Genomic DNA, 241,696 nt, shown 5'->3' on the forward strand with positions numbered 1-241,696 from the left:
GTGAGTGGTTGTGTCGCTAACCGGTACGACCGGTTTGAAGCTGATGTTTGCAATTAACTGAATGTGTCTGTGACTGGTTGCAGAAAATCAGCACAACTCACAGGACAGCTGAGCCTGCATAACACCCCCGCGATGCCCGACACACAAGGAGGCATGAAGAAAGAGCGACGAGGAGCCAACGGGTTCCAGAGCAGCATGGTGATGGCGGTGCTGGTGTCGGACCACCCCGGCGATGGCCAGCATGACGTAGCGGCCCAGTAGCGCGCAAACAACGTGTTCATGCCAACCGCCTGGGCCACGCAGCACGCCGTAGGCCTCGTATGACGAGCCCACCACCTGCACACCGTGATGCGCACGACACGAATGACATGCAATAACAAGAAGAACAATAAAAAAAAATGAATGAGCAAGGCATCTGTCGTAGTAACAATAAGGAGGAGACGGCCACGTTTTGGGCAAGGGCCATCGATTAAAACGTTCGGTTTTTTCAAAATATATTTCTCACCGAGCACATTTTTAAGCTGCCGAATCAGTAACTCAGAACACCTACACACCACTAGGAGCAACTTCATCACGTGAGGTTGGGAAGGCACCAGAGTGGGCAACGTAAGCATGTCATTAGACCTTATTGAGAGAGATCAGTGTGATAGTCAGTAAATGATTCGAGTAGAAGACACTGTCAGTAAATGGCAATATCAGAGAATGGTTGTTTCGTGAGACTGGGCGTCAAAACACAACGATGAAGTGGAAATGTAATGACCTCTGTGCCAATATCCTGACAGGAGAATACCGTTGTTCAAGACTGCGCCATGAAGAAGGGAAGAAGCAACATCCGTGCACCGATCAGCATGCTGAGACAAACTCGTGGTGCTTTCCTTGATGCTCGATGTCGATCTCCACTCGCGACCTTGCAACAAGCAGGTCAAGGCTAGTTAAAAAACAATCCTGGGCATCCGGTTTATATCTGCGATTGCTGCCTCCACAATGCATTATTATTATTATTATTATTGTTGTTGTTGTTGTTGTTGTTGTTGTTGTTGTTGTTGTTGTTTACCTAATTTTGAAAAGAAAAATATTTAAGACTTTTTTTACATTTAAAGAAAAGATTTAAAGAAATGCTTCACTTACCGCCCTTGAGTTTGGGACAGGCAACCAGATGATTGTTAAAATAAGACCCACGATAACGCAGGCCAGGAACATTCCCATCAAGATGAACAAAATCTTCTGTTCTGGCTGTTCGAAATGGCTCGTGTAGTTTCCTTCGGACTCTAAGCAGTAGTCTTAGAGGGGGAAAAAAGACTTCAAAATTTTAACGCATTAATGTATGTAGATGAATTAACGCAAATGAATGTAACCGCTATCATTAGCCTAGACAGGAAAGTATGCAGAAAAAATCCAGACATACACTGTCTTCAGTTTCTAATACACCGGAATTTAGAGCATTCCTTAGGTCCGCGCTATTTCTGTTTACAGGACCCGGCATACCTTGCGGTCATTAGCTAGTCCTGGGGGTAACGCTTGCTGTCATTAGCTAATTCTGAGGTAGCCTTATCTCTGCTTCACGACTACGGCCTCTAGAGTCTAGACAGATGTATATGGACTTACCAGCCCCGCATGACGCGGACCGCCGTGTCAGATGTGTTTGTAGGTATCCCTGCATGAGAACGAGGCTCGCCAGGACGTTGCCCACGATCTGGGTGGACTCGTAGCAGGCGAAGAAGAAGCCGTTGAACTTGCTCAGCGCCTCGTGCATACCCATCTGAAACGATAGATGTTGAGTCAGCACAGGCCACAGACGTCTCATTTATCACACCTTCTTCCCACAATGTAGAATTGCCACTGGGTGGGAGCACGTTTGTGGCAAAATACACCAAACAGAAACCCCAAAGGAACAGTTCTGAATATAACAATTTTGAATCCTGTCTGTACAGTTCTGGATGTACCGGATTATAAATTGATCTCATCTACTCGCCACTATCTCATCGCCACTCATCTACTGTGTCCTTTCAAGACACCTCGCTCTGATGTACTTGAAGGTTAATGTTCCTGATGTTGTCGACAGGCGATAAACTCTAGCAAGCAGCGTGTGACGTATTTGGTCACGTGAACGATGATTGTGGTTACAAATGAAGAAAAGGTATAAACAGTATCTTCATTAAATGTGAATATGATGATGCGTTAGTGTGTGACTAGTTTAAAACCATTAGACTTCAGAAGGATAGCCAACCAGGTGACAACCTGACCTTGCTGGTTGCGACAAAGTCCATGCTGCTGGCCGAGATGTACAGGCCCTGGGCCGTCCACATGGGTCCGGAGGCCGCCCCCAGCAGGAAGGAGGCTGGCAAAAAGGGTGGCGAAGTCGGGTAAAAATTACTGAGGGTGTAAGGACGTGTTATCCAGGCCATCATGAGGGTCCGCTTGCGTTTCAGCCCTCGATGATGAGCGGGGACAGCGGGGCGCAAACTGCAACAAACGTCAGAGACCAGAAGTGTGGAGAGAGTCAGTCGTGCAAAAAGATGGCGATGGTCATACACACACATATATTTTATAATATTTACGTGATTTAAGGTTAAAAGATTATTTATTGCGTTTTCAGCTATATTAATTAGAAAACTAATATCTGCACTAACAGCTTTTCTACCTACTCTACAGTTCTGGAACTTCTCCACATTGTATCATAAAGTCCGAGAGTTCTACATTACCATCGCAAAATTTACCCAGAAACAGTGTGTCACCCAAAGTTGACCATCATGGCTCTAAGAGTATTTTACACCTTAGCACTTACCCAGCATGGCTCCATACAGCACCGCAAGGAAACCAGTCCCAGTCCTCCCTTCTTATTGAGACTGCTCTGGAGGTTCTGTAGAGAAACATTGGGTCCGTGAAGACAGAGAAAAGGATGCAGACAGTACAGCGCAGAACACGCTTGGGTTGTTGACTGGAGTGGAGTGTTGAACCATGTTCCACATTTGTCTGCCTTCGGGCTATGACCGCACACTTCTTGTCTGTGCAGGGCTTGTGGCGCTCTTGTCCTGGGAAGTGCTTGGACCTTCAGCTTCCGGTCGTGCACTCTTTCATCCGCCATCTCGTGAAAGTAGCATGCGCCGCGCACGCACACACACACACACACATGCATTGCTGTATTAGTTGTAAATGTTGTATGTGTTGCGCCTACAGAAAATATAGACAACCACTGACCCTATCCTTCTCTCTTCCCTCACAACCAAGCTGTATGGCAACCCTAGGGATCTAGAGAATATGGCGCATTCATCACCAGACAGGAAGGACTTTACAGAAAAAGGAAGAAACCTGCAGAGATCCAACGAGCGCTGCTTCTGTTGCTAAAGGACTGTCATGTCCTACACGGCAAAAGCCTGTGAGAACTGGGAGACTAACGGCTCGTTGGTTTAAATGGAACGGGTGACAATTTTTCACTTGGTGCACAAAAAAAAACAACAAACAAACAAAACCCACTCTTTAAAAATTAGGAAATACCTTAGAAATATTTTGCCTTGCTGATATTTGGGAGAGTTTAAATTTAAAATGTTAAAGATTACATATTTTTATATATTGTAACTCATCTTTTGTGATAGAGACAATTGTAGTTAATTTGCAGAGCACCTCTGGAACAAAATTAGAAGCAGAAAATGCTTGCTACTTCACAGAGCAGTTTCACTGCAAGTTCACGAAAAATAGGCCATGTTGAAAAACATAATAAGCTGTGTAAAAAAAACCCAAGATTTTCGTATTTAGTTTCATCGGTTGTTTGTGAGATTATTGTTTTCCTTATATCTTTGATATTTCATCCCTAATGAAACTAATGGTATGAGTGCCTTTCTCTGTCTTGATGACGATTTCTGGGATGTGATAGAGGTTTGGTTCTTTGTGAACATTGACTTTAGGCGTCACACTGTCAGCACTTTGTAGAACTCTGTCATAGATAGATAGGTATTACTAATATACTCCATGCAAGGACTGCTCTCCTTTGTGGCAAAATCTACTTGTCTTTGAAACTCTCTCCTTCTCTTACACTAACCACAAGACTTCCTTCAAGATGGTCTCATTCCCGGAAGTGTTAGCACTATCCCTGCACATTCATGAGACTATTTTTTTTCAAAATCTTCAGTATCTTCCACATGCAACTCTATTGGCCGATGACCTTATAAAGATGTTGTACACTTTACATCTTGAAATCTTTGACACATTCACAGACATACACACTCCACAAACTCGCAGTAAACACTAAGCTGACACCTGGTGGATGGAGATAATATAATAGGTGCTATAAAACCATACATATAGCAATTTTTGTGTGGGTCAAAGGGAGCCATTCCCTGTGGGAAGAAAAGACCAAAAAAGCATGGTCGAGCATGTTTGTGCACGAACTGTCATCCGACCAGTTGAAACTTACTGTTCCCGCAGAAAAAAATAACTTGTCTGCTAATTATTCTGTTGTACCGCCAAAAGAAAAGAAAGAAAGAAAGAAAAGACGCAAAGAGAGCAATATGTCGACTTTCTTATTGATGATTAACTTCTTTATTTTATACCGATTTAGGTTTTTTGGTGTGTGTTGTTTGTTTGTTTTGCTGTTGTTGTTGGTTTTTTTTGCTTTTGTTTTTGCTTTTTTGTCTTTTTTAATAACAATTTACTTTTTTAGGTAGATTTGTAAAGACAGTCTAATGATGTCGTTATTTATATTTATATATACATGTATAAATCACATTTAAACATTTAATGGAGAAGTTATTTTTAAAAGAATTATTTAAAATTATGACAGTAAGAACACTTTTTATATTTTTTAAATGTTAATCTCAATTGTACAATCTGACTATATAAGTGTGTAAAATAAGCTTAGTTTATTCTCATGAAAGTAAAATATTTCCTCACCTGCACAGTTTCAGTTCAAATAATACCAGACCAGCAAAACGCAAAGACCTCACGCCTGCTCTGTCTGTTGAACTTAGTGCGCTGATGGGAATGTTTGTTCAAACGTTTTAAAGCCAGTGAGCAGCCACGTGACCCACCACACTGCAGTGAGGTCATCTGACGTCATTGCGCACCTGGCCACGCCTACTACCCCAGACGTGTGTATGTGTGTGTACGTGTGTATGTGTGTGTATGTGTTTCCCGCGCACATATTGGGACGATAATGGGGGGGGGGACTTTTTTTTAATGAAGCGAGAACAATAAAGAAGAAAAAAAAAGAACATATAAACTGTCTGTCATCTTGTTTTGAACATCCATCTCTTCGCTTGTTCTCCTTCACGCTCAAAATCTAACAATCTTTCTTCTCTCCCTCCATTCTTCACTTTTAAGTTAATATATAATAAGTATAGAATAAAAATAATATAATAGACAGATAATATAAAATAAAACGAACAAAGGTAACTGCAATATTATATACAAGTCTTATTTGTCATGGGGTGAAGTATGGGGGGTGGAGAACTCTTGGCGCTGGCCCTAGATAACTTGACGGTAAATCAGACACGCAATGACATCAGGTCGTCAAACTACTGTATTGCTCTTCACATAATTCAACATCACAGTCATCATCAGCTCTATTTCATTGTCATAGCTTCCGTCGCCCCTCTGACTTTCACGCGGTCGTAGCATGACCATGCTTGAAAGAAAGAACTTCAGAAAAAAACAACAACAAAGAAGTAAATAATTGACAAAGACGGAAGATGGCGAGCAGGAAGTTGCTTTGTTCAGTCGATGAAGCAGGACAGTACCATCACTAAGTTGACAAGTTAAATCGACATTGTGGTTCTTGATCACACAGGCATGGCAACTACCACAAGCCAAGAATTTTCCAGAAGTTTTGGTCAGCTTCACACTTCACAGGTGAGTCAATCCCAGAAGCAAACAGGTGGCACCAGTGAAGTTGGTGTGACAAACACAAGTGGGGTTAAAAAGTCTTCGTGTCAAACAAGATACTCGCTGCGTCCACGGTGATTCACAATAAACAGTCAGTGATCGAAAACAAGTCAACAATAACATTCAACTTAAGGCGACCTGGATCCATTAAAAAACTATTTAAAGTCAAGTGAGTAGCTGGCTGTCCTGAAAAACTTTAATCAGTTTGTGGTGTTAAATAGTTCTTCCAAGGGATGAATTTGTACTTGATTGTTAGTGTGTTAACCTTTCAAAAATAAACATTTTATTTATTTTGCTTAACTTGAAAATTAAAAAGTTAATTATTGATAAGTTGGAAACTATTTGAGCTACCAAAGTTTTCCATGTTCCAAGAGTGCCCCTCACACTTTTTATATTAAAGTTATATGAGTTTAAGAAATCTCGATAGGTAAGAAATAAACTAGTTACCATTATTAGTATATTTTCAAACAAAATTGTGTTTAAAAATGTTATTTCCTTTATTTTATTTTAAGTTATTAGTCGTTTTAAAATATATATAAATTTTTTCGTTTTAATTTGTGACTGTAATGACTAACCTAAACGAAGACCACGTCGTCCCAATACCGAAAGTCGGAACGACCATGGCCCAGGCTAAACGAATAGCTGATCCACAATTGTTTGATGTCATCCGAGTGTCTTCATGTACATTTAATACAAACATTAACTGAAGATGGCTTTTTTAATAGATTAGACAGAAAATCGCGTTTGTGAGCCAGTGTGAGAGTTGTTTCCTGAAGAGTATTGTCAAGTGGCCATTTTGGTTTAGTAAGATTGTGGCTGAACTTATTGGAGCAACGCATAGCTTGGAGTAAAATAGTAAATAGCTACTTGTGAACCACTAACGGTCTCCGCATCGTCTTCATTTTGCCATCTTGCTTGAAGTTTGTTGACTTTGCGGAACTGCGTGTACCTACTCGCTGAAACTTTTACTTTTTCAGCATTGTGGACCAGCATTGTGGCCCAAGATGTTTTTCATTTTCTGATCTGGGGCCTGTGCTTATTTGCAAGTTTAGTGGAAAAGATCGTGGACCTCTTGGCCTCGTCGACGTCGTCGATGATGAGTGTTACGTCACCGACTCGTGGTTTTATGTCGTCCTGCGCCATGTGTGTTGTGTTCGCTGCTTGAGTGACTGGATACTCAACTGTGTTGCCCTGAAACTTGAAATGAAGTATTCAGACAAATTTCTTCACCTCCCCTTGACTGTGGCAGACATGACATGTTGTTCTGCATAACTCCGTTGTTTCACTCTCGGTACGTCATGTTGAGCTTTCCTACAGTGAGGTTGTCCTGTCGAGTCTGCTAGTCTGCATGGATATTATTAAATGAAAGAATCGTGGACTTGAAATAGTAGAGTGCTTTATCCTGTTGCCTCGCCAAATGATTTTGTGATCTCGAATCCTATATGGTAAATTATAAACCATGTGAGTTTAAACAGCCTACCTCGTCATGTAGTTCTCAAAGTCAGCAACAGTGTGAGCAGTGCTGTCGTACAACCTTCTGATGTGTGGTTCAACGATAAAAACAAGAGCTAAACAAAAGGGAGACCAAACACCAAAGAGAGAACCAAAGAGGTCTAACATGGGCGAAATTACTATAGAAGCGTTCACAAAAATAGGAATGTGGTAATCAAGATAAAAGAAATAAACTTTCAAAGCTCTAATAGTTTTATTGCATAATCCGTCGACAAGTTACGGCGCCACGAAAACTGTTGTGAATGTCAGAGAGGAAAAGAGACATCCTAAGCCAAAAAAAAAAAAAAAAACCCAACCCTCTACAGCACTGAATCTGGGGGGAGTGCAGTTCACTGGTTGCAGTAAGAGGCCTCTTAGTGCCATCCTTCAGACTTAAATGAAACATAAATTTACACTCGCGACATCCCTGTTGTATCGCTGTCCTCTCTCCAGCCCTTATCGCAGCCCCACTCCCTCTTCTTGTCAATTTTTGTTCCTTTTACTTTGGAGGACAAGTTTCAAAATTCTTGACCAACTCGGCGAACAGTAGGTAAACGTCCCTACAAGAGGTATACGTGAAATGTTGTAGTAAATCATTTCGGGTGAAACGTTGACACCCACATTTTGTCGGTTGATTCTACCTTTCACGACTTCATTTGTCCTGATATTCATCCAGCTTAGTTTTACAGACGCAAATAAACGTTTGTTAACCACTCTTGTAAGTGTAGCAATAGCGTGCTGCTCCAGAGGTATCCTGGGATACATGATGGGTTTTTTTTTTTTTTTTTTTTTTTGCCCGCAAGATTTGGTTAAAGGAGACACTTCCGGGGAATAGTTGCTGGGGCTGCTCTACAAACGATGTTAAGCCCAATTCATCCTCTCTGCTGGGCAATGTTACTGGCACTGGTATCTCCGCTGCCTGGAGTCTTAGAAAATGAAACGGAAATGCAAGAAATATCCGAAGGTCAAACTCGTTATTTTGTTTTAATCACGTTTAGGTTTTACAATTGTAAACCCGTTATATTCATCTTCAGCATGCAGACATCGCTAGTCACCTGTACTCCGAGTCATGTAGTAGTCACACTATTGAATCATACTTCTTTCGAAATGAAAGATTTCAAACTAAATGTTCGTTTAAATGCTCGTGACTCTACTAGGTTGTTAGCGGCCACCTTGAGAGACACCCCTACCTGTCTTTCTAATTTGTTGGAAACCCACGACCGTCGCCCAGAAGACATTGATTCTCTTTTGGTCCTCTTCAAACGACCATTGAAGTCTGTCCTTCGCATGTTTTCTTGTGAAATCTAGCATTGGCAAATCTTTGTCCTTTGCCTTCTGCGCCGCATCTTCGTGTCCAGCGTTTGGCCCCGGTTCAACAACTCAGGGTCAACAATTTGTTTTAGTTTTCATACAACTGATCCCACAGCCATTATTAACTTACCATGTTCTATTGTTTCTTTGCTTGCATTGATACTATTAATATTATTATTTGTTTTATTATTATCTTTAATTATATCATAATAATTACACGTTATAATAAAAACATTTTCCAGGCTCCAGTTGACGGTTACCTTCATAAACGAAATTTGCTCAGGACTGCTGCTCTCATTTCTTGGGTCCTGAGTAAAGTGCTGCTATAAATATAATGAATGAACGACAGGTAGATGTGGCAGTTAAGTAGACTGTTTTATTGCTTCTTGTAAGCCACTGACCTTTACGCCATTCCTTGCAGCACTGAAATGAGAACAGGTCAAGAGCATCCTTGTGAATCATCTTCCTATACAACTTCGTAACCGAATACACTTTGTCGAATTTCTCACTGTACTTGGCGAATGTTTACACTACGGCCATAACAAAAATTGCCAAACATCTTTACGACCTTACTTGTCCGGTTAAGAGGGCCCTCAGAGAGTGAACAAATCCATGTGCGATGTCTTTTCTGCTGGTTGCAGGGGGGAGGGGAATAACGGGAAATAAAGAGAAGACAATGAAAAGTTGAAGAATGAAGTTCTGTTGTTTTGTTTTTTGCTTTTGTTTTTGCTGTTTCCAATGTAGTTTTCTTGTTTAGTTTTTTTTTTTTTTTAATGGCTATCATCCAATTAGCTGTACATCCAGTCCATAGCTACATCTCTAGGAAGAACCCTTAAGTTATGGATCCAGAGCAAGATGTCGCCACGGGTATCGATGCTATAATATTATTATTTCATGTGGTTGTTGTTTTCGAAGGTGGAATGTCCGAAACCTGGAAATGTTCCAAGTGTTGGACCACAAACTGGAAATCTTCATCAGCCTCTTGGTCAAATCCCTTGGAGCCGGTGACTCACTTAGCTGCTGAACAAACCCATACCTATCTTCCGTTGGTGGTGGTGGTGGTGGGGGGGGGGAGCAGAGAGAGTGATGTTATCAGAGAGGGTAAATCTACCATTAGTTTATACACAAAGATTAGTTTATACACAAAGTATTTCTAATGAAGTTTATGACTGGAAATTAATGCATTAAAATAATGGAATTCATCTCAAACCTACCCTGATTCGCACAGGAATAATTAATTTTGACTGTGCGGCAGAACAGGGTTTTTACCTCCTGGCAAAGCAAAAAAATATATATATAAATAACAAGAACTGTAAATCTAGAACGCACTGTGTAAAAGCCAGAAAAGACGAATACCTAGCTTAATTCAGCGCATGCGCGTCGTAAGTTATGTTCCGGTCCCTGAGCACATGGAGCTTGCGGTGCAGGCTGAGAGATGATATGGAAGTGAAAAGGAATGGAGATGCTGATTCTCACATAAGTTTTGACTGTCCAGCAACAAAAATATTTCGATTTTCTTAAATCTTAAAATGTGTCCCAAATCTCTCTTGACATACCATAAATTTATTTTCATGTAGAATCTTTCAACTCAAAAGAGTTCTTCATTTCAGGAAGCAAGTATAACACATAAGTATGGGACCACTGGGACCACTCTCTCTTTCCTTCTTTTCTCTCACTCTTACACACAAACACACACAAGGTGATTTACTGTGTTTTCCAAGTCACACCTGTAGCTACCCTAGTCTACGGACATTTCAACATCTATTGTTAATCACGTGTTTAATGAGTGTACTTGTTCTGATGATTTAGAGGAAAGAGACTATCCTGGCCGGTGACAAGGGTACTCATCTTCCCTTGATTTAAAAGTATTGTCTTAACATACTATATTATCATACAAAGTATACACATATTTCGACCCCACCTCGGACGTTTCTGCTTTCCACAAGTTGTACATCTTCTGAACAAGCGGCGCCACACCATAAATACTTCCATTAGCTTCTCTCTCTCTGCGCACGCACAGACAGGCAAACACACACGCGCGCGCGATTAACAGTGTTTTGTGTGTGTGTGTGTGTGTGTGATGTAGGTTATACATTTTCATTAAGTTTTTAATGGCATCTTTTTCTTCATGCGTCTGAGTTCGCATGCACTGGAAATCAGTCGTTCTCATGGGTATAAGCACGCACACACACATATACACGCACAGTCAATCATGCGTTTAACGAGGAGAAAGAAGTCCTTTCAACTTACCAGCTTGAGGGTAGGTGACGAGCTATCTGCATTTTGTGTTTTTTCTTGTCCAGAAGTTGACCTGTGCTTCTCATGATCCTTAGAATTATGTTCAACTGATTTCTGTTTTGTTTCGTCTTGTTTTTGTTTTTCTATTGACGAGCTTCATCTCTCATGCCTGTTACCATTAGTCAACTTCTTATTCACTCAAATTTCTTCATTTTGCCAGATAGCCCTACTGCAGTTTCTTTCTTCTCGTTAACCGTCGGAACAAACATATTTTACAGCCCTCCGGATAATATTATGCAGTGCACATCTAAGCTGTGAAAAATTCAGATTGTTTTTGGTTTTGCTTTTTTATTTTATTTTATTTTTTATGACACACTACAGTACAGCTTTACTTTAAGACGGCTCACGACACTATGACACATTTTACAAACAGGAAGAAGGGGATAGAGTTAGGTTTATTGTTAAGGTAATAAGGGGTTGGATCGATATATTGAAAGGTAAATTATTTTGGAAAGAAAATAATTTATTTTTCTTTCGAGCGTAAATTACCGACACAGAAGAACCAGTCGAGACGCGCTAAACAATTCTGTGCTAGTTTTTTCCTACAAAAGAGTTGTGTAGTGATGATAAACGATCAGAATACTGTACATCACACATTTATTAAGAAAATCATGTGACAGCGAAACAGTCTGAAGGTGTGTCAGCTTGCCGCCATAGCTAACCGGAAGTTCTTGCAACGAATATGGCTGACTGGTGATGTAATCTTTAGAATTGACCTGTGTGTTGGGGGTGCACCGCCACTGTCAGAGTAGTTCAATGCGATCCATTACGTATTTTATTATCATTATTATTACATATTTTACTTACACGACCACGCCAGCATGCACACAGATACACTCACAAACACGCACACACATACACTTACAGACATGCTATGCATGGAGTACAAATATCCTCTCTCGAGGTCGCGACATTTTAAAAAAGTCACAAGCAGTCACAGCACTCACTTCAATGTCATCTTGACAAGCCACAACTTGACAGTTTGAGGTCCCGCAAACATACACAACACGTGTCACAACCACATGGTGACCTACACACACCACCGTCACCTGCGTCCTGCCACAAATCCAGCAACACCTGCTTGGCCGAGGTCCAGAGGCTGGGAAGGAGAAGCAGAAAAAAAGACCCTACCCCACATGCCTGGTATGCATCGGAAAAACTAACAGGACTTGTATTCATTCCTCGCATTGATTTACCCAGGGAATAAATTGTTTTATCTTGAGTAACAAACCAGAGGGTATCATTCCCGGGTGATGTCAAGGGCAAAGTCACAAGCGTGTAGCCTAAAAATAAAGAATTATTTTATTTTAATATCTACAAAAATGCTAGGCGAACTTTATATATTCCTAACAAACGATGTTCCGCTTGTAAATACATGTATATATTTAGACAAAAAAAAATTGTCATTCGGAGACAAACTGATCAACGAGGGGATAAATCAAAGAGCACCACGCTGATCACGAGGTTGAGTATTTATGGCGACTATCAGTGGATAGAACTGGGTTAGCTTCTGTTGACTCTGATCAAACAAAATTTCTGCCATTTTTAGAAAGCATGGGCTGTCTTTGATAAATTATTGCGGGTAACAGATTTATTTAGGCTATCCAGGGAGTAAATGTCCTTCATGATTATGCGAGGAGATAGTAACAACAAGAGGTATAAGTGCAAATAAGACACTAGACCCGTTTTTCTCTTTGTGTCTCTTTATGATCGTGTACAAAATACACAACATTTCAAAGTTGTTTTTTTAAATATTATTTTTATTCAGTGACTGACTGTCAGAGTTACGTTTCCTGAGAGGACTCTTCTCCGACGCCCTAGTGTCGGCCAGCTCCACGACGATTGTCTTTTCTTTTGTCCTGTGTTTGGCGATCATCACTTCCACGGAAGTGTAACCACACAGTCCTAAGGCAGAAAATGCCAGGATGAAGTATATTCTCTCTCGTAGACATAGAAACCGCGCTAGGACGAATGTCAAGGTGAAGGCAGTGGCTTTGGAGGTGTGGTAGGCTGCAAAGGCCCCCGTCAGTTGGGTCGGAAACACCGTAGCAACCAGAGCTGCACGTGCAAAACGTTCATGATATTTTAAGACAATGACTGGAGTCTTTCTTAATTTTTTTACATTTTTCTTTCTTAACGCAAAAGACTATCAAACGCAATTTTTGTACAAACGGTAGACTACCAAGAAGACTCCATGTACTTCCATGAGCTCTCTCGTTATTTAAATAGTCAAGCGCCATGTGACGTCACTGACAGTTGACAATCATCGTCATTGATGATGTACATGTTGATTACTGCACTGCCATGACAGTGAACCCTATATCAACGACTAATGGTTTACACATCTTGTTGATGGAACAGAGGTACGTAACTGTGTGTGTATATGTATATTGTCATACTGTACAATAGGTTAAGCTCAAGTATCATGTGAAAAAGATTTGCCTTTAAAAGAAAAGCCAGGCTTGAGACGGTCTATTTACTTACAATAAAACTGCGCTTGGAAAATTCCTTCCGCGAACCCTGATACTGTGGGCAAGATGAAAAAAAGTCCCACGTCGGCACCTACAGGGTTCCACAGCAACATGGCCACCGCCACGCTCATGTCCGCCAGCGCCGCGGCAGGAAACAAGAGTTGTCGCCCGATGTAGCGCGCCAGGAAGTTAAGGCCCAGCGCCTGCGCAGCCGTCAAAACACCGAACGAGGCCATGACGTAGCCCACCCACTGGATACCCACGGAACAGCTGATGAAGGCCTGCAAAAATGGAAGACGTTGCTGATGACGTAGACAGGTGTATTAAAACAGACTTTTATTTACGTTCCTCCTTACCTGCAGGAAAACAACAACAACAACCTGTGAACCCAAACTGTGAAGACGCATCAAACTCAGGTCCATACAGTGTATAGAGCAGGGGTGGGCAAACTTTTTTGTTGCGAGGGCCGCATTGCTGGGTCATGACTAGTCCGAGGGCCGCACCTTGTAATTGAATACAAAAACGACGTAAAATCGCAATTGTAAACAAACGCATTTATTTAATAATGAGCACATGGAAATATGTAACATTGTAGAAATAATATAAAACCAGAAATGAACAATTAAGCACACACAATTTAATGAGAAAAATGTTTTTGAATACAATTTTGCTGAACAATTCTTTTTAAATTTGGCTCAAAATTACTGGTAGATACTCTCATAAACTGACTGCAAGTTTGCATCTGAAAGCAATGACCTGTTCTTTGACTTGTTTATATTCATGCAGGAAAAACTTTGCTCACAGATGTAACTTGACCAAATATTGAAAATAGCTGGGCAGCAAATACTCTTAAACAAGGAAATGATTTGTTGGAGAGGCACTTATAAAACTCAACCAGTGACAGGGAATAAACCTTTCCTTCAATGCATGATCTGATTTGAAGGTGTATCAGTTCAAGTTGTAATTCATCAGGTGCATCATCAACATGAACAGAAAAAGGACATGATAATATGTTGAATTTTTGATTCCATCTCCTTAAAATCCACAAATCTTCTTTGGAACTCTTCATTCAAACTGTCCAACTGTGCTCTAAATTTTACATGCAGGTGAGCAGGTACTTTGCCTTTGATAACAAAGAAAAATGTGTGAACTTCCCTTCACTTGCCTGCCTTGAAAATAAAGATAACATTCTTTGAAATGCTTGTATCTCTTTATACATGTCATGAGCCAATAAATCTTTCCCTTGCAGCATGACATTTAACTGGTTTAACTTTTCAAAGACATCAATAGCAAACATCAATTCACATTGCCACAAATCACTTTTCATTTTGGAAACAAAGTCACACTCCATTCCCTTAATGTCCAGAAACATCAGGATTTAATGCCGCAAGTCCCACACTCACTTTAACACTTTCCCAAGGCTCAGCCATCTGACGTTGTTGTGGTAGAGGACGTCTCCATGCTGAGCCTCTATATCCTCCAGTAGAGCTTTAAATTGTCTGTGATTTAGAGCTCTTGCTCGAATTGTATTGATTACACTTACTACAGGATCTATAATATGTTTCATATCAAGTGCTGCTTTGCATAAATGTTCCTGGTGAAGAATACAATGGAATGACCAGAGCACTTGATTTGGATTGTCTTGTTTTATTCTGTTTTCAAAAGTTTGACCATTCCTACATTTTTCCACGCATGGCCCTTGCACCATCAGTAGTAATACTAGCCAAGATGTTCCATTTCAAACCGCTGTCATCGACTGCTTTTAGAACACAATCACATATATCTTGGTCAGTTGTTGTGTCTTTCATGGACTCCATTGCTAGTAATTCTTGTGTGATTGTGAAATTTTCATCGACCCCACGAAGAAAAATTAGTAACTGGGCAGTATCCTGTATGTCTGTGCTCTCGTCCAGTGCTAATGAATAACACAAAAAACTTTTACTTGCATCCGTCAGCTGTTGTTTTAGTTCTTCACTAATCATTTCTACACGTCGAACAACAGTTCTCCTTGATAATGAAATATTCTCGAACTTGTTTTTCATTTCCGGACACATTATAGTTACGCAATCCACCATACATTGTTTTACGAATTCTCCATCTGAGAAAGGTCTGTTTTGCTTCGAAATTAAGTAAGACACTTTAAAACTTGCCTCCAGCGCAGTATCCTGATTCGATGAATGTTTTTTAAACAGAGATTGCTGCTTGTCCAGCTTTGAGACATATTCCAAAGCCTTTTTTCTTCTTTCTCCATCGGCCAGATTGCATCCAAAATCTCCGTGCTTTGTCTGATAATGACGCCGTAAATTGTATTCTTTCAGCACACCAACGGTATCTTGGCACAGTAAACATACTGCTTTCTGTTCAGAATAGGTGAAGAAATATTTGTGAGTCCATTCTTCATTAAAAACACGACCTTCGTTCTCAATTTTACGTTTTTTACCAGACATTTTTGCAGGAAATAACGGATCGAAATGATTGGCCAGCTACCTTCTTTCCACTCTCACTTCCACAACTCAAAGGCCTTGTACCACTCAAAACTACACTATTTATCCTGTCCCAGTCGAACGTTCCAGAAACCGTCCTTTGTCTGTTCCCACAACATGGTTACGCAAACGTAGTCTCAACCTTTATTTGCCCCCCTCCTCCACCCATGGGACCCGACTGTCCACGTGTCGAGGGTAACTGTGTGCGTGCGTAAGTACGCTGCGACGGTTTGTGTGTGAAGGTGGGTACGCACGCATACATCCCCCCACCCACACTGTCTGGTCATGACCTTCCTAAGTTGGTCAGGCCGCTTCGTAACTCAGGTGTAACAAAGGGTCCACTGGCTACCGGCGAGACAGTTCAAGGCCGGCCATTACGTACGCAGCAGGCGTGGGAAGGGACTAAGCGTAACATGTTTTCGGTAATATTTTTTTTTTGTTGCCAAAGGGCTTCTGCGGGCCGCAGAGAACCACTTGGCGGGCCGCATGCGGCCCGCGGGCCGCTATTTGCCCACCCCTGGTATAGAGTACTGTATTTGCGATCACATCATGTTTTCCCTTTTTTATTTTCTCTCTTTCTGTTCTTCCTTCGTTCGTTTTTGTTTGTTTGTTGTTGAATTTATTTTTATTCATTCATTCTTGAATTTATTTATTGTTAATTTCTTGCTTTACAATAAAAACAGGATAACACTTGCAACGACAACGAACTTGAGTGTACTCGGCGAACAGCAGGCCGCTATTCATTGCCTGGGCCATGAAAAATGGCAGGAGAAGCAACATCCGGGGCACCAGCATCATGGACAGGCAGCTTGTCACACTCGACCCCAACGTGTTCTCACCTGCCGACGTTTCCTGGGAAACACGCAGACAGCAGAACGTACACAGAAACAAACACTTCAACAAACTGCAGGAATCCATTTCATCAACACAAGCTGCAGCCTCCTCTCAAAACTCTGAACATTATATTAATTACCTATTTGTACAAAAGTTGATAACACCGTTCAATAAACTAAGGCAGCCTATTTGCTACTTTCATTCGCTCAAAACAAACAAACCATAATCATTCACGGCAAAAAAAAAGTCATTATATGTATCTATGTGAGCCTTACACCAAAACATATATTCATATACATTTTGTAGATTTTCAGAACTCAAAACCAAAGCTGCTTAACTCTTACCAGCCTCTTGTCAAGCCCCGGCAAAATGGCGGCTGTGAGCGCAAGACCCAGGATGTTACAAGCCAGGAATATCCCCAGCAGCAGGTACACGAGGCTCTGCTCCGGCTGCTCGATCTGCGTGCTGTTGGTCACCTGACCAGGACACACACCTAGGGTACACATGTTTCTATTTCAGAAAATTACTGCTGATGCACATTATGATAATATTTTATCACTGTCGTCGTCATCGCTTGACTGGCGTCCGATGACGACTATATATCCTGGTCCGCCGGAACTGATCATCGGCAGAGGTCTGTCTGCAGCGGTAGTAAGTCTTGTATAGCATGGTTAGTTGTTTGCCATCCAGTCTTTATTCTATGTCCGCCACGATGCTGACCCTGCCCTCTCCAAGTCTCCAAGGTGCCTTGAATGACAGTCTCAAGTTGTGTTGTGTCACGTGGCTAAACATATTTCTTCATATTAGGGACTGAATTTTACTTTTTCATTTCCATTTTCCCTTGTCATTTTCTTCACTTTTTGGGGAATTATTTTTGGGGTTGGTTGGTTTTGTAGTTGTTGTTTGCTTTAGAATGATGGATAATGAGGCAGAAGGTGGAAATATTAAACGCTGTTAAAAGCATTAACGTTAGAATTTCAAAGTTTTTTAAGCACTGCAACACAACTTACCAGCTCCACAGATGCGACCAGTGTTGTTCACTTCTGAGTAGTTTCCGCGCATGAGCACGAGGCTGGTGATGAGACTTCCGGTGATCTGGGTGGCTTCGTAACAGGCAAAGAAGATTCCGCTGAACTTGCTCAGCGCTTCGTGCGGTTCCATCTTGCAAGTGAAAGGTAAGGGGAAACAGTTTAGACCATGCTCCTCTAGTAGACTAAGGTGTGACTGTCACTCTATTTTGCTAAGTCTCTCACATGCGGGTGCCAGCCTATCCACCCAGCCACCCAGAAACATTTTCATCCCACTACCTACACGTACCTGGTGTGATTGAGCGTACGCCAGTCCACTTTCCGAGATGAAGAGGCCCTGTGCGGTCCACATGGGGCCCGCGATGGCTCCCAACAGAAGCGACGAAGTCAAAAGAGTGGGGAAAGTCGGGTAGAAATTGCTGAGGGTGTAGAGCGCGTGGAACACCCAGGCTAGCAGGAGGGTCCGCTTGGCACCCAGCAGCCTGATAACTAGAGGCGACATGGTGCCGCACACTGAAACAGCAATGATACATAATGATGATAGACAGAGGGTTGAAAAGAAAGAAGACCCCACAGACGCTTCGAGAATACCTAACGAAATAATTGTTCTGTCGCTTGGAACAAGTAATGCAACTGTTACACTAATGATGGAATCTTGAAAGTCGTTAGTTCATTTCTAATAATTTGGTGTAGTATGATAATAACAACCATGTCGTGGACCAATTAATCGTTACCATAGTAACTGTAAAGACTACTATAAGACTGACAGATGTAGTATGGTTACCGTATTTGCTTAGGCATGGTAACTGATGTATGGAATGAACAATACAAACCTGAAATACTAAACCAAGGAGAAAAGGTTTCCTGTGACACTCTAAACCGCACTGAAGCCTGACTTACCAATGATGGCACCGTACAAAGCGGCAAGAGAGGTGATGCCGAGGCCCTCCGCCTGGTTCAGACTACTTTGAAGGTTCTGGATGGCGAGGTTGGCTGTGTACACAAACAGAAAGGACAGAGACACGACTGCGCACGTGCGAACCGGCCTCTGAACTTGTGGGGCCTTCTGCGCATGCTCAAGGTACTGGTCGCTTGATGTCAACTTCCTGGAGGCGGGTGAGGCCCCGTTGTTCACTGCCTGTGTTTCGTCCATCTGATTGGCCAAATGTAGGGAATTCAAAAGAAAATAAGTGGAATATAATTTGTGCTAATGATGGGAATAGTAGGCTGCCAGGTGAATGGCTTAAGCATGAAAGTCTATCTTCTACCTATTGACCTATTCTAAAGACAAGCAAAAGTTATGTCAGACAAATCAGTAACAAAGCATTGTGTTTGTTCCGAATATCAAATGTCTGATTCTCCACCAGCAAGTCAGTCTTAAGACATCCCTCCCTTCGCCACCACTGGCATAAAACAAGGCGAAGGTCACTGTCAACATGAATGAGTTATCGTCATCAGAAGTGGTCATCGTGAAGTTTGACAGTGTGGCCTGTGTCGATAAGCTATATACAGGTCACAAAGATCCAACCACAGTGCATGTAGCTCAGCACTCGCCAACAGGACTGAAGACTGACAAATCAGCGTTCTTTGTGAAATTTGGAGATGCTGGTCAAACGGACGCTGCTGTACTTGTCATGGCACGACTAATGTTGGTGGTGCTGGCACAGCAGGGCCAAGCACCCGATGATCTTACCCTTCATTTTTCCTACAATGCCCCTGAGAACACCCCAAATGGCACGATCCTTTTTAACTTCACGGCCAGATATACTGACCATCGTCGATATGTTACTATGACATCTGCTTCCCAGCAATACGTTACAGTTACAGTAGAGCTAGTCACAGGATCCGACGGTATGTGAAATGTCAGACTAAACACCAAAGTCGACAGAGAGAAACAAGATTAAATATGGCTGAATTTCGACATTCAAGGTGATGTTGTTCTTCAAGTCAGCACCACGTTGTATGTCAATGATGTCAATGACAGCCCTTCCAAGTTTGAGAAACTTTTCTATGCTGCTGATGTTAACGAGAGCACGCGTGTGTGAACAACTGTCTCCGCTAAAATCAAAACAACAGACCCGGACGAGGGCATAGGCCACACAGTTTCATACAACATGACTTGTTTTACATTCTTTATTTTGTTTTTTTTGTTTTTTTACTGCGCAAAGAGCATTCGTATGAATGGACACCTGCGTGTTATAAATTCATCATCATTCTACCAGCTGTGACCTCGTTAGCGGGACATAACCCTGGATCTCTAAGCAAGGGAGGTAACTTTAGTATGCTCCTGGTGCGAAAATCGCAGTTATCTAAACTTTTATGGTTTTACCTCAATTTCAGAACATTAAACACAAGCTCAATGCAAAACTTGCAAATTAAATAACAGACATCATTGAGAAATGCACATTATTTACAAAAAAGGAGCTTGCACTAACTGAGCAACAATGACTAAAGAAAAAAATATGCAAGATGTCTTAGATCCCCACTGAATAGCCCACAAATACTTTGGTACGGTCGGTGGATTCACCCATCAGAGGCAAACTCGACCCTAATCGTGCGCCTGCAGAAGTAGTCATTTCAAAGATGGAGAAATGTCAGCGCGCAGGGAAGTCTGGGCAAACTTTGCATGCCGGTAACCCTCGGGTTACAGTTGTTAATGTCCGTCGCTCTCAACCGGGGAAGTGATGGAATAAACTAATCTGGAAACAAGAAGATTAGATCCGAAGGCTGTATTGCGAAGCAGCTAATCTGACTAGTGATTACTGATGCATCGCATATGTAAGGTGAATGTCCATGACAAATTTGTTGTTTGCACACGTAAAATGAATACTTACAACACCTACACTTGCAAATGAATATTTGCCTTAATTTAATATATGTATATAGAGCACACACACATGAGCACATACACCATCCCCTTACATGTAACACATGCAGGGCAATGCCCTCTCCTCGCAAAAAAATGTTAAATACCCGCGGACATAATTTGAACCCTCGTGCTTCAAAGTATTAAGATGGGTGTAGCGGCTGCAAACATAAGAAACATTTGGCTATTCAACGAGCCGTGCGTTCCAGTACGAGATGGAGGCATATGCGCTAGGGTACGTCGTCTTAGGAAGTGGCATAGATAGGCTTCCTCACAGCGTTAACATTGTCCACCAGTGGTGCAGTGGGACTAATGCGATGTAAATGTTATTAATAATCTACCTTTAACCGCTTGTAAGGTGGAAAAATTCGGGGAGGGATGACCAGTGTAAAAAGACGATGCTGCATTTATTGACCTGCCTACGGATTTGGGTACTATAATTTCGTACAATCCAAATGCTTATAAATTCCAGGCCAGAGGAGTATCCGGGTGGCTCAACTTTAAAGAAATGAATGAAGACCGCTTAGCGGGCATTGGTGCTGAAGATATTACTGATCTGATTAGATAAATAAGAGTTTGCACTTCAGTGAAAAGTGAGCTGCCCGTTCTTCCTGTTTACGACACGCGGGCTCCTCAGGTGCGAGTCATAGTTGTTGCCTGAGCGAGATTACCGCGCGCATAGCGGTGCGCAGCCACGTATATCAAGAGTTGATGAACTACGTTACAGAGGTCGGCGGCCTCGTTTAGTGGTGTTAGGAACATAACCCCTGGATCTCTAAGCAAGGGAGGTAGCTTTAGTATGCTCCTGGTACGAAGATCGCAGTTATCTAAACGTTTATGATTTTACTTCAATTTCAGAATATTAAACACAAGCTTAAATGCAAAAATTGCAAATTGAATAACAGACATACTTGAGAAACGCACATTATTTACAAAAAAGAGCTTGCACTAACTGAGCAACAATGGTGAAAGATAAAAAAGTTATAAATATAAGATGTCTTAGACCACCACTGAATAGCCCATAAATAGTTTTGTAGGGTCTGTGGATTCCCCGGTCAGTAACATTAGTACCGGGCTCCTAAAGTGAGTTCGGTGACAGAGTCAGCTGTGTAGGACAGTTGCATGGGGACAGGCTGGAGGAAGTGTTCTGTATCTCTCAACAGCCCTTCTACCAGCAGCTCCCCATGTGGTCCAGATTCATAAATTTCGGGCAGCACTTCTTCAGCAAAATAAGGACGTTGTTTTTATTTCGGCTTTTGGTCATGCTGGTATCCAATCAATGTTCGAGCAGACCAGGGTGCCAGGGCTGCATGTGAACAAACGAACGAACGCACAAATTTATTTGACTCAGGCCACATGGCCTCAACATTCAGGTGATGAGCACAGCTTGTACAATATCATGAGGCCTAACCACTTCGGTATAGTATGTCGTAATATCGTATCATGGACAATGACATAAAATAATACAGAATAATTAAACAATACCACTTTGAACTTTACGACGTTTAAAGCAATAGTACAGGTATCTGGCAAGACAGTTAAGGTGTGAGGCATCATTAAAACAAAAGATTAATTGTAAAATATGATGGTTGGGTTCTATATTGAATTGGCAAAATGTAAGTCTCAGGTCCTCTAAAAGATGGCAATGGAAAAGATGTATTTCATCGTCTTGGCGCTGTCTGACAGTGGGGCATTTGAGGTCTGGCTCTGTAGTAGTCACGTATCTGTACCTATGAGTTTTCAGGTCAGAAATTCCCATACGGAATCTAATTAGGGAATCTCTCAGAATCTTATTTTTAACAATATGCAGATAAGGTTCTATCTGTAAACTTGGTTTTAAAGTTGCATAAACGGTAAACCTAGAACTGTCTGCAACATGTTGATGGGCCAGGGCTGCATGTGAGTACCCTGGTAAACTTCAATCACTTATTTCATCACACTGCAAATCTTTATTTTCGGCCTACATGCAGTCTTTATGGCAACGCCACTGGGACACTCTGGGCCAAAACAAGTTCTATGCCACCCTTCCTTGCCTATCCCACCGCCTACCTTCTTGCCGCCCTACGAGAGGGGAGGAGTTAGTTCAAGGACACCTCTTACGCGGTGAACCGCCACCTGTTTGTCCATGGTGTAGGAAAATTTTAATGTTCTACACTTTTTGATTATCTGTCCGAAGCTTCAGACCATTCGTTGTCAATTTTTTACAGAAAAATCTTTATTTTCCTTATTTAGGTCCGTCCCATCGGCAGCAATCTTTTCCTTTTTAAAGAGGATAGAGCTCTACCATCAAATTAAAAATTTTTATATCCTGATAGTTCTGTTTTGTTTTTGGTGTGATAGTAACCTTTTTGGGCTTCAACACCCCTTTTAATGCTTTCCCACCCTTTTTTACATTTTAGTTACTTATTATGTTGGCCTTTAAAAATATATCATGTTTATAAGAATTAGGAAGTTTTTATTCCAAAACCTTTAAAGTTACAACTACTTTTTGCCGTGATATAGCAATAGTTGCTAGCACGGCATAAAACACAAACAAACAAAGAAACTGCCAATGATCTCCTGTGACATCTGCGAGAAATGGTATCATTGCCAGTGCATGAAGCAAGAGAGAGAGAGACTGTAGCGGAGATAATTACGAGTGATGTTACTGATAGTGAATGAAATTGTAAAACGCATGTTGATGCCTAATGTTACATGCTAGAGCTGCTTGACAATGGGAAAGTAAACTAAGAATTTGGAATTCCATCTGAAATATGGCTTTATTGCTGAATCTGGGTAAATAAGGGCATCACATCAAATACTTTTCCCTAGGCTCTTGCTAGAAAAGAGTATATAGTCAGACATCAAATGTGGGAATTGATAGAAATAGCTTTGAACATAAGGGACAAAACATTACAGGACACACGAAATAAAATAGCATTGTCAAAAGCAAAATTATACAACTCACAATATGCTTTGAGCTGTTTTGATAAATAAACCCAAGAAAATGTTTACTAATCCATCGGAAGTTTGAACACACCCAGAGCTTTCAATCTGTTTAACTGTGTAACCAAACACCTGGCCATGGTGCGCATGCGTCACTAAATGGCCACGCATGCGCAGACTTTACCCAGAGGTCTAGAACTGCCCGGAGGTTTCGATCCACCTTGATCAGCAAGGTCCTCCCAGGCCGAGGCCTGTCCATTGCACTGCGGGTGGGTTGACCCCTGCGATCACCCCAAATGTGGGTGACTCGAGTGCGTAATTTATGCGTAAGGGGGACTGTGCTCGCGCTATCCCCTTAAAAAAACCAACTGAATAAAAGTCTTGAGAACCTGCTAATGTCTTCTTGACATCGTTTTCCCACACAGGTGGTAGCCTGACATATTTGCTACTCGTATAATTGATGTCACCTGTGACTAAGGCGGCCTTGTTAAGGTGAACAGTCTGCCTGTGCAATCATGCAGCCCTGTTCATAATTCATGTATATTAAGATACTACATGTATCAGCACCGGCTTTCTTAGCGCTTCCTACCTGCACCGCCAGAAGCAAATCAAATCTAAACACGTGTGCAGTCGTCTACCAAACCTAAAGTGGATGATGATCATTTCAATACATTACCATAAAGGTAACAAAAAAGAATAAAAAAGAGTATTAAAAAAGGAGAAGAGGAATATTTCAAAATAAATGGTTTACATACAGCATCCAAAATGTGCTTGGCAATTAAGATTGGGGCAAGATTTAAAAGTTGATGACACTATACAAAAAACTATGAAATCAATGCAAGAAAGAAAAGCAAAATGTTCGCCTACAGCACCCGGTGTTCCCAGGCGCTCTCCCATCCAAGTACTAACCGGGCCCGACGTTGCTTAACTTCGGTGATCGGACGAGAACCGGTGTATTCAACGTGGTATGTCCGTAGGTGATGGATGAGGGTAGAGAAAACTTTATGAAAGAACCGTACACTGACAGATTCGCGAAAGCTCTAATGAAAAGCTATACCTGCACCAGCTCAACGAAACAACCCCCAGAGCCAAGATACACAGAAAGTCACGTGCACAACTTTTCACGATCGAGAATACTTGCATTAACGGATTTTTTAAGAAAGAAGAAAAAGCACAGGAAAATAAAATAACATAAATCAAACGATACAACCCAATCTCTTGTGCCAAACCTAGAGTGCAAAATAATTCACACACACAAATACAACATGCAGTGGCAGGTAGTGTATTTGATTTTCTGTGATTATTCTGTGTGCTAAACGCTCCGTGAATGTCCACAAGTTCTCCCTCGATACAAGTGAAATCTGACAAAACCGAAAATATTTTGGAAATTGTCAAATATTTTATCTACCGTTAATGCTTTAAATAGACCAAGGAATAAATAGTAAGATAAATAATTCATTTCACTTTAAAAAAAAACACCATTTTCTTTACCGCCCATATAAGATTTGAGGAACTACAGCTGAGACCTCGTTAGCGGGACATAACCCTGTATCTCTAAGCAAGGGAGGTAGCTGTAGTATGCTGGTGCGAAGATCGCAGTTAAATAAACTTTTATGGTTTTACTTCAATTTCAGAACATTAAACACAAGCTTAATGCAAAAATTGCAAATTAAATAACAGACATCCTTGAGAAATGCACGCTATTAAAAAAAAAATAGAGTTTGCACTAACTGCGTAATAATGACAATTGAAAAAAAATGGCTATAAATAAAGGTGTCTTAGATCACCACTGAATAGCCCACAACTAGTTTGGTAGGGTCGGTGGATTCACGCTTCAACGTTACTCTTCACTGGCGCATAACTGGAACTGGCCCTAGATCAGAGAACACAACTTTCTCGTCTGGGAAGGTGACGGCATGTGATTCTTTCTTGGAAACAAGAATAGATCACAAGTCTACATCCTAAAAGCTGCTAGCTGGGCTGTTGTTTACTTATGCGCCACAGATCTTAATAAAATTTGATAATTTCAATACATTACCATAAAGGTAACAAAAAGAACAAAAAACTAATATCCTAATTAACTAAAAAAATAATAAAAGAGGACGAGGAATATTTCAAAATTAAATGGTTTACCTACAGTACCCAAAAAATGCTTGGAAATCAAGATGGGGGCAAGTTGATGACACTATACAAAAAACTATGAAATCAATGCAAGAAAGAAAAGCAAAATGTTCGCCTACAGCACCCGGTGTATCAAAGTACTAACCGGGCTGACTTTGCTTAATGTCGGTGATCGGACGAGAACCTGTGTGTTCAACGTGGTATGGCCGTAGGCGAAAATGTGATGTAAAGAAAACTTTATAAAAGAAATGCACACTCACTGACAACGTGAAGGCTCTGCGACTGACTACAGAATTTCATGTGCACCAACTCCACGAGACACAGAGCTAAGTTGTAGTACCCCGCTTCATAGAAGAAAATCCCCAGAGTGAGGAACGTTACGTCAACCTTTCTTTAAAAGAAAAGAAAAAAAAAAAGAGAGGAAACATATCCACTGATCCGGGCCTTCGATCTTTACAGCCGATGGCCCGGGTACACCAGACCCCCTGTTCGGCTGTTCCTACCCCCTCTTGTCAGGCTTGTGTATGCGTGTGTAGCGAAGTGTTTTGTGTGTGTGTGTGAGAGCGTGGTATACCTAACTTTTCTCTTGCCGTTCACAGATTGCGATAAGCATCCAAACTATGTTGTTGAGATATTTATTTTCAATTCGTGCATGCTCCACTCAAAAGGTGTCGACTCAGCAAGCCTTGGCATCAGCTTCAGGAGGTAACTGCATGTAGGCCCAATAGTGGTTGGTAACCTTTGTTGTGTAAAAACTGCAGGAACATGAACAAAGGGAATATGCAATTTTCACATATTTACCTTTGGAAAAAAACTTCAGGAAAATTGCACGATGTTGTTCGACATGTATCTTACTACAGAGTGAGACTCCACGTGGTATGCAGGCCCGCTCGGTCGCATACCTTTACAATAAAAGATTGGCGGGGCCAATAACACTGACTACACTTGTACGTATTGAGAATTACACAGGCGGGCAGATTGATAGACACACGCACACCCATACACATAACAGACAAGCAAACTACCCAACCTCTCCGATGTTGCTGCATAAAAACCCGTATAAAACACGGACGAGGGTTTGACGATATGCAGAAAAGGTTTTCTATAACCGTTCCGTAGGGAAAAAAAAAAAAAACCTTCGTCAAACGTTCAACAACCCAGTTATGGCCTATACTATCCTTTATTGTCGTAGTTCACTTTATACCCCTTATAGTCCTCCCACCACCCACCTCTTACTCAGGTGCTCGGACCCATGTAACCTGCTGGCTGGCAGCCAACGTGTCACATCTGTTTGATCACCGATGACCTGACTTTGACCATCGATTGCACTCTACTGTTAATGTTGTCTAGTCATGGAGACATACTACCAACTGAACTGTCGGTTTTTTGTCTCGCTGTCGAACTCCAAAAATTTCTCAGCCATCTATTACAAGTGATGTTTATTTAGAATATTTTGTTTACAAATCTATTCCCCTCCTTTCGATGACTTTCATCAGAATTAATAAATTTTGGACTATTTAATGTTGCTGTATACTGACTGAAAATCAGACTTGAAAAACATTAACACCGTTACCACCCCACCCCCACCCCCGTGTCAGTGAGAAAGAAAAAGAACAAAGACTCCGCTTCTAATGTTTGGAATGTTACCGCGCGACACTCAACAAAACCTCTCTCGCCATTGTCCTCGTTCAAAAAATACCTTAGGTCTGCTTGACAGCTCCTGGACCATCAGCCAAGCGTGTCTGTGCCTCGAGTGCACTCGATGACCCGAAGCTCTTCTCTTGAGGACACTCCGTAACCTCACGAGTAACTGCTCACCTGAGACGTCCTTGACCTTGGTGAGGGCTACTTTTTTTTCTCTCTCTCCTTCCCACTTTTGATATCGTCGTTGATGTCAAGGGCCCTGTCGCCAGGCTGGAGACCAGCGATGAACAAAAGGCGTGCCTGGGTAACCTGACTGCCGGCCACGGAGCTACATCCGTGCTGCTGAAGGGTCGAGCCGGCGCGTGTCGATAGCGTGTCAATTGCAGTGTCAAAGGTCGGCCCGAGACCAGACGACACTTGACGCGAAGGCCGGTGCGAGCGAGTGTGTTTCCAGGGCGACGAACGACAGCGGTTTCTTCTGTACCGATTGTCCGCCAGCCTTCAGCTTTGTTGTACACGCAACACACCGTCACTCAGTATCCGAGTTTTTCCTTCTTACATTCTCCTACATCCGGTTACATGACTCAGCTATTTGGCGCCTGCAGTCCATTGTTGACTGTGTCTGCGCATGCGCATGTCCTGTAAGTGTTTGACGTGTACTTCGCTCGCTTCGTGTCTGCTCCTTCTAATTATTATTACAAGAGGCCGAGGGTTAGACTGCAGACCAGTAAAACAGAAAAAGCCAACAGACATTTAGTTCAAGTTCAGTTCCAAGGCCACCAATCTCTCGCGCTGTAGCCACGGAGATGAGACATCGCAACGAGGTGATAACAAATATCTCGGCCTTTCGCGACGATCTTCCTGATAACCAACGAACTTTTCGTCGAGCGGTCGTCGACTGTTTCTCGAGGAGGTCTACTGGGTGGTAATAGCAGTTTAGAATGGGAATGAAACAGGGTGCTGTGCATCACCAGAGAAATAGCATGTACGTGTTGTCTATTCATGCTAAGTAATCTCTCCGTGTGTGTGTGTGTGCGTGCATGTGCATGATTCTTTTTAAATCGCCTTTGGATCGTTATAGAGTAAAGTGTTAGACCACATTTTCTTGTGGCCTGCTTTTCTGCGAGGATGGTTCCCATCTGTCCCTCATTATTACCAGCTTGATAACACGAGATAACACAACCACAACATGCGATAACACAACCACATTATTCCTTTCTTCTCTTCTCAACCTCTATCTCTCACTCTCTTTCTCTCAGGCTTCTCCTTATAAGAACTGGTTGCAAAATGGGTCAGCTAGATTTTTTTTAAAATCCTGTTTAGGCTCGTTTTGCAGAAGAGTCTGATAATACAAGATAAAAAAAAATCTTATACATTGCGGTGATGTAATTTTTATTGCTGTTACAGTGGAATACTCCAACAACCAACACATTTCTCTAACGTTAACAGCACAGCCTAGTGTTTATCAAACAAAAGAAAAAAAAAAAAGGCCGTTTAAATAGAAGTAAAAACTCGATAACAGCGCTATCAGCAGAAGAAGCAAGATAGGACCACGGTGTGATAACTGAAGTGTGTTTTAAAAGTTTATCACAAAAAAACGAAATTTTACTGATTTCAGGGACATACGAGAAGAAGTTTATCACGAAGTAAGTGTGATAAATCGGTTTGCTTTGCATCTCCTCAGAGTGTTATAACAGGATCAGATCGGGCATACCGCACTATTTCCTGACAGATAGGTTGCGGATAAACAAGTCAACATTTTCATCTGCGTTTTCCATCGGTGTTATTAACCACGGCTGATGCGCAGATATTCCACATCCACGAGACTTAAAATGCAGGAACAACATGGACTTCGATCAACCATTCATTATATCCCCATCTCCACATTGCGCTGAAAAGGTTATAAGGGAGACAACACTTCAAGCGCTAATGAAAGTTTATTTTAGCACTTACCTCCCTTTAATCGCAAACCCATTGTTCGACTGGCTGACATCTACGATGATTGTTAATCTTACAGGAAAGTGTTGCAGAATAATTATTAAGGTTTGGCTGAAAAGATTGTGAAAATTTAATGAAGAAATTTAATAAACTAATTCATGAACCAATCAACACATATACGCGCGTGCACGCACACACACACACACACAAATAACTCATATACGAAACGAAAAAAAAAATTAAAAAGCAAAAATAAAAATTCTGACCCTAATCCAAAAAAATACATGAAACTTCCCTGTTTAGAATCTGCTACTTAGTCCTACGTGTCCTAAAGCGCTAATGTGAAACCTCCGAAGTCTCATTGTACTGGCAAACACGAGCAAGCAAGATTGAAATTCTCTCAGCATGTTGACCAACAAAAGTTTGGCCCAGAACTATTGGTTTTCTGTTACCTTCGTACACAGCCTGGTCAAACTTGGCCAAACGCTGGATGGTATGTTTCCCGATTAAGGAGTACACAAGCAGTTGATAGGGATGTCCATTGCGAAATACTGACAAAACAAACAACTAAACTAATGGATCCCTTTACCTCAAATATTTCTGAAATAATAAATAAAATTAGTAATATCCGTGTAAATATAGAGAATCTAACACGTATTTAACACTAACGGAGGCATGTGTGTGTTTACAATGTGTGTGTGATGATGATGATGATCATGGCTGCATAGCCTGGAGTCCTATAGCTAGTGGTCATGCTCTCCGCGCTCTGTTAGCTGGCTTTTTCGGTAATAATGCCTCAGAAGTTAACGGGAGAAAAATCTTTTAAAATTTAACAAGTTATTCTTCTCTGTGACACACCCCTACCACACACACACACACAATAACTTTAGCGGGAATGTCACTACAAAAGAAGACGAAAATCTTTGGCGGCTTTGTGGAACTGACTGAATGGTTCGAACCGAGACGGTAGTGAGCTTCATAGTTGGGGCTTAGCACACAAGACAGATCGCTTGCCAAGCATTTTGTACGAATTTTTGGTAGGAGCAAGACAGAGTTGTCTGCCGAGGGACACGTGTTCATGGAGAGCCGTAAGCCGTTAGACACGGGGAGCAGCCAGAGATGAAGATGATATATCACACCCAGCTTATAATCTACCCAGCCAGAGGAGGGTGCGGTGAAAAGGTGAGATATGATCACCCTGTCTTGACTAGAGGACAAGGCGTGCTGAACTCTGCATTTGTCAATCAAGTGCTGGGGCCAGCGAGTAGCCCAGGGACATGTCATCGGCGATGATGAAGCCCAAATTACGGGGGAATGACGTGAGGAGAGGTTGTAAAACTCTGATCGATGATGATAAAGGAGATGACTTTAATGGAACGATGTGTATGAAAAAGAAAAGCTTCGGCTCTGCTGTCTCTTAATTTCAGTTTGCTTCTGGCCATCCAAGACTTTCTTTCCATCTGTGATAAACATTCCAGCCTGTCAATAGTGTTGTCGACATTAGCGGTGTGGCATGAGGCAAACACCCGTGTGTCGTCAGCGAAATGACATGACAGTGACAAGTGAACAGAATAGTTTGGTATGCTTGATGAAAAGTACTAACCCAGGAATGAATCCCTGTGAAAGAACAGATGGATCGGATGAGACTTTATTGACAGTAAGATGGATGGATCGGATGAAACAGTGTTGACGACAGTTAATTAACTTCGACCGGTCTGACACTTTTCAAACCAGCATAGAACTATTCCAGAGGTACCATACTAGAGCTTGAGGTAATTAATAAGTATGTTGTGATTTACTGTATCAAATGTTACATCGGGTTGGATCAGAGTCGGGAAAACAAGTGGCAGCAAGATGGCGTGGTTGAGATTGCAGCGAAGAGTCAAAGTTCAAACATGCAAAGAGCTGATTTATTTTCTTTATTTATTTATCTATTTTTTAATATATATATATTATCTTGGAGAGGGCGGAGAGATTGGAAAAATTTGAAACACTTTGCTTATCAAGCCGACTCTCAAATACCACAGTGGAGAAGAAATTTTAAAAATATATACATTGACTACTTGATCGACAGGATATATGGTTGAAAACGGAAAAGCCGTTTGTTTCTCACCATTGTGTCCATAAAATGCCGGGACTTGACTAGTGGGTTGAAACTGAAATACGAGATGACTGTGTGTGTGGTGGTAGTAGTAGCAGCACCCACCACAGCGATGCCTGGATCATAATGTTTTCTGACTATCAACTTCAGTGAAATGTGTGATAATTATTTGAATTCTGAACTCTTGCAATATTTTCAACACTCGTGCGCACTCACGGACAGAGAGATATTATACCCGTTTATCAGCATCAAACTTCCTAAACCCCATTAGCACTTACTCCGAGTATCCTAGTCTCCACCCGATCAAAACGGAATTAGCTTGCGGTTACTTTTGCTACACGTTGTGCGATAAGACATAATACGATCTGCCTCCTGGGAGAAGAATGATTAGAGTGAAAAAAAAAAATGATTTTGACAGTCGTATATGCTAAGGTGGGTGACTCCTGCTTCTTCACAGAACAGCGACTTGTCACTTGTCTCCCGAGCAGCAGCTACATGAATAATCTCCCCCCGGGTATTTCCTTGCAGGGGACCCGCCATTGCTTCTGCTGTTAATAGTCTTTCGCTTGAGTGGTGTCCCTCTACTGATGGAAAATAAGTGGTTGCCTGGTGCGTGAAGGACTTGTGAATGGCGTGTGAAATTAGTCACTGTGATAATAAGCGGAATTCTTCTCAGTAGCTGTCTAGAAAATTGATGGAAGCCTTTTTCCTTAACACGTAGTTGAGATGCTTCGTCTTACACCCGCAGCTGGAATGCCTTTTGATCTCGCAGTCCAGGGGACCGGCATCAGAAGATACTATCTATAGCGGCCTGACAATATAGTTAAAAGATTTCTAAATCGTACTGAAGGGGGTTGTTGTTGATGGTGGTGGCAAGAGAGAGACAGATAGAAAGGAGGAAAAGAATGGTGATCCATTTTCAACGTGCCCTCGCCATGAAAGAAGAAGAGCAAAGTTATATCTTCGCGAAGGAAGAACAAAGTACAGGTATACGGCGGTACAAGTTCAGAATGTCTCACGACGGTTTGCAAACCAGAAAAAAAAAAAAAAAAAAGAATTATGGTTGGGGTTAGGGTTTGCCTTTGGGCTAGATTTAGGTTTGGGATGGGACTATGATTATTTTCGGGTTCGAGATGGATGGCATGGAGTCCATGTCAACCTACCTAGACAGCCATCTGAAGTCAATTGTTCCTTGACTGCAGAATTTTCCACTGATGTTTTTCATTTTTAAATGAGGCAAATGTTATGATCACAAGGAATCATATTTAGTGCTTCACTGGTAAACTTTCATGTATAATTATGTCTCTTGCTATATTTTGTTTTCTTTTGGCGCCAAACATCCTCATTTCCGTATTTCATTGACTGTACCATAAAATCCTTAAATATCACATAATCCTTTCTCAATGTATACTAGTAACATACTGTATAACTTGTCTTACATAAATAATGACAAATCTTGAGACTCATACTGTAATTTAGTTTACAGAAAGAAATAATAGTCTAGTAGTAACAATGTCTATATCAACAACATTTAGTCAATAATAATATTAATTGCCAATGATAGTTACAGTACTTTACCGATCGGAAATAAGCTTTTGATGTTGGAAGTAACATTTTCTGCGAAAAGGAGCTCGTGATAACTGAATAGAGTAATATCTCTTGCTGATTGGAAACCGAACTTACTCTTTCACTTTAAGAAATTAAAGAAACAAAATCTCCCGTGTTCTAATATTAAAGAATATTTGAGCTACCAGACTGGGTGTTCTCTTTACTATACAAAACACCTCCACTAATTATGCAGTCGTCAAAATGTCCCAATTGCTGTATCATTATTCTTCAAGTCCATCGTTGTATGTGGATTTCTATATATATATATCTCCACTTTTGCAAACTTAACTCAAGGCGCTCCTTTATTTCTGTCCGTACAGGACTGTGTGTAATAAATGGTGCATCCATAAACACCATCACAACTTTCTTTTTTGTGAACAGCCAACTATCGCTTTGAAGGAGTTTGTTTCTGAATACGTAGATGAAATATTGCATCCTGATGACAGTTTAAAGAGTTGACGGCGAATTTACTGGCGGTTTTCTTGCCACTGCTGTTCAAATCACCATCTTCCTTTGACTGATGACTAGGGTAGGGAGGTGGAGGGCAAGTCTTCAGAGAGGTTTGCTTGAAATCTGCTATTTTTCAGTCCAGTGAAGGGGTGCTAAATTGTCGTTTTGTGTGACACCACGCCAGGGAGGTGTTCACCAACGCATTTTGGATCGAGGATTGGGTAGGGGGAGCGGTGGTGTTGCTAAGGAGGAGACGGGGTAAGAAAGACCGTTCGAATCTCCATTCTTTGCACGGTGTGAGGTTCGTGTGAAGGCTGGTGGGCGAGCGACTATAAACCTCACATCCACAAGATAAGTGAGTGGCTCATCCTGTCGACCCTTTCCTTCTTTCGTCTTTAATGACTTACTTTTTTTTTTTATGCAGTAGACTTCCAATATTTTTCGAAGTTTTTTCCCCTCTGACCTTTACAGGAGTGTTAATTACCAAACAGTGTAAAGCAGCTTAACAGATAAAACTACAAAACTGCCATGGCTTAGACATTTTGTCCTTTATTCTTCCTTTTTGTCCCTCTTCCCATTTTGGTTTTGTTTTGCTACGGTCATCCACTGACCTTTCAATTCCACATCTCTCATGACTGCGAGTGTTATGTTAGTCCTGTTATGTTAGCCCTGTGTGTATTATGTTAGTATTGTTTGCCTTGTGTGTTTCTTTCTGTGAGCTTGTTTGGCTTGTAGAGAGAGAGAGGAGAGGAGGAGGTGTGGGGTAGATGGAGGGTGAGAAAGATTGTCTTGCTGGTACAGGGCGTCCGGGGCTTGTAACCAGATAGCAAAGTAACTGGAGCGTGAATGATAAAAAAAGAAAAAAGGAAAAGTAACGAACTTGCGGACTGAACTTTGCAGATATTTCCTTCCCAGGGGAAGCAACTGTCTTCGTCATTTTCCGAGTGGTTTTCAAATCACACTTTGACCTTTTTTTAAAAACTATTTTTTTGGTAGATGTTATATGCGAAGGGAAGGTTGTAAAGGATGAAGATGTTTACAGAAAATTATAACGTCCAACGAAAGACAATTTGTAAAAAAAAATATCTCTTGCTGTGCTTTTGGCACTGCTTCTGTGTACCACTGGTGTGTGTGTGTGTGTGGCTTGTGTGTGTGTGTGTGCATGTGTTGCTTGTGTGTGTGTGTGTTAGCGTGTCTGTTTGTTTGTGTGTACGCCTGCGTGCTTGTGCATGTTTGCAGTGACTAGTCTGTGCCTGTAGCCTACAGAGTCGTTCGAACTGTTGCCAGAGACGGACGCCGACACGTTTACTACGAGAGTCTAAGGCTAACACCATCTGAACTACCTTCAACTGTGAAAGGGAAGATGTTTTGGTGCTGCTGTGTTTACTGGTCTGATTGTGTCTCTTGGACAACTACAGCATTGTTCTGACATCGTAGGCCACGTGACTTCCTTTTCTTTCTTCTTCCTTCTCTCTCTCTTTTTAATCTTCGCGCCAGACCCGTAAACATTTAGTCTCAGCCCTCTGTCTGTCGTCAACGAGTCCAGGCTACGAGTAGCGATGTCTCCAGGCACTAAGAGGTCTGTCACAGTTCTGTACACTGGTGTGCATGAGTGAATTTAGCTATGAACACGAATAAATTATTTACTTAACTTTAGAAACTCCGCGTGCACAAGGACACATAAATCTAGCAGTTACATTATTTCTTACTTACCATTAAGACGCCAATCATTATATTCCAAGAAGCCATTGTAATTTCTTCTCTCACAAGTCTTTCTCTCATATTTCCACTGCTCTTCTGCGTCAAAAGCTAAGGTGAAACTAATTTAAAAGAAATTAATTGTCCCAAGATAGATAACGATGTGCGGAGACGAACAGAAGAGAAAAAAGTGTTGGATGGGTGTTACAGTTGTTTTTATTAAAAGAATCGGACTAAAATATTCATTTATTCATTCATTTATCCCTTGGTGTCCATGACTTTTCGCCTGTCTACGTGGACATGACTTCCTTTCTTGCCTTGTGCTATGTAATGACAATTCATCAGTCTCGCAATCAGGCAATAGAAGGTTCGTGTGTCCCCGACTGATGGATAGTTTAGTGACAGAGATTCTCTAGTGCAGTCTGGCGATGACCAACAAAACAAAACAGTCAACAAAACAGTCAGGGAACGAAGAACAGCAGCCAGTAATGCAAAGGATGAATGGAAAATAAATTATGCCGCCATTTGAGGACACCTTCTTTCAGGGGGAATTAGGATTTAATCTCTGTCTTTCTCTGTACGCAAATAATAAATTATTATTATTATTATTATTTATTATCATATTTTTTCCATTGGACGTTGGCGAGGAAAACGTTTTGTGTGTATATTACCACAGGCAACCACTTACATGCCAGGGATTTCTTGTTCCAAATATTCGAGTAGAAGACAAAGCACAGCTCGGTGGTTCTGTGCTCTCTAATCATACTTTATTACCAGAAACCACTGCATGATCCCCAACTCGTTTACAGCCCGCCCTTTTTTCTTTATTTACAACTACATGCAAAGTCAAGTGAGAAATGAGCGATATTTCACGGCAAATAATGTGACCCGTTGAGTCCAGCTCCATAGACTAATTCAAAACCTTCGTTAATGTACATTTACCAAACTGCAAGATTTCCAACAGACAGGTTATCTCGAGCTCTTGAGCCTGCCCAAACACGGCTGTGCAGAGTTTGTGAAAGAAATGATGTTTGTTAACAAACTGCGGACTGTCTGCGCTCTCCTCTCTCGGGTGGTCCGCGGACAGATGCTGGCGTCGCGAGGCCCGGATGTAGACTCCCTGTACACGTGGCTGGCAAAACGGAAACCGCTTACATGCTCTCACTCTATCCAATCCTCGGACGCGCACGTGTGGGAATCATCCACCCCACACCAGCAACAACCCCACCCACCCTGTACCCGACTCAATAACAGCCTCATTAACTCAATAACAGCCTCAATAACTTCGCCTGACCGCTGTGACACTTAAACAATCTGCATTTTTATAAAAGATTTGCACACATCTGAGTGTAAATCCGCGTGTACACGTGACCAAAGAAAATGCAAACTGCAGCTTAGACCGGAAGATACCCGACCTTGCAGTCTCCATTTGCAGAGATTTGATGTCAGCCTTGACCCAGGAGTTACTTATCCAGAGAAATGTAGGTCTGTGGTTTCTAGTACCTTCTCTCTTCTTCCTCCTCCATTCCTCCCCACTCCCCACAAAATCTCTCGCCATCCTCCCGCCCCGAGGGTCCAAAGATGATGCATGACAAGATGATGTTCTCTGTTGATGTCATGGTCCTGCCAGTGACATTGTGAACAAAACAACAGGTGGGCGGGGCTGGGCGGGGTGCAACTGCTGCGCTGCTCCACCCTCAGCTCTTGAGACACCTGCCTGTGCAGGAGGTGCACCTGCACGCACTAGAGCCACCGCGTGCGCGTTGTTGCAGGAGGGAGGTCTCACGGAGATGAAAAGCAGCTCAGTTATCGGCAATGTTCTGGGCAAGCAGCGAGACAGCGGGAGCTGTGTGAGTGAGAGAGAGAGAGGGGTGGATGAAGGATAAAATAAGGATAGGATGAAGGCTGTGGAGTTTTTGTAACTGTAGGGTTCTTTTGTAACAACTTATTTTTCCCATCACGCTGTGGTGTATTGGTAGTGATGATCTCTTAACCCACCACCACCACCACCACCACCACCTTCCTTATTGACAGTAAGAGAGAAGAGAGATGGAACTTTAAGAGAAAAAAATACCTGTCACATTCAGAGAGAGAAGTTCCGGAGCCGAGATACGAACCTTTGTCATCCCATTCTCACTTTCGTGGTGACAGACTCTATCGCCATTGCTATCCTAACAATCGTGTCTACCTTTGCAACTAAATAGGAGCCTGAAAGGAAGACTTGGTGAATAGAACTCACTTCCTTGTCAACCAGTAACATAATTCCCACTGGTTCTTTAGCAACGTGCGCGCAAATAGAAACTATATACAATCGAGGAAAAAATATTGTATGTAATTTATATGCACATGGAATACTTGACTGTTGTGAACAGCACACCTTTCCACATGAGCTGGTTTCCATTAGTTTTACGATCAGCCAGCTTTTGTGTAGACAGGAGCAGGCACAGACACTTGAACCTGTTCATCAACATCACAGATTTCTCTAGAATTCTCTAGATATCATACAAGTCTGGGACCAGTATTCAGGAAGCGAACTTCGTGCACATGCGCAGCATATGGTCCGCTTAAAACACGATCTGAACAAAAATCACTTATGAAGGAAAAAACAAAACATCAAAACAACAACATGGAGTAGAAACTCTTACTCACACAGCACCCGCCCACTGAGCCAATGAATGATGACAGCTGTCGCTAGCGAGAAAACAAGTAACAACAATAAGAACAACAATAAAAATCAATTTCTAATGGGTAATTATAATTTGGTAAGAATGTTCAGAAAACTTGATTTTTAAGTAAAATATTTTTCTGCGCTTAAGTTGCACAACAGTACTATGTCAGCCAAATATAATGTGTGTAAGGAATTCTTTTCAATTTACGATTTTCTTATAGTTTGAATAAAATATTACTGGAAGTTGTCTCCATGAACTCAAGTGAAAGTACTGTAGTGCTGTACTTACAATTCGGACAAAATATTGCTGGATGTTGAACTCAAGTGAAAGGACATGCGAGCAACCCGAAAATACGGTAATGATGGAAACAAAATTAACCTAAAATTTACAGGATTATTGCCAAACATCTTCGGGGTCTGGACATCTTATGATTTTGGAAATAAGAGGCTTGTCCTTTAGTTCCCCATGTTGCACCAGACTAGAATTTTAAAATATGAATGATCAACGAAAATGACTTCTGGAAGTTTTCCGGATCGGATCCAGTTTAAAAAAGAAAAATACTGTAGATGGTGTCTTGAGACTCTTTTACTAGCAAAGAAATTTGGGGGGCCGTGGAGGTTGGAGGGTAAATACTTTAAAACAAAAGTGAAATGATATTAGAAAGCGAATATCTGGAAGAGTCAAACAAGCACAAGAAGAAGAAAAAGCTGTTTGTCTCAAATTACCTGAGCAAGAGGTCTTTCTTTTTATGTTTCATAAAGAATGCAACTGAAGGCAATCAAAATTGCTTTTATAACCAAGTTTCGAACTGTATGTCTGTATCTACAGCGACTAAACAAGCGTAGGATTCATTTTAGGATTTATTTTAATATCACAACATCATTATATCAGGTAAAATAAATTATTGGTTGCACCCCGCTTTCAAAGCTCCCCCTCCCTATAGTTGTACCACTGGACTCATTTAAAATGAATAATTGTCTCGTTTGTAATATTAAATGATAACTGTCACATTATCCTGTCGATTACAACTATCAAATTGTCTGCCTGATAAGAACCAGTTGAATTTAATAGTAAATATTTTGTTTCCAAATTGACAGTATTGACCTTTGATCTTTAACACAATTTCCACAATAATTTCTTGTTAACCGAATGTGAACGGTCTGTGCGGATGAACTGTTTGCGAATAATTTGGTTGAATGAGGGAGCCATGGCGGAGAAATAGAAAATCAGGTAAAATAATAAAAAAGAGATAAATTTATTAAAAGTGATCAAGGCAAGTCTATTGCTCTTTACTCACGGAAAATAAAATTACTTCCATAGACACTGTGTAAAGTTACAGGCAGGAGAATAAATTACACAAATACCCGTGTGCATGCACCCGTCCTCTCTCTCTCACTCACTCACTGACACACACACACACAATTATTACTCATAGGGGGGTGTCACAACCGGTATATCGTGTTTCTCAACAGTTGCTGGTCTTCTCTCCTGACAGTATCAGCTGTCCATTGCAATTAATCAATGTTGATCGCATGGCTTCGTTAATCTCTTAATATCACCAGGCGTTCCTTGCGAACAATTTTATCATCGACGCATAGCGGCACGCGCTGACAACCGCCGACACGCACGCGCGCTCCCCCCGACAGGTCCGCTTACTCTCCTGTCCTCCATTTTTCATCATGTCATTTCTCTCCCTTGGATTGCCATTTAACCCCCGCGCTACCCTACTCCCATCCCCTACCCCGCGTGTACCCAGGAAGACAACTACCACAGAAACTAGCGATTTTTTCCCCTTGGTTTTTTTTCCTCCAAGAATTAATATTTTATTGGGAGAATTTTCTGTTCCGAGGGTTGGTCAGAATATTTGATTCTATATCACCAACAAATTATCTTAATTGTGGAAATTCCTGATTTGCCTTATCGTTATGCAGCTAGTTTGACCCCTTCCCTCCTGCCTTCACTGCACTTTGACACGTCCCTTACCTCCAGTGTACACAAACATATAGAAGTAAACAGATAAATGTTGTCCTTCACAATGATGTGGGCGGGGTGGGGTTCCCAGAACCTAACAGCAAAACCAAATGTCGGTTATTGTCAGTTTGTGTGATCTACTTCCTGCTTAATTTCAATGAGTTATGTCAGGACGGTCTGTAGCCTGAAATGCGGAAGTTCAGCTTTTTACAGCCTGTGCACGAGTGTCACGTTAAATGTTTATTCCTCGGGCTACCCCTCCCACTGCCTTCTCCTCCAGCTTCCCCCAACCTCCATCACACACACACACAAACACACAAACAGGCGCGTGCGTTGTGCCAAAGGGGGACCACTGGCTGCCAGATGGCGTGGCTGGCATCAATCACACAGTGACTTGCGACGCTGGGGTCTGCTGCCTGTACACCAGTGGTGTGCACCACGGAACCAGCTGTCATCGAATGACGCAGGTTGAGGTGCATGGACACGCGTCGATGAGCAGGCGCGAGGAGTTGTTCGCGGATGGCCATGCAGTCGTAGAATGCGGCGTCGTGTCACTCCCACCCAGAGCCTCGTATTGGCCAAGAGTAAACTGATTCTTAAACTGGGTAAGGAGCTAATTGGTGAACCTGCCTCAGTGACAGGTACCGAAAAAAATGTGCGAATGTGCATTTGTTGTGTTGTCACATGACCAAGCGCGAGCGAGATGGTGGGGGGAATTTGTTTAACACCGAGCCAGCATCTAAGGCTATATCACGGTAAGACAGCCAGGCCTGTAAACAGATGTCGCATGCAGACAAAGAACAGCAACGAGAGCTGAACCCAGGACAGCCAACCCTCGCGGTACTGGTGACAGGCGCTATCCCTTTGCGCCACCGGGCCGCCCGTCTAAGCGGAAAACAAAATAGAAATATTTTTCAAAATTGGACAAAACTCGAGCGAAAAGCTTCAAAAAAAATAAATAAATAAAAAAAATAAATAAATAAAATAAGATAAAAATTGTATGCATTCATTCTGACCAAATGAGGTTTTTTTTTTAACTACAAAAATTTTTTTTCTTCTTCTCGTAAACATAATTACGAATGATAAATACTTTCAGGAATGATATCGCCTAATATTGAGGGTTTTCTACTCCCTTCCGAATTTTGATCGGTGTGTAACGAACAGTTCTTCACCATTGTATATGGTAGGTCTAGATTCTAGAAACATGTTTGCTTCTGTTGAACGAAGCCAATGACGACGTCCACCTCGTTGACCCTGCAGGGAAGAAACATCACATCAGACATTCTCAAATATTATAGGAGTGGACAAGTCATCTGGGTTACCCGATCCTTAGTCCAAGGCCAGTAGTATGACTCATTCAGAAAATACTTCTAGGCCGTTGTCCATTAAATTCAGTTTTATTGAAATGCACGTTTTGAGTAAGATTAAACAACTGTTGATATTTTAAAAATCTTTCCCATCTTAGCGACAAGCACTGGCCGTCTGTGGCGGCGACTATGGGATACCATCAGACAAATGTGAATTTGCACGAGTTTCTATAGGCCGCCACACTTACAACACCATGTACACGCCCAGGTGTCTCTAAACCCCAAGGTGTAGCCTCTTTTTCAACAGTTATTTTAATGTTCATTTAATATCTCCCTTCCTTTCATCCTTCCCCTTGAATCACAATGTTCGACATGCTTACCTGTGCGTAAAGCAGCAGGCGATGAAAAGGCAAAGGACGGGGGATGATGGGGTGGGGAGGACAAGTCTCAGCCAGCCTGTTCTTTATTGCTGCAATCTTTCACATTTCATTACAGCTTCCTGCGTCTGCTGTCCCTGCCTCAGATGTGACATCTCAGTCACTGGGCAACCCTGAGCCACACAAGCAACTTTAATGTCTTTGTAGCTGGCAAAGATCGTTACGGCCACCAACCGCTACACAAACAGGTGTCCCACAGCTCCAGGCTTTGGTGACAGTCACAATGAGCCTTGATCCCTCCGCTTACGATGGGAGAAAATGTATCTTCTGTTCGTCAAATATCTTTACAGTTGAGAGTGGGGTCACCAGACTGGAGGGATGAGAAATTTTTATCTGTCCTGTTCTTTCACAGGTTTCCTTCGATTTTATTGGTTTCAAGTTGTTGCTACCTGGACAACGAGGTTTCTGCCATTTGCTAGACCAGTTCTTACATTGGACCTTGTGGGGATGTTGACCAAATGATCCTGAAGGGGGAAAGAGAGAGATGAAGAATATTCCTGAAGCCTGGGACACAAGGCCAAGTGGAAGGGCAGCATCAAAGTAATGTTAGCCCACAGCAAATGCCGGTATCTCCACTCATGCTCGGTTCATATTATAAGTTATTACTCAACAGACATGCACAAATCATAATCAATGCCAGAACCACGACAGGCTTCAAATTCTCGAAAATTCCGGAAACACCGGCAGTAACCGGACCAGTTATCGTAGAGATCGTGTTATGTTTAACACACCTGTACAAATTGCTTTACTTCTGTTTCTCAAATTACGGATTGTTGGAGACAAATTTTCCTTGCTTTATTACAAATATTTCTATTTAATGTAACAGCTTTTAGTTTATTTAAGAAAAAAATCGTACTTCTTCCCACTTTGCACCTCAACCCGTTGTAGTTGAGAATACACACATCGCTCGAACAGTCTCCTCCATCAACACATCCCCCCACATCAGGTGATCAGGTTGTTGTATTGTGATTGTCAGACAAGGACTCCCACTTCTAATTATTCGGAACTAGTATTAAAACTGCACTAATGTCTGCTTCCGGTGTGGACAAGCGCAGGACAAAGTGCAGGCAGTGTTCATGGCAGGACCAGCGGTCGGGAGTCGACATGACATGGAGCGGGAAATTATTCCAGTGGCCACACCACCACCCACGGACCTCCCGCAGCTTCCCTTTCATTAGGTAAAATGAAATGGTAAATCTGACACCAGCTAAATTACAGCTTTTGTTGGACAAGCCTGGCTCCTGTTGCTGCTAACCTTCATGGTTAGCCGTGCTTACTTTGTACACTACGGGAAATGTTTAAAGAGAAGGGATGATTTGTCATTTGAAAATATGAATGTGATACTGAGGCCTGGTGTTTACTGTTGTCTTTGATGGTGAAATGTAAACATAAAATAATTGAGGTGGAAAACAGGATGGACACGCACAATACACAATCTCTCGCACACACCTGTGTCTCCTCCTCTCTCTCACATGCAATACAACTCCTCTCTCTCTCTCACACACACATACTCTCTCACCACTTGCTAACCATTTCCAGAATGAATCCATATTTGCGAGAGCCAAAGCTGTACTTTATAACATCAAAAAAAAAAAAAAACCAAACAACAAAACAAACAACAACAACAACAAACTGACAGATATTTTCAATGAAAATAATAAACCTCAGGTGCATTTTCATACATCGCTTTGTCGAGATTTTCTCTATAAAAATACAAAAAAATCTGGAACACCTTCTCAGCGACTGCATGCTGTTGAGACTTGTCGTGGCAAAGACTGACATTCACCCGGCGCGTGACATGTCATGTCACAGTGACATCACCTGCAAACCACAAAGCTCTCACCGCCCTTTGTAAACTGGGTTCATTGTACTTCAGGTCAGGTGTGTATGATTTAATAATGTCTGCTTTTGATTTTCAGTGCCACAGGGAGTGTCAGGACCTGAAAACGAAGATTTCGTGGCGACTACAGGGACTGGCATGGCTGCAATGCACAAACACACTGTACACAGGAAATACAACACAGAAAACACGCGTTGAGCGAAACAGAACTGGAAAAAAAATCACCAGACCAAACAAAAATCAGATTCTTGTATTTCCATGTTTTCATATAAAAATACCATCTGGCGCAAACACACTGCAGGTTTTTTGTTGTTTTGTTTTGTTTTTTTTTTTTGGGGGGAATACAAAATACTTTTTCTTTCACCCTTCGATCACCAAGCTGACTTCACGGCCCTGAGATGTGTTTTCCCTCCACAAGGTCCTCCTCGCCAATGGCTGCACTTTGAAGAAAGGATGAGCCAAAGCCTCTGGTCAGACGTGGCAGAGATTGGGGGGATGGGGGGAGGGCTAACGGTCGCTTATCGTTCTCACGATAGCACCAGGGTTCAAAGTTATCTTCCCTGCCCCCTTCCTGCTCACATCTCTTCTCCGAAACTGCTGTGCCCTCTACTGTCTTGATGCCTGCCTCTAGACATCTTCCAGTCCCTCGCCAAGTTTCGGGACAATCGCCCTTTGAAGTGTCCTGGTCAGACAACAACTTTGAGTCGAGATCCTGTCCTCAGACCAGTGCCGTGCTCCTGCAGTGTAACAGTATGTGTGCAATACATTCAACATTCAACATTGCTGCAAGTCTTTTATTTTACGGCTTGTGTAGGCTGCACGTGTGGGTTGAGGAGTAGGGAATCCAGGACAACCCCCCACCCCGGAAAAAAACCTAAACCAAAAAAATTAAACACACACACACAACCAACAAAACATGCTCGACCACTACTATTCACGAGCTCAACTCAGAGATGTATTCTGGGCAGAATTCTGTGACTCAGTGATGTTCTTTTTGTGGCTCCCTGTCAGACTAGGTATTCCAGCAGCTCACGAACAACCGTTTCGATATTTAACTTATTAATTAGCTCGGCCATCTTGGGCCACATGGGAAACTTCCGGGCGCATTGGTCATGCAGTGAGACATCTTGAGGCTTAGTAACAATGCTGACGATGTTATTCTTGCGTTCCGTTTCCACGCATGCGCGAGAAATGGAGGATAGAGAGGAAGGGGTGGGCAGTGGGTTTAGAAAAAAAAAACATTAAAACATTAACCGAGAGTTTCGCGCGAGGGATTTGCTTCCACCCCAAGCCCTAACCTTAAAGCTTAGAAACAGTCCACAGAGTGCCCTTAAAGTCTGTGCAGTCTTGAAATGGAGGTCTGTGGTCCAATCCTGAGAGAGAAGTCCGTGGTGCAGGTCAAGAAAGGAAGTCCAAGCTCCAACAGTCCGTGGTTCATGCAAGTGAGATTACTCCGCGGAGCGAACCACGCGGCTCAAGCTTACGAAGGAATTTTCTGAGACAAACTTGAGGAGAAGGAAGTCCGGGGATCATCTGTCTTCCGCCTCCACGCCTCTGTTGCCTGTCAGAAACAGAATAATACATGCTGAGTGTGACTCACTGAACACTGACAGTATTAATGTGAACAGTCAACACCGACAGTACCACTGTGAACACCGACAACACCACATCGGAACTGTACACAGCATCGCCATCGACACCAGTACTGTGCACGATGTTAAATGGTAAGTACTTTATACAATATACATGAAATATACTGACATATATATATAATCACCAGCCATATCGGTATTGTGTACATTTCGTATTTCTGGAAAGATCGACAGTATAAGTAATCTTCTATACTAAATATCAACAGGACTGGTATGGAGCATAAGTGACAAAACAAAGGAAGTTTTCGAAATACCCTTGTAAATAATGTTTATTAGTACGAGATTTTTATTACAGAGTAAATTAAAAATGCACCAACACCAAGCCACATATGTGTTATTATTTTAGAACACACACATTGCATTTGCAACACGTAAGCAAAATATTTTAACTGTAATATTTCCAATATTATTATTTTTATTATTTTATAATGCCCATTATTTTATTTGCTATAATTTAGCCCGATCTTTCAGCTTATTAACAACCTGTACTTATTTATTTCTCCATTTACTACTCCACTGCGCTTGAAGTTAACATCTCATCTACTGTAAGTAGTGCCGAATGTGTCTACAACAATAGTAATTCTCCAGGAAGTTTCTCTAAATATTTATATACTAGCCGTTATAGGCCACTGATTTCCGTTGTTATTTAATCCACGGTGTTGCTACTTCACTGGTTCGACATATTGTTGGCGATGTATTGTTATACTGTATGTTATAATGTTTATACCCTGGAGTTCATGAATCCCACCATTCACTCTAAGTCGTTTGTCGGTCTGACTGTGGTATTCGGTGTTGAGTAGAAAACTTTTCTTCCTAAATACATTTCACCTCCTCACCCGACCCCCCCCCAACAAATTAAAAGCAAAACAATATCTCAAAAACAAGAATGCCCTTTAATCGCGAATTTCGCCGGATAATTCTACAAATATTTCACACACGTGAAAGCTCCAGTGAGTGCTACTTTTTATCATGATAATAAAGGTTTAGTCTTCCCTCTATCAACCTACCCTTCTTGCCATCTCAACAAAAAGATGAGTTGACACTACAGGGTGTACATCGTCAGAAAAAGCTGAAATGAATTTTATAAACAGGAGCGCGTGACAACAGCGATGAGTGAAGAAAGAAGTGTTTGAACTGCAAGTCGGTGGACACTGGACAAATCATTCCGATGTCAGCAGCAGCAGCTCTGTGAACCAAGCTACTGGCGGTCGGTGGCTGCATTCGTACCGCCAGCCTCACTCCGACTACCACTGCCTGCACCCAGCACCCAGCAACAGATGACACCTCCACATCTTGACACCCCGATCCCACCAGGTACCCACATCTGTGGAGGCGAGGGAGTCTGCCGGCATGTGGCCCCGCGCTTCTCGAGTTTTTCATCAATGTCGGATTTCCGTATGATGGCGAAGTCGATAACAGACAAACGACTCGCCAGCTAGTCTGGCGATGAACAATTGCTTTAATTCTAGTCGAAACTGAGTCAAACAAGTCGTCGCCAGCGTCTTCCTTCCATCATTGAACTGACGATAAACTGCTGGGTGGGTGGAGTGGAGGGTAGAGGAAGGGGGAAGCGTATGATGACGATGAACTTTTAAAACCGAAATTAAATAAAACCTTGGTAGTTCAGTGCAAACATACTTGGTGTTAACTTCTGGCATCGCTCATGTAGGAACAAAACTAATGGCACTGTGCGAGGGCGGCCTAGGCGCGAGGCTGTATGAGGGTCGGGGTCGGGTGGGAGGGAGGACTGTCGAGAGCGAAGTCTGGGAGACAGAGCCACGCCGTCCACTATCACACAATTTATGGCCGCGGCTCGTTTCGCCGGCCTGTCACGTGACTGAAAACATCTCTGCCCCCTCCCCCTACAGCTCCCCCTCCTTGCCTTTTAAGCTCCCTGACAAGCGAGCTGGCAAATATTTTTGTGACTGTGGGCGGGAGTTAACGATGGCAATAAACACGACGACTTCCTACTGTATGTGCTACTCGATCCTGTGTATCTCGTGCTGCAGTTGCCTTCAATTAGTCCTGGTAATAATTATTTAAACCCAACAATAAATCTTTACGCATCTTTCTCTTCCCCACCTCCCCACACTAAAGTGGACGATGATGGTGGTCTGGTTTTAACAGCTGAATGTCTTACAACACCGCTCTTTCTTTCTCTCTCTCTACATCGAGACAAATAGGTTGATTCAAGTAGTTAATTATAAAATCGCATTTTTGTATTTTTTCCGGTACAGCCATGAGAGGAAAGACATAACCGTCGTTTCAGTATTTGTAACTGCCACCCGAGCATGAAGAGATTATTGCGGTTCAAAAATGTGTAGAACTTTGTCACCACTCTTCACACAGGTTGAATTTGTATTTTTGAGTGTTTACATTGTAAATAAAAAAGCATAAAAAGTTAATTATATCTAAACATAAGAAGCTACTGTTAATAAAATGAAGGCGCGTGAATTAAGTGTCCCGCAATGTTTTAATCCCAGTGGTTGAGGTGAGTACAGGGAGGAAAACACCAGACACTGTTATTCTCTCGGGGGGTTAACCCTCGGAATTATCGCCAGCGAACTGGATGTCTCTCCTCCATTCCCGGGTCCACAGGTAAGCAACATGAAGTCTGGAGGTTTGACAAAGCGTGCGGCGAGCAGCCACCCCGTGGCGGGTACCCAAAGCCCCATTGGCCGCCCTACACGCCGGCATGCCAGGGAAATAAAGGGACTTAGGGGCAAATACCACCAAGATTTGGTCTCGTGTCACTGCCGCAGAATAAGGGTCATGCAATTTTGTCGCCATTTTTTTTTAAACCAGGGTTAGTGTATATGTGTCTGTGGGGTGGTAGTGGTAGTGGTGGTGTAGAGGGAGGAGTAGTGGGTGGAAAGCAGGGGAACAAGCCACAAAGGGTGCGTTGCTAGGTGAGTTCGCTACATCAATTCAGCACAAGGGAGGAGGCTGTAAGGTGCAGGTAAAAAGATACCGTATCCACCTGAATACACACTAGGGATTCGCTTTCTCTAAACCGTGAATTTACGAGCAGGCAGGAGTTTGCACTACTTTTTTTTTCTCCATCCTTCTGCAGAAGTCGGGACGATCCCAAGCTGCCAGACTGTTCACCGCTGGGAGAAACAGAAACCTACAACTGACGTTTCTTAAAATTTAATTAACATCCAGTCACAATAATTAAAAAAAAATAATCAAAAGTTAACTGCAGCAAACTGCATGGGTTAGTCGTTTTTTGCAGAGAAAGCTGTTCATGTGCTGAGTGCGAACAAAAAAAATCTCTGAAAAAAAAATTATCGAATATGTATCCATGTTTAACAAATTTTTAATAGAAAAATCCTGGTGGCGGTGCGTGGGAGGGAAAACAAAAGCCAAACATAGCCCCGGCAGTTCTATGATTTCGTGGCAGACCTCACCTCGGTATGCAGGTGAAAAACGTTGATATCTTAAAGGTATTTATTTATATAAATTGACTCTGGGACTTATTCGTTACAATTCGAAATCAATTTTAGGCAACTGATCTTTACAGTTTAGTAGGTCACTAGTTCATCGAGTTCCATCCCCTTTTTTCGATTTCTATGTAAAAGTAGGAAGAGCTGCCGACACTCGATGGTGCAGACTATAACAATTACCACCAATACAACCAAAACCATGTCAAAAGAAAAAAGAAATCCACTCATTAAAACAGACTGAAAGTGGCTGAAGGAGAGAGTTTTGGGAGCTGCTTTCAAAAGACAGTTTGCCGTAAACACCCCAACCACCCACACACCGACACAAAAAGTGCACATCGTTCTGTGATTTATGTACAATGCCGGCATTTGTCTCTTCCCCTCAAGTATCGTGCCAAGTACTCTTGACTTCCTCTTCGCCTCCATCTCGCCGAGACAGGGAAACGCTCCGATAGACCCTCCGCACGCACGCGCAAACATACGTGCGCGCACACACACCCACGCGCTCTTTCTCTTTACTCTCGAGCGCTCGTGAGCAATCACTGCCGCTCGTTGTTGGATGACGAACAAGACGTCCTTGTGCCATGCGCGTGCTCGTCTGATTAGCGGTGCCTGCACCACGGGGTGGGGGAGGGGGAGGGGAGAGGAGGAGACCAAAGGCACGTGCAGGGTTTTAAAAACGGTAGTGACGTCACAGCCAGGGTTGAACAAACGAAATGACGTCACGAACTCTTCTCCACCATCACCCACGCTCCACGCCATTTGGAAGTAAAATTATTCGCCCTCGCCGTAGCAGTTGTCTTTCAAAAAAAAAAAAAAATAAAAAAATAATAAAATTGCTGGAGGAACCGGACAGACCGACAGGTTGTCTCGTTACCGACGGGTCAGAGGTTGTGCGCCAACAATTTGCCAACATCTGGGGTTAAAATACAGCACGTGCCCCTCAAAACACGGTAAAGCTCGGAAATCTAAAAATACCACAGAACGCGTGCGTCTAGAAATAGGACAGAGCTCATCCATCGAGGAAAAAAAAACCTAGCAAGATTCATGCGTCTAAAATACGACAGAACTTATGTGTCAAAACTCAGCAATATTCAACATACCTGCATCCTGCACATCAAGAAGAAAAAATCGCCATATTAAAATTTTACAGCATGTTTTTGTCCCTCATAAATCAGAAATGTCTTAAAAGAGGGAAAAAAACCCGATAAAACGCACGCCAACAAGCAAGCTCGGGTTTTACAAACCTGTGCTAACACTACAACCAAATATAGCTTCTGAAAAACGCCCATCGTCAATATACATATATCTATATCACACACACACACACACACAAAACGGATTCTTTTAAAGTGCAAAAAAAAAAAAAAAGACTCTCCGCCAAACTGGTGAAAATTCTAGAAGCTGGAACTTTCAATAAAGCTCAACCCTGCTCCATGAACAGACAGCCACCCGTGTGCTGATGACACACAGATCTTGCAAACGGCTTCGACTTTCGAGGCTCCCTCCCACTTGCCTCCACTCTGCCACCAGGAATGTCTGTGAACTGCCCCCGGTGTTTGCTTCCTGAGGTCCGCCCCGTGTTGGCTTTGTCTCTGGTTTCCACACAGCTTTCACAACGGATGGCGGAAACACGCTCCAAGAAACTGGCTTCACGAGCGAACAGGTCAACGCCGGGGTGTGTACCCGGCTACCGTCTGCTGCTCACAACTGTTCTAAAGCAAGTCACTTACATCCATCCACCCAACTTGCATACAGATGATTCTTTGTGTATGAATGACATTAACCTTTATAGAGAAACCGGTATTCTAACGGGAAAACAGACTTCGTGCACAAGAACAATAGGAAAAGATGAAAGTCTAAGATTCTGGATAAAAAAAACGGTTTGTGAAGCGGTTACCAGAAAGATAAGTAGTGTTCAAAACTAAGGCAGCTCACATGTCTATGAACTCTCACTCACATGCGCGCTCGCGCATTAGTTGCAAAATTAGTAATTTACAAGGGATAAAAAAAACACAAAAAAAAAACAAACATCTTTCTTTTCAAACTCCATCCGAGGGCTTTGGGTTTTTCGAATTAAAAAATAAAAACAGTTATATAATTTTTGTGTGTAAAAGAAATTCACCCTCTATAAGCCTCGCGCGTTAGTGTATGTGGGTGTGTAGGTATGTGTGTCCTTACAGCAGGTGCCATGTCAAGCCTGGAGACATCACTACAGACAGCAGACAGATGCGTTAGAAGAAGAAGAAATAAAGAAATCCTAACTGTCGGAGAGGAAGAAAGGAAGGTGTGAGTGCGTGCTGGGGAGTGGGGTTACGAAGGAGGTCGCAGATGAGAGAACGAGTCACTGAGACAGTCGGCGAGCTAGAAGTAGAAAACGCGGGACAAAAAAATGAGAGAGAGAGAGGAAATGAGTAGGAAGAGAAGACGGAGAAGGGTAGAGGGAGGGGAAATGGGTGGAAGGAAAGCGAACGATAATTAATGGCGCCAACACTTTCATTGATACCGAAACAGTTTATCACTTCAGCAGGCCTTTTGCACTGGCTATTGAGAACCAGACACTGATTGATTCGCCTTCATCTGGCGACGGTGACGACATCAACGAGGACTCGCCGCTCCAACCACTCCACCTTCTCATTGCATTCGCATTCATACTCCTATACACTAGCAATCGAAAACTGAGTACAAAATAAATACGGACCCTCATAGATGAGATGCTACTTTAACGAAAATCCAACTGGCCCCCAACCCACAAAAAAAAAAAAAAGTTTGGGGTGAGTGGTAAGCGGGTGACGACCCATGATACAAGTTTTGTTTCGACAAAATTCTAACACATCCGTCATGGTGGGAGCGGAGAGTTAAAGTAAAAAGAAGAAAGAAAAGAAGTGGGAACAGAAAATGCAGCCAACATGAGAACAGAAATGTTACATATCACTTTTTGACAAGACACATCCCTCAAAACTCTCTCTCCTCGACCCTTCTCACAGTTTTATTTTCTTTAAACATCGCCGTAGGAGTCGGCACCCGACATTTCTGGCAGTTACAGTATGACAACATTCAAGCTAAAAGAAACAAAAACAAATCTTACTTAGCCATCGTGTATATTTGTAAACTTTCCTTGTGAACAGAATAGGTTTTTTTCAAAGTGTAATAAAGATGTTTTGATTTTCTGTCAGCAGGGCGACAGAGCGTGCGAGGGTCTGCAGGGACCGCTTACACTACATCACCGAAGCTCCTCGTTCCTCGCTCCCGTCATCAATTAAGTCGTCAAGCCCGGGCCGTGCTGCACGACCGTTCATTATGACCAGCCCGCGGCAGGGGCAGCTGATGGAGGTGACGTTTCATTAAGACAGGAACCCTCCCCCCACCAACCTTCCCTCCCAAGACAATAAATGATGCACACCATCGCCTGCGGGAGGTACTCACCCTCCTCCTCTCTCCAAGACCTCGCATTCACCCTCCATATCAAACTTTAGCACGCAGGCATGCAATATTTTTTGATACTTGAATAATGATTATGCCAACAGAAACAATTAAACAAAAACAAAGAATAAAACAAAGGAATGATTAGAATGAAGGCAATTTTCTGTTGTGAAAACATCTGTGTTGACAACTGTACCGATATTGTCTCCTTCCTACTCGCCACATGAAACCCACATTCTTTGTCCATATTTCAATGGGTACGAAAAAAAAAATATCAAAGAGAAAGACAGACTTGGAAAGTGAATAAAATCTTTTTTTTAAAAAAAAACAACGGCGAAGGCGTAAAAAAATAACAGCCATATGTGAACATAAACACGAGCGCACGTGCACCAGACCAAATCCCTCCCTCCTTCCAAAACGCACAGAACTTTTTTTTCACCCCTGAATGTTCGTCTGTTCCAGTTCGCAGGTTGAAAGGTCAATCCTCTGACCCTACAAAAAAAAAAAAAAAAGCCATGGCGGACTATTGAGCTCGGTGCCCGGACAAAGGCGAGCGTGCGACCAGCCGACCGTTGCACGGCCAGCCCAGCAGACGGCGCGTTCTGTCAGTTGGTGCTGTCGTCTGCTGCTCAAGGGACACCCGCTGCCCCACTACACTGGTCCACTCACCACCAGACCCGAACAGACAGTCCCACAGACATCTCTGACACCATCGGCTTCCAAGGGGATCTTCGCCCCGTCGCCAGGCAACTCAGCTTCTGAAGCGGAGCGGCCATCAACTATAAACATTGCTCTCCCTCCCTCTCTCACACACTCCCATGCTCACACGCGCACACACGAGAGAATGGTTTTCGGTTTTGTTAATTTTTTTTTAAGAAGCTGAGACTGCAAATAACAGAATTAAAATGAACAAGTGAACAGGAAGCATTTCAATATGTAATGAGTTTTCCGCAACACCATCTTTTAAAAATATCAACAGACACTTATAAACTGTTATGACAAAAATATGAAAGGAATTATCCGGATTTTGTGACCCACTTCCACAAATACAGACTGAACAGAAGGGTAAATGCGAAACGGTTGAAGAATGTGATAACACTGTTAAGTTGCCATTTCCTTGACAATGTGAGAACACCAGAAAAATGGATTCTTCTTCGTACAGCCGTTATGGACCATAGCAGGATAATTGATACAATCTTATAATTTTAAACCAGTGTTCTACAAAGTGTTTTTTCTTTTAAACTTTACTGTCAAATTATGACACTACTGTTGTCACTGTAATTGCATTATTTGTTCATGGCCCTTCAGAAGAAGATCAGCTCCCACTGAATCAAATAAGATGGTTATTTTATTTTTGGTTTCACACCCTCCCTTTTAAATGTAGTCGACTGGTAAAACAAAGAGCAATAACAAGGAACTTTCTGGCTACTCACACTCAGCAACAGCATGATTGATGGTAATGTGTTCTCATTATAAATTTGGTGTGACCTACTCCTTTTTCCACACCAACCCCCTTGTACCCCAGTGTACTCCACTGCAGCCGGACTTTGTCAGGTAAAGATGAGCGACAGCCCAACACCTTCTTCCCTGCACTATTCCACTGTCGAACGATGCATAAAATGCAATTCACAGTTAAGTTTGTTCCATTAATAAAACTTTAGTTTTAAATGTTAATATAAACATTTATTGCATTTAATACTGCCATGCCAAAAATATAAATACAATGGTGAACTCGACAAGTCACTGTGAAAATTCCTTTAATTCACAGTAGGATGCTGCACACAAATACCAGACTAAACCAACAGTACAAAACTATTTTATTTTTAATCTGACTTTACCATTTCTTGTAATTTATTCTCATTACATTTTGAAAGAGTTATGTAAACTTAAAAGACACACCTTCCAAATAAGGTGTTACTTTGTATGAATCTACATGTCTACCATGGTGCACAAAGTAGAATCCAGGCGTTACATATAATTTGCTCTTGGCTTATTTATTAAAACTATTGTGGAATTTAATGGTTTTGCATAGTATACTTGTTTTCTAACAACCTGCCAATATAAAAAGTAACCAGCAGAGGATAATTAGAATGAAATCATCTGTGCATTTCTACAATGTATGCAGTATTACCACACTATCTTATACTTTCTTATTTAAAAAAAATTACAATTAAAAAAAATACAATATTGTAAAAGTAGTGTATTTACGACTGTTATGTACTAGAACATTTTTATTAAGAAATGTTGAGACATGTCAAGATCAGTTGAACCTCATACATAATGTTTTAACTTATATGCTACACAGATGCCTAGTCTGAAACTTTTGCAGCTGTGAAAGTCAGATTGCTACAATGAAGCATACTCTTTCTATTTATTTACCTTCGGTTACACAGTGTTCATTTTTTATAAGTAGATAACATTTTCTTCTCTCAGCCAAAAGCATCCCTTTTAACAGTTGTACTGAACCAGAAATTCAGACCAACCCAAGACATGCACGGTGAGGTAAACTGTCTAAATCAGAATGTGTTTGCAAATATATTGGACCACAAAATAAAAAAAAAAAAAATAGGTGAAAAGGAATTATGCAATGACATTTTTTTTAAATGTATTGCAGCGAAGACTACTAACCTTTCAGTAAATAAAAAAAGCTATTGAGAGTTATGTAAAATTCCAAACCAGGCAGAACTTGTCTAAAGATTCATCTATCCACATTTTATTAAAGATTAAACACTAGTGAAATATATGGAACAATATGACAACCAACATCACCAACCATCCCCCTCCCTCCACAGAGTGCTCTCTTCCCTAACTTAGTGGAATAGGATGCGGCTATAGAGTTTATCTACGCATTTTCAAGGATGGGAAATTCTGTGGGACGGCTGTCACAGTGTTTTAATCTTTCTAAAACAATAAAATGTAAGCTCTCTTCCCAATCCATGTCGGATGGCCAAACTGAAATGATTGTCTGGATCGACGGATAGTTCCAGAAATTACTTCTCATGGGTCAGATACGCAGAATTTTTCGGCCTTGCAGTCAGTGAGCTGTATCTACAGTTTTACCATACACCATCAGATTGCATCAGCAGCTGGCGAGGTATCTAGCAGAGAAATTATGGTCTGTGCAGCACACACGGCCTCCAGTTAGTGGTCAGGCCTGCGTTACCACAAGATTCCCGATATACTCCTTGTTGGTAACACAAATCCCCACGTGTACCCACACTGGACTAATTACTGCTGGTAATACATCTGCATGCTGCGGATAACAGCAATCAATTCCGCATTAGTCTCTCCCCCTCCCCACACTTCCCTGCTACCCTGAAACCTCGCCCTGAGCAAAAGAAGGATGCGTGGACGAGGAGCTCGCGTGTGTCATAAATGATTCAGCAAACTGCGGCCCTCCAAACACAAATGTTCATGGCACACCTCTGCGTCCTCACCCACCTTACATAATGACTGCGAATTATGCAACACGGAGCTCGCGATTGTCCACTCGCCACACCCCGGCTTCAGCCCCGAGATTATCATCCGTCGGTGGGTGGGTAGAGTGGGTTTGTGAGGGCTGGAGGTGGGGTGGTGAGAGATGGGGGAGCTCGGCAAAGGCTATCAGTGCCTGTCGTCTATTTTACAGCCTCACCGGGCGAGCGGGCACAATGGGGCTTCAAACAAAGATGGTGGGACTGATCCTGCCGCCAACTGCCATCCTGTCAAAAAGCTCTGTGCCAGGCTGCAAAGGGAAACCGCTGTCGGCACAAAGGTCTGTTACAGTCCACCGTGTCCTTTTAATCTAGCGAAACGTATCCAGCGGTTTCAAATTCCTGCTTCCCCTCTAAACAATTCACATGCACTATACATATATATATATAGAAACTAATGCGCATATACCGTGTGGACCCGAGCTTATTGCGCTGCGCACGAAGGACTACAGACAGTTAATCATGCATCACACTCAGACATGTGGCCAGATGTATATATATAGATATACATATCTCTGCCATGGTAAATAGGGTCGAAGACGAAGAATTAATAATGAGCGGAAAGTTCGCCGGATAATGAAAGCTGTTACAGAGATGGAGATGAGGCCGGACTTGACAGCTTGAAATGTGGACACAGTTTGAAGAGAAGTGGGCAGACTTCTACATGGTGAGGTTAAAAGGACTATTATCAGACTTATCTGAGAGAAAGGTGACTAGTACAAGCAGACAAAGGACACCAACTTCGATGGTAAGGCCTTGGAGATATTAATACAAGATTTTATATATATCAATATACGGAAAAAGATTGCAGCAAGAACACGACTCAATTTAACAGTGCCTGTGATATATACTGCATTTTCTTATCTCCATTAATGCATAAAATATTACATGTTGTCTGCAATAATTAAAAAAATATTTAAACTGGACATATCAAAGTTATAAACACTAAGACTAAGTTGTACTTTTTCCTGCTTTTGTCGTAAGCCAACATATTCTTTATAAAATTTAATTTATTTGGGTTTTGCTATTTTGGTTATTCCTAAAGAACTAATATCTAAGGTCAATGATAGTATTGTAACTTAAATTTGTTAAATCTTTTCAAACAAGAAGAATTTTGTGAAATTATGGGGACTGAAATTTTACCTTTATAACTTTTAGTTTTCAGATAAAAGAACATTAAATTAATAAGCTTTTCCCTCAAATCTACTGTTGTTTATAAAATTTCTCAGTGCAAGCCTTTCCTCTAAGGGGTGGACTGCTTAATGTTTTAGTAAAATGCATTATTAATCAAAAGTTTTAAAACTAATAGGTAGGATCCGACTGAGACAAAGTGAGCTGAAAGTAGTCGAGAGCACAGGTTTGTGGAAGGTGAAGCTCCACCAGTTCCTTACACTGTCTTTTGCCTTCCCTGATAGATTAGGAACCCCAGTGTTGATGAGTGGGCTAGTAATTTTTTTCCAGACACAAGCACAGACAAACCCTTAAAGCACTTACAACCATTCAAGATAAATAGATAATACCAAAATAAATTAGCAAAGTTTTCAGGAACACCAACACCTGTGGGTCACATACACACAAGTTGATTAGTGGAAGAACTGTGATGTTGGTACTGTTTAGTTTTGTGAAAACAACTAAAAAGAACATCACTCAGAAACTATTTACTTACAACATATAAAACTATGCATGTTCTTTTGCAGCACAGCACAGACAAAACTATTTATGTATTTTGCAGTATCTGTGTGGTAGACAAAAGTAATTAAAATGTTTTTTAATGGAGTTACTGTCACACATCACAAAATTATAGCTTGATGTCCTCAATGTCTGCACATCCAAACTGAAAAGTGTATGTGCTGAATATACATTACACCCATTTCGTGTCTACGCATGAATATGTGGGATGAATACATATTAATAACATCAGGAAAACAAAATACAGAAACACTAAATTAACACTAAATAAGAATTAGTCAGAGGACAACAAATCTCAGTTTTTAACAAAAATTAAAAGAAGGAGTGCGTGCAACTTTTCTTCAATGAGATTAGAATTCGTGTTACACACAAACTGTCTGCCGCCATCAACTAGGACTGTGAGACTGATAATGAGAACAGAGATGTAACCACAGGTGAGTTGTGTAACACTTCATCCATTAGCTTCAACATTACAAAAGGAAAGCAAGTTTGTTGCCGACTTTTTCTCGTTTTGTTGCGAGTTTCTGCTTAAAAAAATAGTTCAGGAATAAAATACAAAGTCGGTGACGATGACTGCAGAAATACATTTTACTTTTACTTTTTAAGTGTCTACCCTTCCTACCCCAATATATACTCCTGACACACACCCGCACCATAGTGACTCAGTAGGTTATCTTTTGAGTATCACTGCAGTGTACAACAATATTTAGACATCAGTGTGGTTGCTGCTTGTGTAGTTGCTGATGTTAACATCATATTGTTATTTAAATTACACCTGACATATCTGTGTCTATTATTGCGGCTATCGTTACCGGGTTTTTTTTTTTCCTGTTGGTAAAATAAAAGTTAATGTTGTCTCGAACCGTGCATAACACAAATGTCAAATCAACTGTTTGATAACTTCCCCTAAAACTCATAAATGTTGAAGCTAATAAGAAAAAATAACTTAAATAAAATTGTTTGTGAAGTTTCAAAGTTTTTTTAGGGTGGGCTGTGGGGTGGAAAAGGGAGGGTGACAATGGACGAAAGATTTTTAAAACATGTCTGGTTTGTTTTTGCTTTTATCTGAATGATTTCGACTACCCACGATTTAAAAGTTAAAGAGCTCATAACCGAATTTATGCGGCAAAATGTGTGACTATTGTCAATTTTTCTATCAACTACACTTTACAAAAAAACAAAAAAACAAAAAACAAAAAAATAATTAATGCCATATTTTTAGTTTATTTTAACTTGACTGAAATATCATCAAAACATTATGTAACTACATGTAGACGTATTTCAAACATATCACGCATATGTACTATAAATTTTGCCTGCCTCTAGTAATTTTCCCCATAAAATTAAATAATTTGTACGCGGGTTTAGTCACATAGATTGATGTTGTGTACATTTCTTCAGTCAAGCGAAATGTTCGTGAAAGACCAAAATAAAGTGTAGTCTGAACTGTTTATTATTTATAAATTTTCTATTAATTGTTTCCCATCGTGAAAAACAGAGAAAAATCACGTGAAGATAATCTTCTATAATGGAAGGTGATTTTATTCTCAAACTCTAAAACATAAAACAGTTTAAGTCGGAGGCATCATTGCGTATAGCAAATCTCTCAACGAGATAAGTAAAGCTGATATTTCGGGATTTGTTACTAACTGGGAGAGACATGGCCCCATCACAGCAATTTTTTAAATATTAGAAATTCAGATTACTATACATAGCGGACATGTTTATCGATGTGTACCATTTCTAAATGGTTACAAAATCTCCAACATGTTTTTTAAGTTTATAAGAGACCCGACAACTTTTAACTTCTTGTCTAAGAACACTATCAGCAAGCCTTCTTCAATTTTATTAATTAAATATTTTAATGTTATATAGTTTTTATACTCAACACAACGCGTCTGTTGATCAAACTGTTTGACTCTACCTTGACTTTTACGTAAAGTTTGTTTTAATGTTTACATAAATTAAAAAAACCGTCGATTCCTATTATGCAGAAATGTTTGTTTTATATTTACAGAAAATCTAACATTTGGATTATAATAGTAAAGTAACTACACGAATTACAAAATACACTCTGAATTGATGAAAACTTGAAATATTGAAGCGGTCTGTTTCGTAAATGGATATAAAAATTCTTTGATCTTGTCAGATTAGACACGAAAAGAAAGATCAAAGAATTTTTACTTAAGACAAAAGGCCCTACACACATAGTTTTTTGATATGAAAAAAAAACTGACTTCCTATAAACCGCATCCTGCGAACCGCCATTGTCTTTTGAGTCGACCCCCTAAAGTCAGCAGGTCTGCCCAAGCAGACGGCAACACTCGGATTCGCCTGAAAGTCACGTTAGCACTTTAAGCCCCCAGAAACCCTCGGCACCTTCCCCCCTGTGATGAATGTAGCAGTAGACTAACAAGCAAACCTGCCAACACAGTAAGCACTAAGCAAAAAATAACAATAAAAAAATTGCCATTTTAGTGCGAAATGCAAATGCACAACACACTCACCAGTGTCACAGGCAAGTTCCCAGCTGTTTGGCTCCGTGCCAACACCACCACCGTATGCAGCAATACATTTTCCAGTAAGTCGCTTTGCCCTCGGCGATAGCACTCCGAGTGCACATTTCCAAGCAATCTCCATCGCATTTCATCACACGCTATGGTTGCATTATACACAGAAGTACAGTCAGCCTTAATAATGAATCAGAACATCCAGAACACTTCTGGAACCTGCCAAAAGCTGTCATGGCGGAACAGGGAACTTGCTGTGCACAGGTCGGCTGGCTGGGGCCTCGCTTTGTTGCACGCGACCCTTGATTATCCTCGACACAGGGCCCGGGCTACCTCTCCGCTGTCAGAGCGTACACATTCTTCTTTTTTTTTTTTTTTTTTCATCCACAAGAACACACTCGTCTCCGTCCTGCCTGCATGACATTTACCATAAGCACACGGTTTCGGATTTACCAGCAAAATAAAGAGGAAGGTAGGCGGGTCGCTTGTGCCAACCCCCCCTCTCTCTCCTCTTCTTGCCTGTGAGACGCAGTCTCCTGTGTGTGAAATTGGGCAACCATTGATAGCACGTGATTGAAACCGAGGGCGCTCCCTTCTCGGCACTCCGGAAAAGTCCACTGAAGACGTGGACGTTGCCAAGGTTGCCAGCCAGTCGTCTGTTTATCGACGGCAGACGTCTACCTCAGCATTCTTACACCTGCCACGATAGCGGATCTCAGTGGATTGAAGCTTGATTGAAGAGACCATTCTCCTGATTTACTGTACCCGTTTCGCAACGCACCCTGAATCGATTTTCCAAGAGCACGGACTGTAACTTACCTACCAAACAAAATGGTATGCGCCGACTTGGAGCACATACTCGGGCGCACATGGTTTGCCGCGAAACTGCCCGCTCGTGCGCGCGCGCTGAGGAATGCAACCTTGAAGGGAAGGGGGATGGAAGGATGGTAGAAGTTGAGGTGGGAGGCAACACTTGAGGGTGGGAGGGTCAGGGTGGGTGTGTGTATTTTTTTTTATCTCCTTCCTCAGACGCAAGGGGGTACAACGGATGGAGAGATAGGGGGAGCTTGAACACGAGGGTGGGGAGCGGTTGAGGGTTAGACCAATCGCGGTCCAGAATGGGCCAACGCGATGAGTGACAGGTCTAACGATGCACACTCTTGCGCGCGCGCGACTCGTTTTGAGGCCCCCCCTCCTCCCTTGCCCGCCCGCCCGCCTGCTCAACGCGACTCGCAACACACTTGTGCTGCAGTCCAACTACATACCGTGGAGCCTACAGCACGCTGGTCGTACGTGTCATGCATACGTAGTCAGCCCACTCCTACCTCTGGGCTTCCACCAGACACCCGACTTTCGCTTCCACATTCTGCTGTACTCGTCTCCACACAGTGTTCAGGGGGTGGAGGACATCCAACCCAACTCTCCCCCATATTCCACTTCTACACTGGATTAGAAAAAAACCCAACCCACTAAACTTTAAAAAAAATTAATCATTGTCGGTGATGTGAGGATTTTCCGGGTGGACTTTCCTGTACCAGCAGAAAGATTTCAGGAAAAATGTGTTGATCGATCTTCACTGAAGAGTTTCTGTCACGCGGGGTTCAAGAAGAGAACCACTGAGCTTTGGGATTCCACTTTACCTTCAGTTTGTTGTGGTGATGTGTGTGGTGAGTGAGACTGTCTGTCTTGCAGTGAAAGTCTGATGTTCACCATGCAACTTCCTGTTGTGAGCTTATCCCCGGGTTACAACGGCGACAGTCAGCAAGACTTGTTTTTCTTTTGCATTGTGGTTGGATTATATTATTCAGCGTTGCCTTCTTAAACTGGATTACCTACCCTTCACTTAGATGTGAGTATTTCTTGTTCACCTGTTGCCCCTTTTCCTTACTGCAGCTTATTTTGGTTATTTTTGTTGTTGTTGTTGTGTATTAGAGCATCCACATGAATATAACTGTTTCAGCACCTTTGAGACGGCCCCGCAACGGCCAGCGAGCCGACATGACAGTGGAATGTGTCGCCCCCTGTCACATTGTATAAAAGTGGTTAAAAAATGTAAAAAGTTACAATTAAGCTCGGAGATGGGATTGTAGACGGTATTGTCATTAAGAGATCAGAGCTTAACACTCTCGGAATTTATTTTTTAGGGGAAAGATGTAGACATGTTCAAACAGGTGTATCGTCAGTCATCTAGTTATCTAGTATACAGCATCGACATTTTGCGAACTTGGGTGGATTGCCTTGTTCTCCAAACTTATTTCCTCCAAAAGGTTTTTATATAGGTGAGGCACAGAGTTTAGATACAACTAGAGAGAAGTTGTCTGGTGCTCAGCACAGATGATTCTCCCTCCATTGCCGCCCTCCCTCTCCCCCGCACCTCCCTCTCTCTGACAGTTTCCACAACTTTTTCGAGTAGTTTGGATTGCGAAGCTTGTAGTTTCAGTTTCAGTAATAACAGTTTCTCCCGTTTGCTTGTTCGATATTTTTCAAGGAAAACTATAGCTTATAAATAATTCCAAAACATGTTTTTTTCCAAAATCCTTCCATTAAAATAACGGTTAAGACTATACAGGTAACACGGCATTGAAGTGCAGTAAGTAGTAGGCATTCAACAGAAAATGTTGCAGATATGTGGAAACACGCGCTCTCTCTCTCTCACTCACACACACACACACACATGCAACAATCAAACACCCACTCATCGAACTAACAGAGCAAAAGCATTGTGACCACAAATATCCCAAAACTGACCTCAAAGCAAGAATATATAAAATACAGAATATATAATGTATAAAATACAAAAATGGATAAAAATGTACAAAAATGTATAAAATACAAAATATATAATGTATAAAATACATTTGCCAAAACATGCATTCTGTACTACATTCCATATTATTTTCATAAAATAAAATGTGAGACCTGCTAGTTCATCTTGTTTCCGTGGCGATTCCGTTTCGGTGAAAATACTGCAGAATCGTCTTGTCCCAAGAAACCACGGTAACCAATTTCTCGTCGGCGACGACTGTTTTATTCTTGCTCGATAAAAAGGCTTGAAAGAATTTATTTACCTTTTAAAAAAACCAACTACAATTAGCTTAACACGGACACACGCGCATCGACACGCGCGCTGACCGGAAAAGTGGTTCTGGGGGGGAGAGAGGGAGGTGACCAACACTTCGATCCAGGTTGTGGAAGATTTTGTTTGCAGCGAGTGATTAAACAGTGAAACGGAATGCCTGAAATTCGTGTCGGCGTTAAAGCCTGGTATTTCGAAACATAATATCGGGTTTGCCTTTCCATCGGCCCTCGCCGGGCGTTCGTGCCACGGCGGTGGAGAAGAGAACAGTCGCGCGGTTGTCCCGGAGGAGGTGGTGGGGGACATCAGTGGTGAGAGTAAACACACCGCTTGTTTATCCCTCTTGCTGCCTCTGTGTGTGCAGACGTGCGTGCCCATCGCCAACTATCGATCTCTGAAGGAAGGAATAAATAATGGCAGGAAGGGAGGAACGAAAGTCTGGCTGTCGTGGGAGGTCGGAAAGTCACTGCACGGCATCTTCTTATTTTGTGTTTTTTTCATTCTTGAGCTGCTCTACCTGGCCTGCCTCCACCCTCTCACCTGTTCTCTCTCTCTCATATACGGGAAAGTTCCATTAAATTTCTGAATGTAGTCAGTCTTTTCAGTCAGGGTTATTTGAAGAATAGAAGAAACAAATGCTGACGAACTCTAACCTTAGTCTCTGGCAGGGTCGTAGTTAATTCAAACCCGTACCTGTGCTAAAATGTTGTGCAGTATTTCCATATCACATGGGGGAAAACTAAATCAGGTAAAAAAGTTTTTTTATCACCTACAGAAAATTTACAATTTGGCATTAGGGGCATGAACAGGTGAAAGAGTTGAGGTCAGCAGTGATATCAGAAGTGGTGTGACAAACCGGACATGATATTTCGCCATTGCTTGTTATCACACATCAGTGACATACATTTACATCCATAAAAAACAGCATTAGGGGCAAAGGTCACGATAACGGTAACAAATTGCATCGCTCTGTACTGTTAGTGTCTGCTATGGTCGGAATATAGTCTCATATCATGATGGAAGGAGGGAAGGGAGAGCTGAAATCGCCGAACAAATTTCGTCTGATAAACCTCCCCCCCACACACAAAAAAAAAAAAAATTGGGGGAGGGGTAAATGAAAACCTCTTGCATGTTCTGGGAAAGTGATTTTGTTGTTTAGTTTCAAATGCCCATTCCGACCGTGACCGATTCATTTGATTTTTGGTTGATGTGGGCTGTTATCGTTTGGAATTAGTTTTGTAGATGGAAGTGTCAGGTGTTAAACACATCTCTCGAGCCCTGACTCCGTAAAGTTTAGTCGACCAGACGACAGTTTACACCTGCGGTATGTTCACGGTATCACACACGGACAAGGTGTAGTTGTCGGGTGTTTAATACAGACAACACAGCGCTGGTCGTTGTGGAGATGACTGACCATGGCGCCTGTCTGCCTGTAGTCAAATAATGTTGGTACCCCGAGTACCTAGAGCTACTAGGCTTGTCATCAGCATTGCCTAGAGAACTCTCCCCCACTATCACCACCCTGCAGTAACTTGAACTTTCATCAACAGTAATTCCTTTTTCACATCCTTCAACACTTTTGCTTATTTCTACCTCTGCTCGCCTTGCTTTTGCAACATCACAAAACTCAGTCCTTGTTACTTGTTCCTCTTTGTATTTTCTGTATTTGTCTTTATTCATCTTTAGCACTGTTTTTTATTCTTCCGTCATTTATATATTTGTTCTTCTATTCCTCATATGCTATCATGCCTCGTTCTTAGTGCTAAGAGCTTAGGTGTGTGAATATGCGCTATACGAATATTGTGTTTATTATTATTAGTAGTAGTAGTACATTCATAAATATTTTGGCTTAATTGTAATAGTACGGTGTTTCTGTAGTTGTCGGTAATAATCCGTTTGTTAATATTGATTTTCAAATGTCTTGACAGAAGGACTTTCATGGGATTCATTACTTGTTTGTGTATGGACTACAGTCTTGTGAATGTAGTAGTCAGAATATGTTTCTAGTGTATACCATGAAACTCCAGATCAGCTGCTGTAACATGGATGATGTGTGGAGACAGAAATAATTCTGTAATTCATCATCATTACAGCGGTTTCTCTGTGAGAAATGTTAATTCCACAAAGCATTTTCATTACCGTTGGTCCATATGAGTGTAATTTTCTCCTGAAAAAAAACCTTGCTTGCTTTTTTAAAAAATATTTTAAAGATATCTGAAGAAAACCACATTGACACATCCAAGTATCATAGAATAATTAAGTGTTGCTTTACTGTAAGCTTCCATAGGAACAACACCACCAGAAAGCTTAGTCTGGAGTTTAAAAACTCTGTATTTTCTGTTATCTGGAGGTTAAATCACTGTTTCAACAAGCCGCTTTTAGGAATTTAAATGCCAAACCATGTTTAACGGTTAATTCTGTAAAAGCTTTGAATATAAGATGTCCATCTGATACCTACGGATCTGTTCAATTTTTTAAAACCAGAATATCCTAACTTTGTGAGCAGGTAAGGTGAAGGGTCTGATTTCTTTCCCCCATTAAAAAAAAGAAGTTTCAAATCTGGATAGAAAATGTCTTTCTTTCGCTTTAAAAAAAAATCATCAGCTTTTATCGCCGGGCGTCTGCTACTCATTTATTATTGTCCGTTGTACAGGCTTACTCATCGCTCACTGGGGCGAGCCTACGTTCGAGTGAGATTTAAAAAAAAACGACATTAAATAGTTAATATAAGCCAGAACTGGCTGACACTCATCCTGTAATAATGTACTTTCTCAATAAAACAATGGATAAAATTGCTTTTACAAAAATTTATGATCTCAATCAGATTTAAATTAAAATTAAAGTAGCGAACAGGTTAACAACTCCACCACCTTTTTTTCTTCCACATTAGAAGTTTATATATTTCTTAAGCCGTGTCATTCTTCTTTCCCTCTGTTACGAATTCCTCTTCTGGGATCCGCCAGAAGATACTGATAGACATCGCCGAATGTCAGAGAGGGGAGGGCGATTTCAAAGGAAAAATCGGTTCCCTCCTCCTTCCCTTATTCCCCCACCCCCATCCCCATACCCGGAACACCCTTTCTCCTCTCCCTCACAGGAGCAGCCGACCTGGGGGTACGAAAGGGTCACATGGGGGAACATAGCTGACCTCGTGCTTGCAGTTGGGGAGAGAAGCGAACCTATATGAAAACAGAACCAAAACCACCAGGAGTCTTATTTGTGTTGATGGAGAAAAATTACTTTTAAAAGACATTGTACACTCGTACAAATTCGTTTTTCTTGTAAATAATTTTTCAAACATATATATTAGACAAATTGTGTCCGGACCAAGTGTAGTAAAATACAATAGCTTGAAAGACAATAATAATAAAATATCTTATAGTTCAAATGTTTAACGAAATAGTGATTTTCACAGTTCTTCTCATCAGATGATCAACGCAAGGGATGATGGTTAACTTTTTTCCCCCTTTTATATTCTCGGGTGGCTAAATTATGGTGTGTCCTGGCAAGCCCCTTGTAATCTTGATGTCAACTGAGCGATTGTCTTCATCCTTATCAGTCCTAGATTAAAAGCATTGTTCGGTTTAGGAGAGAGAACAACACCAGGTCATGCTGTAGAGTAGGTAAATGAAGAAAATAGAGTATGTCTACTGTTTCTACTGATTCATCCTTGTACTTCTAATGGGAGGGACATAATGTGTTGCTGCTGTAAGATCAGATGAACTCAACGACTTACTCGAATGAAGAAGAACAAAATGGAGAAAATACTAACTGCAGGGATTTTTTTTCCTCTCCTTGTAGTTGTCGGAGGTAGCATCTGCAAGATGTCAGACATTTGATCAGGAATAGTTGTTAAAACTCTTCATCTAATGATACTTGTCCGAAAAGTTCCTGCTAAAAGTTGTTTTTTAACATAGAAAGGATGCATGTTATTTTCTTTGTTTTCCCGGACAAGTCGTCCTGCATTTTGTAGGTACCAGGGTCTGCAGCATCTTGAAACATCACACAACCTTCTATGTTTTCCTTGAGAGGTTTTCTCACCCTGCCATAGTTTGAACATGACTAGGGGGTGGGGCTCTTTCCTTAGGGGTTCTGCCAAGGCCTAACCACAATTAAACCCGATAATGTCTGTCTGCTGATCCGTTATCACCGGTACAGTCACTCACATCTGGTGAAGTCTTTGTCCCATTTTGCAAACCACAGGTGGGAGAAAGGTTGCTTGGAATGTATTGAATAGCAAGGTAGGACTAGAGGAAAAGTGATGTTGCAGAAAAACCTGACTTGAAAACGAGACAGTTCATGGCACAGTCAAGGAGCTACAGTCATTGGGGAGGACAGAAGAGGTGGTAAGTAAGGGGTTGGGGGATCTGTACACACTTTGAATATTTGGAGAAAAAGTAGGACATCCTTTTTATGACAATATAAATTTAACATCACTGTCTCTGCCAACACAAAAACTGACAAGACTGTATAAATACAAAACCCAGAGGGATTTTTGTAATAACATAAAGCAGACAAACATTTTCTGTTATAAAAAGAGTTCTAGTATTGTTCTGTAACAACATAACACAGGACTGTCGGCGGCTTGTACATGCCCACCTTGTGTGGACATGCCTATTGTCGACAGTCGGAGAGTAGGACAGGGGACCTGCTATGTGTTGTGGCTTGATCGAGGCTTTTCTCCGTCTCTAGAGGAAGATAACAGCCGCATGGCCCCGGTACCCCGAGGCAAGAGATATGCTTGAAGAGTACAGCATGTCACATCCATCCCAGATAAGGCGTCACCGGAGCACAAAGTCGCGGATATGCTTCTGACAACCCCAGCAATTCATCTTATTGGGGGCTAAGAAATGAAAAATCTGCTTGTTTCCTCCAGTCTGTGAACTTTGCGAAGCTCGAGCGAAGTGGGGTTCAACCTCCATGCGTCAGCGCCTCGGCGTCCAGGGCTGACACTGTATCCGCCGCTCGGCCCCATTGTGTTTTCTCAGCGGTGTGCAAGCAGCCCTGTGGGGACAATGTATGCCAACTTTGTCTACCCTGGCACTGAAAGATAGCAGAGAGGATTAGCATTAGTTTAATTCTTGGATCGAAAGGGATTCGTGCCAATATTTCATCTGCTTTCAGACCTTTTCCGGGCGTGTTTTGTAGACCCGTCACCAACAGGATGGTGTCCTGGGGTCCCGGACCTCACAAAGTTTATAATTCGGTGAACCCTGATATTTTATGTAAGTGTTGTGCCTTCATCTCTCAGGTTAGGCCCGCTTGTTACATGCTGGCCACCTGACAGCAGCAGTCGGGCATTCATTTTTGTTTCGACTACAAAATTGCTTCGTCGATGACCTTTTTGTGGGGATTTTATTTTCGTTTATCCTCCGACTGGTGGGGAGGGAGTGGGGACAACAAGGTCATCCCTGACTGCTGACACGGGACCGTTGACTGTGGCTGTCAGTGCAGTTCACCTACGAAGCTTTTAGCAATTAACGCGTGCCAAACAAGCAATACGGAAAGCGAACCGCCACCATTGAGTCCCGCTGGCGCAGGCTGACATATTTGTGACGTCATAAACATTGTCCAACCAGATAATTAAGGAGAAAGAGGGAAACCGGAACTTGCGTCCGCGCATGCGCGCCTTGGGTCGTGAGTACGTCAGGAGGTCGCAGAGCAAGCAGATGGCGGGGTGGGGAACTGTCGGATCCTGAGACAAGAAAGGAGCGGGATTTCTGGGAGCAATCACTGTCAGCCCCATGCTCGTGACTCCGAGGGCGGAAACAAGAATTTGTTTGAGCAGGTCAACCCAGAAGTGAGCAGGTCATGCCGAAAGTGTGGAAGTGACCTTAGGGTTTACCTGTGCGGATGCTGAATAAGAAACTAGAGCAAATGTTTATAAGGCAGTCAGCAAATTAGCCTTAGTTGTTCAGTATATCAGTCAGTGATGAGAAAAAAGAATATCATTGACTGATATATTGATGAACCAATTATGGCAATTGTTTTCACTTTTTCTGTACTTGCTATTCTTACTTATAAATAGCTCGAATTTTAGTTGGTTTTTTTTTCAAGAAAAGGTCCTTGAAAAAGCTTAGATATTGGATGTGGGAATGTAAAAACAGCATCGACCAAAAGTCAGTTAAATTACGATTTTGAGATGAAATAAGTTTCTTCCCCCCCCCCCCAAAAAAAAAAAAAATTCGAGACATGCCGGTTTGTCATTTATTTAAATAGCAGTTATATTTTATACACGATCTTTTTAATATTCGTAAGAGGGTATTTTTTCCAGTTATACTTTTCGTGGCTAGAGCAAAAAATGAGGTTAAAGAGCTGAAAACTTCCGATGAGATTTGTGTTTGATAGCTGTGAAGGTGTTGCACTCCTGTGAGAGCGCGCGCTTCGCATCTCTCCCCCCCTCTTCCCCCATCCGTCCCCACCACCACCACCACCGGCGGACGTCCCGACGACCGGAGAGTTCAGGGAGGACACAAACAAGTCAAGGAAGGGAGAGAGCCTGAACATGGTGTAGCGAGTGTCTTGTCGTCTCCGTCGTCACGCGCCTCACGTGCGTCGTAACCCGGGGGACCTTTCACTTTCGTCTCTCGTAACGCGAGTTTCCTGTGCCTGGCAGTCGTTTGCCTCCAGTCCGCAGCAGCCAGTCTCTCTGCAGAAGTTATAGGGTAGCTGTGGACCCCAAAGATACTGGTTGCGGGTCCCATCACCACACCCCACCACTCCTCTACCCCCTTCATGATGTTAGTGTCGACTCACATGCTGCAATATTTTCAAAGATTGTGCATGCAACATTGCACTTGCACTGTGGTACTGCGACCTCATTCTCCTCTCAGGTAGCAATGCCACCCCGGGTGGCTTGCACAATGAAGTCATGAGAACATCATTGTCATGCAGAGGATTATAGATGTAAAGCAACATGATGGACATCCTTGATGAAAAATGTTTGTGGTAGATGCTGCAGCAACCTCAGTTTACTCAAAACAAATTATTCTATGTTATTTCTGTATAATTATGTGCTTAAATAATTTTTTCTTGTTGCCATTCAAGTTTTTTTTTGGTTGTGAAAATTAATTCTTGTGACAATTTCAAGCTTTAAAACGAAGATAACTAAAGCTGTGAAAAAAATCTGACATTTCATGGTTGTTGCCAATAATTTGCTTGACAGCATGTGGCTGCACTTGCAGGTACTTACACAACATGGCCTTCGCGGGGTCAGGGTGGGTTGAAGGCGGGTACAAATTGCGCAGTGAGAGGAAATTTCCTGACAGGCCCACACTTGAAGACCCTTAACTAGACGCCTCCGTGCATCCCATCATGTCACATTGTTAGTATTGCCTAATGTAGCAAAGAATTAAATTAGTATTGCCTATTATGAAAAATATATTTTAATGACATTTTAAGGATGGTGGATTTTAATTTAGCCATGAATATTGGATGGGTTGATGTTTTTCTTCACCTTATAATAGTTGTTTACTCCAAATCCTGAGCTAAAGAGGTTAGTGTGAGAGAGAGGTGAGAACAGTTCACTGAACATTCCTTTCACAAGACGAATTATTATTATAATAAACAGAGAACAACGGACGATGTTCTTCCACAGCCGTTGCCACCCTTAAGTATGGATAGTTCGCTCCGTTTCTCTGTTTTCCTCTCCACCCTGGAGATTTGATAGGTGGGGCAGTCGGGTGTTGGGGAGGGACAAGTGTGAAAGCGATCCTTATTTTCGCAACTTCAGTAGACCATTTTATTAGTGGAGCCCCTGTATGTGGGGCATCAAACCCTCACAAATGTTGAGCGAGGAGAAGGCTGTGGCCACACCATGCGACCACCTCGTTACCCAACATGCTCTTTGTTTGCTTTACACCAGAGAGGTTCAAACACTTTGTGGGAAAAAAAACTTGCGATCAAAGAGGACGAAGAAATAGCTGGTCACAAGATATATCTTAAAAATATCTGATGAAACGGGTACAAGTTGATAACCGGAGAAGGGGACGGGTGTGTTGCAAGCAGCATGCTGCAGACTTTTTGCTGTGGATTGCGTGCAAACGAGGTTTACTGCAGGAAAGCAAGAGTTTATTGCTGAATTTTGTTGTTGTTTTTTTGTTTTTTTACTGACTTTAGTGACCTCCGAACGCGGTTGCCAAGCTCTCAATGGTTTTGTTTGCTTAGTCTGTTCAAAATAAAGCCTAACCCTAAAAACCAAATTCAAAGCGATATTGTAATCTCTAATATTTAAAATGCACGCTCGTGCTCCGAGTAGAAAATTATTTTTTTTAAATCAGGGTGTATGTCAAGTAAAAAATATATCATTTCCATAAAATACTGAACCTATAATGCTCAGCATGTCAACCCACTCCCTCTCCTTAGCAGTCACTGGTTAAACTATTTCAAGTCCGTGAAGTGCTAGGGACCGGTTTGTGTAAATAAATGAATCGTCCTGTCGTGTACAGAACTTCCATAAGCCACTGTACACATACATACTCAAACCCTCGTCCCTGCCCCACACACACTGGCGAACACACACAAACACACTCGCGAACACACTGCTTCGTGCATGTATGCACCGCACTTTCTAGTCTAGTCACGGTCTGTGGTCAGGGATGTTGTTACAGTCGTGGTGTATAAAAGTCTGTTCCTCACATCTGTTCTGTGGAAATGGAAGGACCCATTATGTGGAATTTATCGGCGCCAGGAAGAAATACAAACGAAAACACAAGACGTGTGCAAACGGGTGGGCAGCGAACCACGACAGCCTCAAAGCACCTGTGCCGACCGCGGAGGGTGTAGTTTGATACGGCCCCCGAATTCCTGCTCTGGCAATAATGTTGTGCATTCCATCTGGGAGCTGGATCCGGGGGATGCTGGGTAACGGCGACTGGTCGATAGTGGGCGGGCGAGATGGGAGGAATGGCGTGCGTGTGCGTGCGCGCGTGAGAGGGGAAGAGAGAGAGAAAGTGTCTGGGTGATGTAAGTTTAACACGATACTGAAGAACTGAAACCTCTGTGCTGTTAACCGCTGTGTACCTAAATAAAAATAATTAATACAAATAATAAAATTACAGAAATTGTAAACATTTTTTTTCTGCACTAATGACCTGATGTTTTTTTTATCTGTATATATATATGTTTACTCACAATTTTTTTGCAAATAAATTTATAGTTGCAATTCTGTAGTTTATGATTTGTGATTGAGTTATTCGAGGATTTAGTGATTGAGTGATTCAATGGTTCAAATCCGTCTCAATTTGGAGGGAAGGGAGAAGCGAGTGGGGTGGGATGTATAGAAAGTAAGAAATGAACTTTTGAACTAACAATGGATGATGGCAAAGGGTTGGTCTCTTGCACCGAATGCTGACTTTCTAAGGACCTATTCGTTCATGTTGCACTTATTGTCAACACCTCAGTCACTTTCTTGCTTTAATGTCCATTGAAAATCGCCATAAACCGCGATACTCTTTTTTTATTCTTTCTTGAAAGTCATGAAGACCGCCATGCACCTGTGCAAAAGCAAGGTGTGATTAGTTCCCAGGTGATATAAAAAGCTGAGCTAATTTTTGTAGCTACACTTGTTGTTAATCTGTGGCACAGAATCCAGCGGAACATACAGCTCTTTCAATCACTGCCTTTCCTTTTTTTTTTTTTTCAGTTTGTGTATGTGTGTGTGTTGGTTGGATGGGAGTGGGGGGTGGGCGTGATGGAGATGCAGTTATTTTGGTGCCACAAATCTCCATGAGATAACTTGTTTACCGTCTGCTTCTGCATCCTGTGCCCTTCATCACACACCTGTCCTCGCTAAGCTCGAGGATTTTATTTTTAAGTGAAGTGTTCACATCTCATTGATCTTGTGAGGACTTGCGAGTGTTCACAGGTGACAGCGCATGACTGTTGGTGTAACTAGAGCGAGAAGGATGTCGAGGGGGAGGAGAGGTGGATGGAACACGTGTTTCCTTCTGTCCTAAAAAAAAAGCTGATTTCCTTCCGCACTTGGTAAAACACTACTAAAGGTTCTTGCAAGCTGAGACCCATTGCAAATTGCAGACATGTTTCTTGTGTTTCTTCGTGTTAGCGCGCGCGTGCACACACACACCAAGAAGTCTACGGGCGCGTGAGTAGAGTTGGTAGGCGGGTGGGTGTGAAGGATGCTAGGGAGGAGCTGGCGCACACCCGAGAGTAGGGTCGGTGGAAGGGGTGCAAGAGGCAGAGGGTGGAGGTGGGAGGAGCAAGTTAGCGAAGGTTGTTCTTGGCTTCGCACAAACCACTAAAGTGTGCAGCATTCTCGGGTGTTGCACGGGTGGACTGAGGGTTGGGGTGAGATGTTTTTTGTATGTGCAACCAGCAAACCATTTACCCTGGCAGGGCGAATCGTTGCAACCCAAACTGCTCGCTTTAGGCTTCGGTTAAAAAATAAATAAAAGGCCAGACAGCAACAACTTTTATGTCTTGTTCTGGGAAGAGAGGGAGATCATTCTTGGGGTGGAAGGAGGATTTCATCCACCTCGTTGCTGTTTCACACCCGTGGGGGACAAGGGAGGCGCGAGAAGAGGGCGCTGTAGTGTGCAGCAGGGGATGGAAGGGTGATCTTCCGTTGTGGTCCCCTCCCACACATCACTGCAGTTGTCGCGGCCTGGGGCTCCCGCCTCTATCCTCCCTTCTCCCTCCTACAGGAGGCACTTCACTAACGATAAACCCTCAAGTTTCTCGTAAAATGGATTTATCCTTCTTAAGATTTGTCATTGATTACTTTTCACAGCTGTTAGTAATTTCAAATTTTGTTTTACCCTTTACATTTAATTTACTTCACTTCTCATTTTTTTAATGTTATAACGCGTTTCCAGTATTCATGGGCCTGGGATTTAATTTAAGAATTTTATATTTAGATACACAGGAGAATGCATGCTCTCTCAGACACGTGCACAAGCTTTTCTGCACTTTGCCATGTACTCCAGACTTTACATACCAGAACTAAGGTGTCAGATGGACTTGCCGTCTCATGTAATGCAGACAGAAAATTCGGGGAAAGGGAGATATAAAGCGAAGGTAGAACCACTGGGAAACAAATCGTAGGAGCAGACCAGGAGACGATGGAGTCCTCGTCATGCCAGGTCCAAGGGAGGATAACAGGAGGATCCCTGGCACCATGATGAGCAGGAACGGCCGTGGGGCTCTCATTTGTACCCCGACTGTGAGGGGTAGATGCAGTAGAACGGTGGTGGTGGTGGTGGTGGTGGTGGTGGTGGAAAGGAATTTTAACCGTATCTGTTGGAAATCGCTGTAGGAGCGCTACATTCTCTCCTTCTCAGTGACCGGCATACTGTCAGTTACTGCAGGGCTAGTGTGTCAAGGAGTGTTTCGGAACACACACACACGGTCACAAGGAGGGTCACGCCCTTTGAACCTGGCGACCTTTGAGGCGCGCTGCGCACCCCGCGCTCTGTAACTGGTTCCCGGCCTGCTCTCGCGAACGGTCCTCGTGTGGCTCGTGACAGCTGCTGTCGCGATTTATGGCGGTTTTATTGTCGGTCTCACTCTGACTTTCCTTCGCGAATTATGTCGGTTGCGATGTTTTTACACTGTTACCCTTTCGCTAATTAGCTTGAGTCACAAGTACCTGTCCGGGTACTCAAGCGACAGAAGGGCGTGGCGAAGGATTTGTTTGTTTTTGTTTTTATAAGTGTTTTGGGGTGGCGCTTTGTTCGTTAGTAGACAGTCGTACTGTTACAAACATTGAATATGGAGTGCAGTCTCTTTGACTTTCTTGAGATATTGTGCTGCTGCAACAGATGGCTTGCTTTTCTGCTTGATGTCTTTGTCATCAGACTCTGAAATGAGCTCGGCTTAGGAAAGGTTAATGCCCCGTATGTGAATGAGAATCCTGGGGCTGGTTGCATAACATGTTTATTATAAAATGTACAACTGTTCTAAAGAAGCGGATTTTTTTTTTCTCTACAAAATTCGCTTCTTGCCATTGAGATCCGCCATACAAGTGTACAAACTGTGCCAGCGGGAACGAAAAGCCTGGCTTAGAGTTGTATCTATTGAAATCATTTTAGTTACGAGTTCTAAATAGTGTTGTGCCCTATGTTTCTATATAGCTGATTGTCTAAACAGATTTAAGGCCTACGCGTTAAAAATGTCATGCAGTCCTTACTTTTGAAAATAAAGTCTTGCGAAATAGAATTTGAACCGTAGGCAAGGTTCTACCAACAGAAGTTAGTGGCAACAAGTTGAACAGTGACGACTGACTGTCAGTGAAGGCCGGACCGTTGGTTGTCGCGGAATGCATCTGTTGCCATCACTGGTCTTCAGGCCTGTTCTCACTTTCTGTTGTCCGCACGCGAGCTTGGAAATGTCCGACCGACAGGTCAAACACCTACGCTCGTTTTTTTTTTATTTTCTTTTTTTTATTTTTCTTCTTTATATCGAGGTTTACGGGTTTGTCCGTTTATGGCAGAGAGAGTAGCATCGTCTTCGTCTTTCTTCAGATCGTTGAAGTGAGAATGGTACATGATAGTCTGTAAGGAGGACTTGACGACAGAGAGCACGTGACCTCAGAAAGCACGTGACGTCAAGCCGTTAAAGTGTCCTAATGTTGCCCTGCACTGGAACATCGAGGTTTTATCAGGAAGTGAGGGTAAAACAAAACACAAGACTTGAACGAATTCTTTGAAAATGTGTTAGCCGCGCAGTCACCTGCTCATCATCATGCTACGTACCACTCGTTCTCCCTTCTCTCTATCGCATGCTCCACACCGCAGAAAAGTGAAGCAGAAAGGAACACATCCAAACTCTTCAGTCCTTCACCTGACATCTTGTCATGACATGACCATCCGGGACTGAATGAAACCGGACAAACTGGATGTGTACTGTGCTACTGATAAACAGACGACGAAGAAAATGTCTGGGAGAGCGGACAAGCGTTTGTGAGTGTGATAGGCTGATAGCATGAAGAAAGTAGCAAGAAGAAGATGGGAGAAGGTCGTTTGTGTGTGGGGTGTGTGTGTTGGGGGTAGTCTATAACCGGGGCAAGCAGAATGATGGTGTCCTCGGGATCCTCCTCCTAGTGCACTGGCTTCTAGACACTTTCAACAGCACCGCGGCATCTACGGTCAAAACCTGCCTGCGTCACGTGACCCCATGACTGTAGATATAAACTTCTCGTTCTCTGTGGAATAAATGTTCGTGTCTGTCCGCCTTCAATTCCAGGCGGCCTTTGCCAGCCCACGGACTGGAAACATGTTGTCAAGACTAACTGAAACAGTCACCTAGCACGCGCTTTATGGACTGACTTAGCCAGACGTTGATGTACATGCTCCTGTTAAGATCAACCATCTGGAAATTAACAATCAACAACAACAAAAATAAATAAAAAGCAGTCAATAAAAACAGAAATCTCAAAATTGCATATATTAACCAATATTTTTTAATTCTGACTTCTTCCATAAATTTGGGGTAGCTTTAAAAATGTAAAATGAAAAAAATATTTTGTTGATATGCTTGGATCTTGTCTTGTCCGACTATTACATCAGTTTTGATAGTATAGGCAAGTATATTTTTGTTCACAGAAACAAAAGACCAACTAGGTTAGGCGATAAAGATACTGCTGCATTATACAGACAATACATAAAACACTATTTAAAATATTTCTATTAATAAATTTATTTACATTGTTTATATCTTTTTTCAGTCTTTGCTGATAAAAGTTTTTAAACATTAGTTGTAAACAATATAATAATAAGTAGTATCTCAGTTTTTTGTGCACCAAACACAGGAAGCTGACATGCTGTGGAGGTATAGGGCTGTGGGAGGTGGATGACAATCTCAGGTCACGGGGGATACACACAGCTCAACAAGGGTCACACCAGATCCTGCACTGTGCCCCTTTCCCAGAAACCTTACAGTTCACCCCACAGTGTTTTCCTCATCGGTTGTTATTCCCAGCTCCGGATTTTCCTCCTCGCGAAAAAAAAAAAATAAATAAAAATGTTTTCGTGTCCTCTGATTTGATGAGTGAGTTTTCGTCTTGAAAGGACTGGCCTTGGCCTTGGTGGCAACTGCCGACAGTAGGGGGGCAAGGTATTCATCCCCATGATGAATGTGACACACCCTGTGGCAGTGCACAGAAAACTAGTGGAGCATGTCGGAATGTTGGGTGGATGAGATGGGTACACGCCTGTGATTAGCGCTTCCTTTTGGTGGCAGGGGGAGATAACTTGATAACTTTCTGTAGTAACACAAGAACCTGACTATTAGTGTATTATTAAATTAAATACTTTATTACATTACTGAGGGAAGGACAAGGACTTTACCTAGATGGCACAACAAACTTCAAAATAAAAATATAAAATAAATAAAACCAAGGGAAGGGTGTGGTGGACATGATGGAGCACCTCATGATGAATCTGTGACAACTCTCATCTCTTGTTTTACCTGAAATTTTATTTCTGTTTATATCTTGAAAGATTTTCTTCAAAAATAAATTATATTTTGCGTGTTTTCTATCCTAATTTTAAAAACATCCTGTGATATGAGCAAGAGAAATGTCGCTCTGCGGGAGGTGGGTGGCGCGGGGGTGAGGAGGGGGACTATCTGGGTGATCTAAGTGCGGAGTTCACATCTCCTTCCCCTTGTCTTTGAAGATGCGCACGACCCGTGGACTGGTAATTCGAGACAGACAATAAATCCATTACAGACGGAGTCGTCTGACCCCCAAACGGCGGTCCGTGAGGGTTTGGCCGTTATGTGGGGGTGGGTGGAGGAAGATGGGGGAGGAGGTGGAGTAGGAACTTGGGTGTTTGCAAGCTGATTTCTCGCCACGTCAAGCTTGCTTGCTTTATAGGAAGGAGATAAACGGGATCGGAGGACTAGGGTAGGACTGTCACCTGCTTACTCTGTCTTCTGTCTGCTCGTCTGTCGCTCCAACGCCATGAAGAGTTGTGAGGAGCGATGAAGACTTTTCATTCATCGCGGTGTTCTAAGTAACTGATCGGCTGCAGTTGTTGATGTTGTGGTTTTGTGTGTTAAGAGAGGGGAAAGAGAAAAAACCTATTGTTTACTTCACATAAAAACTACATTACAGGAGTTGAGCGTGGCGCGCACTTGTGTGTGTGTGCGGGCGTGCGTTCGCATGTTTGTTCACTTGCGCGCTTGTTTTTCTGCGATGATCAGTTATGTTTGTGAAGTCTAGAGTAGGTGCTACGGCGTGGTCAGGACATTTTGAATGTAGTCCCGTGTTTTGCACATCCCTAATCAACCTAAAGTGTGTGGAACGGGGAAGAATATCTTTGTGTGGTGATGCGTGCGACAGTGTCAAGACAGTTGTAGAAATATCCTTTTTTTAAAAATGGACTTTAAGCCTAAATCCCAGACCTCAAGTGCTGGGTGATTTGAATTTCTGCTTCCTGGCATGCGCAGTGCCCACCTCACTGAGCAATGTCCAGAACATTCTGTCAGGTAAACTCTTGAGGTGTTACAGGTATTTTCCGACAACGACGGAAGAGGTGTTGTTATACAGTGTTCACATGGAAGAGGATTGAACTACATTTCCTTGGTGTTGAGCTTGAACAGAAGTATCAGGATCGGTCCCATTGAACTACAGAGTGGAACTGAGCAGATTGAACGGAGGGGAGTGCAACGGGGAATTGAGTGTCGTCAATGAACTCGATTAACCGGGTGATAAGGATATTAATTTTTCAGTTTGTTTATTTATTTTATTCTTTTTTTTTTTTTTTGCATCCGTTAAAATGATCTTAGGCAGGTAATGCAGATGGCGTCACGTCCCACGCGCCCCCTAGTAACGCACTTGTTCCTTTAAAAAAATATTTTATCTTTCACGTGTGTGTGCGCGCGCGCACGCGCGAGAATGATAAACAAATAACACGTATGGTAAAAGCTGAACAATTTGCATGGCATATTGAGTTTGGCTTGACTGTGTTTTGCACATGCAAAGCTCTCCTCTCCTACGATTACCTCCGAACTGGGTAAAGGGGGAAGGAGGTTGATGAGAGATGGGATGGGGGACGTGGAAGATTGACGGGCTGTAAACGTGGGGAGAGATGTCCGTGTTGCAGGGGTGAAGGAGGCTTACAGCGATCTACTCCCACCATCCCCCAGCCACCCTCCCGTCTGTGGGCCGGCTGTCTCATGGTGTGTTGAACCCGTTGTACAGCGCCCCCCTACGGGTCGGGGAGGTGGGAGGTGTGGTGTGGGGCACACGGGGTGAAAGTAGAGGAGGATAGGGGAGAGAACCTCCAATCAGGGCGAGAAGAGGAAGAGTGTAAACGGTGGCGAAGGGTAAACAGTCCGGGTGGGTGTGTGCGTGGTGGTAGGTGGGGAGGGTGAGAGAGACATAGTGGCGAAGGAAGGAGTGACTGAAGCGGGGTACAGCTGGCTGTTCAGAGAAACACAGCGGGGGAGAGTGGCGGGATGGGAGGACGGGTGGTTGGTTGGGAAGAATCCTGTGGCTGGATGGATGGGCTGACAGCGGGGACGGGAACTCGCACGCGTGTGTATAGGGAGGGGGGAGGAGTGGAAAGGTGCATAAACGAGCTTCGTTGGACAACTGCTGTTGTACCTCGGTCCCCGTTAGCCCCTCCCTCCTCCTCCTCCCGCTAACTAGCCAGCATCTTGGCACCGGTCAAGGACACACGGCGAGGATTAAAGGGGATGGAAGAGAAGAACCAAATAAATAGAGACCCCGGAGGCACAGGTTGCCGTCTGTTGCGACCCCTTGCCACTTACCCTTTCAACCTTTAGTTCTCACCCGACCTTCACTCCCCTTTCCGTTACTTCTGCCCCGTGCTCACCCCCGTCCCTAAGCTCGTTCCTATGTTGAAATGGTCTCCATGCCAAGGCATTGTCCCTCAGAAGACAGCAGCCGAGTGATGTTTGTGAGTGGTTAACCTGACATCGACTTTCAGGATGGACCGAGCTGAAGTAACACTCGGACAGTCTTATAACGACTATCGTCGTCACACAAAACTATCCCTTCTCTAACCATGGACTTTCATCGTCAACAGCCCTATTTAGTCTTCAAAATGTGACTAAAGTAAGACAAGGTCTGTGACATTTTCCATCGCGACAGCAAAACTAATTTCAAAAATATTACAGTTATTACTATTTGTAGCTTATCAGTCAATATTCTGGAGATGTTTTCTAGAAATATTGTACACTACAAAAACACGAGTGTATGATTGTCGAAACATTAAATAAAGCACATCAACAAACAGTTGACTCGGTTGTAGCTGACCATGCAGCAGGCGGGCCTGAGGTGACCACAGGACATCAGGTGAGGCTCACCTGCTGACATCTTCATAGTAACATCGCTGTGAGGGATCTGAAGCTATGAAGCTTTTAGTTAGTTGGCAGGGCGGCCGCCGGGGTTTTCTCCGGTACACGGGTTTCCACCTCCTGTCCCCGAGTTCCTGTCCCCCGTGTGGCAAATCACATTGCACTGAAAGTACTTTTCTAATAAACCAACCAGATTTATTTATTTGTCAAATTAGTTGGATGCTGACCGTGGGTCCCAAATCACTTGTAGCTGACACGGATCACGCTTGAAAAAAATCGTTTATTCTTGTTTATTCTTTGCTCCTCCGTCTCCTCACGAAATTCTTTATATATATATATCAAACGTGCACGCACACATTTCCATATAAATGCACATTTAAAAAAGGAAGTGACGAACAGTTGTGTTCCTTGTAATGACGAGGGCGCTAGCGGGACTCCCACGTCATCAAGTCTGAGCTGGAGGAGACCAGACGGCTCCTCGCCGACGACGACATGACGAGGACAGCCCGGCAAGCCCCCAGGTGTCTGTACTACACGCCTACCTGTGTTCATTAACGACGTTAACGAGGACACAGCGCTCGCTTTGTGAACAACCGACAGTCGGCCTCGGGGCATAAACATTATGTTTAGAAAATAAAAAAGTGGAAATAAAAGCGGCCTATGGTTGAGCCTTGATGCAAATGCTCCGTGCACCTTGCCTGGCTTTGTTGTTGGAGGTATCAGTGTGTATGTGCGTGCGCACTCACACCAGTCCCTCCCCAGCTCCCTGACTTTTCGTTGACCGCTCCAGCTCCTGACTCCCCGCTCTCTGTCCTTTCGTTATTTCCCACCCAGCTTGCCCACCCTGCCAGGAGAGTTAGATGCCGGTAGAGAAAGTTATCAGATGCCGGGTGAGCAGAGGCTGAATGCGACTCAGGTTGTAGGAGACCAACCGGGGTCTCCCTACACCGGGTGTGGGGTGGGTAGGAGAAGGGGGGATGAGGAGAAAGGACAGGCGTGGAGACAGTTTCCTGCCGCGCAGCCCATTGGTGTCCTTAGGGATCCTCGTGCTTTCTGTCCTAGACACAGGGGTGCTGATTACGACCATCTGGTATCGCTTGATTAAAATATTAACTGCCTTGGTAAGACGAGACAGTTATCGTCCGGTATCACCGTGACACCCGTAAAGAACAAGCGTGGGTGGTACTGGGAGACAGTGGGCGAAGCTTTACCTTGAATATTAGACCGTGAAGTAAAGTGGACGAGAGAAAACAACAAAGCACAATAAGAAGCAAACAAAAAAACAGCATAAGTCTGTAAGAAAAAAACGTTTCCCGATTTCCCTTTGACTACAGGACACGCTGATCATGTGTTGTACATATAAGTTTATTTTTTAAAATGTTATTGGAGAAGATGCTTCGAACATGGCGCAGTTTTGATGGATATGTGTACATTTTTTACTTTTAATACCTTATTCTTCATTAACTTCATACCTGTATAAGGAAACCATTTTATTTCATTTCAAAGTTAACAGGTTCGCTTTTGGTTTTTACCTGACTGTAAAGAACGTGTATTGTATATTAAAGCAAAGCTTTGCCTCCTGCTCCAGAAAAAGCTGAGTTCCTCCAATAAATCCAATGTCTTGCTTGATTTTCAGATCACACCTTTGCCACCCCGTGAAGCAGTCCAACCCTCCACCCATGGCAAGTACGACGGCAGAACGCTAGTGCGGGTGGTGAACCACCCCTAGAAACTGGCGGTGAGCAGGTATCTCGTTGTCCCACGCGGGAGGTGTCCGACTATGAGGGTTTGGCGACGGGCCTAGCTGCTCTGTCCACCCGTATCACCCGTCAGCAGCCTCTCCACCTCCACTTCCTCCACCTCTCTCGCCAGTCATGGACAGCCGGGTGGACTTCGCTCTGGACCGAACCCGCCTACTGGCGCCCAGCCTAGGTCCGCCGGGGACACTGGCTCCTATGACGTCATACGCCAGTGACCTCACGCACGCCGGTGTCAGCGAGCTCGCCCGGGCGGCCACGCCCTCGACTATGACGTCACTGGCGCAGTTCCAGACCCGCTTCCCGTCCACCATGTCCATGCATTCTCCAGGTAAGGCGGAGCGCATATAAGTACACACGTGCTTTTACATACACTTTAATATACTTGTGCACACACGCATAGAGACAAAAAACAACAACAACAACGTCTGTACACCACAAGAAAGTGGTTGTATCTTTCCACGAAGTGTTTTGCTGGCAGATGAAGGTAGTCGAATTAGTCCAACGGTGTGTGCACGCGCGTGCGATCGTCATTGTGTGTGCGCGCGTATAATGTTTACCCTAGTTTTCAAACTTTTGTTTTTCTCTTTGTTTTTCTCTTTCCGTCGCACCTTCTCTGCTGGTGGAAGAGCAGCTCCCTGGTGTATTCACATCGCTTTCGCATACCCGGGGAGAGGCGAAAGTTCAGTGCATGAGTTGATCGATGTCACCCACTCCCTCTCTCCTCAGCCTCCTAAAAATTATATCAGAAATGTAAATGAGGAGGGAAATGAATGTCTCGTGCACAAAGGCGACCGCCGACGAGACTACCGCTAATAGAAGGGATGGAGGTGAAAGGGTAGTCCGTGGTGCTGGGGTCTGACGACTCGATGGGAGAGTCTCCAAGGTGATGAATCGTTCGACCCTCGGTGAACGATGTTGGTAAGAGGCGGAGGAGTGGCAGAGGGCCGTAGTTTACGTCCGTTGATGACGGAGACTTACGTCAGGCCGTAAACAGCGGCGGAGTGACGGACGTGGGCGCAACGTCACGTAATGCCCCGGGGCTGGAGATTTACGCGCCCGTACACACAGGACCGACCAGCGGGCCGGCCGTCTGATGAATTGATGCCGCCTGTACGGCAGTCCCCTCGTCTAGAATCACTGTCGCTCAAGAACATAAAAGGACGAGGGTTGGTATTATTATTAATACACGTGTATCCGTCGTTAGATACCCTCGTGATTTACTGATTATCGAGTTTGTCTTTTTCTTTTCTTTCACTTCCTTTGCTGTCCCCCTTCCGCTTAATCGCCCAGACCCCTCCTGTCCTTCCTTTTTATTACTGACATATATTCTTTATTACTGGCACGTACTCCTTTCATGTTCTTTTTCTTGTTCACACTTTATCTTCCTTCCTCTCTGTTCGCACTTTTCCTACCCTCTGATTTTTTGTGTTGGTTTTTCTTTCACGACCGCCTTATTACTGTCATGTATCCTTTATAACTGGCCTGTATCCTTTATAACTGGCCTGTATCCTTTACTTCCCCTGTCCTGTCGTCGACATAGTTATATGACGATCATTTATACTGGTTCGGATCTCGTCTTGGGGACGCTGCTTTCTTTCTTTGCAGTTGGAATCTGTGTGCAGGGTTGTTTTTTTTGTTTGTTTTTTTTTACCATGATATAACCTTAATATTATTTCCCTCCTAACCACACCCACTGATTCTTCCCAGACCCCAGTTTATTATTATTGGTCTCCTGTCTGTTTACATTTCCAGCTTATCCCTCTAATTTTCTCTTCAGCATTCTTTCTAGCCATATTAAATGTTTCCTCTCTCTCCTTGTTCCATTTACCCTCTCTTTGATCCTCTGGGCTCTCCCTATTGCCCTTATTTCCTCATCCTGCTTCTTCTTCGGTCTGAGGTTTTAAACTTCATATTCTTCCTTCTTTCCCTCTACAATTAACTGTTCGCTGTTAAGGGTGGGTAGGAGGCGGCGGTGGATTTAGCCGTTCTCTACCCAGTGACCGAAATAAACGTACACAAGGTTGTGGCTGTGCAAACTGTTTAAACATGCGTGCATCCATCCAGACGTCCAGTCCACGCACGCGCACACACTTGCACACACCACGCGCTGCAGCATGACGCACTCCTGAGAAACGCCTTAGAAGTCCGCCGCCATGCAAGTTCGCCGACCCGGGGAGGGCGTGGGTGGGTGGCTGGGGTGGGACGACACGGACGGGCAGCCACCCTCACTATACTGAACCCTGACCGAGTCTTACTCATCACGGTGGGAGCGCGTGAGGAGGGTGGCGCGGTGCGCGTGTCGCGAGAGGAAAACCTTTCTTTCATCTCGGAATCAAGGTGCGAGCGACCCCACCTCCCGCCAGCAGTCACCTCACCCAGTCACCCCACCTCCCGGTGCTTTTCATCTTCATTGGGCGTATCTCATAAAGTCGGCGACGCTCCTTCTCCTATCTCTCTCTCTGAAAGGATCTATCTTCTATCGAAAATTGCGAGATTTAATGAGACATGATGTATAAGACCTCGTAAAGCCTCGGTGCGCATGCGCGCGTGTTCACGTGTGCTTTAAGTATTTGTATTTACACATGTATATAGAAATTAATGTTGACATTAACCTTTACAGTCAAGTCGCAGAAGGAAAGTCACGACAGACTGAATTTAAAAAAAAAAAAAAAACAATCGACATTATAAATCGTGGGACTAATAACTGTGCCTCGACAACGGGAGCAGAGATGTAGATAATCACGAGAAGTGCTGATTACAGACAAGTTTCCTCGCTTTTTATTTATATTTTTCAAGATTAGGAGGTTGTCAGTCATCCTCGAGTGATAACCCGTTTCTGCAATCTTCTGCTCTCGTGTCGAAAGTAGGACGCTGACTGCGAGTGGTGGTGGTGGTGGTTCATCGTTATCGATCACAGTTGATCACATCGTTATCGACCAACAGATCTTGATGAGATGATCCCAGCCGTTGCCCTGTGAGGTCGCCGCTATCAGTGACCGCGCCCTCTAGCGGCCGCCGAGGTCACGTGCGTCCGGACAGGCTCGACACTCGCGCCTCTTCACGCCAATCAAATTATCTCGCATGAAACCGAGGGCAGCGAGCTCGTCTCCCATGACACCCAAGTCTTTTCGCCGAGAGGGCAGCACCCGCAGCACATGGCCATGCGCATGTTGCCACCCGAAGTCGACGTTTGCGAACTGCAGGAACACAAAGACTGCAGTAGTGGTTATAGATAAGATTGAGAGAATGAGAAAGGTGGAGGGGATGAGTAAAACTACAAGTAAACATTGTTGTTGACTATCGCTGCTGAGACCCACCACACTCTCCTTCATTCCTGTACCCGTCGTAGGTATTGGATGTGAGTGTAACACACACTCTTTCCCTTCCCGGTTCTTTTCAGAATTTGACGATCTCTTTGACTCATCCGCTCTTCCAGCCCTCTCCTGTCATTTTCGGTGTCCTGGCGTCGTCCGTCTTCTCCAGCCCGTCATCAGTAATGTTATTCCTGTTTGCCTCGCGTCCTTTACCGCCATTGGACGACGCCGTCGCGTGCCGCGTAGCTTTGACAGGCGAATATAGTGTCGCCACCTAGCCATCCATTTTCAAACAGATAAACAACCTCTTTCAAAGGGGTGGGCTCGAAAATTAATGGGTCCCTGACAAGCCTGGACCGGAGCAAGGGATGGAATAATTGCCACCTATTTGAGCGCGGAGTTGCCTTTTCCTTGTTTTGGAACACACCGGCTTCCTGGTTACCGGAATTAGAGGACGTGGCTGGAGTGTTCCTGGACAAGCTTTCCTACATTCTTGTAACGGTCACATGATCTCTCCTCCCTTCCCCTTACCCCACCATCCCGATAAAACCCACGAAAAACAAAGATAAAGTTTACTCGGAACTATGCTAGACTAAAGATCTTGTAAACAACCTTTGTCGCTGTCATTTATTTATGTACAGGACTGCAGTAGGCAATAGTGGTAGTGCAAGTTTAAAAAAAAAATCTGTCAACTTCCTGCTAAAAGCTTTAACCTTGAGATCAGTAAACCCAATCTCTTGTTGTCTCTATCATTTTTCACTTTGCAGATATTTCAGGGAAACGGAAGCCCGTGGTAATCGCTTCTTAATTGTGCAAGTGTCTCGGTCTGATGAGGGTTTAGAAAGATTAATTTCAGTTTAATTCTTAACTAGGAGAGAACCCTAGTCGAAGCCCAGTTAGGGGCAGAAAAAAGGTCGACAGAAAAATGATTTAGTAGCAATAGTAGTAGTACTGGAGCATCATGGAGCACCTTTACATGAGAGCCCCATACTCGTACCACAAACATTGTGATGGCATGGTAGTAAACATATAATGTAAGTCTAATGTAAGTAAATATGCACATTAATAATTGATATATAATAAAAATTTAAGTAGTTAAGAATGGCCTGTACTAAGCGTGTCTAGGTAAGATATAAGCCAGGAATATTATTATTCGCTGTCGTGTCTTTCACCTCCCTAGTAAAAGAAAGCAAGAGTTAGGTCGTCTGCTGTGTGAAAGCGGCCATCTTTGGTGGTTCAGCAAGATAGACATGGGAATCTAAATCAGCGATCAAGACGAGACCAGTTCGTGGTTGATCGAACTTTAATTACGAACGAACCTTTGACTGTCTGGACCAGGCTCAGCTCGGGAGGGAGGGGAAAGTCGCTCAATTAAGAATCGCGAGTCGTACCGAGGGCATCTTCCGTTTAAACATCGCAGCCACCATCACCATACCAACCCTTCGTCATTCGGGTGTCCCATCCAGCCAGAAGACCTGGGAATACCTTGCTGGGGAAGAGGTACAGATCGTGACAACAATAATCCTCTCCAGCCTTCAGTTATAAGTCTGTGTAAACTACATTAGTGGCAGCAGCAACAAGAAGAACGTTGAAAACAGAGGGAGCCACCCTTAGTGGACAGACAACCCCAGCAGACCACTGAGCCGTCCCAGGCAGGCGTGACCCTAGCTCACCATCTATACACTAGCTTACTTGAGTTGTTTACTTGTTAGTGAATAAATTTATTCGGTGTTATTCGAAGTCATTTTCTAGTGGAGCATACGCCATGTTATTCACGTCATCAGCGGGGGAAACCACTCGGTTGGCGTGACGGCTCACGTGGTGAGGTTATCTTCCCGTGACATCTGCTGATGACAGATTGTCTGTCCTTGTGAGGTGCTTAGCCGCCGCTGACAAGTACGCATGTCTGCATGATGCACCCAAACAGCCAGCTGTCACAGGTCAGCCTTTGCCACCTCGTCAAGCATCAGGCTCGTCCCCTGTGATGTCAGGACCACACACAACTACTCAACAGATTCACTGTCATGAGAAAAAAAAAACTAAACAAATATTTACCATTGGTAAGAAAAATTAATTATCCGTATCTGAAGTGACCTGAAAGTCAGATTGCCAAAGTTGTCGTAAAGTTTTGTTTTGCTTTATTGTCCGATGAAAATGTTTCGGAAATTTCAGCCAGAACCATTCAGTGGGTATAGATGAGAAGGAGGACGACAAGAATTGATACTCAGCCATTTGGTTTGTCTCTTAGAGATTCTGATGTAGTGGTTGCCGGGTAGGATGTGTTCTCTATGACAGGGTGGAAGGCTTTGTGAGCGTGCACCCGGTGCTGCTATAAATAGCAGGGTGTGAGTGGACCGAGAAAGAGTCCCTACGTCGACTTATGAGGACCCAGTGCTTGGTGGTCATGCTCTTGGCTTCGTTGCAGGAATGATGTTTATGATCATCGACCATGTTTCCCTTGGATAACTTGCCTTTGCAACTTGGGTTTCTCGGGTAAAGGGAACCAGCGGGTAAACCCTTTCACTTCTGGGCTTTCCCTCACCGTGTTCCCCAGCCTTCCTACCAGTGACTGCAATTGTCTGGCAGCTGTCAGTAGGATCAGGGTCACCTCATTCACACGGCTGTGACGTTTCAACTATTTTCATCAATTTCAAATTTTTTTTTTTCAAGACTTTGCAAGAATTGCTTTAGCAAGCTGTTGGTAATATCTGATTTCCTTGTAGATTGTAGATGCCTGGCCCAACAAGCCCAAAATAGTAAGTAAAGAATATGTTTTCTACAAACATAAACAAGCGCTCGGCGTCAAACGCCAGTGCGTGCGCGAGGTCAGAGGGCACAATCACGTGGTTTAACTTCCCGTCGTTCGCCATCTTGCGGCAAGTTACGTTGCACACTTTGGACGTTAACTCACGTTGCGTTGCATTGCAGCTTCCACTCTTCGTTTGTTTTAATGAATTATCTACTTTGTCTCTAAATAATGACACTGTTTATTAACAAACTCTTAATTAATGTGAGGAGGGAAAAAGTTTAATAAATAAGAAAAAAAAAGACGAGTAGAAAAAAACAACGTAGAGTATACAGAAACTCGTATCCAGCGGGTTGCTGGCATTTCCCAAGATGGTTTGTGTTACCCACCGCCTGGAGAATTCAGTTGATTGTGTCCGTTGGTGTCTGTTTAATTTTGTTTAATTGGATTTAACGAGTCTGAAATTCCTTTCGCAGTCCTGAATGTTGTCTTCTTTCCTCGAAACACTGTAGTTGGCGGTTGACTGTTTCTCCACACTCCCAGAGGTCTTCTCTAATCCTCACCGGCTCCTGCACAGTTTTCCAAAAATTTAGTTTTATTTTTTAATAGGTTGTGTCCGTACTACCTCGTACTGAGAGAAATACGTGCGTGTGTGACTTTCTTTTTTGTTGATGCTTTTTGTGTATTGAGTCCAGGTCCAGTCCACACCGAGATGAGAGAGAGAAAGACAGAGCAGCAAAGAACAAAGACCACCGCGTCTTGTAGGACCATAAGTCCCTCGCTTTTGGTTCTTGCGATCGTTTTCTTGGCCTTGTAATCGCCGCTGGCTAATTGCCCGCCGGCTCTTGAGGTGACAGGAAAGCCCCGGACTCTGGCGACGTGCGCATGCACTCGGCCACCACTGCACGTGCGTGCGGCCTACGTCACAGAGTGTGCACGCGTGCAGCGGCATGTCGTCTCCCCTCCCACTCCTCCTCTTACTTCCCTCGGCCTCAAGTGAACACTACTCACCCCCTGAACATGGCTACAGACGTGGTGCGGCCTCGCTTCCTGTTCATAGCCTTATAATTGATGCTTTTACTTTGTCTTAGACTGTGGTGTGGGGGATGGAAGGTGAACACAGAAAACAATTAATTTTTATTTACAATTTTTTTTTTCTCTAAAGCTAGTTCTTCACATGCTGCTGACCACTTTTCATTGTAAATGTTCTGCCTAAAGTGGGTTGACTTCTGTCACCAGTGCAACGTTCGCCTTCTCTTTGCAGAAACCGTTATTTGCCTTGGCACCGTGACGCAACACAGTCGCAAACAATGGGATTAAAAAAAAGCCACACACACACACACGCACGCGCGCGCACACGTACTCGCTTTTTCTGATAATTGGCAAAGAACCCATGCTTGTCGTACCCTTCCGCTACCTCCTGTATGTCCCATGTGTCCACACGCCCTCAAATATTGAGTAAAAAAAAAGAAAAAAAGAATGAAAACTAGCCGAGAATGTGCGTAAGGCCCTTACAACCTCATCAAAAGCTTCCGAACGACACAAAAGAACAGCAGTTGGGCTTTCCGCGGCTTGGCCAAGCGTTCCGCACCCAACACAGCGCCTCATTAAGAGGAGATAACTGGAGGTTGACCGAACTTTGTTTCCACGCGCGCCGACCGCGGCAGTGGATGCCGCACCACCACCTGCAACGCATGGCGGCTTTTTTTTTATTTTTATTTCTTCTCTCCTTTTGGTCCGCCCCGTTCAAAGGTACCCTCCCTCTTTCCCCTCCCTACCCCAGGCTTGTGGACAGGATATCGACTTGTTCGCTTCTTCCTGCCGGGGGTTTCTCATGGGTGGGTGGAGATGGGGGGACGCTACGCCAGGGTGCTTTCGCACCGGACCACAACGGAGGCGTCAATTCTTTCTTTCTTTTTTTTTTTTTTTCTCGACGTCCACACACTAACCTTACGATTTCCCCTTTTATTATTATCATTTTTTGTCGAGGTTTTTATTTGTCTGTTGCACACGGCTCCAATTTTATGTTGCACACGGCCACGTAATGTTCTTGCCAACGAGGCTCCTGCGGGACTTGACACGTTTTCACAAGGCTGCAGTCGCTGAAGCCGGCGATAATCAGAGGCGGCCGTTGTGATGAGATCCAAAGATCAAAGATGGAGCTGAAGCGAGGATTTAACGCTTACACATTTCCTGCCTCGCATGGAAAAAAAGCGGGCGGGGTGGATTGCTGGGTGGGTGGCTGGGTGGGCTGTTGCATTGTCCTCAGGCCAGAGGAGAGAGAGAAGGGGAGGGGTTGTTTCTCTTGGGTAGCCGCTGACAGTGTTTGTCCCTTCGGGCCGGGTACAGCGAAGATAAATAATAAATGACTTAGATAAATGGCGCGTGCGAGCCCACAAACCACTGGCCCACATGGGAGGGCGTGGGCCGCGGTGTGTGTCACGCTTGGTGGCTGTGATGTAATGTATTCATATTTTCAATTGGCTTTCAACTCCGTTTTTTCCGTCCGTCCATTGTGACAGTGCGGGACGGAACTGACCTGCGAGGCTTATTAGCACCCCGGTCCTAATGGCTTTTCGTACGAAAGACAAAATGAAGGAGGAATAATGTTGTTGTCACTTTATTACAGGATGATTACTGTCGTCTCCTTATAAACTATGCCAGTCTGTCTTTGTCCGCGAAACTTTTTTTCCTTTACTCCTTTTTTTTATTTGTTTGTTCTTTCTTTAATTTTTTAAAAAATTGTGTTTGATTATTTATTTATTGGTTTCATTATCTTTCTTTATTGATTTATTTGTTGATTTATTGATTTGTTCGTTGATTTGTTAATTTGTTTCTTGATTTATTTGCTTGCTTGTTGATTTGTGTGTGCTTAATTGATTTTTATGTTTATTTCTTTGTTTTTATTTTTATTTTCTTTGTATTTAACAACGTTTTAAATTAATTTCTTTTTTTTTGTATCTTTATTATTTTGTGTTTTGTTTTGACTTTGAAAATAGAGATTGTTTTTGAAATTAACATTTAGAAGCAATGTTTTTTTTTCCTTACTTTCTCTCATGCCTCACTAACCTTTTTAATAGCTTCCCCTCTTAATTATTTTTTACTTGCTATCATTCTGCTGTCTGTACAGTCGCTTGTAAAGATGTTCGCTCACTGATTCCTCTGTGTCTTCTATCTTTATCTTTTATTAGTTGTTTCTCCTTCCGTACTTCTTATTTTGTCCATGTCTCCTCCGTGATTATACGCTACATAAATCACACTTTATTATTAGAACAACAGCAAGGTGTACACGAGAAGAACTTACATGTTTAAAAGTTTTCATGCTGTCGTCTCTCTTTCAATAAACATCTTCTGTGTCGGGTGCTGTCCGTGTACTAGTGTTATCGGAATTTTTTGTTTACTCACTGAAAAATCGGAAAATAAATTTATCGGTTGGTCTTGTTTGCTACTATTAGACTTAAGGCGGCTTTAAAAATAAACCTGAATGTTGGCTGATAAAGTGCTTTAATATTAATTATATCATGAGTAAGGTAAGTGTCACTTGCTTCACTCCACCCACCACCTCACCCACACCCACACACGTTTCATACTCTTATGGCTTTAAAAATGTTTCTCCAGAGGGACTCCAGGATGCAACTGATTGTGGAAGCACAAAAGCGTGTTCACTCAAGTATACAGCTTGATTTGAAAATAAAAAGACAATCTGCAACATTCCTCTGTGGGTATTTTTGGAATGTCTGAGAGAAATAATCCACATTCCGGTGGAATTTCCAGTCGCAGCAAATAGATTCTTGTCCACAGTTTTTATCGTTGTTGTTTTTGAGGCAGCGTCTGGTCGCATCCATGATGGACGTGCAGTGATCAGGTGGAGACCTGAGGGGCTGCAGGGTGCAGGGAGTGAGGGGAGGGGGAGGGGCGGCGGAGCGATCGCAGCGCGTGCAGGCTCCTCATTAACGGCGGCTTAACGCTGCAGCGCTGTGCGGCTCACGTCGCAGCACTGAGTCAGATCGCCGCACTGCCCCTCCACTGTCCCTCCCCATCCCTTACATCAAACTGCCTTTTCTTTAGGTCTCTGTCTGCGTGTGTGCACGCGCGTCCGTTTGTATGCCCATACCAGACCCCAGACAAGTTCTTTCTTCCACCCGCCCACCAAACAATAAAATAACCGCCGCACTGCCCCTTACCACGCAAACAATTGTCTGATGTGCTGTCTATTACTCATCAGTCAAGACGATCCAGAACCTCCCTTCCCTCCTCCCACACAGTTCCCTCCGTCCCTACTTGATAGAAATCTATACAACGGTCAGGGTGTGCTTTACATTATCCTTCTTCCTGATCCCCCCACCGCACCATCCCCCTCCCCGGCGGTAACGGTACGGTTGTTGCGGTTGTAATGTGAGCGCCGGTGTTATTGTTTCATTATCTTCAAAAGACGGGCTGTCGCTAAATCAGGCAAATTAGTACACCCGCAGGCTTTGGCCGCCCGGCTGTCGCAGATGAACCGGCTGGGCCCTGGCGACACGGGGGCCGCATGACTGCAGTCCGAAGTGGAATTGGCGCTTTTAGTTTTAATTGCTCGTCTCTCGGGCCTGCTACTGTCGCACACACACAGGGAGATGTTCTCCTTCTTTCTATCTCTACGAGGAAATGGTCAGGTGACCGGAATTGTGTCCTCGGGACTTCATCTTTGTGACTCTCGTCCTAGAGCAGAGGAGGTAGGGTGATCGTGCTTAGTCTTTGGGTGGACTTGGTGACCGAGCGAGTGGACAGTTGGTTTGACATGTTCATCCCCAATCAGGGGACAGAGATTCCAGACACGAACTTGGTAAATAAAGAAAGAAGAGTTCACAGGACTTGCACTGGTTGCCTACAAGTGTATTGTTAATTGAAAATGGATGTTAGGACACTTTTCTTGACACTTTTTGAAGGGTTGGACCACTTTACCCTGTCACAATGTCTTGGTAGAGTTGATGAGTGCTTTTCAGGCCGTTATCGGAGAGCGAGATAAAAAGAGAGAATGGGAACGGAGGTTGGGGGTCAGAATACTCTTGTAAGTACTAATTCTCATCAGAATCTTGGAAATGCTGTAGTGTGGAACCATGGACCCAGACAGAACCGCTCCTCTTGTCAGTGTAGAATGTAGTCAGTGAGAGAAATGTCCATTGATCCTTAGTTACTCGTTAAAAGGTGGATGAACCTTCGGTACCCAGAACCTACCGTTCCCATGGTTCCTGTGTCGCATCACAAGGCGACAAATCCGTGGAAAAATATAGCGCGCGGAACCGAGGCTGGGGCGTGGGGAGGGGCGAAGGTGAGTTGGGGCTGGGAGGGGAATGTAGTCTTTTGGCGTCTCCACAACGACAAGACAATTACAAGCCGTGCTGACAGCCGCGTCCTTGTTTATGCATCGATTTAGTCTTTTTATTTTATGTGATCTTTTTGCCGCGAGGGAAAACACAGTCCGGCGTCCCCCCGGGTACCTCCCACCCCGCGCTGCCCTCGCTGTACCCCGAGGAGATCAAAACTGCGCATTAAAACGTTCGATTAACGTAATATTGCGTTTGCATACCGCGTTTGCTCATCTTCACAATAAAACCTCTTTTTTTTCTCTCTCTGTTACTCCTGTGTGGGCGTGTTTGTTTATCCGTGCATGTGCGTGCGTGTGTGCGACTGCGTCATTCTTATCGCGGTGCGATAGCTAGGAGCGGAAGTGGTTGCGCGCGCATGCGCGGAACACGATCTGGGGGCAGAGGCAGGAGCGGCAGGTTCGCACAAACATGCTCACCCGTGTGCTCGATGAAGAGCGGCGCTTTATTTGTCTGTCTGTTATCTTTTCCGCGTCACACGACCCCTCCCCTCGTCGTCCCTCCCTCGCCTACGGCTGCTTCTCGTCTCACTCACCTTTATTACTATTTTTTTTTTTTTTTGTAATGTGGAACAATATAAGTGACCTCAAATTATCGCCAAAAACGAAACAATAAATGACTCCTTAGGACGGACACACATGCAAGCACACAAATATAAATTCACAGAAGCAGTAAACAAGGAAGAACGACATCCGGAACTGGGGTGGAGGAGAAAAAAGTGGGTGACGTAGTCGGGTTTTGATTCCTTCACAGTTGTGAAACCCAGATTTCACACCTAACGACAAGCGATCGGGTGTTCTTGCACGTTGAACCACTTTTAAATCTTACTGTTCACACAAGAAGAATGAAGGACTGGAGTTTCGTGTGAATATTGGTGTCACAGAAGTAACAAGACCAAGGTTTCTGTCGCTTCAATGGGGAAAGGGGTGGGGAGGAGAGGAGGAGTTGTTATGACGACTGCACCCGTTGTCAGCAGTGATTTGTGTCAGTCTGTATCACCATCGCTGACACTCGTGTGGTGATTAATGTCAAGGTGTAGAGTGTGTGTCACGCGGGGTGTGAAGGATATGCCACGAGAGTAACATGCCTAGTGGCTGGGGAATAAGCCCCTGACCCTGCACGTCACATAAACACGTGCCTCGTGTCTGTGACATGACCCGCTGACCTGTGCGTCACACACAGGTACAACCAGTGAAGGTAACCTGTCAGTTTGGGGGCTAACGAAATATGATAAGTACTTGTGCATATCAAAACACGACAGGAGTTTTTTTTTAAGTCTACCTTAAAGGAATCAAGCAAGTGACACCTAAATAACAGATGCTGAATTTTTAAAAATCATTTCCGTGTCATCTCGGTTTGTAAAAGAATCGTTTACTTCCAATACACCCGGACGATGGAGCTTCATTCAACATTGTACCGACATTCATCTGTTTTTACGTACAGGTAACGGGGCACGCTCCGCCAAGCACCCGGATTAGTCCCCAAGATATCTGTCTACCCGCACAATATCCGGAGACCTCTCGACCTGTCGCAACGGAAGAACACACCCCTGATGCAGAACAGAAGGGAAGAAAGAGAGGAAGATAGAATAAGAAAAAACGGTCGCCGTTGGGAGCCACGTACCTTTGTTGCATAAGACAGAGCGGATAGATAATGACAATTACCAGCGGATAAATAACAGATGAAAGTAATTCATAATTTACAACATTAATTCTACAGCAAACAATTAACCACAAGCGTCCGCTCCCTAACCTAAACCTGCATCTACAGTCCAGACATCTTTAGAAAGTTGACTTCCTTCTCAACGTTCCTGTCGTCGCTGCACCTGTCTCTCCTAAGTGTTTGGATAAATAAAACAACAAGAACAAGACCGAGCCACGTGTTTCCTCTGTTTTTATTTACACGTTCCGGATGTTGCTTTCGGAGTGCTCGCCCTTCCTTCCGCGAACAGACCAGTCAGCGCTCGGGTACGTGGGGGAGCCGTATATGGCTAAAACCCACCCGGTGATGTACATGTACATACATCTATGGCCCGACCTCTTCTTCGACAACCGTTGCTTAGGTCAGGCCAGCTCGTCCTCTCGCTCGTCACTGGGCTTTAGTTCGAAAAAACACATCATGACCTGCAGGTTCAGCAAGCATGCGCTGTAAGACAACACTTAAGGAACTGTCGACAGTTGCATCAGATGATGCCAGAGACGAGAGAAATGGCGGCCTCCTTGAAGCGACTCACACCCGTGTTTGAGACGCGTTTGTGAGTAAAGGGTTCTTTTGAAGTTGAAAATTTTGAGGGGTAAACAATTCAGTGAAGCTCAGGATAGTACTTAACTGAAGTGTTCTTTAACTCTCACCACCCTCCCCATCACCAGCAGTCGCTGCATTTTTCTGAAGCAATTCTTGAAAACAGCAAATCAGTAGCATTAAAATTTTCAGAACACCTTTGGGAAAGGATATTAGGTACTGACATAAGCGCCATTATGTCACACACCATCACAACCTCGGCTCCACAAAAAAAAAAAAAAAGAAGAAGATAAAGCAAACCCCTTACCCTGCTGCTACCCCCAATCCCGATCCAGTCCCTAACCCTGAATAATTCTAGGCTTTTTTCTGTTTCTAAAATGAGTCGTGGTCCTTATAAAGAAATGTTGCGCCCGTCTGTCTGTTTAAAAAATTGTGTATAATTTAATGCTACTCGACTTCCCTAATAAATTAGGTACTCACTATTGCTGAGAGGCCAGAGAAGTCGCTTTCTCCACCCGGGCCCTCGCTTCTCCAAACTCAAGTGCACTAACCTCAAAAGCAGTGTTGCCTCCCTTATCTCTCGTAGACACAAAATTTAAAAAAATGTTTAGTGGAAACGTAAATTTAATTTTGAAGACGCTTATCCTCTCTTCATAGCCGAGATATCGTGCAGCCTGGAATCTGTAGGTTCAAGAATGTTTTCGTATCATTCATTACACTTGTTTCGCTGTGTAGTTGGGGGTAGGGTGGGAGTGAGCGCTGTCACGTGACTGGATCGTGCGGCCAGTAAGCATACAGACAAACCATCTTCTTTGAAGCGCATTAAAAAAAGAAAGAAAGAAACTGGACGCTGTTAACGGATAAGTAAAACTCGTTCAGACCTGAACCCAGCTCATGGGGGCAGAGACTTGCAGGACGAGGATGCTAAACACAAGGCTGAGTGCGATAAGCATCATTAATTCCCCGCCAGGAGGAAAGCTGTACAGAGCGTGGGTAGCGCCAGGCCTCCCGCTTGATGCACGCTAGCGACAAGGTGAAGATAAGGCTACAGACAGGCAGCGACGTCTGCAGGTCATTGTGGGAACGGGATTAGCTGTGGTAGAGGATGTTGTGGAACTGGGGCTGGCATTGAAAAGCTCCCTTGTCTGAAGTCACGTGTCTCTCTCTCGTGTGTGGAGGAGGAGGAGGTCGCTTGAAGAGTGAAAGGCAGTGGGAACTGCAAAATCTTGGTCTTGAATTATTTAAACAAAAATTGTAAGTGTGAACATTGTTTCTCAACATTTGTTAGTGTGTGACATCATTAGCATGTGACACACAGCACGTATCAGCGATACGTCACGAAACGGTGAACGGCAACACTGTTTCCACCCTCGCACGCCACCCTCAACCGCACCTGTCGCGGAATTTCAAAGGCCCGGGATTATGTAAAGAAAATGTCCTTTCTGAGGAGAAGGAAGAAAGTGGTTTATAATCATTTTCAGCCACACGATTGTTCCCGCACAACCGGATTAGTCTAATACACGGAGGTTCTCGTGGTAATCAAAGAAAAAAGGTGGAAAATAAGCCACCCAGGGACACCGCAAAGCGGATGTGCTCCCCCACCCGCACCGACTTGCAGGTATTCACCTGCCAGCACCACCCCGGCACCCGGACAATGGCGGCGCGGCGTAGCGTGGTGGGTCTGTGTGACGGATCGCGGTGGGTCTGTGTCGGCCGCCGCTCAGCGCGTGCAGTCAAGCGCGCGATTCGCTGGCTTCGGTGACCGCCGCCATAAAAGCGGGCAACCGCGCCTCGGTACTGGGGAGAAAGTCTAGAGGACAATCTTTCCCTACTTCCCCCCCCGGCCACCCCTTCCCCCTGTTTCTGGTTTGTGGGAAAGCGGGTAGGTGCACCCGTGACAGCCACTGGTATTAACTGGACAGTGGGGTGGAGAAACTGTAAAACATAACGTTTGATTTGGACCAATATGTATCCACTTCTGTTAACCCGCATTACAGCTCAGGTTAGTAGATACCCGGATTGATTGCAGGAGTACCTCCTGATATAATTACCGACCGTCTTCCGGCAACTAACGGTCGCCTGTCTTGAGCAGTTCAGGGACACAACATGTCGTCGTCGCCGTTATTGTAGATGGCCGTTAGAAAAATCTGCTGATTGTAATAAGACCGACTCTTGAGTACGAACTGTGTTCCGTGTGTCTGCGCCTCTCGTCTAACCGGCTGCTTAAAAGAAAAACAACAAAAGTACATCCTCTGTCCTGTGTCCGACTTCCTCCGCTGAGCTCGGACTGTGTCAGCATGTGGGCGCAGGGTTCACTTCCTGCTGGAGGTTATTTTCCTGGCGTGTGCTGCAGCACACACGGCCATCCTCCGTACCTGTGGTCACGAGTTCTCTCCCCGCCTGCTTGTCTTTTTTCCCATTCCCCCATCCCCACCTTCAGCGGGGAGTGCGGTGGGAACCCCAGCCCCTAACCCAGCCATGCTTCCAGGTGGAAAGTAACTTCCCTTTATTTTGCTTTTGGTTCTGCTTCGCTCCGCCAGGCCCGAGTTTCCTCCCTGTACCCGCAGCCTGCCTGCCCCCCCTCGGCAGTTGTGTGATGGATGTAAGCTCAAGTCGCTCAGGTCTTCCCCTAACCTCGCAGCCCCGACCTGCAGCCTCAGGTGTGTTTTTGCTCAGCGCCAGAAAAGATAACCCCACAGGCAGTCCGAGCTCTGGTTGGGGAGTGCGCAGAGGGGAAAGCATGGAGGGGATTGAGGGAGGGAGAGGCGGGGGCTGGTGGTTGCGGGGGGCTTACAAGAAGCATCCCCCGGCCGACTGAAAAAAACTAGTTTGAGCTCGGAGAGTGGTCGCGCCTTGTGAGAGAGAGAGCTATGAGAGCCTGACTGTGCCAGAACTGAGTAAGGAAGCGTGGCGGCACACGTGACGCTACATGAAACATGGATTGTGGTGTGACCCCTGACCTTCGATTTTATTATGGGAAGAATTTGGGGGTGAATCCTGGCATTCGGTCCTCCCTGTACCACAAGCGAGGAACGTTAGAGCCGCAACAAAACAAAAACGAAATAAACAACCAAAACATCCGTTTCCGGTTCGCCGCTGGCGCTCTTCGGATCACGTGACCGCCACCCGCTTGGCTTTGGTCTTTGACCTTTCGATGCCGACGCCGATGCGGGTGAAAGAAAACAAGAAAGCAAGTGTAGCCAGGTGAGAGTGACCCGGCACCAGCACGAGCGATGGAAGCAACATGTAATGGGGAAAGGTACCGAGATCTCGTAATGCACGAGACGAGATTGCATGTTCGCTTGACAGCCCAGCTAGTCGAGAATGGAGAGATTTAAGACTAATAGTGTTTGTGGCAAGGCGGAAGTCGCCAAGCGTGATTAATTTACAAGAAAACAGCTCGCCAGCCGAGCTGAACAGCCAGCACATGAAGCGTGTGATAAGAACTACGGAGAGCGAGCGAGGGGAATAATAATAAATAAGTGGTGATTGCTTCGGCCAGTGAAGTTGTGCCGATGATGCTACAAGACACCATGAAAGTTCCTTCCAATACTAAATAATTCTTCTTCATCATCGCAGAGAGGTCTGTTGGATTTTGCTGGAAACACGGTGCGGGGTTGTGGTTGGCTCATTCTGTCAGTAACTTGTGATAATGCACGTGACAAGACGTTCCCCTCTGAGCGGCGAGCTCAAAACTCCGGCAACAAACAAAAACAAAGACAACAACAGCACACAGGATGGTAGGTATGGAGAGAAAGAACATCGAAGTTCACCATTCAGCCTCGTGTTGTCGTTTCTGTGCGTACTATTTCTTCTCTCTTTTCTCTTCCCATGTTTCGTCAACCACCTTTCTCTGCGACACGTCCTCCGACATATTCCCCATACCCTGTTAAAGAATCAGTATGCCCATCTTCCCACATCCCCCACCCTGAACATCTACCCGGCCCCAAGGGGGAGGACAGCGTTGGAAATCTTGCTGCAGTCTTAGCCAATCAAGTACTCAGCTTCCTGAGGGTGGCCAGTGGTCGTCGCTGTCCTCGTTTGTTTATGAAGACAATGCCTAGTCCTGGTCCAGCACTGATATCAATCGGATCCCAGTCCTCGCTGATAGTGCACTCCCTTTCTCTTGAGGAAGTGGAGGGGTGATTAATTGCCCTTTGTATCTGTCCATGAAGGACAAGCTCCGGTTCCACGTCTCGGGTATCCATCCGCTAGGGGAGAGAACTCCTGGAGGGGTTGTAGCAGTAAATCGTCACGACCGTGTCGTGTGACTGCGAGTTCGTGCACATCATCTACAAATAATCACGCGCAAGGTTTCAAGTTCTCAACAGTCGCTTTTCCCACTCCGTTTTTATTTCATTACCGAGAAAAAATGTTAATAGCCGCGCGAAATTGTAGATGGCAGCAGCGATTGAGTCTATAATGGCGAGGTACAATGGTGTATGCCTAAAATAAGTAACAATGGCGGCGTGGAACTGCGGCCCACCGTGCCCCAATAAGACTGGCTTCTCGTGTTTCACAAAGCAAGAGACAGGCGGTTAATTAAAGGGCACAAAGAGATGCGCGACAGGTACCATCGCCAGGTGGCAAGGGAGAGAAAATTACCCTCTTGGAGGCGCATCAGAGATGTCAGGGTAGGTATTAGCCCTTCACGGCCAACACTCGTCACACCAGCAAGCCTGGTCACGTGCGTGGACATGTGACTAATGTGATGTTCAAACATCGTCTGCATCCACAGCATCGCCACCTGGTTCATGGTTCTGACCGTTCATTTTGCGCGTGTGTTGGTTGATAAATGACGAGCTTGTCGAACTATCAAAGGATGAGAGTGCGGAGGACAAGTTGGGGGATTTTCTAGATGAAGACGACTGGCGATGAAAGAGTTTACACGATTCCCAGTATTTCCAAAAGTCTTTGCACGCAGGAAGGAAGAAGAGAGAGAGGAGGACCAATCCCACATTTCTGAAAAGCTGGACATGGCGACGAGAGAAAGTGGTTCTGTGAGGACGAAGATTATGGAGGGTGGACTGGGTGGAGGAGACAATAACACACTGCTGTTGACAACGGCTAAAGCTTTTGTATTTATGTTTACACGTTTAAGAAAAAGTGATTAAATAAATAAACGATCAGCACAACAACAAAAAAAAAAAAAAAAAAAAATGAACGAATAACTGAATGTTATTGTCAACAAAAGTGTCAACACGCTCATTACTTATTCATTTGTGATCGAAGGTTTAGTTTGATGTCCAGTGTACCAGGGAGGGAGGAGTGAAGTTATTTAGGATACCTCCGATCTTTGTTCTTTTGTCCTTTTATATCGCTGTCTGTTATTATTTTCTTTCACTTTTTTCAGCTGGTTAATTCACTGCTCATCGAACGATATAGGAATCACAATTATATAATCAGAGACACTTCATGAATTTATCATCATCATCATCGTCGTCCATAAACTCTCCAGGGAGGCACCAGCAATGTATGTGAAAGAATATGAAAAATATAAGCTTCCTTCAACACTGTGGTGCTGGTGAAGCCGCTACCTCCCTCCACCCCGTCGCCTTTGTGGAGGTGGCCGTTGTCGTTGACGACTCCATCACCGGCGCAGCGGCATGGACACCTGTGCGAAGCGAGGGATAATCACCGCCACAAAAGGTGTCGCGTTACGGTACGAATCGCTTCCCCTTCTCGTCGATTGACAACCGCTTCTGATGAAATGGTTTTGAAAAATTGCGATTAGATTTCCCGCGGGTCATTGTTCAGGCTGCGCGCTAAAGAGAAACGCAGCTAGACTACTAATAATGTGGAGATGGTATTGATGATGGACTTTGTATTGTCAAGCTCCAGTTTCTCTTCCTCCCTCCCTCCTTGCTGTGGGCATGGAACATCATCAGCACGAGCGCTGGAGGACAGCAGGTTGTTGGTTGGCTGTTGTTGTTGTTGGTTGGCTGTTTTTGCTGTTCTTGTTTTGTTTTTTTTACGTCCAGTGTATGACGCTGGTCAAGCCCTATAAACGGGTCCAGCATCAAGAAGGAAGCAAGCTTGCGATGTGTTAGAATGTTTCTCGTCTTGTGTGGCACCCGACACTTGCTCGGCTCATGGCATGTAAGTGTAGTACGTCACGTGACATGTCCCGCCACAACCTTCTGAACACGTAGCGACCTCCAGAAGCTGCTTGGCCAGATGATGTTTGTAGAAACATCGACCATCGTGTAGCTGGGTGAACAGAACATCATCGACCGAAGGATGGGGAGGGACAACAGCCTGCATTTTTACTTTCACACGCTTCAGCCGTTAGACAAACATGGCGGCATCTCCAAACGTCTTGAAACGCGCGAAACATACACCATCCCCACCTTCCCTGCCTCTCTTTCTCTTTCTCTATCTCATTCCTCTCCAGATCGTAACCTGTTTCCATGCTGTTCAAATATTCCAGCTTGCGGAGGATTCAGAGTTGAGTCGGAGGAAATACTGTTCATGCGGCTTCATTTGGAGTTGGTGGCGCCACTTGTTCACGGGAGCTAAGCGAAGTGGCTTTATGAAGTGTCGTCTACGCATGCAAGGGTTTCTTATTTTCCTCTGCTGAAGAGTTCGCAGGAAGTGAGATCGTATCAAGCACGTTAAATACTTTTGTCGAGGACCTCGTGCAGGCCTACTTAGCCCTCCTCCCACCCTCACAAAAATGAAAGGAAGAGAAAGATTTGAACCTTGAAAATTGTGTTCATCGCTTCCTGAAGGAGCTAATGTTATGTTTCTCAAACGGGTTTATGTTTTAAAACTTTTCTTGGTGTTATATGTTGTTTGTTTTTTTTAATGTGGAAAACCTGTTTTAAAACTGTTGAAGTTTCGGAGGAATTAAATACGCGGCGGAGACTTAAACACTGAATGTCGCAGAATATGAAATCCTCTCCAGTACAGATTACTAGAGGCGCCTCCTCCTTTACCTCCAGGATTATGGAGGACACATACCTTGAAATTTAAGGAAAACGGAATTAACCCCGAGGTAGAGGGCGCGAGAAAGATGAGTTGTAGACACGAAGTGTGCACGAGGAGATTTATCACGAGAGTAGCATGATGATGGGAAGGGTGGGGTAGGAGAGTGGGGATGCGGGTGCTGCTGTTCTTTGAATGTCAGTTAAACTGACAATTGAACTGATTGACAAACATCAGCAACACATTGCTACTTGTTATCGCCAGCTCCTCAGTTGTCGAACTGTCACTGAGTGGCCTCGTTGTGACGGGCAGCACATCACGTGATGTGCCCACCCTACACCAGGAAGACGGCCTGAGTAGGGGGAAGGGGACTAAGTGTAAGGTGGAAAACCGCGAGCACACGGAGGGAAAGCGGGAAGGGAGGAGAAGGAAGGGGAACACGTGACCTACAGTGTGACCCCCGGCTCGTGTGCCACACAGCGTGGCCATGTGAGTGACGGACCGTATCTCGGCGACAATCGCCAGCGGCGCCAGCCTGCTCTACCTGTGGAGGTGTGTATGTGGGTGGTGGTGTGGGAGGGGTGGTGGAGAGAGACACTTTCCAGCGAGCTGTGTGCTCCTACCCATGCGGTAGCAAAGGAGTATGGATGGAGAAAAAAAAAACGTTGGAGTTTTCCGTTGGCTTGTCTTTTTTTTCCCGTCAGTTTTTTTTTTTAATTTCTCGTTCACTATGTCACGGTGTGATGGTCACGTGACCACGTTTCATTATTTCTTGAAGCGGGTGGGTGAGTGGAGGACGTGGGGTGCTTGGCTCGTAGCTCCACGCAGTGGCGGTCCGCCCTCTCCCACCCGCCACCTCTGACTCTTGTGCTTTCCTCTCTGTTCCGCGAAACCTTTACTCTTACACCCTCCCCCACCCCATGCTCCCCCTTGTCGACCCTCCCCATACTCCTTTCTCTGTGTGCGCCACCCACCATCCCTATTTTAGTACCCTGCCCCCTGTCGGTGTTTCCTCCTCTCCCCACGACACGTGATCATACGTAATTCCCAGCAACTGCATTCCTACCAAAAGTCATTTCTTTGTAGACCTTTTCCCCGCTGTGTTTGTGGTTATTTTTTTTTTCATTTGTGCTTTTTTCTAACAGTCAACTAACAGTGTTTCACTTTGATGTCTGGCGTCTTACACATAACTTCCAGTCACCCCTCCCACTAAATCCACTCAATTCTTTTTTGTGGCACCTAATGTACAAACATTGTGCTGCACAGATATTGGGGACACGTGGTACGAGACTGTGGGGTGGGGTGGGAAGTGTGTACCCTTTGTGAGATGCAACCAGTGATGTACATACAGATGACGGGTGTCGTATGCTGTCTGGAGCATTGCACGTGTGGCTCTCATGGTCGCCTTGACCTGTAGGCGTTGGTCACCTACCATCCATCTTTGAATCTTGCAAAGACCCGCATTCCGCACCACTTCCTATGTACTTCAGCTTTCCGTGTTAATTGTTTTTGATATTTAAATTTTTTAGCAGTCTTTCTGTTCAACTTCGCTGTTTTTGTAGCTCGTGGTGGAACTGAAACTAAGTCACCTAACGAGCAACACAGTGCAACGGTTGACCCTCCCTTTCCTGTACCTCGGTGGTCACTTCGCCCGGTTAATATGTCATCAGCCGGCATGTTGAAAGCCCATCCTTCTTCACCACTGAAATAAAGATTGCATGATCCGGGTTCAAATCCGGTCTCGGGGCATACGTTCTTTGCTTTATGACAGCTTCGAGTTCTCTGGCTTCCTCTTGCTGCACCCCTTCCCTCCACTGCTGGGGACAAATCACTCTTTCGGTTGATTTCAACCAACCAACCAACCAACCAACCAACCAACCAGCTAGCATACCTTTGGGACTGGACATGTTGGACTTTGGCTCAAGAGTCAGAGAGACGCCGATGCTGTGAAACCATGAACATTAACCGCATTTTCTTTCACACACTCTTTAATATTCAGTCTCGCTTCCTCAGTTTCATGATCCCTTCCCCTCTCAGTCCTTTTTTTTTTTTATTTGTCGTCGTCCTCAAGACGTTCAGTATTAACGCCTATCGAACAGGGGATTGGGGGAAGGACTTGCCTAAAACATAAAAAAAACCACCCCACAAAAATACCCCAAAGCTAGTGAGGTGGCATTCCATGCTGAATATAGTCCACCCGGGCTGCTGCTAATTTCGCCACGCTCCATGTCCGCTTCTGCATTTGTCCCACACCCCAGCGAATTTGCTTCCCTCGCTTGCAATTGGAGTTCGATTTTCCCTTTTTTTTTCTTTTATTCCTTTTTTCCCTCCGAAAATGATTACAGTCTTATGGTAGGCGCTCATTAAAAATGCATAGCGCGGACCGGCGGCGGCGCGCGGCAAATGCCGGAGCTTCACGCAAGGTCGGGCGACGGCGCGTGGCCGCCTGTCAATCAGCGACGACGACCAATCACTCAGCGCGAAATTAGTCTTTGCACGAGGGGAGACCGAGTGGCAAAACATGTTTTTGTTTGCTCCCTTTGCTCCTCCCCCTTGTTTCTCTTCCCTTCCTCTCCTCCCCCACTCCCGTTGCTCTGGTGTTCGTTTATTCCAGCCTCCCTGTCGGTGGGTCGGTCTGTTGTCACAAACATTGCGTCCTCGTCTTTATCGTCGGTGAATGCTGGACGGGATGAGGAGGTGGTGTTGAGGGGGGCAGGGAGGAGAGGGTAAGGCGTGGGGAAGTTTGGGTTGTCGTTATCTACCAGAGAGGTTACAGAAGAATTTCTTGCTCTTTTTTCGTGTATTTTCTTTCTCCAAGTACTGACAGTAACATCTTGGGCGATGGCGATCTGACCAAACGGACAGTAAGTAGAATAGAACATCGCACCCTGTCCCATGTTGAGAATGTTACATCTAGCTCTACCCGTCCAGTAGACAGAATTCTCAAAGAAAATAATCTGCCCTCTTGACCTTCCGGGGTGGACTCGTGGTCCTGCAGTAGAAAACAAAGAAAAAACTATAGACGGTGCATCATCATTGTTTCATCGCTGTCTTCGACTGGGTCCGAGGGTTAGAACCACAGCTGTTTTCATCATCAGATCAGCACTTCTCAGCAGACAGCTCGGTGGCATCAGCTGCCCGCAGGAGGGTTTAAACAGACAGTTGTGTCTGCGTCTCTCGGAGCACCGGCTGCGGCTTGCAAGAAGGAAGGAGTGAAAGATGTTGGACAGTTGTCGACTCTTCTGTCTGCCTGCGATGTTTCAGATACTGACACCGCAGTTTATTAATTATTATTTAATTATGTATTTAGAAGCAGTGGGTGTATCTATGTTCATATGTATATACATATTACAAACTGTTGTGAATGGTGTGGGTTGGCGATTTGTCCTCCATGCGCGCGCACACACGGTCCCTTGTACATGTAATACCCAGCATGCAGCATCATCATGTAAGAACACACATAATTAATGTTGACAGTTATATCTCAGGTTGTGTTTTGCCTCATGTCGTGTGCTGACCACTGCTGACCGCTGCAGGCGAGTGTCACGTGTCTGTGTTGTCTGTGGCAGGCACCAGCTTCGCGCTGATGGGAGGCTTCCTGCGCACAGCAGCGTCCCCTGGCGACGGCCTCAAGTCCCTGATGCCCGACGTGCAGCAGCTGTGGGCCCCGCCCGCCGACGGTAAGGACCTCATCGTTGTTGTCGTCTGTCTGCTCTGCTTGCCACGTCATTCATCAGCTGCGCTCACGTGATCTCTCTCCTGCTGCTGGCCGTTAATGTTGCAGGAGAAGGCAATGAGGGATGCGCGCGCGTACGAACACACACACACACACACTGCAAATAAACATATTTTATGTTGTGGCTTTGTAACAGTCTACTGCTGTCCCTTTGAAATAAAAAATAACTCGCAGGTTGATAAATTTTATGTTTAGAGGTGTGTAGGGATTCAGTCCAATTTCCTTTTTCATTCTCTCTCTCTCTCATCCTTCCTGCCTCCCTTCCCTTCGAAAACTCACACAGTCTTCTCTGCTCATTAACAAACTGTCGTTGATGAAGACCCCCATTTCCTCCAAAGGACTGGGCGTGACTCTCCGTAAAAATGATTGACATGCTGTCAACTGTCCACAAAAGCATGGTACTGTACGCATGATGTATTTTTTTCCCACCTCTGCGGGGATTCGAATAGTGCCAGGAGGAAGACATCCGTAAATAAAAACACAAAGTTTGTGGTATGTGGCTTTAGCCAAGTGTTCAGTGATGTGATCTCTATCTGGAACTTTTCTTCCGCTCGAATTATCAGTCTGAGAATCAACAGACGCATGAAGTGAACGACTTTCACTGCAGTTTACAGCCCTGCTGTTTCCTTCAGTTTCTTCTAAAGGTCGCGAGGAAATTTTGTGAACAGAATAAATTGTCTTTGGCGATGGTGCCAGACATTTTGCATGACACAGAGCCAAGTCCCTGAAGACAGAAGCTGGGAGTAGACTGGCCCTCGCCTGGACCCTGGCGCCCGACTGAAGCCGATGAAGTAACGTCCTTCCGGCAGACGCCATCATTGAGTTGTCCTCTGACCCTGGTGTCCTTTCCTCAGTGACTGCTTATAGAACCGCTTCAGTAGGAGTCACATGACAATGGTGAGGTGGGTGAGGCCAGGTTGCTGACGATGTCAAGGACTGTGGAGTACAGACACGTGAGAACCAAACTAACTTCCTGACTAGCGGGTGGTTTCGCGAAAGATTAGACTTGAATAAAGGTGAAAGCAAATCCTTTTTGAGGGCAGGGTAAATGGATGGGGATGAAGGGACGAAGACGAGAAAAAGTTCTGCATCGTGGGTAGAGATCTGTACCCGAATTGAATAAACAGGAAGGTTGGAGACTCTCGATAATGGTTCGTTGATTCACGACGAGGGCTCAGGCGCCTGGTGGCTGACAGTTTGAGGTCACAGCTGAAACAAAGCAAACACTGACTGTCATCAGTCACCCGGGATAGAGAAGTGGGAGTGGGGAGAGAGAGAGAAGAAAAAGAGGGAGGCATCTGTTGATTCTGGAGTTTGTGTTTTTACACATTCTTGATCGTACACAGATAAGGCCGCAATCGTAAAGTAATAACAATACTGTGCATTTATATATCCTCTTTATCCAGCATCAACCGAACTGCAAGCGCTTTGCATACAAACTGCCGCACACACACACATCAGCTTAGGGTAGACATGAGGTGCACGCGCGATAACAACACACTCACATACAAACACGCACACACACCACAAGCAAAACACTAAACAGGAGGTTGAGGAAACAAGGCCTGGGAACAGAAAGAGATGCATGAGATATGAACCCACGACCACCGGTTATCCTAGTTGTGATGACAGGAGCTTTCAGCCTCTGCGCCACTAACCCAGATATCCAAAGGTCAAGAAACACATGCATTACTAACAGTCTCCAGGTCCCCCTCCTATCTCTTGCAGCAAACCCTTGAGGCCTGCAGACATCGCCCACCGAACGCACAGAATCAAAGAATTTCTTTGTTCATTAAATGATACATTATCAAGCAGTATCGTTGAAACAAATCACAATAACAACAAAAACTGAAGCTTGGACTGACTCATGAAAGTCATGTTTTCAAAATTCAGAAAAGTGATATCAGAGAAAAAGAAAGTCAATATCATGTGTATCCACTATTGGCCTGAATGGATCCGTTGTCTCATGGACTGAATGAATGTTCTCTGAGGAATTGCTTACTGTTGGTGTAAGATTCATAAAATTAATTAAAAAGTAATAAAATTAATAAAAATGCAGAAAATATGAAGATGGCTTTCCGTTGTTTTGGACAGTATACTCAGGTCCTGTATATCCAAGTATTTTACAACTGACGTGCGCGCGCACGCATACACTCACACGTGCACGTTCCCTCAGCATCACCAGCGCTCCTTTGAGTCCAGAGATCGATGAGCAGCCTTGTGACCTTTTCACGTGACCTGTCGGTCAAGAGGTCAAGTCGCGAAGCCAGCGTCCATTGTTCTCGGGGTGCAGCAAACGGCTCGGCCGTTGACTCGGTGTCCGTCCACCAGCGCCTGGCTGCCATCCACCCGTCTTCGGATATGAGATGAAATTAGCGGGGCCAGAGGTCTGGGAGAGATGGACAGCGCTTGTCAGTACAGCCGCGGATCAAAGTGATGGAAACAGTGCATGCGAGGCTTCCTGCCATGGGAGGGCGATTCCAGAGAGAGCTAGAGAGAGAGAAAGGGGTGGGGGACTTTGCCACGGGAGGGTGGTGTGTACCACTTCGATAGCGAAGACAATGGTAATGAATATTTATGTTATTTCTTTTTCTTTGGGGATTTTCTTTTATTCTTTTTCCTCCTTTACACACGCTGCGTTTGGACGGCGGTAGGTTGTCGCTGGGGACACTGCTTCCAACCCACGCGGTTGCACACGCCCACGGCCATCGAGTCACATACAAACTTTTCTTGGCTTGTGTGAGCAGGTCGAGACACAGGTGATGGAGGTGATGGGATTTTTACGAATATTCTTAGATGTGAGACTGCGTGGTTTGTATTTTTGAGCCTTGCTATGATCTTTATCTTGTAACTACACTTGCAGCAATCCTGTGGGATTGTTTTCGTTAACGGAACACACATCTCGGGGGATTCATAAAATAAGTCTTTTGTCAGTTATTTATCTCTCTCTCTCTCTCTCACGGACACACACACAGATGTGACAGAATGCATTTTTATTTGTTCAGAAAGAATTCGTCCAAATCCATCAGCTTATTTGATTTTCCCAGCTTAGTTCAGTGTTTCCTTTCGATCCCAGCCTTCCCGACTCATTTTCGTTAGACAATATATATGTGGACAACAAAATGTCCACGAGGTAAAGGACCCCGTAGACTAAAGACCTTCGTTATCTCCCGATTCATTCTCTCTCTCTCGCATTGTGCAGCTACTCTGGGTAGGTCCCTCCCCCACCCTCACAGTTCCGTGTAATTAACTCCCCTTTCAGAGTCTGCCACTCACTGCTCACCTATAGTCGCATCCTGAGTCCTCTTCAAAGGAAAGTAATATTCCCCCCTCCTGCTCGTACTACCACCGCTACCCACCTCTGCCCACCCTCAGTAGGATTTGCACATTCTCGGAGAAGTTCCCCGAGTCACCTCCCTTTCCGTGTTCAGTCGAGCGTGTCGCCACGACGACTTCGCTTTGCTTCACTGATCCGAGCACAAAGCAAGAAGCGGAAGATCGATCTGCGAGAGTGTCCACGAGTTAATTAAAACTCGCCCAATGATACCGCCTCCACGATACTGACTTCTCGGGGGGTGGTCGGGGAAGGGTGGTGGGTAGGATTGGGAGAAGGAGGGTGACGCTTACATCCGCCATTTTGAGCTGTCTTTGGCGAAAACAGAATAAGAGGAACCGAGTAGAGACCTTCGAGGAGACGACGACAGTGATGATGATGGAGACTTCCCAACATCACATCGCTTTTCAAAAACAAGATACAATAAAAGCAACTGTTATTCTTACACCATATGAGAGTAAAAGAGAATGGAAAACACATAATAGAACTGATACGATCTGGAGGGGACATGAAAGTAGAAAATGAGGAAAACACGAGCAACAAAAGCGATGATTGTGATGGCAAACACCAGAGTTGACAAGGCAGGTGGAGAGAGAAATGCAAGGTTCGAAAGCAGAAGCAACAGCAACAGTAAGAGCAACAAATACTGAGATGAAGAGAGCGGATAAGGTATGATTAAAATAATCAAAAGCGACGATAGATGATGTATTTCACGGGTCCTACGAAAACAACGGCGACGCGAGAGAGGATCGATGACAATAACACAGAGAGTACGAGGGACAAAGACAGCGAGATAATTACTTGGATGATGGCGGAGAGAACAGTTCAAACTCGCATGGCTGAAAAGGTGGGAAAATAATAGATAAAATAAGCATGAAAATGATGGAGTGCGAGGATTCAGGACAAGTCGACCGTGGCGGCTAGGAGAGATCGATGGACGTTAATATATTGTAGAGCAGCGATAGCATCACCGGGTAATCGGCCACCCGCCGCAGGTAGCATCAGCGAGAAAACAGGTGGCACGGCCAGTGAATCATGGGAAGTAGATATGAATGACAAACAATTGATTGTCAATATTTATAGAACAAGTTATGGTTGCATGGGTATACCCGAGAGATTGGACTGTGATTCGGTGGAGTTGAAAGAGAAGGATGTGGAGGAGTGGGGAGTAGAGACAGGAGGACCACACTCCTGATTGGTGTAAGTGCAGGAAAGAAGAAGGTACCAAGTACTGGCATCACCATGGTAGCAGGTACTGGCATCATCGGAACACATTCTGACATGATTATAACCACCATTATCTAACACTCCCACTGACATGCTCGTGATGCAGATGTCATCGTAAGATTCGTAACACTTCTGACACGCGCGGCAATAAATTGTTGCACGGATGATGACTGTTGAGATAAATTCCACACAACCGACCCCCTCGTTAGCTGGCTGACTCACTGACAACCCGCTGATCACAAGAAATCAGAGGGCTCGCCGTGAAAAAACAATGAACAACACTCACCGTCATTCTCCGAGGCGCATCCGGGTAACTTAAGCTGAGGTCTCCCTGTGCGTGGCGGCAAACAGCGTATCCATGAAACTTAAACATGGCTTCCTTCCACCGAGTTTCAGCGATTTATTTTTAGGAAAAAAGCATCATCTAAGTTTTTCTAAGCATAATCTTCGACACAGTCTCTGCCAGATATTGAAAACAAACCCAGCCTGTACATACTTAGCAGCTTTTGTTTCTCGCGGATATACAAGTATCGATGTTGAGATGACACACCGGAGGAAAGCCAAAGGAAACCTCGCCACCGGGAGGAAAAAACCGACTCAGAGACGTTTGCAAAGCTCGTCTGCTCGCAGCGTGTGGCCGAACTGTCGGCCATTATGCAACGTGAGTCGTGTTCAGCGGAGGCTCGCTTTTGTTCCGTACCAGACCTCGGCCCTCGTTGATGGTCTCGATAAATCAGGCGGTCAGGTGGCAGCGCCATCAGCGCTCGCGTTTACGAGCGACTAGCGCCGACAGGAAATGACGTGGCGGCGGAGGTGGTCACGTGGGGCGGTTCGTTGGCTGCCAAGGAGGCGGTGCGCAGCAGTCGGGAGAACACTGGTTGGAAGAACCTCACAGAACCTCGACACTGGAGATTGCGAGACCCACAGTCATCATGTTTTAATCGAAAAAACAACAGCAGGTGAATGAAAGCCCGGTGTTTACGTTGGCTGGTAAAATGAAGTCAAAACAACTTCCTTTACTTACCACTCCCAAACACACACGTGGAATAAAAAAGAAAATAGGAAGGATAATATGTTTGATTAGTTTGATCACCAAGCTACTATAATACTTCGTCAAACATCAGTAATTATAACCTTAGTCATAAGTGTTGTAATTGTTCTGTCATCAATAGGTGTGGTCGAGTATTTCTGTATTTGACTAATGTTTTACCCTGAAAACGTCCGCCATTTCGTCCAACCGTTGAGCTGCTATTAAAACTATATAAGAGAGATAAATCTTTACTGACATAAGAAACAAAGGTAGTAGAAATACGTACAAATATATTTCTTGTTCGTGGCACTGGCGTCAGGATCTGAAGGGAATATCACTGACTACCGAGCGCATTCTTTCAATAAAACATTTGTTCTAACGGTGACTAGTGTGTAGCTTTGCTGGGCCTTAGAACGCACGCGCTGCAGATCGTGTTGTATACTGCAGTACAACTCTGTGCTGTGTCGATCGTGTGACGTATTGTATTGTAATAAAGCCCTCGGTTTTTCTGTCAATCATCACTGGCGTCCCTCCCTGCGATGTTAGGGGACTATTTGACGACTGTACCATCCTGGGGAAGTATGGCGCTTTGTCGGTTCCGGTTCAAAGTGAGCTCTGGGATTTATCTCAGCTCATCCCTACCCCCATTAAAAAATAATAATAAAAATAAAAAATAAATTAAAAAAAAAAAAAAAAAAAATGGTAGTCGTTATACAGGTGTCGCCGCCGCGTGTTGGGGCGAAATCTCAGGTCGACGCGCGGCGCTGCGTTTGGCTGCACTGCCGATTGGCTCGTTTCCGCTTCCGTGTTGACTTCGAAACAATCTAACGGCTGGACGGCTCGGGAAATGACGTCAGCGCGTCGCGCGCTCGAGATGAAAAGAGCAACTGGTAGCAAAAGGGATGAAAAGTTTCCAAAAAAAAAAAAAAAAGATAAATAGGAAAATCCCACCAAGATGGAGGCATCGACTCATCGTATGTGTCAAAATAATCCAAAAGCACTTCATGTCTTCCACACACTGTACATACCTATGGGGAAGGGGAAGGGGTTGTAGAATCAGTGAGAAAGAGATCATTAAGGGGGGGGGGGGAATGAAAAGGCTTGCGATTTCTATTCCTTGTTGTACCATCGATTAAACAGCTCATCGGATGTCCTCGTCTCCAAGCGTACTTGCCACAACCTACCAGCTTGGCCAAAAAAACTTCTCTCGAAATGATAATATGCCGATGTAGATGGCAAGGGTCTCTCTGATAAAAAAAATAAAATAAATAAATACACGAAAAAAGAAGGCATGGAGGTCATGAAAGCTACTAATTTTTCCTGTTATGTCAGAAAATATTCATCGCTTTTGTTGTCTTCCTTCTCCTCTCCTTTTTTCATTGTCATAATCAATCACAGCGTATAATGGAGTGGGGGAGACAGCGCAAAGTAATCGCGTTGAATTTCTTCCTGGGGGATAATGCCGGCATCAATAGACGTCCTTGAGTTCCGGCGAAGGGCCACGCTTCCGGTAAATTTCGCCCCCTCGGATCCATCGTTCATGTCGGCTTTTCTCCTATATTGACCATGAGAGAGCGGACCGCGCGGGGCCTGAATGGGTGGCAAGTGGGGCGGGAGGGGGACGGCAACATTTTGAAAGGGGTGGGGTGGGGGACAGGCAGCAAACCTTCCACCAGGGAACTCGTCCAAGTCCTGGGTTCTTCTACGGGTGCGTTTGACGAAGCAGCCTTGTGACTGTTTGTAGCCTCACGACCCACCCACCACCTCCTCACCTTGTTCGTAGTAATAGATGTGTGTCGTCTGCAAGTAGAGGTGTGATGGTCGTGAACGGTTTCTCGCATGAAGTTCTCCAAGATGTTGAGCAGGTGATAGGGGGCACCCTTGGCAAACACCAGCTGTTGTCTGAATGAAATCTCCTTGTTCGTTGTTGAGTAGTTCTTAGTGCTGTTGTATAGGGCTTAGGTGAGACACTCTCAATGCTGAATGTTTGCCTCATTCCAGACTCAGTAAGATGCCTTTTTTTAAGTCGATAGGGTTGTTGACGAGGCCTTGGTGGAGCTGTGGATGTTTTTATATTGGAATGTAATAGTTAAATATTTGTTCATCTGTGCTCTTTCTTGGTCTGAAGCCAGCCTGTTCTTCATCTAGCGGTTTCTCAGCGGTGGTGTTGATGCATTTCTGGCTTAATTTCAGCATCATTTGGGAGCTGATTAGGTTTAGGGTTCTGTGCTCTCTGTTTACTGTTTTCTTTCCTTGGAAGGCGTATGACTGGTGATTATGTCCATTCTTTGCGTTCCCAGAGTCTTTCACAGAACAGCGAGGGCCTTTGTTGTTTCTTCCCCACCCTGCTTCAGCAGCTCAGCTGTGCCGATGACTATGCACACTGTCCTCAAACCTTCGCTTCTGTACTTGCGTGCCGCAGGCACACGCCTGGTGCGTGGTCCACCCACCCGACTTGCAGGAAGAAGGTGAAAAACGCACCCCATCCCCCCACTTCCACACACACATGGTTTATCCAAACATTTGCTCCAGTCTTCTACCACGACTGCGCTGATTGTGCCAGCAACACTTGTGGCCTACGGAAAAATCGGTGATTTTTTTCACAAGATTGTTTTTGCCGTTGCTTTCGAATGGATGGAAGAATTGAGAGGAACATAGTATGGGTAGAAAAGACCCTTTTAGAAAATACCGAATGCATAGTTTTTTGTTAGAGTTTTAGAACAAGATCCGCTTGTTATCCACTTACAACACAGACCTTGAAGAGTACAGGTGAGAAGAGATAACAAAACTTACGCAAAGCGGAAATAGATTTGGTGACAGCCATCACGCATGCGCGAACATATTTTTTTTTCTCTTGCTTTGGATCGTTGAAAAATGTCTGATCAGCAGGTGAAAGTTGATAATGGAATAGAGAGGGAGGTCCGGCTGAAATCCTGTGGGTTGCAGACGAGACGAAAAACGATGATGTGGTGGTTGTATTATTAATGAACGCGTTGTTGATGTCGGCAAATGCATTTTGGGGGACACAGGAGCAGGCGACTGGATTAGGATTGTGGTGTGAAATTCAATCGTTTCTTGTCAGAAAACCGCTTGTCTGCAGGACTCACCACATGCAGCGAGTGGTTGTCGCCTGTCTGTATGTGGTGGTGGTGCTGTTTGCCGCTGATGTCACCCGTTGTCTCATCTCGCCATCGACACTGTCGTCGTAATCATCGTGATAGTCGTTATCGACATCATTTTTTTTTTCTGTGAAGCCAAGAAAATTGTCTAGAGAAGATCAAACGTAGTTCCAGGTCATTGTGGGCAGTGCAAACTACTGCACACCCAAAGCTTCTCCGCTAAAATGTTTGTTTAATTTTCAACGAAAAGCGTCAGAGTCCGTGAGTATTGATGTTCACGGTAATTTAAAATTATGATATCTGGAAGCTTTGAATTCCGTGAAATATGTAAAAATCTCAGTGTTTTCCACATTAAGAAATAATTCCAGTAGCTTCGCCTAATCCAGCTATGTAATGGCAACAGATCTTCAGCAATATTGTGAGGATGGTGCAAAATGTTTGTGCTGCAGGCAGTCTGCCAAGGACTGGACCGGAAGTGTCCACCTTGCTGCGCCTAGGTTTCGCGCAGCTAATGATGAGCAAGGGGCGGATAACCGTTGATGTAAGCGGACGCTGCAATGTCCAAATGAGCAAATGCGATGAGTTGTTGCTTGATGCAGAAGGTAAAAGTGAAGGGAGGCAATCCTGTCCTCGTGTGTGATTGGACAATGTTGTGCTGATATCAGTTTGCTAGAGTTGGGTGGAGGGGACAGAGGGAGGGAGAAAAATGAGCGGACTTGAGTGGATGGGAGACGTATTCGCCGGAGATTGGCCATTAGCAGCAGTAATAGCTGCTCCCGTGGTCCAATCAGGGACGCCGGTAACAAACGGCTGAGGCGGCCTAGCCTCGGGCTGGGCTCAAGCCATTTGCATAATGACTAACATCGCATGTTGTGCGTTTGTTATTGTCGCTCTTTTTTATGATGGTTGATAGAGGACCCCAGAGGCGAAGTGTGTGTGTGTTGGTAGGGGGGATGGGAGGGCGAGGTGGACGGATGCAGAGCAGATGGGGGACTTCTTCTCCCGGCCCGCATGAAACAATGCAGTTAGATTGCAAGCAAGAACGATAACCGCGAGCGCTTTGCCGGCGTGCACGAGGGTTGTCGATCGTTGCCACGGACGCGAGAGAGCGAGCGCTGCCGAGTGAATGTGGTTGCCACTGGACCAGCTGTGCGGCCACTGGAGCAGAAACAACTCTAAGCCGCGCGAGATGTGTGCGATGCTCTATCAAACACTGTCAAGCAAAGTCTGTGTGACTGTGTGTCTGTGTGTGTGTCTGTCTGTGCGTGTGTTTGTGTGTCTGTCTGTGTGTCTGTGTGTGTGTTTGTGTGTCTCTGTGTGTGTGCTGTCTGAAGCGGGCTGGGAGGGAGAGGTGTGTGAGTGGGGGGAAGGTATAAGTTACCGGCGCGGAGAACAGCCTGATGGCTTTTGCTGAACTTGATGGCGTTTGTGACGTTCCGATGGCACCAGGTGGCGCCGTAACTGTCCTCTAACTGTCATTCTGAAATACTTTATACGTCACAGGAGAAAACAAATGTATGGATAAATGCGGAAGCGTTCTACAAATAAAAAAAAAACATCAATATAAATATATGCGCGCGCACACACACATCTGTAAATGTACTTGTCATCTTTCTGAAATTAAGCTAATCCGCCGACTAGTCACGATGAGCCACTCTATATGACCCGTGGTTCTTGCTGACGTTGACCCATTTTGCAAAACACTTGAGTGAAACATGTTCGCACGGATCTAGACTTTTGTCCGCGAAACAAACGGCTGTGCATCCCCATCAGCAGAGCAGCGGCAGTGGTTGCTGCTGATGACGACACAAAATACTGACAAGTCGGATGAGGTCACATCAGTTCTCATCAGTCCCGCGCCATCTGTCGTCTAGCACCTGGTTGGCTACAAGCTGTGCCCTATCACTTCCTTATTTCACCTGAGGTCACAGAGTGCTTCTTAGACGATCACAAAATTGTGACCCGCTGTGTGCACCTGACCACTGCGGAGAGGAGGCAGGTTTGCACCTTTGATCATTTATTCAGTTTGGGGGAAGTGGGTGACATACAAAGGTCACAAGGGCATCTGCATACCCCCAACTGATTCTTGATGTCTACATTGACCCGAGCGAAACAGTCGTCGACAGCTCCACGCCACCTGACTTACTCCCATCGCACCACTCGACAGACCTGTCGTCTGCTGAGAGATGTGTGACACGCCTGTCCTCTCCCCCAAAACAAAACAAACAACTTACTACACTACCAGCTGGCCTCGACAGTTGTTTCAGATGACCCATCGTAGAATCAAACCCTAGTCCAGCCGATGACAACGACAACGACGACGGCGATGATGATGCAACAATGAGTTCCTCCAGCACCACAAACCACAGAGACCCAGACAGACATGGCGCCAGGCCATTCTTGGCATAAAATTGAATATCAAACACGACAGGAGAAAAATGCAGCAGTTGGAGGAAAAAAATACAATTGCTGCAAACCTTGGTAAAGCTGCCGCCATTTAATACAGACAGATAATACAGCAAATACCGCAATGTCGCGATGTGCGGCCATAAATTATGAAAAATCTGCATAAAGTTCCCTACAGGACTGATAAGACGATGCAGGTGATACAAATATTTCACAGCGTGCACAGAAAATACTAAACATGCCAGGCACAGCAACTGTTGTTGTTTACTTTAAGGAGAAAGTAATAGTGGATGGTCATGTGACCATTGTCTGTTATCACCTTGCTGATATTGTTTCACTACTGTTGCCCAATCAAAGATCCCTCTCGGTCGACTAAAGAGATCGAGCAGCTCACCGATCAGGAGACACAACTGTCGCCGACAGAGAAGTGGAAGAGGGGGTGGATGGAGAGAAGAAGGAGGAAGCACGGCTGGCGATAAAAAGTCAGGGTGACACGCGAGCGCCGGACTGGAGCCCTCCGTCCTCCCAGTCAGCTTCTAGCCGCTCTCCCCCCTCCTCCCCCACATCCTCCCAGAATTCCTGCCACCTCACTGTTCCAAGCGAGGCCGGCATGAATGGAGTTCGCGCGGCAGATAGGAGAGCTTGCGGGGCGGATGGTGGTAGGGGAGGTGAATGTGGGGGTAGGGGGGAGGGCAGCACGACGAAACAAACAGGTCGATAGCTGATCGATATTCCGTTTTTCTGCTTCCAAGGTCATAGGAATTCTTCCGGCACTTTCCTTCCCCCCACACTAGTCCCCCTTCAGTTTCACCCAGACCCCTTGCATCCAAATTCTAGCGTCTGTTCGTGAACCTCCATCCGTCCATATCCCCTCCCCTCACATCCCCACACATTCCCTCCACACATCCCCTCCCCCTCCCCACATCCCCACACAAACCCTCTTTGCAGTCGCGGTCCTTACGCAGACAGCAAAAAGCCTGTAATGGATTTTAACTCGGGTGCAGCTTAGGAGGGAAGCCCCGCGGTTTTGCTCGCTTAATGTCGGCGAGAATGATCCAGTCGGTGTCCGACTTGTCCAGCCCTTCGGTCGTTTGGTGACTTCTTTGTTTCGTGAAACAGAAATCATTAGAAACCGGAAAATTAACCGCACGGCACACGAATGTAGGACGAGAGAAGATGGTGGACTGTGCAAACGTGTCCTGTCTGCAGGACAGACTGGCGATCCTGACAAATAGGAGACAAAGGATGGAGGATGATGATCCCCTGCAAAAAACATTGTCACCGAAACAGAAACAAAGCACGAAACCGAAACAGACAAATGAAACAGAATGTAATCAGTAAACCATAACCAGTAAACGGAACCTACGAAGATGCCATCGCCACAGACGGATGGCGAAGAAGTATAGGGACCTCTCGCAGCCATCAGCACTCACAGAGATGACCCTGCAGGGAGACGGAAGAAGAGTCAAAATAAATAAAATGGGCAGACAAGGCTGAAGACGGGGATGGCAATGGCCTGTCATTCAGAGAAGGACAGAGGACTGATTGAGAGAGATTGTTAGAGTTGAAGGCCAGTATGTATCAGGTGGCCCCTAGGGCGGCTAAGGGACTAAAGATGTGTCCGCTGCTCCCATCTGTTTACTGACCAACGGGTCAGAGAAGGTCATCCTTCCGGGTGAGGGCCGGCATCTTGTCCCTGTAGCTATAAAAGTGGAGTCCAGACTCCGCGGGTGTTGCTTTATCTTTGGGACCATAATTATAAATCAGTAGCAAAAAAAAAAAAAAAAAGATGCCCTGGGGTGAAGTAGCTTAGAGTGATCTCCGCATGATCCGGAAAGTGGGTCGTTACTACGGGACAAGATGTGTGTCCATTCCCTCCCCTCACTTTGCCCCCATCTTACGTGGATAACGACTTAACCTCTCATCTGACCCCGATCCCACCCCGGCTGGTCGGATAGTTGGATGGCTTGATTGGTTGTTGAATTCGTTCAACCATGCCAAGTGTTCTTTTTGACTAACCTACAGGGTAGATACAGCGAACCGTTACTTATCTTGATGACCTCATACGTGCAGTCACCACCATCATTCACTTGCTCTTGTATCACCAGCCAACATTCTGCAAAAAAACATTTTCAGGGCTAAAATTTTTGGTGATTTTTAAAGTTTTTTGAGAGGACTCTTCGACGAGACCCTGTCCGTGTGTGAGTACGAGCCCCTCGGAAGTGCTCCCGGACACCCTCATTTACCAGAGAGCAGAGCAGAGAAGGAGGAAGAGAGAGTGGAGGGGTGTTAAACTTCCTTCATGTCGCATCTCGTCTTCCATCTCCCCTGACACAATAGAAGGCCGTGTTTCCATTTTCTAATGGCGTGCCAGGCTCGCGGGAGCAGTCCCCGGGCCTCTAATTTTTCCTCCGTTCAAGAAGGCGTCGGGTGGGGAGGCTGTGGTGGTGATGGTGGTGGAGGCATTGGATGGGATGGTGAGGATAGGGGCGAGAGTAAACTCTGCCCCCCACCCCATCCCCATATAGCACTGGTTCCGTGCGGAGGGGAACACATGTAAATTGAGAAAGTGGAAATTCGAACTTGCCGTGCAAATGTGTTTATGCAATGAGCGCGGAAGGCGAAAAGGGTGAACAGACACAGCGGAGGGACCGGGGGCGGAAATTTGCCGGAGATCAGTGAGGGGAGGGGGTTTGTGGAGGAAGAAGCTAGACTATGAAGGAGGTGTTGGGGGAAGGGGTGGGTGAGGTTGAGGAAGGTGCGAGGAGAAACAAATCGTAGACGACAGACGAGGTTTCACGAGAATTGGCAGCAGGGTGGGGGCAGGAGGTAGGATGATGAAAATGCTTTAGATTGTTGGGAATGGGAGGAGGGAAGGAGGGGGACAAGACCGTTGCCGAGAGAAGTGAGACTTACGAGGAGAGGAAGAAGGCTGTGACTTGGGATCAATGTCGGGCCTATCCGCCTCACTGCATTCTACCCTGCCTTGTGGGCATCCTTCTCCCCTCCATCTTTAACTGAGTGTGAGCCCCTGTGTGCGTGTCTGTGTGTAGAGGATGCGACTGTGGGTTTGTATGTTTGTGTTATCCGTGTGTGTTCGTGCAGGAAGAGGTGGGGGAAGGACCAGGAAACGTGTTTGTGGGGTGTGTCTGGTGTCTCTGAAGGTGTGTCTGGTTCACTCAACTAGCTCCACCTGCATGTCCTCGCACCTATCGTTTCTCGTTTTTCAACGTCGGTCAAGCCTCGTTAAAAAAAAAAAGTGAACAGGAGAGGTTAATAAAAGATTTTTAAAACCACTGAACCGAACGGAGACTCGGAGAACGAGATAAATTCTCTCTCGACCGATCTTACAACCAGGAAACTGTATACAGGGCTCGGGGGGTGGTGGAAGGTTGGCTTGGGGGCACAACATGGCGGGTTTGACGGCAAAGGTTGCGAGAGAGAACAGTGTCACGTGTTACAAGGAGTGGAGGGGGAGGTGGAATAAATTCAAAACGTTTCGCTATTTGCTCCTCAGAGTTGTGCGCGTGATGATGCAAGCAGTGGGTGGAGCCTAGGGGGCGTTGACTCTCGCAGGTCGCGACTGCACAGAGGGGACGATGCTTTTCGTACAACATCCGGGTCCTGTTTGTGCTTCCGGCGCATCTAAGGGCACTAAATGTCCAAGGCCACGGCATCGGCAGGGCAGCAGCTTTGTGATGAACAAAATCGATGTTTTGAAGCGTTCGTCTCGTTTTACGAGGGGTCCTTTGGGGGGGATTTCCCTCCTGTAACTCGAAAACCTCCATAGAAAGCTAACACCCATGTCCTGCTCCCCCTGGAGAAGACGGTTGTGACAATTACAAAATACAGGCATGCGCTGTGAAACGTGTTTCCGTCACCGACAGACTGTCAATAAAATGGCGATCACCTACGATTACAATGGATTACAATTCCTCTCACCTAGTGATGCCATAGTTTTACTCGCATCTCCGTTGTGATGCTGGTGTAATCACACCTACTATAAATATAAACCTATAAAAATATAACACACAGTTATGTTCAGTGCTTAATACTTCATAGTAATAACCAACAAGCGAGTTCGTGTAAGTACGAGGTCAGTGACTTTCGCACACACCGACACCTCGACGAATGATTGTATCACATTTTTGCATAAGCGACATAATCAAATTAATGTTTACAGTAACACTTCTTAAACAATTCACACAGATTGAATGGCGAAAATAATATTAATAATTTGTTTGCTTCGTAAATTCTCTTTTTGCGTTCATTGAATTAAAATAAAATCGACAAATTGTGAGAAGTGTTTTATTAGGAAGATTGTCTTTAACACAGCTCATCCAACACGAAGGATGCTCATCTTCCTACTGGTCACTTCTCTCGCAGGGTTGTGTGTAGTGCAGTGTCATGGTCTTTAGTATTCCTCAAATGATCACTGGGTCTTGGTGACACCCAAACAGTTGTTTAGGATGCTTTTTGAGTAATAATTTCAGAGCAAACTGTTGTTGAAAAATCATTTAAAGGATTCACAGGTGTACCTACTCACCCCCTACCCCAGCCATATTCAGGTCGTCTTGTTTGCCTTGTGAGAGAGATGAAAGAAATAAAATTGCCCCTTATCAAGTTTTCTTACAAGAATCTCTGTAAGTTTTTCAAATTTTTTTCCCAATCTTTTGCATTCATTCAGACAACCAGCTGTTCTGGAGAGACATTTATTTAGAAAATATCATAAATGTTTAGCCCAGTAGAGACATCACATCACAGTTTATGGTTGCAAGTGGACTTCATCCCTATCCCATACTCCCCTCTCACTCCCGCTCCCCCTCCACAGCATCATCACCACCACCAAGCCACCTTCCCTTACATTTTCTCGCCCATCACGCGCTTGCGATTTTCCAAACCGAGAAGTGTATACAGCAGCCGTTTCCGGGCGCCATTTTTGCGTCGGTGCAGAAGATCGCAAGGGAAACAACTCTCAACTCATTTGTTCGGTGCAGGCGAGCGTTGACGACGGTGAAAGGTCAGCTCCGAGGACGACTTCTCTGTCCGGAACGAGGGAAACTTGGCGAGTCGGGCGGATAGCTCATGTCGTCTGTGACCCAGTGATGTCCCCATCAAGCTCTGTCTCAACCCGGAAGCGACTCCGGAAAACTTGTTCCGGTCGCGATCAAGGGAGTTTCTGCGGAAGGGAGTTGAGGGGATTGGGGGAGGGTCTGGGGAGCATGCAGATTTTGCCTGCAACGGTGTCGCCTGTTGGTGCTGCAAAGAAGAGGACATGTAATAGAAGTGTTGCAGTTGTAACTGTTACATCAAGCAGTCTGTATCTTTAATGAGAGAGCGAGAGGGCAGTTTTTTTGAAATATATGCCTGGCGACTGGTCGACGGGGGAACGAACCTTGATCGTCACTCTCTCCATCGCGATTGTTCACTTTGGCTGTCAGTCATCGCAGGCGGGGGTTAGGATGTCTGTGTGTATGTGTGTGTGTACACATGTACAACTGTGCGCCAGGATAAACTCTGGCACTCACACGACTCCTTGCATGATGGGCGACGACAGAAGGAAAGCAGGGCCACCCTCCTCTTCGACATCTGAATCATGTGCCCAGATTGTGTTCCATCTGTCTCCTATAATAAACAAAAGGCTCAATCTCATCCGCGAGAAAAGAAAAAAAAAAGCTTAAAACAATAAAATAAATCAAAAATAAGATGACAAACAACTCTCCGCTCCCCGGGGAGCAAACACTGCATGCAGGTGTATTGTAGCTACACACAAACCCAACCTACGTACCCACCTCCACCCGAGCCATAAGGTCGATCACAAGCAGATGATAATTACACGCTTTTATTACAGGCTAGATAGTGAGTAGTATGTCGAGCCGATTCCACCTCCACTCATCACACACCCTCCTCTGTGTTCGTTGATGACACAACCGCTCTTTTGGGTGACCCTGCGCGAATGCCGGGGATGACAGACCCTCGGGCCGCTGCCAGAAAGCCAGCAGGAGTGGAGCCAGTGGTTGTTGGCTGCCCTGGTGTGGGTCGCTGATGTCGGACATAAGACTCCCCTCCCCTCCTCCCCCCGTCAGGCTTGCTTGCAGAGGGAGGGAGGGGAGAGGCTGGATGGGTGCTGGGCGCTCTACTCCATCTCTCGGTGGCATCGGCCACGGTCGAGCGCTCCTGGCGTCACACATGGCTGCTCAAAGAGATCGATTATCAGTAGAACGAAGGTAACGAATGGCCTCGGTGCGTGTCGGACGGGCAGAGAGGGTGGGATGGAGGAGGGCCGGGGAGGGAAGAAAGAGTTCCCTGCAGCATCACCGGCTGCAACAGATGCGCGAGATCATCCATTTCTCCCCTGTAATTTCCGCGGGTCTGTGAAATGCATTCAGACAGCTGCATTATCGTTGTAAATTAGAAAGAAGGCATACTCAAAAGAGTCCCCCCCCCCATTCCACACACACACACACAGGTCTTCTCTCAAACCGAATTTTTTATTTCTGAAGTTCGACTTTTGTGGCACATGACCGACCCTTGCAAATGTTTATTTTTTTAAATTCCATGCGTCTATTTTTCCTTAAGTTTGCCTTTTTTTTTTTTTTTTTTGAATAAAGTCAGCAGATGCGGTGTTCTTTCATCATTATTCCAGGCATGTGGATGCAGTTGTTTGATCGACCTCGTGCATCTGTTGTATCGTGCACGCGCGAGAGATAGAGATCTGAGTTGGGGGTGGGTACTCTTTGCAACCTTCAACCTACGCACTTGGGAGAGGACATATGAGATGGTATACCCAGTCGTTGCCGGGTACCTGCACTTACTCGGTACCCGTGTTCCAGTGCTACTATAGTGACAACAGGGGGATCGAACAGTTCGGAGGAAGGTCGGTTAGAGGGTTGAAGATAGAAGTTTTCATTCATACCTGAAGGGAGGTGGGTGGCCGTAGTGGACAAGGCTAGCTTGAAACATCTCTACCCAGGGAGGAACACTCGTCATTTGTAATCAGGTGTAGATGTTAGATATGTGTGAGTAAGCGGTTAAGAGTTATATGCAGCCTGATTGAGGTCGAGACCAGGGATTTACAAATAAATTGAATGTCTTTCTCGTCCACACCACCTCGCACACGTGTGTCGTTCTCCATTTCGCCATTGAATTAATTCATGTCACGTGCGGTTTTATTTCTGATCGATCCTTCAGGAGATGTTAGATGAAATGGTGCCAAAAACTTTTTGCCATTTCTAATGCTTCTCTGAGATTTCATTGCAGATAGCTTTTCAGAAAGTTTACTATACTACTGCTGCTGTTAGTTTATTTCCAGACTTTCGTTTTCCAATTTTTTTTTTTTTTTTTTTTTTACAGTTTTTGTCCTTCTCATTTTTCTACCTTCCATATTCATTTTTTTTTTTTTACATCATGTTTTCTGTTATTTTGTTTCTTCTTTTATTCTCGCTGGAGGGAGGTGGGTTTTGACATGGATATTGGACATTACACTAAGTTGGGGATTGAATCTCTTCTTCAGACAGCTGTTTAACATTGCGCTTTGAACATAATGAAAATGTAACAAAATGAAGGAATTGAAAAACAGAACTGTAGGAATTTCAGTGATGTGTGACTTATCGTCTGAAATGCTGTTGCAGGCTATCCTCGGTTTTTCATCAACAACAACCCTTATTCCCCGTTCGGTCCCTTCATGTCCACGGCGGATACTCTGCCCGCGCTACTTCCGCCAGGGCCCAGCACCCACGGCGGCGCAGTGGCGGCCCCTAGCCAAGCCCACGCAGCACATTGTCATCGCATCTACGAGCTGCAAAAAGGTGAGGAAACTTTGAAGACATTTTAAACAAAGTAAATGTAGAAAAAACTTATTTTCCTGTGTGAAAGAACAAGGAAGGAAAAAGATGAAACCTTAAACACACACACAGATGTACACGCACGCGTGAGCGCGAGCTGAAGAAAACATGTGATATGGGTCCATGATTTTAATAAATGTCATGTAGGACTACTGTAGCTACTGAATGGACTGACTTCTACGCAGGACTTGCTTCCCGCTGCTGGAGACTTGTCTGAATGGCGAATTTTCCCGTTTGTCCCGTCCGCCCACCCACCCACCCACCCATTCCTATCCCCACCTACCGGTAGAGGCAGACAGCAGACTTACTGGTCGTCAGCTGGTGCCAGCCAGTGGTTGACAAATGATGACAATTTCCATAGAGCAAAATGACCACAGTACAACCAACCAACCAGTCTGTAACAACAGCTGTTGATGCTAAGTCCAGTAAATGTTCACCGCCATTGTCATCATTAGTCGTAGCTGCTGTCCCATACACAGTTCCAGTTTCAAATTAGCAGGTTCGATGCCAGATGTGTGTTGATATTTTTGAAGCTCGGTCAACGACCTTTCCTCTCTAGCCCGTCCAACCACTCTCCACCCACACTCTCGTGTATGTTATAGTCTTTTCTGTTTAAGTCTTCCAGGCTTATCAATATAATCAATCATAGATACCACTTTCATTCTGTTGGCGGTGTTTTAGTTTTAATGTTTGTTCGTTCAACTATTCCATTATGTTAAAGCTTTAGTCATTTACTTCAAATATACAGTTCGGCTTTCCAATGTGTGTGTGTGCGCGCGTGCGTGTGTGTGCGCGTGCGTGTGTAGAGGGTGAGGTACCGCTGGCAGGCGTTTAGAAGGTTTGAGTACGAGGCGTCTGCTGCCAGAGCAGTTTGGGTCACCGTGTACAAACCTGATGATTTATCTTGCTTCCACCCAGTCTGCTGTGTACACAAGATGTTAACGCGCGTTTGAACTAATCTAGTGGGCTAAAAATAGTTCTGCACTCGTCGCCGAGATTAAGTTTGACAAGACAAACATGCCAGAGAATTGTTCTAGGCCCTTGCTTGAGCCGGCATAACAGGCTACAGTCTTCTACACTTGCACCTGAACACACCCGTGTTCTCTCTCTCTCACACACACACACCCTCGCTCTCTCTCTCACACACACATCCTCGCTCTCTCTCTCACACACACACCTTCGCTCAGGCTGAGGCACACAGGTGAACATGTAGTTCCTTCAGTCACCAAACATCAGTACATGTATCATCAGGCTACAGGCAGGCCCCTGACAACGATGATACGAAAGCGATAGAAACCTTAAAAGGAAATTTGAATTGTGGTCAATAAATTACACGAGATATTCAACATTTTATTTTAAATATGCTTTATTTCAGACAATCTGTGCCCGGCTGAATGCTAGTAGATGTGTTATGAACACATTCAGGGCAGGCTAGGCAGGCTAGGCAAGCTATTATGTTCCCTAGGTTACATGTCATTAAACGCGATTTCAGTTGGAACTAATCCCCTCGTAAGTCGAGAATCATTAGTAGTTAAAAATACATCTACACAATGTGGTGTCTGCTGTCTCTTGCTAACCTCGCTAAGTGCCTCTGTATTATTGCTTTTTTGTCAGAAACACACATTCTGTCTGACGGACATTCTGTACCATGTAGCCCACGGCAGCCACGAGGTCACGTGATAAAGTAACTGCGTTGTACACGTGTATAGTTTACAGAGTTTGATGTTTAAACGTGTTTACAGAGTATAATGTTTACGTGGCATGTTTGTGACACATTAACCATTACTGCTCATTACACAATGCAGTACATGTAGTCTACCCATGTTCATTGTTTGCGGTGTCGGGGTGGCTTGACTTTGATTTAGACATTGAGCATATGTGATGAGCATCCAGTGGGAGGAGGGTACAGTGTGGTTATACGTATATATATATCGATTTTTTGAAAAAAAAAACTAGTTCAAAATAAATAGAGAGAAACTAAAATTAGTCTTGATTAATGAGTGGACAGGGAAAGGTAGGGGAAACTATAATTTTGATCACCGACTGTTGTTCACGACTTTCTTTTAACCGTCTTCACTCTCGCTCTCTCGCTCCCTCTTATCCTATCTGAATTTTACTTATAAAAGAAAAACAAAACCAGAACAAAGGCGACTGAATTATTATGATTCCCACATCCTTTGAGGCGAGTCTCAACTGGGACATGGCAAACCACAAAGGTTGTGGAAGGGGAGCGTTTAGAGAAAGACTTTGCACGCTTGTAACAAACACATTCATTTTTAAAAAAATAATATTTTAATAAGTAAAGGCATTTAATGATTTGTATTAAAAAGTAAAGCATTTTATATTTGTGCAAGTCTCCGCCAAAGCTCTTATTTAAATACCTTTTTAAAAATTAAAAGGTGCATTGTATGTTACCTCAGTTCTCGTATTTACACGCCGATCAATCTCTGTCGAAGAAAAGAAATATTTAACGACTGTCCCGTGTTTGTGAAAAAAACAACAGCTAAATGTCATTCAGGGATGGCAGAAAGCAGCAGTTCAATACCGCCGATTATTTGTCACAAAAGGACAATGATTAACGAATCATTTTTTTAAGCCGCGATATGCAGTTCAAAAAAATTGGAGTTCCTCACTAAAGTAGCCAAAGAGTTTGTCGCACAAAAGAAGTTGGAAATCATTCACTGCCATCAACTGGAGGTTCCCCCAACGAATGTCAGGCTAACAGCGCTTCATAAAACCCACGAACTCACAAACTGAAGAAAATTTCTCATGCGGCTACCCCTTCCCTCGGCGATATACCCGTGTCTAGTGTCACAGAAAACAAATCTTCACAGACATGCCATACAGACACACACATATATATAGCTCACTGTTTACAAAATGTGGTTATTTTACACATTCTATTTTGACTCCTGTAATACTCTGAACTCAATATTTGTCTTGCATTAAAAAAGAATTAACAAAAAAGTTTTAAAAAGTAGACAAAATATTGTAGATTGTGGAATAGAGCAGCGGACGACAAGAACTTCAAAGGACCTCTCCTCTTCCCAATGTACCACGCGCGGCAGTTGGGCTACAACCGTATGACATTTAAAAAAAAGTTTTATCATGATTTGCTTTCCATAGGAAGTAATCAAGACCATGGACCACGCGCAGCTAAGAAACTTTTCCATGAAAGGTGTTTAATTTCTTTGAGATGGATAGTTTGCACCTGAGAAAGGGACACCACCTTTGCTTTGCGCATCTTTGTCTCGCTCGGGAAGCTGCTCAGTGACTGCCTACGAGGAGATAATCGTGTGAGGCTGAAATTTCAAAGAAGATACTAGTTGATTCCATTAGCAGACTTTCCTGTCGTCTGGATGAAACCTTGTGTGAAACCCTAAACCTTAAACACTTTTATTTATAATTACTGTCTTTGACAAAGCTGAGGACTGTGCCGGGGATCATTTTCTTCGGCAAAGACGAAAACAATAAAACCCAAAATATTTTGTTGCTCGTATTCTTTGAAATGCCAAAGTTTTTTTATTTTTACTGGGTAATGTATAAAACAACAAATTCATAAACATGGCGAAAAAGTATAACTGTGTTCATGTAAAACAGTTTAGTTAATTTCTAGCAAGTGCATCATTTGATGATTGAACTTGCAAGAACAAAAATTTTACTTTTTTGTTCAGATGTTGCTATTCCCCGTAGTACTAAGATTATACAAATAAAAATATATTTGGAAATGACTAATTAGCCAAAAACTAAAACCTCTTTTATGTTTTTTATGTTGATAACTCAATTTGATGATAGAGGGTTTGGGGACTTTAGGTATATCACCAAACCAAACTCTTTCTCTCTCTCTGAAGTCTCTTTATGAGTGAATGCTTGTAGAAATTCATTACCTTGCCCACACAGACACACATATAAGCATAATACAAAATAACTGAGAATGGCAAAGTGTGTATTTTCTAAACAAAATGTTTCGCATATTTGATAACCTAACAAGTAGCTAGTGGATTTATTTATTTACAAGAAAAATAACCATGGTAGAATAAACGATACACGTGATCATCCAGTTTTGGATTCATAGTTGCTGTCTGTAAAATAATCGGAATATTTTTCTGGGCTCTCAGGTAACAACAGCAACTCGAGAATGATAGTTGATAATTTCCAGATTAAAAGAATCGCTTGTTTCCGCTGTTATTTCCAGCAAGATGCCACCATGCTAGTCTCTCACACACATCTGTCTTTCTCGCTTGGTGGTGCATTATTGTGGTGTATTATTCTGTACTTGAAGGTATTGTAGCAGTTGCTACAACAAGCGGTGTTAATGGGGTAGCAATCCGACCCATGATAGTGAAGTGCAGCTGGTTACAGTTCTTAGTATCCACATCTATGCGCGTGCGAATCGCCGCAGTTGCCTCGCCTTCCTTTTCTACCCACACTGGCATAACTTCCTAACAACCTTGCTACCTGCCTGTCAGTTCACCCTGCCCCACATTAGCTCATGCAAGAAAATAAATAAAACCAATAGAGATTTTAAAAAAAAAACTGCTATTCTCAGACATCTGTTACAGACGCGCGCGCAAGTATTCGAATGTCGAGCATGAGGTCGGTTGGAAAGTAAGAGGAACGAAACACAAAATTATCAAAGCCACCACCCCGACCTCGTATCTCCGATATTTGATAGGCATGACCACCCCCCTAACTCTCTCCCCCTCCCCCGTGCTTACCTGATCGTCTCGTTTTTTCATGGGGTCGGGGGGTGGGGGGTAGGGGTTCTTGAGATTGTTGTTAAGCCACCATGCACGAACTTGCACGTGCGTCAGTACTTCTCCCTTCCCCCAAACCTACCCCACCCCTCTAAATAAAGAGCCTAATGGATTAATGTCATTGAGCTTCCAATATGATTTCTGAAAAATATTGGAAACAGCAGTATTGTCTTTAAACACTGTTTCAGGAGCAGTTTCTCCTCGGGTATTTTCGCACGACCTGTGTAGCTATCCCCCACCTCAACCTCCCACACGCGCTCCCCATCCCCCAAGTAAACAGTAAAGTTGGTACCAACCCTCCTTCCTTGTGTGGAGATAAACTGCACGAGTCAGTGTATACTTGCCTCTGACCTCGCGACCTACAGAGGAACTGTGTGTATGCGCATGTGCAGGAGTAAAAATAACACAAACCCTGATTTCCTTTTTTTTCTCTCTCTCTCTTATGCATCCCGAAACCGATTGTGCAATAAATTATTTGTGATGTCAACCGTTTATTTTTAGATCATTCCTCAGCCACACGTTCACACAGCTGTGAGCCACATTGTGTGAAGATTTGTGTTTGAGAGTTCGTCAAGTCGCTCGTTGATTTACCCTCCCCCCGCCCCATGTCTCTTGGGACTCAAGTCAGTGAATGAGTGTAGATGAAGTACCTATGGAAAGCCTGTATACCACAAACCAGTAGAAAAAAAAACACTCACGGCTGGAAGCAGGCAGCGCTGGACTGGAAGTGCACACTCCGTCTGTAAGATCGAGCACACTGCCTACACACCACCAGCACACCGACGAAACAGCCTGCGTGACTAAGGCTCGTAACGGGGTGAAGGTCAGCGTCCATATTTTTTTTTAAAATAAGCGACATGTGCGGCGAATGGCCAAGCGGCGGTGTTTCACTGATGGCATGAGAAGACACCAGGAAAAATGTCACGAACTGGGTAAGTTTGACAAACCGTGACGGTGGCGAGTCCGTCTTCCCACGGGCTGTTCTAACCCCCTCGTCATCGATCGACGAGCGCCTGCTGCGAAGCCCATGTGCGCCGCCATTTTGGATTCTTCTTTCCGCTGGCGGAGCGAGTGCACAACACACAGCACGATGGCGCGACGGCGTCGATGTGTTGGGTCAGACAGGAACCTCGAGCCTCTACACGCGACCAGCCCCACTGTAGCGCCCTCGCCGAGCAGCCACCGTCCTCGCATCCCGCTGACTTCGCGAAACTCGTGCTCACCTCCCTGCTGACGAGTGTCGCATCGTTTGCTACACGGTATGATGGCCGTTTGTGTGTTGGTGTGTGTGTAGTTTTTTTTTAAACATCTGACGCAGTAGTTGATGTGCATCAACGCCATGGGAACCGTGGGCCAATCTGTGACTGTTGTGGTCGTTGTTAGCTGTACCAGCGCGCGGCACTAATGGAAGTGGTGTGTGTGTGATGGTGTTGTCGCAACATCGGATGGTGGTTGAGTATTCGCATTCGGATCAGCCCTACCGTTTCTTTTGCCTCTCAAAAAAAATGTTGGTAAGTTGGTTTGGAACTCGTTAGCTCGCGTGTTATCGGCCAGGCAAGTCTGGCTGGCGATGGAGGTTCACCTGCCTGTGAGCACAAGTAGGAGCCACGAGCCATCAACCGCTCGCTAGCAACAGAAGTGTGTTGTAACAGAACATCAGGATTAACCGGTGGTGATGTGTCTTTCGCTCTGCTGCACGCTTTTTGTGGAAGAAATCTGGTAAGACCGTTATATTTCTACACAACACCTCGCTTTCTTTTGGTACATTTCTATTTTTTGTGTCAAAAGTTTGTCTGATTAGTTCATTTACTTCTGGTCATAAGAAGCCGGAACACTTTGCTTCAAGAAGGCATTAGAAGACGGAACTGTTCTGCTTCATAAAAAATAATATATTACAGTGCAAGAAAATTTTCTAGTTAACCTAATTTAGTTAGTGAACCTAAACCCTCGGTGTGTATTTTACTTTGGAAGGAATATCCCAAGTTAATTTTTTATGGAGAAGAGGGAAAACAACACGTGCAAATGCGTTTCCAAGAGTCTTGATTTGTATGTAAATGTTTTTATTTTGTGAAGAATGGAGGTTCTATTTGTTATCTGCCATCTATGTAAGTGCATCAGGAATAAGACTGAGGTTGGAAATCTGCCAGAAATCTCTGCCCTCGAAATTACTCTCCACTCAAATCGTTAAACGGGTCTTTCGCGTCTGCCTCGTTCGCTGTGAGCAAATACAAGGAATTATTTATAAATGAAGAGGCGGACTATATTTTCTGCCCAAACAGCTGTCGACTTTAAATTTCATTGTACGTCCGAGATGTGTGCTGGGATAGGAAGATCATGAATGGGCTGTGTTGCCTTCTCTTTACAACCGTTGTCTTCAGTTCTGACTTCTGACAAATACAGGATCAAACAGTTGCTGCGTGATGTAGTGTTTGTAGTCACAAGTTATTTTCGTCGAAGAAAAGGATGGGAAAAGCCCAAGAGAGCAGTGGAAGGAGTGTTGTTGATGAGTGGATGGAGGAAGATGCTGGTATGTTGTGCAAGGTCTGTCGCAAGCTGAAAGGAAGCATCGAAACGGGAAATCAATCGTGTGGTGTTCAGAACTGAGTTGTGGACTAGCTTGGTTTCATCACAGCAGCTTGCTGACCTACAGGTCACTTGTAGTCACACCACCCGACAAGATTCGAGGGCAAAGGTATCCACCACACGTTTACCCGGGGGATTCCTATGTGGAAGCTTCTGAAATGCGTTGATGTCGGCTCGAGATACGGGTACTGCCCCGGTTCTGTCCCTCGACTGTCCTGTGAGCACCCAGCAACCATTCATGAGTACATGGAGTAATAAGCGGCCTCGTTCGATATTCTGTGCTCGGGTAACATCCATTTTTCTTGCCATCGTTCATTTGTTTGCACTCTGAAGTAAGTTAGTAGCATATGTTAATGTAGTCCTGTGTGTGTTCGTGCGCTAGAGAATTATTTCATCATGGCGGAAAAACCTTTTGCGCAATATTTATTCTAAATGACTACCGTAAAAGGAAGAATGTGTAGCAGTTTTTAAATGTCAGACTACAAATTTGAACTGTAGTGTCACTCTCTATTGCTTTGATTTTCTTCATTGCTCCTATCGTTGAATGCCTTTCCCCCCGCAGTCTGTCTGACAGTAAACCTGCCATGTAATAAACTGAAGATATCAAACGCTTTGGAGTGGAAGGGACATAAAATTTCCATATGTGAATTCCAGGGTTTTCCCGCGCACAACTAGTGTGTACTGGTCATTGCTAACACTGACATTCTCATCATGATATATTCAAAGATGGCCAGTGTGTACACACAGCCAGCTAGAAGCTTAACTCGTTAGTGTACGGATGGCTGAATGATGGCTGGAATAATGAGCAAGAAATTTCGAACCATGACTACAAAGAGGGGCGACATCGTTTTGAGATAATTCAAGGGACAGAATTAAAACTCCGAGTAGCTGCCGCTTACTGAGGTCCGCTGGATGCACGAACCGTTCCACCCTTTTCTGAAGACCGCACCCTTCTTCCCTTATTTTTTTTTTATTCCGTGACTCATGACAGGCCTTTGCGAGAGGGATACGGACTTTGCTTGTCCTTTAATAGGCGTTCATCCCAGTGTCGTGTGCTATCATTAACACAGCAGTGTTTCCCGATGATAATGTCACAGACAGCTTAAACTCCAGCTTACAATGTGGAGAATCCTGAAAAAATCCTTCCAGTCCTTTGTTTTAAAATGTCTTTGCTTCCTTCATTTTCTATCGCACTTTGACCCCGCCAGATGTCTCAACTTTCATGAAGTGTTGAACTTTGCTCTCCCTCGGTTTTATATCTTCCAAAGTTTCGTCTTGACTGGACGATCGGATAATATACAGTGCATGCTGAGGTCCAGCATCACATCCAATGTTAAACCACTCGAGAAAATAGGTTTGCATCTTTAGGTTTTATGTTTTAGGTTGTGGAAGGGGGTGGGAGGAGATGAGCAGCGCTCGACCGTCTCGGGTGGATTAAGGCGGTGTAAGTGTTGTGTTTATTCTCACCATCCAATCATGCTGGTATTTCTTTGCTACTAGGATGACCACAAGATGAAGGAAACAGTAAGTGCCTGAATAACATTTTCATACGTGGTGTATGAAGAATAGGGTGAATTAGGTTGACAACCTGGTTTCGGTATTTACCCCAGTTTGTATGGTCACCGGATTCAGTAGAACTTTAACAGCACAACTTTCGCGAAGAATAAAAACACACAAACAAACAAAAAATTCTGACACGAGGTAATCGAATCACCAGACAAAAATAATGCCTTGGTTTGGGTTGAAGATATTTATCTCCTGAAGGCCCGCATTGCCTCCAGGTTTTGACAGCATTATAGGGGATCTCCTTAATAGTTTGAGCCCCCATCCTGCAAAATAACGAGCGAGTAGTCTTCAACCGTTCGTCTTCCTCGTGCGGCTCACTTGGAAGCTGCAGTCGAGAAAACTGAAAGTCTACATCCTGTACATCCAGAGTGTGTTGTGGGGTGTGGCTGTGATTTATACAGCCATTAGTAGTTTCACGAGGCACTGGTAAGTGGAGCCGAGAAGATTTTGTATAATAGCTTGTACTTCACTTTGTCTCCACATCCTTTCCAACTCGTTTCATTTTCCCTGTGTTTAATCTTGCTCCGCTGACATGCCAGGACCCACAGTTGTTTGTTTTTTTAGAATCACCAGATAGTAGAAGCACTGTTGTATTACACCAACTAATTATTGGCTAAAAGTAGTTCAGAATACCTGGCTTGTGTCCTGTCGTGGGCATCATAAAAAGTGTTTTAAATTTCTTTGAACAAATAAACTTTAAGATAAAGGAAGAGACACAGAGGAGGGGTAGGTTCCTCTTCTCCGTGTGAGTGTAAGGGTGTTGCAAACCAGAGGCAAGAGTCTAGGATTTTTCCCTCCATTAGACTTTCAGTAGCAGTTTCAGCAATTTCTTAATCTTTTTTTAATATTATTATTCTTTCTTTTAACAGATTTTTTCGCATTAAGTAGCTCAGCTTGTTCCCAGGGGTAGCTTGCATTCAGTAACCATTCGTTAGCTACGAAGTGGTTGGCGTCCACAGCCAGGCAATAAATACCCGACACTTAAGCTGGAAAACCAACATGGCGATTGGCGGCGATCTCTGGCTGGTTTTATCTCCACCTTTCTATATGTGGTCTCAGGGATGTGACCTGGAGGAGCAGGTCGTGGAAAAACACTGGCTGACACTGATGGAAAATGGCCAGTTGTGCTGGCGCCATACGTATGTGTGCGAGCTCCCTCCGGACAATATTTTATTTGGATTTCGTTGTCCTTAAATAAGTAAAAAAGTTAAAAATGTGAATGAAAGATAGAAAACCGTAGAGGATGTAACAAATGAAAACAGTTTATGCGAAAGAACATAGGGAGGGCTTTGTGGTTCTCCGTGCTGATGTCTATTCTTATTTCAAATAAATGTTTGTTATTTTCGACTTTAGACTTTGGAGTTTATTCATTGCAGTCCCGTGGCAATGACTGAAGGGAGGGTTTAACCGAAACCTTCCATTGTTACACAAGACATATTTACTTTCATTTGGGACGAGCAAGTGTCCCTCGTGTGTGTGTGGGTGGGGAAGGTCTATATTTAATGATGGGGGGAGTACTTGGCAAAGGGGGAGAAGAGAGATAGTCACCAGTCTTCGTTGGGTCGCACATTTCTTGGTCTGAAATCACACAGGACTAAAATCACAGAGCAGAGCCCTGAGTGTGGTAAATAAATGTTATATCGGTGTATATAGAGGGATGGTATGGCAGAGACAGAGAGAGAGACTGTATATAATTAATTTATGTGTATGTGGAGTGTGTTCGTATTCACATGTACTGATGTCTGTCAGGTTTTCAGCCCTGCAAAGCTGCACGCGCAGTCTGTGTCACTGGTGGTGTAATATCAGGTGTTACCATGACTACCCTTTGTAACTGCCATTAGAAATAACAAGCATAAAGCTTAACGCAGTTTTCTCTCTCAAGAAACACAAAAACTTTTCTTGGGGAAAAAATTCCAAAGGTTTAGTGGGTTAGTGTGCTTCGTCTGACAGATTCTTAATGGATTTGTTTGGTTAAAAATAAACATTTTATAGTATTCATTCAGCTACCTCGGCTTCTGCAAACAACAGGTGGCGAACAGTCGTTATAATTTTGTGTTCAGTTTTTTGGAAATATAGGTGTAATAAAATATGCTTCTAAGGTGATCCTTTTTACTTTACCTTGGCGCTAGGGAGAAAGCGCGAGCTCAGCAGTTGTGTTGTGGTAGAGAAAGTAAGGATCCCTAGGGTTTGGTTGCTTCAGGGGCTCAGAACACAAGTGTTTTACCAACACGTGGAAGGTGAAGCCAGTCTGCTTCCATCGTCTGGTAAATCAGATGCACATTTCTCCTTCTATCGCACTGTAGGTTCGTCCTCGTTATTAAACGACTAGAGAAGATCGCCGTTGATGTGTAGGTGGGGGAGGGGAGTGTCCTCTACCACCTGCAGCCTTCCTGCTTTCCACCACAGTCTAGTTATTTACAGACTTTTTATTTTTGTCCATCTGAAAGGAGTGGTTGCCAGCGTCCTATCTATGTATGCACCAGCGCTGATGGAGTTTATTCCACTATCTGTATCAGGGATGAACGTTCAAAGAAGCAGTCATTGCACAAGATGGCGATTGAGGGGAGGTGACTACGGCAGAATGCAGAGTGTAGTCGCCAGGGAGTCGCTTTTGAAGACGGAAGATAAAATTTTGTAAAAAAAAAAAAAGTCTTTGCGCGTTCGGGCTGAATAAGGCTACATTCCTGTTCTGCTCACGTAGCAGGCATGCTATTGTTCATTGTGCCATGAACAATCCGGAAGTGGAGTAGAGCTGTCGTAGCGTCCTTGCTGTGCTCTTAGCAACGACAGTACATTGCGGCCACACAGTAGGAATGACAGGTTGAGTCGCATTGTTTTTCTTCTTGTCGAGGTTCTCAAAATCAAAAGGTTAATGTGCTCGTTCCAGGTTATTGTTACATAACATGTCGAACTGTGCTTCTGATGTGGACACAAAAGATCTCATCACCGGGCTTTTTTTGAGGCCTTTGTTTTCTCAAGTACTACACAAGTTATTAAGTCGTTTTCTAATAGAAGAATAACGATGACGACACAAAATGACAACGACGATAATGATGATGACAACAGCGATGATGTTCATGACAACGATGATAGGGGGAAGGGGGCATGGGCATATCGTGGTTGATATCAAAGTAACTATGCAACGAAAGGCTTTTTTTAAAAAATAAACCCATACACCTTAGAACAAAGAATTATCTGCCAATAGATATGTTTTCTGTCTGTAGCATGAATTGTAATAATAAATTTTTTTTCATATTTCCAAAAATTCACTTTCCTCACCACGTAACGAGCAGGAATTGGCAGAAATAATGATACCATCATAAATATTCTAAATGCATGGGGCACAACCGAGGTTTTCTTTTTCCTTTTCTTTCCGTTGAAGCCTTTACTTGAGTAATACAGTCATTTATTTACTTTTGTTTTACAGCTGTACACGAAACGAGCCAGAAAACCTAATGGTGTTGTGAATCCCAGGTTGTTGGTCAACAGTGTCCTTGTCCCTGAAGACAATGCCAGAGCATTGTTGACCTCCATGTTTTTGTTTCTGTTGCAGACGCCTTTTTAGCATCAGCCGCAGCCTCTCAGGCCGGATTGTTCGGAATCCTTCCCAGTTCCCAGCCATTTCTAGATCGCAACCCTTCGCCTCCTCCTCCTCCGCCTCCGCCTCCGCAGCCACCTGTGCCCACTTCTCTGCCCTTGGCGGTTGTGAAGCAGGAGCCTCGGGAGGTGCCCACCTGTCTCGGAGGTGAGCGGCCAAGTGGGAAGACGTCGGAGAAGAGAGGGGTAGTGATCTCAACCCCCCGCCACCCCACAGACACGAGCACCAAGGACCCCAACAGGGAAGCGACCCTAAGCGGCGGAAGTCGAAGTCACAGCTCACACAGGCCTGCTTCCGGTTCAAAAGGCCAGACAAGGTCGTCGGGGAAGAAGGAGGCCCACAGACTTCGCTCTGGAGTTGAGGGACAAAGCCGAAGCGCTGACCAGCGCCACGATGTGATCCCCAAACCTGCGGAGACCCCCGAGCGATGTTCCTACGAGAAGACTTCTGCATCCTCTGCTTTCGTCAGCGCCAAGAGCGCGAGGGACGTTTCTAAAAGCGCCAAAGACACTTCCAGGAGCTCATCGCCTTCCAGCCTTCACAGTAGCAGGAGGCCGGCGGAGAGGAATTTCGCGGAGGGTCAGGCACTGGGCAGGACAAACGGTGCGGCGAACCGAGACGTGGCACCGCCCAAAAGCCTTACCTGTGACCCCAGGGTGTCGCACGGTGTGGAAGTGCCCTTAAAGAGTGGTGACAGCAAGAAGAGCAGCAGTGCGTCCAAAGGTGCCGGGAGTATCGGCTTGCCGCAAGGTAGTGCCAGTGTGAGCAAGAGTGTTGTTGACGTTGCCACGGCAACAACGGCCGTGGCAGGCTCCAGGGCGCCCAGAAGCAAGTGTCGGAGCGACAAGAAACATGGAGGCGTCAAAGCCTCGTGGAGCGGCGGCGGCGCTGGTGCCGCGAGCGACAAATCGGGGTTACCTTCAGAAGCCTGGGCAGACCCGTCCTCCGCCAAACCGTCGTCAGCGACCCTGTCCACGACCACATCAGCCATGTCCGTGACGACGACGTCGACCACATCTTTCTTCTCCTCCTCTTCCTCCACAGTTACCGCCGTTGCCAAGGCGACAGCCCCGTGCGCTGCTGCGGCGGCATCTTTAGCCGCGGTCGGCCTGTGCCCGGTGGCTCAGCCGGTACCTACTGTGTCTACAGTGACCTCTACTTCTGGGGACAGCAGTTCTGTGACGTCAGTTCCGGTAACTAGCTGTGGCACACAGAGTGTTTATTCAAGGACTCAGCCGGTTGTGTCTACTTCTGTGGCAACAACAGGTAAATATTGATGTGGATATTTACTTGAAAGTTTGTTAATATGTTTATTAGTGTATATATAAATATCTTATTAATGGTTTTAAAATTATTTTCATATTTTAAAATTTTGCCTATCATTATTATATGTTTTGCTGGATTAAAGTTGATGACAAACAAGAAAGAGTTATCAGAAACGCGCACTCGTAATATTCAACTCTTTCCCACGAGGCCGTGAATAAATGATAAACATCTGTCACTTTCAGACACGAATATGACATGTTTATTGCGGTGTGTAGATGTCAGATTATACAGTCTTCTATATTATGTACAGTTTTTAATAATCTTTTCATCGCTGATTTTTTTTAAGAACAGGTTAGTGTTAGTTGCTTATCTTTAACTTACGAGTACACCTTTGATGATAAGCAAATTATATTTAGAGGATAGTAGAAATATCTTTGCGGCCCTGTGGTCCTCTGGGGGCGAATAGGAGGAGGAAGAAGAAATATCTGTAAAGAAATCAGCGATTTTCTCATTATAGTATGCCAGTAATAATGAACCGAAGGTAATTCACATTGGGGGGAATATCGATTGATTTTCATCAGTGTTAGCTCGTTAAATGACTTGTGTACAATAATTTAGAGTAGACACAAACATGGATAACACATGATTAGCTTCGTCGTTAATACCTGTGCAAAAGCGCCCCCACGTGGTAATTATTTTGCTGTGTATCGACCTTCGTATCCTGTCCTTAGTTTGAACGTGGACGGGTGATTACACCCAGGGTAGCTATGTGCTGTCGAGGTAGAGGAACAGATGATTTTCAGTTAGCAATTACAAATGTATTTTCCTCCTTTCTTTCAAGTTTTTTTTTCGTTGTCTATCTCAAAATATAGAGATGATGTTATTTTAATAAACTTTTAAAACTTTTAATACGAAAATAAAATTCTGACGAATCACTGGCGGGATCAGGACATGTTAAAATAGTTTTCATAACAAACCATTTAAACCAATGGAGAAAGCCGGTCCTCGGGCCGTGTAATACCCGCAAAATCATTTGGTTTGCCCCTGGCAAGGCAACCCCAGACAAGACTCGAAATTCGGTTAATTTATTTTTACCAACATAATTGATTTAAATATACACAAAGCGAGTTATAATAGCGATGTGAGGGACGAGCAAGGGACGTCCATTACGAGACAGGACATACACTAGTTCATGACAGGACAGACATGTTGTCTTGGCTCCCGTCTACCCGTCTACCTGCGGTGACTCAGAGGACATTTTCAGACAGGTGAGGGTGTACACTTGGCGAAGGTGTTAACAAACTTTGGCGACACTGCGGCGATCCAGTGTTGATGCGACGAGATGCTGCGAGATCACCAGACATCCTACACATGGCGACAACAAAGAAATGTTTCAGAATGTAGATCTTTCCACACGAAATGGACAAATATTTCTTTGTTGTTGTTGAAGGCAAACCTATATTCCTGGTTTGTGGATGGCGATGTGTTAGCAATAATTTTAAAAAGTGGTGCTGGAAAAACAGTTCCATCTATCACAGTCGAGGTGAGGTTTAAATGTTTGACCAGGTAGTCCAGGCTAATTTTTAGTGCATAATTTAGTATGGCCCACGAATGATGTTTTAAGTATCTAAATGGCTTCACACCCCACGAATTTGAGAGAAAATTAGCTTGTGTTCCACTTCCTCTGAATCTTTTTAATGCAAGCGGCCCTTTTTTAGTTCATAGGAAGTGTTAGCTCTTCTCTTTGTTAGACACTGTTTGCTTTTGTTGTCCTCACAACACTTTTGCTTTCTTAAATTGGTTTTTGCTTTAGTTCTTTAAAGCTGGAGTGAGTGATTTGTGGTGTGTCACTTTGTTAAAATAGCCATGTTCTGTGGTGCCTTCATTCTGCTAGTTAAATACAGTGGATGGCATCGTTCTGGTCATTACAACACAGTGGACGATGAACCTAAGGCATCAGTGAGTGACCTGCCAATCCTGCTGGATCCAGTTTTCAGACCACCATCTTAAGAGAGAGAAAGGATTACTTATTTATAAACTCTCACCAGATTCTGAGTAGGTTTCCGTGCTTTAAAAGTTTCTTGTCGCCGATGTGGTGGTTGAAAGGACAGGAAATGAGACGAGAAAGGCAATTTTTTTATTAAAAAAAGTGAAAGACCGGTCAGAAGGGGAGACCACACATTTTAAATGCCTTCCACTTTATGTTAAATGTATAATCGTACCCAGGCTCGGCTGTCGTCTCGCGAGACCTCGACAGGACCGTCTGTACCACAATGAGTCCCTGGTGTAGTGAGGATCAAAGGCTCATTGGTCACAATGGCACAGACAACAAAACATAATGAAGCAAGAGCAGGGCAGGTGGCTTGCTTACAACACCTTTACCCGCCCCTTGTTACGAGGGCCTGAGACAGGACTGTGTCAAGTACGATTGATTACAAGAACTCGTCGATCGCACCCGAAATCAGCATAAACCTCGGTTTATCTAACAAGCTCTGATTTCTTTTCCCTTTTATTTGTTTCCTTCTGTGAGAACTGGGCTTCTCGGTGAAAGCACATGAGTTTACTTACCCAGTGTGCAACCCGAGTATAAATTGAAAAATGTGGGGTAGCTTATGAAAACTCCAGTGTGGGGAGGAAAGTTGACACACACCCTTCTGTTTTTCTTGGTTATAGGATGGTAGAATGAACGAAAGAGGGAGTAAAAAAAAATTTAAACGGAGTAAGGAGAACAGAAAACCGTTCCTAAATTTGTTTGTTTATGCATTTATTTATTCATACATTTTCTTTGCTCGTGCAAGCAAATGGGACCGAAGCTGTCCCTGGGACTTTGTTGCATAGAAGCTGTCAGAGCGATAGAAGTTATAGCTTTACTCTGTGTAACGGAATGAAATTTAGTTTTCTGAGAACAGTAAATAACGGAGAAAGGCCTTAGTAGGCTTAATAGTTGCCAGGAACTACTTTATTCTCGGGGAAAGACTCAAGTGGTTTCGAGACAGTGGACATCAAGGAACAAACTCTCGTGACGGATGCAAGTGAGCGAGAAAACACGTTGCCGTGCAAGATGGCGACAACATTTTGTTAAGACGAGGAAAGGGAGAGTTTGGTGGAGGTGCACGCAAATAGTCCGCAGCCAGACTGTCCCTGCATGAGATTAACCTGTTTGCTGTCGCCAGTCTGTGCTGTGCAGCATTTACTACATGCAGGCTGGAGATGGTGTGGCAAGAACATTGTGTCAGAAAGCACTTTATATCATGCGAGAGCTCAGTTCACTGTCGTCGTTGGCAGCCATGTTACTATGTAACGGATTCCTCGACAGTAAGGTCGCCATTGTTTGTCGTTTTGTATAGACTAGCAGGAAAGAACACAGATCACTGTATGTTGTGATATACTCGTAATATATTCGTGCTATGTACTTTAAAAAAAACTTCTGACGACATTTCAGGAGAATGTACCCGTCCTCATTGTTTATTATTTATTGGTTTAGATTATGAAACACGAAGACAACATTGGAAATCTTTTCTCTCTAAAACCAGACACAATACCCAAACCAAGAGTCACGATTTTTCTACTGGGTACAGAGCTTGGGACTGTGGAAAAGGTGTGTCTACGGAAGCTACCACATCGCTTGAATATTTGAGAAACATCGTACAGCCTGTAGGGACCGTTTGTCTTTGCGCTGACGTGGAAGCTTGCTTTCGTCTGTGAAATGTTGAATAGCCCACAGGCACGCGTGTTAATAATAATAATTTTTAAATTTATTTCTGTGAATCATAAAATTGAAAATAAATTGTTTGAATTGTCCAGAAGCCTGTCTCACGACACCAGTCCAGTTGAAGTTTTACCAAACAGGTCAGAGTGGCTATAGAGAGAAATTAAATCCTATCGTCTACTGCTATCGTTAGTTTGGGTCCCTTACCTACCACAGTAAACATGTCGATCTCTGCACAGGTAGGAGCATCACGTGACGTAGTAGATGTTTGCTGATGTGACAGCCGTGACTCTTATCAACAACACCCAGTCGGACAGCAGTTTTGGTATTAATACTTCTCCCTCTCACCCCACTCACCCACATTGCCTTGTCTTCAGTCCGCTGTCTTCGTCACATTTGTTTGCCAAAGGTAGTCACATGTTCGACAACCATGTGGTCCGGTAAAGAAGCCTCTTTAAGCTCGTTCTTAAGCGGGAAAAATGTGCAGAAACATCGACCGTCCGTAACAGCACAAAGTGTCATTGTATTGCAAATATTTTGGCAAACATTTCTGGGACTGAACGTGTCCTCCAAGTTTCGATGTCCCAGACTTTGTCCCCCAAACCGTTGGTTTTCTGTTACCTCCCCTCACAACTTTGACAAACTTGGTCAAACTTCGGACATTTGTCGGCTTGAGAAAGGTCTTCACATGATTAATCAGGACTGGTGGTTGTTCTCGCTTCAGAAGCTCATCTCAACGGACTGTCTGTGGGTCGTTTCGGAGAAATGTCGTTATATATGTAATCTTGTACTGGAAATCGTTGCGGACTAGACATTTATAGCATTCAGCACATCATGTTTGAGGCTGTCAGTTGAGGGGTAACTGTAGGAAAGTTCAGGCAACCAGTAGTGCACGTGTGTGTGTGTGTGTGTGTGAGAGAGAGAGAGAACACTGTGTAGTCTACAGTTTGTGTGATGAATCTCTTCTTTTCCATTTTTTTTTTTTTTTTGTTATATATAACACCGCTGCAGAGGAAGGGGCATTTGCGGCGGCGAGCCACCTTATACAAGTGTAAAACTTGTTAATTGTTTCAACTTGTTTATCAAATAATTCCAAAGACGCATGAGGTGTTGACAAACAATTTTATTTTATGTTTAAATACATGATGACACACAAAGTACTTTCCGCAGTATTTCTGATCCTTTGTATGGTCGTCATAAGTTGAAAAAAGCGTTTTCCTGATCCTGCTATTTTCGTTTCATGTAATATGCTTGTGCATAATTAGAAAAATAACAAGTCAAACAACAAGTCAAAAACACAGTTTTGAAAGTTTCTGGTTCCGTTGTTTTGTTAGACTTGCAGTGATTCCCTCTTTGCTTGTTTTTTTAAGCCATATATTTCTTTGGCAGGTGTGTTTTCATACACAAATATTCTCATGTTCTTGAAGAGGGGTGAAGTCCTTGCAAAAAGAGGACCAGATATATTTTGCACATGATAGATAGATAGTTCTAGTCTGTGTTCTATTATTTTAGAGTATTGTTTATTGGCTTTAAAGTAAATTTTCAGGCACATAGTTCCCGCCGCAATACACAAATAAATACCATCGTGCAGCAGAAATGGAAACGAGGTGCTGTACATGTCAGGCTGATTCTTTTTGTAGATTGCAAATTCTGCAAATATATTTTTACTCGTACAACTTTCGTTTTGTTTATTCCGAAAAGAGGAAGTAGCTATTTTAAGAAGCTGTCTCTGTTTTACAGACTGGAATGTGGCATCAGGAATGCGGTAAGGAACGTGCAGGTATTGCACGCTTATAGCAGTATGCAGTATTTTAAGCAATATACAGAAGTCACGCATACAGACACACAGACACACATACAACAATATTTTATGTCGATACTCGCGAACTGTGTGAGCGAAATAAATCTGCTCTCGTTCTTTCTCGCGTCATCACAGCGACAGCAGCGCCACCGCTCAGCAGCAGCAGCAGTGTGACATCACAGATCACCTCGGCGCTGCCCTACTACCACACCCTGTACTCGCAGCCAGAGGGCGCTGGAAACGGGGCTAGCGGCGTGAGGAGGGTGCAGGCCACCACCACCTTCGTTCCGGAAGTGGGAACATACAAGGGGCCCCTCATCCGGGGCATGTCCAAGGGATGCCTGGAACCGCGCCTGAAGACTGAGGGATCCCGTAGCTCGTGCTGCCACGAGGGGGGCGGCTCCCCCGCCGCAAAGTCCTCGGTCGACGTCGGATGCGAGGCTCTTCGCACTCCCTCAGGAAGCGTGGAGGGAGCGGGTGACTCCAGCTGCGAGGGAAGCAGCGGCTGGGAGGACAAGCCCTCGGGTCTGTCCGCATACTCCTCCACCTGTCACCAGCCAGAGGGGCGTCTCGGGTACGGATCTGAGAGTGCCCCATTCGGAGGGGGAGACGGCGGGCATGGGGAGGAGCTCGCTCGCCGCGGCGGCGGGCGCCACGAGGGTTTCGGGGAGGCTTTCGGCGATCGCTCGCCGTCCGTGACGTCATCGTCGTGCCGGACGCCGCTTTCTTCGTCATCATCGTCGTTCCACGTCAGCACGACCCCAAGCCCCAGCCTGCACCCCGGCTCGTGCAGCAGTCACAGCACCATGACTGCTGGCTTTCCCGACGTCGCTTTGGACTTCAGCATCTCCAGACGTGGCGGCGATGACTCAGCTGGGGGCAGCAAGACCACTCTGCTTCCTCGCCGACCATGTGTGAGCGAGAAGCAGGAGTCAGAGACGACTAAACATGCTCATAAACCGTCCCCAAGTCGTGCCGGTGGCAGCAGCAGCAGGCATCGTGGGGACAAAGTAGTGCTCAAGTCCGATTCCACGGACAGGACATCGTGCAAAGCGACCGTCCTCTCTCCCGCCGGGCCGAGAATGTGTTCGCTGCTGGACCATTCCCTAAAGGAAGGCGCCGTAACTTCTCTGCCCTTTCATCCGGCCCTCGACAGGTCTCGGCAGTCGTCCGGCGCGCACCAATCCAGCACCGGGAAGCTGACAGTGACATCACAACCGTGTGCCGAAAGCAACCAAGCATTGAACTTGACCAAACCGTCCTCCAGCAGGCGAACGGAGAACGCTGCTACTGCAGCGACCTCCTCGGCAACGGAAAAGTCCGGTCAGGGTCCGGAGTCGGAAGTCATCAGGCCGTTGGCGGTCCTACGGATGATGCAGATGATGGGCTCTGGGGAGGTGAGGTGCGGCTCGGCCCCTCCCCGCGCCTCCGTGCCGTCTGTGCACGGCAAGGAGTCGCCGGAGGACAAAGACGACGACGACGAGTGTGCGGATGAAGAGGACGATGTGTCGGTGAGCGAGGGCTTGGACAAAGAGGAGCTAACTGAGCATATCGGTGAGTGACCTTCTCCTCGGGCAGATTAGTTTTGTTAATGAGCACTATGTTAACACTTACCTGAAGTACTTAGATTTATCGAAGTATGTGACTCGTTAGACAGGCTCCTGGGCACCTTTGTAACTGGACAAATATGGAGGAACATACGACCAGGCTTGATAGCGATCTTGTAAAACCTTGGTCGAACGTTCGTCCATATTCGTCCGGTAAAGAAGGACCTTTTTATCTACATGACGTCACACGTGTTCATCGTCTCGCTGTTGCTTTTTTGTTTTCAGCCTCTCGATTTTCTCTCTTTCTTCCCCCACCACCGCCACCACTCAGATGTCTCTGCTTGTTTGGAAAAATACTTTATAGGTAGAAACAACACAATATTGTATGTGTTTGTCTGCCTGCCCATTACCAGCTGTGAAAGTCTTGCTATCAAACTAAGGTATTTGGGGGTGATTGTCGGGGAGGTATCACTTTTCTCAGGACAGTTCTTTGCGTGCGTGTGTGTGCGCGTGGATATGGAAAGCCTCCGAAAATCGGAAGCCAGTACTCAAACCACGCAGCTCTCCGCTTGAAACTTTGTTTGTCAGAAAACTTTGCCCGAGCTGTTTCGAAGATTGAATTACATTTGTTGGGTCCCCCCTTGCCATTTCGTTTTTTGACAGCGGGATTTGAATGATGTGTCATAAAATATCGTTTGATGATGAGCTTCTAACCCAGGGATGGGCAGTGAAATCAGTCAGCTGGGTTATGAGGCACTGGTGTCCGAACTTTACGGCTCTCAATTGATTTAACTTAGTTGTTTTTTTATTCATGCACGGAATTGAGTCACAAAAACACCCGATAGTATCTTGATGATCGCATTAGTAAGGTTAGTATTTATTTCTTTTGCAAGTGCAATAAATAATGTAAATAAATAATAAACGATGTTAGTAGTTTTATATCTTAGAATAGAGGGTCATTAGACATCCAGTCGATGACTTGATGAGGTCTGGCAACTGTAAGTTTTGTCTTTCTTTGAATCTGATGCAGCCAGAGTTATATCACATTTGGTATTTTATCCGGAAAAAAAAACAGTCATGTAACTGGACGAGGCCACGATAAGGTCGCCAACACAAGAAATAAAATTAGTTTTTGCTTCATTATCACGTGATCAGGTCCGGTCTGCCCCATTCTCAGTGCCAATGTTTGACTTTCTGTGTCTTATTGCGACCGTTCATCTGCAACAAACAAAACTGTAGAGGTCGTGCAGGCGGACAAGCAGCAGATGCCAGCACATCGACCCGTGTCCGACACCCGAGTGGCAGCCATCCGCCCGCCATGTGCCTGTATAGTCAGGCTTGCTTCTTTTACTGGCAAACAACCATAATAGTCCAGGCTCGGTGTCTGGCGAGTGTAATAAGATGTGAATTACATTCAAGATTTGCTTCTTACTACATTATCTGGAACATGGCTTGTCTTGGTACCCAGACATGTTGGCTGCACTACCCCGTATGTCTTGTGAAGTTGCCATTGCGAATTCGGAGGCTTTTTTTCGTGGCGGTTAGATGACAGTTTTGGCAATCGCGGGCAAACGCTCGTCAATATTTTTCAGTTAAATACCTGTGTAGGTATATTAAATTCTTCAGCACTAAAATCTGTCAGTCTTGGTTATCAAAGCACCGTCTCAGTCCTTCCGGCGATAGAATCTTACCTGGAACAGTTCGGGTTTCTCACCTGGTAGGGGCGGCCAGGTAATGAAGTTACAAAAAAGGTCATCACAGCGGGTCAGTTTCTCGTCTCCAACGAAGTCTCAAACAACTATTGATGGAGAACCATTCTGATTGTCTGCTTTGCAATTTTAAAAAAAATCCGATTTCGATTTGATAATTCCTCCTTGCTCCCTTTCTCCTGGGATGAAGCTGTAAGCAAAATCTTCCGCAACGGAGGTTTGTCCACGTCCAGCTTCGACTGAACTCGGCTCAAACAAAAGATTTCATCTAATATCGGTCGATAAATTCCCAACCCCGAAGCTTCTTATCGAGATGGTTGGTGAAAATCTGCTTGTGCACAGACGATCTGATCCGATTTCCTCGAAATTAAATGATTTTTTTCATTTTTTATTATTGTAGACGGTTGGAGTAGTTCTTCGCCAATTTGTTTAGTTTGATTCGATCGAAACGGGCGAGCCCAGCAGAGGTAGAGGTTGTATCAAACCAGTGAATGTTGCACAATCTTCTGGTGTGGCGCGCGCACATGCGCGTGTGTTCTTAGGGGAGGGAGGGTGCCTAAGCTCAGCCAATCAACGGAAGGGCGAAGCAGAAGGGCAGTGATGCATGGACGTGCAATGAAGCGGCGTTGATCATTTCAGCGTGTGCATCAGGTCGAGGTGGATAATTAAACTGGGGGTATCTGGGGTAGGGCGTGAGATGCACGCGGTAATCGCCAACCAGACCCCCAACCACCACCACCACCACCACCACCACCACCACCACACCACCACCACCACCACCAGCTGTGACGGCGGTGGAGAAATAAGTGTCTTCCATTATTCCGAGCTGCTGCCCTGCAGTCCCAAGGCCGGGCTGTGCGGCGGATTTGCACAAGTACGAGCGGCAGGATTTGTTTGCTAGGAATACACATTACCGAAGGTCGCGCGGACACAGTTTCTGCACATGAGTGCGACAAGCATCGGCTCCACATGGCGGTGTGCATGGTGCCGCCAAACGTGCCCCGCTGGCCACCGGAAGCTGTGCGCTTGCACCAGCTTGCGCATGCGTACATCCAAGTTTTGTGGCAGACAACAGGACTTGGCCGTCACAGCATGTCATCGTTATAACGACATACCTGATTGCCATTAATACGAAGAAATAATGATAGTAAAAAAAAAAATTCGCGGGTCTGCCAGCCCTCGTCAAACGCAGTAATTGATGAGTTTACATTACGTGCAGTTTCGTAGATTGATTTTGTGTGTACAGAGCCTGCTCATACATTTTGCTGTTGTTAACTACCACAAAACTCGGGGTTTTTTCCCCTCAGTATACAAAAATATCGTCTACTGGCCAGTCCCATCGAACGTCAATTAATAGAAGGATATATATATACTTTCGTTGTTTCATTGTATCGCATCAAATAGAACACTCAGAATTCGGACTTTCCTGGCTTTCATTTCTATGTGTTTGTGTATATCTGTTTTGTTTTGTGTTTTGTTTTGTTTTGTTTTTTTTGTGTGGTTTTTTGTTGTTGTTTTTTTTTTGTTTTTTTGTTGTTGTTTTTGTGTTTCTTTTTGGGTTTTTGGGTTTTTTTTTTTTTTTTTTTTTGGTTTCTTTTGCTACTGCTTGCGACTTCTAGATGTTATACTTTTCAGTTTCGCTTTTGCGTGACAGAAATATTTAGTACATAAGACTGTTCATTAGTCATACAATAACTTCCTGTTTGGTTGCTTAAAATTTCGCAGCACAGATCCTTTGTTGGGAGGTACACACGTAGTCGCCATGACTGATAATGTATGGAATGTCTACCAAAATTATAGGCTTTAATTTAAACAAAAATAACAAGTGCAGGAATACTAAAGTTGCAAGTGTGAAGTAGCAGAGCTAAACATAGTTATAAATACTAATGGAGGTTTTACTGTTTTACTGTCACGCACGTTCTGATTGGCTCATTTTATTATTTGTTCACATTCGATCCAGAAGACAAAGAACTAAATAATAATAATAACAAAATAACGCAAATTTATATTTTGTATTTCTTAAATGTGTGCTCAATAAGTTCTGCATCAATTAAAAATGCTTAAAGCACACTTTCAAACGCATATTGACAAACAATTCCAGGGACATAACTAACTAACTAACAGAAATACAAATTTGGGGTAATGGATCTTCTTCCTCAGAAGTTTGTTTGGACTGTTGAGTACTTCAGTCAGCCGTGTTGAAGGTTTCATTCAGAAGATGAACATCATGATTAGCTGTAAGGACATGTACGTGCATGTGTGGATAAAAAGGGTGTGTTTGCGTGAGCACGTGTGTTTGTCCACGTGTGAATACAAGGGCGTGCAGATGTGTGTTGGAGTGTGGTTACAAACATCTTTATTTGCACGTGTGTATGCACGTGTGCTCGCACAGATGTCGTGTAGCTACAACCACAAAAACCTTCGTGTGCACGTGAGCGTGTGTGCATGGATGGTGTACGGTGCGTGCCTGCATCAAGTGTCTGTGTGCGCGTGCGTGTAGGCTTTCTTTGCACGCGCGTTACAGCGCGTGGACTTGCAGCATGTGTAGGTGTGCAGGGGGCGAGCTCGGTATGCAGTAAATAGCTGTGTGATGGTAGCAGACGGCCACCATGCCATGTTTTCCTTCGGGTCTCTTCGGGAAATGATTAGCTCATACTGTTGCCTAGCAACCGCAAGATCGACAAATGTATTTCTGGCGGTAAATTTGTTCCTAATGTTTGCGGTGAAGGTAGCATAGTTGTTCTCACTCACCTCGCATTCTCTTTCTTTTTCTGCCACCTTTTTGGGTTTACATGCGTGTGCATGCATGTGTGTGTGTGTGGGACGGGCGTGGGTGTTGGCAGTGATTAATGTTTAGCTAGAACCTGATGCTTCATCATTTGTTATTATTTATTATTATTCACTGCCAGAGACCGGTACATTTTACAAACTGAACTTTCCTGAAATACTTAAATGGTGATGGAGCATGAAGTTTATCACATGTAAAACTGATAAACATTCATTCAAACGGAATATTCCTCCGCCATTCCATAGGCTGTCGGTTATTTGGTAAAGCATGTTGACGCTGACGTGACATGTCAGTACTTATATTTATATGTATGAGGGCGGAGACTGTTAGCATGGCAACCAGGAGTAGAGCATGATGTCGTCACACTCGGAGATCGACCGCGGCTGCCCCAGTGACCCCGGCATTACGGGGTCGAGCGCAAGAATCCAAGGTCAGGCACGCGCTGGAACTACTTTATTACATTCGTGAAGCAGTCTACGACATCTTACTTTTGAAAAAGAAAACAACATGGATTTCAGAATGGTTGAAACACTGTTTTCCCCCAAAATTGGAGTGGTCTATTTTGGTTTATTTTTTTTTAATTAGATACTTAATTTATCACTCGTTTCCGTGTTCGGGTGGTTTGTTTTTGGGTAAAGTGTTTTTATGAGTTTGCGTTCTAGGACGGACTTGATTTTAGGTCATTGATTATGGTTTGTGTTTAAATATTATTGAACGGTGCCGTCTCCTTTACATTCATTTTTGTTATTATCGTCTTTCTGAATAATTACTTGTTTATTTTCTTTTTGTTATCTGTGAATAATTGTAATAAGATTCTTTTTGCTTGTGGCTGGTTACTTGTTACTTGCTGTTGTCTTTAGCAAGTTGCTTGTCCTTTCTTGATTAGTTGTTTTTGTCTGTGAACAGGTTACTTACATTGTTTGGTTTCTTACTCAGTGAACTCATAGTCATGCCCTGATGAGTCGCATGGTGTTTGTGTTGCAGCCTCCAACATTCCAGTGGGAATAGCCGTGGCACAGCAGAGACCGGATACTGGACGAGGTAGGCAATCAAATTATCCACAAAATATATGTTTAATTGCTCAAGCCTTCCTGCACTGATGAACAGGCGCTTACAGTGTCAAGAGAGATAGAATGTGTCAGCATCATTTGTGGGGAGAGGAGGAATAGGAATAATAATAATGTTGATGACATCGGGAGTGAAAACACGACGCCGTTTTTTTATAGTATCTGTAAATATTTATTTGTCGCTGCGAATTAAGAAATGACTGCGCGAGAAATATGCATCCGACATTCAGTATGTATATTTGTATACTTTGAGTATTCTGTTGTTTTTTTTAACTGTTGCATGAAGAAGACCTCATCATAATTAACGTCTGCATATTTGAAGTTAGTCATGTTTGCATTCCTTTTGCCGAAACAGCCAATCACCGCGCGATGTGTTTTTAAACTTCTGTAAGTAAGGTTTTAAACAAATCCGTCAATGTCAGGAGTCTGACACCCTCACCCCATCCCCAGCCTCACCTAGTCAATGTTGTTCATATACGAAACCTTGTAAGACGCAGCGAAAATTTGTGGTGGTGGTTAGGAACACAAAAAAGTGATTAGTTCGATTTCGTATTTGCGTTTTTAGGATTTGGCGGTGATGCTTTTTGTTTTCTGATGCAGTGGACACACGACAAGGGATTAACAGGGGAGACCTCCACCTGAGACCTACCGATGATAGTGACGTCACGTGTCACGAGTACAAAGAGCGCGAGGACTTTCACAGGTGAGCTGTAAGCGCCCTCGTCAACAGTGGTGACCACTATCTGCTGAGTGAATGAGTGAATGTGGTTGGGCGAAAGAAGAGGTAACGGTGGAGGTAAATATCTGTCCATTCATGGGGACAGATTCTTAAAGCTCAACAGCAGACTGGGATGTGTGCCCTGAAATCAGCTTTGGAACTGGACAAATGGATTAACTGATTTGTGTCCAGGTGTTTGCGTTCACAACAGCACACCCGTTATTTCATTCCGCTCTAATAGTCACAATTATTTATTCTGTCAGATTTTTAATAATCGTAAATTTATTCGATTATGTTCTCATATTGCTAATAATAGTAATAAAAAATTCGTTCTCTCTGATTTGTAAAGTAATTATTGTTGTATATTTGTATTTTTTAAATCCTCTTTGTAGCTGCAAAGTACTCTCGACATGATATCGTATAATTTACCTTATTAGGCTCGATCAAATCATTATTTAATCCTCTTTCATCGGTTATTAGTTAAATCACAATTTATTTAGCTTTGTTCAAGCAGCAACATTATTTTGTGTATTTTTCTTGCTTGGGTCAATGTTTAAAAGCCGTTGTAATGTACACCGGTTTAACCACCTCATCAGAGGATTAACGAATCGTTGTAAAATACTTAAATGAAACTAAGCCTGTTGTTGCATTGTCTGCAACATAGTCTTCACAAGTTCGATATGCTAATTCTCATCATAGTTGGCGGTGTGCACGGTGTCCAGCTTGTACATGGTATTTTCACTGTCTCGTACCTCAGCATGTTCACGCCCTCTGTGTTAGAGAACTTGATGCACGCGCAGTGGCTAGTGCGCTCGTCAGTGACAATAAAGCAGCGTGTGGCGGCCCTTAAAAACCTGTGGAATTGAATAGTCTAGTGTGCTTACCTTGCTGTCTGTTTCCGCTTTTTTTTTTTTTTAAAGCATCCAACCCGTTCTGAATGCGATTTTCATGATCCAGAATAAGATTGTGTACGTCCATTAATCATCATCCCTTACCCGAGTCAGTTGATAACAGCTTCCCCGTGGGATGGGTATTGTTACATGAGTTGCCCTTCTACATTGTATCAAATTAGCAGCATTTGCATGACCAATAATAATAATAATAAATCCTCGTTACTATTACTATATAGAATACATCGATGCTGCTTATCTTAGTTTGAGTTTGTGCGTCTCTTCGTTGAGAATACCTAGAGAGAGAGAGAGCAGCACGGCTTTCTCTCTCTCTCACTTCTGTAGACTGACTTGCAGGTAGAAGGGAAATTACCAGAGACCCGCTTGTAGTTACCAATCGATTCCTGGTGGGAGGCAGCCGCTGCACAGGGAAGGGGGAGGGTGTGGTTGGCGATGATCGTGATGAGCATAAACTCCAACTGTCTGACGGATGGATTTGCAGGAAAAGATAACTCCCCTAGCTATCGCTGCTGGCGCTCATGTTGTGCTTCCTCCCCATTACTTTTTCAACGAACTTGTATTACTGGACTGCTGGCAGACGATTTTTTTCCAGTTAACTACTAAAACGTGGCAAGTGTGTACAAAGCTTCCGGTTTAGTCATATTCATTGTTAAGGCTCGCCGAGACTAACAGCGGAGAACTTCGCAAGAGGCTAAGCGTTGGTCTCGGCAGACATGTCAACCTATACACATCCGTGATTTTTCTTCTGGTCTGCATCTTTACTGTATTGTGTCGTCTTAAAAACCAGGAAGTGAGGGTCTGTGTAATGGTATGTACACACATTCCCGGTAATCGCATCCATGTCGCACCTTCTCATGTTCCGTATTTAGTTTTGCTGCTTTCTGTTAACTTCCTTTTGTTATTCTTCCTGCTGTATGGTCTATTTATATATTCTTTTGTCATTCTTGTCCAACATTTTCTGTTTTGACTTTGACTCTGCATGCGCTTGATGATAAGAGATCATAGAAAAATATCAAACTTTCTACCATCGTCTTCTGGATGTTTGTGTTTTGATACTTTGCTTATTTTTGCGCAGGCAACAGAAAAGCCTGTTGACTGGAGCCGCCAAGCCTATTCCAAACACAACCCTTCCACCTAACCTAGTGGTTACCGGTAAGACACTGAATTTATCTAATTCTTTGTTGCAATGTAGTATATAATATGAAATACAGTGATACCTCGGTTCTCGAACGCCTTGACTTTCGACCAAATCGGTATTCGACCAGGAAATTCGAGAAAATTTTGTCTTGGAATTCGAACAAATATTTGGAACTCGAACATCCGAACGTCCGAGTTGAGCCGAATGGCGTTCATTCGGCCCAGCGCGCCTTGCTTGCGTCATCAGTGACAATAACCATCCCCCTTCCCTCCTCCCTCCACATTCATTCCCTCCTGCCATAAAGTTTGGTACAGGTACAGTAAATGAAACACAATTTACTGTACTGTACTGTACAGTACATTTTTTTTGTTTTTTTGTTTTAATAAATACACTTTTATTTCTTATTTCTTGTTGAGACTCATGTTTTTCTACATATTATATACAAATTAGGCCAGTAAATAGGTATTTTCTGGGGCTTGGAACGAATTAATCCAGTTTCCATTATTTCCTTTGGGTTTCATTGCTTCGGTTCTCGAACAATTTGGTTCTCGACCGTCCTCCCGGAACGAATTATGTTCGAGAACCGAGGTATCACTGTACTTATTTCAGTGACCTTATATCTCCCGATCCACCCCTCCCCCGCCTTTACTTGAATTATGGAGTTACACAAGCACACACACTCTTACTCAATCTCTCTTCAATTTTAATTGTTTTCTGTAAGCTTCCTTTTCTTAAGAAAATGTGTATTTAGTTAGAATTGTCTGTGTATTATATTTACGATTGCACGTGCACACATACCAAATGGAAATGTCTGTGGCTTCACACCGAGCCCTTGACCTACTTGAAGCCGAGGGTGAGTGGGGAGGGGAGGAGACTACACAGTGAATCCCCCCTTGGTACCTCCACACCCTCTGGCTGAGACCGAAGTGGGCTGTTCGAAACTGATTGGCTTCGTTGGAGAGAATTTCTGATTACGAGCTACCTCCCACCTCTACCCATTTTCTCCTCGGAATAATTAAGTGGGCTGGGTAAACCTGCTGAGTGAGAAAGGAAGCTTTTTTGGTGACTGGGTGCAGCGAAGTGTTGTTAGCAAGGGGGGACAATACAATTAAAAATGTGGAATTGCAGGAGGAGACAACGCACTCACAGAGGAACTGCGATTGCGACCCCTGGCAAACCAGTGGATTGCAGCCAGCCATGGCTTGGCTCCTTCCGCCTGGCTTCCGCAGCCGCCCTTCACCTTACATCCGGGCATTCCCACGTCCACCGCCACCTTTGACACGAGCCACCACCCAATCAGCAGCGGGTTTAAGCTCGCGCATGATCCACTGACAGGGCAGCTACTCCTCATACCAAGTGGAGGTAATGCCATCTCACTGCTTTTGACTTAAGTGGATCGAAGGCGGTGATTAAGAACTCGTCTGATGGTCGTTTGAACTCTCACTCACACACACATACAACAGCTTCTCATAACGGTCGTTCTGGAACCCTGCTTTTGCAGAGACTCGGTCACCACAAAAATTAAATCCCTGTTTATGTTACAAACGATTGTTTTCTGCCGCCAGCCACTACATCACGAACTGGTGACATAATTATTTGAGAGGTATCAAGCTGGTAGCTAGGATGACACAGTTATATTGTTTAGTTGCTTCAGAAGTATTGTCGTATTATAATTAATATATAATTTTATATATTATATTATAATTAATCATACAGTGCCACGCACACAATGTGAAGAAAAGGATAAAATAGCAATACATATGATTATTGCATTGAAAAGGTTTATTAATTTTTTTCCTAATGTTTTTTCAAGAGACTATGTGTCACTTAAGTCATGATATTTATTGTCGTAAAAATGCTTACCGGAGGGGGAAAGCCTGCAGTCGGTCTCTCTGTGTGAAGAAGTAAACAGTATCTTGGGTTGGTCAGTGGTTGATCCTTGGCTCCTGCCGGCTGGTAACATGGTGTCGCTGTGGTGTTTTCACCTCCAGATATCGTCGATCAAAACCCCTTCTGGCCGGCAGCCTTCCAGAACCCAGCCACCACCCAGGCACTTCCTGCGGCCCCGTCCTTCACCCACCTGACTGTCCCCCTGTCCCAGCACGCGCAGGTCACGGCTGCTGCTTTGTCGGCCGACGACAATGGACGTCTTGCCCAGGAAGTTGAAGACAACGGACGAGTTCCAGTGAGTTCTTTTTGTTTGTTTGTTTGTTTGTTTTTTGGGGTTTGTTTTGTTTTTTTGTTTTGTTTTGTTTTGTTTTTGTTTGTTTGTTTGTTTTTTTGCATGTACAATTTATTTTGTTGAAAAGTTAGTTTGACAGAGATCTCACAAAGAAAATTAGTTGTGTTTTGAAGAAATACGCCTTCAGTAGGTAAACATGCCTGGTAATGTGAAGAAGTGAAATAGGAGAAGATAACAGTGATGATCACGATGATGAGGACTCTTCGGGAACAAATATGTTTTTGTTCCCGACACGCACTGTTGTGAAAGACAAGATGGCTACTGCTCGTTGTCAAGGTTGTAGGTGTGTTCGTGCCTGCGCTCTCATCTGCACGCGTGTATATGACTTGTAATGTTATTTCCCACCCACCCCCTTAAAAACAAACCTCTCCTCCACACACTGCAGCGACCCGTGGAACAGGCAGAAACTGTTCAGGAAGATAGCAGGGAGGGCAGCCAGTCGTCGGACACTGGTCTGCAGCCACAGTCGTGTTCAGGACAGGTGTGCAAGGACAAGGCTGTTCCTCCGACATCAGCCACCACCACCGCTGCAGCAGGCAACGGTCACGACAGAGAGAAACAGGAGCCAGTTAACATAGCCAACAGCTTCATGGCGGGTACGTTCCTTCTCTCTATTCCTGCCCACCAATTTCTCGATTTTTGATGGTAGTCAATGATTACTTAAAAGTACTTGAAAGCTGTGATTGTGTAGAATTAAAGTGGATCGTATGACAGTTGTATCGTCACACTGTTCAAACTTCATGTTTTGTAGACAATCTGAAAAGAATGAAGTGAAGTAGTAAGATGAGAACGAGAATGTTGAAAGAAAGCGTTAGAGAATATTAGGGTGAGATGAGTTATTCGGAGTGTTTGAAGGCATGATTGGTAGGCCAAAAAGAAGACAGAATATTCCATTGAAAGGATTGGATTTAAGGAGATAAGTGAGGCAAAATATTACAGTAGGAAGACAGGATTTCAGGAATGAGCGAGGCAAAAAAAATTGTGAGAAGACAGGATTTGTAGACCAAGAAGTGATGGGGAGAAAAAAAAGGATTGGTGGATACGAAGTAAGAGAATATTACGATGAGAAGAGAGGCTTGCTGAGTAAGAAGACGAGTGTAAAAATAAAAAAGACAAGATTGTTTCAGTGGGCTTAAGAATATTACCGTCAAAAGACAGAATTGTTTGGGGAGGAAAATAATATCACTAGATGAGACAGGATTGCTAACAATATTACAGCGGAAAAACGATTGAAGGAGGGACACACCCATGAAAAGACAAAAGTGTTCAGCGAAAATAGTGTCTCAACCGATTAACTAAACGAGTGTTACAACTGTGTGCACGACAACCTAATAATGAAGTAATATGTCAGAACTTTAAATCTGCAATAACCAGAGTTCAGCAGCGTGTGAAAATGTCCATCCAATGACCGTTGTGTATATCTTGGTGGATACCTTCCCAGCAGGAAAAGTAATCTTACTGATGTTGTGATGTTTTCACTTGACAGCCGACTTGGCGACCCAGGCTCTTCCGTTCCCATACCAGACAGCAGCAGCAGCAGCCGCCAGCCTGACCAGCACGCAGTTCCCTTTTGTGTTTAACTCTGCCCTTTTGCCTCTGCCCTCCGGCCTCTCGCTGGGAGAGCCCTTGCCCATCAAGACGGAAGCCCCCACCACTCAGTCCCGGGGCACGTCGCCCATCATCTTCAGCGCCTTGCCCTCCAGTGACGTCACCCAATATGGCGGGGTCAAGGAAGCAGCGGTGGCAGCCGACATCAAAAAAGAGGTGAGGGGGACTGTCTGGGAAATTAAATTCTGATTGTCAGAGGCTGGGGTAGGATGTAAACACTCGCGGAAATTGTGCATTTCCACAACCTTGTTTTCTTTGTGGATAAAAATTGTTTGTTTTGGAGCAGTACCATCTGCCACATAAATCGGTGGTTTTTATGAACTATATTTTTAATTTTGCCGAACTTTGTGACTTGAAAACAAAAGTCGTTCTTTCCCAAAATGCGTATATGGTAGTTGGGAAATGGACTCTATATAAGAAGAAAGGAAAAATACTAGTGAAACACTACGTGATTGTTGTTGACAATTTTAAAACACGTCCTCGGAAAGTGTTTAGAATGCGATCAACTTGGACGCTCAGACAGGATTCATTGTGTGATATAGATACAATTTGAGCATTTATGCTTACAGATCAGCACGTGCTGCGTGTCCGTGCAGACCACCTCCGACCTTGACCCCCAACCCACCGCTCGCAAGGTCGTCTCCAAGGAGCAGGGCATCCAGACGAGCGAGTTGGGGCATTCCGTCGTGCCGCTGGTGACCAGCGAGGTGGGGCCCATGCAGCCCCTCTCCGTCATCTGCAGCAGCGCGGACTTTGCTCTGCAGCACCACCCCGCCCCACCGCTGCTGAGGCACGAGGACAGCTCGCCCCTCGGAACCGTCGCCGCCGTCGCCTCGGCCGCCATGGCTGCGGAAGAGCGTCTGGGCGGACACTCGGGGTCGGCGGGGATCACCCAGCACGGGCCACCTGGTGGCACCTACAACCCCTTCACCGACCCACAGTTACTGCAGGCGGCCGACGGCCTTGAACTGCTGAGCACACTCGCTGAGAAACGGCCAAAGTGTGGATCTGCATTCGTGAGTACTTCATTTGTTTGTTTGTTTGTTTGTTTACACTTTGTGTTCGTAACTCGCTGCGGGGACGAAGAAGAAATAGTGCAGCAATTACTCGAAGAAAATAATATAAAAGTAATTACAAAATAAAAACGGGATTTAATCATCAATTCGAAGGTTCGGGTAGGCAGCTGAGGGTGGAATCGGCCTTCAACGCGGTAGCAATGCTGGGTGGCTTTATGGAAATGAGTGTGATGGTGAGGTTTGTATTTGCGCAACTCACGTGACCTTTCCTCGCCGATGGAGGTATTCTGTTGCGTCAGCGGATAATGGAAAGTCGTCTGATGTTGTCGATCGATACAAAGTGTTATTGTACGGTATAAGAAGGTAATGAATTGTCTGCCTGCTGAACGATTTATTTTGGATAAAATTCCACAGTAACATTTATTTTTGCTGTTATGTAGCTTGGCTGTTACCTGCAAGTCGAATTTGTTTTATTGTCTGGATTGAACGATGGTTTCAGGTATGGCTACGGTGGATTAGGGATAGGGGATTAGGGTTAGGGGTTAGGGGTTATGTGTGTTTTATTTTTGCTCACATTGATTCAAGATTCCCCGGTCGAGTGCGCTCGTACTGGGATGTCTTCATGATGTGCGCCTTGTCCAATCAATACGAGAGACAAGGTCTTGGAATGCAGGGAAGTTGTCTGTTTTAGCAGTTTTTACCCGTTTCTCCAACAGGAAGTCAGCGAAAGAGGGTTAGTAAAAAAAGTGGTGTGACTAAATGTCATTGTGGTAATGGTGGAATTACACAGTGACCTTGCAAAGTCATGTGACTAAATGAAAACAACTTTACCATGTAGGTGCGGCAGATTGGTTGAATAGAGCCTCGACAGGTGGAGACCCTCTCAATTAAATTTGTTTTGAGGGTGTGTGACTGAGTAAACATTTATCTAGTAAGCCAGGACAGTTGTTTGTTAACTAGTATTTTTTCTTCGTTTTCCTCGTTCGTCGATCGCCTTCATCATGGCCTCAACTGTCTGGCAAGAAGGTTGATTAGCCACACTTGTAGCCAGTGTATGCCATGGCAACTCCAACTTAACTAGCCTCACTGGGGATGGTTTACAGCCATCTATGTGAACTTACAGTCAACAAAATACAGACAAGTGGTTTTAATAGCAACTGAGTTTTGTTGGTGTTTATTTTGAAATTTGCAGCTAATGGAAGCCATTTTAATTAAGAGACAACGAAGACAAGAAAATGGAGCTTTTAAAGTATGTAATTCTATTCCAAAATACTTTCTTCTCGAAAGAAATTAAGTTTTGAGTTTTTTGTTTATTTCGTTTGTTCCTGCGTTATGCAAATTTCATCGAATTCTTATTTTTCTCCGTGTTGAAAAGCAAGTCTGTTAAAAGAAGAGGAAAACCTATGACACATATATTTAATAGACATTTTACCGATGATTCTTCGGAGACGAATGCTGGAGAATGAATTTTTTTAAGTGGTTACGCCATCAGTTAAAGCTTCTAATACCGACATCCGGGTAATTAAACAAAAAACTTCTAGCTCATTGTTGGAAACTGTAGGCGCCCATTGGTGTCATCTTGAGGACATTGAACGGTTGCTGAACCTTGCTTTCCCTCGTGGACTGAGACTTTCTTTATGTGTACAATTGCAGATCGTCTGCGACTACTTGGAAAAGGAAATATGGAAGGGGAAACATAGGTCTCTTTTTGATAAAACTGGGTTCCAGTGACTTTCTTTTAGGATTGGTATAACATTTTAGTTACTGAATAGCTTTTGTGAGATAAACATCAGGTTTATTGACTAAGGTCTTATAAGCTGGCATCTGGCCTAGTGACTGAGAGGGCGTTTCAAGATTGACATAGGGTTCAATGACTGAATTAATTTTGTGGACTTGGCGCCGGGTTTAGTGATTGAAAATGTCTTGTTAGGACTGGGGTCGGGACCTGGTGGTTGAGAAGAGAATCTGGTATGATTCCTTCTCACTCCACAGAGGCGGGAACCATGTTCACACAAACACGTTTCATGTTAATCTCCCCATCCTGTTCTCGCAACACACTTTTTCAAAGTTGATGAAATTACAGACAAACCTAAGGAAATCCAATCACACTTTCTTTTCCTACATCACTGTGATCAGGTGGATCCCAAAGTTGTCTTTCCATCTCCGAGTGACTCCTTCAAGTCGGACACTCCGTTGCCTTGCGTGGAGTTGGACGATACCGTCTCCGTTGGGGAAGGGGAGAGAAGTGGACAGACAACTCCCAGAGGGGACAGACATCTGGACAGGGAGGTGTCGCCCAAATGGGGAGTGGTCAGGAAGGACAGTACATCAGCACCTGGCGAGTACAAGGTGTCCTCAAGTAAGTGTCTTCAAGCTGGCTGCCTTTGAACAGATTATTCTTTCCAATGGGTTCAAGGGGCGCTTCAGGCAAATATAAATATAAGGCACAATATTTTACTATTGATTATAGGTGGAAATATAGGATTACAATCTTGCGGGAGTCGAAAATACTGGAGACCTGCTTATAGCAAGAACTCATGTCTATCCTTAAGTATTTGTTAGTATACATGTGTTGTCAAAGGTCGTAGACTTTGCTGATTTATAGAGGAAACAAAAGCAGATATTTGTTCAGTACTGTCAGTGCTTTATTAAAAGGTGTGACATGCCCTCGAAAAGAATAAATAAAAGATTATCATGACTTGGGTAAGAAAACTGATGTCCCGGTACTTATGTGTGATGTTCGACAATTTAAAGGTCTCTTCTGAATTCAGGCTTAGCGAGCATGGACGCCCTGGAGTGGGACATGAGGCTGCGCCTGGCGGAACTGCAGCGCCAGTATCGCGAGAAGCAGCGAGAACTGGCGAAACTTCAGCCCAGGAAGGAAAAAGAGTAATACATTAGGATCTTATCTCTTCTCCGACTGTCCCTAATTGCCTCTATACTGAATGGTTAAATATTAACAACTCTTTAATGTCCATGAAGAAAAAATTACAATCGATGGAATATTTTTTTTATTTTGTTTTGTCAGTTGAAAAAATGTTAAACTCAAGTGACCACATGAGAGAATAACCGAGACTGTTGCTCTTAATGACTGAAAGAATGAAAAAGTGTGACAGCGACTGTCTCTAGCTGTTCCAGAATGTTATCTACAGCTGTAAAACTTACACAAAGAGTTGTTGTTGTTGTTGTTGTTGTTAAAAGGTAGAAGCATTGTTAGTGGCAATATATTGTAAGAGTCAATGGTTAAACAAATGTTTGTCATCGAGACACTCACATCTGTCGCAGTGGAGACAGCTCGTCGCTAGGCAAACGAGGGCGGGGACGACCGAGGAAACGAAAGTTTGTCAGCAAGAAAGCGGACGACGAGAGGTTGGTGTCCTCCTCCTCTTACCTTTACCTTGACCTTTGCCTTCGCATTCTTTGCTTTTTAACTGTAACTTTCGGCGCAAAGGTGAAGTTGTCTGTTGGCATTACATACACAGAAGGCGGTGTGTGAATATCAAAACATGGGATTTGCTACGATTTTTCCAATCTGTTGTCCTCTCCCTCTCACTATTTTCCTTTATGTTTATTTATATATTGTTTTTGTTTTGTTTTGTTTTTTGGGGTTTTTTTGTTTGTTTGTTTTTTGGGTTGTTTTTTTTGCGAAAAGCTGGTCGTGTTCTTCTCTTTACCCTCTCATAAATATTTTTTTGAGAAACATAAAAGTAATATTGATGTTTTAAATGTATGATAATTTAATTGTCAGTCACGATATATAAACGAAAAACAATTGCTTTATTTAGTTTAAACTATTTTCTGTTTGAAATTATCTCCAGTATATTGTGATTTAACAAATGAATGCAAATTGTTTTGCCAATGCATTGTTTCTTTTCTCAAAAAATTATTGAGTAATCCTTTCTCAGTTTTGATTTTTACTCCAGAAAAGATTATTTGTTAAGAGTAATAGTGATGATGTGTATGATGATTCCCCTGTTGGCTACTGTATATAAACAAAAAACAACTGTTATGTTTAAATTAAGTTTCAAATCCAAAACATCAACTTTGTTTGGATGATTTGGATTCTTACAAAAATTCATGGTTATTTGTCGTCGCAGCCAGACGTGCTTTTTCTATTTAAGTTTCCTGGACTTTTGTTTGCCAATCAGTTCCAACAGTTCCAGTGGCAAAGGCAACAAGGAAGGCGTTGTGAAGAAGCGGCGACCAGCAGAAGAGCTTGTGGACAGAGTGTTTCGCAAGGTGCCATTTTGATGTCCTCCTCAATTAACCGCCACTTCTAGCCGTGCCTTATTAACCATGACCCCCATCGCCCTTACAGGCGGAATTAATCTAATTTAGTCGCACATTCCTTTTTCTCAAAATGCCTTTTCTTTCTCCAGCTGCACTTTCTTGAAAAAATTGTTGCCGAAAGGTGTCGCTTTCTTTAAAATCAGTTTTATTTTTGTTGTTGGTGCATGTTATCATAGGTGAGAGAAGAGACAGAAGTTTTTACATTAGATTGTAGTTTGTCGAGGCAGTTTTGGTGGTGGTAGTTCGTTCTTGTGCTGGTTAATATATGTGTGGGTGGGTGTGTTGTTTGTTTTAGTGAATCGTTAAGGAAACGACTTCCACCGGCACCGCACGCAATCAAGTGTAGAACACAAAAAGACTAAGCACAAAATAAATAAAGTGGCATTATATTCCGCCTTAAAAATAAACTCCAACCTTGTTACCGCCTGTGGATTTTGTTTTCTTTAAAGAATGTTAGTTTTTGACGGGGACATTTCAGAGAACAAAATTGGGTCTGAACAATTAGCTGATGTTTCTTTGTTTCCTTGGCCGAGTGCAGACTCTTTCTTGCAGTGCAAGGTTTGAATATATTTCTTAATTTCTGTTCCACAGTTGCCGCCGGCGAAGCTGGGCAGGCTGAAGCTGTTTACCCACAAGCACAAGCGGCGACACTCTCTGTCTCTGACATCACATGGTCATTATGGTGAGTATTTTTTATTTATTTATTTATTTTTTTTTTTTTTGTTGTTGTCACGTGACAATATTTTGTCTTGCGAGACAGTCTTTTTTTTTTTATTTTACAGGACACAAAATTCCCTGAAATCTATCCATTTTACCACTTTGCTATTTCAGCCGCCCAACACATCCAATCGACCAGATACATTTGCTTGAAACTTGTTAAATGTAAGAGCTTTGCTGGTGGCAACATTGTATTCGAAGCTCAGCTTTTAATACTGTTCTGGGAGGAATTTTTATGTCGACCTTTGACCTGTCGTGCTTCATTGTGGTTGTGTAGAATATTTTGACCCATTGTAATATTTTGGGGGATCCGGGCGGGTGGGAGAAATGTAAAAGGGAGGAGGTAAAAAGGAAATAAGGATGAGAGCGGTATGCTGTCCATACCATGAGCGCATTCTGGGAAGTTGATGTGTTCGTTATTTTAAGTGGATGACATAATCGTCGCTGATGTTCGCGGTTTTTGAGTGTGGTGATTATCAGAAGTTCCGATCTTGCGACGAGAAGATCGCTGACCCACTTCCTGTTGAGTCGCAGTTTCTTGCAATGCATGCAGCTCATCTGATAGAAAATTCTTAGACACCTGGAAATGGCGACAAATAATCACTAAACGCCTTCTTGAGCCGACCGATAATACTGGAACACTAACATCTGCCAACCGACCATCTTAAATCACTGTGAAAATCCCCCACATCATCACGAAACAGTCAAGTGCTGCGGAACATCAACAAACAAATTCAAGCTTGGTGGACAGCTTTTCATCCAGAAACAGATTTCAGCTTTGTGGAAGACGGGAATGCCCCGTTGCCTTTGGTTTAGAGCGGGATTGTTTTCATAGCTACATAAATTTATGTTGTGATTCATGATCATAAGGTAAATTTTGAGGGACAAGCAACACACTTGCTGACGGGATAGACAGGATATAAAGGTAAGGTAATGGTTATTCCTTAAACTTGTACAGGTCTTTGGGAGGGATGAGGTATGCTTCTTGTTGAGTGTGTCATCTGCGCACAAAAAACAAGCTGTGGGTGACAGAGCAAAGTGCGGATGGTGATTTCTGGCAGTGAAGACCGGACAAGAACTAACTGAACATTATCGAGACGAGTTGCAAGCAGGTTTTTTTAAGTTAACATTTATCTTTATGCGCATGCGCAAACTATGCAAAGATGGTCATTCTGTCCTAGACATCGAGGCACGCGACACCTGCGGCTCGTCTGTCTGTACTGCGGTGACTCATGGGACAGTCGGTGCCAGGCAGCCTGGGAGTGTATGCTGTGCAAAAGTGTTAGCACACTGTGAACAATCTACGACTTTGCCAAATAAAGTAGTCTAATTTTTAAGTTGATAATTGTTTTCGCCCGCGAATGATGTAAAAAAATGTCATAATGAGCCTTGGCAGGACAAAAAGTTGCCCACCCCTGGTTTAGAACGGTTGACCGTGAAAAAAAAGGTGACCCAACCAACATCTACTTACCAGAATTGGAGTACGGCATTGCATTGAGTGGAAAGGGGGAGGGTAAAGGCGGAAAAAGAGAGGATTGTCTTCTCCTGGCCTAGATACGGTGAACCACTTATGGAGATGTTTTAACTGAGATTTTTTTTCCCCCTTGTAAACGACGGCATAGTCCAGCTCATTTCTTCTTCTCCCCTCACTGCTGCTAGAGAATGAATGGCCACCTCTGACTGAAGCTCTGTCCTGACTGAAGTTTAGGAGAATTTCTTGTCGATTTATGCCGAGAATTAGGAACTAGATTAGCTCGCCGAGTTAAAAGCCATTACAACTGACTGAAGTAAGACCGTCTGGAAATGGAAGAGTCGAGAATGCATCACCCCCAATTCCCGCGTAAGAAGAAGACTTTACATTATTTATTAGCCCTATCACTTTATTCTTGGGAGGAAAGATCAGATTTTGTTAGCCTTGCGTCGCTTCCTGATTAGCACTGGAAACTGCTGGAGGTGCTTGAACGTGAAAAGGTTAATCCCTTCGTATTTTTAACCGTCTTTTTTCCTCGCCATCGTCAGCAGAACTGGTGGGCATGGGCTGGGAAAGGGTGAGGAGGGTAGCGAAGTGGGCAGACTCTTTTATTCCGACTCCCACCCACCCCGGTGGTGAGCATCCGCGGTGTAATTTAGGTCTGAACTTGCGAGCAATAATGTGTGGAGTCGTTAGGCTCCGGCAACGGGATCAGAAACATAAATTGTCACCGCCATAGCAGGCAGCCTCACCCGCACACAAGGTGGCAACATGATGGGTGAGCAGGGTGGCAAGAGACCGCCGCCTCCAAGCTCGGGGTAGCGCGGATAGAAGAGGTCGCGCGAAATGAATATTCATTAAAATGGGGGATGTAACTGCAGACTGATAGGGAAAGACAACCTAGCGTAACAAACTGAATCGCGGTGAAGGCTGGAGAAGAAAGAGGCACCTCGGGAGAGATATAAGAATTTATGTTAGCTTTTTATGACCGCTGGTGAAGTTCTCCTCGTCTGTGAATGGAGGGAGCCCGGATAGAATTTTCCATTATCGCTCCTACTCGTTCCGCTTGGCTGGACAGGCTTGTTGCGGGGATGCAGGTCATAATAGGGGTGGTGGGGAGTGGGAGGGTGTTAGCGGAGGGAGGCGGAGAGTCCATGTTTGAGTGAAGGTCACATGCCACACGCTTATGCTTGGCATTGCGTTTGTCTGCTCGTTCAGAACTGGATGTTTTATTTATTTTTTTAATCCGCCCCAATTCTTAAATCATATAACAACCAGACCGTGCTCTTCTAAAGATAATCAGCAAAAGCGCATGCACACACTATCTTCGGATTAAACGAACACACAAGAAGAAAATTATTATCGACATTTACAAACATGTAGAAAAATTAAGTTTTAAACTAGAATCGAACCCGACCTCTCTGCTTGTAGTGCTTCACTTGTCACTACACTCCAGCGATTTCACTGAAGTAATCAGTCGCTGGTGGGATAAAGCACAAATGCCAACATTCCCTTTCGCGGATCCAAAATGGTGACATGTAAACAAACTGTAGTACTTCTGGTAGTTTGTTTTTTTAAATCAACATAAAATATCAGGAAGTGAATTAGCTGATCTTAGTAAATTGTATTTTTATTTATTTATTTATTTATTTATTTTTTATACAAGTTCTTGATTTATTTTGCTTAAAATGTTCGCCTAACGATTGTTTGGAAGGCCGGCCTCTAGATGCTGAGGACTTAGTTCATTTCTTTTGTACACACTGCTAAAAGTCAATTTAGCACTTCCCACACAAGAGAAGGATTTGGCCCCAGTTATAGCCATTATTCTCCATTATTCCCCATACTTGTAATCAGCCGATAGGCCTCAGCCCTGAGGATTTTTGGCCTGACTCACCATCACCTGAATCGGCGATTTGAATAGAACTAAGTGAAGGCGGACGACAGTGGTAATGAGCTGTAACATTACATGAGGTCCCCCGTTGTGTTCAAGGCGCGACTCGGACTCGGTCCACAACACACTAAAATGACTAAAACAAAACTGCAGACGAGAAGCGAGTGGCCTCCGCCCTCTGGCTGTTGTCACCTAACGCGCAGACCGAAAGAAAGAGTCCCTGCGCAAAGTTCAGCGCCCCGGGGTGCTGTGTCCCGTGCATCCGCTTGTTGTTTTGCCCGTGGCATCTTCCAGACTGCACGTGGGAGCATCCTCTCTTTCTCCAGCAAAGTAAACCGCTGGTTTTGTGTGTAACCTCACCCCCCGCCTCCCTACTTTTTTTTTTTTTTTTTTTTTTTTTTGCATTTTCTTGAATGTCCCTGGAATAAAGAAACAGGTAACGGAGGAGGGTGCTATCCTGTCCTCTACATGATTATAAGGAGAGAGTAAACATAGGGGGAAAAGCAGAGTGAGAAAACAGTCACATACCCAGGATTTCAGCATTCTGTCGTTCTCGAAAACATGGTTGTCAACTCTTTCCACATGCGAAACCTCTGTGCGTGCGCGCGCGTGCTTGCGTGTGAAAGAACGAATAATTGAAATAGATAATTGGTTGAGGGTATAGACATAAGACATTTTTAAGGAATCGCACTGTAGTGTGGGTATATAAAACGGTCGGCATTCCACATCCGCCGCCATTACATCGTAAACTGAACGCCTTTGACTCGCTGCTTATCCATAATATTGGCCACGGAGGCTGCACATCTTGTCCTGCAGAAACATTTTTACAACCAAATGCTGGTGCTTGGAAAAGGTTAATCGTTTTTCTCGACCATTTTTTTTTTCTTTTGTCTTTTGAACATTTAAAAAAATCCGTGTGGCCTAGTCGAATCCTCCGAATTTGTAAATACAAACCTTTCGAAAACAGCACAATATCTTTTTAATGCTGTAGTAAAGATGTTGTATTTTTAGATACAATCTTTTTTGTTTTTGTTTTGTTTTTGTTCTGTTTTTTTTTTTCTTTTTTTTTTTTTTTTGGAACCACCCATTAATTGCTGATTAACTACATAGTCATTTTTGTACCTTAGTACATAAGGCGTCCTCCATTTTGGTCTGTCGGCACAATATTTATCGGTCCTTGTCAGTTTTTACTCCTTGAGTTGTTTCTATTTCTCGACTGACCTTCGCCATGTTTCTTTTTGGTCGGCCACCTTTCCCTTTACTGTCAGTGTCCAGTAAAGATCTACTTTTGGTGTAGTATTCGGCACACATCGCCATGACATCGACATCTTCCATTTGGGATTATGATTGCAGCTGGCTTTTATAAGGATTTCATTGTGATTATACTTGGTCAGAATATCTTAAGGATTCTCCTCCGACATTTATAGGCAGCGTGATGCTTTCATTTTTCTAAAAGAAAATAATAGCAATAAATTTTGCTCAATCTCGCAAGTAGCTTTAAAAAGGGGAAATTATTTTGGAAACGTCTTGGGTGGGCAGCACTTGGCAAAAAGAGATGATCAAAGACAAATTGAGGAAAGTGTTTATGTGACTGATTGGACACCCCGATTTCCGAGGAAGACGTTCAGCAAGCCTAAAGATGGCACAGCACCCTCATTGGATTGGTCAGCTTCATTCTTGAAGTCAGCCGCACATATTGTTACCCTCATCAAACAAGCAAAAAATCGTTTGTTGAACACGACAACCTGACCGATGTTTTTACTTTAGTCTCGAAGACATGGACTTTGCTGAATGAGCCACACTCACTGTTACAAACACTACTGGCGAGTGTCAGAACTCTTCAGTATAGAAAAGTAATTTTCGCCTGGTTTCCTATCGGCAGGTGTGAATGTTGATGTGTGAAGGCTTGTATCTTTGAAATTAAGAATAATTATGAACAGTTACTGTGAGAATTATTATTTTATAATGAACTTAATCCGATCATAAAGAAAAGATGTTGAACTCGTGTTGTCCTTTAAACTCCTGTTGCATGAGCGAGCCTACCGTCCTGCTTAGTTAAGTAGGTTAAGTCTGCACAAAGGTCGAGGTCAGCGCTATAAATAAATTCTGCTAGGGATCCTCTGTCGTGTTACTCGGCAACCGTACAGTTAACCAATGAGAAATGCGGTCTGTCTCTGCTGCCTTGCAAGCCACGCGGTCTTGAAACCGCAACATTCTCGTCTTCAAAATGGCACAAACGGTAAAAAAAAAAAAAAAAATTTTTTTTAAATGTGAAAAAGGGAGGTGGCGAGAGAAGAGCAAACTGAAGCGACAGAGGGATACTCCTACTGTAAGAAGAAATGAGGAAATGATCAGAGAGAAGCAAATCCTTTCCCAGCTTTTTTTTTATCGTCCTGGGCGGCTAAAAACTGATGTGTGGATAACGATAACAAAATGGTGAATACAGTATTATTAAGTCTTCTGATAAAATTTATTGGCATAAGAATGGTGAATTGTTACAAGCAGGATGGTACAGAAGGTGAATGGCGGTGATCGCTTGTTAAGATACTGTTCGCTCAAGTCCCAGTCGCAGCCACAAAATGCTAGAAATAAGTTTCCAACTATTTTGTTTACTGTACATGATTTACATGCAAAGACGTTGTACAGTGATCAAACAAATTCGTGTCCATTCTGTGCAAACATTGAAGATGAGGAAACTTCTTAATAGATTGTTCTAATAATTATGATTTGCGACAAAAGTATTTAATCCAAATGCGTGCTGTAAGAACTCACAAAAATTGTGTTTTGCGTTTGTTTGTTTTTTTCTCCTACTAAATGAAAACGCTCAGATCACGCGCTCTGTGGGAATGTATATTTACTATACATTGAAGGTTAGGGCACACGGATAATACATGCAAACAAAGATACCAACAGTCACAAGTGCCACAGTGCTTAAGATTGTGCTAAAAGTGTTGGGTAATGGTTGTATAACGGTCGGAGGCCTTACGTTGGAGCTTAAGACTCTCGTTAATTAAGTTCGATGTAAAGTCTCTCTCTCACGCGCGTGTGTAGGCTTAGACACTGAAGTTTGATTGTTGATGTCTTGTGGAAAAGTGTTGCTGTCCGTTCTCTGCTGTAAACACTGAGTGTGTTTAGAGGACACTGCAGAATGGTGTGTGTGTTGGGGGATGTTGATGACAGGGGTTGGGGACCTTGCAGCGACTCCTGCCTTGCAGTTTGCCAATAACCTTACCGTTATCAGGCTTCTGACCACGGGTGCTGACATCGGGGCCATGTCTTGTCAAAGAACCCGTGTAATTACAGGTCCCTAGGGACTCCACGACTTTCAAGGGTCTCTCTCGAGAGAGAGTTTTACTTGGTGGCCACCCGTTCTGCAGCGTGTTAGCGGTTGCCGGGGCGACAGCCTGAGCCTGAGGGTGAACACCTTGAAAGAGGAAAAAAACCTGTTATAAATGTTTCTCTGTCGGAACGTTAAAGTGCACGTAGCCATCCCTCCCTCCCTCAGGTACAGGCGTGGCTCCGCCCGCGATATGCAAATTAGCTGTCAATCCCTGACGGTGCGGCCATACGTTCCTCGGTGCTCGTGTGGGCGCGACTTACCATTGGCCCGTGGACGCGCGAGCGAGCAGCGTGTTGCTGCTGTCGTCAGCTCTTACTTTGCGCAAGAAACACAAGGGGTGGGGGAACCCTCCCTGTATCGTTCCTCACTCCCCCTACCCCATCTCCTCTCTGCTCACCGCGTCCCTCCTCTCCGTCCACCTGCCACTTAATGGCACCCATGAAGCCACGCCCATAAGTGTCGAGTGGCAAAGGATGCTGGGTGGGGGAGGGGTAAACAGCTGAGTAAGAGGGGTGAGGGAAAGGATGGGGGAAGTGGGTATGACCTACGACATCACGTAAGACAGATTGGACTTAGCATGGTGTTGACGGTGACGTCACGAGCAGCCCGCCCTCCTGTGCTCCTCCTGTTGTCAGTCGTGGTGTCTGCTGGGTTTGTTTTTGTTTTGTTTTTCCGCATGTGGCAGAGTGCCGTCCACATCGCTGCCACCGTGTTTGCTTTGGACAACTGGACGACATGGCATTTTTTTTTTACCGCTCTGAGAGAGTATTATTTATAGAATGTCGGTACACGTTTTTGGCGAGGATTTGTTACTCTCGCACGTCTACTTTCCACCTTTTATGGCTTTCTATCACTCTCGCCACAAACTTTAATCACCCCTCCCACATCCACTCCAAATCTGATCATTTCTCAACATCGCTACCTTCATTTCCTTTTCTTACAGACCTAGGTCACCCTGGTTTTTCTTCTTTTTTTTTATTTGTTTTTGTTTTGTTTTGTTTTTGTGGGGTGGGCGGGCACATTGCCTTTTTGTCTTTTCTGTCGGAGCCGGTCGTTTCAGGGTTATGAATCTGTTTTTTAAAGTTCTTGGCATGTTCATCGACGACCAGAGTCTAGATGGGATGCAGTCTGTGACGAGGACGGGGGAAAAAACGCCGCGTGAACGCTCCTGTCGTTCCTGTCGCGAGCGGAACTCTGCGACCCGCACTCCGTGTGCGTGACCCGGCGCCGTCGCCCAACATACCCCCCTCACCCACACACACACCCACACACCCCAATCCCCTAGTGTCTGGTAGGAGAGGAATGAGTTAAGAGTTGTGTTTGGACAGAGCGCGAGCGCTGTGTGACGTGTAAGCTCGCGGTCCGTCCACGATGACATCTTATCACTGACGTAAACACCAGGCCGAGCACCGTGCTCCCCTCCAGCCCCACCCCTGTTGGCCGCGTGCAGCGCACGCACACTGCACGTGCATGGGTTGCTCGTGCAGACCTCACAACGCTGGAGTGTTTTAAAGTAGTTTATTTTTTTAAATAAAAAAGCCGGATAATATTTTTAACGGTTCATAATGGCGGAGTTGTGATGGTGGTTACAAACACGGCCTCTCACGTGCCTCAGAATTTGATCCGTTGTAACTTTTTACGACTCGGTCGTAGATTGGAGCACAGATGGCAAAGGCCATCATTGTGTGAGAATTTAATGTATTAAATGCGAAGTTTGGTTTCGGGCAGACAAGTCTTTAAAGTTCATTGAGCCTCGCAACCCTGCCACAAAGAAAAACAGTTTTACGAGAGAAGCTGGCAGCTCCTTATCCCTAGTTCAGGAAAGTTAGCTTTGATCCGAGTGGTTCCTTGTTGACCCTCGCATTGCTGTGGATGATAATAATAAGAAAAAAGGTGAATAAACGAGCAGCATTAACTTCTGTCGGCTATCCAGCCACGTTGCCCATTCATCTGCCAAGCTCACAGGTAATAAAATGAATGCCCAGCGCCTGTACAAGTTAGGACCATTCTCTTGCTTGCTTGTGGTGGTCTGAGAATAGGTATCAACATCCATGATCGCCCCTAACTGTTCTTCAGTGTGAAAGGGAACTTTAAGGGGTCAGTGTCGAGGCATGCGTACAACGTCTTATCACAGTGAAGCTGACATAATCCGCACACACTTGGGTCCCGGATAAACACCAGCATCTTCCGTTATGTCGTTGTCGTCGTTGTTGTTGTTTTGCTCTTTCCTCTCTCCCCCACACTCTCTTCCCCATCTCCCCTCTCTCCCTCACCTTACACCTCTTCTTTTCGTTTGTGTGACTAGTGTCTCTGTCAGTCTATCTCCACTTTCTTCTCTCTCTCATCACTTATTTCCTCTTTCATTGTTTGTTTCTTTGTTTCTCATCGCTCCCTCCCAAATTATGTAGCTTCACATAAAAGACGGCTTTACATAATAATCGCTTGGGTTTTTTTTCTCTCTCTCTCTTTCTGTCCCTTTTTCTGTCTCGACCAAAAGTCCGTCGTAACTTTATGAATGAGGACAGGACAAAGCCCTCCCGGTTATTATTATTACATGTCAGTCTGCACAATTTCGTTTCTATTGTAATAAAAAGAAAGACAAGTAAAAAAAAAAAAAATGCAAAAGCAACCAAAGTCGAGTTTTAGCAGCGCGTGAATCCGTTGCCATGACAGCGGCGCCGCTGTCTAACAATAGGCGCGGTTATGACATGGCGGACAAGACTGTTTTAGAGCTTCTGTTGTTTGGGAGCAAGATGGGAGGCCGGGGGAGTCCTGGGGAGTCCAGGGGATGTTTTCAGCGACTACAGACTGTGAGCCGGTGTCTGGCGCCCACACAGGCTGCGGTGTCAGTCAGGAAATATGAGAAGTCGCTTCATGGAGTCGAACTCTGATCACCGGACATTACAGGGCTACAGGCAGTTTGGTGGACATCCGCTACACACAATCACTCATAATTTCTGCATCCCTTCGCTCCTTGTAATGAACAAAATCATAAATGTTTTATTATTGTTGTTAGTATTATTATCTCATCATGAAAAGTTTTTTACGAAGACAGAAATCATTTTTATTTTGTCCAATACTGTCGTCCATCGTCGAGTTCAAAGATGTCCTCTTCACATGTGATGAGTTGCGTTGAAGTAAATTTGTGTAATGAATAATAAATTTGCCGTGAAATGAAGTGCAGTAAACTTGCCATATAATGAGATGTGGAGCGAATATGCCGTTTAATTCCAAGTTCACATGCAGTATTGCTATCAGAGATTGTAAATTATTCCACGATGCTGCATTGCGACTCGGGTTACTTTTTAACATTGTTCACGAATCTCATGATAACCAGCCTTGTGTTAACGAACTCTTCCTGGATTTGTTTGGCTGAGGGTTGGTTGGTTATTTGTGCATTTACAGACTTCCGTTCCCTTTTTTACCTGAAGTTATTTTCTTTATTTTTTTTTTTTTAAATAGAATCTTCCAAAGACATCTTCAAGAAGAAGGACGCACACCGGCACGGTAAGTCTCCAGCCTTCTGTATCTTTAGGACAAATATTAGGAGCAGAATGGTGTGTGTGTGTGGAGGGGGTATTATTTCGTGTTTACTTTTAAATGTATGGGTCTATTATTCATGGGAAGTATTCAATAAAGGGACTTTTAGTTAGTCGTGAGCAGGTATGTAAACAACGACCAATTCTGTATTTTCAAACTGACGACTTAGCAATACGAAGCAAGAAACCTCCTCGTCCACCCTCCACTACCTCCTTCCAAAATATTCAGCGATTTAGATGAGATATATGGTACATGGTGACAGAAAAGGCACTGACCTTTGACTCTGCAGTCCTCCCTCTCCTACATCCTACCCCATCCCCACCTTCACTCGAGACACAATCATTTCAAATGATTGAGGGTTGATTGAAAAGTATGGAAAATGCGCAAATAATTTTTTTTTTTTTTTTTTTTTTTTTTGCCTCTGTGACATGTGGTCCTTGAATATGGATGCTAGGTAAATCACGTTGAACAACCTGGACTGTCGTGTCAGTCTGAGATTGAGTGCTCAGAGTTAGCGGCCTTTGTGTCAGTGAACGTTAGTTACGGCTTCCTGTAATGCCACTCCTAGTGTTACAGCGTGTGCAATGGCATTTTCAGACACTGGCAACTTATTTACAAACCTGGAAAACTCCTTAGCGCAGTCGGCCGAAAAGAAGAAACTGAAATATCGCACAGCTGAGATAACCGCTACAGCCACGTCCGGTATGGTCCTCGTCTGTGTGTGCGTGTGTGTGTATGTGTGTGTATGTGTGTGTGTGTGTGCGTGGGGGTTTTTTTTTTCTTTCCAGTTCTGTGTTTTTATCGTTTTTTGTGCTCCTGCCTGTCTTGCCCGCTCGACGGTGGATCTGTTTCTGTTCGTGTCGTTGTATCTGTTCATCTTTCTGTTCTTGTCTCTCTTCCCCTCTTTTTGTGGGATCTGTTGCCCCGTTTTCTTTCTCTCTCAATCTCACCCTTTCACTCTCTCAGTCTTTGCTTCTCTTTTAAACGTTGAGGTTGAATTTAATGGTGCATAGAAAGTTTTATGGACGAGTAAGTGTAGGCTGTACATATGTGGAAAGTCAAGTATGACGTGGACATTGTACACTTTTGTCTCCGCGTTCTTTACCTTTTTTTTTTTTTTTTTTTTTTTGAATTGTTGAGAAATGGGTTTTTGTGAAGACAATACTTTAATCTAAATGCAGAAGTAACTAGAGATATAAATCACTCTTCCTCCTTCACAACAACTGTAAACCACCCAAAACCAGAAGATGCTCGAGATTTGCATTGTTGTAATGGTGTTTCAGCCATGCCAGGTCTGTCTTCTCTCGGCACGATGACCTCAGAGACTGGCCTGGGCATTTTGGCCAAGTTCGCCAGCTCGGCATTGTCCGCCTCATTCCAGGCCACCAAAGCAAAGAGCGAGGAGACCTACCTGTGGGGCAGCTCATCGCTGTCCTCGTCCATCCACAAGCGGCGCACCGAGCCCGGCGAGGACTCGTGTCTGTGGGGAGGGTCATCCCTCGCGCCCTCCCTCAGTAAACGACGAGGTAACCTGCATGCTGAATCCTTCTCAGTCTTCTTGTCGTTGCTTTGTTTTCTCTCCCCCCGCCCCTCACCCCGACTTTAAGATATAAAAAAATAAATATGTAAGGAAATGTTTATTGTAGCATTGCTCTTTCATGCTTTTGGTTTTTGATTTTGCAGAATCCGACACTGACAACAGTGACACAGCCAACGGTCCCTGCGTCAAGAAGAGAAAGCCAGGACGACCTCGAAAATGTGACCCCAACAAAACAACAGGGGTTACAGGTAAGTGGTCTTTGAAGTCCCATTATATAAATATGACAGGGTGGGGTTCTAACCATTATATATTTGTCGCTTTTCCTTCTTTCTTTCTCCTTTTCCACGATATTGTTATATCAGCTACCTTCGCCAGTCAAGCTGCCATGATGACTCATTGAATAATTCTGTGCATTAAAAAATATTTTCTTCGATAGCCCGACCGTGAATTGCACGGTGTTTTGCTCTTGGTTAGCAAATGCATTAATTTTTTTTCTGTGCCATAGCAACTCAGCTTGTGTAATCCTTGTGACACGTGACGGGTAATGTTTTTCGCACAAGCATTGTAATGCAGTTTAAACACACGGAATTTAACATGCGGAGGTTTAATGTTGTGTATATGTATATAGAATGTTGTTTACGTGTAATGCTGCTCATACACGAGATATTTACACACCGTGTGTAATGTTGTTTACACACCTCGTGTAATGTTGTTTGCACACGTCATCTGTCTGATCCCAGAAACCATCTGGGCCCGTCAGACCGGCCTGCTGCAGTTGTCGGACGTGGCTCAGGGCAAGACCTGGGTGGCCAAGGCCGAGGAGACGGCCACCGCCACCGCAGTGACGGCAGCGACCACCACCACCTCCACCACCACGGTCGCCTTCTCCGCTACGACCACTTGTGTCAGCTTCGGCACGACTGCAAGCAAGGTTGGTACCAGACTTCTCTCTTTCTTTTCTGGCAGGGTTCTCTCCACCTGCCTCCCGAACCTTTATGGTCATTTTTCATGAAATTTAAGTTTCTCCCATTTCTTTTAAAATTCAAGAATTTCAAACTTAAATCACAATCTTATAACTGAAGCAACGTATGGGTTTTACTTTTGAAAAAGTTGGGGGGGGGTGAGGGAAGGGGGAAAGAATATTTTGTTTACTACTACTATACTGAAAGCAGATTTATTTTTATCACCAACTTAAGACGGAACCTAAGGCACTGTGCGGCGCCTACACTTTGTTCATGGCTGACTTGTTAAAAGTCCGTGTTTATGATGGATTTATTTATTTAATTACTGTTAGCAGTAGTCTTTTCCTGGGTACACGAATTTTAGCACTTTGAAAGTAAAGATAAATAAAAGCTATGTTTGAAACTATATAATCCGCCATTCCAACTCACTTTTTTTAGTGTTCAGTATCATCTCTTCTCTCCCCTCCCTTACCACACTTTCTCACCTACTCCTCCTCCTCGTCAGTCATCCTCCCAGCAAAGGTCAGGGTTGTTTCGCCTTGAGTTCATGGCCCAACCTTGACATGCACTACAACCATGAGCTCACGATTATCTCATGAGATATGAGGAGGGGTAGGAGAAAGTGGAATAGACGAAGAAACATCGAAGATGACTCCTTTGATAACAATGGCGTTTCATCAAGCATGTGGTCTTGTCGTTGACATCACTGGCTTCTGTATGAATATTGCTTCAGTAATCTAACAATGTTGTCGACTATTGGCATGGATGTGTTGGCTTGATGGACATGGTGGCATGTCAAGCTTTCTCTTTTGTATTTTTATTTTTGTTATTGTTTTTTCCTTTCCTTTTTTTCCCGATATTTGTCAGTTAAAGTTTGACCGGTTAAGATGTTGGGGTGGGGCGGGGGTGGTGCAGGTTTCTCTTTATGAGTACAACAGAATGTTGCGGGATACACCGCTGTCCAGTCTTCCAAACAACTGACTTACCTTTACATTACAGATTGTTAGTCATTATTGTTTTTATTATTTCAAATTATGTTTTTGTTGTAACCTAAACTGGGACAGTTGTTAGCAAAGCACCGAAAACACTTTTCAGGCGTCCTGGTCGTTGAGATGTGCGGCATCTTTAAAAGTTTTAAACCATTTTGTTTTGTTTTTAATTGTATTAATTGTATTAAAGCTGATTTTAACGTGCCACTATGTCGGGTACATTTATAGAGAGAAGTCTGAAGTATCGAAACAAAGAACATGAGATGAATAGGCAGCTGATTAGTCCCAACTCCGTAAAATGAACTTGAGGTCGCGAGTGGTTGGTCGGCTTTCAGAGTTTGTGATTTGAATAACTGGTAGAAGAGGATTGTAATCGGGCATTTTGGATGATACCATCTATCAGGAAAGCTTAGTTTGAAAAAAAAAAATATTTTGGAGGATCAAGTATATGAAGGTCAAAGATGAAGTGGGTGGTTGGGGGAAGAAGGGCGGGAAGTTGTCTTCCTTTTGCGGCGTCTGTCTGTGGACATTAACAGGCTTTCCACACTAACCCGAAGAGCACAGCTTCCATTTTAATTTGCTAGTCTCTCGCTCTTACTCACACATACGGACATTTTATTTGCTGGTGACGACCACAAGGTGCGCTTCCTCTTATCATAATGTTAACACAAAAACAAACATTTTATTTTGCTAGGATGCTAAAGACCGACAGTTTGCTGGGTTTGTTTCACTTTTTGTTTTATGCTTTCTTTAAAACTTTTTTTAATTTATCTTCTGTAATTGGAATGGTAGCTAGATGTTCGTGCCAGACTAATTCTCATCATCATCATTATTATTTTTTTATGTTGCTTAATTTTCTCCGGGGAAGATCTTTCCATGCTTGTGGGGGATTTTTGCCTGAGGTGCCTATTGTGTGCGTGTGTGTGTCTACGTGTGGTTTTCTTGTCTGTCCACTCCTGTGCAGCCGTCTTCGGCTTCCTCGGCCGCCTCTTCCGGCCAGGCCACGGGCCAGCACTCTTTGGCGCCGCTCTTGCTAGATGAGTGGTCTCTTCGCCGCAGCGAGCGCATTTTCCTGAGCGACACCAGCCCGCTCCCGTCCCCGAACCTGCAGCCTCCGGCCAGAGACGCAGTCAGCGCCGGCAAGTTGCCAGCCGCCCGGGACAACAGGTCTAGTAGTGTCAGCAGCCGCACGGGAGGGACCGCACGCGGTCGCCCGCCGGCCAACAACAAGGCGCGGAGGACCTCCAGCGGAGGCTCGGACCAGGCTCGCGCGCGACCTCCCAGCGAGGGGAGTGGCAAGGACAAGGAGGAGGCCCAAGACAAGGACCAGGACAAGGAGAAAGAGGTCGGTACCGTCGCCAAGGTTACTACTGCTGCTGCTGGTGGTGGTGGTGGTAGTGGTGGTGCTGCTGCTACTACGACTGTTAGCCCGGTGGTGACGCGGGAGAAGGTGAAGGACGAGAAGAGAGACCGTGACCTGGCCAAAGTGCAGAAGGCACGCAGTCTTCACGAGCTCACGCAGCGCGTCAAGCGCAAGTACAGCAAGAGCCTGTGCAAGAAGCCGGCGGCCCCCTCGCCTTCTCCTGCTGCCGACGAGAGGGTGAGATTTTTTGTTTTGCTTTGTTTTGTTTTGTTTGGTTTTTTTTTCATTTTTTTTTTTTTTTTTTGGTTTTTGAAAGGAACTTTCCTCCCTTGTCCATTCTTAACCTCCGCCCCAGCAGTTCTGCATCCCACCTCTCAAGCCCTCCACCAATTACTTTGGGACGATAATTATTTTTCTTTCTTTTTCCTCCAATGAGAAGAGTTTGTGCTGTACATCCAAAGTGATAAAGATCTGTTGGCTCTGTTGCTGTATGCACAATGTAACTGTCGTTGCCGTGCTACATACTCTTGCTGCTGACAGTCTTTTCCTGCAAAAGAATTTTTTTTCAAGTCCTACTCGAATCAGTTTTTGGAATTTTGTCTGTTGTCAGGATGAAGATCAAAAGCGTTTTTTAGTGTGTTTTACGAGGCTTGTTTCGGCGTTATCGGATCGTCTGCTCTCTACATCTGAAATGTTCCTCGGGGTTCTTTCTTTTGTTAAGATAGTGTGTTCTGTGCACGTGTATGCCCGTGCGTGTCAGACATGAAGATTTTGACTTTCGCTACTTTGAAGAAGGGAGGGGGAGTGTGTTTGCTGTCCGTATGTCAACATTTTCAGGCGAACAAGAATGCGGCCAGGCGCTAACTGGATGGCCTACACAACAGTCAGCAATACATAGCATCACACACAACAGTCGGCAGCATTTGCATGAGCCTGACAGTCAGTCCTTGTAAAACCTCTGAATAAGATAACCATGTACTTACTGACAGTATTCTTGTCTCCAGCAGAAGAAAAAGATCAAAGACAAAACCGAGAGCATCGCCAGGCCTGCCCAGGTGGCCAAGAAGGTGGAGGCAGATTCCGACTCGTCCAGCGAGGGGGACAACGTGCCATTGATTAATCTACGAGATCGCCCCGTGACCCCAGGTGAGTCGACACGCTCAGCTCGCTTACAATAGTAATAAACCTTTGGTTTATCTATTTCATAATCATGTCCACGAAGGAGCATGTTCTCGGGACAAGTGGAATACATTGACAAGACAAAGGAAGACGGGTAATAAAAGATAAACATAGAAGACAGAAACAGGAATCAGGGAACAAACAACACGGATGGAGAGTGTCATAAATCTGCAGAGAAAGACGAGCAGGCGGACTAGTCAATTAACTAATTGTATTTATTTGTTTCGGAATTTGCCACAGTGACGAGAGAAGACATTAGGCAGGTTGGTGATAACAATACCAATGAAATTCTTGGTGCGTCAGACATTGCAGGTGTTGGAAACAAGTATAACAAGCGGATAATTTTCTGTCCAGCAAGGGATGAAGATAAATCCTACATATACTTAAAAAAGATAAAGAATAAAAACTGGTTGAGAAATCAGAGGAGAGAGAGAACACCATCTGCTGAACATGTGCTAGCGATCACAAGCTCGGAGGTGAAGTGATGTGCATTGACATTAAAGGATTAACGGGAGTGTAGGAGGAGGAGAGAGGATGCCGAGCGACATCTTAATGTTTGTGTGCGTTAATTGCTCCTTCTTCCTTCGTGCTTCCAGCTCACCTGACAGATATGTTGACTTAAAATATTCTCCGTATAAACATGGCATCTGAGCGGCACAAGCCACCATTTTACCATGCCGCGGTTGCTATGCAGGAACGAAGGGGTTAAAAAGGTTGTGTCAGATTAGATGCATGCTTGCAACACCAGACAGGACATCTGTACCGGTCTTCTAGACAGGTGCACAGCTGATTAGATGACCTCCGCAACCTCTCAAACGGGGTTAGTGCCGATCGTGGCTTAAAAAATTGGATTAAAATGTTGGAAGGATGCATCTTGGCTGGACTACCGAGATGAAACCTTCTCTGGTGTGTTTATGTGTGAATGAAGAAGAAGAAAGAACTTTATTGATTAGGCCATCAGCACATTTCAAGGAGTGGTTGAGTTTAAAGATTGTCTTAATACTTGAATGGCATAGAAACACCAATAGACACAATCTTGACAACAATGACATCAAACCAATAAACAATACTCTTATTCAAGAAACATCATACGATGCCTGGATAGGGGTAGGTTGAACAGGATTGTAATGTTTGTAGTGCTGAATAACAATAAAACTATTGAGTAGATGACCATTACGAAACTTAACGGGTGTGAATTTGTCTCGGAGACTAGTGCATGCCGGGCAGTGGGTGTGAATGAGATAGAGAGTGTTGTTTATTGCATGAAGGGTGTATCGCCTGCGCTTTTCTAAACAGAAAAAAATAAATTACATGCCCGTAGCGATAAATCCATCAGTTTGATCCGTTTTGTGGGCAACCCTTTGTAGAGGATGGTGGGGCAGTGTTTGATGTGCCGGCCTCCAGGACCGGTGGCCATTGCCCGCGGACAGGAGACCAGCTGCCTCTCCTCTGGCGCGAGACAGGAAATGAAAGTTTCGGGTAGACCTCAGCCGTTAGCTTGTTTCTTGGGCTGGGGTAGGGGGGACATGTGGTGGATGAGAAACGTGGTGTGGACTAGAGATAGAGACAATGTAATCGGGAATTTTCTTTGATCTGCGGGTATGCAGGAAATCTTTCTTTTTTTAGTCTTTTGTCTTCAGTCCTGCGCTCTATCCTTGTGTCTGTATGTGTGCGCGCGTGTACGTCTCTAACCCACTCAGCTTTATCATTCTGAATGTTCTGCTTATCCAGTTAGCACACGCTCAACATGGCATGCTAATAATCAACTATTTGCAGACTTCTTCCGTGCAATACCTCAAAGTCAGTTCCACCGCTCTTTAGGTAGACTATGTAAAACTGTGGATTTACTTCTCGATATTTACTTTGGCTACTCTGCCGGTGTGTGTGTCGTGTGCAGAGCCCCCAGGCTGCGCCATCCGACAGGAGGACTTGAAGGAAGGCCAACACGTGCTGCTGTTCCGAGATGCGCTGTTCTACGAGGGCGTCGTGCAGGCCATCCAGCCGCCAGACATGTGAGTCCCCGGAGTTGTCCGCTCCTTCTCACGTGACCTGACCCATCTGTCCACCCCCACCTTCCCCTAGTCTTGCGCTCAACCCTGAAATCCCCCCAGTCAGACTATTTCCAAGGCTATGTTTGCCCGCGGTGATGGAATTCTAGCTGCAAATTTCACAGTTATTGTTTAACCCAGATGTTATTCTGTAAGTTTCTGTTCAAAACGTGGATTTCACTCGAAAAGTTGTATATAGTTAATAGCTAGATCCTCCATTGCACATGCGCACTCCACCAACAGGCCTTAGTAAGACCTAGCTGGGATGTTAAAAGCCCTCGGCTCCACAGATACTGATTACATTCTCGAGGCCAGAAACACCGTGGGGAGGGTCGGGGCAGCGGTCCATGTGATGTCCCCTACGTACAGGGTGCGATAACCTACATCATGTCTGCTTGCAGATACGGGGTCGTGGTCACTGGTCAGCGGGGTAGCCGCCCTCACATCTATTCCAGGGAGGAGATCCTGAGAGATGCGGTAAGTTGGTGAAAGCTTCGCATACAGTCAGCTGTAAAAACCCTCGCTTACAGTCAGCTGTAAAAACCCTCGCTTACAGTCAGCTGTAAAAACCCTCGCTTACAGTCAGGTGTAAAAACATACAATCAAGTGTAACAACCCTCGCAATCACCGAGACGTCTTGTGGACTTTCTTCCCTCCCTCTTGTCCTCCCACTGGCCTTTCTACACAAACATGATTCACGTCCAGACACACAGGAACACTTGTAAAAGACGGGTTTGGGCAGAAGAAGCCTTACTCCCCCTTGCTTCCCTCGGTTGTCTCTCCTGTCTGGCAGTCTGCCTGCGGCTGTTCTGGGATTTAAGCTATAAAGTTTCAGCGTGTATAATAGGATCGCCCCAAAAGTATTTCTCTTCTGCGGCTGACATTGTCTCTTTCATCTAGAGCCATCATTACTGCCAAGTAGAATCTCAATTGCTCTCTCGTGGGCTGCTCTTGCATGCCAGTGTGATATTAGGCCAGCCGCCATCGCCCTCCATCGACTGTTTTATTTATAGGGCAGAAGAAATTATTTCGGCATCATACACGGTGAGGCGCACACTGCAAAAAAGAAAAAAAAAGAGGAGAGAGGGGTGGATGGGGTACTTCTAATGTCTGTGTGAAAGTAGGGTGGTGGGGAAAGGTGGTTTAGTTATCCATTCTTGTCGGACAGGGGACTGGCAGCTTGGGGGAGGAGGAGGGAACAACAAATCGCTTCCTCGTGCGAATGGTCAGAGGGACTGGCTGAGGAAGAAGACTTAAGCTCTCAAATCCATCGACATATTTCTTTTCCATATTTGTAGTTCACATACGTTACCCACCACAACCACCACCACCACCCAACGTCCCCAATTTTCTGTATACTAACAAAGCTTGACACGACATAAGCGGAAAATTTGTGTTGGGTGGAGGGGACAGTAGGGTCTGGTTAATCTTTTCGCAATACATTCCAAGATTAGGTTGTCGTTGATGTTGTGGCTTGAGACCGAGGGTTAAAGGACAAGAAAGGGATTTAAAGGTTTTTCTGTGACCCTGGCTGTATTGCAGATCAAGGTCGTGCCGCCCAGTTCCCAGCGGTATGTTCCAGAAGGAACTCGAGTCTGCGCATACTGGAGCCAGCAGTTCCGCTGCCTGTACCCTGGCACCGTGGCCAAGAGTAAGTGATGCGATGATGACGATGATTCATTTCGTTTAATTATTCATTAAGTTTATTTGCGAAGCCCCTACCCGTGTAGACATTCAAGGCTCGGCAAGGGACTACGGCAGCTTTACTCTCATTGTTTGACATTTTAAAAGTAATTTGCACGTTAACTGAATCTTTAATAACAAACTCACACAAACATTTCGTTCTACAGCAAGCCCCAACCCGCACGTGACGAGTTCAGTCAACGTGGAGTTCGATGATGGCGACTCGGGGCGCATCCCCCTCGCTCATGTCCGCCTCCTGCCCCCAGACTTCCCGCTCATTAGTGAGTACCTTCAGTAACTTTACTATGAGTATTTGTTTATATATATATTACTGTTTTGTATCATCAAGCATTACTGACCTATCAGTAGCATTGCTCGAGGTATATCGGCTAGAAGTAAGTAGATGTGAGGTCGTGAAATATTGTATAAGTGAATGTTGTGTCATTAGCGGTCTGTTAGTCTGTTGATTGTGGGTGTTAGTTATCGGCATGATACTGGTCATACCTCCACTTAGCATCCTTTCTTTCCATTGTTTTGTTTTTCAGTGGGTAACATTCTGACTAGTCTTTGTAGGGTACCATATCTTCTTTTTTTTTTTCTTTTTTTTTTTTGTGGTGGGTTTTTTTTCCAAGTGTTTCTGTCTAGTCAGTGTATCTTGAATATTTGTAATAAATTGGTAAATAATATCTTCTTTTTGAGTTCAATACTATTAACATTTTGAGTTCTCAGTATTTCCCACAAGAACAATTTACAATCTTATTTATAGGAAGTGCAGTTCATAATATTATTTATAAGCATTTTCCGTTATTTACATCGTTAGGAGTAAAAATTCGTGTTGCGTGAATAAGCAGAGCACGTGTTTAACAACAACACCAAATATAATTATAATAAACAGTTAGTTGTACAATAGAGAAGGCTACCAGACAATTACTGCACGTGATACACATCATACAACGAGCCTCTTTGAAGCCTGTACAACTATCACAATGAGAGTGATGACGTATTCACATACACCTTTCACCTTTGCCCCGCACGTGACGGCTTTGTTTCTGACGCCATCTGCCCTCCTCAACAGCTCAGGAGCCCAACCCGTTGCTGTACTTCACCAAGCGACGTCGACGCACGACCTCCGATGACGACTTCAGCCGCTCGTCGGAGAACATCGCCGCCGCCGCGTCCGGCACGAGCGACAGTGGCGCAACCGCGCGGCGCCGCAACGTGGCTGACAACTCCGACACCGACAGCAGGAACAACAGCAACAGCAGTGCACCGGTCAAGGACCGTAGCGGGAAGACAGTCAGCAGAAGCAAAACATCTTCTTCCGCCATCGCCTCCTCCTCCTCTACAGTCAGCGGTCAGGGTCAGAGGGATGACCGGAAGAAAAGCAAGAAGGTCAGCAACCGATCCTCAGCTCCGCTCCTGCGCCCTGCGTCCTTTAACCCCAAGAGGGCGTGCGTGAGCAAGAACGAGCCTGACAGCAAGGAGGCGGCCTCGGACGACGATGAGGACGACGGTGATGATGAAGGCGACGAAGAGGAGGAGGAGGAGGAAGAAGAGGACGACGAGGAAGATTCCTCTGCCGATAACGAGAGCGGCGACGAGGAAGAAGACAGCCAGGAGGACGAGGAATCAGACGAAAGCGAGGACGAACCGCTGGCCAAGAAGAGCGAAAAGAAAAATGACAAGAAGTTATCCACCCTTAGAAGCAAGTCCACCCGCGGAACGTCGCACGGCGGCGGCAGCAGTCGTCGCAAGAAGAAGAAAGCGAGTAAGGAGCTAGGAGTGTATTGGCAATGTGGTAGTGTAGCTGTTGATTGTTTACTGTATTTGTTCTTTCTTACAATAGTGTTTTCGTATTACTTTCTTACTTTTCATTATTTGTTGCTTCTGAGATTAAGGCATATTAGCTTTATTCTCTCCTCCGTCATTCTATCTTATTTCTGATTTTTCTGTCCACCGCACCAATCTCTCGTTCTCTTCCCCGGTTCTTTTCCCCTCTCAGTCTTTTCTGTTAGTAAGATTAGTAACAGCTTTTTCTGTGTAGGTCATAAAATTAGTTTGTAACAACACTTTTATGTTGTTTTATCTTTTTGATTGCGAGGTGCAATTTTTTTTTTAGTTAAACACAGTTTTTGGGTTTTTTTTTAATTATTATACGTTTGGGAGAAATAGTGGAACAGAGGCTTGCTTGAAACATCAGGTGTCCTCAAAATGTAATATTTGTTTGGTTTGGTTCGTCACTGTGCCATTAAACCAAGTGTAAAATCTCTTATTACTTTAAGTACGAAACAAAATTCGAGAATTGTGAAAATAATATTTCTTCTTTTCTAAATAACGAGGGTTATACAACAGGCGCTCTTTTCTGTCTCCATGCAAGCCTTGTCACCCGGTAATTCTTCTCTATTCAATATCTCCGCGTAGGATTATCGTGTTACTCCGGTCCACCAGTTGAGCTCAGCCTAGGATTATCTCATTATTCCGGCGAATAGCGCAGCATAACTCAGGTAACAGTCTGTGGGGGACACGTGCCACACCCACGTGTCATATTCTTAGCGAAGGTTTAGCTCGCTGCTGGTGTTATTATAGTTCTTGCTGCTGGTGTTACTACAGTTGTTGTTATTGTCGCCATCGTGTGTTCCGCGTGTCTGGACGAACCAAAGAAGCTCGGGTTGTCATGTTTAGTTAATAATCTGGAAGCTAGGTTAATCAGTGCGGGAAGACCATAGCGCACCCCATAACCTCCACCCATGCAAACTAAAGCTACTTTCCTCTGCACGTGCAGCGTACATGGCGCCGCGGTTGCTATGGAGATGGGCTGGCCGCAGCACCAAGCGGCCCGGCATGAAAGGCAAAGCTCGGAAGGAATTTTACCGCTCCATCGTGCGTGGATCCGACCACATCATGGTGAGTAGTGTTCAGCTGTCGAGAGACTTGGTACATTTAACAAATCTTCCTTGATGATTGCTTACTTGCTTGCTTCCTCTCGTCCAGTCTGTGAGATGACCAAGGTCTTTTTTTTTTCGGATGATGATGGTGGTTACATTTTTTTCATACATACCAGAAGAAAGGTATATATTCGTTGCGGTCTTCGTTTCTGGGTTTTTTTTTTTTTTTTAGTTTGTTGAAAATTAAATATTGTGATCCGCCAGATTTAAATGAATCGTTGCCTGTCATTGGATACGCACCATGCAATGATCAAGTCTGGTACTTCGTTCAAAATCTTTTATTTAGACAGTTTCTTATTCGGTGTTTACCTACATAGTTACACCTGTAAGCACTTGTACCTCCGCAAAAAGAAATATCTGGGAACTTTGACAGGTGTAACCTAAATAAAACCGTTTGTGTGCATGAAGATAAAGATTGACATTTGTCTTGAAGCCGTTGCTTCCATAAGGAGAAATTGGCAATGACCTCGTGCAATGGTAGCAGGCCCTGTCTACATGAATAAGTAACCCACGAAGCCAGCACTGCGGAACTGAGAAGCCCCATTGGCCCAATCAGCCTCGCGGTGTCTCGCGTGTTCTTGCGGGACTCTCCTGGCTGTCAGTATGGCGTCTGTGGCCGCGGGGCCGTGAAGCCTGGCCTGGCTGTCTAATGAAGCCTGCCCAACATCTGAATCACTTCTCATCACACTCGTCTTCTCCTCCCTCCCACCGACCTCTCCATCGTCTTTCGGTTCCATTGAATCGTCAACACGTTCTTTCCTAAACATCTGTTCTGTGTTTTCTTCCCGAAAACTCACACTAGACACATTTACCTGTATTTGTTGTTTTTTTCCTTGTTTTAATTTTTTTCTTCTTTTGCCCTTCGGTTGACTACTTCTCCCCCATTCTCTCAGTCAGTTTACTCCTCCCTTTGTGACTCTGCAGGTGCCGTAGTCAGCGTCTGTTTCGACTTTGTGCACTATAATTCGTTCGGGTAGGTGTGTGGCTGTGGATGCGATAGGGGTTGGGAGGGATGGAGAAGGCACCCGCTTTGACATCTACATCGACTGTGATGCGGTGGGTAAGGGTAGTGGAAACATCGTGTGTTCTCTAATCACGGCCGTCTTTACTCTTACTCTCTTGCTGGCCCGACCTCTTGTCTTGAACTTTCCGTCCCCGACATCGGCTGTCTGTCTCTTGAATACCTCACGGGACGTTATACGTTCTGAACACGACATCTTGGTAGGTGAAAGGTCAGAACCGCCGAGATCAAAATGATTCCATCTCTTGTCCTCGTCCGACACGAGAAGAGCAATGACTAGAGGCCTTTATTTGACTGAGGAGGGGAGATGTCTCAGAGGATTAAAGGGTGAATGAGCGAAGCTAGAAGCTGAACGTTATTATCTTGAACGCAAACTCTTTCATATTCACAATTGTTGCTTTTGCTTTTTCGAACAAGTTAATTAATCATGATTATTATAATAATAGGAATTTAACTAGCGTATTTCCTACTTTAAAAAATACTCAATGCACTTTACAAAAAAGGCAAATATTAAAAAAAAAAATACCAAATGTATACATACACAGGACAAAGCATGTCAGCAATCAAACAGGCAGACACATTAACATACACGAACTCAAGACAGAGAAACTGCACACAAAACACGGCGGGTTTGCTTAGCATGATAGAAGACCAGCAGACATGTGGAGGAAAAGGTGAGGATGAGGTAGTTTGTGGAACCAACAGAAAATCGGAGCATTAACGGCGCGCACGAGGTCGACTCCACGTGGTAACGCATGAGCCAATGGCGACAGAGACGTGAAGAACACGCGGCGGCTAATTCCGGCCTGACACGAAGACACGTGACGCAGCAGTTGCATGAACAGAAAATTGCAGAACACTTACAGAACAGAGATGATAGAGTACAAAATCCTGGTGGCAGATAGATACAAAAATGAAGCAGCGGTAAGATGGTGCAGATGTGGCAGTAAAGCCGTTAGACAAGAAAGTGGTCAAAAAACAAAAGAAGCAACATGGCGCAGACACAAGAAAAACAATCCACAAGCTAGCAGGTGACGTAACAAGCACGTGTCAGGCAGCAGACCCGAACCGTGACGCACATCTACCAGCACAAGATAGACTTTGTTTGTTTATTTGTTTGTTTGAAATCCATTTGTACAGTACAGCTTTATCGAAATCCCAACAAAGCCGAAACCCCTTCATCATAGCCCTCCCTCGTCCCCGGCTGCCCCTCCTAACGAAGACAGCGCGAGCGCGCGAGCTGCACAAGCGACGTAATTTAATAAGCGACAGGCTGGCGCTAATGAAGGCCGTGGATTATTAATGAAGGTAGTTAGGGTGTGGAGACAGGCAGCGAAAAGTGACGAAGCTGCAACCATCTCCGGAGCCCCATTATTCGCCCTGCTGATCTTTGCTCGGATGGCGACCCCTGGAGGAAGTGACCCCTGAAGGAAGGGGCATCTGTCCCCGTCATGTTCCCTCCAACAGCTGCCAGCTAAAATGCAATCCCCCCTCACTCCTGTTTTTTTGGGGGGAAAGAGGGGTTCGAAACCTTGTCGGATATGCAGAAAGTGACAGCCAGTCATTATGATGTTCGTGGCGAGGTCTGTTTCTCAGATACAATTAACCTGCGGGGTACGAGTACTACCCGGGACTGTCGGGAGGAAACCAACGAACACTGAGGTCAGAGCAGACACATTTGTTTTAAATTGTAAATTTTATTTTATTTTACTTTTTTTTTTTGTGAATGCAAAGGTAGATTCTGAAGAAAATGAGAGATGGGGGCGAGAGGAATAACTTTGTCCATGAACTTCACCATGTCTGTGGTCCAACAACGGGGTGTAGGTACCTACATGTCGCACACTACATGCGCAAGTCTCACCACCGTTGGGAAGTACCCTACAGGTATCCATCCTATACCCTGTCCCGCAAGTCTGTGTTAGAACACATTGACATGGCAGTCATACCCAACCTTACTTTTATTATTCGCCCAACTCTTCTTCCCTCCTCCTCCCCCTCCCACTACCATCACCCACCCCTGCCTCACCCTTGTAACCCTTTCTGCCCTACGGAGACGACAAGTCATTATTGCTTCTTGGCGCGAGGACTGGCAGGGGAGGGAACCTCTTGGAAAGGGAGAGAAGTGGGTGCGATTGCGTGTGGAAGGGAGTTATTAGATATTCATGAAATTGTTGGAGGGAGCCCCATCTGTGACTGACAAGCGTTTGACGTTTGTGTATGGCTGTCAGGATTAAGTTAGCCGAGCCTGCTGGGCAGCTCCCCCTCCCTCCCTCAGTGTAATTGTCATGCAGAGAGGGGTGGGGAGAGGGGTGTGGGGTGAGGGGGACAGCCTGCAAAATAATTAAGAAAGAATTGGTGCTCGTGCGCGTGGATGCCTGCGTGCATCTATGCATGTCTGTAGTGTTATCTATGTATATGCGCGTGCAGGGAAGGCAGGCGAGAGATAAAAGTGGCGAACAGAATGTTAAAAAGAAAAAAAAAATGGAAGGTGAAATGAGTGCCCGCTGTGTAGCCTCATATTTCTTTTGTTACCGTGGGCGTTCTCATTCAAAGACGGTGGCACTGTCGCATAATCAAGTTGATTGATCGCCTTGCCAGCCACTGAGTGGGTAGAATCAGGGGTATTGTTGTTTTGGACACACCGGATTTGCCATAGACTGGTCCATTAGCGTCTGTTTCTTCTTTCCTTTCTTTCTCCCATCAAGTTTTTTTTTTTTTTTTAAATACTCAGAATATTTTTTTTAATGTTTTGTTATTTCGTATTAGGGCATTCCATTTATTTTAAACCCAGTCGTGCACAAGTAAATACCAAAGGAAACATTGAATAATGCTTAAATTGTGATTTCCGGTATCGTCTGTACACACGCACAGATCCATTTTTATATAAAAATTTATCTCAGTTTGAACAAGGGCAAGAAAACCAACGCGTGGACAGAAGTGAGCCACATTGTTGTAAATGCCGCGAGGCTAGTTACTCTTTTTTTTTTTCTCTCCCTCTCGCCTTTTCTTTCTTTTCTGCGTTGCTCTTTCCTTCAAGACCAGACCTGGGCAAAGGCCGACCCGCGGGCCGGATCCGGCCCGCCTCCTGTCTCTGACCGGCCCGCCCGCTGGTCCGCCCGCCAATATATATACTAAATATACAGTATTGGGTAAAACTGAGTTAACTATATTAGTCCGGCCCTCTAAAACCATCCCAATTTCTCATGCGGCCCCTTGGGAAAATTAATTGCCCACCCCTGTTCAAGACCCACGGGTGGACCTTCTTTCTGGTTGTGGGGAGCATGCAACGTACAAGAAGAGTGATGGAGGGGGAAAGTGTAATATGTAGGTACCCGGGGAAGTGGGGAGTAGATGTTGACATGCTAGTGAGGTGGATGGTCCTCTGCCACGTCGTCGGCGAACTCTTTGTGCAAACGGGGAAGAAAGAATAATTATCTTCTCCGTTTACGAACAGCCAGCTCAAGCTCACCTGTTAAGTCGCAGATTACAGTTGAGCTCAGATGTAAAAGTCGCTGAATTGCGGGACTATGTGACATGACCCTCGGCATTTGGTGTGGCCCAAGGTTTTTTTTCTCTCCATATTTACAGCAAGGCATCTAAAATGCTTGTGGTTTTGTTTTTGTTTGGTTTTGGTTTTGGTTCTTGTAAGCAGGACTGGTATTCGGGTAAGGCTTGATATCCGGAACATCAGGCCATCCATCGACTTTTTTGCTTATCACTTAATTTTCTCAGAGGTCTTAAAAACCTTTTGCAGCATCTTTAAGAGGGTTCACAGGTCAAAGGATTTTGCGCATTGCCGTAATATTTCGTGTGAACACCCTGTAATTAAAAGAATTGAGAGCATCCTACTGACATTTTTGTTTTGTTTTTTGCAGGTGGGTGACTCCGCCGTGTTCCTGTCCACTGGCCGTGATAACTGTCCATATGTAGGGCGCATAGAGTCCCTGTGGGCCAGCTGGGGTGGGCAGATGACCGTCAGAGTTAAATGGTTCTACCACCCGGAAGAAACCAAAGGAGGGAAGCAGTTGGCGCATCCGAAGGTTAGTTGAGGAAACAAGTCTTCTGATTGGTCAACTCTGTCGCTGAATATATATGAGAGAGAGAGAGAGAGATCATGTGCAGAGTTGTTATTTTTTCTTTGTTATCCTAATACCGGTCTGAATCCTTCAGTAATCCTTCCTAGACGAAACAGATTCGATACCCCGTCTTTTTAGAAAGCCACGTTGGTTTTACTTGCTTGCACCCAGATAAAAGGGTAACGCGCATGCGCGCAACCACACAAACACACACCCGGGATATTTAGCAAAACTTGTCAGGCAGACGATACGCCTCCAACTATTGTGCAACCTCGTTTATTTTGCTAGTTATCCCCTCTTTCCTGCTCCAGCTGCCATGCACAAGGGATGTAACTGAGAGCGTGTTGTTGTGGAGGGAAGTAACTGAGTGTGTGTTGTTGTTGTCCTTCAGGGGGCGCTGTTCGAGTCACCGCACGGGGATGAGAATGATGTGCAGACCATCTCGCACAAATGCCAGGTGCTGCCCTTCAAGGACTACATGCGACGCACGGCCGATGCCAACCGGCGGGGCCAGCCCCTGGGACCTAACATCTACTACCTGGCTGGTTACTACGACCCCACCATCGGCCTCCTGCGGTTCGAACCCGACGTCGTCTAAAACGAGACAACGAACCCGCGGCGGTGCGTCGAGGGCATGTCGGCAGTACGAGCTCCTGTCGGCGACTCGACGAGAGTTCATCATCTGGTCACGAGGAATTTCTGCAATTGGCACCTCCCTCTCTCCCTACTGGGAGGAGAACACCGCCTTTTTCTGTGAGGAGGATTTACACCATTGATATCAGGAGTGGAGGAGTAACCCCTCCCTCTGTACGAGGCGCCAAGTGTTGGAATGCCAACTAAATTGACGAATGGAGAGTTTTTTTGTGTGTGTTCGTGTTTTTGTTGGAGGCGGGAGGAGGGGAGGCTGTTGCCTGCTGCCAGGACAGCATCGAGGTGTTCCATCTGTTCGTGACCCGTGGATTCGTGTGATGGCATTGACCTTCGAACACGAGCGCGTGACGTGTAGTGGGAGGATCGCGCGCGGATGCACAGCATTGGCTGGGAGAAAAAAATTCTTTTCTTCCGATCGACATGGTGCTTATTGCTGATTGTTCAGTGAAACGAAATAATATCCTAGCTGAGCATTTCGGCACAGTTGAATGATTCTGGTCGTGATGAATTCCACCTCGAGTGATGGAGAATGGCTGGGGGAGACGAAGTTAGTGGACCAACGGTGGGAGGGGAGGAGATGTGGATGGGTCTGGAAGAGGATTGGGGGGAAGGGGTAGAACTGGCTTAGTCGAGAGACGTGTGTATGTCTGAGGGGAGGGAGAAACCCAACAAGACTGCTATACTCTGCAGCTGTTGTTGATGTTGCTCTCGGGAGCAGAAGGCAAGGAGAAGGTGTTGTTGCCTTGTACTGTACCTTACATGTTGGGCCACATTTGGAAACGACCGTGGCGCCACCAGGATATGTGGGGGGCAAGTAAATCGCATCGGGGGTTTGGGGGGCACGGGGGACATGGGAGAAGAGAATCACGGGGTTAGTGCTCTTGGATGTTGTCGTCGTCGTCGTCACTAACGGCGGTGTGTTGTCACGCTAGGTGGCAGTGTCAGTGTGCATTCATACATGGGAGCAAGAAGTCAAAGGTCACAAAAGGTAATTTTGTGATTTCTTGTGTCGGTTACCGAGGAGATGTACAGCAGCGAGACTGCTAGGACAGCTGCATGGAAAGCTGGTAAACTGTAAACATTGTGCGGACGGATGACAGGCTGTGGACAGCTGCACAGAATAATTCTGGACTGCGTTCAGCAGCAATCGGCACGAAGGAGGCTGTGTACAGTGACAAGGATTATTGTAAACCATCCTCTCCACTTCAGCAACCATCACCACCATTTTGCTTTCACGGCGCAACGCCTTAAATGTTGATGAATTACTTTATCATGCAAACTTTCATTAAGTATCATTTGTTAAAAAAAAATAATAATCCCGTCCTCCCCACTTCACCCAACCTCTGGCTCTGTAAAATACCTGCAAATGCTCTCCCACTCTCCCCACCCACCACCCCCACAGCTCACAAATGTTTTCTTCCGTAAAGTCTGGCACTTGTGCTGTGCTCACTGCTTTCAAGACCCAGGCGCAGAATCCGAGTCGGAGAGAGGTTCACAAGTTGAAGCACCCGAATACATGGCGGGTAGGTAGCCTTGCAGGTTGTTGGCAGACAAAGTGTAACTGCGCCCCTAGGTGTTCCTTTCGACCCCCGACGACTGCTAAGTTCTGCCCAGGACAGTTTGGAGCTCGCGACGGTTCTGACAATGCACAATGCTTTCGTCACATTCACATCACAGTGCAAGCCCAAAGGGGGAAAACCTGTCTTTCAAAATAATTATTTGCTTGAAAATGTCATTTGGTGTTTTTCACGGGGTTGTTACCTGTGTCAGCACTTCCCCCACCCTCCATCTCACCTTCATCCAGCACCTTTTCTTAAAAGGGACACACAAAAAAATGTGCGGACTATTTTTTCGCCCTTCGTCAGCAGGCAGAGCTTGCCACCCGGGACACGTGTAGGGACGATGGCAGCTCCACTGGGACGAGTGGTAGCAATAGTTTCTGATGCAGCATGGGGACGCACTGCAGTTTTTGATGCAAACTCTCGGCACTTTGGCAGCATAGGCTGGAAGCCTTAATGGGCGGAAACTCCCATAATATTCCGGAAGAGGGAGTCACGAAAGTCCTGGTGTGGCTCTCTGTTCGTGTGCATGTGTGTGTGTGCAGACGGGCGAGTTGTAGAGAGAGGAGGGAAGGAGGAAGGAATAACAGTGTCAGGATGTGCGAGTCGTGTCTGCCGCTGATTTATTTTTTTCTGTTTTTTTTTTTTTTTGGTACGCAGGTCTACACATCCTCTTGTATCCAGTCTGCGGGCATCAAACACACTAATAATGTTTATAAATTGTCATGAATACTGATAGTAGGACACTTTAGGTATTATCCGCAAACTGTTATTTACCGGGAAGATGTGCCCTCTGACCTTGTCGTTGGGCGGGCTTACCGGTCACTACCCTGCTAATGTCGCAGGCGTCGGGTAGGTTGATTGGTCATTACTCAAAAATGTTTTCGTTAATGTGGGGTGTTTTTTTTTTTCTTTCCTCCCGACATTTGAAGAAGTCACAGTCTGCTGGTAAACCGCTTAAATGTTTTCGTTAATGTGGATGTTAGTGTTTGTGTATTGTCCATGTCATTCACTTTAACGACTCTGAAACGGACACTGAAGAAATCGTTAAGATGTTGACCACGCTCTACACTAACACGCAGGCTCGTCATGTTGACAAGTTTATTTGTTTGTAGTGAACAGCTCGAGATTGTTATGTCACCCAGTTATGGACGCCTGCTTCTGTCGAAGACTTTAATTTTTAACAGTAGGAAACATTCAGATTATGCCTTAACATATTTTAATGTTGCAACAATGGTCAGTGTATTTTGTGTTGGTTTATTTTTCTTTGACAAAGGGAGAGGTTCATTTGTCTTCAGTGAAGATTTGAGTAGTAAGTGTGAAGCTCTTTCGACACAAAACTGAGTCTTTCACACCTTTTTTTTTTTTCTTTCCTCCCGACATTTGAAGAAGTCACAGTCTGCTGGTAAACCGCTTAAACGTGAACGCGCACTTTTGGTCGCGCGCGCACACACACCCATCCTGTTCCACCCCTCTGCCCACCCGTCTACCCTCCAGCAAAGAAAAAATAGTATTCTCTTTCCCGTTTCCTCCCCATCTACACCATGTGGAGAAAAGTCGGCGAGCGGCGCGTGTCCATGGCAACTAGAGTGCAGTGCCCATGTTTAACCCAGACCTCGAGAACCTTAGTTACTCACGCCCTTCGACCTTCACTGGTAACCCCTGACCTGTTGGTTTGTTGATTTTATGATCTTCCCCCAGATACAAGCCGCGCTTGATTTGAAAGGCGACCTCCAGCTGTTTACGAAACCGACACTGCTTTAGAATTCCAACAAACACTTCCCTCTCTCTCTCTCGGTTCGTGTGTACGTCTGTGAGTGTGTGTGCGCGTGCCTGCACGAGAGAGCAAAAACGTGTGTGTGAGAGAAGGAGAGGAGGGAGAAGTGGTGGTGGTCGTAGAGTCCCCTTCCGCTCATGTTTCAGAGGGTGAGACTGGCTCACAACATATGTAACAACATTTAGCAGTTACAATCGTGGCTCTGTAGGGACTCGAACCTTGGTTGATTGGTCAACTGGGTCCTGACTAGTCATCACCATCTCTCCCTAGATACAGGACAACCACCCAGGGTAGGGAAAGATGAGCGTGACATTTTTTTGTTAGTGTATTTCGCATAAAACGTTTTCCGACTTTTCACAGGAAAAACGAAAAAAGGCTTTCCGTGCAGCTTACACCCACTTGGAAGAGAAAATATTAATGTTCACACAATCGCCGTTGTTATTTAATGTAACTTGTAAGTAGAAAAAAAGCCAAATCGCTTGTTTCATCTCATTATCAGATGTTTGCTCTTTATACCACAACATGTTACCCGGTGATTTTATTGCGCTTTTCGATATTTGTTTTCTTTTGGGTGGATATTTTTCATACTTGGAAGTGGAGAGTTTGTGTGAGACAGAGAGGGGTGTGAAAGGTTAGGACCCTGCCTTTTATAGAAAGTTATTCTGGCTTCTTCTCTTTACCAGCGGATATTTGTAAACCCTTGTTTCAGTCTTAATTCAGTCAGGACCTGTATTCATGAAGCGAGGGTAAGTCGCTACCCGTGGACAAAACTTCAAACCTCACAGAATGTCCAGGCCATGTTGCTTCATGTTGCTATCCCCAGAAAGCATCCTTGCTACTGACTTTTAATTACAACTGTAGTTCCAAGGCTACAGCAACACCCTCAGAGTCCGGGCGCCATTTTATAACTACGGCGACAAGACGTTTGCCCTCGATGTACCCGAGACGATGATTTACTGTCACTTCATGACCTCGGCCACGGGTGGGCAGACGAGCGTCCACTTGACCTGTTAAGGGTGCAGCTAAGGTGCACACTCAGACCGTTTCATGACACCTTGTTGGTGTGTGTGGTTGTTGTAGAGGGGAGGCAGGGGCTGGCTTGACACCAGCTTCTCTGCCAGTGACTGCCGGGAGGGAGGGTCGGCCGCTCGCTCCTCGCTGAAGTAAAACTGTCAGCCGGGCTTGAACTGTCAGCCGGAGTGGAAGTGACAGCCAGTGCCATTGTCCCGGTGTGCCAAGTGCCACGTCGCTTAGCGTGTGGCGGGGTTGTCACTGAGGAGGGCACTACTCCCCCTCCCCGAAACACACACACCTCCCTCAGCTTGCTGCTGACCTCTGTGTCAGGTCTACCCCCCGCACGCGCGGCGTGTGTGAAATTAACACGTGCAACTGACAGCAACCCCGTCCCCCTCCCACCACCACCCCCACCCCACTCCCCTCTAGTGATGCAACAAACTGTGGTTGCCTGTAGCAACCTCGCCGCTGTATTTCCAGAGGATTGATGTCGCTCCTTTGACATCTTAGGCTTTGAGATGTTGACTGTTTGTTTCTGCCAGGTTCACTGGTTACACCGAAGGATTGTGTTCAAAACTGAGTCGCCGCAGGGTGTGCGTGCGTGTGTGAGAGAGTGAATATTTTTTTAATCGTGAATAAATAAATAAACATTTTTAGAACAGTGCACGCTGGCGCTCGTGCAAGCTGCCTCAGTGGTGACCCTGACTAACTTCTGACTGGCCTTGAACTCTGGAATCACGATCAGATTTGTTGTGCTTGGATACTCCTTTTTGCATTGCTGGTTTGATATCTTTTATCATATCGTTATCATGTTCATTGTAGATGTTTTAAAAAAACGAAATGGGCTAAACCTTGTACAGTTGATGAATCATGTCTGACACGCTCGTAAAAATTAGTGAGTTGTATCTGTGAAGAGTTTAAAATCGTGTTGAGAGCCGACACTGGACATGTTGGTAGAGTGGGTTCTTCTATTACAGATATTAAAACATTTTTTTCACTTGCACCGATGAGAAAAGAACAGGGCGCATATTGGTGGGTAGGACACCAGTGGGTTCAGTTACTCCAGCAAGCAAGCTAACTCCCGGTGTATGAGCCACTGAGTGAAGGTATCTACTCATCTACTCCACCAGCAGGAAATCGCGACAACGGGTGTAACTGCGGGTGTCTTTGAGGGTGAGGCATGGGAAACTTTTTTTTTCAGAAAAAAAATCAAAGAATCAAAAACGCAAACAAAAAGCTGTGGACAGTCAAACTTTGACCTGATGATGTCCGCAAGCAAGTATTAGACGACAAAAGTAGATATTTTCATTTGATCAAAATGTTCATTCTTCAACTGAACAAGGTGGGGGGGGGACAAAGGATACAGTGTTCATTACAAAGTTCCCTTTCATTTTTTTTTTATGGTGTCTGCTACTCTTACGAATTTAATGACAACGGTATTTATTGAGCAGTTGTGTACCAATAATTCTGTTCTGTGTACTTGTTTAGTCTATAAGAACTTTGTTCGCTTCGGTTGAACCCAGTCTACCCCAGGTGGAAGAAACTTATCGGAAGAGGTGTTGGGTAGTCCTGTCCCTAGTCCATGAATGCGAGGTTTGGGTGGTTATCTTCGGTTAGTCGATTTTCCTATTTGGGGTAGAGTAACAGGATGGGTAAATGTGCTTCATGAATGAGAATATTTCGACAGTTATTTATATGTGCGCAGTACATACTCGTCGGTGGTTAAAACAACAGTCAACTGCCTTTACCGAAACACACGACCGTAGGAAGAGGGTGAAAAAAATCACTTTTGTGTTATAAACCGTAGCAACGGTAAATTTACAAAAGACCGGAGAAACATTTCCACTTTCCTGATAATAAATGTCTACAATCTTGAAAGTCTCGAGCTAAAGAAGAGTAGAATGAAGGAGCCATGTGCAGATGGCAGAAAAAGCTTCTAAATGTGAACATTAGTACATTAGTACATTAGTACTGCTGCAAGATGTACTGTAATAATAAATATCTACAAAACTGTCGCAAAATAAATAATTCTTTTGACAGGCACAAACCCTTGCAGACAAAAATGGGCAGTAGGATGTTTTGTCTATTGAATTTAAATTTCACCATGTGATGTGATTGCCAAAAAATATAAAGCAACAAATAAGAAATAATACATTTATTATAGTTTGTGCGACCGGCTCTACGCCCCCACCACTGTCTCACAGAGGAGAAACTATTTTGCTAGTATTAAGAGGAGTCTGTCCGTATATCATGTAAATATATTTAAGTACGCGAAATATGTTGTGCAACAACAAAGAAATAAGCTAACTACTGTTTTAAACTAGTTACAAATATTAAATTAAGCTTATTGTCGTGCATTTTAAGAATATGTTGTTCATGTAAGTAAGATATTGTATATCTGCGGTTTAAGTGAGTGGAACTCTTTATTCTCTAAAACCACTTTGCTTTGTTTCTGCTACCCGCTATCTAAAATTATTAATTCGTGTCAGATTCAGAACTCTGATTCAAATCGCTCTTTATTCATGTCAGCGAGTCTGAAAATGAAATCGTGAGCTTGTAGAGGATGCTGATAGGGAAAGGATGTTAGAAGCTAAGCCACATACGCTCGAACTCCATTTTTGATTTGCGCACGGCACTAAGACAGCTGCTAGATGCTGATTGGATGTTGCCTTAGGACACCGATATAAACAAAATCCCTCATTGGAGCCCTGATAAATATGGCGACACAGGGTTTGCTTTACAGGTAGACATTTTCTCAGCTTCATAAGGCTCCCAGGGGTCGGGTGCATGGAGGTGTAAACCTTGCAGCTGTTATTTTCTGTTGGGAGGACCTGGCTTTGTGGGCATGACCGTTACTGTGCAGACAAGTATTTTATCAGCACAGTTCCCATCATCTTTACAAGGGAAGGGAGGGGAATCTAGGTATGTAACTACAGACCCAAGGTGTCTGGCTTTCCCCGGGGCTGCTCTTCCTCCCATCCATAACTATAGCTGCAGGTGTAAAAAGTACAGAGAAGACTTTTTTTTTTTTTAAGTACACAGAACTTTTAAAATTGTGATTACAGATATTGTGTTCAGTTTTATGTTTGTTTGAAGAAAAAAGTAGCTCCAGCAGCGGAATTATTTTGTTTCTGTTCTTGACGATTCCCCTCCTGGAGTGTATTTTACAGTTCATTTATGTGATGACTAGTTACATTATCTGTGCATATTAACTGTAATTGCAGTTACAACTGCGTTTGATTCAGAGACTTACCGAAGGTTGGCCTCTGATTGCGACTCGTGGTTGTTACTGCTTGCAAGGTGGTGAAACAGCAGCGGTGCACAGAAGTCAGACATGACAGCTCCAGTCACTGTTGTGTCGTTCCATTGGCTAGACATGGATGACGAAGGGTTTGTTTAGGACAAAAGTGATCGTACAAAAAATTTGTTGTGTAATTTTTTTAATCATTCTGTAAAAATAAAGGTTAAAGGTCGTTGTCAGCAGCGAATGTTTGTTTGTGCGTAATACTTTTCTATTGGGGCGTAGACAGAAATATTCTGGAAACTGTCGAGAACCTTAGTTTTTGGATAGTTCTCGAGCTCATGCTGCTTTGCCCTCGCCTTCATGTCTTTAAACTTCGCAACGACTGATTTCACTGCAGCCTTCATCTGTGTGTCACGTGTCCTCCCTCAGAAAGGTGCAAGCCTGCTACACAACACCTGTCGCCCTCACCCACCCAACAAGATTTCTGTTACTTATGCTGTACATACAATTCTTCGCTCACCACAACCGCTGTGACGATTTCACGTTGTTAACAATTTGTTTTTTAAAAGAATGAATTCACTTTAAAAGTGTTGGTCTGATGGTCACACCTGGAGAGCACGGCACTGAAACTCCATAGAGGCCGGGGTGGGTGGGATGGAGGGAAACGAGTCGTCCCGAGGGTAGAAGTGGGGAGGGGAGGGGTAGTCGCTGGAAGTTTGTGCCGGTTACAAGAAAGTGCATTTTTTTCTCCCTCTTGCTCACACTGGCTTCGATGCCGCGCGGCAGTTGGCTTGCTGCACGACGATTCTAGCATCTTCTGCCGGGGACCTGCAGGAGAAGTGACTTTATGGAGGATGGTGAGCAGTCTGTGGTCACTGTCACCTGGCAGTTACGCATTGTGATTATTCCCTGTTGGATGATGTCCATTTCAGAGTTTGTGAGAACTTTATTATTTTGTGTCGTCTGTCTATATATGAAATATATATATATCTATATGCAAGCATAACAAGGCTAATAATTGATTTTTTTAAAGTCCGTTGCCTGTTGGGCAGCGACGAAACGCATATACGATATGCGATGGGATCTCCTGTCCTTTGATAACACTGTTACGCAAATGCCTGAATAAATATATTTTTAAGATGTGAAGTGTTATTGTTTGTCTGTGTGCGCGCGCGGCGTGTGAAGGGATGTGTCTGAGAAAGAGAAGGAGGGAGGAGAAAAGAGAGCGGCATGCAAGTTTATTGTTGGTGTGTAAGTGTGCATGACTTCTTATTCGCTAGTAAAAATCTTGAGAAGAAATGACAGAATAAAGGTGAGACTGGGGATGGATGGAGATGACAATCGTTGCCAGGAAATGATGATACAGCGATCTGCGACACCGACGTGGCTGGTGAAGATTCTGACAGGATTCGAACACCGGAACCTTGGAAATAAACCCGGCAAACGTCTCGGGCCACAAAAATTTCATCGTCGTTTTCACGCATGCGCGTGGCAATGACCAGATAAAACCTCGAATACAACTCAGGCTCTCTAAATCTTACTTTCGTATGGTTTCTGATGCATTTCTTCCTCTACCCACAGGGTACATTCACTGCAACATGTCAGTAAGAAGTTTATAAAATTTACTCTGATATGTAATTTTTTTTAATTCCCCACAAAGGTGCCTTGCAAAGAAACTTGTGAAAATAAATTCAGAAATAATCTCGGGTTCAAGAATTATCTTTAAGAGAAGATAAAAAGAAAGACTAAAGACAGTAGGCAGGGTATCATTATTCTAATGAGTAATCTGACTCTCCTGGGTGTGGAGGTAACTAAAATAAACCGCAGAAGTAAACGATTTCCAGCCTCCTGATTGTCGAGTTTTCCTGGCCGACTGTACCGCCATTGGTATGACGAGGGACAACGTGGCGACCCCAGTGTCACGTGAACTTTACACTCGTCGCACCTATTGGTGGGAGGGAGTCACGTGACGAACGTGGCGATAAATGGAGTTTTATATGAAGGTATGTCATCTGGCCTCGCAGGACAGCCACCAATGTCCTACCCACAGCACACTTTAGTGCATTTTTCTTCAGGATAAATAAAAAAAAATAAGTAAGGCTGTTGGTTGGTTGTAATCTCACGTGATCGAAAACCAAAGGTCGATATAAAATCGATGAGGTGCACTCAGTTAATTTTTGTTTCTTTCCTCATTTGAGTGATCCAGAGCTGTGGCAGCTTTTGAGTTTATCTTGGAGCTTGTCGAGATAAAAGGGAATCTTAAACGGAGGGCAAACTTTCCCCACTGACCTGCCTCTCATCTCACAAGGAGAAACCTCACAGCTGAAGGTTCAAGTTCCAATAGCGAGGATTTCAACAGTTTTTACATTTCTTTTCTTTTTTGACCTTTTAAAGAGAACAAATCGCATGCAGATTAAAGGCTTGTTGTTGACACAAAGCAACAAGCGAACCCTCCCGAGTTGGTAAAGACGAGATGATGGTTGGTAAGGAGATGTATTCAGGCAGTTGATGCCTTCATTACTACCAAGGTGTTCGGGTGGTATTTCTCTTACAATACATAATCATTTTCAACTTTATTAATAGTTGATTACTGATTTCCAGCTAAGCAAGTTCTTTTGAGGGTACAAGTTTTGCTACACATTGTAACCATGCTTTGATTACTATTTTTTATTTCCTTGAAGACGCTTTCCTGTTATGAAGACATCCCTCCCTTCCCCCACAATCCCCGGGGACGGTTGGGATACGAGAGAACACAAGAACCAAGCTCGCCTGGCTAGAAGCTTCTTGTGATGCCATGTGCAGGGTTCGGATCCCAGCCTGCCGCTGGCTTGAGCGATCGTATCTCCTTCCCATACATAAAGGTGGTTTATAAATTCCCGAGAGCACGTTTATGTAGATGAAGGAGCCTCAGGTAACAGCTGGGCGGCAACTCGCCGGACGGTCTGTCTACATAAAAGTGGCTGTAGTCTCCCCCTCCCCCTGCCTGCTCCTCCCCACTACTCCCTACACCTCTTAGCAGTCTAAAATTTATGTTCACATTTATGGGTTGGGGGGAACTACCGACCCGCGCATAGAACTCACACCCGGAGACTACTTAACGTGGCAACAAGTGTCACGGGGCTTCCAGCACTCCCTCCGGTGACTCGGCCTCCTCCTCCTCCTCCTACTCACTGCTGTACCTTCACTGCTTTCCAAACGGACGCCTCGATCTGCTTGTACCAGCTCACTGTCATGATGATCCACACGATGATGATGATGAGAAGGAACTCGTGGTCACTCGTATTAATCAAGGACCTGTTTTGAAGAATGACAATTTTCTTGAGTGGTCCAGGAAACATGAGACCCACTGGGCCCCCGTGTGTGGCACTACAGTGATGTTATAGGTCACAGTGAACCACTCACACCTGTCACGATGGTGTCGGGATGGGCTAGAAGTGGAGCTGTACACGAGGCTGTGCTCCAGCTCTCCTCTACTTTGATTAACTGTACTTGCAATAATTAACAGCGATCTGACAGAGAAATTTAATCAGTCAGCGGGGCTTGATGTGTTGTAATAATAAGAAGAAATCATAGGCCGGCATTTGTTTTAATTTTTTTTCTCTTTTTTTTTTTTTTTTGGTACAAAAAGAAGGATATTTATGCAATTGCAGTAATCAGTCCCGAAAGGTCAGTTTGTTTACCCAACACACCGTCAGTCCGCTGTACAACAACATTACGATAGGAAATCAGCTGCTCCTGTTGAAAACGGCAAATTTAAACAGGTAAAAATAAAAATCAGGTGAAAACTCACCATCTAACCTTTAAAATATCACCAACCCTAATCATCGCACACACATCACCAACAACCACAACAATAACAACAACGCAACGGATGTCGATAACCCTTTAAACTTTTGTTCGAAAGGACAAGAGACTTCTTTGGGAAGTAGGAGCACAGTCCGTGTAGTGACCTGTGTGACGTCATCAAAACGTGTGTAGAGGACAACGAGTCTCCCTCCGAGAGCTCAGTCACTTTTGTTGGGTTTTCATGTTTGGATGCTGAAGTGACAAGCGAGGGTTTACCCCACCCCCCACTACCTTATGTTCACTGGACCTGAACACCAAAGCTCGTTTGACTGGACTGTCACGATGACACAGTGAACACTCGACCAGCTGTTGTCAGTTGGACGTTTGACAACACTCATCATTATTTCCACTAAAAGATTAATGGAGAAAATAATTGTACGATGTTTTTGTTGTCATTTTTACTTTTTTTTCTCTCAGCATACGGTTAATATAAACACAGCACATTATAAAGTAGTGTATGTGAAACAGCGCAAAATAAACTGATTTATTTGAGACGATTCAGCCTTGGATAATTTGATTATTCCGTACGAGATTATAAATAAATTTACCAGGAAGATATAAATAATTAGACACTGTTCTATATCCATTTGCTGAACAGATTATGTTTTGATATTACAAAAGAATACACGCATATAATTACACACTCAATACCAAACAAAGCCACGTGACAAACGTACAGATGTACATCATGCCCATATTTTTTAATTTCTTCCCATGTGTGTGTGTACCTCTGTTGTGGTGGTGGTTGTGGTGGATATTGCGTTCGATAATACGCAGGTAAATACGATAATACGAAGGTAAGAGAGGAAGGATACAAACCCTGTATTTTCTGTAATATCGACACTGTATATTACCGTTAGCATCTCCGTTTCCTGAAAATAATCTTCTAACATGATAGTGGATGCTGCTACTGGGATGTGCTCGTGCTCTGTATCTGTATCCCATTTTCACCTCAACCTCCATCCACATAAACATGGGTGCATGGTTTATGCCCAGTCTGGAACCTTTGAGAATGTGGAAGACGATGACACCTTTGACGAGCGGATGTGAAGCAGACTATCAACTGAATGAGACCTGAACACTGGACTGAACATTCTGGTCGTGTGGCACTTACATCAAAACACTCGTTGTAAATCCTGCAATGGCTCATAAAACATCTAATTAATGGTCTGTAAGCAGCTACCCGGCCCTGTGCTCCCCTGGGGGGATTAGGAGGAAGAAGAAGGAGAAGGTACCCAACATGTAACATATCATACAGTCAGGTTCTCCATTACCGGAGTAAACTCGAATGTCAGTATGTCCTGCTGTTAGAACTGAATTTGTTTATTTACTGTTTGCTGACCTCTTTGGTTTGCTGTTTAGTTTTAAAGTTTAAAAAGTTAATGTAAATTTTATTGGAGGAATCCAGGTAATCAAACTGTTGAAATTCTGCAGTCGAAGAATAAATGAACTGGATATGATTGCTTGCATCATTATAAAATGAGTTTTTTCTCCAAAGTTCCTTCTCTGTTTGTGGATCTGTACATGTGTGTTTGTGATTAAGGAAAATATATTCTTTTGTGTCATCGTTTTGTCTTTTGCCCTGTGGTGCATTTGGCACACACGGTGGTGTTTTGCTTCCACTTTTTAACTTTTAGTAAATATATCTTCCTTGCCTTTCTGATCTTCTGTCGTATGCTGAGCATACGCCGCTCGCTGTTTCTGTATCTTTCTTTCCTTCCCCTTCTTCATCGGTCTTTTATTCTCTCTCTCTCTCGCTCACACATGCCATACACTTCTCGTCACATTCTGACACCTCTGTTACTACAAACAATCGCTCACTATCACATATCACATTCACCCAGCATTATGATGAGTCCCCCATGCCCCAGACATCCCCAACATGTGGCGACCTCGCTGGCAGGACAGGCAGGACCCAGCAGTTACAACTGTTGTAATCCAGATTCTTCTCGTCCACAGGTCCACGAGTCGTTTCCACAGCGAAAAATGTAGAAAGCATTTGGTGTGTAAATTACAATTCCAAAACTCTTTCTCCATAGCTGCACCACGAGAGCAGATGGGTTCTGAAAGGAGAATTTCACCAGCCACTCTGATGGCAAGAAAGAAGAAAGTGTGGGAGAAAGAAAAAGAGGGAGACATAGCAATCTTACTCTACAGCTGTGGGTTTTTTCATGTGGGTGACTTTCTGACAAACTGCTTCCACGATAAAGTCAGACAGTCGACTGGCGGATATCTGTCCTGGAGTCGGCGAAGACATTTTGAAAGCCAATTTTGGGCACCGGTAAATCACTTGCTAAAAGAATCTCCTTTCGTGATCAGAAGCTGATGGAGTGATAGAAAGCGGCCCACGAGGCGGCGGCCACAGCTTTTTGTACACAAACCCTTGGCACATTGATGGATTCTGTTTCTTCAATCGCTAGAGGCACACAAGCCCATGGCAATCCTCCTCCCAAACTTTGACAACCTGGGCTCCACGACAAGTTTGCATCAGTTACCTGCCATCTCCGTGCCTTATCCCAGTGGCGAGACTTTCGAGAAACACTGCTTTTATTTCTGGGCGAAAAAATGTTTAATATACGACTTTATTTTTCAAAAGATAGTTTCCTAACATTTTCAAAAAGTCTTTCATGAAGTTTTGAATGAATCTCATTCAGAATGCCGGGATACGGACGGTGATATATGTTGGTGTGTATTGCAAGCGTGTCGTTTTTATTTTAGGAATATTTTTTTTTTTTACCAAAAGATGTACTATGTAAAATGCAACAGTGCTCGTCTGTCTTTGAAAGTAGAAATGAATGGTGTATGTCATCCTTGAACGCTTAAAAATATGGCAGTGATAAGACTTTGGATAATCTATTGACTCCAAGAATGAATAAAATAGAATATTGAATCGATGACGACAGATATCCCTCTTGTTTGAGGTTGCAAGTTTTTCTTGACCCGATGATCGTTTATATTTGACCCCTGAATTGTCTTTTATCCTTTTTCCCTCTCCACGTATGTATGCATGAAAGTGAGTACAGGTAGATACGTCCATATGCTCCTAATATTGCTATTTCTTTCATTCTCTCTCTCACGGCCCGCCGGAGGGGCATGCTTGTCTGCTGCGAGGCCCTCCGCCCTGTGGTCAACTGATCCTTTATGTCCAGGATCGGGTGTCGCTTGTTCTCAGCCTCATTGTGCACCCGGCGGATGATGAATGTGTCGCGCTGCGATGCGGGGCATAAAACACAGTTGGAGTCGGGTCATCTCCTCCTCCCGCCGGTCTGTCAGCGCCATCTTGATGCTCGCCTCCCCCTGCTAGAGAGCTCCCGCCGCCTGGCCGCCTCATTACAGGCGGCACAACTCTTTCAGCTCCCAAGAAAGATGGCTTCCAATATCGCATTACCGAGACTTGGCGGTAATTAGACCTCCTTTGTTCCCACGCTGCTCGGCTGGACCGTCCTGTGGTCGCTGGCGAGCCTGCGGGACTCCATCTTGAGCTGCTTCACCTTACCTGTCACGTGATATGCAAACGAGGGTCATGACCCTTCAGAAGGACAGTCGCCGTGTCTGAGGTTGCAGTTGCTCAGAGTTGAGTCAAAAGTATCGGCGATATGTTCGCAAAACATTATTCTCACCTGACAGGTGACATTGGTCTTCGAAAATTAGTAAATATGTTCTTGTTGTGACCGTCAAATTTACATGCACCTAATAAAATAATATTAAAGGCAACGCTTCAGTAATGATACATAAAAAGTAAAAGCGGGTAATATAAATTAGAACTTTTTTTTAAATGCTCTTTTTGTAATTATCCTCGATATAAAATTCAACGGTAATAAATGTCATAGTGTCTGCATATAAGTTTTGGAATGTTCACATCGATAAAATGAGCCGTCTACCTCTGCCCGCTAGAATTTCTTATACCCTGTTAATGGAGAACAGTTGTGTTTGAAGTGTTCGAGGAATTAAACAAATTATTAAATTTGATATTCCTGGTTTTTGTTTTCTGTGCATGCTTTTACAGGTTTCGTTTCAAGATATTTTCCAATGAGAATACCAAACCACACGTGGGGGAATTTTTGATTTATGAAACAGTAATTGATAGCAGACAGTTCAAGAAAATTAATCAGGAAATTTCAAGAAATTATGATTATGCAAAGGCAGTGTGATATTTCACTGAAAGGAAACAAACTAAACTCCCACTATCCAACTCTCATAGTGCATGTATAATATGTATTAGTGCAAACAGCGAATAGTCAACTGAAAATGAGTCCTCAGTGACTTGCGGAATTCTTAAAAATATTTACAAAGTAAAGGTGGGAAATACTCACTTCCAAAGAAAATTACCATAAAAAATATAACTTCGTTGATCCTATGTATTGATGTATGATTTTAAACTCTGTTCGGACCGATTGCATGGTTGGTTGCATTTTCCTCTAAGTTGCTTTAGAGAGCTACAGTCCCTTCTAACAAGCGCCTGATGTTGTTTGGGGAGAAACATCCAAACCAATGTTTAACAAAGTGAAGTTGATGCACATACTGTACATTCGTCCAGCACTTGGTAATGGGGTGTATGGGGCGGGGTGGCTGTACAGAGGGTACAACTTTGCTGTGAGACCAGAACACAAACAATCCTTTGTTCTGCATGTGGATATCTAGTAAGTGTAAATATATCTAATAAGTCTAGTTTATTTACTATTTTCTTGGGAATTTATTTATAATCTTTTACGAAATAACTCAAATCATCTCAACTACTTATTAATTATTCTGGCATGGTCTCACACACAAAACTCTGTACTGAATGCCGAGACAGTCGGCAGAAACATGATTCCTGAACCAGGAACGATGACATTCCAGCAGTACAACGGTTTTTTTTTTCCTCCATTGAACTTTAATTTTTAATGAAAATGGTGATAGGTGTTTTTAAAAATAAAACTGGCAACAGATGATTTAGTGTTCACGTCTGCAACAGTCGAATCAATGTTTTTGTTTGTGTGTACAAGTGCAGTAAAGTCAAGGCAGGGCGAGGAATCGGGGTGGGGTGCAGGGTATGCCCACACTTCTTTGCCTTTCAGGGTCTAAACATGAAAACTCTGCACAGGTGCTCATTGTGAATGTAGTAATAGCATCGGCGCCCTTTGTAGTAACGGCGACTGAACGGTCGGAGACTAGCTGTCCTCCACACACCTTCTGATGACGTCACACAAACGGTTGCTGCTTCTAGCATCGTGGCTATAAATATCACTCGCACCTGTGTCCGTTGAAAGGTCACTGACCACATCTTGTAGCAGTGCATGGCGATGAAAAAAAATGAATCGTTATCTCCAGTGTCCTCTACTATTGTCTGCACTGCAGTCAAAGGTTTGTCTGTTTGCCTACGTGTTCCTTTGCAAAACACATGAACGCGCACACAAACTCTCTCACATATTCACACGGGGTTAGAGGTGTTCTGATGCTTGGTGGTCGCTGGCTGTAGACAGGGCAGTGAGTGGTTCACCGGACACAGTGTAGTCATGTACATCGAGAGAGCTTGACCTTTCTAGAGTTTCAGTCGATGGACAAAGCCTCAAAATGTTTTTAATTTTCGAAATCGGGGGATGGGTATTCACAGGTCAGTATTTTTCTCGCTTCAACTGTTTCCACGTTTAACCCGTTGGTTCTCGTATTATTCAAATTCTATATTTCATTGATGTAATTTTTTTTCGGTTTCTTTTTTGTTTTTGATTTTTATTGCTGTCATCGATGATGTGTGTGCTTTTCTCTGAGCGCATAAAGACAGAAATACAAGTTTAAAAAGCTAACACATCATGAATCATAAGTCACACACTAAAAATCATATAAGCTGAAATTCGAGTAACACCTAGTGGTAGGATTTCAATTTTAATCGCAAGTAGTTCAATCAACCAAGAGTAATGACACCATATATCAGAAAAAGAACATTTTCATCAAAACTTTAATTTCTTAAAACGGAATCGTTTTACAAAAAAATTATTGTCAAAAGTTATTTATGTTAGCGGTTTGTTCTCAACTTCGTTTGCCTAGTATGTTAAGCCTTTGAATTTTTTTTCTCCTATTTTTTTTTTTTTTTTTTTTTTGTCCAACTGCAGTTGAAAAAAAATTAGGCTTTTACATAATGAAAAATTATTATTTTGTTAAATAATAATTTCGACTTATTTTCAGAGACCTGACGATGTTAGCACCTGTCTACAGATTTACAATGAAAACTGTATTACGTGCAAAATAGTAAAGATTCAATGTGAAATTTTTTGAAAGTTTGCAGCGAAAAAAAAAAACAAGAAGCACGAGAGCACATAGGTCTTGGAAAGACTTATTTCTTATTTATTTTTTGTGAGGAAAAAAAAAATCAAACGATTTTACTGGATAGGTTTGGACTTCTGTCTTCTTCTTGCAAACAGCCGCTGAAAAGAAAAATATATTTAAGCATCTCGTTTCAACGAAGACAAATATTTGCAGCCAGCTAGACCCGTAGGTATCTACAGATTAAAAAATAAATAATAAAATAATCCCCAGAATTGAGTTGGTTGTTTACGGAGAACTTACACACGTCACCTATTTTCAAATGCAAACGAAAAATTTCAAGCATCCAATATTCCAAAGCACTGTCTGCAGACAATCACCTCCGTTAGAAATTCACCAAAGTGAAGCAGATCCTGCGAATCTAATTTTGTCAACAGTCGCAAACGTCACGTCGACCGTAAATTGCACGTGACACTGGACTGGCATGACGGGATATGTGCTTTTTTTTTTAAAGGTTGACGACGTCGTCGTCTGCTGCTGCAGCAAACTCTCTCTCCCTCTCTCCCCTCCCCGCAATCAATCTGCGCAAACACTGCTGCGCAAACCCCTTCATGACGCCCTCGGTCCACTATCTCGGCGCTGCTCTCGTCAGTCTGCGCCCCCCTGCCCCTTGCCAACCCCGCCCCCAAGCCCCGCCCCTACCCACCGCCAAGTCACTCTCACGTTCCACTTCCTGTTCCTCCAGCATCCTACATCCCAACCGAAAATAGGGTGGCAGGGGGGAGGGGTGTGAAAAATGTTGACCACGGAGGGGCGCGATTAGACTAACCTAAGTTAAGTGCCCTCGTGGTGTTGGTCCCAGCCTCATCTTGTCCCTCGCTAAACCTGCAGTGAGAGCTTGCTCTTCTTCCCAGCGAGATGAAGATGCTCTACTCTTAATGTAAGCCATGACATTTGTAAAAATTTTCCAAATTTTTTTTTAACACACACACTCAGAGGAGGGACTTTTTTCTTAAAACTAAAAAAATCTGCAGAACTAAAAGTGAGTTAAATGAAGAAAGAAAATAAAGATTCCAGAAAAAAATGGAAGGGGGTGTCAAAATAGTTTTGTTTCATTTTATCTCCCGTGACTGCCATTCTTCATCATTTCCTGACCACGCCACTTGAAGTTTCCCACATGACTGCTTTTTCTCTCACTCCCCAACTGTCCACCCTCCCGAGCTTTGTCTCGTCCCCCAAGGAAGCGGCGTCGCCACCGTCGTCCACACCTCATTTAGCTGCAACATTTGCAGCGGGGAGACAGGCTGCTTACTTCTGCTATCACCCGAGCTCCAGTAAAATTAATATTCTCATTAGCTGTTGGTGACAGAAAATGGTGTCGCCAGTCCCGACTGTTAATTGCTGTGTGTTATCTCCTCACATCGCTGATGTCGTTAGGATCCTTTGTGATGACAGTGATGTTTACAATAAGTCGCCATTTCCGCTTTCTTGTGTTTCTTTCTCTCGTTTATCATCACCATCACTAATATCTTATGACTTTTTAGCCGTTTGAGTTTATATAATGTTTTTAGGAGGGAAATAATCCAATTAGATGTTGTTTACTTCAACCAAACTGTGGATTTGTTTACAAGTCTAGATAGTGAGGGTCAAACAGGTTTGTCAATGATATACAGCAGATGAGAGGTCCGTTTCCTGAAAATATTGGACAAGGTAATATTTTGTAAAATGTATGCATGAACACACACACAAACATTCGGATTGTTGTACACTCATGATGTGTATGAAAACAAACAAAACTCACAGACTTCTACCATCTACATGCCTGTCCAGCATTCTCCACGTTTTGTTCTCCCTGTTTTGCCCCCGTGGGCAGATTCCTGTCTTCCGGGCTCAGCCTCAATGAAAAATAAGTCCCGGAGGCTCAGCGTGAGAGAAAATTACAAGTCAGGCGGTGACATCCCGCCCTGGTTTATGACTACATGCGATGTCGAGCTCTCAAATAACTGTCCCCCGGCCAGACGCTGCTCACGGCAATGAAAACGACTTTTACACAATCAGGCCGGGGCGAAAATGCTTACTAGCTGATATGTAATACTCATCAGCAGCCGCCCACGTGACCAGATTCATACTACACAGTAGCGAGCGATGAGTGGCTCAGTGGTTCACGAGAGTCTCGCTGGCTCACGTTTAGCATTCGAGACTCGCGGCTGACATCCGGGGTCGACATGAATGTTTGGTAGTCGGTGGTTGGCTTTAATAATGGCATTCAGTGGTTGGCTTTAAATAAAACTGAAAAGTAACGCGTGGGAACCGACAAAGTCTGCAAAGGGGACAAAGGAAGTCGGCGGAGGACGACTCCACGGGAGCGTTGCAGATGATCGAGCACATTCATTGCTGCGAAGCCGTTACCCACAAAGCTCTTACCAAATGCCAGGGGGGTAGGGTTCGTCTACGGGACGTGTGAGGGGGACTGTGCAACTGTCGATCAGTTTCCAGACAAGAATTCTACCATCTTTTATGAAACTTTCCAGTGCCTCGCTTAAAGAGGGAAATCCAAAAATTAAAAAATGTTCTTGTATCCAGTTACCTGGAAAAGAACTAGTCCTATAAAAAAAATTTTAATTGCCTCCGTGTATTGTGCTCCAGTCTAGCCACACAGAATACATTTATCCAATAATCATCATTGCTCATCACTTTACACACACCGCCCGCCCAACACTGATATCCAAAGTCTCTACCTTTCATCTGGGCAGGGGGGAGAGGAGGAGAGGAGGGATGAATGTAGGGTTGGAAGGTGTTATCAGCGGCGAGCCCTCCTTATGAAAGACAAACTTAATCATCCACACGAAGGCGTTTAGCATCTGCACGATGATGCCGTGACCATCAAACTGTTTTCTCGGCTTGTGACAGGTCCACACAGCCATCAAACCTCGCCAAGTCTTGAGCTTTCTTTGTAGCACAAACCTTTACAGAAGAGGGTAGGAAAAGGAAGAACATTAAAGGGGAACAGAATAGGGAACATTATCCTTGGCGGAGTCGTACCACAGACTTTGCAAGCCTGTCGAGGCTGTATTGAGGGAGCGAATTTGCGCATCTTAACGAGCACCACCGCTAGCTAACGGTCCAAGTTGAGGTCACCAACATCATGGAGGGCTTATCGCCCGCCGCCAGGGTCCACGCATACCGACAGTTTAGCACCCTCGTCCTAATCTCGCAAACTTCTTTATTCTTCGGGTTTATGAAGCTTTTATCTCGCCGATAGTTGCAGCCGAATTCTGCAATAAATACCGGGATATTTTGGGAAGGAAACTAGTGAGCTTTTTTTGTATCGTTCTAGTTTCCCACCCTAACCACGACGGATATTTGCTACCAGGTTTAAGACACATGCATACAGCCACTTCTTTTCCCGTAGAAATTTATAGAATTATTTGATTCCTGTGTAGGAAACTGTATCCAGTCGTTAAAAATTTCTTCGTTGCGATCCTTTAAAGTCTTGGCAAAGATCCCCATGTATTGTTTGTTTTTAATACTTGTTGAAATAAATTTTACTTACTTTTCAGCCAGTTTTCTGGTGCGAGTAATCTTGCCACACCAGCCATGCCCGATGATATTATTTTATAAACTGTTGTTAATACTTGTGAAATATTCGTACACATAACGTCTGTCTACTCCTCGTGCATAGACATCCAAATGTATTCATCTCATATAGTACTAATTATCTCACAATACTATTTTGTGAAAGTTGGCTTAGTCCGTGTTGATCGGCCAACAATGTCCAATGAATCACTCCGGGGCAGGGGTAGGGGTACTTGTGCTACAGCAAACAATAATTACAATACCAAATCATGCTAGGAAGAGTGTCTGTGATTGTCCACCTAGTCTTGCTGTCCTGCCACAAGATATTTGCTGGCAGGCTGTTAGTGGGACTCAGACATTAAATGTAAAGTGTGACGAAGAACTAATCCAACCGTCGGCAAGCAAGAATGTGATTTAATTTTGTCTCATTGGATCAACTTGTCTACCCAGGGGCAGATTGCCGCCACAGCCTGGGTAAGTCTGGGTTGCGGAGGAGAAACTGTGTCGATCGAAATGAAATGACATCTTTGCTGCCGACAGACAAGTTCTCTTCCTTCCATCCTCCCTTCACAGAGTCCGTGTAGGAACGGAATAAATGAGTGAATAGCGGGAAATTTTTTTTTTTTGGGGGGGGGGATAGGGGTAGGGGGAGACCGTTAGTACAGTGGGTAAAACACTCACTGGTCACCATTGCAGTGTAGAAGTCTTGGTTGAGATGGTGATCATCCTCCCCAGGCTCTCTGTGTGGGACACCTGTTCGTTCGCAGGGAGACCGTCAGTTTTCTCCGAGTACCGCGGTCTCCTCCCTCATCAATGCCCTCCCTCAAATTATGAAGATCAAAGCACCAACCAATCGTTCATAATTTTTATAAATTGGTCATGTGTAGGTACATGTTTAAAATGCGAGTTTTTGTCAGTTTGACTGTGTGTCGTATGAATGATACTCATGCTTAACTGTGTTGTGTACTGTACCTGCCGATACCTAACATACCTTTGTTGTCTATTTACATGTTAACAACTATCTTTTAATTTGATTTTGGCGAATGTTTATTTCTATATTATATAGTATATCCATGTTAAGTTTTGAGCTTTGTTTTTATGTAAAAAAATTTTATTTCGCTGTTTGTCAATGATTTTCCACACACAGACTGTACTCGTGTTTTTATTGTTGTTATTATTATTGTGAGTGTTTGTGATTTTTATGTACACATGCTTGAGTGTGGTCTGAAAAGGACAGGACAGCGGAATATATAATTAGTATCAACATTTTCTCCCTTCAGTGGGTTCATACAATCTGTAAGAGAGTGAGTCACATGGCACCACTAGTCCTCAAGCCTGATAACTCAATAAATGTTATTATATTTTGTCTGTACATTGCTATGTAAACTTCCTTAAAGCCATGTTTAACCCTACTGTAAAATTCCACTGGGGTTTAGCACTGTCTGTTGTAAATAATATCTTGTGGTTGTCGGCAACGCCTATAGTAAATGTGATATTATCTTTGAACCACCGCCCGTTATGATCTGTTTATGATACACAATAGCTTGTTGTCCTCACAGCGCTTGTTGTCTTCGCAAATCTTTACAACATCTGTTTAGTATTGTGGCTGTTACACAGTGTAAATGTTGTCTTTATACTGGCCGGTCACAGACACTACACTCAACACATTAATCTTTAAATAAATGTATTTACTGCAAGGTATCATCAAGTTGAGGTTGGCTTTGCCTTAATTTTTTGTTTTAAAAATAATTCTTACGGCTATTTATAAAACATGTTTGTTTGATATATAATTTTGAAAAATTAAAAAAATGTTGAACAATTTTGCATACCTAAAGATGTTACTGTAGAGCGAGAATGCGAGTGCGCGCGCGTGAGAGGGGGGCGGGGCTAACTTTACAAACAACAGCGAGAGGAACTTAAAGTAAACAGTCATGCTGTGTCCTTATTTTGTTTTTCTTGCCAGACAGACAGACACGAAATAATCCCTGAAGAGTGATCTGGTATAAGAAATTTTTATTATTTGTAAAAAATTTTCAGAAAATTATTTTCGTAGCAGCGAAACACATTTTAAATTATTTGGTAAAACCTCTTAGAGGAACTGATGATCGCGTGAAGATCGTTATTCTGTGAAGTTCTCGGGAAAAACGAAATTTGGGCATAGCTGGATACAATTCTCGAGATTACAGAAAAAGTACTGCTAATGCTGGTCGTGAAAAAAAAAATCGCCATGTTAAATAAATTTTGTACTCAGCAGTCTACCTCTACAGATCGCGAGCCTGATACTTTACACGAGTTTAAAAAGTGTTTTTTCTCAAACACGCGGATTCTAGATGTGAATGTATTTTTTATTGAAAGGGTGGAATTCGCATTTCAGATAAATGCCTGGAATCTCAAGTACAAACATAATTAAGACTTTCAATGTTACTGTGTACAGTGTTACTGTATGCGGACGCGGGTAGGTGTGTGCGCGCGTGTCTACTTAAAGCATAGTGAATATACACTGCAAGGCAAAATCCTGTAGTGATCGCAGGTGATGTGAACTGTAAGTGGTTCATCATATCAAAGGTACAATAGATGAAAAGCAGAAGCTTAACATATTCTTCCGTCGCCTTTTCACTTTCCGTGATAAATTATTAGGGTGGGTAGGGTAGTTTACTGGAGAATGGTTGATTAGCCGGGGACCCTGCTTGTCCACACGGAGAGAAGATTCCAGCCACCCGAGAACTAGTGCCTGAGGAGCCCGCTCTGTCCCTCGTACACAGAACATAAAACAAACGACATCTTGTTGGTCGCCACACTCGGAGGACACTAGGACCCCCCTCTACAAACAGTATACAGTATACACAGCCAAGCGGCGAAAGCATGTCTGGCCACGTGACCCGACATGACACCTTGTCCAAGACTGTTCTTCAAGGTACCCGGGAGGGCGGTCAACCCCGAGGTAGGAAGAACAGGTTTGCGGACATGAAGGAGGGACTGGTCATCCTGTGCAGTAAGGACCTGCTCACTTTCGTCCAAGAGTTGTGGACCTTGTCTACCCGGGTGCTCTCCTCCAACAACGGGTACCAGTCACAGGACGAATGAGTGATTGAATCACATTCACGTGAACTGACACCTGCTACGGCACCCTGGTGGAGGGCGCGGCAAGAAAGCGCAGACGGCCGGGTGCCACCGCCTCCTGTCTCTCGTGCACACGCCATCTCGCGTGATCTCCTCTGTGGCGTATCGTCTCGCGCTATCTCGGGTCACGTGATGTCTCACCGTCTGCCACGTGCAACTTGATCGCGTTTCGCGTCTCTCTGTGTGATCTCTGGCTATCTTCAATATGTCTGGTGACCTCCTTTGATGTTGTGAGCGCCACAGTCCGTCCTGTGTCTCCTGTGTCACCGACAGTTTTTCCTCGCGTGTCCTTTAATATCCAGTCTCGTGTGTGTTGTTTATATTCTTTCTTCTAGAAAGTTGTGTGCTTTAAAAATATTGTTTACAAGGCTCTGCGTGTCATTAGCGACTTCAGTAACGATTTCTTTAAGAATCTATATTAAATTTTTACAGACGAATCACTTCACTGAATCACTATAATTTCAAATATTATTTTTGACAAATAATTCAGTAAATACAAGCTACAGCTTCTGTGCACATTAATCAAACAGAGTAATTGTCTGCAGCTGTATCATTATGATTAATAATTCACCATCCAGTCTGCTAATGTAGACCAGTCATATACCTCTCGCACTTCCAGAGGACTCTTCTCTCGACACTGGATTGTCGCTAATTGTACTTTAGCAAAACAGTGAAAACACTATCTGAAGGCTATTCAAAATATCTGCGACACCTATGATGCTGGGAAACCAGTGTGTATATGGTTTTCTAGTTGGGTTTGACAAAAGCAAACTGATGAAAGCGATGTGACAAGAACAGATTTCGCGCTTGGTTTTCATAAAACTGAGAAATATAGTAACAAAAATTTAGTTATTCTTTAATTTTGGTCAAACACCTCCACAGCAAAAATGTCGGTGAAAGATTTGTTTAAGTTGTTTTTGACAGTTTTCCTTATTTTCAGATAAAGCACCTTCCAGTCCCTCAATGGTCTCTCATCATAGTCCTTACTCCATGTCCCTCTATAACATTTTACTTACAAGCCTCCAGTCAAATGCTCTCAACGGAGACAACCAGCCTGCAAACTCCTGTTCGCTTCTCTTTTGTTTTCCCCATTCATAAACAAAACTACTTTCACTCTCTTGTCCGTTGTCAATGCTTGACACATTTTAAAAAGCATTCTACGGGAGGTCGTGGACAATTATGAATAATTTGGCCGTTGTCCATCAACCACTACTTTCATCATCTGACCAGTCATCTCCCTTGTCGTTCAGATTTCACGGACGAGCTGCCATCCAGTCCTGTTACGGTTCTCTGGAGCCCCTTGTACCTGCTCGCCAAATGGTCATTTTATATGCTTCATAATGGATGGTGCACGCGCTTTGTCGCAGTCGCCTGCGCTTGGGTTCCGCATGGATGCACATGCGGGTGCGCGTGTATGTAGGTGCGTTCGCGCGTGCACATTGACGCCCGCGTGCGGCCTGCATTGTTTCTCGCCAAAAATGTTAATATGAAAATCAGCCTTTCTCTTCCTGCAGCTAGACAGTCAGCTCTATACACACACCTCTCTCCCACCCCGGGGCCGTGCAGCTTGTGTTTGTGCGCCACAATTTCGGAGGAAATAATAAAAAAAATTAAATAAAAACCTGGTGGCTTCGTATCACGCACGTTTCACCGCCAGCAGCAAAAACGAGGAGGTCGGCGCTCTTCAAGTTCCAGAGGCTTCCCTGCACGCGCGCGCATGTTGGCGGAGTTTGCTTTCAACATTCCAGCGACTAGCGGCCACCAGACGTCCGCAGGACCAGGGCCCCGGGCCAGCAGTCAATAGGCTGTCTGGGGGGACAGGGGTGGGGAACGTGGAGGAGAAAGTCTTCCATCATCTTGTAATTCTGTTTTTTAAGAAGTGGACAGCCCAACACTTCAGGGTTCCCGGTCCTGTTGTTAGATGGATGTTAAGGTACATTAGGTGATGGGCCGGCACGAGGACATTGGAGTTTCTGGCGAATACTTCTATTTATATACAACAGTTAAAGAAACGACGATGCTCACAACGAATAGTAATGATATATTGTAACAAGGTCTGATTTTGTTGCAATAAGCACCATTTACCAATGACTATATAATAACGATAATAATTATTAATGTTGGTGTCATCGAGGAATTCTATTTAAAGTTGGAAATTTTTATCTGCACTAATGACTGACTTATCTTCGCTTGATGACAGTGTATTCATTCTGAGTTTATTACTGTTAATCACATTTAAATTGTGTATTATGTTTAAAGAAAGAAAACTACAAATACGCACAGCGCTATCCACACACACACACGAGCACGCGCACATACGCACACGCGGCAGGATGTGGTGTACCTCCCTCACACTCGCTATCTTAACAGCACGTCTTGAGAATCAACCCTCCTACCAGGGAACTAACTAGAATTTCCAGATAAGTCAACATTTGAACCTCGCCAGTCCCTTGGAAGAGCAGGGAGGGGAGATGGGCACGTGATGAAGGTACCCGCACGTGCATATTTCATAAACAATAAGTTACAACTTAGGGTCACGTGATGAAAGTCAGGACAACTACAGGTACACGTCACTAAAAAAGAAAACTGAGCATTTAAACGAAATGGGGGAAATACGGGAGGTGTGAGGAGCCTGCTGCTACTGACTGTTCCGACACGAGCACCCGAGGTGAGGTCACGTGCTCACAACCGTCCGTCGTGCAGTCCGGCGCTCGGTCATTGCCCCCTTGACACAGTGGATCACTCTCCACAATGGCTGCCGAGCGTGTGGCTATTTTAGCACTGGTCAAGTGTCCATGCAATTATTTTAAATGCACCAAACAAGATTAGAATTATTAATTACAACGTGCATGAGGACTGGACTAAAATTAAACAGAACACATCCTGTACATAACAAAGGACAAATTAGCTTTACCACAATAGTGTTGATCCAAAAAACTATTTTTTAGTATTCTTAAATGCAACTTATTTATGAAATTAATAAACACATTAACCAATTGTTACAACTTTATGTCAGTTGCCTTTTGTTCAGTGTGTGCACGCGCGTTCATGTTGATGTAGTCATTCTTTTAAAACACTAATATGTAGTCATTTTCTTTTATTTGCTTCTGCCGTTGAAAGGGAAACCAAATTTTAAAAATATATATCATTGGTGTTAGATTGTTTAGTTTTCGCGAATGCACACGCTATAACAAAAGTGTTCCGCATACACATTTTGGGATTTATATCTGATCATTCACCAACTCTTTATGTACCAACAATGAGAGAATTTTATAGGTTGGTAATATTTGCTACTTGTAATATTATTTTTATTTGTTTGATAAAGAGCTTATCATACCATTGTCAATTCACTAGTGCCAGCGTTGCATATAGGAAGTAAGCTAGTACAAAAGTAACGACAATTATATATATATAAAAAAAAGTTTACCGATTGGATAAACAAATTTTCTATATCAACGTTAACATTAATGCAATTTGTACATAAACAAGGAGAACGTTCACCGAGTTTCTAATTTTAACCGTCAGAATATTTATCAGAACGAAATATTTTCCCTTGCAGTTGTTTTCGTGTAATTTTGATAAATATTCGGTTATTTTGCAGTAGCGATGTCCTTGTAAGGGATGTACTGAATCCCCCGCTCGTCTCTCCCCTCCTCCATCACTTGAGCCTGAAGTGGCCGCTTGAAGGAGAGAGGCCTGAGAGAACACGCACCCTCCCATCCAGTTAGTTTTTAAGCAATTATTTTCACCTGCGGAAAAAAATTGTTTCGTCCTGGCTTGACTGTTTGGCTGGTTCGCAAGTGTTGTCGGCAGACACCGTGTGGCGCCATGTTGATTGTAATTAGCACTCACAGGTTAGCTGGATTGTGTACAGTCGCACAGCCTTCCTGAGGTTTCAATCCCGACATGCTGCTGCCGCCGTCAACTCCATTTTCCAACCTCACGTGCAACTACCTTACTTCAGGGTATTCATCTCCTACTTTTAACTTATTGTCAACCTGCTGGTTTCTGCGGTGAGAAAAATTACTTTCGTTCACTTTTCTAATAGAAACTTTTTATTTTAACCGCGCCAAAATCTGAACGCACGGAAACACCTCGTCTCACCAGGGTTCATAGGTTGTACAGGCGTTTAAAAAAAAAAAGTTTTGTGTCAAAACTAATAATGGAAAATGTTGTGGAAAGCGAAGTGTGTATCTCTTGTAATCCTAGAAATGTTTGTTTACATCTCTAAAGACCCCGCAAAAATGATCAAACGAATATCTAACCCGAAGTAATTAAAAACATGAGTGAAATTGTCTACTTTATCTAAAAATGCAGCTCGTTCTTGTCAAGAAAATGCACGAATATCTAAATATTATGCATAGTTAGAAAAGAGACAGTAATGTTTTTCGTTAGTCATCAACCTATTAAAATATCGACGAAATGAAGGAATGACAACAATACTAATAAAACATTTAAAAGGAGAAAAAAAAAAAGAACAAAACTATCGAGATTTACTTCGATAGAAAGTACAGAGACGGGCTCAATAAATGAGGACACGGAAAATGAAACATAATTTAGTTTTACATCAAAAGATTCGTTGCCGTGAGCTTAATCAAGAAAAATGTACCCAAACTATCCCCCGCACTGCAGCACGGGTACATTTACCTCCCGTACACAGTAGCAAGTGCAAGGACACTCCCTCCTGTGGTCTGCTAAGGTCAGAGGTTAATTGTGTAAAGTCAATCACTACAGAATGATTTTCACCACTGACCCGCTCCTTCAAAGAAAACAAAAACAAAACTCGAGAGACAAAGGAACTGGAGCTTGGAAAAAACTGTTGTAAGGTATATAGATACACCTGTCCTGTCCACATGTAACCGAGACCAATGCTACACTTCCTCCATGTGTCAGGTGAACTTGCAGGTGTTTCCAACACACCTGCTACTGTTGGGGCGGAATGGCGAAGTTTTTGGCAGACTTTGCCCGACACTGGAAGTCTTCTCAGTCCTAATGGAGGCAATCACACAATCTCTATCTCCAACATCCAGAGCGGCTAATGTGGAGACTTAGACCATGAAGTCTCCCACACTTTCTTGTCAATCGCGGACATGGGTAGCAACAAGGGATGGAGGATAGACTACCAAGGGGGAGTGCTGCAGAGAGTCTCTTCAACTCGATACTTTCATAGTTACAAGAGTTTCTGGTGCTGAGATCTTTGCTTCATTGCACAGCATCATAATCAGACGATTATTGTTAATATTCAGCGTAAAAAATACAATACCAGAAAAGTACCTACAGTGCAGAGAATTTCTAGTTTTATTTAATTTTGGTAAATATCGTCATAAACCTATTTAATCGTATTCTGCGAGGGCAAACAAATTTTGTAAGTTACCTGTGTACTTATTGCGACACCCTATTTGAAGCATTCGGTTTAGATAATAACCAGTTCATCGCCAATAGCTGAGTTTTAACTGTTAGTCTCGTCTCTTGATGAGAAGTTTTTTTCCCCCAACGTTTTAAATAATAATAATACACATTTCATTTAGTTAAGTTTTCGAAAACTCATGCCGTGTAAAAAAAATTTTTTAAAATCACATCTTCTTTCAATATATCGGCAATAGTTTTATTCAGTCTCCTTCACTTTCATCAAAGTGACGAGATACAAAAACGATTAACGGATTCTACACCCTAAAACCGATTGAGTTTCAAGCTGGATTCATATCGTTAATGTTAGTTTTTTTTAAAATGTAAATGTAAGCCAATATCATTAAATGTTCGTCTCCATAGAAGATATTAATTGAACAGATAATAATCTGTCAGTGTTATTAAGCTGAAATACTGTTTAATTACTATTTTATTTTTAAAAAACGATATTACGATAAATCGTAAGATATTTCCGTTTGAAATTCTCCTGAATTAAAATATATTTGCAACACTTGGCTCTCGCCACTCTTAATTTTTTTTTTTTTTTTAATTCTACTCTGGACTTTCTTACAGATTTCTTCTACATTTTGTAAATGTAGTTTCAGCAGAGGAGGGGAATCAGACCCACATGCCTATTTATAGCCAGACTCAGGTAGCGGCACGTGACCCGAAGACCTAGTTGGTCGCACCATATATGGACTGATGACGTCACAGTAGCGCGGAACGCCTGCAGCATTGTGTGCACGAGGGGGCCGAGCAGCCCAGCGGAAATGTGTCAACGTTACCTTTGGTGCTATCCTTTCAACTGTGCCATCAATTCCGACCCGGGTACAGCAAGACGGGTGCACGGCAGCAGGCCCTGGAGACGAGTGATGAAGTGCTGGTGAGAGGCCAGCAGCAGCACGGGGCGAGCCTCGTCTACAGATAAACTTTGCAGTGGATGTGCAGCCTGCTAATGTGCTGTCTTTTTTTTTTCTTTTCTTTTTTTCGTTCGTCACCCACACAACTCTCTTCCTGTTGTTTGAACTGGCAGGGGGGAGGTTAACTCTCTCTAAAACACACACACGTGCTTGCTTCTAAGGATGAAGTTTGATGCGCACAGCATTAAGAAGACGCCGGTGTTTACAGTAATATTTTGTTTCGAATTACAAGTTATCGGATCCAATATACAAAAAAGTCTGCTTGTCTATGCTTACAAATTATTCTTTAGACAATTTAATACATCATTTAATACACTCCGTTCACCTGCAGACATATAAATTATTCTCGTCTGCCTTGTTTTTCTCGTCTGTGGATAGAACTATCTACCGACACCCAATACCTGTGCTTGTTGTCTACCTGTGGCGGCTCTTTGATCGCCAGCGATCGTCAGCAACACATCAACGGTTACAGCAGCGGACTCGTGTGAACCGTTTCTCCTTGCAGCCTTCCTCGCCGTGGTAATCCCTTCTTTTCTTGCTGTCGGGAATCGATCCTAAGCGTTAGGAACAATTTATTTCCAGTCTTTTGTTTCGCTGAGCAATCGGAGAGCTTCCAGGAATTTTTTAATTTCATATTAAACCAACAGTTCTTAAGATTTTCTTTACTCTCCAACTGGAAATGCTTACGAACTTATTCTTCTTTTAAAACGCATAAAAATAATTTTAAATCGTTTATTTAATCAGGATTTACGCTGTCTTCCTCTTATTATTCTTTTTTGTGGGTGGACGGCTTGGTGAGAAAGTGTTAAAACATGACATAACAAAAGAGTGTACTCCGCTGTTTGTTTTTAAAGGGTTAAGCCCTTCTTCCATTTTCTAAAGGCTTTTAACCACTTCTACTTGCTGTTTGCACGACCAAAAGTTATGAGAGTTAATAAATTCCAAACAGTCGGAGGACTTCGTGGTGATTGCCGACAAACCAGCAGCGAAAAATATTTTCAAGTAGCGCGCATGCGCGCACACACACACGCTATTTTTCTCGTTTATGTTTTTAGATGCCACCGAAATAATTGTAAAAAGTAATCTCATGCCATTACAAAACTAGTAACGTACCGGAAATTAAAAAAACAATTTAATTCAAACTTTTAAAATCTGTTTCTGGTCTTTTGAAACAAGAAGTCCGGATGTAACGTGTCAAAACATTAATGCAAAGAGGCTAGAATATGCTCAACAACTCGATATTATGAACATACAGCCATTCATTCAGTTGAGATGAAGAATTAAAAAAATGTTAAATCGCTGGCGAATTTCAGCCCACCTTTATTAATCATTAACAAGCAAAATCGCGAGTGATCAGCATTCTACACGGCCATGCCAACTCTGCAAAGATACGAAACCACAAGTTCTGTTGATCATTACCAGACTCAGCTGCATAGAAGTGAAAACAATAAAGTTTAAGCATAGTTCATACTTCAACCTCCTTAAAAGAAAAAGTGGTTATTTTGATACTTATATCCATATATGCGCATGTTGTGTACGTAGGCGCGCGCGTGCATACTAGCGCAACAACAAACAAACAAACAAACAAAAGCTCGACAACAAAACAAAATTGAGAACCTATGCGATCTGCGACCAGTAATGAACCACTGAGGACAAGAATAGATTGTAAGTGTTCATACCTACTACAATAAGTAAATTATGCACACAAGCGCTTTGTTTCATTGCTTGCTACAAACTTAACTTTATAAAAAATTTTGTTGAGTAAAATGTCCTTTTTTCGTCTGTTATTTGCAGGATCAACAATATGTTCTAGAGTCTAGACATATATTCGGTAAACGTTTAGATAGAATATTTTTAAGTCCAAGGTATTTACAGGCTACACACCCTTTCCCCACCACCCACATATCAAGCAGTAACATGCTCGCCATCTCATAACAATGAACAAGAGATCACTAGCCGTGATCAAAGAGTCCATCGTGCCAACTAATAGACTGATAACTAAATAGCTAACTTAAAATAATGGCAAACAGGGTTTAATGGGATAGCAGGAAACAAATTAAAAAAATAAAAACCTCGATAATTACCAAACCGTTCCTCTAATTCGTCCGCGCGCGCACACACTCACACACACGTGACAATTTGAATTCAAATACAAAGAGAAGTTCACAAGGGTAATTTTCAAAATTATAGACGCTGGAACTGTTTGCTACGAGGAGCCACACAGTTTGGCCACTTATTTAACTTAACTGCCACTTCTCTCTTCTCTCAACCGCTTTCGCGTTCTTTGTTTCCCGGCAACACTTCAAAATCCATTTACATAATTAAAAGTTCAACTGCACGAAGTGCATGGTTAACCCCGGAAAAAAATTGAATAACCATAAATGTATATCATCTGTTTCTACTCCCAGTAAAACATCAAAGCTTATGCGAGACGAACAATCAATATGCCTTAATGATTTTTACTTTTTTTTTTTTTTGCGAGCTACTTTTCTGTTCTGCATTTTCAATTCCGTTGTGTGTGCCGTAAATATAACAAGCTTTTACAAGATTTGTTTACGTGTAAGGAGTTGCGGTAAACAACATCAAACTGAATGTTTTAAGATAGTTCAATTTGCTAAATAAAATTACAATGATATTAAACAAATTACAATTTGCCAAGCGCCGCAGCAAACCAGTAAAACTGCACGCGCGTGAAGATGAGCTGAAACTTGCGGAGAATCCATCGACATGAAATTTTGGAATTTTATTTTCTAAGATATAATAATTCAGCATAAATTCAAGAAGTATTATTAAAAGCAATCACAATGCTGGGGACTCTAGGATGTTGTAAGTGCAAAAACAAACCAAACAAATGTTAAACTTCTTCGTCCTGCAACAGCGAAGGTGATACACTTAAAAAAATTTACCCATCAACCTTGTGTAAACAATAAATAAATAATAACATTTGTTCTCGACGAGGTTGCCAGTATTAAGGTAACAAAAATACTGAAAAGTATCCCTCAATGTTTCATAAAATGAAATACCCAGAATTGTATTCTTTAGGGTAGAGAGGTTCAGACAGGATGAAATTCGAATGTCAGTGATTAGCATGCATTCTTCACGGACACTACATCACAAACCCGGATACCACACGGGCTCTACTCTAACCACTGTCGTGTTGACAAACAAATTTTTCTTCTCTTAAAGATGAAATATTAAAGTGCACTGCATACTAATATTTAATTTGCATCAATTATAATTAAAAATTTTCTGAAGAAGTTTCATAATTTTAACATCCTTTATAAATACGGTTAACATCAACGAAATGCGAAAAGTTTAAAAGTGAGAGCTTGTATCTAACTACTACTACAACATATAGTGAATTTCTGTGAAAGTCTGCTTGCTGTATATTTCTCACTCACCACCTCACTCACCATCATATCCATCTCGTGTTTGATACTGTGACTTTAGATGTGTTTTTTTTTTATAAATAAACGTCTATAATTTTTTTAAAAATCACATAATTTCAGTCAAAAAGAATTATTACACTCAAACTCGGCAGACATATTGCCAGCCTTCTATAAACCTTAATTACGATTTCGACAATCCTGTTTGACTGAGGCGGAGTTTATATGGTATTAAAGGGACTTTTCTTAAGCATCCGGCTTTGTGAACTTGCCGAGGAAAAGCCGGTTGTTTGTTGCGATGTACAGGTAGACTGATAGACTGAAAGTATACCGGACTGTGAGTATGCGAGAGATACACGAATACTTCTGCAAATCCTGAAACGATGTCTTTAAATCCATGATTCGTGTTCACTTTAATTCGCGATCTCTGAAACCAAGGATGCAGCATTTCATGAACTACAACATTAGTCCTCCAAGGAAGATCCCACTACCTGCGGTATTGTCTGTCACGTGGTGAACTCGCGAGCATCGCCCGTGCGACACTCGGCTGACGCAGTTTGTCGAGGTGACTGGAACAAAAGCAGGTGGTTGATGTGTTTGTGATATACTCTTCCGGGTCGGCCGGACAGCGAACATTGGGTGTAAAATAATCACAAGAGATCAACTGACTGCGGTGTGAGAATAATTACAATCTTTGTGCAAGCATCTTGCAGATGTAGGTGGTTCTCTGAGTTCGTTTTGAATTATCCATGCGCGCTTCATCCGTCCCTTTTGAAGTATTTCATTTTTATTTTTTCAGCATGAGTTTACAGTAGAGGAATACAACGCAGTGTGGGCTTTTATTGTTATTTATTTATTATTTATTTTTGCTTGTCATGACATTTTCACATTAAAAAGGCCTTGACTACATCTGGCAACCAACTGGCTGGTTTACACGCGATGTTGTGTTTAAAAACAATTGGATTCATCCAATCGGAACAAAAACCAGTCTTCGCGCAAATACAAGGCGAAGGAACGGGATGTTCCGATACTTCATTGTTTGTGTTTATTGTTTAGGCGTATGTCTTGCAAATGGTGATCGCTGCTGCACGGTCAGAACAAGTGACCATTAGTAGCCAAACAGATAATAAATAGGTTCAAAAATTGCTTGGCCTAACCCTTTAACTTCTTCACTGAATCGTTCTCTTGAACTGAAAATTTTTAAATTATAATTTGCCAAGAAGACTCGATTTCGGATCGTCGCAAAGTGCTGATAAAGAAAATGTTTTCGGCTTTAAAAGGGTTAAAAATTGTATGCCATATTCTGCACTGTTGAAAAAAGCTTTCTTTCACTTCCTTTCTTCTTCTCCGTCTGTTCTTTCGTCTTAACCCTTCCTCCTATTTTCCGTTAACGATTACCATTGAGACGGTTTAGTGTGTCAGTCGATCGCAAGCTCTCCTCACATCTATGTTGGCAGTTCCATAGGAAAGACTTTGATACAAAACCTTGTTTTTCGACAAAAAGCCACAAATTAATGTATCTGGGAGACAGATGTGTACAGTTGGTCATCTGCCGGGCATCCAGCATTTACACTGCTTTGATTCGCGCGTGTAATAAAATGTTTTTAAGCTGGAAGTGTGGCTCACAGATTTTTGCTTTAACACCGATTTTCCTCCCCAACATCCACGAAACAAACAATAACAAGTGAAAAAGATCTGCAAACATGTTTAATTATTCCTTTTTACTGACTGACATCGATTACATTCTGCTCGTTGTATGTAACAAGGCGTTAACCGACGATGGAAGGTCGGTGTTTCAAATTTTAGCAATTTTTTATGATTTCGTTTAAATTTGTTGCCCTATAAAATCAATGTGCTTTTTGCAATACCCACACAATCGACACATTCGAATCATGGATGATACGAACACACCTTTCGCATGTACCGTTACAACCAACCAAACCGATCGCTCCCGGCAGTTACTTTATCATCACAGAGAACATCTCCACGGCACAGCACTTAATTCCTACAAAATAAAAATATTTGTAAGATTTTACATTACACCCGAACTTAAGGTTGTCATCACAAAATTTTGTTCTCCTGTTATGACAATGGTGGCCATTTACGGCATCATAAACTATTAATGATACAGGTCTGACAGTTTCATAAGAAAAAAGTAATCAAGTTTTCACTTATTATTAGTCATTTTGAAAAGACAATTTTTATGACATGAACGATGTTAAGGCTATAAAAATTCAATTTTTTATTGTTAAAAATTGCAAGCCTCTTTTCTCTTTACTCAAATCAAATGTTCAAAAAGGATAAACAGATAAAAGCAGACATAATTCTCGAGTTTGCTGCTTTTTAAATGTGTGCAAAATTTAAAGAAAAATGCAGAACTGCAATGCCTTCAGGGTCGCTTTAAGTATTCTGAAAAGGATTTGAAATGCCAATATGCTTTTAAAGGAATAGAAATATCTGAAAATCATTTACATTCCACCTCTTTGCCTAATAAAACTTGTAGAAAAAGTCTGCCTTTTATAATTTCCATAAATGCACTTTTAAAGTTGCAAACCCTTTCTAGAAGCTTTACAGTTACCTCGAGATTATTACTCTGCTTAATTCCAGTAAAAGATATCAAAACTTTAGAAAATTTCTGATGTTTTGCAATTTTCTTCTTTCAGGCTCTCCCTAACAATAAATTAATTTTACTGTTGGTCTACTGATTAGTAACAAACTGCAAATATTACTTGCCATTATGCACATTTATTTTGTGAAATTGTTTTTCTGGAGAGAGTGAAACAAAAAGGTCAGCGCCAGACTACAAAAAATAAGTTGCACCCATTATCTCATTTCTTGCCAAGAAAACCCTTCGACATTTCTACCTATGTCAGCTTGATAAACATCAGAAATCAACTTTGGTTCCAGAAATAATGATGGTGCGGTTTCAGTGTTGCCAGGGAACAGCTCAGACTGAGTTATGCTAAACAAATAATTACAAACATACTTTTCAGATGTATGAATTTTCCTATTTTTTGGGGCTCTTAATGAGTTATAATCTCTTAAAAATATAATGCAATGAGATTGCTTTGACTCTTTTTTCCAATGTTTGTGTAGAGGAATATAAATATGTTTTAAATTACTCTGAAATGGAAGAGCACAGAGCAAATGTTAAGCTGTGAGATGTCTCGACTGGGTGGTTCACAACCTTTTGTCTCTCGATTTTGTCACTATGAAAAAGCTGCTGCAGCATGCAGAAAAATAAAAGTATGAATTTATTACACAATACAATGAAGCATATTTGCATTTATATTATATTTGAGTGCCTGTGTTATTCTTTATGATTTTTTCAAATTGAAAATCAAAAATAATTTTATTCAAGAACGAACTGGTATGCTCAAACTTTGCCAAAAAAAAAAAAACATTGTCTACTGAGCTGATTTAAACATTTCTATCAAGACTTTTGCTAAAATGTTGGGTAAAAATCCTAAACAACCCTAGTCCTTTTAATTTGCTTTAAAGCTAGTGATGCTGGTTTGAATCATGCTTTGCCTTTCCAAAAACAAGGACAACTGCTGTATATTTTGCAATTTATGTTAAAGAAATAATTATAATAAAAAGCAAGCTAGATGGAGCAATCACACCTTCATGAAAGCAGTGTCTTTACAAACTACTGTGAGAAACCGGCGACAAGCGTTTAAATGCGACACTTCTTTCAGAATTTTTTTTTTTTTTTAAATGCAGACGGTCGTGGAAACATTATAAAAACAGGGTTCCCAGGGATCAGGGATGGTGCCAAAAAAGGACCTTAAAAGGACCTTTCATGCATTCGTAAGTACCTAAGTGACAGTCATCAATGCTTAAGTTTTTCTCTTGTGTGGTCGGAAAGATGTATTATTTATGAATCTGTGGTCTTCTCTATGTTCTCAAATACATGTATTTCTAGTAATAAATAATCAAAGAGTTAATTTTGATGCCTGTCTGCCATATTTAGATAAGATAACTTAAAAAGTGTCCTTAGCGCGCTGATAACATACACCGTTAATGTTCCAAGTTTTCTAGAAATCTAAGTAATAATAATTGCAAAACCTGAAAGCCATTCTTTGGTGTAATACAAAAGTCAGTTCACGTGTCTCTCTCTCCCGCACACACACTCTAACGGGAAGAGAGAGAGAATAGAGCTATGCACAGTAGTACTAGAAGATCAAGGTTCAAGAAAGAGTAAGTTTCTAAAGACTTTGAAAAAAGAGTGTTTTTGCGAATATGGAAGGGCACTAGTGTTGTACAGATGTGTAGACCAAACATGCGGCGAAAAATCGGCCGGTATTTTGCACCAAAGTCGACTCCGGAAATAAATTGTGGTAATATTTTATCGATAAAAGGACTTAAAAGGGTCACAGAGAAAATGTAAGACCTGTGCGAGAATTTGAAAGACCACATGGCAAATAAAAGGACTTAAAAGGCCTTTCGGCGAAAATTCAATATAAAAGGACTTAAAAGGACCTTGCAAGGACCTGGGAACCCTGTAAAAATTCGTGGATATATTTGTATCAAGAATATTTCAGTCGACATTTTTGTTTAAATTGTCTTTAAATGTGACACTAGAAAATGCTATCGTGGCGATGATTTTTTTTTTTTTGTGTCTCGCACTACTTACAAACACACACACAAGCGCGTGTATTCAGGTATGTTGCGGAGACATTTATGCAGATGTATTCAGTGAAAGGATCAAAGAACGAATCCTACCCTCCCTCTCTCCAAACAACAAAAGCCGCATCAGACACTGGCAAGCAGGGCCGGCTAGCAACGCGGTGCTAAAATCATAAAAATGAAACTTGCCTTTAGAGAATGGAGCAGAACTAAGCCCGAGCTTTGCGAGTGTTGATGCCTGCATTATGGTGTACTTACTATGTCGCCACCAGTTCGTCATACGATATAGTCCGGCTTCCCCGCCATTCACAACACGAGTGTTTAACTGACTTGACCGTTGGGGCGTCTTTCACTACCTGCGTGTCGACAAAAGGGATTTTTAAAACTGTATATTTATGCGGCTGGCTCTTTGTGTTTAAGACTTGTTCAGACGATTTTATTGGATTCTTATCTGAAGTGCTTTTTAATTAAGAAGAGAATAAAAGAAACACGGTGCGGACCTGGACGGAAAAACAACATGGCGCCTGCCGCGGTCGTCTGCTCCCGCGTAAGGAGAGGAAACGAGGTGAGAGCGGTTATCTAGGCCAGTCAGCGTAAAACACTGCCACCCTCCCTGACACACTCTTTACCCACCTCCCTGATCGATAACTACTAAATCCGGTTCCCCCTCGTCCCGTAACAGAAAAGAAAAATGGCTTTATTACCTGAGAGCGTCTGGAGTCGGGGGGCACTTCAAAACAGATATATTCCAAAAGCCAGCCATTTGTCAGCGCAGCCGACCAGCGCTCGGCAGGAGCGACACAGCGCGCGCACTTTTTGCGTGACGTGGCGGGTCGCGGGCTCCGTGTTGTCAGCCAGTGCCAGCGTCAGTGGAGGCCAGGGGCTCGCTGGCTTTTGTGCAAACACGCTGGCAAGCACAAGGCCAGGGCAAGGCCGGCGACCTCTCGCTCACCTCCGCCCTTTGACCCCTGCCGAACTACGCTACGCTGCCGAGCACGACAAGGAAGAGGTCTCCGATGGCGCAGCAGCGAGACCTCTTCTAAAGCTGAGTCGGCACATCAGTAGGGGGGGGAGAGACCTGTGTCCTAAATTTTTTAAAGCGACCCCCCTGACACATACACACACACACGATTGCCCACGGGCGCTTGTCTCTTTGAACGACAGCGGCGGGTCAGCAGGCCGGGCAGGAGGTCACGGGAGACGCCATGGCGGTGAAGCCCACATTCCACGAAATCTCCTTCACTTTCTCCTTTTCTGTGCTGCCACAGAGGCACTGCCATGACACACTGACTGATGCCTTTTTTTGCCGAGCGCACACACAGGCCGGAAACCGCTCGCGCCCAGCCACAATAAATTGATGACCTTCTCTTATCAGGTGTCCATCTCGCTTCTGAGGCAATGAACTTTACATATCAATGTGTACTGTCGAGGCTGGCGGGGAGGTGGGAGACGAAGGGTGGTGTGTGGGGGGGAGTAGGAGAGGTCGACTGACGGCCTACTTCCCGCAGGTTCCAGCAGGCGGCGCTCTTGTCATCGGTGGGCGGAGCTTAGGGGGTGACTGATGGGTGAGATGCCTGCCTGGTGGAAATGAGGTCGAAAGACCTCTTCTATCACTTTCACCCTCCTCCCCAACACTCCTCCCCGACCCCCATCAGTGGTCAGACGGGTATCGCACTACTGTCAGTGTGTCGGAGATCAGATGTTGAGATGTACAACTGTCAGAAGAAGCGTCTGGCAGCCGAGACAATAGACTCTGTCAACAGCTCCTGTCACATCTTGCTAATCACATTTTCAGTTTATCGAATTCAAAAACAAAACAAAAATACAACCGTACCATTGCTCATACCAACAGGTCTTCTAATAGCATTTAGAGATTTCTATGTAAATATTAAATATATTTGAGTATAGTAATAACCTAACCAAAAGTCTGGGTGGGCAATGTCTCTGACAATCGCTTACAAGTGACAAATGTTTCCGATTTATCCTAATGTGTAAAGAATATTCAGTGACAACTTCACACACGCGCGCGCGAGCACTCTAATTACCAGAGAAACACATGCATAGATAGAAAAGATATGAAACGATGGCATACCCACAATTAAGAAAAAAAAAACCTGGTGAATTCAACCCAAGGTTTTCGTCATGGACACATCTTGCACTCGTGGCTAAAGTACAGACAGAGAAAGGATGACAAAGAAACGAGGAAATATACCAAAAACTATGAAATGCAACACAAATTCAAGACCAGGCTTTTCGGCAAGTTTTCTGAATTTTATTGTATAGTCTCCAAAGTTGTTGACTGGTGGTTCGTGTCTAATCGCTAACTGAAAGTCCAGCGCGGTGAGGTAGTCCACCCCAGTCACCAGAAATCACAAACAAGAAAGCAGAGCTCAGGCAAGTTGCTTCCACTCGTCAGGACGGTCTCTTCCTTCAAAGACAGGAGAAGGGGCGGGACTGGAAGTGGGTAGGAGGGAGGAGGGAGAGGCACAACAACAAAGACAAGAAGCCCGATGTCTTATGCCCCTCTCCCCTGCACCCCTAGGGACGCTGCCTGAAAGAGGTTGCCTGGGTTCGGTGAGATGCGAACGGCAGAACGGTAAATGATTGAAGGAGACGCTCCAGACAGTAATAAAACCACTCCAGACCCGCTTCCAGAATGCCAGAAGTGCTGCACAAGTCCTGATAAAGTACCAGGTTACGGTCGATAGGGTCAAAGGTCGCCAGCAGATCAGGCGAAGAGAATTTACCAACATCAAGGGAGAGAAATAAACCTCTTACCGTTTTCAGAAGGACTCTCTCTCTCTGAGCCGTGAACCTTACCCAGAGCTTTGCCAGCGGTGGGTGTATCTTTGAACAAAATTACCAGACACAAAAGGCTACAATACCAGGGGCTGGCAGGGGCTGGGGGTTAAAGCACAAAGGGCTGTTTGTGTCTGAGGAGGGTGGTGGTGGAGGGAAAATAACCCAAAAGTATTCTTTTTTTGTAGTTAGTAAATTGGCTGTGGGTACATTCGTAGGACGAGGCTGCTGGCGACGTGAGATGGAGACGTGGACGAGAATACCAGAGGTAGCAAGGCAACGGTGTTTCGCGCCTGACTGGCTGTCAGGTAGAGTCAGGTGTCTTGTAAGGTGTACATCTACCTTCACAACTGCAACCTTACGCACGTGCTTATCTCTCCAAGACCTCGATCACTCACTCACTGCGGCCAGTCTAAAGCGTGGAAGTGCCAGAACAGGTGTAATGGTTTGTATTTTGTTTTATTTGTAATTATTTGCAGTTAGTAGCATGAAGACAACACGTTCCACCGTGATTGAACAAATATTTTTGAGGTATAATATTTCCTAATTTTCATTTTTCTGTAATTGACCCCACTTCACTCCAAAAAACCCCAGTAACTAAAAAAACACAACAAGCTATCAAATAAACTTCTCAAACAAAACATTGCGCACAGAGGATTTGGATACAAGAAAAAAGCTTTGAGAATTGGAAATTTTGATTCTGATTGTGTCGCGATCTCATGCTGTGCATGATTGTTACAGGCGTCTATGATTCCCCAGCATCTAATCGTGATACGTGAGTGTAAACAGTCAACAAATAACCGAAATGAATGCAATATCCTCCTCAAACAAAATTTGTGGTCAGCAAAGAATGTGTAGAATATGAGACGGCGATAGTGTAGTCACACCATCAGAGACTGCAGACACGTGACCATGCCAGAAAAATAACTGACACGATTTAGCTTTCAACTGCCATCAATATCCACCAATAGATGAGAAAATAAAATTTTTAATTATGCACGACAGCATTATCTTGGCTGACTGAAGACTGGCAACTATAAACTGGCGATAGTTCGCCTCGCCCACTTGTCGCCAGAGTTGTGTTAATGACAGGAGGACGTCCTTCCTCCAGCCTGCCTGGTCGGGATGAACTTCAAGTCCAGTGAACTAAGTCTTGCACTAATCCCACCGCCTGTAGCAAACCTTTGATTTAATTTCGGTCGAAACCGGATCAAATCTTCGTTGCAGACGGAGATATCCCCTCTACTCCCCAGGCCCTTCTTTAAAAAAACGAAGCCCCCGATAGATTTTCCAACCTTTCCGAGTTACAGAACTCTCTCGACCGGGACTCAAACCCTTGTACACATCCGCGAGATATGTCCGAAGCAACAGATCGAGGACACACACACACGAGACACTAAAAAACTTCTGTCCATCCACGAGGTGTCTGGGATTGGTACAGGAATTGAAGAAAATTTTAAAAATGATGGTACACAGGGATATCGAGGATGGTCCGCACACTGAATGAAATGAATGTTGTTTTCAAGTGGTCAAAGGCAAGTTATTCCAAGATGGGAGAAAGAGTTTTCTTTTCGGCGAGGAATCACGAAAATTCCAGAATTAAATGAAAAGCGAAGAGATCTAGAAGGAACGAAAAAAGGTATCCAAAAAAAAAAAACAACCCAGACTATTGCTTAGGTAAGGGTGCCCTGGTTCATGACATAATAAAGAAACATTTGGTCATTAAATCCCCTCATACACATTTTAGCATGCGCAAACAGACGCGCGCGCGCACACACACACACACATATACACGCATGGAATTTTTCTTTAAATGAAGTGCCAATACCGTATTGTGCCAATCAACACCAAGATAATCGAACATCCACCCGTACTTTAAACTTGACATGTCCACGGCCTCTTGGTAGTCTCAGTCCACCCCAGTGACGGAGAGCAGCATTGGCGGAGCACAATGGTCTTGACAACGACAACGGCAATTCCTCTGCATTTGGGCACCGAAGTGTTGAAAGATGTGTTCGATGTATCGAGTGAATGCGGACTGGAGAGGCTGCACGAGGGCTGTTCAATACGCACCGCGTCATCAGTAAAAAGAGTTATTTGCCCGTGAAAGACTCGATCGTCTTCGCCTGTCCAGAGAAGAAGGCTTAAATGTAGAGAATTACATCCCTTTGTTAATTTTTTCCCCCTTACAGCACACAGTCTTGTTAAGGAAAATTAGCTTTTGGAATTACCGTGAAAGACGATGGGGAGGAAAAAAATGTCTTCGACCCTTTTGTGTCGGCTGAGCTTTTGTGGCGATGTCGTAGGTGCGCGTGCGTGCGTGCGTGCGTGCGTGTATGTGTGCGTCCGTGTGTGTGTGTGTGTGTGTGTGTGTGTGTGTGTGTGTGTGTGTGTGTGTGTGTGTGTGTGTGAGATGTACAGAAAGAAAAGCTCTAACCAGTGGCTGTTCGACCGGACCCACCTTTTCATCCTATTCGCCAAGCTGCCCCGCGCACTTACGGCGCGCGAACAATCAAAAGATCAATGGGAAATAACGAACAACAGTTGTCAAAAGAAGCGAGGGATTAAAGGCAAATTTTTAAAAAAATGACGGAAGCAGACAAAGGTTGAAATGAGCAGAGACAGAGAGAGCCCATGGCTGTACAGAGTGGATGTCCGAAGTGTTTAGTAACGACCGTGCGGGAACAATGCTCTCTGAGGGAAGTAGCCGCTGGGCCTTCTGCCTGATTTGCACCTGGCGGATTGCGTGATTAGCACCACACGCTTAATTTCAGATGAGTACCAGGTCAGTTCAGTGCACCAACGCCCGCCCCACGCCTCTGGTGCAGAACAGAAACATCGACTGGACCGCGACGGCGTAGATGACAGGAGCGGTGACGAGAGCTCTCTCACTTTCTTTCTCTCTCCGTCTGACTCACTCCCTCGCCTTCTCACAACTTTACCTGTGTGTGTGTGTGATGTGGGTGCTTCTGCATTAACATGTACATGTGTTTGAGAGATGATGATGATGATGATGATGTGATAAACGACTTTCATTTAGTCCTCTTTTTTATTGACTGTGCTGGAAGAGAGATGGGGAAGTGGGATTTATGGGAAAGCTAAAGGTTGAAAGGGTAAGCAGGGGTAGATAAGTGTGAGTTGTCTGCATTCACCGAGGCCGTAGGCGGGGATTATTTCCCCTTTTGTCCGTTTGCCGTCGTTGCACCTCTTGTTGCCGCCATATGATATAGAATCCCATAATGTAGAATATAGAATGATATAGAATCCCATAATGTAGAATATAGAATATAGAATGATATAGAATCCCATAATATAGAATATAGAATGATATAGAATCCCATAATGTCCCAAACTAATTTGGTATTGAGTACTGCGCCTTTGTACACAATGAACTGGGCTTCTGTAAAATTAAATATTGACACTAATTTGTTTTTTGTGTCATTATTTTTTCTAGATAATTCTCATCCTTGTCGAACTGTCTCGAATACTTTTACCTCTTTTCTTTTACTTTGCTTTCTTTGCATGGAAAGAGCTAGAAGTTTTCTAAGTGTTAGAGTAATATAAACACATGTGGGTAGACATTTGATAGCTGTTAAATAGTATGCCAAACTGCTTTGAGTGGGTTAAAACACAATTATACATAATGTTAATTATGTTTGCTTACGGGTATTTTTAAGTCGCCGAATGACGATGAAGAAAAAGATGTCAAAAAAGAGATCTGATTTGTGTGGTGGTCAGGTCAAGACAAGATGGAAAGAGAGAGAATGACAAGGACAATTCTTTAACTTGAAGGGTGGAGGACGGAACATGCTACTCTACATCTAGTCCTTACCCCAGATAAGGACATGCTCTAAACTATGATAAACAACATAAAAAACGGGATGGTACAAATGTACAGAAGCAGTAAGTATTTACTCATATTTGTATGAAGTAAACAGCTACTAAAAAGCTATTTCACTTTCATTCCTCACGCAAGTTGTGCAGGTCCTGTTGCTAGCTCCGCTACTGCGTGAGAGAGAGAGGAAACATTATCGTTCTTCAGATTCATTCGTTCTTTCATGCGTGTTTTTATTCGTTCAGCCTCCTGTTTCTTCGTTTATTTATCCCCGTATCAAACCTGGTTAACCTGTAAAAGGACGACCTCCCCCTTCCCTAAAATGCTGTTTGTTCCGGAAGCGTAAATAAATGTAGGTTCTGTATAGCCTTCCCCACTTCTTTTGAATTCTGTGTACCGTGGCGGGAAATCAGTCTACCAGCGAACGATCAGACAGGATTTGTCTCTCCCTTGGCTGCTTTTGTCTCCAGAGTCTCGGACCTTCATGCGTGACGAGGTGGTCACGTGGTACGGGGACAGGGAGCATTCAGCGCGAAAAGAACTTCATTTAGTCGGGACGAGCCCCGCTCGATCGGACTGAAATAACGGTGACAGCAGATGTACTTTGTCTCCTCCGCCTCGTAGGTTGGCCGAGCCGAGGGAGCCACAGACAAAAATTGAGACATCTTATCTCGTTGTTATTGTTATCATATCAATGCCATCTTAGCACCGCCAATGCCGCCTCTACACACGTCCACTACTGTTACCACCATCGGACAATAGAACACTTATTTGAAGCATAAAATGAGAAAAAAATGTTACGATTATCCATTGTTCTCGTCCCAGTTCATCCCGGCAATTTTATTGTTAAAGCATTAATTAAATAAATACGAGTTTCTTTTTTAACGTCTAAATAACGTCCTGCACGGTCCACGGCATCCTGAATCCTCCTCCCTTGGGTGCCTCAGGGAGTAAGATTATTTTAATTAATTCACGCAGGGCTGTGTGTCTCTCAGCCATTGCCATGTTGTCTTGATCACGAGTTTAGTTCATCGAGTACAGGGAAGAGAAACTTTTTGGAAAGAGAGGGAAAGGTCGGGAAGGAGGAGGGACTGCAGGGAGTATGTCTAGGTGCAGCACTCTAGTAGTGTGCTAAGTATATTTTTGTTTTTTTATAGAGAGTAGGGGTCGAACAGACCCCATGACTGTCCCCTTCTCACGCCATGAACTGTCCAGTCTTGGACACCGGACCTATTGTTACACCCGAAGTCGCCTGACCCACTTGGGGAGGTCATGACCAGACAGTGCGGGATGGGGAGTGACCACTGTCGTCACAGAGGTGGGGGTAGAAAAACGTCGTGACCTGGCCGTGAACCGTGGGGGGTGGGATCGTTCGACGGGAATAGGATAAGTAGCTGGCGGACAGAATGGAATGGTATTGCCCGTGGAGGGAAGGTAGTGAGAACACCTGTGTGTGGACTGCCATCGGCCAGTCGTCTCCAATTACTACCCGGACAATAGGCAGGGTAGATACCACAAACACTGACGACTAGCATTGGCAATAACAAACGTCTCTCCTACCCACCAGTATTGCTGTAGGATCTGAGCGCTGAGGTGAAACGACTTCTATCTGAACATACTGTCATGGTTAGGACAAGATTATTCTCACAAACAAACTAACCTAACAATTAAACAAAAAAACAAATAAAAAAACTAGACCATATAAAGAAGAAAGTGAAATGAACATTGCAAATGACAAAAACATAAAAATCAACCTGAATTTCAAACTTTATACTTTATTGCTTTTTGTGCTCTTTTCTCTATGTCCGTCAATCTTTCTTTGCCCGATCCTCATAAGCGGGGACATTAAGTATTCGGCTCCCTGTAGTCCGCGCTCACAGCTTTCAGTCACTTGTTTCTTGCCACGGGTACATCATCGCCCCTACTGTCTTCAACTGCGGGGAAACTGAGGACTTTCACAGCTCAAGAAATGATCCAGTAGAGAGACACAAAAGCAGACCCGGATTTACATCCACGATTTTTTTTCGTGCAAGTTCAAACCTTCATCATTAAATAGTTTTCTTCTCTTCTTCATCTTTAAAACACAAGCGTATGTCTTTTGTTATGGATTTATATTCGTAGAAGTTTTAACAGTGCCGTCCGTCAAAGTTTTCTTGTAACTTTCTTCAGTTTTGAGGTTTTTCTCCATTGTAGACAAGTCACACTGTTTTGGTAAATCACAGTAAATCCAAGATCCTGTAAAATATGTTAAAACTAGTCTTTAAGACAAAGGAATATTTTTCCTTCCCGGTCATTAACATGTTTTTTCCAAGAATTTCGTGATAGTGTTTGTACCAGAAGGATAAATCAGAATAATGCATTTTCATTTCACTTCTTTACAGCATCTGAGAAGAAATGAGAGGCGGGGAGAGGAAGGGCATGAGCTCGGAGAGAGGAAGGCATGACTCCCGAGGGAAAGGTCTTCTACCAGCTTGCTCACCACCCGACTGTCGGCCCTCTCACACCAGCTACCCATCTATTCGCATATTCCACACGCGTACGCACTGGCGGTAAACACTTTCACCCGCCTGTCAAAACAACCGACAAACAGTTTACACAACGTATAAAATTAGTTGTTATACAAGAAAAAAAAATACGCAAGATATGTAAAACAAGAAAAGTGGTGAAAATTTGGTTTATTGATATGAAATCAGATATGAAATCGAACTATGTATATACTGACTTTAAAGTGACCCGGCATCAGGTCACTATGGGGAAGGGTCTTATGCAGTAATGAATTTGAGAAGATAAACGAGGTCTGTGAATGTTTGTTACGGCACATATCTGTACATACGTCCGGTCAACGCTTCTGTCCGTTTCCTCACCTCACAGTCTCGAATCCGGTAGGTACCCGTACACGAACTTTTTCTTTTCTTGGCGCTACCTTGTCCTGGGTTTCTCTAGTGACTTATAGCGGCGGGTGCGCCTTTTCCTACAAAGCTCAAACCAAGTGAATCTACACTAGTAAACACCACAATCTCACCACAAACACCACTGCTACTATCTGTCCTCTGTGTTTGAATATTTCCTGCCGCTGCTCCACAGAACAACAGCTTTGACTAAAGTGACCACCTGCGCTTCATACCCGGGATCCTGCCCTATCCACCGTCCCTCTTTCTCACTGTCGGCCACAAATACCTCCGCCTGTCGCGACATCCTGCTAGCCCCCTCAGTCAGCACCCGTGTTCCAGCCAGTTTCGGTGCAACGAAAACAACACATGGTGTTACTCCAAAGGCTAAGTATACCCTTCAGTCATGAACCAGCCTGGTTCAAGGCCCTGTAACAACCTCAGGCCGAAGCGTTTTTTTCTTGGTCATATAATTATAATAGGTTCCTGGGCAGCGAGAGGTTTCAGTAAAATCTAGACATATGGATGGTAATGCCTTCTGTCCTCGTTTTTTTACCGAACTTTGACAACGTCTCTCTGATTGTATGGACGCGATCTATGCCAGGTTTTATTTTTCATTGATTTTTTGGCTCTTATGCCGCTAAAGTTTTTTTTTTACCACTGAATAACTAGTCTCATCAGCCCTCTAAGCCAAAAAACACTGCCCCACGTGCATATCATTTATTTTTAAGCGAATCCAAATCCTCTTCCTTATGCCGCC

At 43.9% G+C, this 241,696-nt stretch overlaps 2 protein-coding genes, 2 long non-coding RNA genes and 2 other non-coding genes across 10 annotated transcripts; 2 read left to right on the top strand and 4 right to left on the bottom strand.

Annotated features, from left to right (window-relative positions):
* Positions 1–12,716: 12,716 nt before the first annotated feature.
* Positions 12,717–28,131, bottom strand: LOC112571769 (protein unc-93 homolog A-like). The gene is made up of 8 exons (XM_025251051.1): positions 27,405–28,131; positions 18,694–18,946; positions 18,083–18,306; positions 17,776–17,926; positions 17,110–17,258; positions 16,640–16,783; positions 13,462–13,729; positions 12,717–13,035 (listed from the first exon to the last, which is right to left on the bottom strand). Exons 1-8 carry the CDS (start codon positions 27,432–27,434, stop codon positions 12,725–12,727), a joined length of 1,530 nt encoding a protein of 509 aa, XP_025106836.1. The 5' UTR covers positions 27,435–28,131; the 3' UTR covers positions 12,717–12,724.
* Positions 23,779–23,941, top strand: LOC112553758. The gene has a single exon (XR_003097102.1). It is a non-coding gene; the product is annotated as a U1 spliceosomal RNA (small nuclear RNA).
* On the bottom strand, positions 24,445–24,563 carry LOC112553787. The gene has a single exon (XR_003097108.1). It is a non-coding gene; the product is annotated as a 5S ribosomal RNA (ribosomal RNA).
* A 16,017-nt stretch (positions 28,132–44,148) lies between the features above and the next one.
* LOC112562350 lies at positions 44,149–60,427 on the bottom strand. Its single transcript, XR_003098847.1, has 2 exons — positions 59,556–60,427; positions 44,149–44,929 (listed from the first exon to the last, which is right to left on the bottom strand). It is a non-coding gene; the product is annotated as an uncharacterized LOC112562350 (long non-coding RNA).
* Positions 55,951–201,434, top strand: LOC112562326 (mucin-12-like). Of its 4 annotated transcripts, none has more exons than XM_025235536.1 (34): positions 55,951–56,107; positions 81,554–82,005; positions 105,841–105,951; positions 124,755–124,931; positions 137,427–138,737; positions 144,383–145,801; positions 151,276–151,332; positions 151,959–152,061; positions 154,063–154,139; positions 155,254–155,487; positions 156,117–156,310; positions 156,753–156,963; positions 157,854–158,131; positions 158,545–158,991; positions 161,128–161,350; positions 161,763–161,880; positions 162,277–162,360; positions 163,140–163,230; positions 163,873–163,963; positions 174,163–174,207; positions 174,838–174,942; positions 175,524–175,766; positions 175,924–176,028; positions 176,521–176,711; positions 178,696–179,331; positions 180,099–180,240; positions 182,171–182,285; positions 182,723–182,798; positions 183,864–183,972; positions 184,172–184,285; positions 185,080–185,772; positions 186,787–186,908; positions 191,846–192,010; positions 192,438–201,434. In XM_025235536.1, the coding sequence occupies exons 2-34, from the start codon at positions 81,792–81,794 to the stop codon at positions 192,642–192,644; spliced, it is 8,508 nt and encodes a 2,835-aa protein (XP_025091321.1). In that variant the 5' UTR covers positions 55,951–56,107; positions 81,554–81,791; the 3' UTR covers positions 192,645–201,434. The 4 variants fall into 4 exon arrangements, with proteins under 4 accessions (XP_025091321.1, XP_025091331.1, XP_025091311.1 ...); XM_025235546.1 differs by lacking the exon at positions 55,951–56,107 and adding an exon at positions 60,617–61,407 and having other exon boundaries at positions 180,102–180,240; XM_025235526.1 differs by lacking the exon at positions 55,951–56,107 and adding an exon at positions 60,618–61,407.
* A 27,108-nt stretch (positions 201,435–228,542) lies between these two features.
* On the bottom strand, positions 228,543–233,032 carry LOC112562342. 2 transcript variants are annotated; one of them, XR_003098846.1, is made up of 2 exons: positions 231,511–233,032; positions 228,543–228,790 (listed from the first exon to the last, which is right to left on the bottom strand). It is a non-coding gene; the product is annotated as an uncharacterized LOC112562342 (long non-coding RNA). The 2 variants fall into 2 exon arrangements; XR_003098845.1 differs by having other exon boundaries at positions 228,543–230,008.
* Positions 233,033–241,696: the final 8,664 nt, after the last annotated feature.

This window comes from Pomacea canaliculata, linkage group LG1, assembly GCF_003073045.1.
Source record: "Pomacea canaliculata isolate SZHN2017 linkage group LG1, ASM307304v1, whole genome shotgun sequence".
Classification (NCBI taxonomy): domain Eukaryota; kingdom Metazoa; phylum Mollusca; class Gastropoda; order Architaenioglossa; family Ampullariidae; genus Pomacea; species Pomacea canaliculata.

Bases quoted from the DNA above. Each gene is read 5' to 3' on its own strand.
- LOC112571769 (XM_025251051.1), bottom strand. From the start codon at position 27,434: ATGGTCCAGGAGCTGTCAAGCAGACCTAAG. The intron at 18,307-18,693 runs GTAAGTCAGGCT...TTGCTGTTTCAG, and splicing joins TTTGTACGGTGCCATCATTG to TGTGCGGCACCATGTCGCCT. The intron at 13,036-13,461 runs GTAAGTAAATAG...TTGCACGTGCAG, and splicing joins TTTCCAAGCGCAGTTTTATT to CTCTGGTTGCTACGGTGTTT.
- LOC112562326 (XM_025235536.1), top strand. From the start codon at position 81,792: ATGGACAGCCGGGTGGACTTCGCTCTGGACCGAACCCGCCTACTGGCG. The intron at 154,140-155,253 runs GTAAGACACTGA...GTGGAATTGCAG, and splicing joins ACCTAACCTAGTGGTTACCG to GAGGAGACAACGCACTCACA. The intron at 185,773-186,786 runs GTAAGGAGCTAG...CTGCACGTGCAG, and splicing joins TCGCAAGAAGAAGAAAGCGA to CGTACATGGCGCCGCGGTTG.